General features: G+C 39.5%; 5 protein-coding genes, 1 non-coding gene and 1 pseudogene across 14 annotated transcripts; 5 read left to right on the forward strand and 2 right to left on the reverse strand.

Moving 5' to 3' along the window:
• The first annotated feature begins 5,104 nt into the window (after positions 1 to 5,104).
• On the forward strand, positions 5,105 to 65,179 carry LOC114690673 (interferon-activable protein 204). Of its 2 annotated transcripts, XM_028865550.2 has the most exons (9): positions 5,131 to 5,589; positions 14,308 to 14,598; positions 15,529 to 15,641; positions 16,138 to 16,296; positions 19,795 to 20,217; positions 21,605 to 21,793; positions 61,794 to 62,210; positions 64,211 to 64,399; positions 64,923 to 65,178. In XM_028865550.2, exons 2-9 carry the CDS (start codon positions 14,331 to 14,333, stop codon positions 64,956 to 64,958), a joined length of 1,794 nt encoding a protein of 597 aa, XP_028721383.1. In that variant the 5' UTR covers positions 5,131 to 5,589; positions 14,308 to 14,330; the 3' UTR covers positions 64,959 to 65,178. The 2 variants fall into 2 exon arrangements, with proteins under 2 accessions (XP_028721382.1, XP_028721383.1); XM_028865549.2 differs by lacking the exons at positions 14,308 to 14,598; positions 15,529 to 15,641; positions 16,138 to 16,296; positions 19,795 to 20,217; positions 21,605 to 21,793 and adding exons at positions 54,900 to 55,190; positions 56,491 to 56,612; positions 57,628 to 57,795; positions 59,529 to 60,773 and having other exon boundaries at positions 5,105 to 5,589; positions 64,923 to 65,179.
• Positions 36,050 to 36,343, forward strand: LOC114690677 (ATP synthase subunit f, mitochondrial-like). Its single transcript, XM_037211215.1, has one exon. It carries the CDS (start codon positions 36,050 to 36,052, stop codon positions 36,314 to 36,316), a length of 267 nt encoding a protein of 88 aa, XP_037067110.1. The 3' UTR covers positions 36,317 to 36,343.
• On the forward strand, positions 46,882 to 124,522 carry LOC114690609 (putative GPI-anchored protein pfl2). 2 transcript variants are annotated; one of them, XM_037211206.1, is made up of 8 exons: positions 46,882 to 47,419; positions 110,888 to 111,178; positions 112,742 to 112,857; positions 113,879 to 114,046; positions 116,454 to 117,968; positions 120,088 to 120,504; positions 122,450 to 122,638; positions 124,108 to 124,520. In XM_037211206.1, the coding sequence occupies exons 2-8, from the start codon at positions 110,911 to 110,913 to the stop codon at positions 124,141 to 124,143; spliced, it is 2,709 nt and encodes a 902-aa protein (XP_037067101.1). In that variant the 5' UTR covers positions 46,882 to 47,419; positions 110,888 to 110,910; the 3' UTR covers positions 124,144 to 124,520. The 2 variants fall into 2 exon arrangements, with proteins under 2 accessions (XP_037067101.1, XP_037067102.1); XM_037211207.1 differs by lacking the exon at positions 46,882 to 47,419 and adding an exon at positions 105,743 to 105,835 and having other exon boundaries at positions 124,108 to 124,522.
• Positions 124,523 to 125,154: 632 nt separating this feature from the next.
• LOC114690611 lies at positions 125,155 to 125,566 on the forward strand (annotated as a pseudogene).
• Positions 125,567 to 133,599: 8,033 nt separating this feature from the next.
• LOC114690678 (interferon-activable protein 204-like) lies at positions 133,600 to 192,973 on the forward strand. The gene is made up of 14 exons (XM_037211033.1): positions 133,600 to 133,697; positions 139,083 to 139,373; positions 141,158 to 141,279; positions 142,071 to 142,238; positions 145,099 to 145,374; positions 146,399 to 146,815; positions 148,785 to 148,973; positions 149,500 to 149,521; positions 183,011 to 183,280; positions 184,597 to 184,733; positions 187,187 to 187,933; positions 189,696 to 190,112; positions 191,055 to 191,243; positions 192,376 to 192,973. Exons 2-14 carry the CDS (start codon positions 139,106 to 139,108, stop codon positions 192,427 to 192,429), a joined length of 3,276 nt encoding a protein of 1,091 aa, XP_037066928.1. The 5' UTR covers positions 133,600 to 133,697; positions 139,083 to 139,105; the 3' UTR covers positions 192,430 to 192,973.
• Positions 192,974 to 198,522: 5,549 nt separating this feature from the next.
• Positions 198,523 to 239,478, reverse strand: LOC114690680 (interferon-inducible protein AIM2-like). 7 transcript variants are annotated; one of them, XM_037211209.1, is made up of 8 exons: positions 239,100 to 239,476; positions 238,078 to 238,189; positions 212,305 to 212,933; positions 209,876 to 209,997; positions 206,681 to 206,968; positions 201,831 to 201,982; positions 200,162 to 200,246; positions 198,523 to 198,709 (listed from the first exon to the last, which is right to left on the reverse strand). In XM_037211209.1, exons 5-8 carry the CDS (start codon positions 206,946 to 206,948, stop codon positions 198,642 to 198,644), a joined length of 573 nt encoding a protein of 190 aa, XP_037067104.1. In that variant the 5' UTR covers positions 206,949 to 206,968; positions 209,876 to 209,997; positions 212,305 to 212,933; positions 238,078 to 238,189; positions 239,100 to 239,476; the 3' UTR covers positions 198,523 to 198,641. The 7 variants fall into 7 exon arrangements, with proteins under 7 accessions (XP_037067104.1, XP_037067103.1, XP_028721388.1 ...); XM_037211208.1 differs by having other exon boundaries at positions 212,008 to 212,933; XM_028865555.2 differs by lacking the exon at positions 212,305 to 212,933.
• Positions 239,479 to 267,826: 28,348 nt separating this feature from the next.
• Trnar-ucu lies at positions 267,827 to 267,900 on the reverse strand. Its single transcript has one exon. It is a non-coding gene; the product is annotated as a tRNA-Arg (tRNA).
• Between the last annotated feature and the right edge of the window lie 12,307 nt (positions 267,901 to 280,207).

The following is a 280,207-nucleotide window of genomic DNA, read 5'->3' on the forward strand; positions in this document are numbered from 1 at the left end:
GCATCTCATTTGATCTATCTGAAACAACAAAATGATACCTATTCAAAAGCATATACTGAGAATGACTTGGATTATAACCTTCTACTTCTTCTCCAAAGAGTGGTTGGTGTGCTTGAGGTCCTTTTTGCCTCATGTTCTTTGCTCTCATTGCTGTTGCTTAGTTTTGTTATCACTGTTACTTTTCTGAGGGGTGGGACAGAGCTGTGAAGTGCAAGTAGGTGCACATAGCAGCTGGTTTGCTGTCTGTTCAAATCTGTCCTGCTTACTCACTCTGCATACTTCTCTAACAACATTTCTTCAACATGCCATGCTTGTTTCTACCTACAATTTTATTATTATTATTATTATTATTATGATGATGATGATGATGATGATGATGATGAAATTTTCTATTCATTTTACATACCAACCACAGGTCCTCCTCTCCTCCCTCTTCTCATCCCCCAGCCTTCCCCCTCAAACCAACCCCCATCCCTATCTCTTCTAAGGCAAGGTCTCCCGTGGGGACTCAGCAGAGCCTGGTACATTCAGCTGAGGCAGTCCAAGCCCATCCCCCCTGCACCAAGGCTGCACAAGGTGTCCCACCATAGTCACTGTGCTCCAAAAAACCCATTCATGCACCAGGGATGGATCCTGATCCTACTGCCTGGGTGCCCCCTAACCAGTTCAAGCTAAACAACTGTCTGGCCTATCCAGTAGCATGGGGGCTCCATAGCTATTGGTCCACAGTTCATGAGTTTCCACTAGTTTGGCTAGAAGTCACTGTATGATTTCCCATCATGGTCTCCATGTCCCTTGCTCATAGAATCCCTCTTCTCTCTCATTGATTGGACTCCTGGATCTCGGACTGTGACCCGACTGTGGATTTCTACATCTACTTCTGTCAGTCACTGGATGAGGGCTCTATGATGACAGTTAGGGTATTCAACCCCTGATCATCAGAGTAGGCCAGATCAGGCACCTTCTCAACTATTGCCAGGAGCCTATGGTGAGGTCAGACAGACAATATGCACAAGTGATGGGCCTTGAAATACTCAGCCCTCAATGGGATGTCTCCATCAAGTCTCTCCCTTCTGGACTCAGGGAACTCTACAGAAGAGGTGGAAAGAGTGTAAGAGCCAGAGAGGATGGAGGACACCAAGAATACAAGGCATCCTAGACACAAGACAGGCACACATATGAACGTAGAGAGACTGTGGCAGCAGACACAGGGCCAGGATGGGTCTGTACCAGGTGGGATCACAGAGCTTAAAGGAGAAGTGGACAAGTGCCCCAATCCTTGTCCCAGAAGCTATCCACAATTGATAGGCATTTACAAATGAACAATTAGTTTTCTCCAAGGGAGAAACAATGGGTAGTGCCCATGCTCAGTAGTAAATGGCCAAGACAAAACAAACACAACAGGATTGTTGGATGTTTTTGTCTCACATTTTTAAGTCAGGGACTTTTTTCTCTTTGTCTTACAGGTCCTTTTTGTATACATTATGGATTTTGGTTTGGGTTTTTAGGGGATTCCTGTGTGAAAGAATGTGTGTGTCTCAGTGTCTGTATGGGTTTCTTTTACTTTTTCTTGATTGGCTATTTTGTCATAGTCCATTTGGGTTTTTTTTTTTATTTATTTGAATGTATTGCAGTTTATTTTGTTATGATTCCTTAGATGCCTTTGTTTGTTTTCTGACTAGACACAAAAAGAGGGGATCAATTTGGATGGGTAGGAAGGAATTGGAGAAGTGGAGATAGCAGTAATCAGAATATATAGTGTGAAAAATACCTATTTTCCCATTTTTTATTCTTTTTTAAAATATAAAAAGTAAAATATGATAAGATAAAACAAAAATTATCATATTGAAGTTAGACAAGACAAGCCAAAAGAAGGAAAAGAGCCCAGGAGAAGGCACAAGAATCAGAGATTCCGTCATTTGTGCACTCGGGAATTCTTCAACCCATAAACAGGAAGATAAAATATATGTGCAGAGAACCTGGTGCAGACCTGTGCAGGACCTGCACATGCTGTAGTATGGAAACCTAAGCAGTAGAAAATTTCAAAAATATGTACATAGAAGAAAATGTTATAAATGCAGTCCCTAAATAATGAGAGAGACAGAGTCCCATCTGGCCATCACTTGTCACCAAACAAAACTTCTAGTGCCGAGACTGGGTTACATCTAATTGATTTTTTGACCAAAGGGGTCCCATGAGAATTTCTAAACAATGTAGTGTGTTGTCAAGATAAGTTGCTTTCCACAAGGTGACAACAAGATCCCATTGCTGAAGGCAACACCTACACAACTCATTGAGCATGAAGAAGTCATTCTGATGCCTACATAGAATCTTCACCCTGACATTTGAACATTTTTGGTACAGGAAGGTACTCTGTACACTACCATAAGAAAAACATAAGCACCAAAACATCCACAAGCCCTATGATCTACAATGATGTCTTCCTTGCAAGATAAGCTAGTACTATGATGGCACAAAGCTTGTGAGATTAACCAACCAATATCTGATTTGAATTAAGGCCCACTCCACAAATTGGAACCCATATCTGACACTGCTTGGGTAACCGAGAACCAGAGATTAAATAGTCTAGGGACCTAGAGCACAACCAAATAAAAATGGTCGTAAAACAAAATAAAATTAGTGGGGACACAAACTATTTTCTTTTTTTTTTTAATTTATAAAATTTAATTTATTTGTGAATGATGAAAAACCAAGAATCTCTTCTTATGTTTTCTTTTTTTTCATTTTTATTTATTAAGAAATTTTCTATTCACTCCACGTACCATCCACAGATACCCCCTCCTTCCTCCTCCCACTCCCTAGCCCTCTTTCTGAAGCCACCCCACATCCCCACATCCCCTAAATCGAGGTCTCCCATGGGGAGTCAGCAGGCCCAGCCCACTGAGCCTAAGCAGTTCTAAGCTCCTTTCCACTGCACCAAGGCTGTGCAAGGCATTGCACCACAGGCACCAGATTCTCAGAAGCCTGCCCATAGACCAGGGACAGATCCCAATCCCCCTGCCTGGGTGCCCCCCAAACAGTTCCAGCCAAACAACCATCTTCCATATCCAGAGGGCCTATTCCAGCCCCATGGGGGCTCCACAGCCACCACTACACAATTCATGGGCTTCCACTAGTGTGGCTGGTCATCGTGTGCACGTTCTTCCATCATAATTTTGAAATTCCTCGACTGCAGACTCCCTCTTTCTCATCAATTGGATTCCTAGAGCTCTATCTGGAGCCTGGCCATGGATCTCTGCATCTGCCTCCATCAGTCAGTAAACAAAGGCTCTATGATGACAGCTAGGGTATTTGCTAGACTGGTCACCAGAGTAGACAGGTCCAGGCACCCTCTGGACCACTGCCAGGAAACCAAGGTGGGATCAACCTTGTGGATTCCTGAGAGCCTCCCCAGCACCCTGCCTCTTCCTATCCCCATGATGTTCTCATCTATCACAGTATCTTCCTCCCTGCCCTCCCACTCTGTCCCTGTTCCAGCTTGACCCTCCCATTTCCCTATGTTCTCATCCCCCACTCCTTGCCCTCTGCCATCCCCCCCACACACACCCAGTCCACTCATGTAGATCTCATCCACTTCTCCTTCTCAGTGTCATCCATGTGTCCTTCCTAGGGTCTTTCCCGGTTAGCTAGCCTCTCTGGAATTGTGGGTTGCAGTCTGGCCATCCCTTTCCTCACATCCAGTATCCACTTATAGGTGAGTACACACTATGCTTGTCATTCTGAGTTTGGGTTACCTCACTCAAAATGATATTTTCTAGTTCTACCCATTTGCCTGCAAATTTCATGATATCATTGTTTTTTTTACTGCTGAGTAGTACCCTATTGTGTATATGTGCCACATTTTATTTTCAATAAAAGGAAAACAGAGAACTCAAAGCATCATTATTTTCAGATGATATGATACTCTATATTAAATACCCTGAAGACATCGCCAGAAATCTCCTACAGCTGATAAACATATTCAACAAATATAAGGATACAAATGTAACACAAAAAATTAATAGATTTCCTATATAAAAATGACAAACATATCAGGAAAAAAATCATATTCAAAACAGCCTGCTGGGCAGTGGTGGCACACGCCTTAATCCCAGCACCCAGGAGGCAGAGACAGGCTGATCTCGAGTTCGAGGACAGCCTATGTTACAGAGTGAGTTCCAGAAAAGGGGCAAAGCTACACAGAGAAACCCTGTCTTCAAAAAACAAACAAACACCAAACAAAACAGACTAGAAATTTCATTGTCTTGGAATGAAAGTAACCACGGAAGGGAAATGTTTCCACAATGAAAACATTAAAACAATGAAAGAACTTGAAGATGAAAGGCTTCACAATCTCCTGGATTGTTGCATACAAAAAGAGACAAGAGCTGCCAACCACCAGCCCTTGGAAAACATACATTCACGTCGTCTATCCAGGCAAATCAGTGGACCCCTGCCAGATGATGACATTACAGTTGATTATTACCATTACTATTACCGAAATCCATGACATTACCCTGTTTGTGGATCACCTTTAAAGCTTTCTAACTAGCGTCCACGGACTGGTGTCATTTGTTCCCTGCCTTGGTGTAATAGTAGTGCAGACAACATCCACTATCCTTAACAGGAAAAATCAGTCAGAAAACCATTGTTCTAGTCTCTGAAACTACCCGAAGTTCAGAACTTTTCATAAGTTTTCAAGGCTTTGGTATTGTCAGTGCTGTATAGAAAGTTCAGTTCAGTTATATAGAGATAGCCCATGATCTGTTGTGTTTTTTCATAAAAGATTCCTAAGGGATCATTAATCACTGAAAGAAGACAGCTTAACTGTAATACACACAGCAGTCAATGGCAAATTACTTTCTATTTAGCTGAATTTGGAGTTACATGGTTCTTGTAAAATTATGCTCTGGAAAGCTATGGCCCGGGGACCATCAATAAATTAATGAATGCTTTGGAAAGTGCTTAAACCAAAAGTGATTCACCACAGATCTTTCCCTATGCAGGAAATGTTCAACCAAGTTTGAGGAACAGGATCTGACAAGAAAGGAAGGTGAGATGGCTGAGTGACTCACTTTTATCCCTTGGTGATTTCATCTTCATTAAAATGAAAGTAAGATTCCCAGTGGCCCACCTGTAAATCTGTTGGATATGAAGGCTCAATGTTGGGCTTTGTGCCTACTTATACTTGTAAGAAAAATAACTGAGTAAAGAAAAACTCTGTTTTTGTGGTTATTTTTTTTCCTTGAAACTACATTTGTAACAGGAAATGAACTGTTCTGGTTTAGAAGCTGGGGAAATCGAAAGCTATGAACACTGCTGGGTGGAGAGCAATTACATTACAACCCTCCCTAGGGAGACAGCAAGGGGCAAGACAGTTAGCACTGCTGAAGTTAGGAACTTACTCTAACCAGTTCCCTTGTCTTCACTGTTATTTTGTAAATACTACATATTCTCAGCATTTAATGAGATTTCAACACCCTGCTGTGTACTTTTGAGAGATTTATCTTCCTACACGACATAGACAAGCCCTATTTCCTGCCCTGCTGAGGATCTACAATCTGGACATTACTGAGACATTTTCAGAAGGTAAGTGCTGCCTCTGTTATATAAAGAGCAGATAGCTCTGTGAAATCCACAAGAACGCAGGGATCACTAGTGGTTCCTCCAGTGGAGGGTGGGGGAAGCAAGGATGGTTCCAGCTGCATTAAGGGCACTGAAACCATGCAGCTGGAGTCTAATGCTTCATTCAGGAAGATGGCAGACATCTTTGTTTCTTCATCTCTGGGGATTGGGACAAGAAAAGATGCATTTTGATTAATTGGAGTTTGTAAGATAAACATTCTAAGTGTAGGTATGAGTAAATAGAAAGTGAGAAGAAGGCTTTAGTTATCTTGGCTAGAGAGCACATGGAATCCTGGTGGCTGTGGAACATGACTGCATAAAGCACAAGGTAGTGATATGAAAGTTACCGTGAAGTAATATTGAGTGTAAATGCATCTGCACATGGAGATGAATTATCTTGTAAAATCCTGAGAGTACACATCATGAAAGTCAAGTGATGTGTGTATTAAAATTTTTCTAAGATTCAGAACCACAGTTATTCAAATACAGACAGTTTTCATAAGCATTTTAATACTTTTTTTTCTACCCATCACACAAGGTAATAAAAATAGTAATTAGTCACTGAGAGAAAATTTCTGTCATTGTGGAAGTTACTGGTTATATTTTATTTGTTTTGGTTTTTGGTCGTAAGATGTATGGATTAAAGGAGATTTAAATGGAAACATACTTCTAATGTCTACTTTTAGAATATTTTAAAGGCTGTCTGCGTCCCATCACATAGTACTCGATGTGTACTTGAACTTCATAATTCAAATGTTGATTTCAGAGTTGTATAAGTATTAGAACCATCTTGCTAAGTTTATCAGTTACTTTGCTCAAAGTTCTAAATCTTTTACAGATGTTTTTACCTTAGTCATTCAGTAATTAATACACTGTTGTATTGACAAAATAACTGTTGGTTCTCATTCTGATTTTTTTCAAATTCACAGACTTGTGTGCTCTCACAGACACTGAATATATATAATGCGTGTCTGTGTGTGGATATGTGCACTTTATGAAAATATATTCCATGATTTTACAGAGCTGTGAAGAAACAAAATAATAAAAAATAGCAGGCACAATTATTAGTAGCTAATTCCATAATTAGAACTATTATATTTTTCAAGGATGAGAAGGTTTATAATATTTGGTATTTGATAAGAGTTTTTACCTTCAATTCTATTAAAGCTCCACTAATGTACATAAAGAGGATTGTCTTTAGTTTTAATTAATTTTGGATTTTTCTACTGTTAAGGAATGTTTTATTAACAACCTAGGGGTATATTTATTAAATTACATTTGACAGAAGTTTTCACTGGACTGATTTGGTCCTTCATTATGGTCTGGTAACCAGCAGGTTTCTGTTCTGCTTCTGCTACCGCCATTTCACTGTGGGATGTGTCTATCTTACATCAACAAACTGTATGTTCTCTTTCATATGTCCCTCAACCATGTTATGAACTTCCTCTTTTACCTTTTAAAAAAAATCAGGTCTTTGTTTTGAAGCATATGTGTGCCTAGGCAAGTTTGTATTTTTCATTTTAGAAGAACTGTATTTTGTTTCTTTCTCATTGTTTTAGTTCTTTGAGAATTTCATGCAGTGTACGTTGCCCATATTCACCCCTTCCCACAACTCCCTCCAGATACACACTCCCTTCCCTTCCCACCCAACTTTGTATCTCCTTTCCTTTTTTTTTTTTTTTGGTTTTTTGAGACAGGGTTTCTCTGTGTAGCTTTGCGCCTTTCCTGGAGCTCACTTGGTAGCCCAGGCTGGCCTCGAACTCACAGAGATCCGCCTGGCTCTGCCTCCCGAGTGTTGGGATTAAAGGCGTGCGCCACCACCGCCCGGCTCCTTTCCTTTTTAAAACCCATCAAGTACAGTTTGTGATCAGCCAACCATGGGCCATGCCCTTAATAACAATGATTCTCCCTCTCCCAGCACCCATCAAATGACAAATATTCCTTAGCTGGTTGTGGGAATTTGTGTCCACCTCCCTTTACTTCATGCTGGAATTCTGTTTGGCTTAAATTTGCACAAGTCTTATGATGTTCTAAAACGACATTGAGTTTATATGTGCAACTGCCCAGCTGAGTTTGGGAAACTCTGTGTCCCTGTAGTCATCCACTATCTTTGGCTCTTAAATTTTTTTCTTCCCCCTCTTCTTCAAGGATTCCTAAGATTGGTGACTACTTTTCTTTGCTGGTAGTATGAATAGCACCTCCCAGCACTATAAAAGCTAACTAGTGGGAATGTAACTTCAGGGTCACTACCAGCTGCTGTCTCCATGTTCTAAGATTTAAGTATGTGATGTCTTTATTGAGTTCTAGAAGGAAACCAAGAGCATTGGAAATAGCTTGTAGTGCGTGCCTGTGTGTTTGAGAGGAGCTATCATGGGACCTCACTGATCAACAACTCCAAAGGAAGTAACATTTTATTGACACTAGGAAAATTATTTGTTAGCTCCTGGTATCGAGTAGGATCATTGTTACTCATTAAATTTATATTAATATAAATTTTTATATATGAATATGTATATATTTTATGAAGTATATACAGTAGCAGTTTTCCATATGACTTTTTGAAAAGTCATTAGAATTGTAATTCTAATCAAAATCCCTCCACAACCTTCCCCACATTCTCCAACTGCAGTTAACCATATTGTTCCAGTATTCCACTTTACACCTTTATACCACTTCATTCTGTCCCCTCTCATTTGAAAGCATCTCTTTTAAATCCTAATTTACCTTCATTGTTCCCCAGGGGTTCATGCAAATACAGTAAAAGACATAGTTCCATATTTTAAAATCCCACATTCTTTAAATTTTTCAATACTTTATAGAAATCCAAAGTCCTTTTAAAAATCCTGGGTATCCTACATGTAAATATAGACTCCTGTAAAATAAAAAGTTAGGCACATATTTCTGATTTCAAAAGGGTAGAACTTGGACAGAGGAACAATAATACAAAGATAAAAATAAAATCCAGCAGTGCAAATCTAAATTCTGTAGTTCAATGATCCTGATTGTAGATTAATTAGGAGGCTTCCACAACACAAAACAATGTCTCAGAATTACAACAGGGCAGAGACTCCTCATTTTCCTCAACAGAATAGTAATTAGGGCAAAGTTATTTCAGGTCCTTGATCTGACTACATGTTCAGAACTTCCCATTTTCAAGGTTTCCATATTGTCATGAAATAGGCCTACTACCTATTATCTTTATCAATAAGTAATTGAGAAACACTATGGATTCATTAACCGAGTCACCTAAGGAAGAACAGCTTCACTATAGACTAGAGAGCAGCAGGCAATGACAAATTCCTTTCTATTAATTGAAAGCAAAATGTGCAAGATAATGGTTAAACAAGCTTCTGGCTTATGAACTAATGAAAATTAAGGAAATGCTTTAATGAGTGCTTAAACTAAAATTATCTGCATCAGTGATGATACTCTATCCAGGAAACACGTTCTGTTCTTTGTGGCAATAGAACCTGCTGAATTCTTCTCCTGCCACCTCCACCTTTTAAGGAAAAGAGGTGTCTGGTTGGCTCACACTTTTCCTTTAATAAATTACCTTTATTCAAAGGAATGTGATCCTCAATGACCCAAGGTAAGTGTGCTAGACATGAAGGGTTAACCTTGGATCATCCACCTATGAAGACATGTAAGAAGAACAGCTGAGCACAGCAGACCTTTGTTTTTTAGTGTAGGGAAGTGTATGCAAGATAGAAACCCTTCAATCACACTAGCCAGGAAAATCAATGGGAGGAGGCCTCACTTTTGCAGCCTTTCTCTCCCCGGAGAGAGCACAGTGCAAGACACTCAGGGTTGCACCACTTGAGTCAAATTGAAATGACTCTGACCAGTGTCGTTCTTCCCATCTTTTAAACTACTTTGTGTTTTTGACAGTTCAGGTTTTGCAACATCTTTGTCCAATCTAGAGAGATTTGTCTTCTTACTCAAATGAAACTAGCCCTGCTTCTTGCCTTGCAGACCAACTAGGATCTGGACACTGCTGAAGAAATTTCCAAGAAGGTTAGTCCTGCCACACCTTCCAAGAGTTGAGAGCTCTATGGAACCCACAAGAGCACAGGGGAAATCAGTGCTGCTTCTTCAGAAGAGAGTGGAGGGAGCGGGGCTGGTGCCAGCTGCTCTCAGGGCAGGGAACCCACAGCAGCTAGGTTCTGATGCTCTGCTAGGGGAGATGGCAGACATCTTTATTACATCCTTACTGGGGCCTGAGTCAACAAAGTGCATTTTGATTATGGCAGATAATAAAATAACTTTCTAAGTGTGAGTATAAGTATATGGGAAATGAGGAGAAGACTTTAGTTATTTTGGATGTGAAGAGTGTGAAGGAACTTGTTGGCTGGGGCAATCGACTAGGTAAATGATAGGATAGTGACATCAAGGAATTACTGTGAAATAGTATTAAGTGAAAATATATCAGGACATGAAGCTACACTCTAGTATTCTGATATTGCACAGCATGAGACACAGTGGACATGTATAGTACAATGTCCACGGATTCAAGGTATTCAAGTACATTTTTTTAATCATCCATGGCTGTCCTTATCATTATCTTTTACCTCAGCATTATCTCCATCACAGTGAGTTAGTTTCTATCATCTTGAAAGTTATTTGTTTTCTTTAGTTTTACATTGTTTGGCTTTGTTTCTTATTTCTGGTGCAAAATAGAGGGGGCTGAGTGAGAGTTAATTAGAAATATATCTGTATTGCCTACTTTTAGAATACTTTAAAGGCTTTCAAGTACCCTTTAGAATTCTTAATGTGTACTTTAGCAGAATATTGTAGACGTTGATTTCAGATGTGTGTATTTGTAAGGTTATCTCTCTTGGTGTATCATTTATGTTTCTCCATCATTCTATTTTTGCTACAGATGTTTATATCTTGTTAATTTAGTAATTGAGAAATATACTGCAGTATCTATAACAATATTTTGGGTTTTCTCAATTTCACAGATGAGTATGCTCTTTCACATACACATGAATAGGGTATGTGTGCATCTGTACATTTAGGCCAAAACATATTCTATGCTGCTATTTATTATTGTCCTATCAAAAGACATTAAATACTAAGATATAACATACACTATTATTGGTATATAAAACCAACAATAAAAGTATTATCTCTTTCTAAGGGTATATTCCTATTTTTTTTTTTTTGTCAACTTGACACAAGATAAAATTATCTGGAAAGAGATACCTGAGTTGAGAAAATGCTTTCTTCAAAATTGTCTATAAGAAAGTATGTAGGGCATATAATTGATTAATGATTGATGTGTAACCCATTGGGGGCAGTGCCACTCATGCGCAGGTGGTCCTCACTGCTGAGCAAGCCATGAGGATCAAGCCAGTAACCATTGTTTCCCATTGCTTCTGCTTCAATTGCTACCTCCAGGTTCCTTAAGTACCTTCTCTGACTCCTTTCAATAAAGGATTATGATGTGGAAATGTAAAATGACATGATCCCTTTCTTTCCAAGTTGTTTTTGGTCATGGTGTTTTATCCCAGCAATAGAACCTGTAACTAAGAGAGAAATTGGTACTGGGTTTCTGGGGTATTATTGTGACACACACACCTGACTGTGTTTTAGGAAGGATTATGAAAGAACTTTGTAACTTTGAGAATAAAAGCTATTGAATGCTTAGAGATTAATGAACTATTATGGTAATTTACAAGATAATGCAGAGGGCAGTGCAGATGATAGGGGCCTGCCTAGGAAGTTTCAGAGGGAAGGTTGAGAGTGCCCTAAAGAATCTACTGATGACACTGAACTTTTTCAACTACAGATCTGTGATTCTGGCCAGCTGGGACTCAAGAATTGGCTGTGATTAAGATGAGACCAGCATTATTGAGATATAATCTGGGAAGTGTCTTCTCTCTCTCAATATACAGAAGCAGAAGCTGTGGTCCGGAGGGGGACAAGGGTATATTTTGTGCTGACAGACAAACTATGCAATGTGAAAGACTCACCCAAGTGGTCCTAGTTTTGGAGACAAAATGAGATCATAAGGAATAGCTGAGGCTTGTAACTGTGAAAGGCAATGAAAGATCATTGGTGAAGACACAAACCAGGTGCATAGGGACCCCAGATTTTTGAGATGTCAGTACAAAGGGATGACACTAAAGATAGCAGCAGTTGTGGAGAGAGGTAACCTAAACTCAGGAGAACCACTATGTGTGTTTGGATGGAAGAGCAGGAGAAATGGAGCTGCCAAGGCCCTTAGCAGAGCAGAGAATTTTTTTACACTGTAGAATTTGATTTTACTTTGATTTGAATGAAATTATAACCTGTTTTTTCCAACTTGGAAAAACAGTGTAGGGAACTGATTTTTTTATTTTGTAAGAGCTCACAGACGAGATACTTTGAATTTTTAAAGACTTTGGAATTTTAGAGAGACTTGGAATGTTTTTAGAGAGGCTTTGACATTTGGAAGAGAATTTAGGTGTTTTAAAGAAACTGAACATTTCAAGTGTTTAGCTTTTCAGTGGTGAGGATGTACACGTACTGATACCAGAATCTAGTGGGCATAGATTGGCATTGATGCATGTATACTATGTTGTTTAAACTGGAAATTCTCCTGAAGTTTGGATGATTAGTACAAATTTAAAAGCAATAACACTTCAATAACAAAATGAGGGTTCTCATATAAATGGAACCCATAAAAATTACACATAGTTTTTGTCATCACATATCTGGTTATATTTGAAATAGTTGTGTTTTCACTAAAACCCTCCCAAATAAAAGCTTTCTATTTTCATTTTCCCTGGACCAGGAGATCAGTATTGTATGAAAATTAGAATGCTGCTCTGAAGAAGGTAGTTTCATTGTTGAGAATCAACTTTAATCTCCTCCTTAAATATATAGATGATCTACTTTTTAATATCTTATGTCTTACAGAGTATGTCTTTCTATTAATACTCTTTATCTTCCATGTCACGTGTCCTTGTGTGGATATTCTATTTAGCCTTGGATTTCTTTGAGCATGGAGGATGTTCAATTTTTCTCCAAAAAAGTGGGGAAACAATTGACACACCTAGATATTTGATATCCAATTAAACTTAGGTCCATAAAGGCATGATTTCAAAACTAAAATACAAAAAAAATTGAATTAGATTATTGGACTCATTCCATTCTCTGTCGACCATCAAGGAAATATATATAATGTGAATGAGGTACAAAGCAGTATGCTAGGTTCACTGGGGAATTTTGGGAAATTCCAGAAAACAAATTTTTTTCTTGCTTCTAATTTTCTAATTTTTGTTATTAGTTCCTTACAAATTTCTCTGATGAGGTTTGAAAGACCTGGGGACATAATAATAAGTTTAATTCTACTCCTATTTAGCAGTGTAAAATTGATAGCTTCTCAACTAGAGACAATTGGCTTAGATGTGTATGCCACCACCTCTTGGTTTCATGTGAATTCTTAATGGATATTTAGATAGCTAGAAATAGAGGAGAGAAGGTAGAAGATAGATAGATAGAAAGAATACACACACACACACACACACACACATACACACACACACACACACACACACATATATATATATATATATATATATATATATATATATATATATGGAAACTTCTATAGTAATAGGTTTGCCACTTGGTTTTTGAAACATAATTAGTGTTCTTACTCCTCTATTTCTTCTACTACCGTACCCTCTCATCACACACCCCACTTAAATCTAAAGTTTTCAAAGTTTCTGAAAAATAGAGAAAGAAATGTGAGAATGGCTTTCTAAACAATGAAAAAGAAATTAGACAAACCACAAACCTTAACAACAGGAGTATATTTTATATTTTGAAGCATATGATCTCAGGAGTAAAAATAAACTTAAAAGGAAGAGTGCCAGTTATTCAAGGTCTTCCAATATATATTAGGAGGAAGGAATATTTTTAATAAATTTGGAAACTATTAAAAGGTCTGGGAGGATTTAAAAATAACATGGAGGTAGAAAATTGTGTCTATGAACAAATAAGAACCACTGAGTCAATCCTGAAAGGATCAAAATCAAGAAACTACAGACACAATTACATCCAATAAATTTTAGGGCGCTGCTCTGAAAAGTATGTAGATGTAGAGAAATTGACAGTAATATGAGCATAAAGAACCCAAAGATCACAATCCAACCCCAGGAGAGACAGGATGCTAATGAGGGTTGTTTGATGGAAAGCCTAGTGGACAAGGGTCAGTGGCTCAGCATGGTCATGTGACTTCAGTCATTGTTCATCCAGCTACACTGTAATTGGATGCAGTCCATTTGCATATAGGTCACTTTAGAATGGGAAAAATCAGAAATCCACAGATAGATATCAAGGTACAGGCTCCAGAACCAAATAAGAATGGAAAAAGGATCCAGGATATTAACACTCAAAGCCCAGAATCTAAACTCTGCAACAGTTACTGATTCTAACACTTTTCTTCCACCACAACAGCCACTGGTCTAAGTCACCTAACATGGCTAATGGGAAAGAATATCCTAGACTTATTTATTAATACAGAAGTTCTACATCCAGTTTTCACAGTGGCACAGCTGATATTTAACTCAGTTTTTCTCTCATATGCAGTTATGGACATTATCAATTGCAGTCATTCACTCACACAAGAATATTCTTGTTTTGGAATTGTCTGTATATGTCTATAATCCTATGTTTACTTTCATCTTTTAGGATTGTCCATAATTTTAGAGATAATGAGTGAATACAAGACAATTGTTCTTCAACAAGGATTAGAGGATGTGGCTGTGGATGACTACCAGTTTAGGAAAATCAAGTCCTTACTAAGACAAGAACTAAAGCTAACAAAAAAGATGCAAGATGACTATGACAAAATTCAGTTGGCTGACCTGATGGAGGACACATTTCCAAAAGATGCTGGACTGAACAAGCTGATAGAAGTGTGTCAAAGAATTAAAGAACTTGAAGGCCTTGCTAAAAGGCTTAGAACAGAGAGAGCAAAAGGTAACATGGGAGCACCTTGGACACTCATCCCTTTTCTTCTCTCCCTGAACGTTCTGGGCTCCCTGCAGCGATCAGAGCTGATGTGCCGCTTTACCACTGTGTGCCTTAGACATTATGGGGGTTGAAGCATTTCAGATGTCAACAAGTTGATTTCAAGAAACCCTTTCTCACAAAGAAATTTGATATATTTCAGGGTAAACTTCTTTTACATTGGCGGTAAATAAAATAAAAAGCAGCTGTTGAGATAGATTAGAATACCCAACATGGTAGTAAAACCATAAAATAATAAAGTGAACAATGAAAAAATCACTTAAAGCATATAGAGTACATTTAATACTCAATTAACAATCTTACCCATTCATTAATATCTTTTCTGCTAACAAATATTATCTAATACTTAAGTACAGGTCTGCATCTTTAAGATGTGAAGAAGCTTCTCTTTATAAAGTCACTAAATTTAAAAAGTATTAGATATATGGGTACACAACTCTGACCCCAGCATTTAGCATAAAGAAGATTTGAAACTGCATTTTACATTGCACAAGTTTATATCAGATTTCCTTTAATTGCTTTCTATGATTGGAGAGTATTATACACAAAACATGACTAGTCAGTGTGATAAAAAATTTGGATTTTTTGGAGAACAGGAATGAGAAAAGCTTAGCTGATGGGCATGGGTTCAAGGACAGGAAGCGTTTTCTCATTTTAGAGGGGACAAGTAAAAAAAAAAAAAACATCAAGTAGTGGAGACTGTGTCTAAGGCTGTGCTTTTAGTGGTGTGCCCCCACAGTAAACTAATAGAATAAACATAGTTATGAATGCAATGGAGAGAAAATGGCAGGAAAACTAGATGGTTCCAAGTCCTCTGTGTTGGTTTATTGGGCTCTTTTGTTCATGCATTTGTTGTGATGAAAATTATACCCATTCTAGTAAAAGGAAAATCCCCACTGAGAAAAAAAAAGCAAGAAGCAGGCTCTGATACACCCACATCGACTACCAGCAACACTGTAGCATCTGATGGAGGGGAGACTTCCACAGCTCAGGTGAGCTTGAGGAACAGCAGCTGGCTGGCTGTCCACAGAGGGGTCAGCAGTGGCTCTTCCTTACTCTGTCCATCAAGGACTCACTGCTTTATTAGTTTATCGTCAAGCTTTATTGAAACTCATGGTAAGTGGTCATGCAGCATTAATATGTGTTCACGCCTACTAGAGAGTTGTGTACATGAAAATCAGGTAGAACTATGGTGTCCATGTTTACACACCAAGTTTTAAAATTCAAATTCAATTATGTCCTACCATAGAGATAATAATAGAAAAACTGTGTATATAACTCTTTCCTCTCTCTTTGTTTAATGAAATAACTTATGCACACACAGTTTATGACTATTTATGATCATATTTTAGACCTGGCGAGAGGGTGGATGATGTTCCTCCTTCAATTTCCCAACATATTCTGGCATAATATACTAACTAATAATGAAGACGCATTCTGTTCAGTTGATACTGAGACTCATTAACAGACCATTGGATATATTTTCAGAAAAGAAAAAGTACTAATAAAGAAAAGACTGGAGTGAAGAGGACCAAGCGGTCTGAAGGACCAGATCACCCTCCCTGTGCTGAAGAAGCCACCGCCAGCTGCCAGCCCCCAGTGCTCCAGGTCTCTTCTTCAGCTTCATCCAACACGCCTTCAGCTAAGGTACAAGTTTTCTACCTCACATTCAAATATCAGAATCAGATCTTGATGTTCTGACTATGTCACGCACTTATCACTGAGATTTAATTAATTATAAATACACAGAGGTTGATTATAATAGATATAGATCATCATATAAAGACAGAAACAGGCATAGAAATGTAGGTGATACAAATAGAATTTTCTGTACCATAATCTTGTGTTGCCCTGGGGAAACTTGAATTTGGCATTTCTTTTGACAATAAGGCTTGTGTTAATCCCAGGCAGGGAGAGAGAGGTGAATATTCTAGCACACACAAGTTTCAATAGCAATGGGCCTTATTTCTTCTCTCTTGCACTATCACATATCTCTTCCTGTTATATGACTAACCTGTTAATAACTTTTCTTCAACACAAATCAGGGGTATTTCTTTCTTCAGAATTTTTGTCACACTATATTTTCATTCCAGCTCAAAAGCATGTAAGTGTCCAAACACATCCATCCTCTGAATTTTAATGTTGGTGTCTTGCCCTATCCTATATATATACTCCCAGAAGCCCTGTCCACACTAGGTTAAAAATGGATAGTTTTTACCTGAGTAAAATATTCTTGTTTTATTACCAGTTATGACACATAACTAATGATTTCCCCCATTTTACTGTGTGTATTGTAAGATTATGGTTGTCCTATTCTTTCTATAGATACTTACAAACCCTGAAATTTCCAGAAGTGTAGAAGTGAGAATCATCACAGCTAAGAAGGAAAGATGAGAGCTGTCTGTACCAGTTAAGGCTCTGACAGGTGTCTTGTGAGACTTAGAGGTCACAAAACAAAGTGATAACATAGGTGAAAAGGAAGTAATCAACCACTTTTTGACTAGATTTAAGGCTTATTCCATGAGATGGAACTCATAACTGACATTACCAAAGCCGCCAAGAATCTGAGAGTAGGTAGGCCATGGGCCTGCGAGAAACCTACTACTCTTTATTATTCTGTTAAAGGAACATAGCAATACTATGACTCCTAATGACATGCTGTCATGTTTATAGAGCGGTGCCTCATTCACCTCTCATTAGACAAGCTTCTTCTTGCCATAGATGGAAATTAACACAGAGACCCACAACTGGTCAATGTGCAGACAGTGAGAGACTTTACAGCATTCATCCCTCAATTGGTTGTCTTCATCAAATCACTCTCCTCAAGACTCAGGTATCTGTGTGGACGGGGAGGATGGAAGAGTGTAAGGGTCAGAGCTGGTGCATGACTCCAAGGACACAGTGTCTTTCAGACAAACAGGACTGATGCACATATGAACTCAGAGACCATGGCGGCACACATTAAAAAAGCACAGGTTCAAGCCACCTGGGGACCCAGAACTGAGAGGAGGAAGTGGACAAAAAGTCCCAACCCTAACCAAGAAGCTATTTTCAGTTGATATCTACTAACAAAGGGAAAAAACCGTTTTCTCCAATAAACACTATCCACCACAGTCTGAGCACGCCCAATGCCTGGGAGAGGTTGGCCAACACAATAAGACTGTGTGTGGGTGTGGGGTGGGGGATGGTTTTTACTTTTTATTGTTTGGGGATTTTTTTTTTCTGTTTTGCTTTGTTTTATTTTCTATCTTTTCATTTTGTTTTAGTTTTTGAGAGTGAGAGAAGGAACACGAAGTTGGGTGGGGAGGGAGGAGGATCTGGGAGGTGTAGGGGGAGGGTAATCATGATCAATACATATTGTATAAAAAGGTTTTAAGTAAAAATAATAGAAAAAATACCAATTCTGGGAGTAAAAATATATAGTGAGGAAAATTAAGGAATTTTTGGAAATTCAGGAGAAGTCAATTTATGAGAAGCTGGGAGTAAAAGGAAGTGAGCTACAGCTGATTATTTCATGTTTACTCTTCCTGGGTCAGGCTACTTTCACTTTGGACTGCCAAGTATTTCTCCAGTATCAAGTCAGTGTTATTCTCATAACACATGAAAAATGGGATGATTGATGCCTCTTATTTTTTCCCGAGTTCTCATTAAAGGAACAAATGATTTGTCACAGAAGGAAAACTACAACATTATCAGCATCCATTCTCTGGACTCTCCCTTTCCTCTCTCTATCCCTCTTTCCTCACCCCCCCTCCTTTTTTTCTCACTTGAGAAGCAATTTTTACTCACTCCAAACTTTACCATTCAGGTAATTTAAAGGTTTTTCCAAATATTTTTTTCAGATAGTTTTGTAATTATGGGGAAAACTTTCTAGTGTAACGTCTTACAATAGCTATTACTTTATTACTTGTTTTTCCGATTAAACATATCAGGGCTATCTTTCAAGTCCCTAAGTTAAAATGAATAGAACATTCAGTGACTACATCAGTATTTATGTTTCTTTTTTAAATAATTCATTTTAGATTGAATATCTACTACCATAATCTCAGTACCACGTTCAGTGATTACCCTTAAAATGTGTGCATTAAGGATCATTTTGAGGACTTCATAGTAACCCATTATTTTATCTTATGCACATCCTATAACTTTGTTGTCAATTTAAATCTGGTCATTGCTACTGTTGACTTATACACCCATCACTACCACTAACTCTACTGCCTTTTGATTTTTTTTGTTATACTAATTGTTTACACTGATGAAAAAAATCAGATTCAAGTGAATTCTAATCACTCATAGGTGATGAGTGTTTGTGACATGATAGCTTGTATTATTTTCTTTCCCGTGGGTCTGTGGAGACAACAACACTATCACCTTATACTCAAATCTATGAAGTTCATAGCTTTTTATACTCTGTCTTGGAGTTAGGCAGTCTTCCCTTTATTGAAATACTCTGTTGAAACCCAGTGAGCTCAGAACACTGTGTAGAAAAGTGATTAGATGCCTATCACTATCTTTCTGGATTTCCAAATCCCTGCTGTTGAAGAACACTCTCTATCCATGCATAAGGACAGGGCTCTAAACATAGTAACTAACTGTACCTGATCCCATTCAAAAGAGGTGCCTGAGGGCAGGCTCATGTTGGTTTTGATCATTTAATTATAGCAGATTGGTATATGCAGAGGAGACATACTATAATTTGTACCCTCAGAATAACCCCAGATAGTTCAGTGGTAACTAAAGTCCTATGTCATCTGTATGATTTATATTTACCATTCTATATTTTCAACAATACTTAACTTTCCCCTTTTATATTCCTCTGCCATAAGAGTAAAGGATATATTTGAATTAATTATAATTTTACTTAAGTACTTCATAAAATTGCTCTCAAATTCTTGTGCCGTGTTCATGCTGAGCGTCTTGCTTCCTATTAGAAAGACTCCTCTGATTTTCAGTGAGTGTTCAGACTTCTGTGGCTGAAGCCCACTGCTTTCATTCACTAGCCTTTTGGAGTTCCTCTTTAGCTTATTCATAGTGATATAAATACATAAAAATTGTTAGAACCAGTGTGCAGATTGTGATTTATTTTATGTGAAGGCTAATTTATATTTGCTTACATGTTTATACCCCTGTGTTTGTCCAACCCAGAACCAAAAGACACAGATCCAAACTCAGAGCATTGCCAGAGGTGCTATTCTCCAAAAGGATGCCATGACAGTGATGGTGCTCAATGCAATAGACCCGTTTGTATATGAGTTACCAGAACAAGGAGGAAAGAAGATGTTTCATGCTACAGTGGCCACTGTGAATGAGTATTTCCATGTGAAAGTTTTCAACATCAACCTGAAAGAGAAGTTCACAAAAAGGAATATCATTGTCATCTCCAATTACATCAAGTTCAAAGGAATCCTGGTGATAAATGAAGCTTCAATTGTGTGTGATGCTGGTCCTGACCAGAAGATTGAAGTCTCCAACCGTCTTATCAAACGAGCAAATGAAACTCCCAAGATCGGTCATATTAAAAACGGTGTAGCTGGAACGCTGTTTTATGGGTTGTTTACATTACACAAGGTAATGCCTGACAACTTGTCTTTTAATTTTTCTCCACCAACACCTGGAATCAAATATGATAACTTTCCAGTCACAGCTTAATGGCAATACTGTAAAACAGAACTCTCCCTTGGCTAGGGATAGAAGGTAAAATCATTCCACCACGTATTAGAGAATAAGAGTGGGTGACCCTTTAACAGCCTGCTTCTTAAGATATCTCTGAAACAGCTCTCTGAAAATGACTTACCAACAAACTTTATTTTACTACTTACAAGTCCTACTCTCAGCCACAGTGAGAAGGAATGACTCAGGACACAGGTCAGGGGCATGCCGACAGTCTCAATTTTTAAAGCAATACCACAACTATACAATACTTATTATTTTCTTTCTATACACTATTTCTATAGCTTCCCTGAACAAGGTTGAATATTTATTGTGATATGAATTTGGAGTAATAAATAGATTGGTCGGCATCCTCACAAATCCAAAAACATTCAGTATAATGAATTCACTATCTCAGCAGATAGTAGTTTAACCATTTAATGATGACTCTTGTAACTTATTCAGTTAGCTTATTATTTCGGAAGACCTTAGCAACTAAGAACTACTTTATTAAATGACCTTTGGAAGGCAAGTAAATCTAGTTTTCTCATTTACAAATGAAAATATATACAGACATCTCATTGTTTCATCAATCCCCAAATTCAGGGTATTAGGATTCAGTTTTCAAAAAAATGACAACCTTGGTGAGCTCTGCAAATATTTTATAATGTTGACAACTTTAAGCCTCTTTAAATCTTCTTTTAAAAGCTCCTTCACTGTAAACACTTACTTTATAGCACACTCTTTAGAGACTATGCTTATGAACACAATACAGTGAATTGTGAAGCTCATACACTATGAATTGGGGGACATTGACTTACTTGGACACGGCACTGGAAAGAGGGAAGTAAATGGAGAGGGTCTGAATGAATTGCTGGGATCCTATCTGTTCTGTAGATTTCCCTTTAAACTATTGAATGAATGAACTATGGGAACAAATTCTCATTCATCCCTTTATAAGCAGAAGACATAAAGATGGTTGCCCAAAGTTCTAATTTCTGAGATCAATCAGGGTGGTTTATGGAGAATCCAGACTGGTGAGGAATAGGGAGTAGTGAAAAACAGGAAGAACATTTATTGTCCTAACATTTCCAGACACAAATCTTCTAGATAACAAAAGTAAATCATTGCAGTAATAAGAGAAAATTCTTTGGGAAGACTTTGGTGAAGATACCTGTATGCCTGTGTCTGTAATAGATTTCATATTTTCCTGTGATTTTTGTCATAAAATGTCTTTTTTGAATGTATAACAACAACTGTGAATATGATGACTTTCAGAAAAGGAATGTTAATTTTACTTTTACAGAAAACGGTGAACCCAAAGAACACAATCTATGAAGTAAAAGATGATTCAGGAAATATAGAAGTTGTAGGGAATGGAAAATGCTACAACATCAAGTGTGAGGAAGGAGATAAACTTCAACTCTTCTCCTTTCAACTGAAAACAATTGGCAAGCAACCTAAGTTGGTGTGTGGTGATCACAGTTTCATTAAGGTAGGAAGAAGACAGGGAACAAATTAACCAAAGAGGAAATTGACATTTCTTTAGGACTCCAAACATGAAATTTTCATTGTGTTACATAGGCAATTCTGTCTGTGGAGGACAGAATTCAGATGATGTCTTTATACCCATTTCTATGGGGAAGATTTTTTTAAAAATGGATGTTGAAGAAATAATTCAAAGAATATTGTATATGTGCAAAATAACAAGATGCATGAAGAAGTTAGACTGCCATAGAAATATGTCATTTGAATAGAGATCAAGAGCAAGAGTTTTGATTTGAATGCCAGCTTTAAAAATTAGGAGTTGGCTGACATTGGGGAAAGTTTAACTCTTAACCTGGATTTTAAGGGAAGAAATGCTTATACATTTATGAGTTATCACAGTGTTTAGCACTTCATAGGAAATGAGTAGGTACTACTTTCTTAATTGGGTAAAGACACTAGATAGAGAGAGGTCTAGGAAACAGAAATGGCACAAAAATATACCAAAGAATGGATCGACACCATTAATTCCACTACATATGGAAATATCCAACCTACTCAAATAAAGTCATGTTGAGTATGAAGAGCCTTCTCTTCAAGGAACCCATAGTTGGAAAGGGGTAGCTCAAAATAAGGCAATACAATGAAAAAGATGAAGCAGAGAAGATCAACAGTCTTTGAGAGGGCAAAGTCATGTAAGGCCCTTGAGGGCAATAGGCAAGGATGGGTGACTGGAGAGATATAAACAATGCTTTAGCTCAATTGCTAGGATCTTATAGTATCTCTCTCTGTCTCCTTCCAGGTCACCAAGGCTAGGAGAAAAAAGGAAATACCCACTACCCATTTGAACCCAAAAGATGGAGAAGAAAGCAGCTACCTACTAAATCAATTCAGTGCTTTTAACAGCGAAGTTTTTAAATTAGAGACACCAAGCAATTGGTAATAAACAACAGCTTGAGTAGTACATCCATGCATTTAATAGTTTCCATATCTGATTTGTGATTATGTATTTTCATTTTCAAAATTTCTTATTGTTCTCTTTTGCTATGAAAATAACACTTGAATTTAAATTCTCAAGTATAGAAATAATAAAAATTTTTAAAAGGAATGGGGGGAAAGGCTGGGTTGTGGGAGAAGGGAGGGGAGGGGATCTGTAGTTGGTATGTAAAATGAATAGAAAATTTCTTAATAAAAAAAGAAAAGAAAAAATGATACCATCATTCAGACAAAGAAGCTGTCCACAGTATGGGGAAAGATTTTTGCCAACTGCACTGCTGGCAGAGGGCTAATATCCCAAATATATAAAGAACTCAAAAATCTAGAAAATCAAGAAAACAAATAGCCCAACTGGAAAATGGGGTGAAGAAAGAAGCAAAGAATTTTCAAAAGGGGACACTCACATGACTGAGAAACACTTAAAGATATGTTCAACATCCTCAGTCATCAGGGAATGCAAATCAATTTTGAGATTTCATCTTAAACCTGTCTGAACAGCTAAGATCAGTAGAACAAGTAACAGCCCATGCTGGTGAGGCCGTGGAGTAAAGAGAACAGTCATCCATTGCTGCTGGTGTGTCAACTTCTTCCAGTCTCCTTGAAGCATTTTAAATGCAGTTCACTTTTTTTTTCTGATTTTATCTAAGAAGCTTTTTCCAGGCTCAACAACATAAGACTGTACGTTTTGCTCTCTTTAGAAAGTTTGTGGTTTAGTTCTTTTCTTTTTAGCCTGTTATCTGATTTTTCCCTTATTTTTAAGATATGAAATGGGATTTGCAGTATTATGATTATAGAATTTGTCCCATTAAAATGATTTTTCTTGGAAAAATATGCTTGAATAAACTCTCCTTTTTCCACTTACTTGTTTCTTACTTTGGTCCAAAAGCAGCTTTCTAGATTATTTATTGTTTTTGAACAGCAGTTCCTCTGTATTTTAAATGCAAAACCACACTGAAAAATTGATTGTCTTTACAAAATAATAGACAAAATATTATAGTTTTCAATATTTCATGATGTGGAAATCAACATATTTGACACTCCCATACCTTACAAACATGCATATAGATAATAGCTTTTAAAAATCATTTTCCAACATTATCAAGTACAATGAACTGCAATATATCTAGCAATAGCATTTTAAATTTTGATCAATTTCACCTCTTCCTTCTTCTTCAGTTCTTCTGAAATCAATACTCTTCACATACCAAGGTTACACTAAAGAGTAATTTCTGTCTAATTAGTGTGTCCCTATACTCTTAGCTATTGTCATACACTGGAGCATATTAAGTCTACCAGAAGCCACACCTTAATAAAAATGGCTCTCTCTCAGCTAAGGGTAATATTTTCTTAGTCTCTTTTCTCCTTGCTGGGCTTTTGTCTGGCTTGAGTTACACATGTCTTGTGGGTTTTCTCACAACCATTGGATGCGTATAAGGGCAACTTCCCTGTTATATGTAAAGTGGTTTCCTATACTCATCTATCCACGTTTGCTCCTATACTATTCTAGCCTCTAGGAAGCATGTAGGTACTTGTGCTCACAGACAAGCATGAGGAAAACTAGGAATGTTAAACATGCAGTTTTGTCTCTACAAAGGAAGAGGTGTATAACTTGTTTTCTTCCCAAGAGACTGGAAATGTATATGGTTAATAGCCTGGTGACCTCTGTGCTATCTGCATGCCAAATGACACCAGCTCACCCAAACTCTTATGTTTAACTCAATCTATAGCACTGAAACCCTTATGATGAACATTGTTTACCTTGATCCTGCTTCCAAAGCAAATCTATAGAACCTATATTTAGAGAAGATTTCACCTGTGCTTGACCAGACTTTCAATATAATAATGTCTTAAGCTTTGTTATGCATATGGGACTAAGTTTATTATCACTAGGAAAATTTCTCCAATTTGTGTTCTGCTTAATATGCCCAAAGTAAACTACCCAATGTCAGGGTCTAAGTTTGAAACAACATAGGCTGAACTCAATCTACATCTTGCCTCTCCTAGACCAACACTCTACTGGTCATGGTGTTTACAGTGACACCTCACACCAGCCTGCTCTTCTACAGTGATCCCTTTCATGTGGAAAGAGGGTTTGCATTATAGATGTTCCATTTAGGCATGAGCCCTGCACAGTCTCTTATTCTCTATACCTTGAACAGTTGTGGATTTTTGTGTTAATTACCATAGTAATGATAAGTCATTAGTAGTCACTTTAGTACTATGTTACTTTGGCCGAGTAATAACAGTTGCATCTCCCCTCTGGTCTATGACCTGTCTATCCCCAGGTTCTTGTATCTGATAACAGTAATATACATGAATTCTATCTTGTGAAGTAAGCCTTAAATCCAAGAAGAAAGTGGTTGGTTACTTCAAAGATATTAATGCCACTATTGTACTTCTGGTAATACATTGCCAGGCTTGTTCTGGTTGATACTTTCAGGGTTCATAGCTAAAAAAAAAACCCTGATGTTTACTTTTCTCCTCTAACAGCATGCATACATATCAGCTTCTAGCACTATGAAAGCTAACAAGCAAAGATGAAGCTTCCAGATCAACACCAGCTTGATTTCTCTATGCTTGATGACCCATTAATGCCGTGTCTTAAGCAATAGGGACTTAAAAATCATTAAAGAAAAAGGTTGACCAATAAACAATACAATCCTAATTATACTCACAAAACAGAAAGGCACACCATTTCATAATATAAATACTAGTAGTTCAAAATGGATTTTTAAAGCAATTACAGAAAAATGATTTTTTACTACTGAGAGGGTTAAAATAAGACTTACATTAATGAGAACATATATGAAATTTTGAATTTTATTAATCAATAGCATGAATAAAATGACTTTTCTCACAATATGCAAATGCCATTCAAACTTTAGAGATGACAGAAAAATCACCACTGTAGTGCAAGATGTGACTAATGAAGAGTTATGATGGTATGAGGAGGAAGAATCTGGAACCTTCAATTCTTAGCTCTCTATTTGCTGTGAATCTAAAACAACTCCACAATTAATGGAAAAATAAAAGTTTTTTAAAGAAAAACTCTAATGTTTGTTGGAGGAATTTTTTATAACTCACAAACTGGTATAAAGGACCAAGAACAAATATACCTGAAGAAAATGGAAAGATTACATAGAAAGTGCCAACTCTACTAGTTATCAAGACTAGTGTAAATAAATAACTGCTATAAATATGAAGGCATCAGGTTAGTGGAACAGAGAAAAATCAACAGGAATGTGGTAAGGAAGTAGAATATTATTACAAGAAAGCATGACATTATATCACAAGGGAAGAATGCAGAACTATGAAAAAGTAGGAGTGATAATGTAGAGTGAAAACAAACTGAATCATGTTCTTGCCATGTGTTCTTTTTTATCTGTTTGGTTTTTGAGACAGGATCTCTCTATATAGCTCTGCCTTCTCTGGAAATCATTAGACCAGACTGGCTTCAACGGAATAGAGATACACCTGTCTCTACCACCTGAGTAGTCTGCATGGATACAGATTTGTAATACTGGATGTTTACCATACAAAATATATATTAAAAGAAATTAAAGACCGAAAAATAAAATTTAATATTATTATAGTTAATAGGTATTTTATTTTTCACTATATATTTTTAAAATTTATTTTAAATGAGATGTAATTACACCACTTTGTCATTCTTTTTCTCTCCAACTTCCCCAAGATCTACTCATTCTCAATCTGATAGAATTTTTAAAAATAATTTTTGTTATATAACTTATATGCATGTGTGTATGTAATTATATGGACATTAAATCAAAGAAGAAGATAGGTGGTTTCACTGATGATATTCACGCCACTGTTGGACCCCTGGACATATTTTGTCAGGTTTGTTGTGGTTGTGATCTGCATCCTGTGATGCATACCAAGATCACATTGTGTGTAAGTTTTCCCTAAATCTTTAATTGCTAATCCATAATTATCTGCTTCTTTTTGGTCTGAGATATCTATGTGACAGGACAATTCTCCAAATGTTTAGCCAATCCCTAAAAATCATGAAAAATGCATTTTTAGCATTCTTTTACTCCATTTATGAAACTCTCTTCTGCACAAATTGGATTAAGGAAAACTGGTCTGCACTATCTAGTTCAGTGATGGTGATTTGTGTGCTGCCTGCTGAAATGATTATGAAATGAAATGACAATGAAAAGTGAGAACAACCTGAATCATGTTCATTCTTGCAAAATGTTCTTTTGTTTGTTTTATTTTATTTTATTTTATTTTTTTTGAGACAGGGCTCACTGTGTAACTTTGTCTGCCTGGGAACTCATTATGTAGACCAGGCTTGCCTTGAATTCACAGGGATAATCATGTTTCTAATACCCCAGTGCTGGAATTAAAGGCATGCACCACCACACCTGACTTTTCCCATATGATCTTGACCCTCCAATCTCTGACATAGGTCATTCTCAAACTTCCCTGTGAATACACCAATGTCCTACACTACCAAGTACATGACATCCACATAGCATCTAAAGCTACAAAAGAGAAACTTGGGTAGCCACAGGGGTCTATGGCTTCTAACCACATCTTCTGTGCTTTTCTGTAACCTACTCTTAATTCAGTAATCTTCAGATGGCTCCAATATCAGTCTTCAATCATTTAGTATGTGGTCCAAGTCAGGATTAGAATGATTAGTTTTCTTCTTCCCTGTAGAAGTTAGGTTTCATTGGAGTCTCCATTTCCAGTTGATAAAGATGACAGACACTCACTTTTTCATTAAGACTCCATGGGCATATAGCATTGCAAAAGTTTTGTTAAAATCTCCACTAGTGATAACAATAGATTTTTCCATTTTCTTATTGCAAGCAGTCCCTTGATATCAACTTTCCTGAAAATAGCAACGATTCTTGGAGGTTGAGAAGTTAGCTGCAGGGGTCTCTGTCAACACTATGGCCAGCAGATTAAAAGTTAATGTAAGACAAGAAGGAAGTCTGGTTCAAGACAACTTAGTACTGGTGTTGGTTCAAACTTCTGCAATCTGAACCTGGGCAGTTTATTTTAGGCATATTTAAGTACAGTGCAATTTGAAAAGAAAATTTACTGGTATAACAAAATTCTGTGTACACAATGAGGCATAATTACATTGAAACTCTTCTCAAAGTACATAACACTTCCTCCATGAAGATGGGTTTTATAGATAAGCTCTAAGTGGTATCTTAACTACTTAGAGGAGGATCTGGTATCATAGTATAGCTCATAAGATGATAGAGCAGAGGTCACCTATGTTATTAATTACTTCTTGCTCTGTTTATGGCATCTTGGGGGAACCCTGGCTATTCAGATAGTACTGAGGTCACCTAGGCTATTAAGCACCTCCATTTCCAGCCTTCTAGGTGGAAATCAGGTTATACATCTCTTCCTTTGAGAAGACAATCCTGGATGTTTAACATTCCCGCTTTTCTTAGTGCTAACTCTGAGCATTAGAACCTTTATGTATGGAACAAGTTTGCCCCCATGACTAGCAGCTATTGGATTTTCCCTTATGCTCCTGGGTCATGAGACAAAGGTCTAATCTTAACCCTTAATATATCTCAACACTGATGTCTTTGAACATTCTGCAGATGCTCTGAGGAAATTATCCAATGGGGACAGCTCACTGCTTCATCTCCTGAAGCTGCAGTTCAACCAAGCTTTTAAAAACAATTTTACCAGTCATTTTGTTATGATAAACTTTGGGAAACTCTAAATATCCCTGTAGCTACTTGTACATAGGCTAGAGGGAGTGTCCTTCCCCTGGTGCCTAGAAGAAGGACTGCTGTGATTGCTAAAAACATGAAGATTCACTTCTGTGGATAGTATATGACTATTCCATACATTCTTCTTGGGCTGTTTAATCAGCCTCTTCAGACTCGGTGAACAGGCTGAAAGAAATCCTCCTCTAGTGTTTCTTATAGTAAGTAGTACAGAATTGGTTCCCCAAAACTGCTTCTCCAATGTTACTTTTTTTTTTAAAGATGTATTTATTTATTACATATACAGTGTTCTGTCTGCATGTTATCCCTGCAGGCCAGATAAGGGCACCAGATGTCATTACAGAGGGTTGTGAGCCACCATGTGGTTGCTGGGAATTGAACTCAGGACCTCTGGAAGAGCAACCAGTGTTCTTAACCGCTGAGCCATCTCTCCAGCCCCCCAATGTTACTTTTATTGGCTACTTTTGGTGGTGCAGGCCAAGCTAGTTACATGGAAGAAGGAAACAGCAGAAGGGTAGCAACAGCAGAAGCTGTGATACAGCCATCTAGGTAGTCAACAGGCTACACTGGAAAGCTGTCAAGGGTACTGGATGCTTGACAACTTAAGATGAAACTACTGAGCAGTTTGAAAGAGTAGCCAGAACAGGAATGGTGGAGAGGACAGAAGTAAATAGAAGAGCAAGCTGAGGGTAAGGAAACACAAGGCTTTAAAATGTAAAAGAAACTGAAGGCTGTGGCTGTGAGAAGTATTCCAAAGGGCTGTCAAGCCATTAGAGGCAAGGCTGTTTGACACCAGAGGCCAGGGAACTTAAACAGTACTAAGACAACCATTAGGGTCTGAGATATTCCAGTACTTAGGACCACATGGATGCTGAAATGCCAAGCTAAGGAATTGGAAGTGCTTAACCATTCAGGACTCTTAATATTTAAAGAACTAAGTGTCCTAGTATTCCATGTACACTTGATGATGTTCCTTACTGCCAGGCCCTGCCATTCACTGCTGCCAAACACAAAGGAAAACAAAAGCTGCCAAGGGCCAGATCTTGAAAAGCATCTGTATACTCCTGATTTCCATCCAGTAAAATGAAGGGTGACTGAAGGGTGACAGAATCAGTCATGGTACCATCCTGGTTCCAGGTAAGTTAGCAAGCTCCCACATCACCATCCACCTCCTGGTGCCATTTGCCCCATGTCTCATGATTACAGTAGTCCAAAAATGCTATTCCAGAAACCATCCATGATCCTTCATAGAATAATACAGTCAGACAAATCTTTCTAGGTCCTGATGTTTCCAGAGGTTCAGAGTTCTTCCTCACTTTTTATGTCATTGATGCTGTCATTACATGGAACCTCAACTTGACATATCTGTCCATAAATATAATATAGAAACACTAGGGGTCATTTTCATCAAATAGGGCAGTTTGGTGGTAGTCCAGAAGACAATGAATGCCAGATTGCTGTATATTTATTTGACACTGGATTTGCATATTATAATGACATCATATAATGACATCTGGAAATCCATACCTTGAGACAATGAATAAACACATCAGGAAGTGCTCAAAAGAAGAGTGATTCCAATGAAGAATGTTCTCTTGCCAGTAAATGTTTGATGGTTATTCTTAGTTGTCAACTTGAATACATCATGAATTAAAAATGAAGTGAACACTTGTTATGGATTTTTGTTTAATTTGAAGTAGGAAGATCTACTTCTAATCATAATCTCTGAGGTAGGAAGACACACCATTAATCCAGATCATTTGAGCTAGTAATAGATATGCCTTTAATCCAGATCCAGAGTTGGAAAGACTTATCTTTAATCCAGATGATTTGAGCTGGGAACGCTGCCTCTAATCTGGGCCACACCTTCTGCTGGAGGCTGCTGAGGGCCATGGGAGCCTTGGAGCAGGCTCACCAAAGGCTACCAGTAGGAGGCCTATATAAGGACATGAAAGAAGGAAGCTTCACTCTTGCCTTGTTAGCAGTCCATTCCTTCACTGGCATTAACACCTACTTATTCAGGATTCCAGCATATACTGAAGACCAGCTGAGACATCCAGCCTTGTGGACTGAGACACTTCTGGATTCATAGAGTTTCTGTGCCAGTCATTGGATTAGCTGGATCACAGACTGTAACTCATTCTAATAAATCCCCATATATGTGGAGCTGCCTAGTTCTCTCACTGCTATCTCCTCCCTTAATAGGGCAGGTAGGGGTGGGTGAATGAGTTGCCTTTTTTTCCCCAATGAGTTGGTGGTGACTTTAATGAAAATGTACTCTTATAGGTCTACCTTTAAATGTCCTAGATCAGAAAATGTCCTTTTCTGAACTTGTACCTGTTAAGATTTGTCAGAATAAAAACTGAATATGGCTGCATTTCTTTGTGACTACAGTAATTTCCTGCTTAACAAGTCAAACTCTGTGAATAATAGTGAGAAGTGTTCTGACTGACTAGTCACTGCTTTCCCAGGGAGATCACTCAGAAACACCCAGAACTACTTACACAAAGAGGGGGAAATAACCAGTGTCATTTTTCCTATAATTTTGTAAACTCCTGACTTTCTAGGTATCTGATGAGATAGCACCAACTATACAGTCCAGTGTCTGAGAGATTTACTCATTTATCTTCCTACTTAAAACAGACAAGTCCTGTTTGCTGCCTTGCTGAGGATCTAGAAGCTGGACATCTCTGAAGAATTTCCAGCATGGTGAGTCCTGTCCCTGTTCTAGAGAGAGCAGGAGGCTCTGTGACCCCCACAAGAACTCAAGGTTCAGTGTTGGTTTTTCCATGTGGGGTATAGGGAGCAGGGCTGGTTCCAGGGGTCCTCACAGCAGTAATGTCTTCACTCAAGAAGATGGTAGACATATTTATTACTCTATCCTTAACACCTGAGCAAAGAAAAACTAAGTTTAACTCTTGTGGATTATAAAATAAACTTTCTATGTATAAGTCTAAACATGTAGAAAAGTAGAAGCCTGTTTATTCTGTCTGAAGAGTGCATAGGAAACCTGGCGGTTGTGGTGAGTGACTGGCTGAAAGAAAAGGAAGTAACATTAAGTGAACAAGCATAATGGATTTTAAATGGTGTTGTCTAGTATTATTACCATGTTTAGCAGCATGAGAGCTGATAAACCTGAGCAGTAGGAAATTTTTCAGATTCACAAACACATGTTGTCTTAATGATTTCATGTGCATATTTAACATCCCTCATTTCTCTCTTCTACACCAATTGAAAAAATCAGTGTTTTACTCACTGTTAGATTTTCTCTCATCTTGAAAATTTATTATTTTGGGTGTTTTGCTTGCTTTTGTTCATTTTGTTCATTTTTCCTAGTGTTAAATGTACGAGACAAAAGGGAGATTTAAATAGAAATTCATTTCTGTTAACTACATTTAAAGTATTTTAAAGACTCTTTGTAAACCCTAGTCTAGGATTTCAGTATACTTGAACTTAATATTTTAAATGTTGATTTGAAAACTATGCTCATATTAGACCAATCTTGTTAAGTTTATCAGTAAATTTGACAAAATTTCTAAATATTTTTGGATGTTTTCACCTTGTTCATGTAGTAAGTGCAAAAAAACTACTAAAGCTACTATAAAATTGGGCAGGGGGTTAATTCACAGATTTGTGAACTCTTGCACACACACAGAATGTATGCTACATATGTGCTTGAATGCTACATAAATGCATGTGCATATGGAGCAAAACATATTCCATGATACTACTTATAGAGCCTTGAAGGAATAAAGCTATAAGAAAATATGATGTAGCATTATTGGATAAATTCATTATTAAAGCTGCTATCTCTTTCTAGGAAGGGAAAACATATTTCTTTGTGTTACTTGAGAGTAGTTTTTTGTTTTGTTTTGTTTTGTTTTGTTTTCGAGACAGTGTTTCTCTGTGTAGTTTTGGTACCTGTCCTGGATCTTGCTCTGTAGACCAGGCTGGCCTCGAACTCATAGAGATCCACCTGGCTCTGCCTCCCAAATGCTGGGATTAAAGGAGTGCACCACCACTACCTGGTGAGAATAGTTTTTAATCTTAAGTTATTTAAAGCTACACAGACACAGACGCAGACGCAGATACACACACACACACACACACACACACACACTCACATATAATTAATTACTTTAGGTATTATTGTTTTTAATTTTTCCACCACTAAGGAATGTTTGGTTACAGCATTTAGGTGCGTGTCTTAAATAATATTTGACAGTTATCACTTGACTGACTGGATCATTCATGAACAAGCTGATGGTGGAGATTTTTCTTGGTTCTGTTGGTTTCATTTCACTTTATAATTTATCTATCTTACATTTTAAGACAAAAAAGTACTTATCTATTTCCCTTGATCATGTTGCGGTATTTTCTTAATCCTCTCTCTGATATTAGGACTTTAAGTTTTTTTGGTAAATAAATATTTTAATTAATTCACTAAAAATTTAATACAATGTATTTTATACATTTTGGCAATTTTATTCATCATTTATAACCCCTAACTGTTCTTGTGTCCCCCACACTCCCTCTCAAATTCATGACTTCTTTAATTATTAATATTTTATACGTATATAATAGTATATATTTATGTACATGCATATATATGTTGTGTTTACATGTGTCTATGATTAGGGTTCACCACTTGGGATCTGATAACCTGTTAGAGGGCTTGGCTCAACACTGGAGAAGACTGATTCTGCCTTTTTGTTTTGTTTTTTCATTTGTTTGTTTTGTTTTTTCTAGACAGGGTTTCTCTGTGCAACAATCCTGGCTGTCCTAGAACTTGCTTTGTAGACCAGGTTGGCCTCAAGCTCATAGAGATCTGCTTGCCTCTGCCTCCCAAGGACTGGGATTAAAGGTGTGCACCACTACTGCCTTGCTCAATTCTGCCTTTTCTAACAGCATTTAATGGCTATAGCTCTTCATATTGGCGTAAGGTGTGTGAGATTTCCTGCATCCAGGCTGGCAAGTGAACTGGTGTTGCCATTATGAATGTCTTGTTTAGGCAGTCTTGTTATTAAACTTTCATGATATGCAGCTGTGGCGTGTATAGAAGACACTATCCTGCCGTAAACAGTGTAATCATCTGGCTCCTACATTCTTTCTTCCACTGTGTTCCCTGAGCCTGGCTGCTGGGTTTGTATTAGAGATGCATCAATTAGGGATGAGCACTCCACAGTGTTGTCCTCTTGATTATTTTGTTTATTTTAAATTAAGAAATGTTTTATTCATTTTAGATACCATCCACAGATCCCCCTCTCTTCTGTCATCCCCCCCAACCCACCCCCCATCCCCTCCTCCGACAAGGTAAGGACTTTTCGGAGCCCACTACTTATGGTGAGACACCTTGCACAGCCTTGGGGCATCTGCATCAACTGAATGTAACAGACTCTGTTGTCCTCTTGATTTTTATCAGTTATGGATTTAAGTAACGTTCTCATCTGCTGCAAAAAAAAAAAAGCAGCTTCTTTGAAGAAAGATGAGAGATATGCTTGCCTGTAGGTGTAAGGATGGGTATTTAGAATGGAATGCAGTTGGCAATTATACTGGTCTAGGAAAAGATTGATTGTTCCCCTTCATCTAGGGACTGTGACCTCACCAGCCAGGAACTTGTTAGGTTTTCAGTACTAGATGTGATTTCCCTCCTATGGAGAAGAAGAGGGCTTAAGTCCAATTGGTCAATGTTGGTTACTTCCAAAATAGAAGTACCACTATTGTCCCATTGGGGATATCTTTCTGTGCCGTTCATTGTTGTTGTCTATAGGCTTTATAGCTGGGAAGGAGTATTAATTACTTTTCCCGTTTGGCAGCTTGCATACCACCTTCAGATAGATTGAGAACTAGTCCACAAACTCTTCAAATGTTGTAACTCCAGATATCTAGATTCCATCACAAAAACACAAATATGAACAACCAGGAGAATATGACTCTTCCTGAAAACAGCAATCCCATTCTAACAGGCCCTTAGAAAAGACATTTCGATGAAGCATGAGGCAAAGACTTTAAAATAGTAATTTAAATATGTTTGAGGATATGAAAAAAATCTTTTATAAAGATGGTGAAAATAGTTGAATGAAACAATGAAAATAATTAAAGACATGAAAGTAGAACTTAACAAAGATATAGAATCACTAAGGAATCCCAAACATAAATAAAATGGGATATGAAAAAACTCAGGAAGTCAAACAAAACCTCAGATGTAAGTCTCACCAACAGATTAAAAGATGTGGAAGGGAGGATTTCAGACCTTGAAGTCAGGGAAGAAAAAAATGGATAGCTTATCTTAATCAAAGAAAATGTTAAATACAAAATCAAACACAATTAAAAGTTGTACTTGACCAAGTCATCTGAAGTCAGTGTCCAATACACCTAGAACATATGTCCCATCCCAAGATGGGCATGTGTCCTTGAACCTCTTCTAGCTCCAGAGCAATGTGGTGTCTGTGTGTGTGTGTGTGTGTGTGTGTGTGTGTGTGTGTGTGTGTGTGTAGGCCATGAAGCTAGAAAAGAGAACATGAGCTGGAAAGAGTAAGTCTTAAGACATGTGACTAAAAAGCAGAACTGGCACAATCTTTTAGAGAAAAGAGGAAACCCCCAGGATAGGGTGAGAGGGCACAAAGAAGCCTTTGTGGTGGAGACTGATGAGAGCAAAGTACTTAAAATATATTTACACTCTGGTGTCCATAGTCTCTGTTAGGGTAGCTGGAAGAGAGATGGTAAAGGATTCTGTGGATGTGCTGTCATTCCAGGGAAAATTATCAAAGATCTTCTGTGAAAAGAACTAAAGATGAAAGTTCCTGTATTCTCTGTGGCTTTGAAAATAACTACTATGGTTTAAAAGAGAACAATCTTTATTCCCCCCTTTGTAAACAGAAGAATTGAAGCAAAAAAAAAAATGTTCCTAAACCAAGAGACACACTATCCCTGAGGATGTCCCAGCTTAGCTTGACTTCACCTACCAGCTCAGATCATACTGAGAGTCAGCATCTGACCCCTCACAGCCATTCTTCAGGCCTTGCTGAAAGTCAGCCTCGAACCACTCAAGTCTCTGGGAGTCAATCTCAGACTCTTACTAGGAATCCACCAAATTCTCCCAACCATTCCTCATCAAATTTATGATTTTCTGTTTCCTTTCTGATATCTTCATAATAAAGTTACAATGGTGTTGCTGGAGAATTTCTCTCCAGCTCCCGCCACCAAGTCCCGCCAGTCCAGAGCCCACTTATAAAATAAACACACAGATGCTTATATTATTTAAACTGCTTGGCCAATAGCTCAGGTCTATCATTGTCTAGTTCTTACTCTTATATTTAGCCCATTTCTATTAATCTTTACTTTGCCACGTGGCATCTTCCTTGTCAGTCTCCCCTCTCCTTCCTCCTTTCTTCATTCTCCTCTCTGTTAGTCCCGCCTATACTTCCTGTCTGGGTATTGGCCAATCAGGGTTTATTTACATAATGCAATATCCACAGCACTTCCCCTTTTCTTCTTTTTTAAAAAGGAAGGTTTTAATTTTAACATAGTAAAATTACTGCAAGATGGTGTCACTCGTGCCACCGAAGGATAAGAAGCTCATGGAGGTTAAACTTGCAGAGCTGCCAAGCTGGATAATGATGTGGAATTTCACCCCCAGTGGCACAGTGAGAGCCTTTCAGAGAGGTTCTGACCGGTATTACAACAAGTACATCAACGTGAGGAAAGGCAGCATCTCGGGGATTAACATGATGCTGGCAGCCTATGTGGTTTTCAGCTACTGCCTTTCTTACAAGGAACTCAAACATGAGCGGAGATGCAAGTACCACTGAAGAAGGGTCACAGTGGAGGGCACTGTACACCGGAGCACAACCGCCTGCCCCACTCCTATCCATGAATCCAACCTCGGCTGAGTCTTCTTGTCCTAAGACGTAGTGTCAAATAAAAGGTGACTGGCTCATGAAGAAGAAAAAAAAAAAAAAAAAGAGAGAAGTCCCAGTGAAGGTACAGTATCCATAGTGTAGCAGAAGACAGAGACCTAGAATCAGACCAATGACTCATTGTAAAGAACACTTGTAAGTAAACTTGTGTGGACTAAAGTTTTTGTTGTGTGACTCACTATGTCACACTACATCTTCAACCATGAGATATTTTTCTACTAAATTTTACTTTATTTGTTGATGTGGTGTTGTAAGGGCAGAGGGTGGATGAGAAGGGATGGGGTGATGAACAGGATGGGAATGCATAAGGTGAAATCTACAAAGAATTAATAAAAAAGCTTTTTAAAAAAGGAAATACCAAAACCCCACACGATAGATAAATAATCCTGAATAAAAAAGAACTGTTAGAGGTATTATCATCTCTGATGTCAAATTGAACTAGAGAATAATAGTAATAAAAGCAGCATGGTATTGGCATGAAAACAGACATGTCAATCAATGAAATAGAATTGAAGACCCAGACAAAAGCCAACACACCTACGGACACTTGATTTTTTTGTTTGTTTGTTAGAGAAGCCAGAAATACATACCTGAAAAAAGACAGCATCTTCAACAAATGTTGTTGCTCTAATTGGATGGCTGCTTGTAGAAGAAGAATGCAAGTAAATCCATGTATCATCCTGCAGAAAACTCAGCTCCAAATGAATCAAAGTCCTCAACACAAGGTCAAATTCACTGAATCATATAGAAGAGAAAGTAGAAATATCCTTGAAGTCATCGACACAGAAAAAGACTTTTGAGCAGAATACTACTAGCACATGCACTAAAATCAATAATTAATAAATGGAACCTCATGAAATGAATAAGCTTCTGTATAGCAAAGGACACCATCACTTGGACAAAGCAGAAGGATACAGAATGGGAAAAGATTTTTACCAACTATATATCTGATAGAGAACTATTACCCAAAATATATTAAAAACTCAAAATATCAGATATCAAGAAAAGGAAACCCAAGTAAAAATATGTTACATATCTAAATAGATATCTTAAAAGAAGAACCTCAAAAGGCTGAGAAACACTTTAAAATGTTCATTATCACTATCCATCTGGGAAATGCAACCAAAATTACTTTGAGATTTCATTTTACACCAATCAGAATGGCCAAGATCAATAAAACAAATGACATCTCATTCTGGCAAGGATGTGGAGTCAGGAGAACATCCATTGTTAGTGGGAGTGCAAACTTACATGTCCTCTACAGAAGTCAGTGTGGTGGCTCCTCAGTAGGATGGGAATCTATCCACCTGAAGTTCCAGCTATACCAATTTTGGGTATATAAAGGAAGTTTCATTTTACCACAGAGACAGTTGCTTAACCATGTTCATTGCTGCTCTATTCATGATACCCAGAAATTGGAAGACCATCAATGGGTTAATGGATAAAGAAAATGTGGTACATTTACCCAGTGGAATGTTACTCAACTGTTAAAAAATGAAATCATGAAAGTCACAGGTAAATGGATGTAACTAGAGGGAAAATCATCCTGTGTGAGGTAACTCAGACCTAGAAAGACAAATATTTTATGGGTTGTGTTCACTTATATGTGAATGTCAGCTCTTAAGCCAATGATAAGCAAGCTACAATCCATATAACCACCGAGGTTAGTTAGAGAGTAAGGAACTAGGGGAGGAAGGATGCATCTCCCTAGGAAAGCTGAGTAGAATAAATAGGTATGGATGGACAAAGAGGGGGAAAAATGGGAGGATCAAACAGCAAAGGAAGGTAGAGAGGAGCAGAGAATGGACTACATGGATGGACAGTGGAAAATAAGGGCCATTAGAGAGGTCATAGAGAAACTTAATACAATTGAAGCTTCCTTCAGTGTATATAAATAGGAATGTAATGTAAATGAAATCACCAAATAATGGGAGAGACAGCACCCCAACTAGACAATGCTCATTACCAAATGAAGTACTGAGAATGGGCTATATCTATTTGAGTTTCTGGCTAAAGGGATCACATAGGAACCCAAAAAGGACCCAGGTTATTGTCAATAATATTGATGGCTGCCTACAAACTGACAGTAAAGTCTTACTGCTGAAGAAAACACCTACACAACTCTAAACACTAAACACAGAAATTAACTACCTTGATCCTTCACCTCATTTTACTAATAATATTCAATGTACTGGAATGTACTCGGCACACAATTCTAAAGTAGAAAGATAAACACCAGCCCACCTTTAAGCCATTCCATTTCCAAAAGTGGCCTGCCTGCAAGATACGCTACTATAACACTGGCACAAAGCTTGTGGAGGTAAGGAACCAATATCTGATTTGAGTTAAGGTCAAATCTATGAGCTAGAACCATATCGAATGCTGCTCAGCTGGCCATGAACCAGAGACAAGATGGGCCAGCAAACTATGAGAAAACTAAATACTATACTTTGGCAAAGAGGATGTGGCAAGTTAAGGACTCCAAACACATTCTGCTATACCCATAGATCAGTTTTTTGCTCAGACATTATTAGAGAAGCTTCCTCCTGCAGCAGGTAGGCAAAAATACCCACAACTAGACAATATGCACATGTGAGAGGCCTTGAAACACTCAGCCCTCAATGGGATGTCTCCATCAAGTCTCTCCCTTTTGGACTCAGGGAACTCTACAGAAGAGGAGGTGGAAAGAGTGTAAAAGCCAGAGAGGATGGAGGACACCAAGAATACAAGGCATCCTAGACACAAGACTGGCACACATATGAACTTAGAGAGACTGTGGCAGCAGGCACAGGGCCAGGATGGGCCTGTACCAGGTGGGATCAGAGAGTTTAAAGGAGAAGTGGACAAGTGCCCCCATCCCTGTCCCAGAAGCTATCCACAATTGATAGGCATTTACAAATGAACAATTAGTTTTCTCCAAGGGAGAAACAAATCACTCTTAAGGGTAGTGACCGTGCTCAGTAGTAAATGGCCAACACAAAACAAACAGAACAGGATCGTTGGATGTTTTTGTCTCACATTTTTAAGTCAGGGACTTTTTTTCTTTTTATCTTACAGGTCCTTTTTGTATACATTATGGATTTTGGTTTAGGTTTTTTAGGGGATTCCTGTGTGAGAGAATGTGTGTGTCTCAGTGTCTGTATGAGTTTCTTTTACTTTTTCTTGTTTGGTTATTTTGTCCTAGTGTAGCTTGAGTTTTCCTGTGTTTACCTGGCTCCTGCAGCTGCTCAGACACAAGTAAACACGCAGAGACTTACATTACTTATAAATTTGTATGGCCATGGCAGGCTTCTTGGTATCTAGTTTTTATATCTTAAATTAATCTATAAGTTGTCGTGTGGCTTGTGGCTTACCGGTACTGTACATCTTGCTTCTCATGGTGGCATCTGGTAGCATATCCTGACTCAGGCTTCTACTTCCCAGAATTCTCTTCTCAGCTTATCCTGCCTATACTATACTTCCTGCCTGACTACTGGCCAATCAAAGCTTTATTTATCAATCAATCATAGCAACACATAATCACAGCATACAGAAAGACATCAACAGCACTTCCCCTTTTCTTCTTTTCAAAAAGTATGGTTTTACCTTTAACATAGTAAAATTACATATAGCAAAACAATTATCAAGCAAGAATCATAGTTATAATATCTAGTCTATTTGTATTTGGCAAAATTAAAGAAGATATCCTATCTATCCTATATTTGTGAGTCTAAGCTTTTATATCTAACTTATCTTTTATCACAACTAAGGAAATTATAACTATCTAGTCTTCAAATACATCAAATACCTCAGAAGGATATAATGTTAACTGAGAAATCAGAGAAGGATGCAAGCAACTATTGGGAGTCTTGCGAGAGTAGATAGAGACAGCTGACAGCCTGGACAGTCATTGAAAGTTTCTCCACATTCAAAACATCTGACATTCGCCAAACCTTTGAATGTATTGCTTTTTATTTTATTATTATTCCTTAGATGCCTGTTTGTTTTCTGACTAGATACAAAAAGAGGGGATCGTTTTGGATGGGTAGAAAGGAATTGGAGAAGCAGGGATGGCTGTAATCAGAATATATAATGTGAAAAGTATCTATTTTCCCATTTTCATCCTTTTTTAAAATATAAAAAGTAAAATATGATAATATAAAACAAAAATTATCACATTAAAGTTAGACAAGATAAGCCAACAGAAGAAAAAGAACCCAGAAGAAGGCACAAGAATCAGAGATTCAGTCATTCGTGCACTCAGGAATTCTTCAACAACCATAAACAGGAAGATCTAAAATATGTGCAGAGAACCTGGTGCAGACCTGTGCATGCTATAGTATGGAAATCTAAACAGTAGAAAATTTCTAAAAAATATACATAGAATAAAGTGATATAAATGCAATCCCTAAATAATGAGAGAGACAGAGTCCCAATTGACCATCACTTGTCACCAAACAAAACTTCTAGTGCCGAGACTGGGTTACATCTAATTGATTTTTTTGGGACCCAAAGGGGTCTCATGAGAATCTCTAAACAATGCAGCATGTTGTCAAGATAAGTTGCTCTCCATAAACTGACAATAAGATCCCATTGCTGAAGGCAACACCTACACAACTCATTGAGAATGAAGAAGTCATTCTGATGCCTACATAAAATCTTCACCCTAACATTTGAGCATTTTGGGTACAGGAAGGTACTCTGCACACTACCAAAAGTGAGACATAAACACCAAAACATACACAAGCCCTATGATCTACAGTGGCGTCTTCCCTGCAAGATAAGCTAATGCTATGGTGGCACAAAGCTTGTGGGAGTAATCAACCAATATCTTATTTGAATTAAGGCTCATTCCACAAATTGAAACCCATATCTGAGACTGCTTGGAAGACCAAGAACCAGAGATTAGATAGTCCAGGAACTTAGAGTACAACCAAATAAAACTGGTCAGAAAACAAAATAAAATTAGTGGGGACAAAAATTATTTTCAATAAAAGGAAAACAAAGAACTTAGAGCATAATTATTTTCAGATGATATGATACTCTATATTAAATACCCTGAAGACATCTCCAGAAATCTCCTACAGCTGATAAACATATATCAGCAAATATAAGGATACAAATGTAACACAAAAAATCAGTAGATTTCCTATATAAAAATGACAACATATCAAGAATAAAATCAAGGAAAAAAATCATATTCAAAACAGTTTGCTGGGCAGTGGTGGTACACTCCTTTAATCCCAGCATGCAGGAGGCAGAGGCAGGCTGATCTGTATGAGTTCAAGGCCACCCTGGGGTACAGAGTGAGTTCCAGAACAGGGGCAAATCTACACAGAGAAACCCTGTCTTGAAAAACAAACAAACAAACAAAACAACAGCCTAGAAATTACATTGTCTTGAAATGAAAGTAACCAAGGAAGGGAAATGTTTCCACAATGAGAACATTAAAACAATGAAAGAATTTAAGAAAGATGAAAGGCTTCCCAGTCTCCTGTTGCACACAAAAAAAGACAAGAGCTGCCAAACACCAGCCCTTGGAAAACATACATTCATGTCGTCTATCCAGGCAAATCAGTGGACCCCTGTCAGATGATGGCATTACTGTTGATTATTACCATTACTATTACCAAAATCCATGGCATTACCCTGTTTGTGGATCACCTTTAAAGCTCTCAAACTAACTGATTTGTGACATTTTTTCCCTGCCTTGGTGTAACAATAGTGCAGACAACATCCACTATCCTTAACAGGAAAAATCAGTCAGAAAACTGCTGTGGGATGTTTTGTATGTTAAGTGTGTTGCTCTGATTGGTTAATAAATAAAACACTTATTGGCCTGTAGCCAGGCTGGAAGTATAGGTGGGACAAGCAGAGAGGAGAATTCTGGGAAGTGGAAGGATGAGTCAGAGAGTCACTGCCAGCCGCTGCCATGACTAGTGGGATGTAAGGTACTGGTTACCATGAGCCACATGGCAACTTATAGAATAACAGAAATGGGTTAATTTAAGATATAAGAACAGTTAGCAAGAAGCCTGAATCATTAGGCCAAACAGTTTAAATAATATAAGTCTCTGTGTTTATTTTATAAGTGGGCTGCTGGACTGCCGGGGCATGGCGGGACCCAGAGAGAAAGTCTCCAGCTACAAATGGCACCCAACATGTTGGCAAGAGTTTCCACCTAAAACCTGAAAGAAAAAAAAAATTCTAAAACGGAGCTAAAAACAGCATCCTAGTTGTCTTTCTCAAGTTGGCAGGTTCTTGGCATGCACTTTTGACCAGCAGTATGGCGGGAATGAGGTGTCTACAAGTGGCACATTATGCTGTATGGTAGATTTAGTCTTTGCTAGTACAAAAAAAAAAAAAAGGTTTCTGAGCTACATGCTGCTTTGATAGAAGCATAGAATCGCTGTTTCTAAGAGTTGATGGCTCCCAGAGCTGGTGGTAGCCCAGAGCTGGTGGTAAACTATCACAGCGATGTTGGGAAGCTGAAGTGGGTGGAGCCACCAGCCAAAGCTGCTATTTTAGCCCTAGTAATGCTGCAGTTTAAAACAATAGATTCACAATAAGACAGATTCAGATGGAATAAGTCTTTAACTGCTTTTCAATATGTGTAAAAATGTGCGTAGGCTTGGAAGAGAATAAAATAGAAATACATACAGTTATATAAAGAAATAGATAGTTTTTAAAAATAAAGTCTTTAAAGAGACAATAAAGGTAGTATAAAAAATAAGTCATGTAAAAATGGATATTACATAGAGAATCTGGATATGTGTTGTCTTTGGGATTTTTAACTGCAGAAAAACATTTGATGGTAAAAGCTGTTGAGTTAAACAAATATGTATACTTTTTTTTTTTTTTTTTTTTTTTTTTTGGTTTTTTCGAGACAGGGTTTCTCTGTGTAGCTTTGCGCCTTTCCTGGAGCTCACTTGGTAGCCCAGGCTGGCCTCGAACTCACAGAGATCCGCCTGGCTCTGCCTCCCGAGTGCTGGGATTAAAGGCGTGCGCCACCACACCCGGCAAATATGTATACTTTAAAGGTACCCTGACATCAAAATTTGGATGTAAGGATATGTTGCTTTGGAAAGGAGGCTCTGCTTTTGTTTCCATAGAAAGCCAGAGGCTATGGATTTGTTCCAGATTAAGATACGTCAGGTTTGACCAGCCAAGACCCCCTGAAAGGTCTCCGGATGGCACGATGGCCCAGATGACCCAACATCCAGAATGGTTTCAAGGCAACTGGCTCAGACAATACACCCTCATGGACTACCCCATAATCCTAAAATTTTCTTTGTGTCCCCATAAGATACAGTGCCCCCCTCCAGCAGGAAGTAGTAAGAGAAGCTAGGCCCAAATTCCCAAATATACCAAGCTGGCTTTGGAGATGGAATTGGCTCACTCCTTCTCTAAACCAAAACATATTGCTAAAAAAAAAAAAAAGTTAAGAAATTCTTTTGTCCCATATCAGAAGAGCCCTGATGTGTGGGACAGAGAAAAATCAATATGTTTATTTAAATCAGGTTGATTATAAATGCGATCTCTTTCTAAAGAAGAAAAGGGGATATAATATAGATATGATAGGGTGAAAGGGTAGATTATTGAATCTACTTTTAAAGAGCAACTTGTTTAAAATGTTTTATATTGCTATGGATTTTAGTTTATTGATACAAGTTTAAACTTAATTTTGTTATACTATATTTATTTTTCTATTCTCGTTTGGGGTATTATGTTTATGTAACTCATTTAAATTGTAATGGATAATTTAAAAATACAGATTAATAATTAGTCTTCTATGATAGTCAAACTTGTAGTCATGTTGCTTTCTAGGTATACGTAGATTTAATTCAATTAGGTAGATATTCTTCAAACACTTCAAAGACCTATAGAATATGGCATTTAAAGTGTTTTAAAAATTTAGACTTTCTGGACTGTGAGACATGTCTGCTCCTGGCACCAATTTACTTCAGAGAGGAGGATGGGCATCAAAGACACTCCATATGGAGTCTATCTTTACGTTGGCAAAAATAGCCATTTGGGCAAGAAACTGTTCTTGCCTGGACTGCTTGATCAACTGGACATGCAGGACCCATAGGAAGGTGACCACTGAACGTTGCTTGACAAAATGGTCCTTCAGGTTCCTGCTTTGCAGAGGAAACTGCCAAACATTCTACAGGACACAGAGAGAAATGACTGAGAGACTCTAGGCATGTGGGCTGAAGATAGATGCCCCAACTTTACAAAGGAACATTAGGTGACTGTCCAGGCTGCCAGCTGTCTCTGTCTACCCTGCAAGACTCCCAAAAGTTGCCTGTGTCCTTCTCCCATTTCTCAGGTAATAGTATATCCTTCTGGGGTCTTTGATGTAGTTGAAGACTTGATAGTTACAATTTTCCTTAGTTATGGTAAAAGATAAGTTAGATATGAAACTTTAGACTCACAAATATAGTGCCACACCAACTCCAGTGTCATTCATGTGACATAAACAATTATGTCAATAATAGCAGATGGGAGATACATGTCCCACAGGACTAAGCTCCCTGGAGGTCCCTGGCAGAGTGCCCATGTTACGCCTCCTTCTCAAAGAAGACGTGCTTCACAGATCATGAGCTCCCTGGGCTATGGGTTCTGTATAACTGCTTTTCTGATAATGTTCTAATTAATCTATGAAGCACAGCCAAAATTAATGAATGCTTGGGTTGTGAACAATGGAGGAAAGGGGAAGCTGGACATGGATCTTAATCAAATATAGCAGATTTTTTAAGACCCCAAGCCGCTAGATAAAGAAAGTATAAAGATTCAAACACTTCTAGGGAATGAACACTCACCCACTAGAAATCCTTTAGGAATCTCAACTAAAGTGATTTATGGCAGAAGACATTATCTCATAGGAGGCAGATGGTGGGCCCCTCTGTTGAGGAAGTTCAGCATGGGAAACTTAAGGGCTACAGCAGAACCCCTTCCCCTTACAGGTGTAAAAGTACAAGAATCCATATTCCAGCAGGTAAAAAGGTTTTATATTTGAAGAGATATGTGACAAAAAAAAAAAAACTGAAGAAAGACTTAGAGAGTGTCTACAGCATCCAAATGGGCTAAGTGGGTCATGAGAACCAGAAAAGTAGAAGTGCATAATAAACTAGATAAGATGAAGGACACAGCTGCAACCGCAAAGAAATCTACACAAGTCTAGGGACTGTACTTAGTTTAAAAAACACAGACTGCACTTTGGGTCATAAAGTTCTTGTGGGTGAAGGGATATGTCTAGCACTGATTAATAATTGTGTGCTTGCTGTTTTTTTAAAGATGATGTGATTGAATTATTGCCAAGCTCTTGTTCCTTGTATGACTTGATAGTTTTCTTTTCTGTATATAAACTACTGATTTGCAGAAGTAAAATTGCAGCAGATTCAAACCACTTCTGAGTGTGTTGTCTGTCATTCACCGAATCCTTGCCTTCCTGACTACCCTAGCCCTGCTTCATCTATCATTGTAGTACCCCTGATAGGCCAGTCTGTGGCAATATAGGATAGATAGGATATCTTCTTTAATTTTGCCAAATACAAATAGACTAGATATCATAAATAGACTAAATATTGTAACTGTAATTCTTGCTTGATAATTGTTTTGTTATCTGTAATTTTACTATGTTAAAGTTAAAACCTCCCTTTTTGAAAAAAAAAGAAAAGGCAAAGTACTGTGAGATGTTCTGTATGTTAAATGTGTTGCTCTGATTGGTTAATAAATGAAACACTGATTGGCAAGTAGCCAGGCAGGAAGTATAGGTGGGACAAGCAGAGAGGATAATTCTGGGAAGTGGAAGGCTGAGTCAGAGAGTCATTGCCAGCTGCTACCATGACAAGAGAGATGTAAGATACCAGTAAGCCACGAGCCACATGGCAACTTATAGAATAATAGAAATGGGCTAATTTAAGATATAAGAACATTTAGCAAGAAGCCTGAGCCACTAGGTCAAACAGTTTAAATAATATAAGAGTCTGTGTGTTTATTTTATAAGTGCGCTGCAGGACTGCCGGGACATGGCAGGAACCGGAGAGAAACTCTCCAGTGACAGAGAACCATTGTTCTAGTCTCTGAAGCTACCCGAAGTTCAGAACTTTTCTTAAGTTATCAAGGCTTCGGTATTGTCAGTGCTGTATAGAAAGTTCAGTTCAGTTTTATAGAGACAGCCCATGATCTGTTGTGTTTTTTCATAAAAGATTCCTAAGGGATCATTAATCACTGAAAGAAGACAGCTTAGCTGTAATACACACAGCAGTCAATGGCAAATTACTTTCTATTTAGCTGAAGCTGGAGTCACATGGTTCTTGTAAAATTATGCTCTGGAAAGTCATGGCCTGGGGACCATCAATAAATTAATGAATGCTTTGGAAAGTGCTTAAACAAAAGTGATTCACCACAGATCTTTCCCTATGCAGGAAATGTTCAACCAAGTTTGAGGAACAGGATCTAACAAGAAAGGAGGTTGAAATAGCTGAGTGACTCACTTTTATCTCTTGATGATTTATTCTTCATTAAAATGAGAGTAAAATTCCCAGTGGGCCCACCTGTAAATCTGTTGGATATAAAAGCTCAATGTTGGGCTTTGTGCCTACTTATATTTGTAAGAAAAATAACTGAGTAAAGAGAAACTTTATTTTTGTGTTTTTTTTTTTCCTGGAAACTACATTAGTAACAGGAAGTGAACTGTTCTGGTTTAGAAGCTGGAGAAATCGAAAGCTATGAACACTGCTGGGTGGAGGCCAATTACATTACAACCCTCCCCAAGGAGACAGCAAGGGGTAAGACAGCTAGCACTGCTGAAGTTAGGGAACTACTTTAAACAGTTCCCTTGTCTTCCCTGTTATTCTGTAAATACTACATATTCTCAGCATTTAATAAGATTTCAACACCCTGCTGTGTACTTTTGAGAGATTTATCTTCCTACATGAAATAAACAAGCCCTATTTCCTGCCCTGCTGAGGATCTATAATCTGGACATTACTGAGACATTTCCAGAAGGTAAGTGCTGCCTCTGTTATACAAAGAGCAGATAGCTCTGTGAAATCCACAAGAATGCAGGGATCACTAGTGGTTCCTCCAGTGGAGGGTGGGGGAAGCAAGGATGGTTCCAGCTGCATTAAGGGCACTGAAACCATGCAGCTGGAGTCTAATGCTTCATTCAGGAAGATGGCAGACATCTTCGTTTCTTCATCTCTGGGGATTGGGACAAGAAAAGATGCATTTTGATTAATTGGAGTTTGTAAAATAAACATTCTAAGTGTAGGTATGAGTAAATAGAAAGTGAGAAGAAGGCTTTAGTTATCTTGGCTAGAGAGTACATGGAATCCTGGTGGCTGTGGAACATGACTGTATAAAGCACAAGGTAGTGATATGAAAGTTACCATGAAGTAATATTGAGTGTAAATGCATCTGCACATGGAGATGAATTATCTTGTGAAATCCTAATAGTACACATCATGAAAGTCAACAGGTGTGTGTATTAAAAATTTTCTAGGATTCAGAACCACTGCTATTCAAATACATACTGTTTTCATAGGCATATTTAATATTTCTTATTCTCCCCTTCACACAAGGTAGTAAAAATAGTAATTAGTCATTGGGAGAAACTTTTGGGTCATTGTGAGGCTTACTTTTTTGCTTGGTTATATTTTATTTGTTTTGGTTTTTGGTCATAAGATGCATGGATTAAAGAAGATTTAAATAGAAACATATTTCTATTGTCTACTTTTAGAACATTTTAAAGGTTGCCTGTATCCCCTTGCATAGTACTCCATGTGTACTTAAACATCATAATTTAAATGTTGATTTCAGTATTGTACAAGTATTAGACCCATCTTGCTAGGTCTACCAGCTATGTGGCTCAAAGTTCTAGATCTTTTACAGATGTTTTCACCTTAGTAATTCAGTGATTGATACACTGTTGTAATTACCACAAAACTGTTGGTTCTCGTTCTGATTATTTTCAAATTCACAGACTTGTGTGCTCTCACAGACATTGAATATATATGATGTATGTCTGTGTGTGGATATGTGTACTTGTGTAAAAATATATTCCATGATTTTACAGAGCTGTGAAGAAACAAAATAATGACAAATAGCAGGCACAATCATTAGTAGCTAAATCCATAATTAAAACTATTATATCCTTCTAGGATGAGAAGGTTTATCATATTTGGCATTTGATAACAGTTTTTGCCTCCAGTTCTGTTAAAGCTTCACTAATGCAGATAAACAGGATTGTTTTTAGTTTTAACTAATTTTGGATTTTTCTACTGTTAAGGAATGTTTTATTAACAACCTAGGGAAACAAATCTTAAATCACATTTGACAGAAGTTTTCACTGGACTGATTAGGTCCTTCATTATGGGCTGGTACCAGCTGGTTTCTGTTCTGCTTCTGCTACCACTATTTCACTGTAGGATGTGTCTATCTTACATCAACAAACTCTATGTTCTGTTCTGTCTGTCCCTCAACCATGTTATGAACTTCCTCTTTCATGATTTTTTTTTAAAAAATCAGGTCTTTATTTTGAAGCATGTGTGTGCCTAGGAAAGTTTGTATTTTCCATTTTAGAAGAACTGTATTTTGTTTCTTTCTCATTGTTTTAGTTCTTTGAGAATTTTATGCAGTGTACGTTGCCCATATTCACCCCCTCCCACAACTCCCTCCAGATACACAATCCCTTCCCTACCCACCTAACTTTGTATCTCCTTTCCTTTTTAAAACCCATCAAGTACAGTTTGTGATCAGCCAACCATGGGCCATGCCCTTAATAACAATGATTCTCCCTCTCCCAGCACCCATCAAATGACAAATATTCCTTAGCTGGTTGTGGGAATTTGTGTCCACCTCCCTTTACTTCATGATGGAATTCTGTTTGGCTTAAATTTGCACAAGTCTTATGATGTTCTAAAACGACATTGAGTTTGTATGTGCAACTGCCCAGCTGTGTTTGGGAAACTCTGTGTCCCTGGAGTCATCAACCACCTCTGGCTCTTAATTTTTTCTTCCCCCTCTTCTTCAAGGATTCCTGAGAAGAAGGGTAATATTGGTGACTACTTTTCTTTGCTGGTAAATGAATAGCACCTCCCAGCACTATAAAAGCTAGCCAGTGGGAATGTACCTTCGTGGTCACTACCAGCTGATGTCTCCATGTTCTGTGACTTAAATATGTGATGTCTTTATCGAGTTGGAAAGAAATCATGAGCATTGGCAATAGCTTGTAGTGTGTGGTATGTGAGTGTGTGTGTGTGTGTGTGTGTGTGTGTGTGTGTGTGTGTGTGTGTTTGAGAGGGTGTGAAATGGGATCTCACTGATCAACAACTCCAAAGGAAGTAACATTTTATTGACACTAGGATTTTCATTTGTTAGCTCCTGGTATCTACTAGGATCATTGTTACTCATTTTAAATGGATTATAAGTCCATTAAACACTTTTTATATATGAATATGTATATATTTTATGAAGTATATAGAGAAGCAATTTTCCGTATGACTTTTTGAAAGGTCATTAGAATTATAATTCTAATTACAACTTCCCTTCACTCTTCTGCTTCCACATTCTCCAACTGCACTTAACCATATTGTTCCAGTATTCCACTTTACACCTTTATACCACTTCATTCTGTCCCCTCTCACTTGAAAGTATCTCTTTTAAATCCTAATTTCCCTTCATTGTCCCCCAGGGTCTCATGCGAATACAGTATAAGACATAGCTCCATATTTTACGATCCCACATTCTTTAAATTTTTCAACACTTTATAGAAATTCAAAGTCCCTTTAAAAGTCCTATGTGTCCTAAACATGATTATAGAATCCTGTAAAATAAAGGGTGAGTCACATATTTCTAATTCCAAAAGGATAGAACTTGGGCATAGGAACAATAATACATAGATAAAAGCAAAATCCAGCAGTGTAGATCAACATTCTATAGTCAATAATCCTACCTGTAGATTAGTTAGGAGGCTCCCACAACACAAAACAATGTCTCAGAATTACAACACAGCATAGACTCCCCAATTTCCTCAACAGAATAGCACAGTAGTGCAAAGTTATTTCAGGTCCTTGGTCTGACCACAAGTTCAGAATTTCTCATTTTCAATGTTTCCATATTGTCATTAAATAGGCCCACTACCTATTATCTTTATCAATAAATAACGTAGAAACACTATGGATTCATTAACTGAGTCACCTAAGGAAGAACAGCTTTACTATAGTCCATAGAGCAGCAGGAAATGACAAATTCCTTTCTATTAATTGAAAGCAAAATATGCAAAATACTTCTTAAACAATCTTCTGGTTTAGGAACTAATGAAAAATTAGTAAATGTTTTAATAAGTTCTTAAACCAAAAATACCTGCATCAATGATGATTCTCTATCCAGGAAACACATTCTGTTCTTTGTGGCAATAGAACCTGCTGAATTCTCCTCCTGCCACCTCCACCTTTAGAGGAAGAGAGGAGGTGTCTGGGTGGCTCACACTTTTCCTTTTAGAAATTACCTTTATTCAAAGTAATGTGATTCTCAGTGGCCCAAAGTAAGTATGCTGGACATGAAGGGTTAACCTTGGATCATCCACCTATGAAGACATGTAAGAACAGCTGAGCACAGCAGACCTTTGTTTTTTAGTGTAGGGAAGTGTATACAAGATAGAAACCCTTCAATCACACTAGCCAGGAAAATCAATGGGAGGAGGCCTCACTTTTGCAGCCTTTCTCTCCCCGGAGAGAGCACAGTGCAAGACACTCAGGGTTGCACCACTTGAGTCAAATTGAAATGACTCTGACCACTGTCATTCTTTCCATCTTATAAGCTATTCGTGTTCCTGGCAGTTTGTGGATTGCAACATCCCTTTCCAGTCTGAGGGATTTATTCATTTATCTTCTTCAAAGAAAACTACCCCTATTCCTAACCTTTCAGTTGAACTACGATCTGGGCACTGCTGAAGAAATCTCCAAGAAAGTGAGACCTGGCCCTGCTATGTATAGTTGAGAGCTCTGTGGAACCCACAAGAGCACAGGGGAAATCAGTGCTGCTTCCTTCACAGGAGAGTGGAGGGAGCGGGGCTGGTGCCAGCTGCTCTCAGGGCAGTGAACCACAGCAGCTAGGGTCTGATGCTTTGCTAGGGGAGATGGCAGACATCTTTATTCCACCCTATTTGGACTAGAGCTAACAGAAGTGCATTTTGATCATGGCTGATAATAAAATAACTTTCTAAGTATAAGTATGAGTAAATGGAAAATACGAAGAAGGCTTTAGTTACCTTGGCTGGAGAGTGTGAAGGAACTTGTTGGCTGTGGTAACTAACTAGGTAAGTGATAGGATAGTGACATCAAGGGATTACTGTGAAATAATAGTATTAAGTGAAAATATATCATGACATGGAACTGCACTCTAGTGTTCTGATATTGCACAGCATGAGAAACAATGGACATGCATAGTACAAAGCTTCACAGATTCAGTTACTCAAGTACATCTTTTTTCAATCATCCAGGAACACACTTATCATTATCTTTTACATCAGCTGTATTTCAATCACAGTGAATTTGTTTCTGTCATCTTGAAATTCATTTGTTTTATTTAGTTTTAGATTGTTTGGATTTGTTTCTTATTTTCTGGTGGAAAATGAAGGGGCCTGAGTGAGAGTTAATTAGAAATATATCTCTATTGCCTACCTTTAAAATATTTTAAAGACTTTCCATGTACTCTTTAGAGTTCTTAATATGTACTTGAACAGAGTATTTTAGAAGTTGATTTCAGATGTGTAAGTATGTAAGGATATCTCTCTCATTGTATCATTTATGTTTCTGAAACATTCTAATATTTTTACAGATGTTTATACCTTGTTAATTTAGTAATTGAGAAATACACTGCTGAATCTATCAAAATATTTTGGTTTTCTCAAATTCACAGATGAGTATGCTCTTTCATGTACACATGAAGGGGATATGTGTGCATCAGAACATTTGGAGTAAAACATACTATGTTGCTAATTATTATGGTCCTAACAAGAGACATAAAATACTAAGAAATACCATACACTATTATTGGTATATAAAACCAATATTTAAAGTATCATCTCTTTCTAAGGGTATGTTCCAGTTGGTTTTTTATCGACTTAACACAAGATAAAATTATCTGGGAAGAGATACTCTACTTAAGAAAATGCTTCCTTTAAAACTGCCTGTAGGAAAGTGTGTAGGGCATATTCTTTTTTTTTATTAAGAAAATTTTTTCATTCATTTTACACACCAATCAAAGATCCCCTTTTCCCTTCTCCCACCCCCCAGCCTCCCCTCCCAACCCAGCCCCCACTCCCACCCACAAGAAGGCAAGTCCTCCCATGGGGAGCACATCCAGTAGAGGCAAGTCCAAGCCCTTCCCCGTGCCTCAAGGTTGCACAAAGTGTCCCATCATAGGTAGTGGGCTCTACAAAGCCCATGAGTGTGTAATCCATCGAGGGCAGTGCCACCCATATGCAGGTAGTACTGAGTGCTGAGCAAGCTATGAGGATCAAGCAAGTAATCAGTGCTCCCCATGACTTCTGCTTCAGTTCCTGCCTCCACAGCCAGCCTTGAGTTCCTGCTCTGATGGCCTTCACCAAAGGACTGTGATGTGGAAGTATAAAATGACATGACCCCTTTCTTCCCAAGTTGATTTTGGTGATGGTGTTTTATTCCAAAATAATAAGTTTAATTCTACTCCTATTTATCAGTGTAAAATTAATAGGTTCTCAACTAGGAACTATGAGTAGTCTAGTCACAGATTTTCAGCCTTAGAATAGTGCCAGGTATGGGTTTCAACTCATACAGGCCTTAGACCAAATCACAAAATGGATGATTAATCCCACAACATTCATGCCACTGTTGCACTGTTGAGCATGTTTTGCCAGACTGGTTGTTACTCTACCTGCAAGTATCCACAAATGAGTAAGGTTAATAATTATTTTTCTCCTCCATTACTGTGCACAGTACTTTCCAGATTGGAAAATCTAGCCAGTAGGGATGAGGCTTCAGGGGAATATCAACTTGATTTCTCCATGTTCTGTAACTCAAAGTGTGGTGTCTCTGCAATAGAGTCTTACCATAAAGTTCTGGAGTGTACCCAAGAGCATTGTCAATAGGCTCTATGTTGGGAATCTATGAGAACTGACTGGCCAATAACTTCAAGAGAGGAAATTCACTCCTAGCACTGGGCTTTTTGTTAACCTGTGGTGTCTAGTAGAAATATTGTTGCCCCATTATACAGTAACTTCATGTGAATTCTTTATGGATAGATTTTTAGGTAGCTAGGAAAAGAGAAGATAAATGATAGAATATATATATATACATACATATACATATATATGTATATGTATGTATATATATATATATTAAGAAGCTTCTACAGCAATAGGTTTCCATCTTAGTTTTGGAAATATACTTAGTGTTATTACTCATCTCTCATTTCTTCTACTACCTTATCCTCCCATCGCACACCCCATTTAACTCTTAAGTTTTCTAAGTTTATGAAAAGTAGACAGAGAAAGAAATGTGAGAATGACTTTCCAAGCAATGAAAAAGAAATTAGACAAACATAAACCTTGGCAATAGGAGTGAATTCTGTATATTTTGAAGCATATGATCTCAGGAGTAAAAATAAGCATAAATGGAAGAGGTCAGATTATTCATGTTCTTCCAATATATTTGAGGAGGAAGGGCTATTGTTAGAAAACTAGAAAACTATTAAAAGATCTAGGTGGGATTTAAGCATGACTAGTAGGTGGAAATTTTTATCTATGAACAAATAAGAACCACTAAGCAAATCCTGAAAGGATAAAATCAAGAAACTACAGACACGATTCCATCCAATAAATTCTAGGGTGCTGCTCTGAAAAGTATGTAGATGTTGGAGAAATTGACACTAATATGAGCACAAAGGACCCAAAGATCACAATCCAAGTCCAGGAGAGACAGGATGCTAATGAGGGTTGTTTGAGGCAAAGCTGAGTGGACAATGGTCAGTAGCTCATCATGGTCATGTGACTTCAGTCATTGTTCGCCAGCTACATTGTAATAAGATGCAGTCCATTTGCACATAGGCTGCTTTAGAATGGGAAAAATCAGAAACCCACAAGCAGATATCAAGGGACAGGCTCCAGAACCAAATAAGAGTGGAAAAAGCATCTAGGATATTAACACTCAAAGCCCATACTCTAAACACTTCAACAATTATTGATTCCAACACTTTTCTTCCACCACAAGTCACTATTCTAAGTCACCTAACATGGCTTATGGGGAAGAATATCCTAGGCTTGTTTATTAATACAGAGGTTCTACATCCATTTTGCACAATAACATAGCTTGTATATTTAACTCTGTTCTTGTCTTATATGCAATTATGGACATTATCAATTGGGGTCATTCACTAACACAGGAATAACCCTGTTTTGGAATTGTCTGTATATGTCTGTAATCCTATGTCCATTTTCATCTTTTAGGATCGTCCCTAATTGTAGAGATAATGAGTAAATACAAGACAATTGTTCTTCAACAAGGATTAGAGGATATGGCTGTGGATGACTACCAGTTTAGGAAAATCAAGTCCTTACTAAGAAAAAAACTAAATCTAACAAAAAAGATGCAAGATGATTATGACAGAATTCAGATGGCTGACAAGTTGGAGGACACATTCCCAAAAGATGCTGGCCTGAACCTGTTGATAAATGTGTGTCAAAGTATTAAAGAACTTGGAGACCTTGCTAAAAGGCTTAAAACAGAGAGAGCAAAAGGTAACATGGGAGCATCCGGGACACTCATCCCTTCTCCATCCTCCCTAAACTTTCTGGCTCCCTGCAGCAATCAGAGCTAACATGTTTCTTTCCCAGTGTGTGCCTTAGAAACAATGGTGTTGAAGCATCTCAGATGTCAACAAGTTGATGATTTCAAGAAATCTTTTCTTACAAAGAAACTAGATATATTTCAGGGTAGACATCTTTTGCGTTGGAGGTAAATAATATAAAAGGCAGTTGTTGAGATACATTAAAACTTCCAAACGTAGAAAAACTAGAAAATGATAAAGTAAAAATTGAAAAAGTCATTTAAAGCATTTAAATAGAATAAATTTAATACTTGATTAACAGTCTTACACATTCTTTAGTACCCTGTCCGGTAAGAAATATGATCTAATATTTATGTAGAATCCTGCATTTTAGAGATGTGAAGAATTTTCTCTTTACAAAGTCACTGGGATAAAAAATGTTGCATATACTGGTGCACAATTCTGACCTGAGAATTTAGCATAATGAGGCCCAGTCAAGGAGACCTGCAGATTGAGAATACATGAGTTACATAGAAAAATATATCCCCAATATAGATGTCAAAATCCAATGTTGCTATTTTCTTTTTTTTGTTTTGTTTTGTTTTGGTTTGGTTTTGGTTTTTTCAAGACAGGGTTTCTCTGTGTAGCTTTGCGCCTTTCCTGGGACTCACTTGGTAGCCCAGGCTGGCCTCGAACTCACAGAGATCCACCTGGCTCTGCCTCCCGAGTGCTGGGATTAAAGGCGTGTGCCACCACTGCCCGGCTAATGTTGCTATTTTCTTACATCAAATATCAACTCATAAACATTATTAAATAAAAATCATGTATAGGTCAAGAGGCAAATCAAGCAAATGAAAGTGAACAATTGATTGTTTAGGAAAAACTAAGAGGAAGTCAAGAGGATGGTTTGAGAGAAGCACAGGAAGTAGAAGTGAGAGACATTAAATGTAAGAGATTTTGGTTTGAGATGGCATAGGAAAAGGGAGATTATGGGACGATGGTGGAATATGAAGGTCAGTTGGGTGCTTTCTCTACCTCTTGAGCTAGCAGGCTTTCATACCAGCATCTGGTTCCTAAGTCTTTATTGGTAAAATTGAATGACTGAAGTTTTGTTAAAAATAACGTAAAATCATTGTCTTTCTGTAAAATTATTAACAAAAATGAAATAAACTGTCATTTTCATTTGAAAATCAGAAAATAAATACTTCTGAATGAACTTCAGTAATCTTAACCACGTCACTAGATTTATTGTGTTTTCCTTATCCCTACAGTTAAAAAGCAAAAGAAAAGAAAAAACAAAACTGCAGTGAAAAAAGGAAAGCAGGAAGAAACCAGTAGTTCCCAATCTCTTTCCACCAATAATCAATCAGATAAGAGTAAACCCTCTGCACAGGTAAGGTGGGTGGTCTCCCACCAAAAAGTTTCTCCCCAGGTTCCTCTCCTTCTTAGCTCTTTAGGAAGATTCAGTACTCTATCTATCTAGTCCACGGCTCTAGTGAGAACAGGTTCTAAGTCAACAAATTCATAGGGACCTGTCACTTCTTCAGCATCAGATATATAATGTCTCTAACTCGTGCAGCATAACCCCCAGGGATGCAAACAAAAAACTACCGCATGGCTTTTTAAAGACCATTTACTGAAACAAGTTGTTTGGGATGTGACTTTTTTAATGGTTATATTAAATACAAATTTTATAATTCTACACCTCATGCTCTTTTGCCACCACAGGGATAAGTAGGATGAGATAAATGTATTTTTTCTACTCCTCTATGAGACAACCTTATATCACTTAGTTAGGGTTTCTATTACTTGAAGAGATGTCATGATTATAGCAACTCTTATTTAAAAACACATTTATTGGACTTGCATATTCAGAGGTTTAGTCCATTATTGTCATGGTGGGAAGCATGTCAGTGTGCAGGCAGACATTGTGCTGGAGAGGTAGCTGAGAGTTCTGCATCTCCACAGGCAGCTGTAAGAGAGAGTGGCACTGGACCTGGCTTTAGCATCTGAAACCTCAAGGCCCACCCCTCAGTGACAAACTTCCTCTAACAAACCACACCTACTCCAACAAGGACACACCTGCTACACACATACTGAGACTCTTTGGTGACCAAGTGTTCAAATTAGTGAATCTATGAGGGTCAATCTTATTTAAACTACCATACCATATGATCCATCTGTTAAGAATGAGGTGTACACAATGATGCAAATATAATTAGAATCCAGTAATAAAACAAAGATTCTTATGGTCCTTGAAATATCATGTTTTACTTAATATTAAAGACATTACTAAGGGCTGGGGATAAAACTGTATGAGAAAGCACAACATACCATGTACAAAGCCTGGGGTTCACTTCCCAACACATTGGAAAGTCAATAAGGAAAGACAAACATTTTTCTTTTAGAAAAAGAGAAAACAAACCATAAAAACTGAAGGTGGCAAGAAAATGAAGCTTACCCAGGAGCAGACTCAGCTTCTAGAGCCTTCAGGAAGCAACCCACAAAAAGATGAATGTTGTCTCCAGACTCCTCATAAGCCTCCCACAACACCATCCAGCAGTTCCTCAAACAAGGTACCACTCCCTATTCCCAATGCTTTCCCTTTCCCAAAGCCTATCTCTGGGCTCACCACAACCTTGGGAAAATATCTCACTGATCCCCTACTACAAAGATTTTCCTCTTATTATTAAATAGCTCAGTAAGTTATGTAATCATGTATCACAGCCTCTGTGGTATTGAACAGGTAAGTATTTATGAAATGACTTCTAATATTGTCAACCAACTTTCTGCTTAGGGTTCAGAAAAGAAAGAGAGGAGACAGACAGGGACTAACACAAGAATGTGTCATTCCCCATTGCCTAGTTTCTTCTCAGGCCTTTTCCCTTTGCTGGTGACCCAACTTCAGAGGTTATTTTCACCATTCTATGCTCTTCTTAACAGGTGTTTTGACACATTCTGTTTCTTTGCTTGGAAGTCTTTCTCCATGTCCATTCACTGACCAAATATTGCATAACTGTAATGGTCACTTTTGCTAAGTGTCAGTTTCAGACCCTCCCAGACATACACCAAACTCTCCCAGACATTCCTCATCAAAGGGAATGGCTTCCTGTTCCCACTTGGATGCCTTTTTAATATAATTACAACAATCATAACCTTGAAAGTACTTCTCATCTAATTTCCTAATCATGTACTTAATTACATCGATTCATCATGCATGTATTTTGAGATCCTGACTGCCATGTACACACATCTCCTTATTTTATTGCATGGTACAATTGTGTTGAACACTCTATGTGACCAGCATTTAATCTTTTTAACAGGTAGAGTCCTGTTATTCAGCATGGGAACTCCTTAGGCACATCTAATTAACCATGTTTGTCAATGACGACAGCAATTGAATTCAAGATGTAGACAAGCCTGGAAAACAGGCTACAGTTAGTAATAATTTTGTCTTGAAAGGAATCAGCTTTATAGCAATTGTTGCATTTTAGAAGAAATTTTACCTTGAACAATCAAAAATATAAATCAAAAACAGTAAAAATGGCCATTACTGCTAAACCAAAGTATTTGCATACTTACTTACCTTCACTTTTAAAGCAAATTTTATAATATTTAAATTTTTATACTTCAAGGTTATAAAAGTATAATGAGGACCCTAACTTGATCTGTTGCCTAAGTACAAGTATTTCTCACATACGGAGAAGTTTTATTAAACTAGAGTTATGCTTATTTTATAGACCTAAATACAGGTTTAAATGAGTCTGGATAGGGTTCAGGCATGTTATTCCAACATGAAGTTAACTGAGCTACATTCCCATCCATCTTGTCCATTTTTTTAGGGTATTTGTGGCATAATTTCAGTCACATCACCTGAAAATGTGGAGGGTTGTATCTGTGTACAATAAGGATTGAATATCTGATAGATTGGAAAGTCTACCTGAGAAAAAGTACACAAGTAGCCAGTTTTACTACAAACTTCATTTCCCACAAAATAACACTAAAAGCTGAATGAGGCCAAGTAATATTTGAACAGTCTGTAAGATGCTTTGAGTTTGTATTCCATCCCAGACTAGAGAAAATTCAATACCTGACTTTTAAGAGAAGTTATAAGAGTGGAAGCTAGGTGTTAGAAATAACTAAGTATGTTCTCAAGTACTTCCTTCAGCCCAGGAAAAAGCTGACAATTGTAAAAGTCCTCTTTTGAAAAGAGAAAGTACAAGAAAGTAAAAAGATGTACTTGGTCTTATTTTCAAAAACCAATAAGCAGTATTAAAAAATATCCCAATCCTATTTTCCTTTAAAACAGAAAAACACAAACATCAAAAAACAGAGTACCATAAAGACACAGGTTTCCCAGAAAAAACATCAACTTCCAGAATCTGCAGCAACCAGCAACTCCTCAGCTGCCAGTAAACTCCAGACTCTTCCAGAAGTTTCAGCAGCAGTAGCAGCAGCAGCAGCAGCTTCTAACAGCCTCCACCAGACTTCTCAGACTCCAACAGAAACATGCTTCACTTTAAGAACATCTCTAGGCTCTCCAGTACCACTTTGCCAGAATTTTCCGATGTCTCCAGCATCAGACTCTAGCATCCATCTGAACTCTCCAGTGCCTCTAACACGGTCCAGTGGTGTCCAGGCTCCTCATGTACCTCCAGCAACAATATCTGGTAATAGCTGGGTCCCTCACATGCCTTCAAAAACAGTGTCCAGCTTTCTCAGTACTCCTTATTTGTCTCCAGGATCAGTGTCCAATAGTGCCCAGAACATTCACCTACCTACAGCAGCAGCAGCCGGTAGCAAGCAGTCTCCTCAGAGTCCTCAAGTAATAACATCCAGGCCTGCCCAAACCCCTAAAGGGCCTTCAGCAACATTGAAAAGGGAATCCCAGGTAGGAATAGCAATAGCATCCAGCAATATTCAGGTTCCCAATGCTCTTCCAGAAGTAGTGTCCAGAAATGATAGCACCACCCAGGTATCTCAAAGAGCAGCACCCAGTGGCATTCAAACTCTTAACTCTGCTACAGTAAAAGCACCCAGGAATGCCAATGTCCCAGGTCCCTTAGGAACAGGACATGTTTATGTCCTGGCTTCTTCGGCTTCTCCAGCAACAGCATCTAGTAGTCTCCAGACTTCTCAAGTACTTCTACCAACAACATCCAATAGCCTTCCAGCTCCTCAGGGTTCTATACCAATAGGAACAAGCAAAGTACAGACCACTCAAACACACCTAGGAGCATCATCCAACGTAATCCAGGCTCTAAATGCTCCTCCATGGACAGAGTCCAGAAGTATGTGTACCACTCAAGGGCCTCAAGGAGTATCATATGGTACTGGACAGGCTGTTCCCTGTTCTAAAGAAAAAGCATCAAGGAGTGTCCATGCTCCTCAGATGCCTTCAGCAACAGCATCTAAAAGTCTCCTGGCTCCATGTGGCTCTCCACCAACAGCATCTAGTTCTCTCCCGGACCCTTGGGTGTCCCGAACAACAGCATCCAGTGCTCTCCAGACTCCTCTGGTGCCTCCAACAGCAGTAATCAGCAGTCTACCAAGGGTAAAGCAACCTGTTCTTACAATATAATAACAGAGCTTAGCACAAACTTGAAAGGTTTCTTCATTAATCTATATGCACACATAACCTTTTATTCAAATAATCAACTCATTTTTATTGTGTTTAGTTACTGACCTTCCCTACATTCAACTTTAAAATACTTTGCATGCTCTATTCGATTAAGAAAATATCTGACTCAATGATCACCTGATCATGCCTATTCTGTAAGGAGTATAGTGAGACACTTGCTTATTTAATTTTACACTCTGAACTTTTTGTCAAGGTATTCTTTTCATATTGTGAATTACTGAAACAGTTATAATGAAAATGTATTTCCTGAAGATAGAACACATCGATCAGGAATCGAAGTTTAACCCTACCATCCATAGTGTGAAATCTGTATGTTTCCAAGTCAAATTTCAGAGAGTGCTACCAGTTATAGCTGCCTCCCTGAGCTGGTACCCAGGTTGGCCATGACGGCCAACATGCTTCTTCTTTCAGCCCTACAGTTTTGCCTCCATTTCATAGTGCTCTTCTGATGCTCAGAAATGGAATGGGATATTGAGGAAGTAGGCTATCAAAGTAAAATGACTTCAGGACTTTTCTGGTCCCAGGATTCTCTTCCATGCCTGCTATTATGCAAAAAAGAAGAGCTACTAGCCCGAACCACTCCTGATTAACAATATTTGAGTGCATCTTTCTTTTACAAGAAAGCTCTGACTGTTTTGACAAGGTTTTATAATTGGAATCTTCAAAATATTCCTACATAGAAGACTTGACTAGAACATGGAGACTTTGGGTTCATTCCCCATAACTACAAGTATAATTTCCTTATTTAGCAGGTATGATTAGTATTAATTGGAATCACTTAAGTAGTGATTTAGGTAAATCTCCATTTCTTCCTTTATCTAGGGTAAGGTATGGGAATCATTGTATAGATAGATGTTCTCCATTCTATTCAGTGGAGTTATGCCTTAGGATTGTCTGAATTATGCATGTTTATCCTCTGTATGTTTTATGTAGACACCAAAGAAGGGAAACTTACCAAAGGAGCCTTCTAAGGTAGAAGGTCACCATCGAGAACCCAAAGAAGTGATGGTGTTGAAAGTAACAGAACCGTTTACTTATGATTTGATTGATGGCAAAAGGATGTTCCATGCCACGGTGGCTACTGAGACTGAATTCTTCAGAGTGAAGGTTTTTGAGACAGCCCTAAAGAACAAGTTCATCCCAAAAAAGATCATTGCCATATCAGATTATTTTGGCACCAATGGATTCCTGGAGATATACGGAGCCTCCTGTGTGTCTGATGAGAATGTTAACCAAACGATGGTTATCTCAAATACACTGAGGAGAAGAGCCAATGGAACTCCTAAAATTAAGGATCTTTTCTCTCAAATAAAAGGGACATATGTGAATGGAGAGTTTATGGTAACTAAGGTAAGCTACTACATTATTTGTGGAATGCATATGCATTCTGAGATTTTAAGTTTTTCTTGGCACTGAAAGTTGCTCAATTTACTTAACACAGGAAATAATTACCTTTCATATCAGAAAGAGATGAGTAAGGTTACCATACTTTGGATATTGGGAAAGTCTCTTACCATTCCTCTCTCAAGGTACCACCATGAGAATTCTTTACAAGCAGATACATCAATAATCTTTGGTATTTTCCTGGCTATGACAATCCATTTATAGCCATCCTATTCCCAGACACTGTTCAGTTTACAGCACACTTTCCTTTGAGATTATATTTCTTTGATAGTTTCCTTTCACAACTCAGTTGTGAATGAAGAATCAAACTCATAGACTAGACACAGTTTGCAATGATGAGAATAAAAATCCAAATAGACAATTCTGCCCTAGAATGAAGCCATGTCCAACAAGCCAGGATTATTTCTTTAATGTGCTCTCATTATCACATTCTTTACATTTTATCAAGACATTTTGACTGAGTGAATAATATTTTAAATAATGAGAGAAAGAGGAGTTAAACAATCTGGTTTAAATTCACAATTTATAATAGGCACAATGAAAGTGAAGAAATTTAAGGAATTCTGTGACTTCTGAATATTTTTTTAAGTGCCAATGTACTAATTCATTAGTATGTTTGCTTGTTCAATGTATGATTTTGTAGTTCATAGTGCATGAATCAGGCATGACTTTTTCCTTTTATCTATGCTGTTATTGACTGTGCTGATACAATTGTTCACACAATTAATAAGTAAGTGGGACACAAACTAAAACACCAGAAATATTGCTGTAGATTTAACTTCTAAGGGATTAGGAAGTAGTAGAGTGCATTGATGTGTACACTGAGCAAATGTGATCCATTTATACAGGAGGGGTGTGTGTGTGTGTGTCTGTGTGTGTGTGTGTGTTTGTCTTTGTGTGACTGTGTGTTTGTTTCTATTTCTTTTTTATGTCTATTAGTTTGTTCATTTTTTTTTATTCTTGTTGGTTTGTCTTCTTTGACTATTTGCTTAAAAGAGAGAGAAAGTTGGGTTGGGGATTTAACTCAGTGGTAGAGCGCTTGCCTAGCAAGCACAAGGCTCTGGGTTCAGTCCTCAGCCCCTAAAAAAAAAAAGACAAAAAAGAGAGAGAAAGAAGGGTTGGAGTTGGAAAAGTGGGGAGGAAAGAATTATGCTGGAGGAAGTAGGGGAGAGGAAACTGTGATTAGAATATGATGTGTGAAAATAACTTTATTGTCAATAAAAAGTAAAATAAATTAAATAAAAAAGACTTATAATAGTGTTTCTCAGATTCACAATGAGCCAAAAGTAGCCTTTTCTTCTCAGGCTTCCTGGATGTAACTAAATGGGGTTTGCTGTGTATTTATGGTTTTTTTTTTATTTTTTTTATTTTTGATCCCTTACTTTGGAACCTTAAGAAATCTCAGCTATTCTGATATGTTCCCACTAGTATTTAGGAAGATACTCATTTTTTCTAAAGACACCCGGCAGATAAAGACCTCAAGTAGGTAAAACTTAAGAGAGGCTTCCAAGGGCTGCAATTATGCTCAGTCATTAAGGGCTAGGCACACAAAACCTCCAGAGTGATTGCCAAGAAAAGATTTGTTCACCATAACATGTTAAACTCTTCCATTCAAGTAATTCTCTTTTGTCAGTTATTCCTTTATTTTGTCTGTGAGGGTTGAGAGAAACATAAAGGCCATGAAAGCAGTGTGGAAGTCAGAAGAGAAGCTCCACAAATGAGTTCTCTCCTTCCACTGTAAGTCCTGGGAACTGAGTGGTAATCAGGCTTGCCAACAAGCACCCTTACCCACTGAGTCATCTCACTGGCCTTTTACCTGTGATTCTAAACCTAAGAGCCATACTTGCCTTTGTCAGGGACAGGTTTATGCTAATACTCTTTATTTCTCATAGAAGTGATAAGCTTCCACATATTTCTTAAAACATGAATGTTAACTTGTTTTTCAGAAAAATGAAAGGGGTGACTTCATTTACTATGGGATTGAAGATGATACTGGGAAAATGGAAGTGGTGGTCTATGGACGACTGACCAGTATCAACTGTGAGCCAGGCAATAAACTTCGACTTGTCTGCTTTGAATTGACCTCAACAGAAGATACATGGCAGCTGAAGTCTGTAAGGCACAGTTACATGCAGGTGTGTGCTTTGGGAAATACAATTCTTCCTAAGGATCATATGTTTTAATCTCCTGCAGTCCAGGGTGTCCTTGAACTCCTGATCTTCCTGCTTCTTCCTCCCAAATGCTGGGAATAAAGGTGTGTGCCACCATAGCCTGGCCTCTGTGGTTAACTGGTGACTAGTTCCACCTTCTGATCTCCAGGCAAGCTTTATTTGTCAGAACACAAACAAAATATCACAAAACATTGACTTGAAATTGACCAAAGACTGCACGCAAAGAACCTTGGGGTCTTCATCTGTAACTTTCAAATACTGTCTGTTGCAGAGGATGATGAACAGAAACGATAAGTTCCCAAGGATGCCCTGAGCAAATCAGACCACAATATGCTAAAATCCACAATCCTTGTCATGCTTACACAGTGTGGGATTCGTATTACACTTAAACAGCCACTATTACAATGTAAACAGTCAGTAGGAATGTAGAGAGAAATGTGAACCATCTGCATTTCAACTGCTCTGACCTCATCTTTTCTTCTTTAAGGTTATCAACGCCAGAAGGAGAGGCACTCAACCCTGATTCAGTTATGAAAACCTCTGTAGAACTATACTTCTGACAATCTCGATGCCAAGGATACTGTTTACAGAAACAACAGAGAAAAGAAACAAGTCCAGAGAGTGAATGTATATATGACCTGTTGAAATACCATACCTATGAAAGCCAGCTGTTGGTTTGTTTGTTTGTTTTTTCAGGAGGGGATTTCTCTGTTTAGTCCTTGCTGTCCTGGAAATCACTTTGTAAACCAAGCTGTCCTGGAACTCAAGGATCTGCCTGCCCCTGACTTCCATGTGCTGGGATGAAAGGCATGTGCCACCACTGCCCTGCCTGCTATTATATCTAGGAAATGGTGCTTTCTCATATTCTTTATACATTTTTGTATTATCTAAATTCCATATTTTGTATCTAAACTTTTATAATTCTTAATCTATCAGTTTTATAAATATATATAACTTTTTAAAAAATCCAGTTTTTGATAAAGCAGTGATTCCTTGGGAATATCTTAAAACCATTTGAAGTTGCTCTAAAATAAAATATTAGTGATCTGCAGATAAAACTGTGGAATACAGGCTTCAAGTGTGATGTTTAAGGACAAAACTTGTTCAAGAACAAATAGACTGTGTCCTGCCCAGAAAAACCAAACATTAGTAATACACAGATGGTTGAATTCAGCCTTGAGTGCAGTTTCCCAAACTAGTGTGTTGAGGACCTGACAAGTCTTCAGATGCTTTTCACTGAGTAATTGTGACTGTATTATACAGTTTCATTATTTAAGCAAAGAATCCACAAATTTTGGGTAAGAGTGAGGAATACTATCTGCAGTAGTAAGGAATCTCAACTCCAATTCTAGAATGAAATAATGTCACTGGAATCCTTCAAAATGAGGAAGCCCTATGATAAATGAATTAAGAAATTTGTCAGGATTCCCAGAAAGGTCTTGCTGGGGATTTTTCTACTTCTCTCACTTCTGTGAAATCATATCTGACCTAAGCAACTGGAGAAAGAATGGGTTTGGTTTTGCTTCTGATTTAATGGTAGAGAAGGGTGAGATGGCTGGTCACATTGTGTTTATAGCAGGACTCAAAAAGAGGTGAGTTCTAGAGCTGTTTTGGTCCTTGTCTCTCTATCTCTCTGTCTCTCTCTTTTTATTCACTTCAGGACCCGAACCTATTCAACAATACCACTCACACTTAAGGTGAGTGTTTCCAAATTACTTAACCAAGTCTAGAAAGCCCTCATGCATGTATTCAAAGGATTCTCATAAGTGATACTGTCAGGTTTACAATCAGTATTAATAGGCACATGGGGCAACAATCTAACATGGCTTAAGGAGCACAGAAAAGGTGAGAAAAGAAGAAATAAAGGCAGGAAGAGGGAAGAGCTAAGGATGAGTGCATCTCTCATCTTGGAAACCCACATCTTATTTCCCATTTAATGATCCTGGAAATGAGGGCCTAATGGGGTGTGTTCAGTTCATAGTCACTTCCCATCAATAGATCAATGTCACTAGAAAAGCATTTGTAGAAGGGAATTCTGTTTGCTTGTTTTTCTTTTCTTGTTTGTTTTGTTTAACTTTGCTCTTCCAGCACATAGGGATGAGAAAGGCTAGCATGGGGCACAGTTTAGCAATCTGAGGCTTCCCTTTTGTCTGATAACCACAAATGCACTTCCCAGCCAAAGACCACTGTCTCCATGCCCTATGTACAAACAATGTTCTTCTAACAACATACCTGAAAACTGTTGGCAACGTGGACACCCGCATACAACATGGTTGCAAATATCTATGTTGCAAACAATGAAAATGATTACTGCCCTTAGAAATACCTTCATAGAACATTTATATTCAAATATGTCCCAGAACAAGTTTGATACCAAGAAAGATGATCGGATCCAGCCTGGACTAGTTTGGGGATGTGTACAACAAGACAAACCTGGGTCCTCAAAGGGAACTTTTATGATGAATATCCTAATTCACCAACTTCTTCCTATGTATAATTGTGTGAATATAATCAAAATAAAATACTGTGTGGAAAGGCACATGCACAGGAAGTAACTGAGTACCTAATCTAAGCCCATTAGTTGAAATACAGATCAACCAGTGTCAGTCCCCTTCAGCACCCCACTCCTCCTTCTCTTGAACTCCATGAAAGTGGCTCCAAACAAAAAACGGGGCCCTTGAGCACCTTTCCTCACATGGCACACGGATGCTCTTCACACATATTCCTTCCTGAGCTCTATTGTCGCTTTGCTTTGAATAAAGTTTCACTGCTTCTTTAAAATCTGTGTGCGCCTTTATCCTAAATCTTTCAATGAAGGGAAAGGATTTGGAAACACCTGGCTTTGACTCTAACCACCACAACATCCTGTAACAAAGATACAGGAAGAAATCTCATCAAATGCCAAAGATTAGTTCTTGGATTCCCAAACTTGCAGAAATGTATTACATTTATTTTCCGTAATTAACGCTGTATCTGTAGTGTCCTGACACAACACAAAACACACTAAGACAGAAGAAAATTATGTGTCAGAGACAGAGAATTTTGTCTTATATAGACCAAAAGTTTCAATTTATATAATCCACAAATGCTATTTAAGAAAGAAGGGAGTAACAGTGCCAAATCTACCTACATACAGTAGGCTGAATCTGTCCTCTACTTCAATATTCCTGGGGAGGTGTAAACAAATATCTACTCACCCCAGCCCAAAGTTCAGGTACAACTGAAGTCCAATTTGGTGAGCCAATGGGATTTATTTATTTATTGTTGTGTTTATTATAGGAATATTGATGAGGTGTTACTTACAGGAGCAGAAGTGACTCAAAGACAGCTATGTCACCAGTTAATTCAAAATGAGTAACAGCTCATAATAGCAAGAATCCTGGGGCACCCTTGACAATGTGCAGACAGTACAAAGCATTGGAGAGTGTCCTTTTTAGGTAGTCAAGTTGGTCAGAGCCTCTTCAGGACATCATGAGTGGTCTCAACAATTTCCAGGCATATCAACTTATATGAGAATGCCTAGGACAACTCCTTACAATGTATATATTCTTGGGGAATAATTTCTCCAATAATGGAGGACCCTATTATATCTGGTTTCAGGGACTTCCTGAAGCCTCTAAGTTGTTTACTTAATCTTAATGATCTTTCTTGCCTGATGTGAGATTTCACCCATTCTGAGACAATCCTGCTATTCTGTATCTACAGATTGCCCAGAGTCCGTGGAAGACACCGCGTCCAGTGTTGGATATCTGAGGGAAGAAATCTACATACACTATGCTCTTATGTCTGTTAACTTTACTCCTCTAAGAAAAAATTCTATCTATTCAGGTACATCTCTGTCAGGCATTCAGGACAGCAATAAATCTAGATACACCAAGCTCTTCATTCATCTACTTTATTTCTCTGGGATGAAATCCTGTCTACATAGCTTCGGTTCTGTCCTGATACTCAGTTTCTTTTTGTTCCCTCATTTACTGCCCTCTCATAGTCCTGCTAACAACTAAGCTCTTATGCTTCCAGCCTCATCTGTTGTGCCCAGATCGTGAGCCCCAGAGAGACCACCAAAGACGAGCATGCCGGAATGCAAAAGCAAGGTTTAATTCTGGATATCCAAAAGCAATACAAACCTAGGCAGGGACTTCGTCCAATACATCCAACGCAGTGGAGGCTGGAGGAAGCGCCCACCTATCTGCAAGCTCAGCTTTTAAAGGGAAAAGTCACAAGGTTACATCATTTAGGGGTGCTAGTACAGGTACAATTCTGATTGGCTCGCTTCTAGAGACTTCTAGAAATTACTTCTAAGGGAGTGGTTGCCCACCACCATTTCTCATTGGCTGCCCTCAGGTGGGGGCATTTCTGTGGTCAGTTACCCTGGAAACCAGGGAGAGGACATTCCATAGTCTGGCAGGCATTACCTCGTGACTATCTTGTGACTCTGTACTTTTACACTTGCTGGTTTCTGGAATCTGAACTGACTGGTTTCAGTAACTAATGGCCTATTCCCAAAAGGAGAAATCTTAGGCCTTAATTTTAGGGTGAAAGCATTTTGGTCTTATTTCTAAGATGGCTCATTTTGGTCTCACATTCTACATCCTCTGTTTCTTCATCCTCCATCTCTACTTACTCTCTACTCCTGGCTCCGATGAACTATACAAGGCTTCTACCTTACTATCTACAAAACCTCTGTGTTCTTCCCTTCTCCCTGGTCATGCCATTCTGTCTGCCTCTACAGAAAATGTCTGTGTCTTCTTCCCCTTGCCATGTGGTTCTCTCCCTCCTCTGGAATGTTGCTCCATCCTACCTTCCACCTTGATATGTAAAAATCTCTTTTGTTTCAGTCAGTTGCTCTGGAGAGCCACTAGGCCTCAAGGCAAAGGGATGTTCTAAGTTTTATTGCACAACACACAAAGTTATGCATCTCCAGCCAGCTTGTCTTTGCCTATGTTACCTTATCCAAGTACTGGCCTGAGCAAAGAAGCTCACACACACATTCTAGAGGAATTGTGAATACAAACAATTCATAACAAGGCACAGCTGAATATTAAGCTGTGTAACACCAAATAGTTCATGCTAAATGGCTTCCCACTTGACAGACCCTTGGCCTGGTCAAGGTATAGCTTTAATACACAGCTGGACTCCTTATATCATATTCTTGTGGCTTGCCATGTGTATCCTTTTGTTAACACCCTGTGTCTTACCAAGCTTTCCTGTAAGGTGAATGATTTTGATCTGGAGGAAGCTACAGTCTCCCTGATGTTTACATAAGGACTCAACTTCTCTCCTACCTGAACTTAATGCCACTTAAAGTATAGAGAAAGACCAGGAGCGTTCTTATTAGTTTCCATTATGAGTTCTGGACAAAGGAAAAAGTAGGGCACCTGGCACAATGATGGCACCATTTTCACAGTGGTAACCAACTGCTTTCTGGTTGCATTTGAGGCCTGCTACACAAGAGAATATTCATACCTAGCATAATATGCCTTGTCAAAACCTCCCACCTGGAGGGCAGTAGGCCCAAAAAACATCACATCTCATTGTCAGTTTTCCTTTAAAATATTCATGTTTATATCCACAGGTTAGTGCTACTCACAGAGTTAGTCAAAGAATCTTCTTTTTGCAAGAAGTTGCTATTAATTCCAGAGACTCAGAACTAGGAACGAGCTTGGTAACTATGAACTTTGGTTCCTTAATTAGCAGGTATTGGGCACTCCTTTTTATTCATGACTTCCTTCAGCCCAAAGACTGCAAATGACACAACCAACCAGATGACTCTTAGAACAACTCTGACTATTTAGACGTCTGTACAGATACACTGAAATAAAAAACTATGCAATTTTATCTCATGGCATCAGCTCTGGGGTGCATTTACCATGGATCCTAATCGGTCTTAATAAAAAACCCAGAGCCAGAGATCAGGGGGGTAAATGTTGAAAGATCAGTAAAGCCATGCAGCCAGCCACAAGAGAGACTTCTTACCTCTACTGAATCCTCAGCCTGAAAGGGACTGACTTACTATCTTATCCTGACTTATTCCTTTTCTCAGCCCAGCCATACCACTTCCTGTCTCAACCTCCCTAGAGCTGGGATAAAAGGTGTATGCCACCACTGGCTACCCTCCATGGCTAACTAGTGGCTGACTTTGCCCTCTGATCTTCAGGCAAGCTTTATTTGTTGGAGCATACAAAAAAATATCAGTACATTTCCCCATTTGTCTAAAATAAAATCTATATACAATAATTACAATAACTATATTTAATATATACAGGCAATAATTGCATCTATAATGTCTAGTCCATTAACACTTGACAAATTCATAGAAAATACTCTATTATTTATCCAGTTTTGGTGAGTCCAAAATGTACCTAATTCACTTTCTATCCTAACTTGAATTACCTACCAAAAACTATCTTTTGATGCCTCTCAATCTTACACATTTTACACCTCTTTAGTGAGTTTCTGTTTTGAATTTGTTAACAAGGAAAACTATAACCATAACTATCTCATCTTCAATTCCTGAGACCCAAGAGGAAATAATATATATGAGTAAGCAGGAAGTGCAAGCAAGGGATTTCCAAAAAATGTGAGAAATGACAGAAACAACTGCCTACCTCTGAAACATTGGGGCTTCACCTTCAGTCTTCAGCCTACAGGCCTAGCATGTCTGACAGACTTACCTGTGAGGCAGGATTTTCTGAAGGACTGTCCTACCTTGTCTTGACAAATTTCAGCAGGCCTTTCTTTTGTGTTCTGCTTGTCCCATTTGGACAGCATACTGTCAGCAGTTGAGGCAAGGGCACTTTCTTGCCCAGTGGCTAACTTTTGCCCCAAAGATATGGTGATATTGTGTTCCCCAATATATTGTGTACCCTAATAAACTTATCTATGAGAGAACAGAACAGCCACTAGATTAGACATAGAGGCCAGAAAATGGTAGCACACACATGCCTTTATTCCTAGCATTCTATAGGCAGAGATCCATCTGGATCTCTATGAGTTCAAAGCCACACTGGAAACAGGAAGTAATGGCAGGAAGCAGAAAAGTATTTAAGGCATGAGGACCAGGAACTAGAGCCTTTTGTAAAGCTTTTAGCTTTTAGCAGCAATTCAGCTGAGATCCATTCAGGTGAGGATTCAGAGGCTTCAGGTCCAAGGATTCATGAAAACAAGGTCAGCTGAGAAATTGGCAAGGTGAGGTTGGATGTGGAATGTTCTGTCTCTCTGATCTTTCAGAATTCACCTCAATATCTGGCTCCGGGTTTGTTTTTAATTAATAAAACATTTTAAGATTCACATTATACAAAGAAAGCAAACTCCATATTCTCTAGATCTCTAAAGGGCTTGAAGATGACCTGTCTATCTAAAATATATCTGTTTGACCTTGAAAACATATCTATCATGACTACAAGTTTGATTGTAAAGACTAACTACTAACTTGCATTTCCTTATGTCCTAATTACCTTGTAATAACTTCCAAGGACTAGAAATTTGCATTACATTGTTAAATTAACTGTATAGGTACAATACACAGAACAAGAATAGAAATGTATTGTTGCTAGAGGGCTTCTCTCCAGGCTCCAACAAGCCCCACAGTCCCACAATCCACGTATAAAATAATCACTCAGAAGCTTATATCACTTATAAACTGTATGGCCGTGGCAGGCTTCTTGCTAACTGTTTTTATATCTTAAATTAACCCATTTCTATAAATCTATACCTTGCCACGTGGCTGGTGGCTTACCAGAGTCTTTACATGCTGCTTCTCCTGGCGGTGGCTGCAGTGTCTCTCCTCCTTCTTCCTATTTCCCCAATTCCCCTCTCTCCTTGTCCTGCCTATGCTTCCTGCCTGGTCACTGGCCATCAGTGTTTTATTTATATAGAGTGATATCCACAGCACTTCCCCTTTTCTTCTTTTTTTAAAAAGAAGGTTTTAACTTTAACATAGTAAAATTACATATAACAAAACAATTATCAAGCAAGAATTACAGTTACAATATTAAAGAAGATGTCTTATCTATCTTATATTTGTGAGTTTAAGGTTTTATATCTAACTTATCTTTTATCATAACTGAGGAAATTACAACTATCTAGTCTTTAACCACATCAAAGACCTGAGAAGGAATATAATGGTACTTGAGAAATGGTAGATGGATGCAAGCAACTTTCGGGAATCTTGCAGGAGTAGACCAAGACAGCTGGCAGTCTGGACAGTCACCTAATGTTTCTCAGCATTGCTGGTGCATTTAAATTGGCTACAGGCCTAGAGTATCTGACAGACCATTTTCAGAAGCAGGAATTCTAAAAGACCATCTTACTCTGTCTTGGCAGAGTACAGTGGTCACTTTCCTTGTGTCCTGCTTGTCCAGAAAGGACAGCATTGCATTTGTACTGGCAGCCATCAAGGCAAGGGCAGTTCTTTGCCCAGTAGGCCATTTTGTGCCAAGAAGACAAACTTCCAAATGGAAATGTCTTAGAAGCCCAACATTCCCTTGGATCAAATTGGTGCAGCCAGGAGCAATTGTGTCTCACATCAAGAGAATTCTAAGTTATTTAAATGCCATATTCTCTAGGTCTATGAAGTGTTTGAAGATAACCTATCTATCTGAAATATATTTATGTATACCTAGAAGACTTAACTAACATGGCTACAAATATGATTATCATAGATGACTAATTATTATTTTTAATTATCCATTACAATTTTAAATGAGTTAAACATAATACCTCAAACAAGAATAGAAATATATATATATATACAGTATAACAAAATTAACTTCAAGTTTGTATCAATAAACTAAAATGTATACCAATGTAAAACATTTTAAACATAAACTAAAATCTATACCAATGTAAAACATTTTGAACAAGTTGTTCTTTAAAAGTAGGTTCATTATAGCCGGGCGGTGGTGGCGCACGCCTTTAATCCCAGCACTCGGGAGGCAGATCCAGGCGGATCTCTGTGAGTTTGAGGCCAGCCTGGTCTCCAAAGTGAGTTCCAGGAAAGGCGCAAAGCTACACAGAGAAACCCTGTCTCGAAAAACCAAAAAAAAAAAAAAAGTAGGTTCATTAATCTACCTTTTTATCTTATCATCTCTATATCCTCCTATATATCTATATCATATCCCCTTTTGTTTTTTAGAAAGAGATCACATTTATAATCAACTGTTTTAAATAAAATATTGGTTTTCTCTGTCCCACACCAGAGGGCTCTTCTGATTTGGGACAGAAGAAATCTCTTAACCATTTTTTTTTTAAAGCAATATGTCTGGGTTTAGAGGAGGAGTGAGCCAATTCCACCTCTAAAGCCAGTTTGGTATATTTGGGAATTTGGGCATAGCATCTCTTACTACTTCCTGCTGGAAGGGGGCGCTGTATCTTATGGGGATGCAAAGAAAATTTTAGGCCTATGGGGTAGTCCGTGAGACTGTATTGTCTGAACCAGTTGCCTTGAAACCGCTCTGGATGTTAGATCATCTGGGCCATGGTGTCATCTAAGACCTTTCAGGGGGTCTTGGCTGGTGAAACCTGTTGTATCTTAATCTGGAACAAATCCACAGCCTCTGGCTTTCTGTGGAAACAAAAGCAGAACCTCTTTTCCAAAGTAACATATCCTTATATCCAAATTTTGAAGTCAAGGTACCTTTAAAATTTACATTTTGGCATAACTGAACAGCTTTTATAATCAAATGTTTTTCTTTAGTTACGAATATCAAAGACAACATAATCCAGATTTTCTGCGTGATAGCCATCTTTACGTGGCTTATTACCTTTACTGTTTTTTTTAAACAATTTATTTTTAGATATTATTTGTTTATATAATGGTATATATATATATATATATATATATATATATATATATATATATATATATATTGTCTTTTAAGCCTACATACATTTTTACATGTATTATAAACTATTTTATCTGAATCAGTCTTATTGACTGTAGCCTTCTAAGCCTGAAACGGTGCTGTGGCTGCTGGCTCCACCCCCTTCAGCTTTTCAACATGGCAGTGGTACATTTTTTCCAGCTCTGGGAGTCATCAAGTCTCAGAAATAGTAGGTCTACGCTTTTATCAAAGCAGCGTGTAGCCCAGAAACCTCTTTTTTTTTTTTTAATACTAGTAAAGACTAAATCTACCACACAGCATAATGTGCCGCTGGCAGATGCCTCATTCCTGCCATACTGGTGGTCAAACGCACATGGCAGAAACCCGCCAGTGTTCAAACCAGTGTTTTGCGGTGTCTAGCTGCCTGTATGAGACAAGAAGCAGGAACCTGTTTTTGGCTCTGTTTAGAATTGGTTATTAAATATTGTCAGGTTTAAGGTGGAAACTCGAGCCGTTGGGCGCCATTTGTTGCTGGAGGGCTTCTCTCCAGGCTCCAACAAGCCCCACAGTCCCACAATCCACGTATAAAATAATCACTCAGAAGCTTATATCACTTATAAACTGTATGGCCGTGGCAGGCTTCTTGCTAACTGTTTTTATATCTTAAATTAACCGATTTCTATAAATCTATACCTTGCCATGTGGCAGGTGGCTTACCAGAGTCTTTACATGCTGCTTATCCTGGCGGTGGCTGCAGTGTCTCTCCTCCTTCTTCCTGTTTCCCCAATTCTCCTCTCTCCTTGTCCTGCCTATACTTCCTGCCTGGTCACTGGCCATCAGTGTTTTGTTTATATAGAGTGATATCCACAGCAATGTATGTTCAGTGTGTTCTAACAAAATTAATCTCAACTTTGTATCAATATAGAAAGATGATATCAATGTAAGCTTTTAAAAGTAGATTCAACAATCTACCTTTTTAATCTTATCATATCTATATCCTCCCCTTTTTCTTTTCCGAGTAGACTCAATAATCTACTCATTTGTCATATCATATCTGTATCCCCTTCTTTTTTTCAAACAAGAACCCTGAATCTAATCTCCTTTGTTCAACTTATTTCCTATTAGCAATACAACATGTAACCAGCCACCCTAAACAATGAAAAACATCCATAACCTATTGAATGACCAAAAAGGCAATGGTATCTTTAGGGGATCCTGAAAAGAAAAATTTGAGTTAATTGTCAAGTCCTGGGAGAGGTAGTTATATCATTTGTTGTCCAGTCTCTGTGTAATAGGAAAGTGTAGGGCTTGTCTCAAGTCCTGGCTAGAGTAGCCTGTGAGGCTGGATCATCTCAGCTAGCCACCTCAAAATTGTCCTGAGCAGTTTATAGTCCAAAGCTGATTTTTAGGTGGTGTTTGTCAGCTTAATAGTGTTATCTTAGTCTGTGTGGAATCATCTTTGAGAGATCCTGTTGTTAGGATTCTGCTCTCATTCCTGAACATTCGCAGCTCAAGGTCTTGTGCATTAAGTCATCAGGGTCTGGTGGCAACTGTGTATGCTGTGCGTGATCACACAATCTGTGCCTTAAAAAGCAAGACACAGACCCAACCCTCTCTTTCTGTTCCCTCTCTGCTCTCTGCTCTGCTCCCACAATCTCTCTCTTTCCAAACCTGACTCTCCTCTCTCCTATCCCCTCCCTCCTTCCAATAAAGCTCTCTGTAACTCTGGTAGTCATGGCCATGGCTCGTGACTTTTCCACTGGTAACCAGTGCCACCACCAGCGCTGTTCATCCTTTCACCTGTTATGCCCATATCATGAGCCTCCCAGAGATCACCAGGAGTTCAAGTTCACATGTAAAAGCAAAGAGCCTTTATTGCAAGCTTAAGCTTGGGCTTCCTGTCCATTACAACATAGTGGTTGGATCAGAGACAGCATTGAGCTTAGTTATGGCAGGGCTTTTAAGGACTAAAGATGGAGTGTAGGAGAATTCCAGATTCACATGAGGGTTGAACTCCTGATTGGGCAGGAGTGAGGTAACAGTAGTTTTGTCAAACAGTGATTGGTGTTGGTGTTACTGCAAGGAAATTGGCAGTCTATATACAAATTATGTCAGCTATCCTGTGTGTTTTAGAGCAATTAGTACTTGTTTGTTTCAGTTCTGACTGATCCCCCACAGGGTACAATTTGTGGCTTTTCCTGGTATTGTAATGTTGAGGCCAAGTCCCAGTATTGTTAGTCTGCAGCCTGTCATGGCTGCACTAATGTTAAGGCAGGCCTCTTCAATCCCATCATCTTTATGGAGACTTCAGAGATTATATTAGGCCAGATTATTCCTTTTCTTGGTAATTCTTTCCTGGTAGCTCTCCCTTCTTCTTTGGATGCTTATTTGTCCAAAGGTCTTTAAATTCCTCAATATGTTTTTTATTTATTTATTTATTTTGTTTTCCTGAAAAGATAAAATAAAATCCTTCCCCAACCCTAACTTTGGGGAGGTTTCCTTTTGGTAAGTTATGTCTCATCAAATGCAAGTTAGTTTAGATTGAGTAGTCATGCTGTTTGATGAAATAGCATCTCTCCTAGTTGAGAACTCTTTTTTGTTCTGGTTTCTTCTGATACTTTTGTTTCATCTTTTAATGCTGTTCTACCATCCAGAGAAGTATTTTTTTTTTTACAATAGGCATTAGGTTCTTTAATTGTTCTGAGAAAGAGTTTCCTCCACAATGACAGGGAAGGACTGAGCTGAATTTGACATGGGGACCTGTAAGAGGCCCCCCAAGATGTTTCCTAATGGCAAAGGGTTACCTTGTCTGTCTCTTGTTGATCTACATTCATTAGTCCAATGCCTGCCTTTGCCACATCTTCTACATAATTCAGAAGGGAGGGACATTCTATTGAGATTATTCTTAGCAAAAACATTGTTTCTAGGAAAGCCCTGTTTAAAGTTACTTTTTAAGTGTCCTTGTTTACCCCAATTGAAGCATTTGACATTTTGATTTTTCTTCAAACCTTTGGAAATCACCTCTCCTATCAAAGCATCAGCATGGATCTGAGATTCAATATTGATTGTATCTCGGATCCATTCCTCCAAGGGTGCTGATCTTGCCTTTAATAGCCTAATTACCATTTTGCATTGTGCATTAGCATATTTAAAAGCCAGAGATTCAATTATTATTTGTCTATCTTCTGAATTTGGTATCATTATATTTACTGCTGAAGTCAGTTTTTGTCACGAATCAATGAAGGTTTTTTTTTCTTTTGGACCCTGCATAACTTTAGTAAATGACTCAATTTTCTTCAATTCTGTCCCAAGCATCCAAGGCTGCTATCAGGCATAAAGCCAGGGTATGATCATCATGTAGAGATTGCCTTTCTACATTAGCATAATCTCCCTCTCCACGAAGTTGGTTTTGCTCTAGACCTAATCTGTTGTTCAATGGTCTTAGCCTCATCTTTCCACCAGGTCCTCCACTGTAACTGATGACCAGGCTCCAAGACTGAGGTAACCATGTCTCTCTAGTCTTGAGAGAAAATTCTATTATAAATTGACCATGAGTTTAACATCTGCTTCACAAAAGGTAAAGGCATGCCATATGAGACTATCACTTCCTCGAATCTCCTTAAATCTAACATTTGCACATGAGTTCATTTAGCTCATATACACCCTCAAGGACAGCTATCATTTGGCAGTTTCTGTAGGACAACTGGATAAATTATGGCTGGCTGTTTAAAAGCCTTGGGCTGTTTGACTGTAACCTTATAATGCAATGCTGATATTGGTTCTCCTTTGAATTCCTCTGATTCTGAGTATCTCTATGATATGTTTTAATATGTTTTTCTAAAACTTTCATCTTGGCACTCATATTGACAACTTTTTAATGATAAAACAAAAATGATCAAACAAAGAATATTTCCAATTGACATGATATAAATCCCATTTAAATTAATTATCCTCTCAATTAATTGCTCCACTTTCAACCACTTAGCGTATTATCAAACAGAGACCCAACTACCTCCATTGTAATAATGTTTTCCTTTTTTTAATGTGGGGGGGGGGAACTCTCTGTCTGTTTTTTAACCAAAAAAATAAAAATAAAAATAAAATAAGAAATCCCAATTGACTCACCAAATCCACGCACAATGACGATTCAGATGATGGTGAAGTGAGCCAGGTGCCTAGTGTGTTAACAGCCCTAGATTGCATCTGGAGAAAGCCAAATCCATGAGGAGAGGGAAGAAGCCAAAGAGCCAGCCATCTGCATGGGGGGATCTGTGAAAGAGGCTAACTCCTGTGGCATTTGGAGGCCAAAGTCTGGTGGAGTCTGCTGAAGAGCGGCTACAACAGGAAAAAAATAATAGATACCCTCAGAGGGCTTGGGGAAGAAAAGGAAAATCTAGCTGGCCCAGTAGTGATTCTGGGCACATGTAGTTCTGGCCCAAGCCAGTGGCTTCAAAGCCACAGGCAAGCAGCTTTTTTTGTGAATTCATGCCCCACAAGTTGGATACCAGATGTAGCATGAATCCTAATTGGTCTTAATAAAAACTAGGAGCCAGATATTGGGGTAAATGCTGAAAAATCAGTATAGCAGAGCACCCAACCATAGAGATACTTCTTACCTCTACTGAATCCTCAGCCTGAAAGGGACTGACTCATTGTCTCCTCCTGCATTAGATTCCTTTTCTCAGCCCAGCCATATCACTTTCTGTCTCAACCTCTCTAGAGCTGGAATTAAAGTCATGTGTGCCTCCCAAGTACTGAGAGCAAAGGCATGAGATTCCAAGTACTAGGATTAAAAGTGTATGCCACCACTGCCTGCTCTCTATGGATAACTAGTGGCTGGCATTGCCCTCTGATCTTCAGGCAAGCTGTATTTGTTAGAGTATACACAAAATATTACCACAGGTGCAGCATCAGTGACGCTTTTCAAATACTTTGTGTCAGACTTTTTTTTTTTCTTTCTTTCATAAAGTTTGGGGACTCTGCATGAGTTGGGAATCATTTCCTTTTAGGCTAGAGCTAGCGCACTTCTTCAGCACCTAACAGAGAGAATCCTATGATTAATACAAATAGAAAGTTCCACTTGTATGTGATGTACGCTATGACTAGTCTACAGAAATTCTTCTCTAGCAGTTATCAGCAAGCAGCTTAACGTCACTGTACGAACTGGGAGACACTGTCCTCTGAAAACCCTTGTAGAACCTCAAGATTAGTCCTAATATAGTGCTTCTCTATGCTCTTTTTTTTATTATTACTTTCGTAGTCATGGCCTAGCTGGTAACATGAAAAAAGAATCAGCCCCATTCAGTCATTCCTCCTAGCCCACCTCCATTCCTTTGTTATTCTCTAAGGTCCCAAAGAACATCTCTCTCTACCAGGGACCTCACAGCCACCACACTTTACTGGAAACCAGGTTGCTTACCGGCCTAGCTGTGCCCTCCTTTGCCTCCTCCATTCTTGTCTCTCCAGAGTACTCTTGGAGCAGCTGCTGCCTTCTCACATCAGCTGCTCCACATAACCCACCTCCATCCATATAGGACTCACGTCCATCCATGGCCAAAGCTAAGGCAGCCCTGGATTTCCCTCAGCTGGTCTTCCTAGAGCTGGACTCTAAGTCCCATTTAACAGAACTTGGAGCCAGTTCTTCCCTGTCTATCTCCAGAGGTTCTGAACCTGTGGGTTGCAACACCTTTGGGGCTTGAATGACCCTTTTACAGGGGTCACCAAAGATCATCTGTATTATGATTTATAATGGTATCAAAACTATGATTATGCAGCAGCAATGAAAAAATTGAGGTTGTGGGTCACCACAACAGGAGGAACTATAATAAGGGGACACAGCATTTGGAAGGTTGAGAACCACTGTGCTAACCTACCATCAACACTATCCACTGTACCAATCGGGAACTATTTGGAATCTGAATGAAGAACTCCAACTAGAACTTAAGATCTGGGACTAGTTGGAGTCTGAATATTAACACCCAGAGTGACCCCCCAGGCTGAAAACTAAGCATTGTTTTCCTGGCCTAATCTGTCAGACTGAAACAACAATAACCCAAAACTGAACATCCACCCAGAAAAGGTGGGACAAATATCCCCTAGAGATGCTTAGTTCCTAGTGCAAAAACAAAAACAAAAACAGTCAAGACAATATATCAGTAAGCCACCAACCCCGAAAGAGAAACCTGCACAGTTGAAGCCCCCTACCAGTTCCTGGATTAGGCACAAACCACTCCCAAATGCCTGTTTTCATAAAGAGATTCTTCTTATTAAACAGGGAAGAAAAGTTAAAGTGGCTGCTTCCTGACTCAGGCAGAAAAACAGCTGCAAATGACCTTGAAGATACAGTATTAAGAGGGGGGAAGGGAAGTTTTGTGTTAGAATGTGCAAGGATGCAGAGGTAAGGGAGATAGGAGATTAGGAAGCAGGGGAAGGAGATAAGGAAAGGAGGGAAATGGTATTTGTCCTGCAGGCACAAAGGAGTGCCTCTGGATAGGAGGGAGTCATATGTGGTATATAGGCAAATGGCAGTTTATTAGGGTAGAGAGGGAAACTCACTGTTAGGATGAGATGTTTAATTTTAATTGAGCATGTCAATTCAGTAAGGCAAAGGGGGCCTTTGATTGCTGGATTTTCCTAGTCAGCCTTAAGAAGTGTCCAAATAAAGAAACAGATCTTGGTGGCTAGCTTTAGGAATGTAGTCTAATTTTTTTTTTTTTTTGGGGGGGGGGGGAATGGCAAAACTTTCCAGAGCCAAGAGCTCTAGTGGGCTACTGTCCTTTCAAATTCTATTGGAACAAGCAGTTTAGAAGAAATACATGCCAAGCACTTCAATATAGAAACTATGAATATTTTAAAGGACCTTAGAGAAGAGAAGAATAATTACCTCAATGAAGACCATGTAAACACAAACAGTTGGATTAAACAAGGAAGACAATTCAAGACATGAAAGATGACATTAACAAAGAAAAAGAATCACTAAAGAAAAACCAAGCTGAAGTAAAACTCAAAATGAAAAATCTGGGAAGTCAAAGTCAAAGAAAATGGCTCACTAACCGATTAAAAGACATGGGAGAGGGAATTTCAGGTCTTGAAAACAAGGTAGAAGCAATGGATATCTCTGTCAAAGAAAAGGTTAAACCTAAAGGAATGCAGGCACAAAATATCTAGGAGAAATGGGATAATATGGCAAAAAAAAATCATGTGAATAATAGATATAGAGGAAGGAGAAGAATCCAATTCATAGGCAGAGAAAATATTGTAACAAAATCATAGATATATTGCTGCTGTAAAGAAAAAGATGCTTATCAGGGTACAAGAGGCATACAGAACACCAAACAGACAAGGCCAAAAAAGAAACTTTCCAGGTATATCATAATTTAAGCTTAAATGTACAGAACAAAGAAAGGCTATTAAAAGCTGTAAGGTTTAAAAAAAAATACCTCAGGTCACTTATAAAGGCAGACCTATTACAATAATACCTACTTTTCAATTCAGACTCTGAAAAGAAGTGTCTGGGCAAATGTTCTACAAACTCTGAAAAGCACAGATGTCATGCTAGACAGCTATTCCCAGCAAAAATATCAATCACAATCTACAGAGAAAGAAAACATTTCATGATAAAAACATTTTTTAACTATTAATCTCTACTCATGCAGTTCTACAGAAGACACTATGAGAAAACCTTAAATTTGAATGGTTAATACACCAAAGAGGAAACAAGAAATAAATAATCCAGGGACAGTTAATCAAAAAATGGGGGAAAATGCACTGTAACAAAATAACAGGAATTAATAAACACATTTTGACAATGACTATCAATATTAATGGTCTCTATTCCTCCAATAAAAACACACAGACTAACAGATTAGATTAGAAATCAAGATCTATCTTTCTGCTGCATACAAGAAACATATTCTACCATCAAAGACAGACATCAATTTGGGATAGAAAAACGGAAAAAAAAATATTCTAAGTAAATGGAACCAAGAAGCAAGAAGGGAAGAGTAGCTATTTTAATATTAGATAAAACAGACTTTGAGCCAAAACTAATCAGAAGTAAAAGGAAGGGTACTGCATAATCATTGAAGGAAAACAAAGCAACAAGAACAACAACAACAAAAAAAACCAAAAAAACAAAAAACAAAAACATTACAAGTCTTAACATGTGTGCACCAGACATAATGGTATTCAGTTTCATAAAAGAAACACTACTTCAGCTAAAATCATATTTTGAGCTTAGCACAGTGATAGTGGGTATCTTCAATATGCCAGTCTCCCCAATAGACAGGTCATCAAAACAAACAAACAAACAAAAACAGAGAAATTTGGGAGTAAAATAACCTTATAAATCAAATGAACCTAACAGACATCTATAGAACATTCCACCCAAACACTAAAGAACATACTTTTTCTCAGAAGTTCTTGGAATTTTCTCCAAAATTTACCACATATTAGAATACAAAACAAGTATTATCAGATAGAGGAAAATTCAAGTAACACATCTATTAAAACTGTATATCAACAATAAAAACAACAGGAAGCATACAAACTCATGGAAGCTAATTACTCTCTACTTAAAGAAAACTGGGTTAAAAACAGAAATCAAGAAGGAAATTAAACACTTTTTAGAATAGAATTAAAATAAAAATACAATATAACAAAATCCATGAGAAACAATGAATGCAGGTCTAAGAGCCAAGTTCATAGCACTAAGTATCTATGTCAAAAACTGGAAAGGTATCATATTAATAATTTGAAAGCTCTAGAAAAGCAAACAAGGATAAATAGTACTCAAAAGGGGTAGACAGAAAGAAATAATCAAAGTCAGGATTGAACTCAATGAAACAGATGCAATAAAAGCATTACAGGGAATCAATAAAAAAATAGTTACTTCTTTGAGAAAATCAACAAAATTGACAATCCTTTAGCCAAATTAAAAAAAGGAAGCTAGCGGGTAGGTGGAAATTAATAAAATTAGAGCTGTGAAGGGAGGCATTACAGCAGATACTGACAAAATTCAAAGAATGGCAAGAATACACTTTGAAAGTCTGTATTCCACCAAACTGGAAAGCCTAGGAGAAATGAATGAATTTTTTGATATGTATGAATTCTAAATTTAACAAGATTTAAAAAACAATTTAAACAGACCCATAACCCCTAGTGGAACAGAAGCGGTAATTGAAAATCTCCCAAGCCCCCAAAATCCCAGGGTTATATCAGTAAAGACTTTTACCAGATCTCCAAAGAAGAGCTACCATTAATACTCCTCAAATCTGCAAAGTGGAAAAATCAAACAGCATCTACTAATTCCTTTTATGAATCTGTTGTTTCTCAAATATCAAGACCACAAAAAGAGTCAATGGGAAAAGAAATTTATTGACCAAAAACCTTTATGAACACAGTTTAAAAAATTCTCAATAAATACTTAGAAACTAGATCCAAGAATACATAAAAAAGATTATTGACCACGACCAAGTTGGCTTCAACCCAGATATGTATGTATGGTTCAATATGTGTAAATCAATCAACATAACCCACCACATGAACAGACTAAAAGATAAAAATCACATGATCATTTAATTGTACGCAGAAAAGGCCTTGGACAAAAATCCAGCATCCCTTTTTGATAGATCTGGAAAGACTAGGAAACAAGAGATATCACAGCATAATAAGACAATTCACAGCAAGCCAACGGCCAACATCAAACTTAAAGAACAGAAACTCAAAGCATTTCCACTAAATTTAAGAACAAGACAAGGATGTCTACTCTCTTGATACCTAGTCAATACAGGACATCAAGTCTTATCTAGAGCAATATGAAAACAGAAGAAAATAAAAAGGACACAAGTAGAAAGGGAAGATGTTAAAGTATCCTTATTTTCAGATGATATGATTTAAAGCACCTAAATATTTTACCAGTAAAGTTTTCCAGCTGATAAATGTGCTCATCAAAGAAACACTTTGCAAAATCCACACACAAAAAAACAGCAACCTTCAGATGGTAAATAGACTGAGAAAGAAATCTGGTTTTTATACTGAGGTCTTTGATCCATTTGGAGTTGAGTTTTCTGCAGGGTGATATGTATAGATCTACTTGTATTCTTCTACCTGCAGACATCCAGTTTGACAAGCACCAAATGTTGAAGATGCTGTCTTTTGTTCCAGTGTGTATTTATGTAACATACATACATACATACATATATATGTTTATGGATATATATGTATATATACATAAACCAGGCATCCATAGGTGTGCAGACTCATGTCTAGGTTTTCTATTCAATTCCTTTGATCAATATGTCCTTTTGTGGAGTACCATGTCGGGTTTTTTTTTGTTTTTTTTTTAATGATAGCTCTGTAGTACAACTTGGAATCAGGCATTTGGGTACCCCCAGCAGTTCTTTTGTTATTAAGGATTGTTCTAGTTGTCTTGGCAAAGATTAATCAAAATAAATGACAGCAGATGTTGGCAAGGAAGGAGTAAAACTTATTCATTGATGGTGGGAATAAACCCACTGTGGAAATCAGTGTGTTTTTTCCTCAAAAAGCTGAATATAGATCTCAAGTTCCAGCTATAGCATGCTTAGGCATACACGGTTAGGACACTGTCATACTACAAAGACAGTTGTTCACCAATATTCATTGCTGTTCTGTTCATAATAGTCAGAAACTGGAAACATCCTGGATGTCCATCAGCTAATGAATGGATAATGAAGACATGGAAGATTTTCATAGTAAAATGTTATTCACCTGTTAAGAAGAGTATAGGCCGGGCGGTGGTGGCGCACGCCTTTAATCCCAGCACTCGGGAGGCAGAGCCAGGCGGATCTCTGTGAGTTCGAGGCCAGCCTGGGCTACCAAGTGAGCTCAAGGAAAGGCGCAAAGCTACACAGAGAAACCCTGTCTCGAAAAACCAAAAAAAAAAAAAAAAAAAAAAAAGAAGAGTATAATTATTAAACTTGAAGATAAATAGGTGGAGCTAGAAAGAAACATTCTGAGTGAGATAAGATACCCCCAGAAAGAGAAATATTGCATATTTTCTCTTACATGTAGACATTAGCTTTTAAGCCTTAGGTATGTGTATTTTAATAAGAATAACCACAGAAGTTAGATAGCTAGTAAGGAACCAGGCAGATGGAGGGGATCCTCCAAGGAAGAGTAAATATGATATAGTGTTACAAAAATATAAAGTAGGAACGAGAATAGAAATACATGGGTAAGGGCCTGGGAAGAAGGTAAAATGAAGGAATACAGGGAAGGACAACTAACACTAAAGGCCTTTTGAAAAGCTGATTAGAAAACTACTACTGTAGAAGTTTACTGAAATATACACATATATGACAGAAATTTCAATGGAAACACCACATAATGGGGGAGAAAAACTCCACAGAACCAAAATTGGCTATACCTTGTTGAATCTTTGGACAAGGGATTCCAGATAACTCTCTAAAACACTGATGGCTCTTGTTTGATTGATTTTTTGTATGTGTGTGGGGGGAGGGCAGAGAGAGAGAGAAAGAGAGACAGAGACAGACAGAGACAGACAGAGACAGACAGACAGACAGACAGACATCATTTTGACGATGTTGAACAGGTAGGGAGATAGGGAGGATCTGGGAGGAGTTGGGTAGGGAAAAGACTATGAAAGGTGCCCCGCCTGCAGGGCTTCAACGGGTTCTTGACCACCCTAAGGAGATACAAAGGAAAAGACACCAAGTCTAGATTCTGATCAAGGTGTCACTTTATTTCCTTTCACAAGGGTTTATATAGTTCCGCAGGGTGGGGGGGAGCAAGAAGCTGTCATCTGCATAAGGTGGGGCAAGCTAACAGGATGTTTGTATAGGATGTTTACAGGGTGAAAGGGTCAAGGGCTCTGACTCAATGTCCTGTTGCTAGGCAACCTGACTGTAAGCTGATCTAGTTCCCTGTCTTATGGGGGGTCTGTATTTTTCCACTAACTAGAGATTCTGTCCTTGTCCCTGACAAAAAGGATTTGTGAAATATTATTTTTAAAAGCCAATAAGTACCAAAAAGGGAACGGAAAAAAGGAATCAGGGAAGTGGCAGCATGACAGCAAAGGGACATGCGGCAGAGCAGCAGTGACATGTAGACATCAGAGGGCAAGATGAACCTGGCCAGGCTGCAGGCTTCCTGAGGGGCAACTAAACAGCATAAGGACAGTGGTCTCAACTGGAAACAGCAGGATGGCAGAAGAAGAGAAGATGATTGAGTATCAAAGGCAATGGGAGCTAGAGGAGAGAAACTGCAAGTTCTGGGCATAGGAAGACTTCCTGAGGGCTGTTGAGCTTTTGGAGCCAAGGTTCTCAGGTGTCCTAAACCTAGAATTGTTAACACTGGCTGCTATCAAAGACTGAAAACTCCCAAAATCTAATCTTTCCATGAAGCTATAATTCCAGGACAAGTGAATGCTGAGTTCCTAAGCCTTCAAGAGTTGAAAGAGTTGGGAAGCAAAGGGTATGAATGGCATAGATCTGTCTGCACAGGAACTATAGAGCCCTGATGCTCAAGACTTGTAAGCAAACTGCAGTATTAGAGGACAAGATTTGTAGCTGCACCTGCCTGCCTGCTACATTCTCTCTGTCAAAATCAGAGGGCACAAGAGCTGCCAAAGACCAACTTTTGTAAACCTTTTGGCATGCCTATATGCTCATCCTGGTCAAGCATGAGACGCTAACATGCTGAAGGAAAACACCCCAAGAACATGATCTTACTTGGAGATCAGCTAGGGTGAGCTCACCACCATCCACTGCCTGGCACCATCTGTTCTGTGTCTCAAATCACATAGACACCAGAGTCCTCACCCTCCTTGACAGAAAAACACCAGGATAATGGATATTTCAGGTCCCTGATGTTAATAACACTAAGAGCTTTGCCACAGTTGTCAAGGCTTCCAGAGTGTTATTAATAGGGCCACTATAACTGCTGGGTTTATGCATAAACACCACAAACACCATATATAGTGCAGAAATGCTAAGGAATCATTAACTTAATCACTAAAGGAAAACGGTTTAGCTCTTGACTAGAGGGCAGCTAATTCCTTCCCACTTATCTATCATTTGATTTGCAAGTGTGTGATGAAATCCTCAGGGTTTTTTTTGTGGGTTTTTTTTTTTGTGGAGGGGGTCTGGGAGAACAATTAATGAATGAGAGAATGCTTTAGTAAGTTCTTAAACCAAAAGTAACTGCATTACATAACTTCTTCTATCCAGGAAACACATCCAGGTTTTGGTGGCAATAGACACCCGCTGAATTCTCCTCTTCTCCACCTTGAGTAGAGAAGAGGGAGAAGTGTCTGGGTGGCTCAAACTTGTCCTTTCAGATGTTACCTTTATTCAGAGGAAGGTGATTCTCAGTAACACATGGATAAAGGTGTTGGACATGAAGGGTTATGGTTGGAACATCCACCTATGAAGACATGGAAGAGAAACAACTGAGCACAGCAAACCTTTGATTTTAATGGTAACTAAAGTGTTTACAGTTAGGAGAAAATCCAATCTTGCTAGCTGGGGAAATAGAAAGCTAAGAACAATGGGAGGAGTCCTCACTTTTGCAATCCCAATCATCCTCTCTGATGAAGAGGAGAGTGCAAGGCATCCAAGGTTGCTCAACTTGAAGAGAAATGAAATGACTCTGACCAATGTCATTCTTCCCATCTTTAAAAATACCTCATGTTCTTGGCATTTGAAAGATGTCAACACCCCTGTCCTAATCTCTGAGAGATTGTTCTTCTTACTCAAATGAAACTACCCCTGCTTCTTGCCTTTCAGACAAACTAGGATCTGGACACTGCTGAAGAAATCTCCAAGAAGGTGAGACCTGCCCCTGCTATGTAGAGTTGAGAGCTCTGTGGAACCCACAAGAGCACAGGGGAAATCAGTGCTGCTTCCTTCACAGGAGAGTGGAGGGAGCAGGGCTGGTGCCAGCTGCTTTCAGGGCAGTGAACCACAGCAGCTAGGTTCTGATGTTTCTCTAGGGAAGATGGCAGACATCTTTATTCCACCCTTACTGGGGCCTGAGTCAACAAAGTGCATTTTGATTATGGCAGATAATAAAATAACTTTCTGTATAAGTGTGAGTAAATGGGAAATGAGGAGAAGGCTCTACTTATCTTTACTGGAGACTAAGAAGGAACTTGTTGGGTTGGTAATTGATTGGGTAAATGATAGGTAGTGACATCAAATATTTACTGTGAAATAGTATTTAGTGAAAATATATCAGGACATGGAGATTCACTCCAGTGTTCTGATGTTGAACAACATAAAAAAATAAATGGAAATGTATAGTACAAAACTCTACAGATTCTCAGTTATTTGAATACATCTTTTTTTAATAATCAATGAACATATTTATCATTATCTTTTACATCAGCAGTATCTCAATCAGAGTGAGTTAGTTTCTGTCATCTTGAAAGTTATTTGATTTCTTAGTTTTAGATAACTTGGATTTTTTTAAATTTCATTGGTAAAAAAAATGTAGGTGGCTCAGGGAGAGTTAATTAGAAGTATTATTCTATTACCTACCTTTAGAATATTTTAAAGGCTTCCCATGTACCCATTAGAGTTCTTAATGTACGCTTGAACAGAATATTATAGAACCTGATTTCAGAAGTGTATGTATGTAAGGTAATCTCTCTTGATGTGTCATTTATGTTTCTCAAACATTCCAAATTTTTTACATATGTTTACAGATTGTTAATTTAGTAACTGAGAAATATACTGCTGTATCCTATCAAAACACTGGGGCTTTTCTCAAATTCACAGATGATTATGCTCTTTAACAGACACACACACACCTTTAATCCCAGCACTAGGAAGGAAGTAACAAGACAGGGCACAGAAAGGTATATAAGGTGTGAGTAAACAGTAAGTCTCTCTTGAGGCTGAGGATTTAGTGTAGCTAAGAATGTAGCTGGCTTGTTCTGTTTCTCTGATCTTTCAGTTTCACCCCAATATCTGACTCCAGGTTTCTTTTATTAATAAGATCATTTAGCAATTCCTGTTACATACCTGAGTTAAGAAAACGCTTCCTTCAAAACTGCCTGTAAGAGAGTGTATAGCTCCTATTCTTGATTGATGATTGATGTGAGTGTGTAACCCAGGGGGAGCAGTGTCACTCATGTGCAGGTAGTACTGAGTGCTCAGCAAACCATGAGGATCAAGCCAATAATCAGTGTTTCCCATAGCTTCTGCTTGAGTCCTGACTCCAGGTTCCAGCCTTGAGTTTCTGCTCTGACTTCCTTCATCAAAGAACTGTGATGTGGAAATGTAAAATGACACGACCCCTTTCTGCCCAAGCTGGTTTTGGTCATGGTGTTTTATCCCAGCAATAGAACCTGTAACTAAGAGAGAAATGGGTACTGGGTTTGTGGGATGTTATTATGACACACCTGTGTTTTAGGAAGGATTATAAAAGAACTTTGTAACTTGGAGACATAAAAGTTACAATGGATGTTTAGAGATTAATGAACTATTGTGAGAACTTACAAGATAATACAGAAGGCAGTGCAGATGACAGAGACCTTGCTTGGAAATTTAAGAGGGAAGGTAGAGAGTCTCCTAAAGAATCTACTGAGGCCACTCAATATTTTGAATTACAAATTTGTGATTCTGGTCAACTGGGACTGAAGAACTGGCCATGAATAAGAAGAAAACAGTCTTAAAGAGTTATAATTTGGGAAGTGTCTTCTCACTGTCAATCAGTACAAAGAATTTAAAGTTGTGGTCAAGAGGGGAACAAGGCTGTATGTACCTTGTGCTGACAACCAAACTTTGTAATGTGAAAGACTCGCTCAGGTGGTACTAGTTTTGGAGGTATGAATGGATCATAGAGAATAGCTGAGGCTTGTCACTATGAAAGCCAATGAAAGACCATTGGTGAAGATACTAACCAGATGTATAGTGACCCCAGCATTTTTGAGATGATAGTACCACAGAATGACACCAAGGATAGCAGCAGGTGTGGAGAGCAGTAGCCTAAGCACAGGAGAACCGCTATGTGTGTTGGGATGGAAGAACAGGAGAAATGGAGCTGCCAAGGCCCTTTGGAGACCAGAAAATCTTTTTACACTGTTGAATTTTGATTTTGCTTTGATTTGAATGAAATTATGACCTGGTTTTCCCCTCTTGGAATAATGAGGTAGGGAACATTTTTGGTAGGAGCTCTCAGGTGAGATACTTTGAATTTTTAAAGACTTTAGAATTTTAGAGAGACTTGGGATATTTTAGAGAATCTTTCAAATTTGGAAGAGACTTTCGGTGTTTTAAAGACACTGTACATTTAAAGTTCTTAGATTTGTAGCAATGAGGATGAACATATATTGATATGCAGAATCTATTGGGCATAGATTGGCATTGATGCACGTATACTAGGGTGTATAAACTGGAAATTCTACTGAGGTTGGGATGATTAGTCCAAATTCAAAAGCAATAACACTTCAAAAACAAAATGGATGTTCTCAAATAAAAAGAACCCATAAAAAATTACACATTGTCTTTGTCATCATATATCTGGTTGTATTTGAAATAGTTGTGTTTTCACAAGTATCAACTCAAATAAAAGCTTTCTGTTTAAATGTTCCCTGGGATCTGGAAATCAGTATTGTATGAAAATTGGAATGCTGCTCTGAAGAAAAGAGTTTCCTTGTTGAGAATCAGCTTTACTCTCCTTCTTTATTGCTTAAAGAGTATTGTCCTTTTCCTAATACTCTTTGTCTTCCCTGTCATATGCCTTGTGTGGATATTCTATTCATCTTGTATTTCTTTGAGCATAGAGAATGTTCATTTTTTCATCCAAAAATGGGAAGAAATTAAAAGCCCTGGAAATTTAATATCCAATTAAACTGAGGTTCTTACAGGCATGATTCCCAAACTAAAATACCATAAAGAGAATTAGAATGTTGAACTCATTCCATTCTCTGAAGATCATCACAGAAGTACATAAAATGTGAATAAGCTACAGAGCAGAACACTCGGTCCATTGGGGAATTTAGGGAATTTCCAGAAAGCCAATTTTTTTTCTTGCTTCTTATTTTCTAATTTTTTGTTATTTATTTTTTACAAATGTCTCTGATGAGAGTTGAAAGACCTATTGGCTTAAAAATAAGTTTAATTCTATTCATATTTAGCAGTGAAAAATAAATAGGTTCTCCACTAGAGATAATGAGTAGTCTAGTCACAGGTTTTCAGTCTCAGTAATGTTGTCATGTATGGGTTTCCACTCATACAGGCCTTAGATCAAATCACAAAATGGATGGTTAATCTCACAGCATTCATGCCACTGTTGCACTGTTGAGCATGTTTTGCCAAACTGGTTGTTACTTTACCTGCAAGGATCCACAAATGAGCAAGGCTAATGATTATTTAGCTCCTCCAGTATTGTGCTTAGTACTCTCCAGAATTGGAAAATCTAGTCAGTAGGGATGAGGCTTCCAGGTGAGTGTCAAATTGATTTCTCCATGTTCTGTAACTCAAGGATGTGGTGTCTTCTGCAATAGAGTCTTATCATAAAGTACTTCAGTGTACCCAAGAGCATTGTCAATAGGCTATATGTTGGGGGGTCTATGAGAACTGACTGGCCAATAACATCAAGAAAGCAAATTTATTCCTACCACTGAGATTTTTGTTAACCCGTGGTGTCTAGTAGCAACATTCCTGCTGCATTATAGAGTAATGTGTAAATTTTAGAAAGATAGATAATTAGATAGATGAAAAATAGATACAATGGTAGATAGATACATAGATAGATAAATGAGATAGATAGAAAGATAGTTTTTAGATAGCAAGAAGGAGAGAAGATAGATGATAAATAGATAGAATACACACACACACACACACACACACACACACACACACACACAATATTTTAGTCAGCTTCTACAGCAATAGGTTTCCATATCTTTACACGTTGCTTGTCATGGCGGGGGCTGGCAGGATCTCCTCACTCAGCCTTCCTGTTCTCAGAATTCTATTCTCTGCTTGTCCTGCCTATACTTCCTGCCTGGCTACTGGCCAATCAGCATTTTATTTATACAGAGTGATATCCACAGAACTTCCCCTTTTCTTTTTTTTCAAAAAGGAATGTTTTAACTTTCACATAGTAAAATTACATATAACAAAACAATTATCAAGCAAGAATTACAGTTACAATATCTAGTCTATTTATAATATCTAGTCTATTTCTATTCTCTCCTATATATGTGAATCTAAGGTTTCATATCTAACTTATCTCTTATCATAACTAAGGAAATTATAACTATCTGGTCTTCAACTACATCAAAGACCCCAGAAGAATATAATTTTACCTCAGAAATGGGAGAAGGACAAAAGCAACTTTTGAGAGTCTTGCGAGAGTAGACAAAGACAGCTGACAGCCTGGGCAGTCACCTAATGTTTCTTTGTAAAGCTGGGGCATCTGTCTTCAGCTCATAGGCCTAGAGTCTTTTAGTCTCTTCTCTCTGTGTCCTGTAGAATGTTTGGCAGTTTCCTCTGCAAAGCAGGAACCTGAAGGAACATTTTGTCAAGCAAAGTTCAGTGGTCGCCTTCCTACGGGTCCTGTATGTCCAGTTGATCGAGCAGTCCAGGAAAGAACAGTTTCTTGCCCAAATGGCTATTTTTGCCAAGGTGAAGATAAACTCTATATAGAGTGTCTTCGATGTCCATCCTCCTCTCTGAAGTAAATGGTGCTGCCAGGAGCAGACATGTCTCACTGTCCAGAAAGTCTAAATTTTTAAAACATTTTAAATGCTATATTCTGTAGGTCTTTGAAGTGTTTGAAGATTACCTATCTATCTGAAATATATCTATGTAAATCTAGAAAACTTAACTAACATGGCTACAAGTATGATTATCATAGATGACTAATTATTAATCTGTATTTTTTAATTATCCATTAAAATCTAAATGAGTTACATAAACACAATACCTCAAATGAAAGTAGAAATATATATACAGTATAACAAAATTAACTTTAAATTTGTATCAATAAACTAAAATCTGTACCAATGTAAAACATTTCAAACAAGTTGTTGCTCTTTAAAAGTAGGTTCAAAAATCTACCCTTTTATCCTATCGTTATCTATACAACCCCCCTTTTTTTTCAGAAAGGGATTGCATTTATAAAAATAATGGTTTTTCTCTGTCCCACACCAGAGGGTTCTTCTGATATGGGAAACAAGAATCTCTTAACCTTTTCTTTTAGTAATATGCTTGGGTTTAGAGAAGAAGTGAGCCCTCTCCCCATACTTATTCAATATAGTACTTGAAGTTCTAGGCAGAGCAATAAGACAACATAAGGAGATTAAGGGGATACAAATTGGAAAGGAAGAAGTCAAGCTTTCTCTATTTGGAGATGACATGATAGTATACTTGAGTGACCCCAAAGATTCCACCCAGGAATTGCTAAAGCTTATAAACACCTTCAGCAACATAGCAGGATACAAGATCAACTCAAAAAAATCAGTAGCCCTCCTATATACAATGGACAAAGAAGCTGAGAAGGCAATTAGAGATACATCACCATTTACAATAGCCACAAATGACATAAAATACCTTGGGGTAACACTAACCAAGCAAGTGAAGGACCTATATGACAAGAACTTTAAGTCCCTGAAAAAAGAAATTGAAGAAGATATCAGAAAATGGAAAGATCTCCCATGCTCATGGATAGGCAGGACTAACATATTAAAAATGGCAATCTTACCAAAACAATCTACAGATTCAATGCAATCCCCATCAAAATACCAACACAATTCTTCACAGACCTGGAAAGAATAATACTCAACTTCATATGGAAAAACAAAAAAACCATGATAGCCAAAAGAATCCTGTACAATATAACAACCTCTGGTGGCATCACAATCCCTGACTTCAAGCTCTACTATAGAGCTACAGTAATAAAAACAGCTTGGTATTGGCATAAAAACCGACATGTGGACCAATGGAATCGAATTGAAGACCCTGACATTAACCCACACACCTATGAACATATAATTTTTGACAAAGAAGCCAAAAGTGTACAATGGAAAAAAGAAAGCATCTTCAACAAATGGTGCTGGCATAACTGGATATCAACGTGTAGAAGACTGCAAATAGATCCATGTCTGTCACCGTGCACAAAACTTAAGTCCAAGTGGATCAAGGACCTCAACATAAATCCAGCTACTCTGAACCTGCTAGAAGAGAAAGTAGGAAGTAGTCTTGAACACATTGGCATAGGAGATCACTTCCTAAATATAACACCAGTAGCACAGACACTGAGACAAACAATCAATCAATGGGACCTCTTGAAACTGAGAAGCTTCTGTAGAGCAAAGGATACGGTCAACAAGGCAAAGCGAGACCCTACAGAATGGGAAAAGATCTTCACCAACCCCACATGTGACAGAGGACTGATATCCAGAATATATAAGGAACTCAAAAAATTAGACATCAAAACGACCAACAGTCCAATTGAGAAATGGGCTTTAGAACTAAACAGAGAATTCTCAACAGAGGAAACTCAAATGGCTGAAAGACATTTAAGGAATTGCTCAACATCCCTAATCATCAGGGAAATGCAAATCAAAACAACTCTGAGATACCACCTTACGCCTGTCAGAATGACTAAGATCAAAAACACTGAAGACACTTTATGCTGGAGAGGATGTGGAACTAGAGAACTCTCCTCCACTGCTGGTGGGAATGCAAGCTTGTACAATCACTTTGGAAATCAATATGGCGCTTTCTTAGAAAATTAGGAATCAATCTCCCCCAAGATCCAGCTATACCACTCCTGGGCATATACCCAAGAAATGCTCAATCATACCACAAGAGCACTTGCTCAGCTATGTTCATATCAGCATTGTTTGTAATAGCCAAAATCTGGAGAAGAAGTGAGCCAATTCCTTCTCCAAAGCCAGCTTGGTATATTTGGGAATTTGGGCCTAGCTTCTCATACTACTTCCTGCTGGAGGGGGGTGCTGTATTCTTATGGGGACATAAAGAAAATTTTAGGATTATGGAGTATTCCATGAGGTTGTATTGTCTGAGCCAGTTGCCTTGAAACCATTCTGGATATTGGATCATCTGGGCCATGGTGTCATCAGAGAACTTTCAGGGGGTCTTGGTTGGTCAAACCTGATGTATCTTAATCTGGAAAAAATCCATAGCCTCTGGCTTTCTGTGGAAACAAAAGCAGAGCCTCTTTTCCAAAGCAACATATCCTTACATCCAAATTTTGAAGTCAAGATACCTCTAAAATACACATATTGGCTTAACTCAACAGCTTTTATGATCAAATGTTTTTCTGCAGTTAAAAATTCCAAAGACAACACAATCCAGATTCTCTCTGTAATATCCATCTTTATGTGGCTTATTTTTTATACTACCTTTACTGTCTCTTTAAAGACGACCTATTTGATTATATAACTGCATATATTCCTTTTTCTCTTTTTCAAGCCTACATACATTTTTACATACATTATAAACCATTTAAAGTCTTGTCCAATCTGAATCTGCCTTATTATGTAACTATTGTTTTCAATTGCAGCATTACTAGGGCTAAAATAGCAGCTTTGGCTGCTGGCTCTGCCCACCTCAGGTTACCAACATGGCAGTGGTATGTTTACTGCCAGCTCTGGGAGCCAACAACTCTCAGACACAGTGGGTTTATGCTTCTATCAAAGTAGAATGTAGCCCAGAAACCTCTCTTTTTTTACCAGCAAAGGCTAAATCCATCACACACCATGTTGCACAACTCACAGACATCTCTGTGTAACTAGGTGGGAATAAGACAAGCCCACATGCAGGAAACCCACCATAGAGTAGCTCAAGTCCACATGTTGCAGCATCTAGTCACCCTTGTGAGACATGAAGCAGGAACCTGGTTTTGGCTCCATTTAGAATTGCTTATTAAATATTCTCAGGTTTAAGGTGGAAGCTTGAGCCCTTGAGCACCATTGGCAGCTGGAATTTTCTCCAGTCCTGCCTGGCCCACAGTCAGTACAAATCTCTTTCAATAGAGGGCTTGACAAAAGCATTGAAGGCTTTAAGTACATTCCTCAGAACTACAAGTATGATCCCTTTATCAACCAGGTAGGCATGCTTAGTATTAACTGGAATCACTAGGGAGTGATTTAGATAAATATCCATTTCTTACCTTTTTTAGGTTATAGTATGGCAATCTTTGTTTAGATGTTTTCCTCTAAACTCAATGGAATTGTGCCTCATGATCTGTCTGAATTATGTATGTTTATCCTGTGTGTGTTTTATGTAGACATCAAGGTGGGGAAATCTACCAAAGGAGCCTTCTAAAGTACAAGGTCACCATCGAGTTGCCAAAGAAGTGATGGTGTTGAAAGTAACAGAACCATTTACTTATGATTTGATTGATGACAAAAGGATGTTCCATGCCACAGTAGCTATTGAGACTGAATTCTTCAGAGTGGAGGTTTTTGAGACAGCCCTAAAGAACGAGTTCATCCCAAAAAAGATCATTGCCATATCAGATTATTTTGGCGTCAGTGGATTTCTGGAGATATATGGAGCTTCCTGTGTGTCTGATGCGAATGTTAACCGAACAATGGTTATCTCAAATACACTGAGGAGAAGAGCCAATGGAACTCCTAAAATTAAGGATCTTTTCTCTCAAATAAAAGGAACATATGTGAATGGAGAGTTTGTGGTAACTAATGTAAGCCACTGCATTATTTGTAGATTGCCTTTTGCAATCTGAGATTTTAAGGGTTAACTTGGACTGGAATTTGCTCAACTTACTTAACACAGGAAGCAATTCCCTTTCATATCAGAAAGAGATGAGTAGGATTTCCTCACTTTGGGGACTGGGATGCTCTCGTATCATTCTTCCCCTCAAGTACCACAAGGAAAATTCTTTAGAAAGATTCCATCAATAACCTTTGACATTTTCCTGACTGTGACAATCTATCTATAGTCATCCTATTCCCAGACATTGTTCAGTTATTGTCACACATTCCTTTTAGATACTATTTCTTTTATACCTTCCTTGCCCAACTCAAGTGAATAAAGAGTCAAACTCATAGCCTGCACACAGTTTGAGATGATGAGAATAAAAAAGCAAAGAGAATATTCTGCCCAAGAATGAAGTCATGTCCAACAAGCAAGGATTATTTCTCTAATGTGATCTTATTATCTTGTGCTTTACTTTTTATCAAGATCTTTTGACTGAGTGAATAATATTTTAAATAATGAGAGAAAGAGGAGTTAAACAATCTAGTTTAATTTCACAATTTATAATATGCCCAATGAAAGTGAAGAAATTTAAGGAATTCTATGACTTTTGAATGTTTCTTTAAGTGCTGATGTACTAATTTATTAGTATGCTTGCTTGTTCAATGTATGATTTTGTAAGTCATTGTGTATGAATCAGTCATGGCTTGTTCCTTTTATCTATGCTGTTTTTGATTGTGCTGCTACATTTGGTTATACAACTAATAAGTAAACTACATGGGACACAAACTAAAACACCAGAAATATTTCTGGAGATTTACTTTTGAGGGATTAGGAAGGAATAGAGTGAATAGATATGTGCACTCAGCAAATGTGATCCATTGAAAAAGTAGATATGTTAGAGTGTGTGTGTGTGTGTGTGTGTGTGTGTGTGTGTGTGTGTGTCTGTCTGTCTGTCTGTGTACCTGTCTATGTGTCAGTCTATTTGTTTCTCATGCTATTTCTTCTTTATTTCTGTTAGTTTATTCATTTTGTCTTATTCTTATTGGTTTTTCTATTTATTTGACTGTTTCCTTAAAAGAAAGACAAAGAAGGTATGGAGTTGAAAGGGTAGGGAGGTGAGGATTATCTAAGAGGAAGTAGGGGAGGTGAAGTATGATCAGAACATGTTGTATGAAAATAATTTTATTTTTAATAAAAAATAAAATGAATGAAATGAAAAGGGACTTACAATAGTCTTTCTCAGACTTACAAGCCACAAGTAGCCTTTTCTTCTCAGGTCTCTTGGATGTACCTAGGAAAGCTGCAATGATAACTAAATGGGTTTTGTCACTATTTTTTTTTCTTAATTTTGACCCCTTACTTGGAATCCTACAGAAATCTCATCTATTCTGATATGTTCCCACTAGTACTTAGGAAGATACTCATCTGTTCTAAAGACACCCAGCAGGTAAAGACCTCAAGTAGGTAAAACATAAGAGAGGCTTCCAAGGGCTGCAGTGATGACTCAGTCATTAAGGGCTAGGCACACAAAACCTCCACAGTGATTGCCAAGAAAAGATTAGTTCACCAAACATCTTAACCTCTTCTCTTCCTGTGATACTATTTTTTCAGTTACTTCTTTATTTTGCCTGTGAGGGTTGAGAGAAACACAAAAGCCATGAAAATAGTGTGGAAGTCAGAAGGAGCTCCATGAATGAGTTCTCTGCTTCTACCATGAGTCCTGGGAATTGAGCCCAGGAAATCAGGCTTGCCAACAAGCACCCTTACCATGGTGCCCTCTCACTGACCCATGTACCTATGATTCTGAACCTAAGAGCCATACTTGCCTTGTCGGGGACAGGTTTATGCTAACACTCTTTATTTCTCATAGATGTGACAATCTTTCATTGATGAATGTTAACTTTTTTCTCAGAAAAATGACAGGAATGACTTCATTTACTATGGGATTGAAGATGATACTGGAAAAATGGAAGTGGTGGTCAGTGGACCACTGACCAGTATCAAATGTGAGCCAGGCAATAAAGTTCAACTTATCTGCTTTCAATTGACCTCAAATGAAGATACTCAGAAGCTGGAGTCTGTAAGGCAGAGTTACATGCAGGTGTGTGCTTTGGGAAATACCATTCTTCCTAAGAATCATGTATTATTTTAATATTCTAGTAAAGCTTGATTGTTGGCATTACATAGAAAATCCAACTAGTGGAGGAAAATTAAGCTTTGCCCATTTAATAAGTCAACTTCCTTCCATTATTTTTTAAGTAAGAGTTTTTAAATCATATAAAGAAAATAAATTCAGAAAGACTCAAAAGTTGTTATACGTTGAGCTAAATGATAAAAACTACCTCATTTCTCAAAGCAGAGAGATAATTTGGCAAGACTTGGGTTAATTAGGATGTTTGTTTCAAATTATGATTCCCTGATTTGAAGCATGAACCTATTTAGTCTTAACAGTGATATCCTGGATTCACATATGGAGGGTAAAAGTTGAAAGATCAGAGAAGCAGAGCAGCCAGCTACCTGAGACTTCTTACATCGGTGAAATCTCTGAGGGAATGGGGAGATCCTGTCTCTATGAATCTTCAGAGTGAAAGGGGCAGAGATTCTGTCTCAATAGCCTTACATTCCTGTCTCTAACTCCCTAGTTCTGGAAGTAAAAGCATACACCACCACCACCTGGCTCTGTTTCTCTTTTAGATTTCTTTGACCTCCTGTAACATAAGCTGCCCTTGAACTTGTGATCTTCCTTCTTCCTCCACCCAAGGTCTGAGATTAAAGATATGTGCCACCACTGCCTGGCCTCTACATTTAACTAGTGGCAAGCTCCACCCTCTGATCTCCATGAAAGCTTTATTTGTCAGAACATAAACAAAATATCACACAACACTGATTTTTGTACTGGACCAGAGACTAAAACTCAAAGAACCTTGGGGTCTTCCCCTATAACATTCAAATACTTTCTGTTGCAGAGCATGATGAATAGAAACAGAAAGTTCCCAAGGATGCCCTGGCAAATCAAACCACAATGTGCCAAAATCCACAATCTTTGTCATACATACACACATGTGGGATTCATTTTACAGTTTTTTTAAAGCTTCTATTACAATATAAATGGAAAAAATAGAAAGGATCACTTGTTCATTCACATAGATATGCACTTACACTACCATCTTTCTCAGCCCCTCAGCCAAAGTTCCAAACTTGTCCACATGGCAGCTGCACCAGCAAAGCCTTGTCTTCCTCCTCCCAACCTGCCTGCTGTGTGAGAGTCTGCACCTCAATCTTTACCTCAGGAACTGCAGCTCTTTCCTCTCCTCTGTAGCTCTGTGACACACTCACTCTTCCACCTGTACTCAAGCCTGTAGGGCTGACCAGTTAATTCCATAGTCCCCAGCAAGGGAAGAAAGAGGACTCCAAGGACAGAGAGGCATTTAAAGAGATAGGACAGAGTGGAAAAAGGGATGTGACTCATGGTGACTAGTCAGTAGGAATGTAGAGAGAAGTGTGGAACCATCTGCATTACAATGGATCTGACCTCATCATTTTCTTCCTTAAGGTCATCAATGCCAGAAGGAGGGTCATTCAACCCTGATTCAACCATGAAAACCTCTCTAGAACCATACTTCTGAAAACCTGGATGCCAAGGATACTGTTTACAGAAAGAAGACCCAATCCAGAAAATAAATGTGTATAAGACATGTTGAAATACCATATCTATGAAAGCAAGCTCTTAATTCTAGGAAATGGTGGTTTCCTATATTCTATATACACTTTTGTATTCGCTAAAGTCCATGTTTTATATCTATAACTTTGCTAATTGTTAATCTAAATCTTTTATATACAAAACTTTAAAAAAAAATTATTTTTCTGTAAAGCAGTGATTACTTAGAAATATCTTTCAAACATTTGAGAGTTGGTATAAAATAAAAATTTAGTGACCTGCAGATAAAACTGTGGAATACAGGCTTCAAGTGTGATGTTTAAGGACAAAGCATGCTCAACAACAAACAGGCTGTGTCTTGCCCAGAAAAGCCAAGGCTTTATAAATACACAAGAGAAAGTTGAATTCAGCCTTGAGTGCAGTTTCCAAAACTAGTGTGCTGAGGACAGGACAAATCTTCAGACCCTTTTCACTGAGTAAATGTGACTTTATTATAGAGTTTCATTGTTTCACAAAGAATCCCAAAATGTGGGGTTTTAAGAGTGAGGAATACTATCTGTAACAGTAAGAAATCTCAGCTCCAATTCTAAAATGAAATGTCACTGGAAACCTTGAGAGTAAAATGAGGAAGCCCTATGATAAAGTTAATAAGAAATTAGCCAGGATGCCCAGAGAGGCCTTGCTGGAGTATTGTTTACTTCTGTCACTGATGGGAAAATATACCTGACCTAAGTAACTGAAGACAGAACGCATTTATTTTTGCGAACGGTTTAATAGTAGAATAGGGTGAGATATCTGGCCAGAATTTTCAGGGCACAGAGGATGCTGGGAAGAAAAACAGACTCCCATGGAGACACAGAAAAAGAATGATGTAGGAGATGAGGTAACAGCCATGAGCCATGTGGCAGCAAGTAATTAATAGAAGTAGCTTAAAATAAATTAAAAAAGCTGGCTGAAAACAAGTCTAAGCTATCATAATTAATATGTCTCTGTGTCTTGATATGGGAGCTAACAGGAAGGAAAGAGAAAGGCTTGCTACAAACCTCACAACGTACTGTCAGTTTTCTTTTAAACTATCCACAGTTTAGTGCTACTCACAGCCTTGGTCAGAGAACCTCCTTTTTGCAGGGAGTTTGTTTAATATCCCTTTACACTTTGTGAATATATGTCACTATGAGTGGTTTAATAAAGAAAATGACTGGCCAATGGCCTGACAATACAAGGTTAGGCAGGAGAACCAAACTAAGGACACTGGGAAGAGAAAAGGCAAAGTTAGGTGTCAGGTGCCAGGTGCAGAAGAAGCAATATGGGAGGTTCATAGATGAGGTAAATGAGCCTTGGGGAAGCACATAGATTAATAAAAAATAGGTTCATTTCAGTTGTAAGAGTGAATTAGTAATAAGCCGAAGCTATCTGATGAGCATTTATAATTAATATTAAGTCTCTGAGTGGTTGTTTCAGAGCAGTAGCTGGGACAGGAAAACTCCAACTACTACAGTTGCTATCAATTCCAGAAAGTAAGAACTAGGAACATGCTTGGTGACTCTGGAATTTGGTTCCTTAATTAGTGGGTGTTGGGCTCCTCTTTTTAATTGGAACTTCCTTGAGCAAAAAGACTGCCAGTCACACAGCTAGCCAATGACCCTCATGTCAACTCTGGCTACTTAGAACACTGTACAGATATCATGAGTAAACTATAAAATTTTAGCTCAGGGCTTCAGCACTCAAAGGTGCAGTTTCAGTGATATTTTTCAAATAATTTCTATCAGACTTTTTTTTTCTGTCATAAAGCTTGAGGAAAGTACATGAACTGGGAATCATTTCTATCTAGCTATAGCCAGAGCACTTCCTCAACATCTAACAAGAAGACTTCTATGATTGGTGCAAATAGGAAATTTCACTTGTATGTGATGTACTCTGTGTCTAGTCTACAGAAATCCTTTCTAGCTGTTATCAGCAAGCAGCTTATTATCACAGTGTGGGCTGGGAGAAACAGCCCTCTGGACATCCTTATAGAAACTCAAAATTATTTCCAGTATGGGGCTGATATGGCTAACACAATCAACTACAAATTGGATTAAATAAGGAAGACAATTCAAGACATGAAAGACAAAATTAACAAAGAAATAGAATTGTAGTGGGTAGCCATTCCAGCTTTGGGCTGGAAGTTTCAACCCCCATTGAGGCATCAGTAACTATCACACCTGCAAGGCAGGGCGAAGGGAGGGCCCTTAAGACCCAAGATCGGATGCGATGCTCTCTCTTCTTGCTTGGACTCTGGACACTAGAGGTAGACCAAGGAGAGTTCTCCAGAGAATACCCCGGACTGTGCAGTGTCTTTCCCAGAACCCACAACCTACCTATCCCATCATTTGTAAGTAACGCCATTAAATAAATCTCCCTTTTAACTACATGGAGTGGCCTTAATAATTTCACCAATATAGATTCACTAAAGAAAAGCTAATCTGAAACAAAACTCAAAATGAAAAATTTGGAAAGTCAAAATCAAAGAAAAAGCCTTACCAACAGATTAAAAGAAACAGAAGAGGAAATTTCAGGTCTTGAAGATAAGGTAGAAGCAATGGATATCTCTGTCAAAGAAAATCTTAAATCTAAAGGCATGAAGGCACAAAACAGCTAGGAAATGGAAAATAGTATGGCAAAGAAAATTCATATGAATAGGTGATAGAGAGGAAGAAGAAAAAACCCAGGTCAAAGATATAAAAAATATTATAACAAAGGCATAGCTAAATTGTTGTTGTAAGAAATGAGATGCTTATCAGGTTACATAGGCATGCAGAATATGAAGTAAATAGGACAAGAAAAGAAACTCTCTGTGAGATATAATAATTCAAACACTAAATATACAGAAGACAGGAAGATTATTAAAAGCTGCAAGGTAAAAAGACCAAGTCACTGATAAAGGCAAACCTATTAGAATAACACCTGACTTTCCAAAGGAAACTCTGAAAAAAGGGGTCTGGGCAAATGCTCTAAAACTGAAAGACCACAGATGTCATCCTAGACTACTATACCCAGCAAAAATATCAATCACCATCTACAGAGAAAGAAAACATTTCATGATAAAAAGTCATTTTAACAATTTCTCTATACTAATTCAGCTCCACAGAACACACTACAAGAACAACTTGAAGGGTCAATACACCAAAGAGGACATAATAATCCTAGAACAGTTCATCAAAACTGGGAAAATCCATTCTAACAAAATAACAGAATTAATAAATACCTTTCAACAATGATTTCAATATTAATGGCCTCTATTCCTCTAATGAAAAGACACAGAATAACAGATTAGATTAGAAATCAGGATCTATCTTTCTGCTGCATTCAAGAACCATACTCCAACACCAAAGACAGACATCAATTTAGGGTAGAAAATGGAAAAAAGTAATCTAAGTAAATGGAACCAAGTAGCAAGCAGAACATGGTAACTACTTTAACATTTGATAAAAACAGACTTTGAGCCAAAACTAATCAGAAGTAAAAGGAAAGGGCACTGCATAATCTTTAAAGAAAAACAAAGCAACAAAAAAGTATTACAAGTCTTAACAATTACACACCAGGCATAAGGGTATTCAATTTCATAAAAGAAACACTACTTCAGCTTAAATATCATATATTCAGCTTAGCACTGTGATAGTGGGTGACTTCAATATGCCACTTTAATCAAAATATGGGTCATCTAGACAAGAAAATAACAGATAAACTGTGGGGGAAAATAACCTTCTAAATCAAATGTACCTAACAAATAAGTACAGAACATTTCAACCACAACCAAATAATAAACAAATTACTTGTTTCTCAGAAGTCCATGGAACTTTCTCCACAATTCACCACATATTGGATACAAAGCAAGTCTTATGAGACATAGGAAAATTGAAGGAACTCCCAGCATCTAATCTGACCACCATTGATTAAATCTGGATATCAACAATAAAAACAACAGGAAGTACACAAACTAATGGAAACTAAACAACTATCTACTGAAAGAAAACTGGGTCAAAACATAAATCAAGAAGGAAATTAAACACTTTTTAGAATAGAATTAAAATAAAAATACAACTTAACACAATCTATGACAAACAACGAATGCAATTCTACAGGGCAAGTTCATAGCACTAAGTATCCAGTCGAAAAACTGAAAAGGTATCAAATTAATAATTTAATGATATATTTGAAAGCTCCAGAAAAACAATTGAGAATAAATACTCAAAGGGGGTAGACAGAAAGGAATAATAACATTCAGAGCTGAACTCAATGAAATAGAAGCAAGAAAACCATTACAGAACATCATTAAAATAGCTAGTTCTTTGAGAAAAAAATCAAATAGACTGACAAACCTTTAGCCAAATTAACCTAAAAAAAGTAGAGGGTGGATAGAAATTAATTAAATTAGAGACACATGTTCAACTATATTCATAGCAGCATTATTCATAATAGCCAGAAACTGGAAACAACCTAGATGCCCTTGAATTGAAGAACTGATTAAGAAAATGTGATATATATACACAATGGTGTACTACTTAGCAGAGAAAAATAATGACATCACGAACCTTGCAGGCTGTAGTAAATTATTAAACCAAAAGTAACTGAAGTAAATATCTTCTTCTACCCGGGAAACATATTCAGTTCTTGGTGGCAACAGACACCTGCTGAATTTTCCCTCCTGCCACCTCCACACTGAGTAGAGAGGAAGGAGAAGTGTCTGGGTAGCTCCCACTTGCCTATTCAGATGTTACCTTTATTCAGAGGAAGGTGATTCTCAGTGACCCACAGATAAGGCTGTTGGACATGAAGGGTGAAGTTTGGAACATCCACCTATGAAGACATGTAAAAGAAACAACTGAGAACAGCACACCTTTGATTTTCATGGTGAGTGAAGAGTATACACTTGTGAAACAATCCAATCTTGCTAGCTGGGGAAATTGAAAGCTAAGAGCAATGGGAGGAGGCCTCACTTTTGCAGTCCTCCTCTCCCAGGAATAGGAGAGTGCAAGGCATCCAAGATTGCTCAACTTCAAGAATGTCATTCTTCCCATCTTTAAAAATACTTCATGTTCTTGGCATTTGAGAGATGGCAACACCCCTGTCCAATCTCCTAGGGATTTTTTTTCTAACTTAAATGACATTACCCCTATTCCTATCCTTTCAGACAAACTAGAATCTGGACACTGCTGAAGAAATCTCCAAGAAGGTGAGTCCTGTGCCTGCTATGTAGAGTTGAGAGCTCTGTGGAATCCACAAGAGCACAGGGGGAAATCAGTGCTGCTTCTTCACAGGAGCAGGGAGAAAGCAGGTCTGGTGCCAGCTGCTCTCAGGGCAGTGAAGCCACAGCAGCTAGGTTCTGATGCTTTGCTAGGGGGAGATGGCAAGCATCTTTATTCCACCCTTACGGGGGCCTGAGTCAATAAAAGTGCATTTTGATTATGTCAGATAATAACAGCTTTCTATATAAATATGAGTATATAGAAAGTGAGGTGAAGGCTCTATTTATCTTTGCTGGAGACTAAGAAGCAACTTGTTGGCTTTATTGAATGACTTGGTAAACAATAGGATAGTGACATCAAATAATTACTGTGAAATAGTATTTGGTGAAAATATATCAGGACATGGAGATTCAATCTAATATTCTGATATTGTACAGCATGTGAAAAAATGGTCATGCATAGTACAAAGCTCTACAGGTTCACGTTCAAGTACATCTATTTTTATTCATACACAAACATACTTATCATTATTTTTTATATCATCAACATTTCAACCACAGTGAGTTAGTTTCTATCACCTTGAACATTATTTGTTTTTTTTTAGTTTTGGATTGCTTGACTTGTTTTTTAATTTTCTCAGGTAAATATAGGGTGCTGTGAGATAGTTAATTAGAAATATAGCTCTATTGGCTACTTTTAGAATATTTTAAAGACTTTCCATGTACCCTTTAGAGTTCTTAATGTGTACTTGAACAGAGTATTTCAGAAGTTGTTTTCAGGCAAGTCCATTTGTAAAGATATCTCTCTTGGTGTATCATTTATGTTTCTCTAACATTCTAAATTTTTTGCAGATGTTTATACCTTGTTAATTTATTAGTTGAGAAACATTCTGCTGTATCTATCGAAATACTGTCAGTTTCATGAAATTCACAGATGAGTGTGCTATTTCACTTATATATGAAGAAGATACGTGTGCATTTGCACATTTGGAACAAAATATATTCCATGTTGCTACTTATTGTGGTACTATCAAGAAACATAAAATACTAAGAAATAACATACACTATTATTGGTATATAAAATCCAACATTTAAACTATTTTCTCTTTCTAAGGAGATATTCTGGTTGCTTGTTTTCAATTTGACACAAGATAAAATTGAAATACTGGAGTTGAGAAAATGCTTACATCAAAATTGCCTATAAGAAAGTGTTCAGTGCATATTCTTGATTAATGATTTATGTGAGTGTGTAACTTATTGAGGGCAGTGCCACTCAGTCATAACTGCTGAGCAAACTATGAGAATCAAGTGAGAAATCATTGTTCCTCATGACTTCTGTTACAGTTTCAACCTTGAGGTTCCAGCCTTGAGTTCCTGCTCTGACTTCTTTCAGTAAAGTAATGTGATGTGGAAGTGTAAAATTATATGAACCCTTTCTTCCCAAGTAGTTTTGTTGATCTATCCCAGCAATAGAACCTGTAACTAAGACAGAAATTGGTACTGGGTTTGTGGGATAATATTGTGACACAACAGATTGTGTTTTAGGAGGATTATGAAAGAACTTTGTAACTTTGGGACATAAAAGCAAATGAGTGTTTAGAGATTAATGAACTATTATATAACTTACATGAAAATGCAGAGGGCAGTGCAGATGATGAGGGCTTGGTTTGGAAATTTCAGAGGGAATATTGAGAGTCACTTAAAGAATCTACTGAGACAACTCAATATTTTGAATTACAAATCTGTGATTCTGGTCAGCAAGGACTCAAAAACTGGCTGAGATTAAGAAGAGACCAGCATTGTTGAGGTATAACCTGGGAAGTGTCTTCTCACTGTCAGTACACAGAAGAGGAAGTTATGGTCCAGAGGGGACAAAGCTGTCCCTTGTGCTGACAGACAAACTTTGTAATGTGAAAGACTCACCCAGTTTGTACTTGTTTTGGAGGCATAAGGGGGTCATAGGGAATAGCTGAGGCTTGTCACTGTGAAAGGCTATGAAAGGTTGTGGTGAAGACAAAACCCAGGTTAATGGGGACCCCAGAATTTTTGAGATGTGAGTACAATGGAATGACACCTAGAATAGCAGGAGGTGTCAAGGGAGGTAGCCTAAGCACAGGAGAACCACTATGTGTACTCAAATGGGAGAGCAAGAGTTAGGGAGATGCCAAGGCACTTTGTATACCAGAGAATCTTTTACATTCTTTAATTTTGATTTTACTTTGTTTTGTAAATATTTGTAACCTAGTTTTCCCCTCTTGGGATAACAAGGTGGGTAACTCATTTTTTTTTTATTTTGTACAATCTCATTGTTGGGATATTTTGAAATTTTAAAGACTTTGGAATTTTAGAGACATTGGATATTTTTGAGAGGCTTTGAAGTTAGGAAGAGATTTGGGGTGTTTTAAAGAGACTGAAATATTAAAGTGTTTAGCTTTTTATCAGTGAGGATGAACACATATTGATATCCAAAATCTAGTGGGCATAGAAGGTATTGATGCATGTGTACTATGTTATTTAACACTTGAAATTCTATTGAGGTTGGGATGATTAGTCCACATTCAAAAGCAACAACACTTCAAAACAAAATGAATAATCTCATAAAAATGGAACCCATCAAATTACACACAGTCTCTGTCATCACATAGATGGTTGTGTTTGAAATAGCTGTGTTTTCAGAAGTACCAACCCAAATAAAAGCTTTCTGTTTTAATTTTCTGTGGGATCTGGAGATCAGTATTGTATAGAAGTTAGAATGCTGTTCTGAAGAAGGGAGTTTTACTGTTGAGAATCAGTTTTAATCTCCCTTTTGAATATGAGATGATCTATTTTTTAATGTCTCATGGTTTACAAAGTATGTCTTTTTCTTAATACTCTTCACCTTCCTGTCATGTGACTTTGTGTGAATATTCTTTCACCTTAGTTTTCTTTGAGCATGGATGATGTTCAATTTTTGTCACAAAAAGTGAAGCAATTGACAGCACTAGAAATTTAGTACCCAATTAAACTGATGTCCATACAGTCATAAATGCCAAACTAAGATGATATATATTAAATTAGAATATTGGACTCATTCCATTGTCTGAAGACCATCAAGGAAGTATATAAAATGTGAGTGAGGTACAAAGCAGGATGCTAGTCCACTGGGAAATTTTGGGAATTTCCAGAAAATCATTTTTTTTTGTTGCTTCTAATTTTCTAATTTGTATTATTATTTCTTTGCAAATTTTTATGATTGGAGTTGAAAGACCTGTGGACATAATAATAAGTTTAATTCTACTCATATTTGGCAACATAAAATTAGGAGGTTCTCAAGAAGGAAATACGAGTAGTCCACTCACAGGTTTTCAGTCTCAGTAATGGTGTCAGTTATGGGTTTCCACTCATACAGGCCTTAGATCAAATCATGAAATGGATGGTTAATCCCACAACATTCATGCCACTATTGCACCAGTGAGCATGTTTTGCCACATGGGCTGTTACTCTACCTGCAGGAATCCACAACTAAGTAAGGTTAATGATTATTTTGTTCCTCTAGTACTGTGTCTAGTACTTCCCTGAATTGGAAAATCTAGTCAGTAGGGATGAGGCTTCCAGGTGAGTATCAAGTTGATTTCCCCATGTTCTCTGACTCAAGAATGTGGTGTCTTCTGCAATAGAGTCACCATAAAGTTCTGGAGTGTATCCAAGAGCATTGTCAATAGGCTCTATGTTGGGGGTCTATGAGAACTGATTGGCCAATAACTTCAAGAAAGCAAATTCACTCCTAGCACTGAGCTTTTTGTTAACCTGTGGTGTCTAGTAGAAATATTGTTTATATATTATAGAATACCTTCATGTAAATATTTTATTGATATGGATTTAGACAGATAGAAAGATAGAAGATAGATACACAGACAGAAGGTAGATAGATGGATGGATATATGGATTATATACATACATACATTCATATATACATATATATGGAAGCTCTACAACAATAGGTTTCCATCATAGTTTTAGAATTATAAATTAGTGATAGTTACTCCTTTGTCTGCATCTTCCACTCCCATACACTCCCATTACCAACATCATTTAACTCTTAAGTTTGCAAAGTTTATGAAAAGTACACAGAGAAAGAAATGTGAGAATGGTTTTCCAAGCAATGAAAAAGACATTAGACAAACCATAAACCTTGAACATAAGAGTATATTTTGTATATTTTAAGCATATGATCTCAGGAATAAAAATAAATATAAATAGAAGAGTGCAGGTTATTCAAAGACTTCTAATATCTACTAGGAGGAAGAAATATTTTTAATAAGATAGATAACTATTAAAAGATCTAGATAGGATTTAAGCATGACATGGAAGTAGAAAATTGTGTCTATGAACAAGTAGCACCACTAAATCAACCCTGAAAGGTTAAAATGAGGAAACTAACAACATAATTCTATCCAATAAATTCTAGGGGGCTGCTCTGAAAAGTATGTAGCTGTTTGAGAAATTGACAGTAATATGATCACAATCCAAGCCCAGGGGAGACAGGTTGCTAATGAGGGTTGTTTGAGGCAAAGCCAAAGGTCTGTGGTTCAGCATGGCCATGTGACTTCAGTCATTGTTTTTCCAGGTACACTATAATAGGATGCAGTCCATTTGCATCTACGTCACTTTAGAATGGGAAAAATCAGAGACCCACAGGCAGATATCCAGGTACAGTCTCCAGAATCAACTAAAAATGAAAAAGGGATCCACGATATTAATACTTATAGCCCAGACTCTAAACACTGCAACAATTACTGATTCCAACACTTTTCTTCAACCACAACTGCCACTGGTCTAAGTCACCTAAGATGCCTTATGGGGAAGAATATTCTAGACTTATTTATTAATACAGAAGTTCTACATCCATTTTGCACAATGGCACAGCTTATGTTTACTTCTGTTTTTCTCTCACAGGCAATTATGGACATTATCAATAGATGTCATCCACTCACAAAGAATAACCTTGTTTTGCAATTGTCTGTATAAGTTTGTAATCATATGCCCATTTTCATCTTTTAGGATTGTCCATAATTTTAGAGATAATGAGTGAATACAAGACAATTGTTCTTCAACAAGGATTAGAGGATGTGGCTGTGGATGACTACCAGTTTAGGAAAATCAAGTCCTTACTAAGAAAAGAACTAAATCTAACAGAAAAGATGCAAAATGATTATGACAGAATTCAGATGGCTGACCTGTTGGAGGACACATTCCCAAAAGATGCTGGACTGGACAAACTGATAGAAGTGTGTCAAAGCATTAAAGATCTTGAAGAGCTCGCTCAAAGGCTTAAAACAGAGAGAGCAAAAGGTAACATGGGAGCACCCTGGACACTCATCCCTTCTCCACCCTCCCCAAACTTTCTGGCTCCCTGCAGAGATCAGAACAGATGTGTTGCTTTCCCATGGTGTGTACCTTAGAAATAATGGGGGTGGACGCATTTCAGATGTCAACAAATTGATGATTTCAAGAAATCCTTTCTTACAAAGAAACTTGATATATTTCAGAGTGGACATCTTTTGCATTGGAGGTAAATGAAAAAAATTAGTTGTTGAGATAGGTCAGAACACTCAACATGGTAGAAAAACTAGAAAATGATAAACTAAAAATTGAAAAAAATCATTTCTCGCATTTAAATAGAGTATGTGTAATATTTGATTAACAATCTTACCCACTCATTAATAACTTTTCCAGTAAGAAATTTGATCTAATATTTTAGTAGAAGCCTGCATTTTAGAAATGTGAAGAAGTTTCTCTTTATAAAGTCACTGGGTGTACTGGTACACAACTCTGACCTGAGAATTCAGCATAAGGAGGCCCAGTCAAGGAGACTGCAGATTGGTGATACACAGAGTTATACAGAAAGATATATGTCCCCAGTATAGAAGTCCAAACACAATTTCACTACTTTGTTACATCAACTATCAAAACACAATTCTTTTTCTATGAATTGGAATGCTTGTCTTAGAAGGTAACCTAATGTTATTATCATAAATGTTTTATGTTTGTAAATCAGACTGTGGGATAAGAGGGCTAGGACAGGGTTGTAGTGATTAAAACAGAAGTGTCTAAGAAGAAGAAGAAGAATGGAAAAGCTGAACCTACTACACCTGCAATGGGCAAAGAATCCCCTGAGGCCTGTATGGGACTTGGTACTACTGGTGGCCTTCTGGTCAGGGAAGGCCTCTGCAGCAGAAGAAAGTAAACACACAGAAACAAGCAGAGACTAAATAGTTCTTGAAATTTTTGCAGGATATTTGATCACACTGTACACCCTGAGATTGTGTTATTTACTGGGGGAAAAAAAACTGTTTGTAGGTCCAGTGTGGCTCAGCCCTAACACACAGCTTTATTCCAATATCTTTCTGCTTGAATATTGTAAATTGTGTTAAATCAAGTCAAGCATAGGTCCAGAGGCAGAGCAAGCAACAAGTTAACAGGAAGTGAACATAGGATTATTAAGAAAAAAGATAGATAGTATGAGGAAGTTGGCAGGATGGTTAGCCAGAAGCACAGGCAGTAGAAGTGAAAGATATTGAGTGTCAGATGTTTTGGGTTGAGATGGTACAAGGAAAGGGGGATTATGGTACACTAGGGGAATATAAAGGTCAGTTGGCTGCTTTCTCTGCCTTTGTGAGCTAGGAAACTATTGCCCCAACATCTGGCTCCTGAGTCTTTATTGGTAAATTTGAACGACTGAGGTTTTTGTTAAAAACAACAAGAAATGATCATTTTTTCTATACAATTATTAATGAAAGTGGAATAAATTATCAATTCCATTTAAAAAACAGTAAATAAATAATTCTGAATGAGCTTTAGAATCTTAACCACTTCCCTGGATTTATTGTGTTTTCTTTATTCCTACAATTAAAGTGCAAAAGAAAGGAAAAAACAAAACTGCAGTGAAAAAAAGAAAGCAAGAAGAACCCAGTAGTTCCCGATCTCTTTCCACCGATAATGAATTAGACATGAGTAAACCCTCTTCAGAGGTAAGGTGGCTGGTCTCCCACCAAAAAGTTTCCACTCAGGTTCCTCCCCTTCTTAGCTCTTTAGGAAGATTCAGTACTCTATCTATGTAGCCCACGGCTCTATTGAGAACAGGCTTCTAAGTCAACAAATTCATAGGGACCTGTCACTCCTCCAGTGTCATATATACAATGTCTCTAACTCGTGCAGTATAACTCCCAAGGATGCAAATAAACAAACAAACAAAAAAAAAACACTATGTGGCTTTTTAAGACTATTACTGAAATAGCAGTTGCTTTGGGATGTGGCTTTCATAAAGGTTGAATTGAATACAGACTTTGTAATTCTACATCTCATACTCTTTGGCCACCACAGGGATAGGGTGAGATAAATATAATTTTTCTACACCTCTATGAGACAATCCTATATGTCTGAGGGTTTCCATTGCTTTGGAGAGATGTCATGACCACAGCAACTCTTATTAAAAGCCACCTTTGTTGGGGCTTGCTTATATTCAGAGGATTAGTCCATCATTGTCATGGTAGGAAGCATGTCAGTGTACAGGCAGACAATGTGCTGGAGAGGTAACTGAGAGTTCTACATCTCCACAGGCAGCTGTAAGAAAGAGTGACACTGGGCCTGGCTTCAACATCTGAAATCTCAAGGCCCACCCCTCAGTGACACACTTCCTCCAACAAACCACACCTACTCCAACAAGGACACACCTGCTAATAGTCCATTGCCTAGTAACCAAGTATCAAATCTCTGAGTCTATGGGGACCACTCTTATTCATACTCCCACACTGTACAATACATCTGTTAAGAATGAGGTGTGCACAATAACACAATATAATTAGAATCCAGTGATAAAACAAAAAATTTTATGGTCTTGAAAATATTGTGATTTATTTAATTCTAAAGACATTACTAAGAACTGGGAATAAAACTAGATAGAAAAGCACACCTTATCATGTACAAAGCTTGGGGTTCTATTTCCAACACATGGGGAAATCAATAAGGAAAGAAAAAACATTGTTCTTTCAGGAAATGAGAAAAGAAACCATAAAAACTGAAGGTAGTAAGAAAATGAAGTTTACCCAGGAGCAGACTCAGCTTCCAGAACCTTCAGGAAGCAACACACAAAAAGATGAAGGTTGTCTTCAGACTCCTCAGAAGCCTATACCAAAACCATCCAGCAGTTCCTCAAACAAGGTACCACTTTCCAATTCCTAATGCTTGGCCCTTCCCAAAGCATATTTCTGTGCAAACTACAACTTTGGAGAAACTTCTCACTGATTAAATACTACAAAGATTTTCCTCATATTATTAAATAGCTCATTAAGTTATCTCATCATGTATCAAAGCCTCCATGGTACAAAAAAGGTGAGTATTTATGAAATGATTTCTAATAATGCCAATGAACTTACTGTTTAGGGTTCAGAAGAAAGTACAGGGTAGACAAACAGGAATAAACACAGGAATGTCTCAATCCCCATTGCCTAGTTTCTTCTAAACCCTCTTCCCTTTGCTGGTAACCCAACAAAAGGTTACTTTCACCATTCTGTGATCTTCTCAGCAGGTGTTCTAACACATGCAGTTTCCCTGCTTGGAAATCTTTATCCTTGTTCATTCACTGACCAAATACTGTATAACTGTAATGGTCACTTTTGTTGAGAGTCAGCTTCAGACCTCTCGCAGGCATTCACTAAACTCTCCCAGCTATTCCTCATCAAAGGGAACTGTAGTCAGAAGTTTTCCTGTGTCCTGCCTGGTCTGCAGTTGCTCAGACCCAAGAAAATACACAGAGGCTTATATTAATTCAAACTGCTCAGCCATTAGCTCAGGCTTACTACTGACTAGCACTTGCACTTAAACTCAGCCCATTTCTGTTAACCTATATGTTGCACATGTTCCATGGATTTACTTGTGTGCCATTACATGCTGCTCCCTGGACAGCAGGCTGGTATCTCCTAACTCAGCCTTCCTCTTCCCAGAATTCTCTTTGTCTGTTTATCCCACCTATACTTCCTGCCTGGCTACTGGCCAATCAGTGTTTTATTAAACCAGTGTACAAAAGCATTATCCCACAGCAGGGAACAGATTCCTGTTCCCATATTGATGCCTTCTTACTATAATTACAATGACCATAACCTTGAAAGTAGTTCTCATCTAATATCATATCATCCATTCATCAATGGTATATTTTGAGCTCCTGACTTTGATGTACACAAATCTACTTATTTTATTATTTGGTACAATTATATTGAACATCCCATGTGACCAACATTTAATCTTTTTAACAGGTAGAGCCCTATTATTTAGCATGGGAACTCCTTAGGCACATCTAATTAACCATGTTTGCAAATGATGATAGCAATATAATTCAAAATGTATACAAGCCTGGGAAAAAGTCTACTGTTAGTAATAATTTTGGCTTGGATGCCATCAGCTTCATAGCGATTGTTGCATTTTAGAAGACGTTTACCTTGAACAGTCAAAAACATAAAAAGAAACCAGTAAAAATGGCCATTACAGTTATATGAAGGTATTTGCATACTAACTTACCTTAAGTTTTAAAGCAAAACTTATAATCTTTAAAATTTTATACTTCTAAGATTATATAAGAGTAATGGAGATCCTAACTAGATCTGTTGCCTATGTACAAGTATTTCTTACATATGTAGAAGTTTTATTTAACTGGAGTTATGGAATATTGGTGAAATTATTAAGGCCACTCCATGTAGTTAAAAGGAGATTTATTTAATGGCATAACTTACAAATGAAGGGATAGGTAGGTTGAGGGTTCTGGGAAAGACGCAGCAGTAGTCCGGCGATGTTCTCTGGAGATCTCTCCTCCATCCACCTCTAGCATCTGGGCTCCCAGCAGCAAGAGAGCTCAGCACGTCTTGATCTCAGGTCTTCAGGCCCTCCCTTGGCCCCGCCTTGTGGGCATGATAGTTACCAAAACTTCAATGGGGTTTGGAACTTCCAGACCAAAGCTGGAATGGCTACCCACTACAATGGTAATTTTTAAAGACCTAAATACAGGTTTCAATGAGTCTAGATGGGCTTCAGGCATGCTATTCCAGCACACTGTCAACTGAGCTACATTCCCATCCACCAAAATCTATCTATGTGGTCCATTTACTTAGGGTACTTGTCACACGGTTTCAATCACATCACCTGAATGTATTGGGGGGCCTCTCTGTGGGCACAAAGATTGAATATTTGATGGACTGAAAAGTCTACTTGAAAAAAAGTACAGAAATAGCCAATTTTACTAAAAGCTGCATTTCCCACAGAATAACATTAGAAGTTAAACCAGACCAGGTAATAGTTGACCAGTTTTGTTAAGATACTTTGAGCTAGTATTCCATCCCAGACCATGAAAATTCAACACCTGAATTTTAAGAGAAGTTGTAGTATCGATTAATGAGGATGGAAGACAGGTATTAAAAATACCTAAGTACATTCTCAAATCCTTCTTTCAGCACAGGAAAAGCTGACAGGGTAAAAGTCCTCTTTCAAAAAAGAAAGTGAAAAGATGTACTTCATCTCATATTCAAAAACCATCAAGCAATATTAAAAATATCTCAGTCCTATTTTCCTTTAAAAACAGAAAAACACAAGCAGCAAAAAACATAATACCATAGAGACACAAGTTTCCCAGAAAAAACACCAGCTTCTAGAATTGTCAGCAACCAACAACTCCTCAGCTGTGAGTGAACTCCAGACTCTTCAAGGTCTTTCAGCCACAGCTTCCCACAGTATCCAGGCTCCTCAGGCACCTCTAGAAACATGCTTCACTTTAAAAATGCCTCTGGGCTCTGCAGCACTCTCTTACCAGAATTTTCCAGGGTCTTTAGCATCAAACTCCAATATCCATCTGAACTCTCCAGTGGCTCTAACACTGTCCAGTGGCATCCAGGCTCCTCATGTACCTTCAGCAACACCGTGTAGTAATGTCTGGATCCTTCAAATGCCTTCAGAAACAGTGTCCAGCTCTTTCAGTGCTCCTCAGATGGCTCCAGTATCAGTGTCCAGCAGTGCCCAGAACATTCACCTACCTACAGCAGTAGCAGCCAATAGCAAACAGTTTCCTCACAGTCCTCAAGTAATAACATCCAGATGTGTCCAAAGCACAGGAGTACCTTCAGCACCATTGAAGGTCATAAAGAAGCCTCCAACAAAACAATCCAGCAATGTTCAAGTTCTCCATGCTCTTCCAGAAGCAATGTCCAGGAATGTCTGCATCACTCAGGTGCCACAAATAACAACATCCAGTAGCATTCTGACTCCTAACTCTGCTACAGTAAAAGCACACAGGAATGCCAAGGTCCCAGGTCTCTTAGAAATAGGAAGTGCTTATTCCCTGGCTTTTTTGGCATCTCCAGGAACATCATCTAGTAGTCTCCAGGCTTCTCAGGTACTTCTACAAGCAACATCCAACAGTCTTCCAGCTCCTCAGGTTTCTATACCAACAGTGACAAGCAGAGTCCAAACCACTCAAACACATCCAGGAGCAGCATCCAACGTAATCCAGGATCTTCATGCTCCTCCACGGACAGAGTCCAGAAGTGTGTGCACCACTCAAGTTCCTCCAGGAGTATCATATGGTACTGGACAGGCTGTTCCCTGTTCTAAAGTAAAAGCATCAAGGAATGTCCATGCTCCTCAGATGCCTTCAGCAACAGCATCCAAAAATCTCCTGGATTCCCGAGTGTCCCCAGCAACAGCATACAGTGCTCTTCAGACTTCTCAGTTACTTCTACCAACAACATCCAACAGTCTTCCAGCTCCTCAGGTTTCTATACCAACAGGGACAAGCAGAGTCCAAACCACTCAAACACATCCAGGAGCAGCATCCAACGTAATCCAGGATCTTCATGCTCCTCCATGGACAGAGTCCAGAAGTGTGTGCACCACTCAAGGGCCTCAAGGAGTATCTTATGGTACTGGACAGGCTGTTCCCTGTCCTAAAGTAAAAGTATCAAGGAGGGTCCATGCTCCTCAGATGCCTTCAGCAACAGCATCCAAAAATCTCCTGGATTCCCGAGTGTCCCCAGCAACAGCATTCAGTGCTCTCCAGGCTCCTCTGAGGCCTCCAGCAACAAGAAGCAGCAGTCCATCAAGGGTAAGGAATTCCTGTTCTCACAATATAATGACAGAGATTAGCCCAAACATGGAAGGCTTCTTCATTAATCTATATGCACACATTATCTTTCATTTAAATAATCACTCCTTTTTATTGTGTTTAGATACTGATCCTTCCCTACACTCAACTTTAAAATACTTCGTATGGTCTACTCTATTAAGAAAATGTCTGACTCAGTGTTCATGAGTATGAACACTGATGAAGTTCCTGATTATGCCTATTCTGTAAGGAGTATAGTGAGACATTTGCTTAATTAGTTTTACACCTTGAACTTTTTGTCAAGGTGTTCCTTTCATATTGTGAATTGCTGCTCCAGTTATATTGGAGATGTACTTCCTGATGTTAGAACACATTGATCAGCAATTGGAGTTAAACCCCACCACCCACAGGATGAAGTCTGTATGTTTCCAAGTCAAATTTCAGAGAGTGCTACCAGTTATAGCTGCCTCCCTGAGCTGGTGCCCAGGTTGGCCATGACTGCCAACACACTTCTTCTTTCAGCTCTACAAGGTTGCCTCCATTTCATAGTCCTCTCCTGATGTTCAGAAATTGAATGGGATACTGAGGAGGCAAGTTGTAAACAAATTTTTAAACCATCCTATTAAATAACAAACACAGAGCCAAATACAGAGGTAATAGCCAAAGAGATCAGCAAACTAGCTAAGAGCCATGATTAGACTTCTCTTACCACCTCACCACCTTTGCTTCCCCAGAGAGCTTCTTCCTGTGTCTTGTGCTTTTATTGCTTTCCTGTTCTGCCTTCTCATTTGCGCTAAACCCAGCCACATGACTTCCTCGTCATGGCCTTTCTCCTTTTAAAATCAAGTCAGAGATCTTTTCAACATAAGTTTTTAATTTTTTACTCTATTTATTGGGTGGAAATATCCATTCCAATATAATATCTTCCCTCTGCATTAAAATTCCTGTAAAATAACCAAAATGCAGTGGAGCTTTCGATCCACCCGAACCACATGTCCTTCTTGTACTTTCTTTTCTACCAAGGCCAATTCTTTCTCAGCTTCAGGTGATAATTCTCTTGGACTATTTAAGTCCTTGTCATCTTTTAAGGTTTTGAACAAATTACTCAGTTCATCATTTTTTACCCCAGCAATAGTTTGTAGATGGGGAATGTCTCCAAATAATCTTTGAAAGTCATTACATTGGGCGCCAAATGTAGATGAATTTCTAAACAATCTTATTAAATAAGACACACAGAGGTAATAGTCAAAGAGCTCAGAGAATTAGCTAAGAGACTTGACTAGCCTTATTTTACCACCTCACGCCCATAGCTTCCCCAGAGAGCTTCTTCCCATCTAACCCGTGTTTTTATTGCTTTTCTGTTCTGTCTTCTCATTGGCTCTAAGCCCAGCCACATGACTTCCTCATCACTGCCTTTCTATATAGACCTCCAGGTCTCTATGGTTGGTACTGAAATTAAAGGCTCGTGTCACCACGCTTGGCTGTGTCCTTGACCACATAGAGACTCTGCCTGCCATGTGATCAGATTTAGGGCTTGGTCTACCACCACCTGACTTCTCTTTATGGCTCCCTGACCTCTGATCTGAAGGCAAATTTTATTAACATACAAATAAAATATCGCATTTCAGCACAAATAAAGTATCACAACAGCAAGTTATCAAAGTAAAATGACTTCAGGACTTTTTCTGGTCCCAGGATTCTGCTCTATGTCTGCTATTATAGAAAAAGAAGAGTTGCTAGCCTGAACCCTTTTTGAATAACAATACATGAGGGCATCTTCCTGGGGCTGCCTACCTAGCCCTTTTACAAGAAAGCTCTGACTGTTTAGACAAAGTTTTGTAATTGGAATCTTCAAAATGTTCCTACAAAGAAGACTTGACTAGAACATGGAGGTTTTGGGTTCATTTCCCATAATTACAAGAATAATCTCTTTATTTATAGGGTATGATTAGTATTAAGGGGAATCACTAAGTAGTGATTTAAGTAAATCTCCATTTCTTCCTTTATCTAGGTTGTAGTATGGCAATCATTGTTTAGATGTTCTTCAATCTACTCAGTGGAATTGTGCCTTAGGATTTGTCTGAATTATGCATGTTTATCCTGTGTATGTTTTATGTAGACACCAAATAATGGAAACTTGCCAAAGGAACCTTCTAAAGTACAAGGTCACCATCGAGTTGCCAAAGAAGTGATGGTGTTGAAAGCAACAGAACCATTTACTTATGATTTGATCAATAACAAAAGGATGTTCCATGCCACGGTGGCTACTGAGACTGAATTCTTCAGAGTGAAGGTTTTTGAGACAGCCCTAAAGAACAAGTTCATCCCAAAAAAGATCATTGCCATATCTGATTATACTGGTGTCAGTGGATTTCTGGAGATTCATAAAGCTTCCTGTGTGTCTGAACAGAATGTTAAACAAACGATGGTTATCTCAAGTGCACTGAGGAGAAGAGCCAATAGAACTCCTAAAATTAAGGATCTTTTCTCTCAAACAAAAGGGACATATGTGAATGGAGAGTTTGAGGTAACTAAGGTAAGCCACTACATTATTTGTAGAAAGCCATTGCATTCCGATATTTTAAGTTTTAACTTGGCACTGGAAGTTGCTCAACTTACTTAACACAGGAAATAATCACCTTTCATATCAGAAAGAGATGAGTAAGTCTTCCACATTTTGGAGATAGTCTCTTACCATTCTTCTCTTCAAGATACCACCATGAGAATTCTTTACAAGGAGATTCATCAATAACCTTTGGCATTTTCCTGGCTATGACAATCCATCTATAGGCATCCTATTCCCAGACAGTGTTCAGTTTATAGCACACTTTCTTTTTAGATTCTTTTTATTTGATAGTTTCCTAACCCATCTCATTGGCAACTCAGTTGTGAATAAAGAGTCAAACTCATAGTCTTGATACAGTTTGCAATGATCAGAATAAAAAACCAAATAGACAATTCTGCCCTAGAATGAAGCCATGTCCAACAAGCCAGGATTATTTCTTTAATGTGTTCTCATTATCACATTCTTTACTTTTTATCAAAACCTTTTAACTGAGTGAATAATATTTTAAATAATGAGAGAAAAAGGCATTTAACAATCTAGTTTAATTTCACAATTTATAACTAGGCACAATGAAAGTGAGGAAATTTAAGGAATTCTGTGACTTTTGAATGTTTCTTTAAGTGCTGATGTACTAATTCATTAGTATGTTTGCTTGTTCAATGTATGATTTCATAAGCCATTGTGTATGAATCAGTCATGGCTTTTTCCTTTTATCTATGCTGTTTTTGATTATGCTGCTACATTTGGTTATACAACTAATAAGTAAACTACATGGGACACAAACTAAAACACCAGAAATTTAAATTTTGAGGGATTAGGAAGGAATAGAGTGAATCGATATGTGCACTCAGCAGGTGTGATTGTGTGTGTGTGTGTGTGTGTGTGTCTGTGTCTGTGTCTGTGTTTGTCTCTGTGTGCCTGTCTGTCTATATGTCGATCTATTTGTTTTTCATTCTATTTCTTCTTTATTTCTGTTAGTTTGTTCATTTTGTCTTATTCTTATTAGTTTTTCATCTTTATTTGATTGTTTTCTTAAAAGAGAGAGAAAAAAGGTGTGGATTTGGGAGGGTAGGGAGGTGAGAATTATTTAAGAGGAAGTAGGGGAGATGAAGTATGATCAGAATATGTTGCATGAAAATAACTTTATTTTCAATAAAAAATAAAATAAATGAAATGAAAAGAGACTTATAATAGTCTTTCTCAGACTTACAAAGAGCAACAAGTAGCCTTTTCTTCTCAGGTCTCCTGGATGTACCTAAGAAACATGCAGTGGTAGCTAAATGGGTTTTGTCACTTATTTTTATTTTTTTTTTGTTGTTTGTTTGTTTGTTTTCAATTTTGACACCTTACTTGGGATTCTCAATAAGTCTCAGCTATTCTGATATGTTACAACTAGTACTTAGGAAGATACTCATCTGTTCTAAAGACACCCAGCAGATAAAGACCTCAAGTAGGTAAAACTTAAGAGAGGCTTCCAAGGGCTGCAGTGATGGCTCAGTCCTTATGGGCTAGGCACACAAAAGCTCCACAGTGATTGCCAAGAAACGATTAGTTCACCAAACATCTTAACCTCTTCTCTTCCTGTGATTCTATTTTTTTTTTCAGTTATTTCTTTATTTTGCCTGTGAGGGTTGAGAGAAACACAAAAGCCGAGAAAGTAGTGTGGAAGTCAGAAGGAGCTCCATGAATGAGTTCTCTGCTTCTACCGTGAGTGCTGGGAATTGAGCCCAGGAAATCAGGCTTGCCAACAAGCACCCTTACCACTGAGTCATCTCACTGGCCTTTTACCTATGATTCTGAACCTAAGAGCCATACTTGCCTTGTCAGGGACAGGTTTGTGCTAACACTTTATTTCTCATAGATATGGCAAGCTTTCACATATTTCCTAAAAGATGAATGTTAACTTGTTTCTCAGAAAAATGAGAGGAATGACTTCATTTACTATGGGATTGAAGATGATACTGGAAAAATGGAAGTGGTGGTCAGTGGACCACTGACCTGTATCAAGTGTGAGCCAGGCAATAAAGTTCAACTCATCTGCTTTGAATTGACCTCAAGAGGAGATACTTGGCAGCTAAAGTCTGTAACGCACAGTTACATGCAGGTGTGTGCTCTGGGAAATACCATTCTTCCTAAGAATCATGTTTAATTTTATTTTAATCATTATTTTAATACTCTAGTAAAACATGATTGTTGGCATTACATAGAAAATCCAACTAGTGGAGGAAAATTAAGCTATGCCCATTTAATAAGTCAACTTCCTTCCATTATTTTTTAAGTAAGAGTTTTTAAATCATATAAAGAAAATAAATTCAGAAAGACTCAAAAGTTGTTATATGTTGAGCTAAATGATAAAAACTATCTCATTTCTCAAAGCAGAGAGATAATTTGGCAAGACTTGGGTTAATTAGGATGTTTATTTCAAATTATGATTCCTTGATTTGAAGCATGAATCTTTTTAGTATTAACAATAAAATCCTGGAGTCACATATGGAGGGTAAAAGCTGAAAGATCAGAGAAGCAGAGCAGCCAGCCACCTGAGACTTCTTACATCTATGAAATCTCTGAGGGAATGGGGAGATCCTGTCTCTATGAATCCTCAGCGTGAAAAGGGCAGAGATTCTGTCTCAATAGCCTTATATTCCTGTCTCCAACTCCCTAGTTCTGGAACTAAAAGCATACACCACCACCACCTGGCTCTGTTTCTCTTTTAGACTTCTTTGACCTCCTGTAACCTAGGTTGGCCTTGAACTCATGATCTTCCTGCTTCCTCCACCCAAGGTCTGAGATTAAAGATAAGTGCCACCACTGCCTGGCCTCTACATTTAACTAGTGGCAAGCTCCACCCTCTGATCTCCATGAAAGCTTTATTTGTCAGAACATAAACAAAATATCACACAACACTGATTTTTGTACTGGACCAGAGACTAAAACTCAAAGAACCTTGGGGTCTTCCCCTATGACATTAAAATACTTTCTGTTGCAGAGCATGATGAATAGAAACAGAAAGTTCCCAAGGATGCCCTGGCAAATCAGACCACAATGTGCCAAAATCCACAATCTTTGTCATACATACACACATGTGGGATTCATTTTACAGTTTTTTTAAAGCTTCTATTACAATGTAAATGGAAAAAATATAAGGGACCACTTGTTCATTCACACAGATATGCACTTACACTACCATCTTTCTCAGCCCCTCAGCCAAAGTTCCAAACCTGCCCCCATGGCAGCTGCACCAGCAAAGCCTTGTCTTCTTCCTCCCAACCTGCCTGCTGTGTGAGACTCTGCACCTCAATCTTTACCTCAGGGACTGCAGCTCTTTCCTCTCCTCTGTAGCTCTGTGACACACCCACTCTTGCACCTGAACTCAAGCCTGTAGGGCTGACCAGTTAATTCCATAGTTCCAAGCAAGGGAAGAAAGACGACTCCAAGGACAGAGAGGCATTTAAAGAGATAGGACAGAGTGGAAAAAGGGATGTGACTCATGGTGACTAGTCAGTAGGAACATAGAGAGAAGTGTGGAACCATCTGCATTACAATGGATTTGACCTCATCATTTTCTTCCTTAAGGTCATCAATGCCAGAAGGAGGGCCATTCAACCCTGATTCAACTATGAAAACCTCTCTAGAACCATACTTCTGAAAACCTGGATGCCAAGGATACTGTTTACAGAGATAAGATCCAAGTCCAGAAAATAAATGTATATAAGACATGTTCAAATACTATATCTATAAAAAGCAAGCTCTTAATTCTTGGAAATGGTGGTTTCCTATATTCTTTATACATTTTTATATTTACTAAAGTTTCATGTTTTGTATCTATAACTTTGCTAATTGTCAATCTAAATGTTTTATATGTAAAACGTAAATGAAAAATTCCTTTTCTATAAAGCAGTGATTGCTCAGAAATATCTTTCAAACATTTGAGAGTTGGTATAAAATAAAAATTTAGTGACCTGCAGATAAAACTGTGGCATACAGGCTTCAAGTGTCATGTTTAAGGACAAATCATGTTTAAAAAAAAAACAAACAAAAAACAACAACAAAAAAAAAAAAAAAACAGACTGTGTCCTGCCCAGAAAAGCCAAGGCATTAATAATACACAGGAGAAAGTTGAATTCAGCCTTGAGTGCATTTTCCAAAACTAGTGTGCTGAAGACAGGACAAATCTTCAGACCCTTTTCACTAAGTAAATGTGACTGTATTGTAGAGTTTCATTGTTTGACAAAGAATCCCCAAATGTGGGGTTTTAAGAGTGAGGAATACTATCTGTTACAGTAAGGAATCTCAGCTCCAATTCTAAAATGAAATGTCACAGAAAACCTAGAGAGCAAAATGAGGAAGCCCTATGATAAAGGTAATAAGAAATTAACCAGGGTGTCCAGAGAGGCCTTGCTGGAGTATTGTTTACTTCTGTCACTGATGGGAAAATATACCTGACCTAAGTGACTGAAGAGAGAACGGGTTTATTTTTACTCATGGTTTAATGGTAGAATAGGGTGAGAGGTCTGGTCAGAATTTTCAGGGCACAGAGGACACTGCAAAGAAGAACAGACTCGCATGGAGACACAGAGAAGGAATGACATGTAGGAGATGAGGTACCAGCAGCCATGAGCCATGTGGCAGCAGGTAATTAAGAGAAGTAGCTTAATATAAATTATAAGAACTAGCTCTTCTACTTTCCTCCTCCATCGTTCGGTAGACTCCTGACTTGGTTCTCACCTTGTCTTCTCACAAGACTTTCAGAATCAAGCGATTCCTGGCCAACAACAAAAGCAAAATTGTCCTATTCCTCAGTGTATTCAGATGAAAACTGGTAACAAAATAAGGTACAACTCCAAGAGAAGACACCGGAGGAGAACAAAGCTGGGTCTGTAAGGATTCACACAATGGCAAGACAGTTTATACTGAATTGTGGGTCATCTAGCAATCCTACCAGGTGGAGGTCAATATTTTAACCTGAAAACTTGATCGTATTTTAAGTTGGGGGAGTAGTTTGTCCAGTAATAAAATGTAGAACCTTCAAAAATAAATAAATAAATTATAAGAACTAGCTGGAAACAAGCCTAAGCTATCATAATTAATAATATTTCTCCATGTCCTGATAAAGAGCTGGCTGAAAGGACAGAGAGAGGCTTGCTACAAAACTCAACTTACTGTCAGTTTTCCTTTAAAATATTCATGTTTATATCCACAGCCTTGGTCAGAAAACTTCCTTTTTGCAGGGTGTTTGTTTAATATCCCTTTACACTTTGTGATTATATGTCACTGTGAGTGGTTTAATAAAGAAAATGACTGGCCAATGGCCTGACAATACAAGGTTAGGCAGGAGAACCAAACTAAGGACACTGGGAAGAGAAAAGGCAAAATTAGGTGTCAGGTGCCAGGTGCGGAGGAAGCAATATGGGAGGTTCATAGATGAGGTAAATGAGCCTTGGGGAAGCACACAGACTAATAAAAATGGTTCATTTGAGTGGTAAGAGTGAATTAGCAGTAGGCCAGACCTATCTGATGAGCATTTATAGTTAATATTAAGTCTCTGAGTGGTTGTTTCAGAGCAGCAGTTGGGAGAAGCAAACCCCACCTACTACAGTGGCTATCAATTCCAGAAAGTACGAACTAGGATCGTGCTTGGTGACTATGATCTTTGGTCCTTAATTAGTAGGTATTGGGCTCTCTTTTTTAATTGAAAGTTCCTTGAGCAAAAAGACTGCCAGTCACACAGCCAGCCAAATTTAGAACATTGTACAGATATTATGAGTAAACTATGCAATTTTAGCTCAGGGCTTCAGTACTCAAAGGTGCAGTTTCAGTGATATTTTTCAAATACTTTATAGTAGACTCTTGTTTTTTCTGTCATAAAGCTTGAGGAAAGTACATGACCTGGGAATCATTTCCATCTAACCAGAGCCAGAGCACTTCCTCAATGCCTAACAAGAAGACTCCTATGATTGGCACAAATAGGAAATTTCACTTGTGTGTGATGTACTCTCTGTCTAATCTACAGAAATCCTTTCTAGCTATTATCAGCAAGCAGCTTATCATCACAGTATGGGCTGAGAGAAACTGTCCTCTGGACATCTTTATAGAAGCTCAAAATTAGTTCCAGTACGGGGTTAATAGGGCTAACACAATCAACTACAAATAGGATTAAATAAGGAAGACAATTCAAGACATGAAAGACAAAGTTAACAAAGAAATAGAATCACTAAGGAAAAACTAATCCAAAGCAAAACTTAAAATGAAAATTTTGGAAAGTCAAATTCAAAGAAAAAGCCTCACCAACAGATTAAAAGAAACAGAAGAGAAAATTTCAGGTCTTGAAGATAAGGTAGAAGCAATGGATATCTCTGTCAAAGAAAATCTTAAATCTAAAGGCATGCAGGCACAAAACAGCTAGAAAATGTAAAATACTATGGCAAAGAAAATTCATATGAATAGGAGATATAGAGGAAGAAGAAAAAACCCAGGTCAAAGGCATAGAAAATATTATTACTGGACCATAGCTAAATTGCTGCTATAAGGAAAGAGATGCTTATCAGGGTGCATAAGCATGCAGAACATGAAGTAAATAGGACAAGAAAAGAAACTCTCTGTGAGATATAATAATTCAAACATTAAATATACAGAAGACAGAAAGGCTATTAAAAGCTGCAAGGTAAATAGACCAAGTCACTGATAAAGGCAGACCTATTAGAATAACACCTGACTTTCCAAAGGAAACTCTGAAAAAAAAAAAGGGTCTAGGCAAATGTCCTAAAACTGAAAGATGACAGATGTCATCCTAGACTACTATACCCAGCAAAAATATCAATCACCATCTACAGAGAAAGAAAACATTTCATGATAAAAAGTCATTTTAACAATTTCTCTATACTAATCCAGCTCCACAGAACACACTACAAGAAAAACTTCAGTATGAAGGGTCAATACACCAAAGAGGACACAAGGAATAAATAATCCTAGAACAGTTCATCAAAACTGGGAAAATCCACTATAACAAAATAACAGAATTAATAAATACCTTTCAACAATGATTTCAATATTAACGGCCTCTATTCCTCCAATAAAAAGACACAGACTAACAGATTAGATTAGAAATCAGGATCTATCTTTCTGCTGCATTCAAGAACCATACTCCACCACCAAAGACAGACATCAATTTAGGGTAGAAAATGGAAACAAGTATTCTAAGTAAATGGAACCAAGTAGCAAGAAGAATATGGTAACTATTTTAATATTTGATAAAAAACAGACTTTGAGCCAAATCTAATCAAAAGTAAAAGGAAAGGGCACTGCATAATCTTTAAAGGAAAACAAAACAACAACAACAAAAAATATTACAAGTCTTAACATTTACACACCAGGCATAAGGGTATTCAATTTCAAAAAAGAAACACTACTTCAGCTAAAATATCATATATTCAGCTTAGCACTGTGATAGTGGGTGACTTCAATATGCCACTCTAATCAAAATATGGGTCATCTAGACAAGAAAATAACAGATAAACTGTGGAGAAAAATAACCTAAATCAAATGTACCTAACAGATAAGTATAGAACATTCCAACCAAACAATAAATAAAATACTTTATTCTCAGAAGTCCATGGACTTTCTCCACAATTTACCACATATTGGATACAAAGCAAGCTTATCAGACATAGGAAAATTGAAGGAACTCCCAGCATCTAATCTGACAACTATTGATTTAATCTGGATATAAACAATAAAAACAACAGGAAGTACACAAACTCATGGAAGCTAAACAACTATCTACTGAATGAAAACTGGGTCAAAACATAAATCAAGAAGGAAATTAAACACTTTTTAGAATATATTTAAAATAAAAATACAACTTAACAAAATCTATGCAATGAATGCAATTCTAAGAGTCAAGTTCATAGCACTAAGTATCTACGTCAAAAAACTGGGAAGGTATCATAATTAATAATTTAATGATATATTTCAAAGATTCAGAAAAAAATCAAGAATACTCAAAGTGGGTAGACAGTAAGAAATAATAACACTCAGAGCTGAACTCAATGAAATAGAAGCAAGAAAACCATTACAGAACATCATTAAAATAGTTAGTTCTTTGAGAAAAACCAAAGAGACTGACAAACATTTAGCCAAATTAACTTAAGAAAACTAGAGGGTGGACAGAAATTAATTAAATTAGAGCTGTGAAGGCAAGAATTACAACAGATACTGATAAAATTCAAAGAATCATAAGAAAGTACTTTAAAATTCTGTATTCTACCCAACTGGAAAATCTAAAGAAATGGATGAATTCTTTGATATATATGAATTTCTAAATTTAAATCAAGATTTAAAAACCAATATAAATAGATCAATAACCCCTAGTAAAATAGACACAGTATTTAAAAAGCTCCCAACACCCAGTAATCCCAGGGTCATATCAGTACAAACTATTACCAGATCTCCAAAGAAGAGCTACCATTAATGCTCCTCAAATAATTCTGCAAAGTAGAAATCAAAAAGCATCTCGTAATCCTTTTTATGAATCTGTGGTTACATAAATATCAAGACCACAAAAAGAGTCAATGGGAAAGGAAATTTATTGACCAAAAACTTTTTAAAAAATTCTCAATATAATGATTGGAAACACAAACCAATAAAACATAAAAAAGTTTATTGAACAAGGTCAAGTTGACTTCAACCCAGGGATGTAGGAATGATTTAAAATATATAAATCAATAAGCATAATCCACCACATGAACAGACTAAAAGATAAAAATCACATGTTTATCTCATTATATTCAGAAAAGGCCTTGGACATAATCCAACACCCCTTCATGATAGAAGCTCTAGAAAGACTAGGCAACAAGAGATATCACAGAATAATAGGAAAATTTATAACATCAAAATAAAAGGACAGAAACTCAAAGTATTCCCACTAAATTTAAGAACAAAACAAGGATTTCTATTCTCTCCATACCTAGTCAATATAGTACATCAAGTCTTAGCTAGAGCAATATGACTACTGAAGAAAATAAAGGAGAAACAAATAGAAAAAGAAGTAAAAGTATCCTTATTACAGATTATATGATTTTAAAAACAAAAGATCCTAAAGATTCTACCAGGAAAGTTTTTGAGCTCAGAAATATACCCATCAAAGGAGCACTTTACAAAATGAACACACAAAACCCAGCAACCTTCAAATGATAAACAGTCTGAGAAAGAACTCTGGATTCATGCTGAGGTTTTTAATTCATTTGGGGTTGAATTTTGGGCAGGCTGATAAGTATAGATCTACTTGCATTCTTCTCCATGCAGACAGTTCAACAAACACCAACTATTTAACATGCTACCTTTTTATTAGTGTGTTTTTCTGTAACACACACATTTTCCAGTGTGTGTTTCTGTAACACACACACACACACACACAGAGAGAGAGAGAGAGAGAGAGAGAGAGAGAGAGACAGAGAGAGACAGAGAGACAGAGAGACAGAGACAGAGACAGAGAGACAGACAGAGACACAGAGAAAGAAAGCATTTTGATGATGTTGAGCAGGTAGGTAGATTGGGAGGATCTGGGTGGAGTTGGGTAGGGAAAAGTCCATGAAAAAGATTTACTGTAAGAAATTTTTAAGATTTATTTATTATGTATACAGGATTTATGAGTGCAGGCCAGAAGAGGGCACAAGATCTCATTACGGATGGTTGTGAGCCACCATGTGGTTGCTGGGAATTGAACTCAGGACCTCTGGAAAAGCAGTTAGTGCTCTTAACTGGAGATATGGCTCAGAAGTTAAGAGCACTGGCTGCTCTTCCAGAGGTCCTGAGTTCAGTTCCCAGCAACCACATGGTGGCTCACAAACATCCATAATGAGATCTGGTGCCCTCTTCTGACCTGCAGGGATACATGCAGGCAGAACACTGTATACATGATAAATAAATAAATCTTTTAAGAAATATTATTTTAAAAATAATAAAGTATCAAAAAAATAAAAAAAGGAATCAGGGAAGTGGCAGCATGACAGCAAAGGCACATGCAGCAGAGCAGCAGTGACATGTAGACATCAGAGGGCAAGATGAACCTGACCAGGCTGCAAGCTTCCTCAGGGGCAGCTAAACAGTATAAGGACAGTGGCTGCAACTGGAAACAGCAAGATGACAGAAGAGGAGAAGGTGATGAAGTATCAAAAGCGTAGAGAGCTAGAGGAAAGAAACCGCAAGTTCTGGGCATAGAAAGACTTCCTAAGGGCTGGTGAGCTTTTGGAGCAAAAGTTCTCAGTTATCCTAAACCTAGAATTGTTAACACTGGCTGCTATCAAAGACTGAAAACTCCCAAAATCTAATCTTTCCATGAAGCTATAATTCCAGGACAAGTGAATGCTGAGTTCCTAAGCCTTCAAGAGTTGAAAGAGTTGGGAAGCAAAGGGTATGAATGGCATAGATCTGTCTGCACAGGAGCTATAGAGTCCTGATGCTCAAGACCGAAAAGAAAATGGCAGCAGGAGAGGACATGATTTGTAGCTGCACCTGCCTGCCTGCTACATTCTCTATGTTAAAATCTGAGGACACAAGAGCTAACAAAGATCAGCTTTTGAAAACCTTCTCTTATGACTCTGTACGCATCCAGGTGAAGCATGTGACCCTAACACACTGGATGAAAACACTCCATGAACATGACCCTGTTTGCAGATCAGCTGGGGTGAACTTACCACCTGGCAATGTTTGTTCTGTGTTCCAAATTACATAGACATCAGAGATTCCTCACTCACCTTGACAGAAAAACACCAGGATAATGGATATTTCAGGTCCCTGATGTTACTAACACCTAAGAGCTTTGCCACAGTTGTCAAGTCTTCCATGGTGTTAATACATAGGCTCACTATACTTGCTGGGTGTTAGTTAATTGGCCGCGTAGTGCTCTTAACCTGCAAGAAAATGTTACGAAACATGACAGGATCTGCTAATAAGAGTTTTATTAAAGATAAAGGGACAGAGAGTGTGCAGGCCTGTGGGAGAGACACTTGTGTAGAGAAGAAGAAGGAACTGGGAACATGGCGCTGAATTTTAAAGGCTGGGCGTGCACAGGTCACGTCACTACTCCACGCATGTGGGTAGATCACATGGCCATGTTGCGCACCTATGTAGCTATGCAAGGTCACAGATCCTGGTCACTCGAGACGCCTTGACCCGGAAATGGCTATCTTGACCTAGAACTGGCTAGGCGGAAGTGTCCAGGTCCGCTGGGCATCCTGGTTAAGAGAGACGCCCTGACTCGGAAATGGCTATCCTGACCTGGAACTGGCTAGGCGGAATTGTCCGCCAGGCATATGCAAACACGCCCGACTGTGGGGGCGTGTTGTGAACCCTTCACTGAGTGTATGCATAAATGCCATGCATAGTGCAGAAATGCTAAGGAATCATTAACTTAACCATTAAAGGAAAGCTGCTTAGCATTTGTCTAGAGGGTGGCCAATTTCTATTAATCATTCATTAGATCTGCAAGTGTGTAATGAAATTCTTCTCAGATTTTTTTGGGGGGAATGGCTGAGAAAACTATTTTAACTATTTTTAATTAAGAGAATTCTTTAGTAAATAACTTTTTTATTTTTTCTTTATTTTTTATTAAGAAAAAAATTTTAATTCATTTTTATACACCAAAGATCTCCCTCTTACCTCCTCCTTCCCCCACCCAGCCTCTCCTATGAACCCACCTCCCACAAGAAGACAAGGGCTCCAATGGGGAGGCACATCCAGTAGAGGCAAGTCCAATCCCTTCCTTCTGCCTCAAGGCTGCAAGAGGTGTCCCATCATAGGTAGTGGGCTCCAAAAAGCCTGCTCATGCACCAGGGATGGATTCTAATCATACAGCCAGGGCCCCCCCCAAGCAGATCAGGCTATACAACTGTCTTGCAATGCAGAGGGGATCACCCAGTCCCATGCAAGCTCCACAGCCATTGATCCAACTTTCATGAGTTCCTATTAGTTTGGTTCGTTCCTCTCTGCAGATTTCCCCATCATGATCTTGATTCACTTGCTCTAGAATTCCTCTAAAGAATCTCAAATGACTGAAAGACATTTAAGGAATTGATCAGTATCTTTAGTCATCAAGGAGATGTAAATCAAAACAACTCTGAGATACCATCTTACACCAGTCAGAATGGTTGAGATCAAAAGCACTGCAGACAGCTTATGTTGGAAAGGATGTGCAGCAAAGGGAACACTCCTCCACTGTTGGTGGGAGTGCAAACTGATAGTATAGTCACTTTGGCAATCAGTGTGAAAGCTTCTCGGAAAATTGGGAATCAATCTACCTCTAGACCCAGCTACACCACTCTTGGATATATACCAAAGGTATACCCAATCATAGCACAGGGATACATGCTCACCTATGTTCATAGCAGCATTATTCGTAATAGTCAGAAACTGGAAACAACCTAGATGCCCCTCAACTGAAGAACTGATTATGAAAATGTGATACATATACAAAATGATGTACTACTCAGCAGAGAAAAACAATGACATCATGAAACTTGCAGGCTTTAGTAAATTATTAAACCAAAAGTAACTGCACTACATACCTTCTTCTACCCAGGAAACATTCAGTTCTTGGTGGCAATAGACACCTGCTGAATTTTCCTCTTTCCACTTCCACCCTGAGGAGAGAAGAGGGAGAAGTCTCTGGGTAGCTCACACTTGCCTTTTCAGATGTTACCTTAATTCAGAGGAATGTGATTCTCAGTGATTCATGGATAAAGCTGTTGGACATAAAGGGTTAAGGTTGGAACATCCACCTATGAAGACATTGAAGAAAAAAATTAAACAAAGCAGACCTTTGTTTTTCATGGTGAGTAAATTGTATACAGTTAGAACACAACCCAATCTTGCTAAATTGGGGAAATCAAAAGCTAAGAATAATGGCCTCACTTTTGTAACCCTCCTCTCAAAGGAATAGGAGAGTGCAAGGCATCCAAGATTGCTCAACTTCAAGAGAAATGAAATGACTCTGAACAATGTCATTCTTCCCATCTTTAAAAATACTTCATGTTCTTGGCATTTGAGAGATGGCAACACCCCTGACCAATCTCTAAGGGATTTTTCTTCTAACTTAAATGAAACTAGCCCTATTCCTATCCTTTCAGACAAACTAGAATCCGGACACTGCTGAAGAAATTTCCAAGAAGGTGAGTCCTATGCTTGCTATGTATAGTTGAGAGCTCTGTGGAATCCACAAGAGCACAGGGGAAATCAGTGCTGCTTCCTTCAGAGGCGAGTGGAGGGAGCAGGACTGGTGCCAGCTGCTCTCAGGGCAGGGAACCCCAGCAGCTAGGGTCTGATGCTTTGCTAGGGTAGATGGCAGACATCTTTATTCCACCCTTACTGGGGCCTGAGTCAACAAAGTGCATTTTGATTATGGCAGGTAGTAAAATAGCTTTCAATATAAATATGAGTATAAAGAAAGTGAGGAGAAGGCTTTATTTATCTTTGCTGGAAACTAAGAAGGAACTTTTTGGCTTTGTTGAATGACTGGGTAAGCAATTGGATAGTGACATCAAATAACTACTGTGAAATAGTATTTGGTGGAAATATATCAGGACAGGGAGATTTCCTCTAGTATTCCAATATTGCACAGCATGTGAAACAATGGACATGCATGGTACAAAGTTCTATATATTCACAGTTATTCAAGTACATCTATTTTTAATCACCCACACACATACTTATCATTATTTTTTACATCAGCAATATTTCAATCACAGTGAGTTAGTTTCTGTCACGTTGAAAATTATTTGTTTTCTTTAGTTTTGGATTGTTTGACTTGTTTTTTAATTTTGTCTGGAATATGTAGGGTGTTGAAGGAGAGTTAATTAGAAATATATCTCTATTGGCCACCTTTAGAATATTTTAAAGGCTTTCCATGTACCCTTTAGAGTTCTTAATGTGTACTTGAACAGAGTATTTCAGAAGTTGATTTCAGACAAGTCCATATGTAAGGATATCTCTCTTGGTGTAGAATCATTTATATTTCTCAAACATTCTAATTTTTTTGCAGATGTTTATACCATTAATTTAGTAATTGGAAAATATACTGCTGTATCTATTGAAATATTGTCAGTTTTATGAGATTCACAGAGGAGCTCACTCTTTCACATACATATGAAGAAGATATGTGTGCATTTGCACATTTGGAACAAAATATATTCCATGTTGCTACTTATTATGCTCCTATCATAGAAACATAAAATATTAAGAAATAACATACACTATTATTGTATATAAATTCAACATTTAAAGTATTATCTCTTTTTGAGGAAATATTCTGTTGTTGTTGTTGTTGTTGTTGTTGTTGTTGTTTTTTCAACTTGACACAAGATAAAATTATCTAGGCTGAAATACCCGAGTTGAGAAAATGCATTCTTCAAAATTGCTTATAGGAAAGTGTCTAGGGCATATTCTTGATTAATGATTGATGTGAGTGTGTATCTCATTGGTACAATGCCACTCATGTGCAGGTGGTCCTAACGGCTGAGCAAACCATCAGTGTTTCTCATGGCTTCTGCTACAGTTCCAGCCTCGAGGTTCCAGCCTTGAGTTCCTGCTCTGACTTATTTCAGTAAAGTACTGTGATGTAAGAGTATAAAATTATATGATCCCTTTCTTCCCAAATTGTTTTTGGTCATGGTGATCTATCCCAGCAATAGAACCTGTAACTAAAACAGAAATTGGTACTGGGTTTGTGGGATAATATTGTGACACACCTGACTGTGTTTTAGGAAGGATTATGAAAGAACTTTGTAGCTTTGGGACATAAAAGCAAATGAGTGTTTAGAGAAAATAAATTATTTTGGGAACTTACAAGATAATGCAAAGGGCAGTGCAGATGACTGAAGCTGGGCTTGGAAATTTCAAAAGAAAGATTGAGAGTCACTTAAAGAATCTACTGAAGCCACTCAATATTTTGAGTTACAAATCTGTGATTCTGGTCAGCTAGGACTCGGAATCTGGCTGAGATTGAGAAGAGACCAGCATTGTTGAGGTATAACCTGGGAAGTGTCTTCTCACTGTCAGTACACAGAATAGGAAGCTCTGGCCCAGAGGGGGACAAGGCTGTCAATTGTGCTGACAGACAAACTCTGCAATGTGAAAGACTCACCCAGTTGGTACTGGTTTTGGAGGCATGAGGGGGTCATAGGGAATAGCTGAGGCTTGTCACTGTGAAAGGCTATGAAAGTTTGTGGTGAAGACAAAACCCAGGTTAATGGGGACCCCAGAATTTTTGAGATGTGAGTACAATGGAATGACACCAAGAATAGTAGCAGGTGTGGAGGGAGGTAGCTAAAGCACAGGAGAACCACTATGTGTACTCGGATGGGAGAGCAAGAGATAGGGAGACACCAAGGCCCTTTGCAGACCAGAGAGTCTTTTACATTCTTTAATTTTGATTTTGCTTTGTTTTAAATATAATTATGACCAGGTTTTCCCCTCTTGGGATAACAAGGTAGGTAACTCTTTTTATTTTGTAAGAGCTCACTGTTTAGATACTTTAAATTTTTAAAGACTTTAGAATTTAGAAGCTTTGGATATTTTTGAGAGGCTTTGAAATTTGGAAGAGACTTTGGGTGTTTTAAAGAGTCTGAAAATTTAAAGTGTTTAGCTCTTTAGCAGTGAGGATGAACACATATTGATATCCAAAATCTAGTGGGCATAAAAGGCATTGATGCATGTGTACTATGTTATTTAACACTTGAAATTCTATTGAGGTTGGGATGATTAGTCGACATTCAAAAGCAACAACATTTCAAAAACACAATAATAATCTCATATAAATGGAACCCATCAAATTACACATAGCCTCTGTCGTCACATATCTGGTTGTATATGAAATAGTTGTGTTTTCACAAGTATCAACTCAACTAAAAGCTTTCTGTTTTAATTTTCTGTGGGATCTGAAGGTCAGTATTGTACAGAAATTAGAAAGCTGCTCTTAAAAGGGGACTTTTACTGTTGAGAATCAGTTTTAATCTCCCTCTTGAATATCTAGATGATCTTTTTTAATGTCTTACGGTTCACAGAGTATATCTTTTTTTCTGAAACTATTCACCTTCCCTATCATGTGTCCTTGTGTGAATATTCTATTCACCCTTTGTTTTCTTTGAGCATGGATGATGTTCAATTTTTTTCACAAAAAAAAAAAGAAGCAATTGACAGCTCTAGATATTTAGACCCCAAATGAACTGATGTCCATACGGGCATAATTCCCAAACTGAAATGACAAACATTAAAGCCGAATGTTGGACTCATTCCAATGTCTGAAGACCATCAAGGAAGTATATAAAATGTGAGTGAGGTACAAAGCAGGATGCTAGGTCTACTGGGAAATTTTGGGAATTTCCAGAAAGTCAATTTTTTTTAAAGCAAAGTATCCCTTTTATTATAATTTTTTTTACATAACTTTTAAACATAAATCAAGTAACCACCTTCTCTCATCACAGGAAAAGGGTCCTGCACATTTCAACAGGCAAAAAAGATTTTAGGAAATACAACTGCCCTATTACAATGTTCTGATTTTCTTGAATATATGGAAAATTGGAAGGACAGGAGCATGAGCATGCAAAACATCATTATAGAGCAGAAAGTCAATTTTTGTTGCTTCTAATTTTCTAATTGTTATTATTTCTTTGCAAAATTTTATGATGGGAGTTGAAAGACCTGTGGATATAATAATAAGTTTAATTCTACTCATATTTGGCAACATAAAATTAGGAGGTTCTCAAGTAGGAAATACAAGTAGTCCACTCACAGGTTTTCAGTCTCAGTAATGGTGTCAGGCATGGGTTTCCACTCATGCAGGCCTTAGATCAAATCATGAAATGGATGGTTAATCCTACAACATTCATGCCACTGTTGCACCAGTGAGCATGTTTTGCCACATGGGTTATTACTGTACCTCCAAGGATGAAAAACTGAGTAAGGTTAATGATTATTTTGCCCCTCCAGTACTGTGCCTAGTACTTCCCTGAATTGGAAAATCTAGTCAGTAGGGATGAGGCTTCCAGGTGAGTGTCAAGTTGATTTCTCCATGTCTGTGACTCAAGAATGTGGTGTCTCTGCAATAGAGTCTTACCATAAAGTTCTGGAGTGTATCCAAGAGCATTGTCAATAGGCTATATGTTGGGGGGGTCTATGAGAAGAGACTGGCCAATAACTTCAAGAGAGCAAATTCATTCCTAGCACTGGGCTTTTTGTTACCTGTGGTGTCTAGTAGAAATATTGTTTATATATTGTAGAATAACTTCATGTAAACTTTTGATATGTATTTAACAGATAGAAAGAGAGATGATAGATAGATAGATAGATAGATAGATAGATAGATAGATAGATAGATGTATAGATGGAGTGTGTGTGTGTATAAGCTTCTAAAGCAATAGGTTTCCATCTTAGTTTTAGAATTATAAATTAGTGATAGTTACTCCTTTGTCCGCATCTTCCACTCCCATACACTCCCATTACCAACATCATTTAATTCTTGTTTGCAAAGTTTATGAAAAGTACACAGAGAAAGAAATGTGAGAATGGCTTTCCAAGCAATGAAAAAGAAATTAGACAAACCATAAACCTTGAACATAAGAGTATATTTTGCCCTAATAAAACCAGTCCCAAACGGTCAAAAAAAAAAAGAGAGAGAGAGTATATTTTGTATATTTTGAAGTACATGATCTCAAGAATAAAAATAAACATAAATTGCAGTGTGCAGGTTATTCAAGTACTTCTAATATATTTTAGGAGGGAGGAATATTTTAAATAAGATAGAAAACTATTAAAAGATCTAGGAAGGATTTAAGCATGACATGGAAGTAGAAAATTGTGTCTATGAACAAGTAGCACGACTAAATCAACCCTGAAAGGATAAAAGGAGGAAACTACTGACACAATTCCATCCAATGAATTCTAGGGTGCTGCTCTGAAAAGTATGTAGATGTTGGAGAAACTGACAGTAATATGAGCACAAAGAACCCAAAGATCACAATCCAAGGCCAGGAAAGACAGGATCCTAGTGAGGAGTGTTTGAGGCAAAGCCTAGTGGACAAGAGTCAGTGGCTCAGCATGGTCATCTTTCTTCAGTCATTGTTCATCCAGGTGTATTGTAATAGGATGCAGTCCATTTGCATATATGTCACTTTAGAATGGGAAAAAAATCAGAAACCCACAGGCATATATCCATCAACAGTCTCCAGAACCAAATAGGAATGGAAAAGGCATTAGGATATTAAGACTCATAGCCCAGACTCTAAACACTGCAACAATTACTGATTCCAACACTTTTCTTCCACAAGTGCCACTGGTCTAAGTCACCTAACATGGCTTATGAGGAAGAATATCCTACACTTGTTTATTAATATATAAGTTCTATATCCATTATGCACAATGGCACAGCTTCTGTTTAACTCTGTTTTTCTCTCACATGCAATTATGGACATTATTAATAGGAGTCATCCACTCACAAAGAATAACCTTGTTTTTGAAATTATCTGTGTATGTTTGTAATCCTGTCTATTTTCATCGTTTAGGATTGTCCATAATTTTAGAGATAATGAATGAATACAAGACAATTGTTCTTCAACAAGGATTAGAGGATGTGACTGTGGATGACTACCAGTTTAGGAGAATCAAGTCCTTACTAAGAAAAGAACTAAATCTAACAGGAAAGATGCAAAATGATTATGACAGAATTCAGATGGCTGACCTGTTGGAGGACACATTCCCAAAAGATGCTGGACTGGACAAGCTGATAGAAGTGTGTCAAAGCATTAAAGATCTTGAAGAGCTCGCTCAAAGGCTTAAAACAGAGAGAGCAAAAGGTAACATGGGAGCACCCTGTACACTCATCCCTTCTCCACCCTCCCCAAACTTTCTGGCTCCCTGCAGAGATCAGAACAGATATGTTGCTTTCCCATGGTGTGTACCTTAGAAATAATGGGGGTGGACGCATTTCAGATGTCAAGAAATTGATGATTTCAAGAAATCTTTTTTTTTTACAAAGAAACTTGATATATTTTAGGTAGACATCTTTTGAATTGGAGGTAAATTATAAAAAAGTAGTTGTTGAGATAGGTTAGAACAATGGTAGAAAAACTAGAAAATGATAGACTAAAAAATGAAAAAAATCATGTCCCACATTTAAATAGAGTATATATAATATTTGATTAACAATCTTACCCACTCATTAATAACTTTTCCAGTAAGAAATTTGATCTAATATTTTAGTAGAAGCCTGCATTTTAGAGATGTGAAGAAGTTTCTCTTTATAAAGTCCCTGGGTATACTGGTACACAACTCTGACCTGAGAATTCAGCATGAAGAGACCCAGTCAAGGAGACTGCAGATTGGTGATACACTGAGTTATACAGAGAGATATATGTCCCCAGTGTAGAAGTCCAAACACAATTTCACTACTTTGTTACATCAACTATCAAAACACAATTCTTTTTCTATGAATTGGAATGATTGTACTTTGAATGTAACCTATTGCTATTATCATAAAAGTTTCATGTTTGTAAATCAGTCTGTGGCATGAGGGCTGGGACAGGGTTGTAGTGATTAAAACCGAAGTTTCCATGAAGAAAAGAGGAAGAAGAAGAAGAAGGAGGAGGAGGAGGAGGAGGAGGAGGAGGAGGAGGAGGAGGAGGAGGAGGAGGAGAAGAAGAAGAAGAAGAAGAAGAAGAAGAAGAAGAAGAAGAAGAAGAAGAAGAAGAAGAAGAAGAAGAAGAAGAAGAAGAATGGAAAAGCTGAACCCATTACACCAGGGATGGGCTGTGTGGGACTTGGTACCACCGGTGGCCTTCTGGCCAGGGAAGGCCTCTGCAGCAGAAGAAAGGAAACACACAGAAACAAGTAGAGACTAAGTAGTCCTTGAAATTTTTGCAGGATATTTGATCACACTGTGTACCATGAGATTGTGTTATTTACTTGGGGGAAAAAACAAAACCTGTTTCGAGGTCCGGTGTGGCTCAGCCCTAACACACAGCTTTATTCCAATATCTTTCTGCTTGAATATTGTAAATTGTGTTAAATCAAGTCAGGCATAGGTTCAGAGGCAGAGCAAGCAACGAATTAGCAGGAAGTGAACATAGGATTATTGAGAAGATCATAGAGAGTAAGAGGAAGTGGGGGGATGGTTAGGGAGAAGCACAGGAAGGAGAAGTGGGGGACACCGAGTATGAGCGGTTTTGGTTTGCATTGGCATAGGAAAAGGGGGATTATGGGACACTAGTGGAATAGGAAAGTCAGCTGGATGCTCTCTACCTCTGTGAGCTAGCCAACTGTTGCCCCAACATCTGGCTCTTGAGTCTTTATTGGTAAAATTGAATAATTGAGGTTTTTTGTTTGTTTGTTTTTTCTTTATTAAGAAATTTTCTACTCACTCTACATGCCACCCACAGATCCCATCTCCTCCCTCCTCCCACCACCCCAATTGAGTTTTTTAAAAACAACATGAAATCATTATCTTTCTATAAATTTATTAATGAAAATGGAATAAATCACCAATGTAATTTAAAAAAAAAAACAAAATAAATAATTCTGAATGAGCTTCAGCCATCTTAACCACTTCCCTGGACTTATTGTGTTTTCTTTATTCCTACAGTTAAAGTGCAAAAGAAAGGAAAAAACAAAACTGCAGTGAAAAGAAGAGAGCAAGAAGAACCCAGTAGTTCCCAGTCTCTTTCCACCGATAATGAATCATACGTGAGTAAACCGTCTTCAGAGGTAAGGTGGCTGGTCTCCCACCAAAAAGCTTCTCCCCAGGTTCTTCCCCTTCTTAGCTCTTTAGGAAGATTCAGTACTCTATCTATCTAGTCCACGGCTCTAGTGAGAATAGGTTCTAAGTCAACAAATTCATAGGGACCTGTCACTCCTTCAGCATCAGATATACAATGTCTCTAATTCGTGCAGTATAACCCCCAGGGATGCAAACAAAAAAAGCAACTCTTATTTAAAAAAACACATTTAATTGGGACTTGCATATTCAGAGGTTTAGTCCATTATTGTCATGGTGGGAAGCATGTCAGTGTGCAGGCAGACATTGTGCTGGAGAGATAGCTGAGAGTTCTGCATCTCCACAGGCAGCAGTAAGAGAGAGTGGCACTGGGCCTGGCTTCAGCATCTGAAATCTCAAGGCCCACCCCTCAGTGACACACTTCCTCCAACAAACCACACCCACTCCAACAAGGACACACCTGCTAATACTGAGACTCTCTGATGACCAAGCATTCAAACCACTGTGTCTATGGGGATCAATCTCATTCAAACTACCACACCATACGATCCGTCTGTTAAGAATGAGGTGTGCACAATGATGCAAATATAATTAGAATCCAGTAATAAAACAAAGATTCTTATAGTCCTTGAAATATTGTGCTTTACTTAGTACTAAAGACATTACTAAGGGCTGGGGATAAAACCATATGGAAAAGTACAACTTAGCATGTACAGAGCCTGTGTTTCAATTTCCAACACATGGGAAAATCAATAAGGAAAGACAAACATTTTTCTTTTAGAAAAAGAGAAAACAAGCCACAAAAACTAAAGGTGGCAAGAAAATGAAGCTTACCCAGGAGCAGACTCAGCTTCTAGAGCCTTCAGGAAGCAACCCACAAAAAGATGAATGTTGTCTCCAGACTCCTCATAAGCCTCCACCACCACCATCCAGCAGTTCCTCAAACAAGGTACCACTTTCCTATTCCCAATGCTTGCCCTTTCCCAAAGCCTATCTCTGGGCTCACCACAACCTTGGGAAAATATCTCACTGATCCACTACTACAAAGATTTTCCTCTTATTATTAAATAGCTTAGTAAGTTATGTAATCATGTATCACAGCCTCTGTGGTATTGAACAGGTAAGTATTTATGAAATGATTTCTAATGTTGTCAACCAACTTTCTGCTTAGAGTTCAGAAAAGAAAGAGGGGAGACCGACAGGGACTAACACAAGAATGTATCAGTCCCCATGGCCTAGTTTCTTCTCATACCTTTTCCCTTTGCTGGTGACCTAACTTCAGAGGTTATTTTCACCATCCTATGTTCTTCTCAACATAGAAACATTCTGTTTCTTTGCTTGGAAGTCTTTATCCCTGTCCATTCACTGACCAAATATTGTATAATTGTAATGGTCACTTTTGCTGAGAGTCAGCTTCAGACCCTCCCAGGCATGCATTAAACACTCCCAGCCATTGCTCATCATAGAGAACAGTTTCCTGTTCCCATTTTGATGCATTTTTAATATAAGTACAACCATAACTATATATATATATATATATATATATATATATATATATATATATATATATATACCATTCATCATGCCTGTATTTTGGGATCCTTACTGCAATGTACACACATCTCCTTATTTTATTGCATGGTACAATTGTGTTGTACACTCCATGTGACCAGCAGTTAATCTTTTTAACAGGCAGAGTCCATTTAGCATGGGAACTCCTTAGGCACATCTAATTAACCATGTTTGTAAATGATTACAGTAATATATTTCAAAATGTACACAAGTCTGGAAAATAGGCTACAGTTAGTAATACTTTCGGCTTGAAAGGAGTCAGCTTTATACCCATTGTAGCATTTTAGAAGAATTTTTACCTTTAACAATCAAAAACATAAAACAAAAACAATAAAAATGGCCATTACAATTAAACCAAATTATTTGCATACTAACTCACCTTCAGTTTTCAAGCAAATTTTATAATATTTAAATTTTTATACTTCTAAGATTATAAAAGTGTAATGATGACCCTAACAACTATACCCGGTTGCCTATGTACAAGTATTTCTCACATATGTAGAAATTTTATTTAACTGGATTTATAGTCATTTTAAAGACATAAATACGCCGGGTGTGGTGGCGCACACCTTTAATCCCAGCACTCGGGAGGCAGAGCCAGGCGAATCTCTGTGAGTTCGAGGCCAGCCTGGGCTACCAAGTGAGCTCCAGGAAAGGCGCAAAGCTACACAGAGAAACCCTGTCTCGAAAAAACCAAAAAAAAAAAAAAAAAAAAAAAAAAAGACATAAATACAAGTTTAAATGAGTCTAGATGGGCTTCAGGCATGCTATTCCAGCATGCTGTCAACTGAGATACATTCCCATCCACCAAAATCGATCTATAAGAGTATTTGCCCCACAATTTCAATCACATCCCCTGAAAGTATAGAGCGTGGTTTCTCTGTACATAATAAGGATTGAATATTTGATGGATTGGAGAGTCTACCTAAAGAAAAGTACACAAACAGCCAATTTTACTACAAGCTTCATTTCCCACAAAATAACACTAAAAACTGAACTAGGCCAAGTAAGATCAGCTTTGTAAGATGCTTTGAGCTAGTATTTTATCCCAGAACAGTGAAAATTCAATACCTGGCTTTTAAGAGAAGTTGTAATATTGATTAGTAAGAGTGGAAGCTAGGTGTAGGAAATACCTAAATTTGTTCTAACATACTTTCTTCAGCCCAGGAAAAAGCTGACAGGGTAAATGTTCTCTTGTGAAAAGATGAATTTGGTCTTATTTTCAAAAACTAATAAGCAGTATTAAAAAATATCTCAATCCTATTTTCCTTTAAAACAGAAAAACACAAACATCAAAAACACATAGTATCATAGGGACACAGGTTTCCCAGAAAAAAACACCAGCTTCTAGAATTATCAGCAGCCAGCAACTCCTCAGCTGCCAGTAAGCTCCAGACTCTTACAGAAGTTTCAGCAGCAGCAGCAGCTTCTAACAGCCTCCAGACTTATCAGAGGCCCCTAGGAACATGCTTCACTTTTTAAAATGTCTTCAGGCTCTCTAGCACCACCTTGCCAGAATTTTCCAGTGTCTCCAGCATCACACTCCAGCATCCATCTAAACTCTTGAGTGCCTCTAACACTGTCCAGTGGTGTCCAGGCTCCTCATGTACCTTCAGCAACAATATCTGGTAATAGCTGGGTCCTTCACATGCCTTCAGAATCAGTGTCCAGCTCTATCATTACTCCTCATATGTCTCCAATATCAGTGTCCAGCAATGCCCAGAACATTGACCTACCTACAGCAGCAGCAGCAGTAGCAAACAGTCTCCTCACAGTCCTCAAGTAATAACATCCAGAAGACCCCTAATGGGCCTTCAGCAACAGTGAGAAGCAAAGCCCAGTTAAGAACGATGACTCCAGCAATAGCATCCAGCAATATTCAGGTCCCCCATGCTCTTCCAGAAGCTGTGTCCAGAAATGACAGCACCATCTGGGTATTTCAAAGAGCAGCATCCAGTGGCATTCAGACTCTTAACTCTGCTACAGTAAAAGCACACAGGAATGCCAATGTCCCAGGTCCCTTAGGAACAGGACATGTTTATTTCCTGGCTTCTTTGGCCTCTCCAACAACAGCATCTAGTAGTCTCTAGACTTCTCAGGTACTTCCACCAACAATATCCAACAGTCTTCCAGCTCCTCAGGTTTCCATACCAATAGGAACAAGCGAAGTCCAGACCACTCAAACACATCCAGGAGCAACATCCAAAGTAATCCAGGCTCTTCATGTTTCTCCACAGGCAGAGTCCAGAAGTGAGTGCACCACTCAAGGGCCTCAAGGAGTAGCATCCAGCACTGGACAGCCACTTCCCTGTCCTAGAGTAAAAGCATCAAGGAGGGTCCATGCTCCTCAGATGCCTTCAGCAACAGCATCAGAAAGTCTCCTGGCTCCACGTGGATCTCCACCAACAGTGTCCAGCTGTCTCCTGGCTCCATGGGTGTCCCCAGCAATGGCATTCAGTGCTCTCCAGGCTCCTCTGGGGCCTCCAGCAACAGCAAGCAGCAGTACTTCACGGGTAATGCTTCCTGTTCTCACAATATAATGACAGAGATTAGCACAAACTTGGAAGGTTTCTTCATTAATCTATTTGCACACATAATCTTTTATTCAAATAATCACTCATTTTATTGTGTTTAGTTACTGATCCTTCTCTACATTCAACTTTAAAATGCTTTATATGCTCTATCCCATTAAGAAAATGCCTGACTCAGTGATCACCTGATCATGCCTATTCTGTAAGGAGTATAGTGAGACACTTGCTTATTTAATTTTACACTTTGAACTTTTTGTCAAGATATTCTTTTCATATTGTGAATTGCTGCTCCAGTTATAATGAAAATGTACTTTCTGATGTTAGAATACATTGATCAGGAATCAGAGTTAAACCCTATCACCACAGGGTGAAGTGTGTATTTTTTCAAATAAAATTTCAGAGAGTGCTACCAGTTATAGCTGCCTCCCTGAGCTGATACCCAGATTGGCCATGACAGTCAATATGCTTCTTCTTTCAGCCCTGCAGTGTTGCCTCCATTTCATAGTGCTCTCCTGATGCTCAGAAATGGAATAGGATACTGAGGAAGCAGGTTATCCAAGTAAAATGACTTCAGACTCTTTCTGATGCCAGGATTCTCCTCCATGCCAGCTATTATGGAAAAAGAAGAGCTGCTAGCTGGAACCCTTTTTGTTTAACCATATTGAGGGCATCTTCTTGGGGCTGCCTACCTAGCCCTTTTACAAGAAAGCTCTGACTGTTTAGACAAGGTTTTGTAATTGGAATCTTCAAAATGTTCCTACATACAAGACTTGACTAGAACGTGGAGGCCTTGGGTTCATTCCCCATAACTACAAGTATTATCCATTTATCCAACAGGTATAATTAGTATTAAGTAGAATCACTAAGTTGTGAATTAGGTAAATCTTTATTTCTTCCTTTATCTAGGTTATAATCTTTGTTTAGATGTTCTCCACTCTACTCAGTGGAGTTGTGACTTATGATCTGTCTGAACTATGCATGTTTATCCTCTGTATGTTTTATGTAGACACCAAATAATGGAAACTTACCAAAGGAGCTTTCTAAGGTAGAAGGTCACCATCGAGATCCCATACAAGTGATGGTGTTGAAAGTAACAGAACCTTTTACTTATGATTTGATTGATGACAAAAGGATGTTCCATGCCACAGTGGCTACTGAGACTGAATTCTTCAGAGTGAAGGTTTTTGAGACAGCCCTAAAGAACAAGTTCATCCCACAAAAGATCATTGCCATATCAGATTATTTTGGCGCCAATGGATTCCTGGAGATATATGGAGCTTCCTGTGTGTCTGATGTGAATGTTAACCAAACAATGGTTATCTCAAATACACTGAGGAGAAGAGCTAATGGAACTCCTAAAATTAAGGATCTTTTCTCTCAAACAAAAGGGACATATGTGAATGGAGAGTTTGTGGTAACTAAGGTAAGCCATTACATTATTTAATAATGCATTATTAAATGCCTTTGCATTCTGAGATTTTAAGTTTTAACTTGGCACCGGAATTTACTCAACTTACTTAACACAGGAAATAATCATCATTCATATCAGAAAGAGATGAGTAAGGTTTCCACATTTTGGAGATTGAGATAGTCTCTTACAATTCCTCTCCTCAAGGTACCAACATGAGAATTCTTTACAAGCAGATACATCAATAACCTTTGGCATTTTCCTTGCTGACAATCCATCTATAAACATCCTTTTCCCAGACACTGTTCAGTTTATAGCACACTTTCCTTTTAGATTTTATTTCTTTCATAGTTTCCTAACCCATCTCATTGGCAACTCGGTTGTGAATGAAGAGTCAAACTCGTAGTCTAGATACAGTTTGCAATGATGAGAATAAAAAACCAAATAAACAATTCTGCCCTAGAATGAAGCCATGTCCAACAAACCAGGATTATTTTTTAATGTGTTCTCATTATCACATTTTTTTACTTTTTATCAAAATCTTTTGACTGAGCGAATAATATTTTAAATAATGAAAGAAACAGGAGTTTAGCAAACTAGTTTAATTTCACAATAACTAGGTACAATGAAAGTGAGGAAATTTAAGGAATTCTATGACTTTTGAATGTTTCTTTAAGTGCCAATGTACTAATTCATTAGTATGCTTGCTTGTTCAATGTATGATTTCATAATTCATTGCGTATGAATCAGGCATGGCTTTTTCCTTTTATCTATGCTGCTGTTGACTGTGCTGCTACATTTGGTCACACAATTAAAAGTAAACTAAGTGAGACACAGACTAAAACACCAGAAATATTGCTGTAGATTTAACCTTTGAGAGATTAGGAAAGAGTAGACGGAATCGATGTGTGCAATGAGCAAATGTGATCCACTTAAACAGGAGGGGTGTGTGTGTGTGTGTGTGTGTGTGTGTGTGTGTGTGTGTGTGTGAGAGAGAGAGAGAGAGAGAGAGACTGTCTTATGTGACTCTGTATTTGTTTCTCATGTTATTTCTTCTTTATACCTGCTACTTTGTACATTTTGTTTTATTCTTGTTGATTTGTCTTCTTTATTTGACTGTTTTCTTAAAAGAGAGAGAAAGAAGTGATGGAGTTGGAAAGGAGGGGAGGAGAGGATTTTGTAGGAGAAAGTAGGGGAAAGGAAACTGTGATTAGAATATGATGTATGAAAATAACTTTATTTTCAATAAAAAGTAAAATAAATTAAATAAAAAGGACTTAAAACAGTGTTTCTCAGACTCACAATGAGCCACAAGTAGCCTTTTCTTCTCAGCCTCCTGGATGTAACTAAGAACCCTGAAATGGTAACTAAATGGGGTTTGCTGTGTATTTATGTTTTTTTTCATTTTTGATCCCTTACTTTGGAACCTTAAGAAATCTCAGCTATTCCGATATGTTCCCACTAGTACTTAGGAAGACACTCATTTTTTTCTAAAGACACCTAGCAGATAAAGACCTCAAGTAGGTAAAACTTAAGAGAGGCTTCCAAGGGCTGCAATTATAGCTCAGTCATTAAGGGCTAGGCACACAAAACCTCCAGAGTGATTTCAAGAAAAAATTTGTTCACCATAACATGTTAAACTCTTCCATTCAAGTAATTCTTTTTTGTCAGTTATTCCTTTATTTTGTCTGTGAGGGTTGAGAGAAACACAAAGGCCATGAAAGCAGTGTGGAAGTCAGAAGAGAAGCTCCACAAATGAGTTCTCTCTTTCCACTATAAGTCCTGGGAACTGAGTGGTAATCAGGCTTGCCAACAAGCACCCTTACCCACTGAGTCATCTCACTGGCCTTTTACCTGTGATTCTAAACTTAAGAGTCATACTTGCCTTTGTCAGGGACAGGTTTATGCTAACACTCTTTATTTCTCATAGAAGTGATAAGCTTTCACATATTTCTTAAAACATGAATGTTAACTTGTTTTTCAGAAAAATGAAAGGGGTGACTTCATTTACTATGGGATTGAAGATGATACTGGGAAAATGGAAGTGGTGGTCTATGGACGACTGACCAGTATCAACTGTGAGCCAGGCAATAAACTTCGACTTGTCTGCTTTGAATTGACCTCAAGAGAAGATACATGGCAGCTGAAGTCTGTAAGGCACAGTTACATGCAGGTGTGTGCTTTGGGAAATACAATTCTTCCTAAGAATCCTATATTTCAATCTCCTGAAGCCCAGGGTGGCCTTGAACTCCTGATCTTCCTGCTTCTTCTTCCCAAATGCTGGGAATAAAGGTGTGTGCCACCATAGCCTGGCCTCTGTGGTTAACTAGTGGCTGGCTCAACCTTCGGATCTCCAGGCAATCTTTATTTGTCAGAACACAAACAAATTATCACACAACACTGACTTTTCAAATTGACCAAAGACTAAACACAAAGAACGTTGGGGTCTTCATCTGTAACTTTCAAATATTTTTATTGCAGAGGATGATGAACAGAAACAGTAAGTTCCCAAGGATGCCCTGAGCAAATCAGACCACAATATGCTAAAATCCACAATCCCTGTCATGCTTACACACTGTGTGGGATTCATATTACACTTAAACAGCCACTATTACAATGTAAACAGTCAGTAGGAATGTAGAGAGAAGTGTGAACCATCTGCATTTCAACTGCTCTGACCTCATCTTTTCTTCTTTAAGGTTATCAACGCCAGAAGGAGAGGCACTCAATCCTGATTCAGTTATGAAAACGTCTCTAGAACAATACTTCTGACAATCTGGATGCCAAGGATACAATTTACAGAGATAAAATCCAAGTCCAGAAAGTCAATGTATATATGACCTGTTGAAAGACCATACCTATGAAAGCCAGCTTTTGGGTTTTTTGTTTGTTTGTTTGCTTGCTTGCTTGCTTGCTTGTTTTTTCAAGAGGGGATTTCTCTGTTTAGTCCTTGCTATCCTGGAAATCACTTTGTAGACCAGGCTGTCCTGGAACTCAGAGATCTGCCTGCCTCTCCCTTCCAAGTGCTGGGATGAAAGGTGTGTGCCACCACTGCCCTGCCTGCTATTATATGTAGGAAATGGTGCTTTCTTATATTCTTTATACATTTTTGTATTATCTAAATTCCATATTTTGTATCTAAACTTCTATAACTCTTAATCTATAAGTTTTATGTATAAAACTTAAAAAAATTTTTGATAAAGCAGTGATTCCTTGGGAATATCTTTAAACCATTTGAAGTTGCTCTAAAATAAAATATTAGTGATCTGCAGATAAAACTGTGGAATACAGGCTTCATGTGTGATGTTTAAGGACAAAGCTTGTTCAAGAACAAATAGACTGTGTCCTGTCCAGAAAAACCGAACATTAATAATACACAGGAGAAGGCTGAATCCAGCCTTGGGTGCAGTTTCCAAAACTAGTGTGCTGAGGACCTGGCAAGTCTTCAGACGCTTTTCACTGAGTAATTATGACTGTATTATAGAGTTTTATTATTTGAGCAAAGAATTAAAAAATTATGGGTGCTAAGAGTGAGGAATTTGGAGACAGAGCCTGCCAGTGCCTAACTGGATTGAGGTGAGTCTTTGTCTAGGTGGGGCCCAGGGGCACAACCCTACACCAACCACACCACTACCCATTGCAGTCCCAGGCTCAAGCCAATAGGCAGGCCTCCTGCAGAGTGGTGAGACTACCACCATCCCCCCACCAAACCTTGTAACCCAAAAGCCTCACTTCCCCCAAATCCCACCCACCCTCTGAGACTGCAACTGTTCCCTGAGACAGAGCCTGCCAGTGCCTGATTGGACTAAGAAGTGAGTCTTTATCCTCCTGCCCCAACACACCAGCCCCTAGGCTTTGGGCCCAGGGGCACAACCTTGCACCCCTACACCACCACCCATTGCAGTTCAAGTTTCAGGCCAGTTGGCAGGCAGACATCCTGCAGACAAGTCACACTACCACCATCCCACATCCCAGATCCTATAAACAATAAACCCAACCCCTCCCAACCCACCCACCTGCTGAGACTCCCCTACTCCCTGAGACAGAGCTCACAAGTGCCAATTGGACTAAGAGTTGCTCCCTGAGACAGTCAATCAGCACCTATTAGACCAAGAGATCCCACTAACCAAGACTATCCATCAGACCAAAAGAGGCTCCCTCAGACACAGACACTGCTTGCACCAAGTGGTGAAAGAGATGGGTAGACGCCAGTGCAAAATACAGTCAACAACATAAAAACCAATATGGCCCAATCAAAACCTACATCAGCAAGACCTGAACATCCCAACACAGAAGAAACAGAAGAACTCCAACTTAAAAAATGACCTTAAGAAGATGATAGAGAACTTTAAGGAGGACTTGAAAAATTACCTTAAAGAAATCGAGGAAAAGTCAAACAAAAATTGGTAAAAAAAAAAAAAAAAATCAGTAAATCCCTTAAAGAAAGCCAAGAGAAAGCAATTAAAAAAGTGAGGGAAACAGTTCAAGACTTGAAAACTGAAATCAAGACAATAAAGAAGATACAAACAGAAGGAATGCTGGAAGTGGAAAATCTGAGTAAATGAACAGGAACTGTAGATGCAAGCATAACCAACAGAATGCAAGAAATGGAAGACCAGATCTCTGATGTTGAAGATACAATAGAGGAAACAGATTCATCAGTCAAAGAAAACACTAAAGCCAACAAAGTTATGACCCAAAATGTCCAGGAAATTTTGGACACCATGAAAAGACTAAATCTAAGAATAATAGGGATAGAAGAAAGAGAAGAATACCAACTCAAAGGCACAGAAAATATATTCAACAAAATCATAGAAGAAAATATTCTCAACCTAAAGAAGGAAATGCCTACAAAGATACAAGAAGGTTACAGAACACCAAAGAGAGTGGATCCAAAGAATAAGTCCCCTCACCACATAATAATCAAACCACTAAACATAGAGAATAAATAAAAATATTAAGAGCTGCAAAGGAAAAAGGCCAAGGAACATATAAAGGCAGACCCATAAGAATAACACCTGATTTCTCAATGGAGACTCTAAAAGCCAGAAGGTCCTGGACAGATGTTAAACAGACACTAAGAGATCATGGATGCCAACCCACTATTATGTCCAGCAAAACTATCATTCAACATAGACGGAGTAAACAAAATATTCGATGATAAAACCAGATTTAAACAATATCTTTCCACAAATCTAGCCCTACAGAAAGCACTAGAGGGAAAATTCCAACTTAAGGAAGTTAGATACACCCATGAAAACACAGGCAATAGATAGTCCCACACCAACAAATACCAAAGAAGGGAAACATACAATACTGCCACCCCCCCCCAAAAAAATAACAGGAACTAACAATCATCGGTCATTAATGTCCATTAATATCAATGGTCTCAACTCACCTATAAAAAAACACAGGCTAACAGAATGGATACGAACACAAGATCCATCCTGCTGCATACAAGAAACACACCTCAAGTTCAAAGACAGACACTACCTCAGAATAAAAAAACTGGGAAAAGACTTTCCAATAAAACAGAATAAAGAAGCAAGCTGGTGTAGCTATCCTAATATCTAATAAAAATAGACTCCAAACTAAAATTAATCAAAAAAGATTGGGAAGGACATTTCATATTTATCACAGGGAAAATCTGACAAGATGAAGTCTCAATTCTGAATATTTATGCCCCAAATACAAGGGCACCCACATTTGTAAAAGAAACATTACTAAAGCTTAAATTGCACATCAAACCCCATATACTAGTAGTGGACAGCTTCAACATCCACTCTCACCAATGGACAGGTCTGCCAGACAGAAACTTAATAGAGAAATAAGGGACCTAACAGACATTATGCCTCAAAAGGACTTAATATATATCTACAGAACATTCCACCCTAATACAAGAGAATATACCTTCTTCTCAGCACCCCATGGAACCTTCTCTAAAATCGACCACATGCTTGGTTACAAATCAAATCTCAACAGATACAAAAAAATTGAAATAACCTCCTATATCTTATTGGACCACTATGGCTTAAAGTTAGATTTCAACAACAAAAATTACAGAAAGTCTACAATCTCATGGAAACTGTATAATGCCCAATTGAAGGGCAGGAAGATCAAGGAAGAAATGAAGAAAAAAATTAAAGATTTCCTGGAATTCAATGAAAACAAATGTACGACATACCCAAATTTATGGGACACTATGAAAGCAGTGCTAAGAGGAAAATTCATAGCACTAAATGCCCACATAAAGAAGATAGAGAAATCTCATACTAGCAACTTAACAGCACACCTGAAGCACTAGACCTAAAGAAGCAAACTCACCCAGGAGAAACAGATGCCAGGAAATAATCAAATTGAGGGCTGAAATCAGTAAACAGAAACAAAGAGAACAATACAAAGAATCGATGAAACAAAGAGTTGGTTCTTTGAGAAAATCAACAAGATAGACAAGTCCTTATCCAAATTAGCCAAAAAGCAGAGAGAACATACAAATTAACAGAATCAGAAATGAAAAGGGAGCGATAACAACAGACAACGAGGATATCCAGAGAATCATCAGGTCATACTTCAAAAACCTGTACTCCACAAGATTGGAAAATTTGAAAGAAATGGACAATTTTCTGGATAGGTACCACATACCAAAGTTAAATTAAGACCAGATAAACTATTTAAATAGACCAATAACCCCTAAGGAAATAGAAACAGTCATTAAAAGTCTCCCAACCAAAAAAAGCCCAGGACCAGATGGTTTCAGCACAGAATTCTACCAGATTTTCAAAGAAGAGCTAATACCAATACTCTTTAAATTGTTCCACACAATAGAAACAGAAGGAACAATAACAAACTCTTTTTATGAGGCTATAGTTACCCTGATACCCAAACCACACAAAGATGCAATAAAGAAAGAGAACTACAGACCAATCTCCCTCATGAATATTGATGCAAAAATACTCAATAAAATACTGGCTAACCAAATCCAGGAACACATCAAAAAAATTATCCACAATGATCAACCCAGGGATGCAAGGATGGTTCATCGTACGAAAATCTGTCAATGTAATACACCATATAAATAAACTGAGAGAACACATCCACATGATCATCTCATTAGGTGCTGAAAAAGCCTTTGATAAAATCCAACATCCCTTTATGATAAAAGTTCTAGAGAGATGAGGAATACAAGGAATATACCTAAACACAATAAAGACAATTTACAGCAAGCCAACAGCCAACATCAAATTAAATGGAGACAAACTCAAAGCGATTCCACTAAAATCAGGAACAAACCAAGGCTGTCCACTCTCCCCACATAGTACTTGGAGTTCTAGCTATAGCAATAAGACAACAAAAGGAGATCAAAGGGATACAAATTGGAAAGGAAGAAGTCAAACTTTTCCTATTTGCATATGATATGATAGTATACCTAAGTGACCCCAAAAATTCTACCAGGGAACACCTACAGCTAATAAGCTCCTTCAGTAAGGTGGCAGGATACAAGATTAACTAAAAAAAAAAATCCTATATACAAATGATAAATGGGCTGAGAAAGAAATATGAGAAACATCACCCTTTACAATAGCCACAAATAATATAAAATACCTTGGGATAATTCTAACTAAGCAAGTGGAACAACTGTATGATGAGAATTTTAAGTCTCTGAAGAAAGAAATCGAAGAAGATAGCAGAAAATGGAAAGATCTCCCATGCTCATGGATAGGTAGAATTAACATGGCAATTCTAACCAAAAGCAATCTACAGATTCAATGCAGTCTCCATTAAAATCCCAACACAATTCTTCACAGACCTGGAAAGAACAATACTCAACTTCATATGGGAAAACAAAAAACTCAGGATAGCTAAAAGAATCCTGTACAATAAAGCAACCTCTGGAGGTATCAAAATTTCTGACTTCAAGCTCTACTATAGAGCTACAGTAATAAAAACAGACTGGTACTGACATAAAAACCAACATGTGGACCAATAGAATTGAATTGAAGACCCTGATATTAATCCACACACCTATGAACATATAATTTTTGATAAAGAAGCCAAAACTGTACAATAGAAAAAAGAACGCATCTTCAACAAATGGTGCTGGCATAACTGGATGTCAACATGTAGAAGGCTGCAAATAGATCCATATCTGTCACCGTGCACAAAACTTAAGTGCAAGTGGATCAAAGACCTCAACATAAATCCAGTTACACTGAACTTGATAGAAGAGAAAGTAGGGAGTACTCTTGAATGCATTGGCACAGGAGACCACTTCCTAAATATAACACCAGCAGCACAGACAATGAGAGCAACAATTAATAAATGGGACCTCCTGAAACTGAGAGGCTTTTTTAGAGCAAAGGGCATGGTCAATAAGACAAAACGAGAGCCTACAGAATGGGAAAAGGTCTTCACCAACCCCACATCTGACAGAGGGCTGATCTCCAAAATATATAAGAAACTCAAAAAGCTAGACTTCAAAATACTAAACAATCCAATGTAAAAATGGCCTACAGAGCTTAACAGAGAATTCTCAACAGAAGAATCTCAAATGTCTGAAACACATTTAAGGAATTGCTCAACATCCTTAGTCATCAGGGAAATGCAAATCAAAAAGACTCTGAGATACCATCTTACACCTGTCAGAATGGCTAAGATCAAAAACACTGGTGACAACTTATGTTAGAGAAAAGGTGGAGCAAGGGGAACACTCCTCCACTGTTGGTGGGAATGCGAACTTGTGGTAGTGTATGTGTACTTCTCTTCCTTGGGGGTTACTGCTGTGGTGTTATCTATTGCCTATGTTTTAGTGGGCGTATCTGACTTCCTTAGATTGGAATTTTCCTTCTAGTGCTTTCTGCAGGGCTGGGTTTGTGGATAATTATTGTTTAAATCTGGTTTTGTCTTAGAATGTCTTGTTAACTCCGTCTATGATGATTGAAAGTTTTACTGGGTATATTAGTCTGTCATCTATAGTCTCTTAGTGTCTGCACTACATCTGTCCAGGTCCTTCTGACTTTCAAAGTCTTCATTGAGAAATCGGGTGTTATTCTGATGGGTTTGCCTTTATAGGTCACTTGGCCTTTTCCCTTTGCTGCTCTTAATATTCTTTCTTTATTCTGTACATTTAGCTGTTTAATTATTATGTAGCAAGGGGACTTTTGGGGAGGGTCTAGTCTGTTTGGTGTTCTATAGGCTTCTTGTATCTTTATAGGCATTTCCTTCTTTAAGTTGGGAAAGTTTCTTTCTATGATCTTGTTGAATATATTTTCTGTGCCTTTGAGTTGGTGTTCTTCTCTTTCCTCTATCCGTATTATTTGTAGGTTTGGTCTTTTCATGGTGTCCCAGATTTCTTGGACATTTTGTGTTATGACTTTTTTGGCATTGGTATTTTCTTTGACTGATGAATCCATTTCCTCTATTGCATCCTCTACACTAGAGATCCTCTCTTCTATCTCTTGTATTCTGTTCGTTATGCTTGCATCTGTGTTTCCTGTTTGTTTACTCAGATTTTCTATTTCCATCATTCCCTCTGTTTGTGTCTTCTTCATTGTTTCTATTTCCCTTTTAAGGTCTTGAACTGTTTCCTTCGCCTGTTTCATTGCTTTTTTATGGTTTTAAGGAATTTATTGTTTTCTTCTGCTTTTTTATTTGTCTTTTCCTATAGTTCTTTATAGATTTCTTCCCATTTTTGTTTGACTTTTTTTCATTTACTTTATTGATTTCCTCCACTTTTTTGTTTATCTTTTCCTCAATTTCATTTTTTTATTTTTTTCTTGAAAGGCCTCTATCATCTTTATTATGCTATTCTTAAGGTTGCTTTCTTCTGCTTCTTCCACCTTGAGATATTCAGGTCTTGCTGTTGGAGGAGGTCTAGGTTCTGGTGATGCTGTATTGGTCTTTATGTTGTATGTGCTTCTGCCCTGACGACTGCCCATCTCCTCGTCTAATAGTTATAAGAGGTGCCTGTGTCTGAGCAAGTTGCTGTTGGTCCACTCTGTGTTTGTTGTGTCTGTGTCTCACTCAAGGGGCCCTTCTGGGTCTAATCTTAGCTCTTGGTCTGATTGGAGCAGGCAACTTCTGTGTCTCAGAGAGCTGCTCTTGGGTCAACTCAAGCTAGTTGATTCTGTGACTCACAGATTCGCTCTTGGTCTCATCAGGGCTCTTGGTCCAGTCAGAGCTGACAGATTTGGTGTTTCAGGAAGCCTCTTTTGGTCCAATGAGAGGTGGCAGATTCTACTTCTCAGAAAGTCACTTCTGGGTCTAATCAGGGCTGGCAGATTCTCTGTCTCCTGAGTTTACTCTTGGTCCAATGATGGCTCTTTGTCCAATGAGAGCTCTCTCTTTCTCTGTGCCAGATGGGAGCTGTCTGGGTCAGATGGGAGTTCTCTGAGCTGAATGGGAGCTCTCTGGGTTGGATGGGAGCTAGGGGCTGGTCTTCAAGTTTCAGGAAGTGGTGGGGGTCCTGGGCAGATAAAATATTATTTTTAAAAGCCAGTAAGTACCAAAAAGGGAAAAGAAAAAGGAATCAGGGAAGTGGCAGCATGACAGCAAAGGCACATGCGGCAGAGCAGCAGTGACATGTAGACATCAGAGGGCAAGATGAACCTGGCCAGGCTGCAGGCTTCCTGAGGGGCAGCTAAACAATATAAGGACAGTGGTCTCAACTGGAAACAGCAGGATGGCAGAAGCAGAGAAGATGATTAGGTATCAAAAGCATAGAGAGTTAGAGGAGACAAACTGCAAGTTCTGGGCATAGGAAGACTTCCTGAGGGCTGGTGAGCTTTTGGAGCCAAGGTTCTCAGGTGTCTTAAACCTAGAATTGTTAACACTGGCTGCTATCAAAGACTGAAAACTCCCAAAATCTAATCTCTCCATGAAGCTATAATTCTAGGCCAAGTGGATGCTGAGTTCCTAAGCCTTCAAGAGTTGTAAGACTCAGAAGGCAAAGGATATGAATGGCATAGATCTGTGTACACCAGAGCTATCAAGCCCTAATGCCCAAGACTTGTAAGCAAACAAGGATTAGAGGACAAGATTTGTAGCTGCACCTGCCTGCCTGCTACATTCTCTATATCAAATCAGAGGGCACAATAGTTGCCAATGACCAGCTTTTTAAAACCTTCTTGAATGCCCATGTGCCCATTCAGATAAAGCATGAGACTCTAAAGTGCTGAATAATAACACCCCAAGAACATGATCCTGCTTGCCGATCAGCTTGGGTGAGCTCACCCATCCACTGTCTGGCATCATTTGTTCTGTGTCTCAAATTACATGAGACACTAGAGATTCCTCACTCTCCTTGATTGAAAAATACTATGATATAATGGTCATTTCAGGTCCCTGATGTTACTAACACCTAAGAGCTTTGCCACAGTTGTCAAGGCGTCCATGATGTCATTACATAGGCCCACTATACCTGCTGGGTTTATGCATAAATACCATACATAGTGCAAAAGTGCTAAGGAATCATTAACTTAATCACTAAAGGAAAGAAGTTTAGCTCTTGTCTAGAGGGCATCTAATTCCTTCCCATTTACCCATTATGAGATTTGCAAGTGTGAGATGAAATCCTTCTCAGTTTTTTCGGGGTGTGTGTGGCTGGGAGAACTATTAATAAATGAGAGAATGCTTTAGTAAGTTCTTAAACCAAACGTAACTGCACTACATATCTTCTTCTACCCAGGATTCACACATTCAGTTCTTGGTAGCAATAGACACCTGCTGAATTCTCCTCCTACCACCTCTAAACTGAATAGAGAAGAGGTAGAATTGTCTGGGTGGCTCATTCTTGACCTTTCAAATGATACCTTGATTCAGAGGAATTGATTCTCAGTGATCCATGGATAAGGCTGTTGAATATGAAGGGTTAAGGTTGGAACATCCACCTATGAAGACATGGAAGAAAAATAACTGAGTACAGCAGACCTTTGATTTTCATGTTGAGTAAAGTGCTTACACTTAGGAGACAATCCAGTCTTGCTAGCTGGGGAAATCGAAAGCTAAGAACAATGGGAGGAGGCCTCACTTTTGCAATCCTCCTCTCCAAGGAATAGGAGAGCAAAAGGCATCCAACGTTGCTCAACTTCAAGAGACGTGAAATGACTCTGACTAAAGTCATTCTTCCCATCTTTAAAAACACTTCATGTCCCTTGCACTTCCTTTCCATATCCCTGTCCAATCTCTGAGAGATTTATCTTCTTACTCAAATGAAACTTCCCCTGTTCCTAGCCTTGCAGATGAACTAGGATCTGAATACTGTTGAAGAAATCTCTAAGAAGGTGAATCCTGCCCCCTATGTAGAGTTGAGAGCTCTATGGAACCCACAAGAGTACAGGGGAAACCAGTGCTGCTTCCTTCAGAGGAGAGTGGACGGAGCAGGGCTGTTGCCAGCTGCTCTCAGGGCGGTGAGGCCACAGCAGCTAGGATCTGATACTTCACTAGGGAAGATTGCAGACATCTTTATTTCACCCTTACTAGGGCAGGATGATCACTGCAGAAAGTAAAATAACTTTTTTGAGATTTATTTATTTTTGTAGAAGTCTACTCTATTTGCATATAGACCTGTGTGATAGAAGAGGGCCTCAGACCCCATTACAGATGATTGTGACCCACCATGTGTTGCTGGCAATTGAACCAGGACCTCGGGAAGAACATCCCATGCTTTTCATCACTGAGCCATCTCTCCAGGCTGTAAAATAACTTTCTAAGCATAAATATTAGTAAATGGAAAGTGAGAAGAAGGCTTTTGTTTTCTTGGCTGGAGAGTGAGAAGGAACTTGTTGGCTGTAGTGATTGATAGGGTAAACGATAGGATAGTGACATGAAAGAATTACCATGAAATAGTATTTAGTGAAATATATATCTAGACCTAGGTTGCACTCTCTAGTATTCCAATATTACACAGCACAAGAGGTGATGGGTATGTGCAATATAAAATGTCACAGATCAGCAAATACATCTACTCAAACAAATAGTGTTTTAATGATTTTATAAGCACATTTAGCAACCTGCTCTGCTCCCTTTTACTCCTGGTATAAAGCAGCATTTTGATCACTGCGAGAGAATTTTGTCAACTGGAAAGTTCACTGTTTTGGTTAATTGTTAGTGTTTTTATTTTCTTACAGTAAAATATGGGGAAGAGTTGGAGTTAATTTGAAATAGATTTCTACTACCTACTTGTGGAATATTTTACAGGCTGCCTGTGTCCTCTCGTATAGACCCTCACGTGTACTTGAACAGAACATTTTAAATCCTGATTTGAGGACTGTTACCATATTAGAGGAATCTTCCCAAGTTTATGAGTTAAATTGCAAAACTTCCTAAATCTTTGCAGCTGTTTTCACTTTGACCATTGAGAGGCACAATGCTGAATCAATCATGAATCAGTGTGTTTTTTTCTTGTGTTTCTTTCGGAGTGCAGTTTGTATGTGCTCCCTCACACACAAATGGAATGTCCACTGTGCATATTTGTGAGTGGGTGTGTGTACATGCATGCACATATGTGAAAAATACAATCCAGGACACTATTATTGAGTGGTGAATGAACATGAGCAGTAAGAAACACAATGCATTATTTTATTGAATAAATCTATAGGTCAAAATAGTGTCTTTTTTTTTTTTATAAAGTGCAACACATTTAATTTTGTGATAGTTATATAAAAACTTTCCCTGAGTTCTATTTAACCACAACTGGCCTGGCTTTTCTTTAGTTACTGTGTAAAGTAATTTATTTTTAAATTATTCCAACATTAAGGAATATTTTGCAAACAACACTTAAGTGCATGTCTTTGAAAGGTAATAAAAACTAAATTTTAAATTTTAGTGGCTGGCTAGTTCCTTCATGCATAGACTGAGAATCCTGATTTGGGAGGTTTTGTTTAGTTTTCATTATCTCCCCTTCACCTTATGGTATTTCCTTGTTACATTTTAAGATAAATAAGTCAGTACATTCTATGTCCTCTCTCCTCTGTCTGTCAACCATGTTAACATTCTTCCTGCTTCCCCTGTCTTTGACCAGGGCTGCACTTTTGAAGCAGAGGCACAGCTAACCAGGCTTGATTTTCAGTCTGCTCAGCCTTTGGTTTGAAGTCCTTCTCAGCTTTACTCACTGCTTTCTTTCCTGTACTTCCAGTGGCTGTTTCTATGTGGATCTCACCATTAAAAACTACTGGGGATCTGAGTATCAAAATATTTTGGAGGATTTCCTATGCAGTGCCATATTTTTTCCTAGGTGAAGTAAACTAGATTTGAATCATGTTTAGCTCAGACACCTCTTTATATGAGTGGAGCTGAATAATCCAAAATTTGGCAGCTCCACTCCTGTATATTCTGAATGCAATTATTATGCCAAGACCTAAAGCAATAGTATTTCTACAACAAAACATGGGTGCTGAGGTGTAGGTCTGATTCATTAAAAGTATACACAGTCTCTTGCCATCTCATATCCAATTATATTTTGGGTATTTTTGTGTTGTCAGAAGTCCCAAAACAAGTCAAATCTTTCAAATTTTAAACCTGTTGTATTTTACAATTGATATAGGACTTTAGCAGGGTTTAAGCATGACTTGTAGATAGAAAACTGTCTCTATGGACAAATAAAATCATCCAAGGAAATCAAGCCTGAAAGGTGGAAAAACAAATAACTATTGACATAATTCCACCTAGTAAATGTTGTGACTTGACACTAGAAAATACACAGATGTTCAGCAAAGTGACAGCCATAGGGGCCCAGAAGACGCAGAGAACAGGGTGCAAATACTATGGCATACAAGATTATAATGAGAACTGTTTAAGAAATAGGAAGAGAGCAAGGGCCAAAGGGGTGCGGTCAACCATCATTCCTGTATGTGATGAGAAGATGCAGGCTCTTTGCACACAAGGCACTTCAGCCAAGGGGACAGGAAGAGTCAAGCATGCAGCAGCAGCAGCAGCAGCAGCAGCAGCAGCAGCAGCAGCAGGTGTCAGCACCAACAGGGAATAAAAGAGGGACCCAGGATTTTAACACTCACACGTCTGAAGGCTGCAGTGACGGACTTAAGTCAGACTTTAACAGGGAAGAGTTTCTAGACTTGTTAATTAACTGATCAGTTCCACACTTACTTTTCACAGTGCCACATTTTGTACTTAACTCTCTTTTTCACACACACACACACACACACACACACACACACACACACACACAGTATGGAATGGGTCATTCACTCACACAGGAATATTCTATTTTTGGAGTTGTCTGTATTTGTGTGTAATCCACGATAAAATTAAGCATAATGGTACACACCTGTGGTACCTGCACTTGGGAAGCTAGAGCAGGGAGAGGTGCATTTTGAGACCAGCCTGGGCTACACAGACCCTGTACTAAAAAGCAAAATGATAATAACAAAAAAGGTAAGAAGTCAAAGTCAAATATCACCACTTTGCCACATCACAAATTAAATCATAATTTCTTTCTCTGTTGCTGTAATTTGGAATGATCTTCTGCAGAAGAGGACATAGAAACCTTAGAATCTTAAATGCAGAATGTACAATAAGAGGGTTGGAGCAAGGCTTGATGGATGTCCACAGAAATCCCCAAGATAGGAAGGCAGTCCACAGTGCCTGGGAAAAGCAAAGACACTCCTGCAGCCCTGCTTGTTCCTGGATTGGTACTTTTAGCCACCTTGTGGCTATGTTGGGGTTCTGCAGCAGAAGTAGGCAAGTACACTGAGACACAAGCAAGAGCTAAGAGGAAACAATAGGATCAACTTCCGCTCTTCTAGGAACAGCTTCCTGGTTCACTGTGCTCTCTTTACTGTATCAGTTCAAAGGACAAAGAAAGGAAAACGAAATACTGCATGGGCCCAGCAAAAGCCAGTACTTCCCAACCCATGACCTCCATGAATGAAGACCTGAAACCAGGCTCAACCTCAGAGACCTGGTCATCACAGATTAAAATAGTCCAGCTCTCAAGAGAAAAGCTTCTACTCTGGTTCTTCCTTCCCCCTTTGTCCTTTTTGAGAATAATTAGTGCTTTACCTAGTCCAAGGAACTAGTGGAAATGTGGTTTAGCATCAGCAAATTGATGGTTTCTGGTTATCTGTTTTGTTTTAGAACTACTTCATGCAATGTAATTCCCAGTGGTGGAAACACAAAATGGTTGTATATTTTAAAAAGTACTTACTACGGTGATGGTCAGTTCAATAACATGGCTTTCTAAAGCTGGTTAAAAGATTTAAACCTAAACTGGGCCTGGTCTAGATAGCAAGTTCCAGGCCACCCAAGGCTACAGAGTAAGACCCTGTCTTAAAAATAAACAAATAAAAATAAAATGCTCTAAACTGGGACTTCCTAAATGTAGGCCTTTTGCTCATCTGTCACCACAGAGATGAACAGAGTGACATAAATGAAATAGCTCTGCTCCTGTATAAGGTGACCCTGAGCTCACCTCTGGCCGTCTTTAAGAGGATTGAGTCCCAAGGATATAAATATAATTTTAATGCAATAAGAACAAGTGAGCTCTCTTGGTATTAAAAATATTGTGTTATCGAATATTTAAAAACTATACTAATGATTGGGGATGAAGCACAAAAGCACAGGGCCCTGAGTTCATCTCCAACAAACAAAAATGAAAATCAGCATTACCCAGAGAAAACGACACACAAATCTTTCAGAAAAGGAGAAACGAGCTCACAACACCTGGACGCTCCAAGAAAATGAAGTTCACCCAGGAGAAGCAGCTTACTGTGAAATCTTCAGCCATCAAAAGAAAGAGAAGGACTGTCCCCAGACTCCTTGTGAGATCCCACCGCTTTCCAGCAGATCCTCAAAGGCACCATCCTCTTCCCAATGCCACTGTTGCCCCAAAGCATATCACCAGCATAACCATCACCTTGGAAGAGCTCCTCACTAATCCCTTGTTCCACCTTCTTCATCACATGATTAAATCAATCATTAAGTTATTAAGGGCATGTACTAAGATCTCAGTGTAGTACAGAGCATTTGCTCTTAGGGGAGTATGCATTTAGGGGGTTGGTTTCTGAACTCACCAGTATTCTTTCTTGTTTTGACCCAGAGTAGGGTATGGCTGGAGTAGACAGGCAGAGATGAACAAAAGAGTGTGTCCATCTCTACTATCCAATTTCTTCTAAGCCCCTTTTCTGTTGCTTGCGATGAAGCTTATAAGTTTAGTTCCACTGTTTTATCCTCCTCTCAGCAGCTGTCTTGGCACATGTTCTTCCTGTATTCAAACTCATCATCCCTGCCACTTCACCAACCAATATATATACTCAACAGTGAGGCGCCAAGCTGGCGGATCCTCAGGCTGTTCCACACTGAAACACCCTCCTGAGAAGAGCAGACAAGATTCTAGTCTTTCAGCATAGCATTTACCTTATTATAATTAATTCAGGATTAGATTTCTCCCTGCTAGATGGTAAGATGATATGAAAAGTGGCTGCCCCAGGTGAGAAGAGAGGTAGATGAGCCAAGTCACACCTACAGCCATCAGCTCCTATCATAATGCGCCCCCCCACCCTTTTATTCCTTTTCTTCTCACCCTTTTTACTGTGTCCTGATATGATGATATATCTGTGGTTACCTGTAACCTGCAGCTTTGAAGCCATTAACTGGGGTGATGAGCAAGAGAAAGCTTGTACAGCTCTACAGAAGGGGATGTAGGAGTAGAGATTAAATCAACGTTATCTGTGACTTCTAACTCAAGATCTGAGCTACACTCTTACCCAGAGCGTCCTCACCATCAGTGGAATAACGGGATGAAGTCTGAAAACAGAGTTCCCACAGAAAAGCACTGCCCATTTTTAATTTTCCCATGGATGCTGTTGTTGATGTTAGTTCTAAGATTCTGTGTTTCTTCTAACCATCTCTCATAAAAGGTCAAAGAAATAGTTCTATCATTGCTGTGGATTTATGACTCTAGAGAACACTTATCTGGAAACAATTTGTACATTATCTTGATTAGAAAGAAACAATTTTAGTAAACTATAACCACAATATCCTGGAAGCTGTACATGATAGAGTTATCTGAAGTCAGTATGCAACACCCATAGACCCCATTCTTTATCCCTAGACATGGAAGTGTTCTCTGGATTTTTGGAGGAAGAAACTTTAAGGAAGGGGATAACTAGAGATGTAATATATGTGGTAAGAAAACAGAAGTGAGGGTAAGTTTGAGCAATGAAGGGAACCAGCCAGAGAAATACAGGAACAAGGAGAAAGGACCAGGTGAGAGCACAGTGTAATGACACAAGTATTTGAAAATGCCAAATGGTGCCCATGGATGTGAAGTATGAAAACATAATTCTAATAAATATGTGCATACTAAGGCTAGGGTAGCTGGAGGGTAAATGGTATGAGCATCTGAGACTGTGCTGCCATCCAGAGAAAAATGGAGTAAAGATTCTCTACAAAAAGATAGACAGGAAAAAGATATATTATTCTGTGTGACTGGAAACCATAATCCAGACATAAGGTATTTAAGTCTTTTTTCATTCAGAAAAGAAAGAACTCAACCAAAATTTGTTGTACTAGTGATAGTACAACAAACAAGAAATTTGAGGTTTAATCATATCAGATACTAGTACAGATCCCTCGGAAGCCCCAGCAAACCCTCCCAGCTATTCCCTCATCAAAAGCAACACCTTCCTGTTCCCACTCAGATGCCTTCTTAATATAAGTGCAATAATCATAATCTTGAACAAAAGTCTTCTCATCTAAATTCTCATTTGTTAATTTAATTAATATGATGATTCATCAGGTATATATTTTGAGACACGGGCCACAATTTGAAAAGTCTGGTTCTTTTATTGCATAATAACAATGTATCAAGACTCTCTAAGTGACCAACATGTAGTGATTTTTAACTATTACAGTGGCATTATTTGGAATATGCAGCTCTTGGGCATATCTAACTACTTGTGTTCCTAAATAGTGCACCTAATATAATTATAAACATGCATAATCCTTGAAGAAAAGTCATTATTGATAATAATTTTGCTTTGAATGTCAGCAGTCTGGTAAAGCTATTTTCTAAGCTTTGTATTTTATCAGACTTGAACCCCAAGGGATCATCAATATACAAAGAAGCCAGGAATTTGCAAGTGTTTTTTTGAGTAAATTACCTGTTACTTTTGAAGCAAAATTTAGAATCTCAAATTTTTAACCTCTTGAACATTTAGAAAAGTATATTTAGAAACCCAAAATATATTTGTCACTTTATATAAAAATGTTTCTTGTTTGTGTGATAGTTTTATTTAGCCAGAACTATAACATGACAATTTAAAAGACTTGAACCTAGCCAGATCCATGAATGAGTCTTGATTGGGTTTTGTGAATATTACTTAAGCATTCTACCAATTGATCTAGAGCTCTACTCTATGACACTCAGACTGTGCTGTCCATTCTTTCAGGGCACATTTAACTTACCCTCCTGCCGTACATCCCAGTGCCTCTAGCATCTTTCCATTGTCTCCAGGATCTTCAAGTGCTTCCAGCAACACCATACAGGGTGACAATTTACTGGATGATATATATTCCTTTATTTAACTAAATCACTAATTTTGATTAAATATATACTTTGAGATTGTTCCCTCAGTTCATTTTAATTCTTGTGTACTAAAGTCTGTGATTCCTTGAGCACCTAACCAACTCTGCTTTTTCAGGACTACAATTAACCATTTGTTTATCTCTCTTTTATTTTGGCTGTCATTTCTGTTTTTCCCTCCATGCATAAAGGAAATGTTATCTTCGGGTAAAAAGGATGTAAAAAACACTTGGCCAATCAGAATCAACCACCAATTATTTTTCATTTACTTTGAGTTGAGCTGATAACACCATCTTTTAAAACGTAAGAAAGAAGTGACATACAAAAAAAACACTAAAATAAAACCTTTAAGTACTGAAATCTGTCTCAAATACAGTATCTCTTCCTTTGAATTTCGTCTTTTATTGCACAAATACAGCATTTTCCTACAAGATTGGATCACATGATACATATCCATATGCTTTAAAAGTCATATAATGTATCTTGAACGGCCATTCAATCCACCAATATTCATTTAAATTATTCTATTATCTATGAAACTTTGTGATTAGTTCATTCATTGTGAAGATAATCATATGCGATCTGGCTCTAGGCTCTTTTGAGTCTGTACTATGCCAGCAGTGAATAGCAAGAATATCTGCTCCTAACAACTTTCTTCATTTCTCAAAAAAGTTCCGTCTCCCTAGTTCTAGGCACCATCATTCAGACATTCCCCACACAGGTATGCTTTCTGTACCTTCCTCCCACCCTCCAGCCCAATGAGAGCCTCCCATGCAACACTTGCCTTGGGAACTGTCCTATGGCTCAGTGGCACGCCCTGTTCCTCCAGCTGTACTCAAGCTGTGGAAGGGTAAATAGTTTCATAGTCCAAAGCAAGGGAAGAAAGCTGACCCCATGGGTAAAATCCAAGGAGATAGGCAAGAACAAGAAAAGAGACATAAATGAGTCCTGGTGACATCATGAATAAAGATGGACATTTGTGGCCAACTACTTCACAACTTATCTAACTTTATCCTTTGTGTTTTTCTTCAGGATTGTCAGGGCTGGTACTAGAAACCTCAACTATGATTCAGTTATGGAAACTTCACAAGAGTCCTCCTTCTGAAAACCTGGACACCACTGAAAGGATGTTCATAAAGACTTAAGTACAGGAAAAAGAAGTCATATACATATGTAGAAATAAAAGGCACATAAGCCAGCTCTTAATTACAGGAAATGGCATCTTTACCTATGCTTTTTATTGTTTTTTTGTGTGTGTGGTTTTTTTATTGTTTTTGTTTTGTGAATTCTATATGACTACTGTATTTTCATCACTTCCACCTAACACTTTCCTGCCTCCAACTCTTATGGTATCACCCCCTCAAAACATACACACACACACACACACACACACACACACACTGTTAATTTCATGGCATCTTTCTCTTTATTATTCTTTTAAATACTTTAAAGTCACTTAAAATTACTTTTAATTGAAAATACTTAAAATTACTTTTAAGTAATTCCCAAACAAAAATTGGGACATTTGAATATCTTCACAAATACAGTCCATTATTCCTCCTGACTGCACATTGCTTTCCCATTGGTCCTGCTGCTTGGCTTTGACTAAGGTTTTCCTGCTATATGCAATCCATATGAGCTTTTGCTTCAATTAATAAAGATGTCAACAACTTGAAAAACACCCTACCCAGCCCCCAGCCATTGTTAACACATGTATACAGCAACAAAGCATCATCAAATGGTTTCCCAACCTCCAGAATTTTAAGAATAAATTTCTGTTTCTTGTCAACTATGCTGTCTGAGAATTTGCAGTATAAAAAAAAACAAAATAGACTAAGATACCAGGGATCTATGTCTTGTTCATAATGGTTGGGCACAGAGACCAGTAAGTGCAATAAACCTGAATTTTCATCTACTCACATATTCCCTGTGTGCTATGCCGTGAAGAAGGAATAACAGTGCCAAATCTACCTGTCAGTGCCAAATCTACCTGTATGTAGTAGGTAAGATCAGGTTTGTGTCGCCCTAATGTTTACATAAAGTTATACTTTGCTCTCCAGTCCCATCCTATGCTTTATCATTATTCCACTCAAAGGCCAGTAAAATTCCTGTACAGTTTTTCCATTATTCATGCACTAAAACAACCAGTATAATAGTAACACAAGCTGCCCCCGACTTCCCTTCTGGACCAGAGGTGAGTACCTGGATCCAACACGGACCCCATCCCTGGACACCAGCCATTCCAGGAAGACCTGCCCAACTTGGCACCAGGTTCTGGCCACCAGACAGCTCCCCTTCTAGCCCCACCGGGAGGGATCCCCTTTTCCAAGCCCCCCGGCAGCCCCTGCAATCTCCGCGCCCTGCCCCCACGCCCATCTGCCCGAGACCCCAGCCACTTCCTGAGACTTAGAGACCGGCCCCCAGCTCCCAGTCTGCCCCCGATTGCCATTCTGGACCAGAGCCTGCCCCCGACTTCCCTTCTGGACCAGAGAGTTGGACAAGAGAACTCCCTTTTGGACAAGAGAGAGAGTCTTCCTGAATCTGTCAGCTCTTTCTGAAACAAGTACACTGATAAGACCAAGAAGGAACCACAAGGAGATGGGCAGACGTCAAGGCAGAAGTACATACAACAAAATGAAGAGCAATACAGCATCACCAGAACCTAGCCCGCCTCCAACATCTAGACCTGAACACCAAAAATTGGAAGAAGCAGAAGAAAGCAGCCTTATGAGTAACTTCATGAAGAAGGTAGAGGCTTGTATAGAGGAAAAAACAAGAAAATTGGAAGAACGCTGTAAACAACTAGAGGAAAGGGCAAACATATTAGAAGAAAACAATAAAGTCCTGGAAGAAAACAATAAAACACTGAAAGAAAATCATGAAAAAGCAATGAAACAAACAAAGGAAACAGTCCAAGAACTGAAAAGGGAAATTGAAAAAATAAAGAAGACACAAACAGAGGGAATGCTGGAAATAGAAAACCTGAGTAAAAGATCAGGAACTTCGGATGCAAGTATAACCAACAGAATGCAAGAGGTGGAAGAGAGGATTTCTGGCATTGAAGATACAGTAGAAGAAATAGTTTCATCAGTCGAAGGAAACACTAAAGCCAACAAAGTCATGAACCAAAATGTCCAAGAAATCTGGGACACCATGAAAAGACCAAACCTACGAATTATAGGGATAGAAGAAGGTGAAGAATACCAACTCAAAGGCACAGAAAATATATTCAACAAAATTATAGAAGAAAACTTTCCCAACTTAAAGAAGGAAATGCCTATGAAGATACAAGAAGCCTATAGAACACCAAACAGACTATACCCCCAAAAAAGTCCCCTCGACACATAATAATTAAACAACTAAATGTACAGAATAAAGAAAGAATATTAAGAGCAGCCAAGGAAAAAGGCCAAGTGACCTATAAAGGTAAACCCATCAGAATAACACCCAATTTCTCAATGGAGACTTTGAAAGCCAGAAGGACCTGGACAGATGTAATGCAGACACTAAGAGACCATGGATGTCAGCCCAGACTAATATACCCAGCAAAACTCTCAATCATCATAGATGGAAGGAACAAGACATTTGAAGACAAAGCCAGATTTAAACAATACCTATCCACAAACCCAGCCCTACAGAAAGCACTAGAAGGAAAATTCCAACCGAAGGAAGTCAGATACACACTCGAAAACAAAGGCAATAGATAAAGCCACAACAGTAAACCCCAAAGAAGGGAAGTACACACACACTGCCACCAAAAATAACAGGGATGAACAATCACTGGTCATTAATATCCCTTAATATCAACGGACTTAATTCACCTATAAAAAGACATAGACTTACAGAATGGATACGAAAGCAGAACCCAACTTTCTGCTGCATACAAGAAACACATCTCAAATTCAAAGACAGACACTACCTAAGAATAAAAGGCTGGGAAAAGACTTTCCAATCAAATGGTCTTAAGAAACAAGCAGGGGTAGCCATCCTGATATCCAACAAAATAGACTTCAAACTAAAATCAATCAAAAGAGATAAAGAAGGACATTACATATTCATCACAGGAAAGATCCACCAAGATGAAGTTTCAATTCTGAACATTTATGCCCCAAACACAAGGGCACCCACATATGTAAAAGAAACATTACTAAAGCTTAAACCACATATAAAACCCCACACATTAATAGTGAGAGATCTCAACACCCCACTTTCACCACTGGACAGATCTCCCAAATCGAAACTTAACAGAGAAATAAAGGACTTAACTGATTTCATGACCCAATTGGACCTAATAGATATCTACAGAACATTCCATCCTAACAAGAAAGAATATACATTCTTCTCACCACCCCATGGAACTTTCTCTAAAATCGACCACATACTTGGCCACAAAGCAAATCTCAACAGATACAAAACAATTAGAATAACCTCCTGTGTTCTATCAGACCACCATGGGTTAAAGTTAGATTTCAACAACAACAAAAACTACAGAAAACCTACAATCTCATGGAAACTGAATAATGCTCAAATGAATCACCAATGGGTTAAGGAAGAAATAAAGAAATAAATTAAAGAATTCCTAGAGATCAATGAAAATGAAGACACCACATACCCAAACTTATGGGACACTATGAAAGCAGTGCTAAGAGGGAAATTCATAGCACTAAATGCCCACATAAAGAAGTTGGAGAAATCTCACACTAGTGACTTAACAGCACACCTGAAAGCTCTAGAACAAGAAGAAGCAAAGTCTCCCAGGAAGAATAGACGCCAGGAAATTATCAAAGTGAGAGGTGAAATTAATAAATTAGAAACTAAGAGAATAATACAAAAAATTAATGAAACAAAGAGTTGGTTCTTTGAGAAAATCAACAAGATAGACAAGCCCTTATCCAAACTAACCAAAAGACAGAGAGAGAGAATCCAAATCAACAAAATCAGAAATGAAAAGGGGGACATAACAACAGACATTGAGGAAATCCAGAGAATTATAAGGTCATATTTCAAAAACCTCTACTCCACAAAACTGGAAAACCTAAAAGAAATGGACATTTTTCTGGATAAGTACCACATACCTAAGTTAAATCAAGACCAGATAAACTATTTAAATAGCCCAATAACCCCTAAGGAAATAGAAACAGTCATTAAAAGTCTCCCAACCAAAAAAAGCCCAGGACCAGATGGTTTCAGCGCAGAATTCTACCAGATCTTCAAAGAAGAGTTAATACCAATACTCTCTAAATTGTTCCACATAATAGAAACAGAAGGAACATTACCAAACTCCTTTTATGAGGCTACAATTACCCTGATTCCTAAACCAAACAAGGATACAACAAAGAAAGAGAACTACAGACCGATCTCCCTCATGAACATTGATGCAAAAATACTCAATAAAATATTGGCAAACAGACTCCAAGAACACATCAGAACAATTATCCACCATGATCAAGTAGGCTTCATCCCAGGGATGCAAGGGTGGTTCAACATACGAAAGTCCATCAACGTAATACACCATATAAACAAACTCAAAGAAAAAAACCACATGATCATCTCACTAGATGCAGAAAAGGCATTTGACAAAATCCAACACCCCTTCATGATAAAAGTCTTGGAGCGATCAGGAATACAGGGAACATACCTAAACATAATAAAGGCAATATATAGCAAACCAACAGCCAGCATCAAATTAAATGAAGAGAAACTCAAAGCAATTCCACTAAAATCAGGAACGAGGCAAGGCTGTCCACTCTCCCCATACTTATTCAATATAGTACTTGAAGTTCTAGCCAGAGCAATAAGACAACATAAGGAGATTAAGGGGATACAAATTGGAAAGGAAGAAGTCAAGCTTTCCCTATTTGCAGATGACATGATAGTATACTTGAGTGACCCCAAAGATTCCACCCAGGAATTGATAAAGCTTATAAACACCTTCAGCAACATAGCAGGATACAAGATCAACTCAAAAAAATCAGTAGCCTTCCTATATACAATGGACAAAGAAGATGAGAAGACAATTAGAGATACATCACCCTTTACAATAGCCAAAAATGACATAAAATACCTTGGGGTAACACTAACCAAGCAAGTGAAGGACCTATATGACAAGAACTTTAAGTCCCTGAAAAAAGAAATTGAAGAAGATGTCAGAAAATGGAAAGATCTCCCATGCTCATGGATAGGCAGGGTTAACATAGTAAAAATGGCAATCTTACCAAAAGCAATCTACAGATTCAATGCAATTCCCATCAAAATACCAACACAATTCTTCACAGACCTGGAAAGAATAATACTCAACTTCATATGGAAAAACAAAAAACCCAGAATAGCTAAAAGAAACCTGTACAATAAAACAACTTCTGGAGGCATCACAATCCCTAACTTCAAGCTCTACTATAGAGCTACAGTAATAAAAACAGCTTGGTATTGGCATAAAAACCGACATGTGGACCAATGGAATCGAATTGAAGACCCTGACATTAACCCACACACCTATGGACATATAATTTTTGATAAAGAAGCCAAAAGTGTACAATGGAAAAAAGAAAGCATCTTCAACAAATGGTGCTGGCATAACTGGATATCAACGTGTAGAAGGCTGCAAATAGATCCATATCTGTCACCGTGCACAAAACTTAAGTCCAAGTGGATCAAAGACCTCAACATAAATCCATCTACTCTAAACCTGCTAGAAGAGAAAGTAGGAAGTAGTCTTGAATGCATTGGCATAGGAGATCACTTCCTAAATATAACACCAGTAGCACAGACACTGAGACAAACAATCAATCAATGGGACCTCTTGAAACTGAGAAGCTTTTGTAGAGCAAAGGATACGGTCAACAAGGCAAAGCGACAGCCTACAGAATGGGAAAAGATCTTCACCAACCCCACAGGTGACAGAGGACTGATATCCAGAATATATAAGGAACTCAAGAAATTAGACATCAAAACGACCAACAGTCCAACTGAGAAATGGGCTTTAGAATTAAACAGAGAATTCTCAACAGAGGAAACCCAAATGGCTGAAAGACATTTAAGGAATTGCTCAACATCCCTAATCATCAGGGAAATGCAAATCAAAACAACTCTGAGATACCACCTTACGCCTGTCAGAATGGCTAAGATCAAAAACACTGAAGACACCTTATGCTGGAGAGGTTGTGGAACTAGAGGAACTCTCCTCCACTGCTGGTGGGAATGCAAGCTTGTACAACCACTTTGGAAATCAATATGGCGCTTTCTTAGAAAATTGGGAATCAATCTCCCCCAAGATCCAGCTATACCACTTTTGGGCATATACCCAAGAAATGCTCAATCATACCACAAGAGCACTTGCTCAGCTATGTTCATATCAGCATTGTTTGTAATAGCCAAATCCTGGAAACAACCTAGATGCCCTTCAACTGAAGAATGGATAAATAAATTGTGGCACATATACACAATGGAATACTACTCAGCAGAGAAAAACAATGACATCATACGGTTTGCAGACAAATGGATCGATCTAGAAAAAATCATCCTGAGTGAGGTGACCCAGACTCAGAAAGACAAATATGGTATGTACTCACTCATAGGAAGATGCTAGATGTGGAACAAGGATGACTGGACTGCTACTCACATCACCAGTGAGGCTACCTGGAAAACGGGACCCCAAAAAAGACACAGAGAAATGGATGAGATCTACATGAACAGCCTGGTCATGAGTGGGAACAATGAAGAGCGACAGTCGAGGGAAAGAGAGTGGGAGATCCTAGCTGGATCAAGAAAAGAGAGGGAGAACAACGAATAGGAGACCATGGTAAATGAAGACCACATGAGAAGGAGAGGAAGCAGAGAGCTAGGGAGGCCCACGGAGATCCACAAAGATACCCCCACAAAAGGCTGCTGGCAATGGTCGAGAGACGGCAGGAACTGACCTACTCCAGTGATGGGATGGCCAGACATCCTGTTAGTTGTGCCATAAACCCCATCCAAGGAAGGTCTGAGGAATCTGGATGCAGACATCCACGGCTGGGCCCTGGTGGAGCACTGGGAGTCTAATTAGTGAGAAAGAAGAGGGTTTATATGAGCGAGAATTGTTGAAGCCAGGGTTGGATAAAGCACAGGGACAAATAACCAAATGAATGGAAGCACAGGATCTATGAACCAAAGGCTGAGGGGCCCCCAACTGGATCAGGCCCCCTGAACGGGTGAGACAGTCATTTGGCTTGATCTGTTTGGGAGGCAGCTGTGTGTTGGTGCCGGGTCCTGGGCTTGTTGCATGAATTGGCTGTTTGAATCCTGGGACCTATGCAGGGACGCTTGGCTCGGTCTGTGAGGGGGGACTGGACCTGGCTGGACTGAGTCTACCAGTTCGATCCCGTACCTCGGGGAAGACCTTGATTTGGAGGAGGTGGGAATGGGGGGTGGGGTGGGGGGAGGGGGAGGGGGGCGAGAGTGGGAGAACAGGGGAATCTGTGGCTATTATGTTGAACTAAATGATGTTGTAAAATAAATTTACTAAAAAAAATTAAAAAAAATAGTAACACAAATGTTATAGGGCTAATCAATGGCTTTCTGGAAGTATTTGAGTTTAGGTACACAGGAAGGAATCCATGCCTGGTATTGTACACCGGTTCAAAACCCTTCCATGGCTGGAGAGGGGATAGGCCCTGAAAGGGCACGACCTACTGCTGTAGTTTTTGCTGTTGTTGTAAACAACCTGTTGTCAAGCTGCCTTCTGAATATTTGTGTTTTTATTCCTCAATATGTATTGCTGTTACCATGGAAATCGGGGTTCTCTTTTGAGTTCTTAATCGTGTTAGTGAAAGAATTTTGAAATGAACACTGAAGGAGGTTCAAGGACAATTTTATTACACTTTCAAAGAAAAATAATCAGGCATACAAGTTGTAAATCTCAATTAAAAAAATCACAGTTTAAAAAAAGTGGGAAAATGAAGAGGGAGAGTCTTGTCTTTCTGAGTTAAGTTCCATGGAAGCAGGCATGTTTGCTAAGCACACTTAGGTATTGGACCAGCATCAGAAAGAAAATGACAGAAAGCAAGAAAGGGGGAAATGTGTGATTTTTAACGTTAGAACTTGGATCGGTCAGCCAGCTTAGTAGTGGTATGTGGGAGAAGCCCTGTAAGTGGTTTCCTGAGTGGAGGAACTTCTAGGATGAGTAAGTTTATTATTTCATTAAGGTGATTATTATTCCTCCTTAGTCGGTCTTCAGCTGGAAGAATAGTCTTTAGGCCAGGAGATTGTAGTCCAAGATGAATTTTAAGGGAGGCAACAACAGTATGTAGTGCTCTGAACTTCAGAGCTGATTAGAATGTCAGTCTCCACCAAGGACCAGAGGTTGAAATCAGATTCCATTCTCTTGACCAGAAGAAAGTCATTTTTCCCTTATCATTGGAAGGGGACGACTTAACTACAGACAAGAGGAAGGCTGATGGCAAAGTGTTTTCTGTTTATTTGAGGTCGAAGTTGTAGGTTTGTAACAACAGTATACTCTGGAAAGTTCAGGGTTTGGGAACTAATAGTGAATGCTGCATGAAGCGCATAAGCCCCAAATGATTTCATCTCAGATTTTCTTTGAAACCCATTCAAGCACCACTGGCAACTAACAAAGCCAAGTTCTCCTCCTGCTGTGGCCTTCATCCTGAGAAGGAAAGCAAGAAGCAGCCTGTGACTCAGCTTTTCCTTCTGAGGTCTCATCTCATGCAAAGGAATGTAGACTCCTAGTAAATCACTTGTGAGTTGATTGGATATGGAGCTTTTAAATTTGAATCTTGTACCTATAAGATTTATAAGAAAAATAAAAAAAACAGCCAAGAAGTGTAACTGTCTCTGACTTTTCACCATAACGAAAAGATACAGGAAAGAAACTGCTAAGTTTCAGTATCTGAGGAAATCGAAAGCTATGAAAGCTGCTGGGAGGAGAGCTCGCTGTTTCTTCTCCTCTACCCACAAAACAACACAGGCTGAGGCACCCAGGAAGGCTCAGTCTGTGAAGTAGTCCATCCTTTGAACTTCGATAAATTACATTCTCCAATACCAAGAGATTTATTAGCTTATATTCTTACACACACACACACACACACACACACACACCAACTGCCCCCTCAACACACTCTACAAAGAGGAAGAAAAAGGAGAAGAGAAGGAGGAGGAGGGGAGAAGCCTTGCGTCCTACCCTGTAGAAGATCTCAGCATCCTGACTCCTCTGAAGTAACTTCCAACAACGTGAGTTCTACCTGCTTTCTGTAGATACCTACCTCTGTGAAAACCACAAGAACAGAGGGAAAAACCTTGCTGGTTCTTCTGGGGGGGGGGGGGCTAGGTAGAACTGGTGGCTGCTGCAGTCAGCAATGAAACCACAGTAGCTGGATTCGGATGGTTCACTCAGGAAGATGGCAGACATCTTTCTTCCTCCACCACAGCAGAAGGAGCCAAGAAAAATACATTTTGCATCTTTCAGAATGTTTAATAAACTTTCCAAGTGTAGTCCGAGTAAGTGGGTAAGAGGGAGGCTGTAGCTATCTTGGATGGGGAGTCCACGGTTACCTGGTGGCTGTGGTGAGTCACTGGGGGAAAGCCAAGATAGTGACATGAAAAATTACCATGAGTGAAAAATGCCTCTAGACATGGAATAGAGTTTTTTAGTATCTCAGCACTATGCAGCATGACAACCAATGGGCATATGCAGTAGAAAGGTTGTCAGATTCATAATATGTAAACACGTGCTGTTTTAACAATTTCACAAGCCCATTCTATGTTCTCTTCTTCACACTTTTCTATCAGGTGGTAAAGGTGCTGTTTCAGTTATTGTTAGTTTGCACCATCTTGAAGGTTAATTGTTTCAGCTGTTTTGGTTTCCTTTCAGTTTTCTGATGGTAAGCTGTAAGGGAGTGGTGGAAATTTAAATAGCAATACATGTATATTGCATACTTATAGAATCTTTTGGAGAATCTATGTGCTATGGTAGAGTACTTCATGTGTACTTGAATGGAAGCTCTGTTTTGTTTGTTTGTTTCTTTAATAAGTGCCTTATTTCAGCAACACATAAACATGAATTCATACATATAGATACATATACTAAGCCTGTGGACATTTCCTACAAAAATTCTAACATTAAATCTATTAAAAAGTTTTATTAAGCCATGGGGGGAAAACAACAAAACTTAGAAGTAAAACTTAGCCATATATCATTTTTATGTGCAGCAATGAAATTTACATATTACAATGCAAACATTCTCAGTCACATGTTTTTTCCTCAGAAATCTCTCTCAACTAATTAACTTAGGTAAGGACAGAGCCATGCAGGCACCCCGACTGATTTTAGCAATGCCAAATTGGAGAGCAAGCTCTTCCAGTCAGTTGTATTATGTGGACCTATTGTTATACTTTATCAAATTTCCACCCTAGCCTATCTACCTTCCTCTCCCCCACTCCCAGATGACCATCTTCCTTGCTTGTGTGCAGACATGATTCCCTCTTTTCTCCCAATGAACCGAAAGCTCTCTGGAGGCCTGAGCTCAAGCCAGCTCATTACTAGAATCAAAACAAGAATTATTTTTTCTTTCATATCATGTTTTTATTATTTAGAGCAATTTTAAATTTAAATATATTTTGATCATTCTTCCCTTCCCCAAGTCCTATCAGATGCTCTCCCTGTCCCTACCCACCTAACTTTAAGTTCTTTCTCAAAAAAAAAAAGCTCAATACAACAACAAAACCCCCAAAACCAAGAAAACAAAATAAAATACCTAAAAATAAAGCAAACCATCAAACTGTAACCAAATAAAAGCACACACACACACAAAAAAAAAAAAAAAAAAAAAAAAAAGCAAAACAAACCAAACAAACAAAAAACTGTAGAGTCCTTTACATGTTGGTCAGCTATTCCTGAATATGAGGCCTTCCTTGGAGAGACTGATATACCCAGTGTCGCTGCATTGATTTTCCATCTCCCAGCAGATATAAATGACAGTTCAGTTGCTAGCCTTTACCTTACTGGCTAGGTTTTCATTCTTTTTTTAAAAAAATGCAATAAAATAAAGTATAATAAGGTAAAACAAAAACTATTACATCCAAGTTGGACAAGACAAAGAAACAGAAGGAAAAGTCCAAGAGAAGGCACAAGAATCAGAGATCCATTCCTTTGCACACTACAGAATTCCATAAAAACACTAAACAGGAACCCATAATGTAAGCAAAGGACCTAATGTAGGCCTGTAGAGGCCTTGTGCATATTTCTTCAGTCTCTGTGAGTTCATATGAGCTTTGCTTGGGTTGGTTTAGAGGATCTGTTTTCTTGATGGTCTCCATCCCCCATGACTCTTAAAACTCTTTCTGAATCCTCCTCTTCCACAGGGTTCCCTGACCTCTGAGGGGAGGGATTTGATGGAAACATCACATGGAGGACTGAGTGTGGCAATGTCTCCTATTCTCTGCATAATGTCTGGCTGTGGAGTGTCTATATGTGTTCCCATCTGCTACAGGAGGACGTTTCTCTGATGATGAGTATAGCAGATCTATGAGTATAGCAGAAAATCTTTAGGAAACATTTCATCACTGCATTTCTTTTCTTTCTTCCTTTTTCTTTTTCTTACTTTTTTTTTAGACATCTATTATTTGGCTTTCCTTTAGGTCCCAGTGCCATCTAGTCTCTGGTTCTTGGTCACCCAAGTAGTGTCAGGTATTGATTTCATCTCATGGAGTGGACCTTATGTCGAATCAGTTATTGATTGGTTTCTGTCACAAGTTTTGTGCCACCATTGCCCCAGCAAATCTTTCAAGCAGTACATCATTGTGGATCGAAGGGTATGTAGCTGGGTTGATGTTTATGTTTCTCTTTTGATGGTGTGCAGACTACCTTTCTGTACCAAAGCTATTAGCAAGTAGGGGTTGATGAGAGCACTAACTTGACATCTACATGTTCAACGAGTTGTGTAGGTGTTGTCTTCAGCAATAGAGCCCTGCTGTCAGTTTGTGGAGAGCAACCTATAGTCTTGACAACAGTCTAGGTTGTTTGGGGATTTCTGTGGGGCCCCTTTGGATGACAACTAAATTGAATGTAAGCCAATCCCAGTAGTGGAAGCTCCATTTGGTAACAAGCAATGGCTAGAAAGGACCCTGTCTCCCCCATTATTTTGCAATTTCATTTAGATTGCCTTCATATATATGTATATATTTTAGATTTCTACTGTATTAGGTTTCCATACTACCCCTCAAATGGCCCTTAATGTTAGATGTTGCTCACCATATTCCTTTGCACAACTCCTTTCTCCCCTCCCCATTCCACCCTCCTGTTTCAGCCTCCCATCCGTCAATAATTATTCTATTGCCCTTTCTTAAGGAGATCGGTCTCTTCACTCTAGTCCAGAGTTTCTCAATCTGTGGATAGGTCCCCTTGGGGGGTTTGAAAGATCCTTTCACAGATATCCTGCATATCAGATATTTACATTATGATTCATAACAGTAGCAAAATTACAGTTATGAAGTAGTAATGAAAATAACTTTATGATTGGGGGTCACCACATAAAGAACTATTAAAGGGTCACAGCATTAGGAAGGTTGAGAACCAAAGCTCTAGACCTTTACTCAATACCTACCCTTTGTGGTTCTACAGATTGTAGCTTGATTATCATTAATTTAACAATAGCTACATATCTAAGCAAAAGTCAGCAAACGCTTTTACTTAACTGACTATGGCATTTACATTCAGACCGATAATTAATACCTCCATTTTTTCCTTGCTCTTGCTATAGTTATTTCATTTGTAATACTTCTATATTCTCCTACTTATCTTGTCTTTATAAGTTATGTCTTACAGTTTAAGATGAAACCATTAGTGAACCTTTGCGTCCTTTGCCTCCGTCCTGCAGACGTGCATCCTTCCTGTTTCTCCTCTCTTTGATCAGAGCTTCACCCGTAATGCAGAGGCGAGGCCAGCAAAGCTTGTGTTTCTGCTTAGTTTTTACTCTGCGGTAGTCTCAACTTTACTTATTGCTTTCTCAGAGTTAACTATAATATCTTTTTCTATGTTTTTGGCTTTTGAAACTACGAAGGCTTGTAGTGTCAGACAGTATATTTTGAAACAGTCTTATCATTTTATCTAGGTTAAGATACTAGCAGCAAGTTTTGTTTCTTTTTTGTTTTTAATTCATAGTAAGTTGAAGGTATCTCTTTATTCCAGTGGAAATATATTTTCCTAGACAGAATATGGTATCTGCAGATGGATATTAATGCCTATTTCTTAAATACTATATTACTGGAAACTTCATTGAGATAGGGATCATTACCACCAAATCAAGACAAGTACTTTCAACAACAAAACATGATGATTCACATGTAAGTGGGTTGCACACAATGTACTCATACCTCCTGTCATCACATATCTTTTGGAGATATGTGTTCTGTCACAAATCATTAAACAAATCAAAACATATTTTTAAAGCTCTTTGGATTATGACATCAAGAAACAGTATATATAAATCCATACACTTTTGCTTAAGGCAAATTGCTGTTGATAATGAGTTCTAATCTCGTCCTTGAATCTTTGCAGGTGATCTGGCTGTGACGGCTAGTTTCATGTCAGCTTGACACAAACTAGAGTCATTTTGTAAAACAGAACTTTGATTGAGAAAAGCAGACTGGCCCTTGGACATGCCTGTGGAGTATTTTCTTGATTAATGATTGCTGTGGAGGGCCCAGCTCACTGTGAGCAGCGCCATCCCTGGGCTGGTGGTCCTTGGGTGCTAAAGCAAAGAAAGATGAACAAGCCACGGGGAACAAGCCAGTAAGCAGCTCTCCTCTGTGACCTGAGGAAGGAAGAGTTTATTTTAGCTTAACTTCTACACCACAGTCTATCATTAAGTGAAATCGAGGCAGCATTTTAAGGCAAGACCCTGGAGGTTATAACCCTTTCTACACCAGATTGGTTTGGGTCATTGTTTTATCACAGCAATAGAAACCCTAAGATAGTAGTCTCCATGTCTGAAGGTTTACAGAGCATTCTCTTTCTTTAATGTCTTTAATCATCTAAACTGTGATGTGTCAACAGATGAATTTTCCTTTCACTATCTGGGCCACTTCAACCATGTTTAACTTTTCACAAAAGGAAGTAGTGAACAGACCCAGAAAATGTAATATATAATTCCCCTTATACAAAAGATATACAAAATATAACACAGATAACTAATAGATTTACACTAACTTGGACTCCATCCATATGCTGAGTCACCAAGGAAGTACACAAAGGGCTAATCAGATCCAGACTCACAAGACTATGTTCTTTCAGGCATTCTGGAAGTTTCTAGAAGACAAGTCTCATTTCCCTTTCTTCTTAAAAGTCACCATGGGAAGGCAGACAACAAGAACTGTGAGGAGGATAATGAAACTCTAATTAGCTACATCACAAAGCAGAACAAGTGAGGGAAGACTGTAACCCTAAAGCTTCTCATACTAGGTATAAAGAAACAAATGCAAAGACACAGATCATTCAAGGCCTCCCAAGACGTTTTAAAGAGCAAGATTTTTTTTTTTAACAAATCGAGGAATGATTGGAGGATTTAAACTGAATTTAATCATGACTTATATACAGAAAATAGACTCTGTGAAGAAATAAAAGTGACTCATGATATCAAAGCATAAAAGAAAAAAAAACACGTAGTGATATAATCCTATCCAATAAATTCTGTGACCTGACTCTAGAAAGCATGTAGATGCTCAGCACAATGACAGTCATATAGGCACAGAGGACCCTGAGACCAGGATTTAACACCATGGGAATCAGAATGCCAGTGAGAGATGTTTCAAGCCAAGTGGGCAAGTGTCAGTGGCCCCAGCATGGGCCATTGTGTTGTAGCCAACCAATAGTTACGTATGCAGCTCCTTTGTACACAAGACACTTCAGTCAAGAGTGTGAGAAGAGTCAGGAACCCATAGGCAGACATCCAGCAACAGGCTCCAACATCAATGAATATTAGAAAGAAGATCCAGAACTTCAACACTTCTGGTGGTGTGAATGAGAATGGTCCCTCATAGATTTGAATGCCTGGTCACCAGATAGTGGCGCTATTTGAAAGGATGAGAAGGTGTGGCCTTGTTGGAATAGATGTGGCCTTGTAGAAAGTCACTGGGGGTGGGCTTTGAGGTTTTCAAAAGCCCAAGCCAAGCCTGGTGGCTTTCTCTTCCTGATGCCTGTGAATGTAGAACTCTCAGCTATTTCTCTGGTGCCGTGTCTTTCTGCATGCCTCCATGCTCTCCACCATGATGATGATGGACTAAGCCTCTGAAACTGTAAGTCAGCCCCAATTAAATGCTTTCTTTATAAGAGTTGCCATGGTCATGGTGTCTCTTCACAGCAGTAGTAACACTAAGACAACACTCATAACCCATACTCTAAATAATTATTTCCACTTTCTTCCACTACAAACCATGACAGACCTAAGTCAGATACTGTTGTTAACAGGGAAGAATTTTCCAGACTTTTTTATTAACAGATTAGGTCTATACTCTTTTTGCAAAGTGGCACATCTGGGAATTAACTCTATCTCTCATAAATACAACTATGAGCACTGTGGAATGGGTCATTCGCTCACCTAGGTTTATCGTGTTTTTGAAATTGTCTGTGAATGTGTGTAATTCTGTATGCTATTATTCTCATTTAGGTTCACCCATAATTTGAGAAATGGTGAATGAGTACAAGAAAATTGTTCTTCTGGTAGGACTAATGGGTATCAGTGATGATGATTTTAAAATGGTTAAATCCTTGTTGAGCAAAGAACTAAAACTAAATAGAAAAATGCAAGATGATTATGACAGAATTAAGATTGCTGACTTGATGGAGGACAAGTTCCCAAAAGATGCTGGAATGGATCAACTGATAGACCTGTATAAAGAGATGCCAGGACTTGGAGACCTTGCTGATAAACTCAAAAAAGAGAAGGCAAAAGGTAATAGCGGAGTATCCTGGATGCCCACCCTTTCTTTAACTTCTCCATTGCATGCTAGCTCCATGCAGTGATCATAACTGACATGGCTTTCACCATGTGTGCCTCAGGAGCTATCGAATGGCAGTATTTCAGATGTCAAAAATTGACAGCTTACAAAATTTCCTTCTTACAAAAAATTCTACATTTGGGGGTTGGATATCTTTGATGGCATTGGGGCAAATAAAAATGCAGAAGCTGTTGAAAGAGATGAGACCTTCTATTACTGTATAAAGATGAGAAAATTATAAAATAAAGATTGGAATAATTCTTATTTTAAGATATTTAAATCAATTAGTATTAATGCTCCATTAAGACACTCAACATTATCTATTCTACAAAAGAAATAAAGTAGTCAATAATTAAGTAAAAGTCTACCTCCCAAAGATAAGAAGTAGTTCTATTTTATAAAGTCACTGGGGAAAAAAATGACTAATTTGGAAATAGACTCCCATCTATGATCCTAGGAATAAGGAAGCTGGAACAAGAAAATATTCAGTTTAAAACCATCCTGGTCTATGTAGCTAGACTTTGCATTAAAAGAAGCACACAAACAAACAATTAACAAATTAATAGATAAAACCAAATAGAAACAAAAGGTAGGAAGACAAAGTAAATATCATCATTTTGTCATATCACAAATCAGATAATTTCTTTCAATGATTTTCTAATCTGGAGTGATCATCTACAGAAGATGGTTTGTCAATGATTGTCATTATACAAGCATTTAGGGGTCAGAGGCCAACACTGTGTGTCTTCCTCCATTGCTCTTTGTGTTGTTTTTTTGAGGAAATTTCTCTTAATGAACATGAGGCTCTCATTTTCAGCTCAACAGGCAAGCTAGATTACTACATCTGCATGCTCAGCCTGGAGGTTCTAGATGCGCACTTTTAAGTTGTCACTAGATATCTGAATTCAGGTCTTCATGCTTTCAGAGCAAGGGCTTTACCAACTGAAACATCTCCCCAGACCTAAACTTTAAATTCTTAAAAAACAGACTGTGTGATAAGAGAGCTGGGGCAGGGCTTGCCACAAGGACACAGAAGTCTCCAGGATGGGAAGACTGTGTCCACTGCACCTAGAGAGAAAAAGGAAACCCCTGAGGCAGTCCTGTGCCTGACTTGGTAGCATATGACACCTTGTGGCCTCATCAAGCTTCTGAGACAGAGGTAGGCAAGCACAATGAGACAAGCAGAACCTGAGAGCAAATAATACTAACTAAACTAAGCTGTTCCAAGAGTGATGTCCTTAAGTTTACTGTGTTTTCTCTCCTGCATCAGCTAAAAGGAAACAGATAGAAAGACGCAGAATTCCAACAAGAGGATGCAAGCGAGATGAAGCCAATACTTCCCAACCTATGTCCACCACAAATGAAGATTCAGAACCAGAATCGGGCAGGAGCACATCCAACTCACAGGTATGGTGGCTAAGCTCCCAATGGAAACTCTACTAAAGTTCCTCCCCTTTTTACCATTGAGTGAAGATTTATCTGTCTGTCTACTCATAGGATCTAGTAAAAATGGAGATTTGAAGTAACCAATTTCATACTTACTGGTCATTTGTGTGTCAGAACTACTGCATACTTTAATTTGTATCATGTAATTCTATACAATGAGAATAAAAAAAATCATTACTTAGGCAAGTGAGATGTCTCAGCAGGTAAAGGTGTTTACTGCCTTCTGATGACCTGTGTTCAGTTCCCAGATACCACAAGTCAGAATGAGAGACCTAACACCCATAAGTTGTCTTATGGCCTCAGTGGTACATCCACTGAAACATGTACAATAAAGGAATATAAAACAGATTAAATCATTGTTCTTCTTTCAGACATTGATTAAAATAGCAGTCAGTTTAAGGACATAGCTTTCCAAAGCCTTTTAAAAGACATCAAACCTCAACTTGGGCTTTCTAAATATAGACCTGCTTACAGAGATACACAGAAGAGTAATGGAAATGAAACGTTTGTTCCAGTATGAGACAATCCTACCTCTGATTCTCTGTTCAGAGGATACTTTTCTCAGGGATAATAAGTTGATTCTCTTGGTGTTAAAGTTATTGTGCTTCATTTAACATTGAAAACCATGACGAGGGGTTCAGAATAAAGTGCAATAGGAGAGGAGAGATAGCTTGTCATGCATAATGCTTGGGGTTTAGTTTCCAACAGAAAAAGGAAAAGGGAAAATCAACCATTATCAAGAGAAAAAAAAGGTTGATCACTGAGAGAAGAGGAAACAAACCCACAAAACCTGAAGACTCTACAACTCTGTCATAAGATTAAACATTCATCATATTACCAAATGCTTATATCTAAACCTCAATTAAAATAAATCTTTTTCTTGGGGAGGTTTACCATTATGAAATCATTTTGATCTCAATAGACTATGCAGTAGTTTAACTAGAGTAATTAGTGTTAGGGTCCTGGAGAAGTCCCACAAAAGGCCACCATCCATGTATGCAATCAACAAGAGCATTTATTGTCTCGAGAAAGATCCCAGCATGCTGGGGCTGTTCATCCCACACAAAGGCAAAATGGTGACAACCCCAAGAGGAACATGTAGGCTCCTTTTAATCACAGCCAAGAGGAGTTTCTAGGGAAGTTAGGTCATCTTAGATATGATTGGCTTAAACAAGTGGCAGTCATATTAGTACATTCTAATTGGCTAGGTCTAGTCAGGGCAAGGTTAAGACTACAGCTTTTCCATTTGGGGGCAGTCCTGGACAAGTCCCAGTCTTTGTCCTTATTTGGTTATCACCTTGAGCTGTTGTAAAGGCTGGATGGCCTAGTATGGGCTGATTGTAGGGGCTCGCTCAGTGGCCCAGGCTGGGTACATCCTATCTCCCTTGTCCCTGTTGTTCAGGGCACCAGTGATTAATTGCCCTTTGTTCATGGCTTCTCCCTCAGAAACTACTTGCTCAGTCTCAGGAAACTGAAATTGAAGCCTGATCTCTGACAGAAGACTGAGCTGCCTGTTATGGTGTCTGCTCAATCCTCTCTGTTAGATGGTCAGTTAAAAAACTTTAACCTAAATAGATACCTCCAGAAGTAAAGAACTGTTGTCGCAAATGCCTTGGGTGTAGCTGGAAGCTTTCTCCAGTCCCACCAGGGCCCCACAGCCCCGTGGCCCACTTATAAAATTCAGAAGCTTATATTAATTATAATTGCTTGGCCATTAGCTCAGCCTTATTACTGTCTAGCTCTTACACTTGAATTAACCCATAATTCTTACTTATGTTTAGCCACGTGGCTTGTTACCTTTTCTTAGTTCTGTTTTGCCATCTTGCTTCCTCCTTGTCTGGCTGGCAACTCCTGACTCAGCCCTTCCTCTTCCCAGAATTCTCCTTGTCTGCTTGTGTTTTGATTAGACAGAAAAGGGGAAGTGCTGTGGGATGCCTTTCTATATGCTGTGAATATGTGTTGTTTTGGTTGGTTGATAAATAAAGCTGTACTGGCCTATGGCAAGGCAGCTTAGAGGGAGGTGGGAAATGCAAGCGGATAGACAGGAAGTAGAAAGGGAGAGGGAGGAGACTGCAAGCCAGCCGCCCAAGGAGCAACATGTAATGAAACACAGGTAAAGCCATGAAACATGTGGCAATACATAGATTAATAGTTGTGGGTTAATTTAAGATATAAGAGCTAGCTAGCAAGAGGCCTGTCATAGACTATACAGTTTGTAAATAATGTACATCTCTGTGTTTACTTGGGTCCGAGAGGTTGCAAGACTGGGCAGGACACAGAGAATCTTCTGACTACACTCAGGGGCCTACTGAACCATCTTACATGTTTGCCAGAGTCCTCAGGTATCTATAGCAATAGCCTTCAAGAGCCTTCTGACCTTTAAGGTACCGCCTATTCCTTCCCATATTGTCCAGGCTCCTCAGTTATCTCTAGCAACTGCTTCTATCAGGGACCAAGCTACTCAAGTATCTCCAGTAACAGCATCCAGCAGTGTCCAGGTCCCTGAAGTATCTCCATCAACAGCATCCAACAGTGTCCAGGTCCCTGAAGTATCTCCAGCAACATCATCCAGACATACCCAAACCCCTGGAGTGTCTCTAACAACAGCATCCAGCAGTGTTCAAGCCCTTGGAGTGTCTCTAACAACAGCATCCAGCAGTGCCCAGGTCTCAAGAGTGTCTCTAACAACAGCATCCAGCAGTGCCCAGGCCCCTGGAGTATCTCTGACAACAGCATCCAGCAGTGCCCAGCTCTCTAGAGTGTCTCCAAGAACAGCATCTAGCAGTGCCCAGGTCCTTAGAATGTTTCCAGCAACAGCATCCAGCAGTGCCCAGGCCCCTGGAGTATCTCTTACAACAGCATCCAGCAGTGCCCAGGCCCCTGGAGTGTCTCTAACAACAGCATCCAGCAGTGCCCAGGCCCCTGGGTTATCTCTTATAACAGCATCCAGCAGTGCCCAGGCCCCTGGAGTGTCTCTAACAACAGCATCCAGCAGTGCCCTGGTCCCTGGAGTGTCTCTTACAACAGCATCCAGCAGTGCCCTGGTCCCTGGAGTGTCTCTTACAACAGCATCCAGCAGTGCCCAGGTCCCTGGAGTGTCTCTTACAACAGCATCCAGCAGTGCCCAGGCCCCTGGAGTGTCCCCAGAAATACCAGTCAAGGTAATTTTCTGTTTTCACAATATAATGGTGGTGGTTATTACAACCTTGGACTAGCTCATTAAACCCTGTCCTAGCTTTCTTTCTGTTGCCATGATGAAACATTCTAAACAAAAGCAACTTTGGAAGGAAAGAGTTTACTTCAGCTTAAGCTTCTATCAATGAGGGAAGCCAAGGCAGGAACTCAAGGTAGGAAACTGAAGGCAAGAACTGAAACAGAGACCATGAAGGAACACTGCTTACTGGCTTGCTCCCCCTGACTTGCTCAGCTTGCTTTCTCATATAATACAGGAACACCTGCCCGAGATGGCACCACCCACAGTGCTCTGGGCCTTTCCACATCAATCATTGATAACAACAACAACAACAAAAATGTCCTACAAACAGTGCCACAAGCCAATCTAATGAAGGAAATTTCTCAGTCTAGATTCCCTCTTTGGTAATTCTAGTTTGTGTCAAGTTGACAAAAACTAACAGCACACAAAGTAAACTCCTGACAGTGTGGCAATCATGTCTATAATCACAGTGTGCTCCTATGGGGGAGATCAGACACACAAGACTCCCCAGCAGCTCACGGGCCAACTCACCTGGCATACAACTGTGAACAGGAAAAATCCTGTCTCAGACAGGTGAAAAGCAAAGACTGTCCTCCATTCTCCTTCGCTCACAAACATGCCAACATTCTTAGACTCATACACGTGGGAATTTTTTTTTAAATATTTAACATAATATAATCTTAATATATGTTGAACTGACAATCAAGTAACCAATTATCAATGCAACTAATTTTATTATCTGAAACAATCCATGAATAGTTTATAAAGACAAACCTGTGTGGCTCAGTTTTAGGTGGTTTCTAGTCTTTTCTGAAAACACTTGTAGCTAAACTTCCTTTATTTCTAAAGGAAGTGCGTGATAGTTGCTCCTCAAGTCCTGTGCACTTTTTGTCAAGTGCTGCTGTCATACTGTGAATTACTACTGAGGTTACCTTGGCTTCATTTGCCAACACTAGAGAAATGCACATTATCTACTAGGTATGATTGGTACCAAATGACATTATTACCTATATATCCATTTCTTCCACGAACTGCTATACCATGCCAGCTATTGCTCAGATTTTTCTTTCACTCTTCCTAATTAGCTGTTTTAATTGTACCATTTTTTCCCTTTATTTTATTTTACAATACCATTCAGTTCTACATATCAGCCATGGATTCCCTTGTTCTCCCCCCTCCTGTCCCCCTCCTCTTCCCCCCAGCCCACCCCCCATTCCCACCTCCTCCAGGGCAAAGCCTCCCCTGAGGACTGAGATCGACCTGGTAGACTCAGCCCAGGCAGGTCCAGTCCCCTCCTGCCAGACTGAGCCAAGCGTCCCTGCATAAGCCCCAGGTTTCAAATAGCCAACTCATGCACTGAGCACAGGACCCGGTACCACTGCCTAGATGCCTCCCAAACAGATCAAGCCAATCAACTGTCTTACCTATTCAGAGGGCCTGATCCAGTTGGGGGCCTCTCAGCCTTTGGTTCATAGTTCATGTGTTTCCATTCATTTGGCTATTTGTCCTGTGCTTTATCCAACCTTGGTTTCAACAATTCTCGCTCATATAAACCCTCCTCTTTCTCGCTAATTAGACTCCCAGCGCTCCACCCAGGGGCCTAGCTGTGGATGTCTGCATCCAGATTCCTCAGTGTCTACGGCCATACCACCATGAACGTGCCCAATCTCGTCTAATTGTACCATTTTTGTTGTGTACATTCTATGCAGAAACCAAGACTGAAGACTGTACCTAAGCAACCATCTGAGGAAGAGGGTCACCATCAAGGTCCCAAAAAAGTAATGGTGTTAAAAGCAACAGAACCATTCACATATGACAATAGAGGGGAGAGATGGATGTTCCATGCCACAGTGGCCACTGAGACTGAATTCTTTAGGGTGAAGGTGTTTGATATTGTCCTGAAGGAGAAGTTCATCCCAAACAATGTCATTACCATCTCAGATTATGTTGGTCGAAATGGGTTCATAAATATACATAGTGCCTCTAGTGTGTCAGAGGTAAATGATAACCAATTAATGAATATCCCAACTACACTGAGGCAAAGAGCCAATGCAACACCTAAAATCAATGATCTTTACTCAAAAAGAAGAGGAATATTTGTGAATGGAGTGTTTATGATGTCTAAGGTAAGCCACTGCATTATTTTGTAAAATTTCTTCTGCAATCTTAGATTTTCAGTCTTATCTTGACAGATTATCTTGGTTAACTTATTGCATGCCAAAATTCAAGGCCTCCTTGAGCAGTGTCGGGAACTAGGGTTTCTTGTTTTTACATGTGAAAAACAGTTTCAATATACTTCTCAGGGTACCATGATGAAAACTGCTTCAGAAAGAAATTTGCCAAGAGACTCTGGCATTTTTCAAGCAATACCATCTATTTGTGCCATTCATAGACATTTACATTAATACTTGTATCATTAAGATTTTGTTTCTTTGAGTCCTCCACCTCCTACTAATAACTTGATGGTGAATGAGACTTGACCTCCTAAAATGGGGTACAGGTTACAACAACCAGAATACAAACCAAAGCAAACTCTTCTGCCCCAGAATGCACCGAATCAGGAATGCACTGGGTTCTTTCTTTCTACAGTAAAGAAATATCTTAAGAGCAGAGCTGATGAAGTGGCCTGTGATAGTGAGGGATAGCAGGTAAAAAGCAAAACTTCCTTCTTCCAGGTCCTTTCCTGTATGCTGCCATTAGGTGTGGCCTGGATTTAAAATGGGTCTCCTGACCTCAAATGGTCTGGAATTAGGATTAGTCTTTACACCTCAAATGATCCAGTCAAGAACAATCCCTCACCTATGTGTCCAGATGCTTGGGTTTTCGTTGATTCCAGATGTGGTCAAGCTGACAACCAAGATTAGCCACCACAGTCTATACTAAAGTTTGAAAAAGGTTTACAAATCAGGATTTACAACGCAGGATATCTGATAATGTTTTGCTCCCCCCAGGTCCCAACTTTCAGCTCTGTCCTGTCAAAACCAAGATTCTGTGGGCACCCTTCATTTCTCATAGATGTGACAGTGTCTGGCCATTTCCCAGAAGATAAATATTACTTTCTTTTGCAGAAAAATGAAAGGGAGGACTTCATTTACTATGAAATTCAAGATAATACAGGGGTGATGGAAGTGGTGGTCTATGGACGACTGACGAGTGTTGACTGTAATCCAGGAGATAAACTTAGACTCTGGTGCTTTGAATTAACATCAAATGAGGATAGAGTGCAGCTGAGATCTACGAGGCACAGTAACATGAAGGTGTGTGCTCTAGGGGAACATCCTCCTTCCTAAGAATTATGTTTTTAATATTATACTAAAATAGCTGCTGATATTTTAATATATGAAAATTCAATAGGTGGAAGGAAACAAGTTTTCCAGTTAATATATATAAACTTTTCTTTCTGTCCTTTAAAATATGATCATTTTAATCATAGAGAAGAATGGAAATTCAGAAAGATTCTCAAAAGCTGTTATGTTATGGGCAGGGCATGGTGGCTCACACCTTTAATTCTTCCACTCAGGAGACTGAGGCAGGTAAATCTCTGTGAGTTGGAGGCTAGCCTGGTCTACATAGTGAGTTGCAAGCCAGCCCAGTTCCAAAACAGCCAGATATTTCATCCTAAATTAAGTAATGAAAGTATTGAATTTATTAAAGCATAGAGATTACTCAATAAAAATGTGGCTTTGATTAAGAGATGTCCTTCAAATTCTGGCTCCATAGTTTTTTATACTGACTAATGACATGAAGTAACTAAAGGTCCTCATCTACAACATAGGAATAATGTTCAGTGCTGAGGTTCACAAGCAGAACTCACAGCACATATATGCTTACAAGGATACCTACAGCAAATTAGACCACAAAAATACCAGAATCCATGCCCTTGTCACGCTGACACCCCTGAAGGATTCATTGCATATTAAAGCAAGTCTAAGATTGTAGTAGAAACAAATGAAATATAGGGCTGACCTACTGAGTCATACAGTAATGTTATAGAGACCCCCAGTTCTCAGGACCATTGTCAACATTCTAAACCCTCCTCATTGCAGCTGTACCAGGCATTCATTTTGCACATTCTTCCTGACCTTCTGTCCACTGAAAACCCTCCACTCAACCCTTGCTTGCCTTAGGTATTGCACCTCCTTCTCTCCCATTGCTCCGTGACACCTCATGATCTTCCACCTCCACTCATGCTGGGTAGGAGTAAAGAGCTCATTTTGTAGTCTCAAGTAAAGAGAAAAATCTGACTGCAGGGACAGAAAACCATCCAAAGAAGTAGGCAATGATGAAAAGCTAGGGGTGGCTCATAGAGACAAGGCAATGTGAGTAAAGGGGGAAGTGTGTGACCAGCTCCATCAAAACTAATCTGATGTCATCACTTCCTTCTTCAAGGTCATCAAAGCTGGGAGAGGAGAAACAACCTGCTTCCTTTACAGAACTTCATGAATTCTCATTATGGAGACTTGGACACTTCTGATGTTTACAGAGATAAGATCCAGTTCCAACTACAGAAAATGATCATACTTATAACAGATAAAAGTCAATTCTTTGCTTTTTTTATCTTATTCTTCTTACATTTTTAGTTATATAATTTGATTTTATAATGCTTATACTTTAAAAGGAAAAAAACTTTTAATCTGAATCAAGTACTTCTACAAACTATTCCATTTGTAATTTGCTTTAAAATTGGGTCTGCACCTGATCCCTCCTATTCCCATTTCTACCCCCCATCGAGACCCCTCCCCCATCCACTAGCTCCACCAGAGATTTCTATTCTATTTTCCCTTCACAATGAGATTCATGTGTTCCCCCTTGAGCTTTCCTTGATACTTGGCTTCTCTGGGTCTGTGGATTATAGCATGGTTATCCTGTACTTTATAGCTAGTAGGGTAATATCCACTTGTAAGTGAGTATATACCGTGTTTGTCTTTCTGAGTCTGGGTTATCTCACTCAGGATGATCTTTTCTAATTCCACTCATTTGCTAAAAAATTTCATGGTGTCATTGTTTTTAACAGCTGGGTAATACTCTATTTTGTAAATGTACCATTCTTTGGTTGAGGGACATCTAGGTTATTTCCAGTATCTGGCTATTATAAATAAAGGTGCTATGAACATAGTTGAGCAAGTGTCTTTGTGGTATAGTGGAGTGTCTTTTGGATATATGCCCAAGTTGGGAGGAGGATGGAGGGAGAGACAACTAGTATTGGGGGACATATCTGGGAAGAGCTAGAAACCTAGTGTGATGGTTTGAAAGAAAATGGGCCCCAAAAGTGGTGACACCATTAGGAGGTGTAGCTTTGTTAGAGTAGGAGTGGCCTTGAAGGAGGAAGTGTGTCACCATGGGGGTGGGCCTTGAGGTCTCCTTTGCTCAAGCTATGCTCAGTGTAACACACAATTCACTTCCTGTTGCCTTCTGATCAAGATACAGAACTCTCAGCTCCTTCTCCAGCACCATGTCTACCTGCATACTGCCTTGTATTACTATGATGATAACGGACTAAACCTCTGAAACTGTAAGCCACCCCAATTAAATGTTTTCCTTTATAAGAGCTTCCATGGCCATGATGTCTCTTCACAGCAATAGACACCCTAAGTAAGACACCTAGTGCAATGGAAACTCTCAGGAATCTATAAGGGTGACCCAGCTAAGACTTCTAGCAATGGGAGATATGAAGCCTGAACTGGACTTCTATAACCATGCAAGACTTCCAGTGGACAGATTAGAACACCAACCCAGGCAAAAATTTTGAACCTACAATTTTTCCTGCCTACAAGATATGCTAAGGTAAAGGTGAAGCAGAAATTGTGGGAGTGGCAAACCAGTAACTGGTCCAGCTTGAGAGCCACACCATGAGAGGGAACTCACCCATTACACTGGCTGGAGGGCCAGAACCCAGGGGCAGGACAGCCCAGAGAATTAGGATAGAACCAAACCTGACTGGAAAAGAAGACAATGAGATGATTCCTAATGACATTCTGCTATACTCATAGATCTGGGCCAAACCCAGTGGTCATAAGAGAGGCTTTACCCAGCAACTGATGAAAACAGATGCAGAAACCCACAGTGAAACATTAGGCAGAACTCAGGGAACCCTGTGGAAGAAGGGGAGAAAGGATTGTAGGAGCCAGAGGGGTCAAGGACACCCCAAGAAAACCCACAGAATCAACCAACCTTGGCTCATAGGAGCTCATAGAGACTGAACCAACAACCAGGGGGTCTCCATGGAACTGACTTAGGCCCTCTGCAAATATGTTACAGTTATGTAACTTGGTCTTCTTTTGGGGGCTCCTAACAGTGGAATCAGGGGCTGTCTCTGACTCTGTTGCCTGCTTTTAGGATCTTTTCTTTCTACCAGGTTGCCTCACCCAGCCTTAATAGAAGGGGAGATGCCTAGTCTCACTGCAACTTGATATATACCCCAGCTGGCTGATAACCATGGGAGGCCTTCCCTTTTCTGAAGGAAAATGGAGGAGAAGTGTGTGGAAGGAAAGGTGAGGGAAGGGACTCTAAGAAGAGGAGGGAAGGGAAACTGCAGTCAGGATATCAAAGCAAAAATAAACAAACAAATAAATAAATACAAAAAACTGGGTCTGCAGATCAGGGTGGGGTAAATATATTTCATAAAATATTTATGTTCTGGGTATAATATTTAAGGACAAAGCCTTGTTCATAAACAGACTGTGTCATCCTCAGAGAGATTAAACTATCAATAAAAAGCTACTGTGGGGTATCTTTCTGTATGCTGTAAATATGTGTTGCTCCCATTGGCTAATAAATAAGCTGCTTTGGCCTATGGCTAGGCAGCTTAGAGGCAGGTGGGAAATCCAGGCAGAGATACAGGGAGGAGAAAGGTGGAGTTGGGGAGATGCCAGCCCTGCCACCCAAGGAACAGCAAGATGCTAGGAGACTAGTAATGGCACAGCCATGTGGCAACATATAGATTATTAGAAATGGGTTAATTTAAGATGGAAGAGCTAGCTAATATAAGCCTGAGCCATAGGCTATACAGTTGGTAATTAATACAAGCCTCTGTATGTTTACTTGGGACTCAGCAGGTATGGGACCTGGTGGGACACAGAAAAACTTACAATTACAAAATCCAGCCCAGAATGCAATTGTCAAGACCAATGTTCTCAGGTAAGGTGCAGTCTTTTCTACACTTTTTCCTAAGTCAATGTGAGTATATTATAGAGTTTAGCCATTTGAAATAAGAATTTCCAAAAGTGGATGAAAAGAGCACATAGTGCTATCGGCAACAGTAAAGAAATGTCACCTCCAATTACACTCCCATATCACTGTTCATCACTGAAGGAAGTAAAAACAGTAACTCACACAGGACAGGAACCTGGAAGCAGGAGCTGATGCAGAAGCTATGGATGGGTACTGTTTACTGGCTTGCTCTTCATAGCTTGCTCAGTCTGCTTTCTTATAGAACCCAAGACCAATAGCCCAGGGATTGCACCACCCACAATGGGCTGGGACCTCCCCCATTAATCACTATTCAAGATAATGGCTTACAGCTGGACCTTATGGGAGCATTTTCTCAATTGAGGGTTCCTTCTTTCAGATAACTCTAGCTTGTATCAAGTTGGCTTAAAACTATCTAGCATATTTGGTAACAAGAACTCAGCAAGAAATCTCAGTAAATTCCAAAGTCTTTATCTTTGGTTTCCCAGCTTTCAGAACTATGAGAAATAAATATTTGCTTCTTACAAATTATCCCATCTGTGGCATTATCTTGTAAAAATATAAAGCAAAGAAAGTAGGAAAGAATGTATTTTCTACAATAGGTATGGACAGATTACAACAGATTACAGTTCCTGAGAATGGTCAAACCTTTAGAGCAACCTTCCTAATGCTGTGACCATTTAATAGGGTTCCTCATGTTGTAGTGACCCCCAACCACAACATTGTTTTCTTGCTACTTCATAACTGTAATTTTGCTACTGTTATAAATCTTTATGTAAATATCTGATATGCAACCTCTGTGAAAGCGCAGCTCAATTACCAAGGAGTCATTACCCACAGGTTGAGAACATCTGCTTTAGAGTTAAAGGTGTCAGATACCTCAGATCCAGGGACTTCAACACTAGACCCTATTAGGACTGAGGAATACCAACACCTAGATTGCCCTGAGGCTGTGATGCTAGGCTGTCTTCCCATCTCTTCAAGAGTTTAACACTTGAAAAGCTAAGGTTACTAATGTCCTAGGTCTACACAAGAACTCTACCTTACACAGCTAAGTGTCCTGATACCAAAGATCACCAGGAACCAATGCTTGCTACTGCTCCTCTGGCCTACTACATGATTATTACTATCAAAGGCAAAAAGATCCAGAAGTGCCCAAGACTAGAACTTGGAAGGCAACTTGACACCCATAATTTCTATCCAGGTGAACCAACTGATCCCAAAGAGTAGACCAGTCACCCAGCCATGACATCATCCTGTTTGTAGACCAGCTAGCTGGTAGGCTCCCATACCATCATCCACTGATTGATGAGATTTGCTCCATGCCTCCAGATCACAACAGTTCTGAATCCTTAAACTCTCCAAAGAAAAGCACAGCCGAACAAGCATTATTTCAACCCATGATCTTAACCAAAGCTCAAAGCTTTGCCACTGTTCTCAAGACCCCAAGGCACCCTGTGCTTACCCATGAATAATGCGGAAACAATGAGGAAGCATTAACTTTGTCATTGAAGGAGGGCAGCTTAATTTTACAATCAAGAGGGAGGATTGTAGCTGCAAGTTTCTTGGGTCCTGCCTAGCCCTGAGGTCCCGTTCCTCAGGTTCCACCCGGCGCCACAGTCCCTCACCTGCTTATAAAATAATCATTCAGAGGCTTAATATTAATTACCAATTGTATGGCCTATGGCAGGCTTCTTGTTAGCTAGCTCTTATAACTTAAACCATTCCTATTACTCTATAAGCTGCCACGTGGCCGTGCGTTACTGGTCTGCTGGCATCTTGCTGCTTGGGCGCCTCAGCCTTTCTTCTCCCTGTCTCTGCTTGGATTTCCCACCTCCCTCTAATCTGCCTTGCCATAGGCCAAATCAGCTTTATTTATTAGCCAATGGGAGCAACACATATTCACAGCATCCAGAAAGACATCCCACAGCAGAGGCTAATGCCAATTCCTTTCTATCTATTTGAGGTTGGAGCTTGGAGTTGCAGGTTTGTAACATTAGGGTCTGCAAGTCCAGGCCTTGGGAACTAATGAATGCGTAGATGCTACAGGAACGACTTAATCCAAAAGCTATTTCATCTCAGATCTTCTCTGAAACCCAGTCAGGTGCAGCTGGTAACTGCCACAGCCAAGTTCTCCTGCTGCTGTCTGCATCCTGAGCAGGAAGGAAAGTGGCTGGGTGAGTTGGTGTTTCTGGTCTGAGGTTTCACCTTCATTTCACTTCAGAGGAGTGTAGATTCCTAGGGACTCACTTGTAAGTTTGTGGGACATGAAGATTTTAAATTTGAATCTTGTGCCTATGAAGATTTGTAAGGAAATCTTCCGGAGTGTAACAAACTCTCTTGACTTTTTTAAGTGTTTACAGGAAGAAAACTCATGAGTTTCACTACCTGAGGAAATGAAAAGCTATGAACGAGGTTAAGAGGCGATCTCAGCCGGGCGGTGGTGGCGCACGCCTTTAATCCCAGCACTCGGGAGGCAGAGCCAGGCGGATCTCTGTGAGTTCGAGGCCAGCCTGGGCTACCAAGTGAGTCCCAGGAAAGGCGCAAAGCTACACAGAGAAACCCTGTCTCAAAAAACCAAAAAAAAAAAAAAAAAAAAAAAAGAGGCGATCTCACCGCTGTATCACTTCTCTTGCTGCAAAAAGAACAGGATAAGACACCCAGTACTGTTCTGTCTGTGCATTGACTTTAATCAAGACCAGTTTTCTCATTCTTTCTGTAAATACTTCATTTCCTAAGAATTTCAGATTACAAATCCTCCAGTTCACTTTCCAAGAGATTTACTATTTAAACCCCCCCCCTCTCTCTCTCTCTCTCTCACACACACACACACACACACAAGAATTGCTTCCTACCCTGCAAACCTGGACACCACTGAAGAAATGTCTAAAGAGGTGAGTCCTGCCCTACTTTCTGTAGAGATTAGATAGTCCGTGAAATGCACAAGATTACAGGTGAAATCCATGCAGACCTTTTGGTTTTGAGAGAAGGAAGCAGAGCTGGTGCCAGCTACTCTTAGAAATGAACCCACAGTAGCTGGATTTGGACCCTACTCTCAGGAAGATGGCAAACACCTTCATTCCTCCACCAGAGATGACTGAGCCAAGAAAAACACATTTCCCACATTTCAGATTATAAAATAAACTTTTTAGAGAGATAAGTCTGAACATGGTGGCTGTCCTGAAAGATGGGGGGTAGGGGAAGACAAATTAGTGATGTGAAAAATTACCATGAAATTATATTCAGGGAAAACTGCATCAGGCCATTAAGCTGCATTATCTAGTATTCCAATAGTAGACAGCATGAGGACCAGTGGGCACCTGTGGTAGAAAATGTCTCAGACTCATAGATATTACAAACACAGTGTTTTAATGATTTCATAAGCACACTTAATGTTTTTCGTTCACTTCTGCATCAGGTAGAAAATGTAGGATTTCAGACATTGTCGGTTTGTGTCATTCTGATATTTAATTGTTTTGTTTCTTCTTTGGTTGTTTCTTCTTAGTTTTCTTTGTTTTTGTTTTCTGATGGTGAGCTGTAGGAAAGAGGAAGACATTTAACTATAAATAGATATATAAATACTACATACTTTTAGAATATTCTGAAGACTATATCTTCTGTGGTATGTCCGTCATGTGTACTTGTAAAGAAATTTTTAAATGTTGGTTTCAGAATTGTATGTATGTTAAATCAGTATTGCCAAGTTTATTGATTATGTTGCTCAGACTTTCTAAGTCTTTACAAAAGCTATGATCTTGTTCATTTAGTACTTGACTACTCCTAAATCAATCATAAAAATTTGGTTTTTATAGCTATTATTAGACAACTCTATTATTAAAACTGTTATCTATTTCTAGGAGGTAAACTATAATCATTTTGTTGGTTTGTTATAAGAATTTTTATCTTTAGTTCTAATTAAGACAATGCTAATTTAGAAAAATTGGCTTTTATTGCTTAATATGCAGAAGATTTATTTTAAAAATTCCACCTTTAATGAATGTCTTATTAACACATATTTAATTACATATGTTAAATAAAATTTGACAAAAAATGTTAACCAACTGCTTATGTTAGGCCCTTATGGGTAGGTTGATAACACATTTTTCTGGCTTCAATTATGGCCATTTCTTTTATGGTATGCCTATACTGCCCTTCTTGCCTTCTCTTTATGACTTGTGACTGACAATTGAAGACAAAAGCACTAGTGAGCTTAAATTCTTGCCTCCCTCAGTGACCCTGTTGATATACTCCGCACTCCCCACCCCCATCTCTTCTCTCTCCAAGGAGGATTTCACACCTGAAGCAGAGGCACACCCAGGCAACTTTGGTTTTCACTCTACTCAGGTTTTACTCCAAGATACTCTCAGTCATTTACATACCACTTTATTATCATACTTTCAACAGTTGGTCCCCGGGTACTTTCTCATTTAAAACTACTGAACATCAGAGAACACTTTTGAGACTTTCTTCTTTGAGTGTAAATTTGTCTAAGTTAAAACATTCATTCTCATTTTCTGTTTTACTCAGAGTAGGTTGAGGGCATATCTCTTTGTGTCACTGGGGCTGGATATATTTTGATATCCAAAATTTGCTGGCTGAAGATTGTTTTAATGCAAATATCCCAAATACTGTATTATTGAACACTTTGTTGAGATTGTAATGACTACTCTAAAATCAAAAGAAATTATATTTTAACAGCAAAGCATAAGTGTTCACATGTAAGCATAATGCATAAAATGTATCAAGATCTCCTGTCATATCACATCAGCTTATATTTAGGAATAAGCTTGTTGTCAAAAATAACAAAATCAATAAAACCCTCATATTTTTAAAAACTCTTTGGTATGTAATATGTTGGACCAGTAGTATGACATAAAGCCCATTCCACTGATTTGCCAAAAGCAGATTTCGAGAGTGAGCTTTAATGTGCTCCTTGAATTTTTGCAGATGATCTGAACTTTAGGTATAAAAGTTGACATTGACTCACCCTCTTTAGTATTCTTTGTAGTCACTGTCTTTTGTGTCTTTGTAGAACTGCCTGTCATATTCTTGGCCTTTTTAGCCTGACAATGCTGTTCAAAACAGAAGTTGATAGTCATAGAATATTTAGCACTCTGATTAGAATATTTTATGCACACACACACACACACACACACACACGCAAAAACCATAAGCAAAATTATTTATAAATTTAATTAGATATTAGAATATATCCTCTGGAGTTATCAAGGATGTACAGAAATTCCTAATCATATCTACAAGAGGATATTTTGTCCATTGAGAGAATTTTAAGAGTTTCTAGAAGGCACAATCTCAGCTGGTTCTTAAAGGTTATCCTAGAAGGCATACAGAGAAGACAGTGTGAGAGAGATGGTGAGAAAGACAGCAGCTGCTTCACAAAGCATGGCAAGGTGAGGGGTACAGCATGTCCCAAAGTCTGTGGTGTCATAAATATAAAAGAAAAATATGTGGAAAATGCAGATGACCCAAGGCCCTCCAAAATATTTTAAGAATCAGGGAATTTTTTTTAAGAAACTGATGAGCTATGAACTTATTTAAGCAGGGGTTCTACAGAGAAAACTTGTACTATGAGCAGAGATAACAAACTAAGAAAATCAAGCCTATAAAGAAGAAAACTAAGTAGCTATTGAAATCATTTCACCCAGTTAAATGCTGTCATCAGACAGTAGAGTAAGCACAAAGACCTAGAGAGCAAGGTCTAACATCGGGTGAAACAGGGTGCCAGCGGAAGCTGTTCAATGAAGAACCAAATGGAGTAGGGCTAAAGCAGGAAAATGCCAAGTTCACTGAGGATTATTACAGATTTTTTTGTCTTCAGGCCCAGGCATTTTATTTGGATCTGCCAGACTATACAATATGTATTTTCATGTCTGTTGGCTAAAATGCAACACTTAACCCTGAGTATTGTTTTCTTGATGATTCTAGAAATTTCTGAGCCAATACAGAGGAAGTGGGTGGGTGCTCTCGACAGAATGATGTACACATCCTAAACTTATTCCTCTATAAAATGACATGACACTTCTTCATGGGAAATGAAATTGCATGTTCTTGGTGAATTTTGTGGTGGATCCCTGCATGCTGCTCTGTCGGGACTAAGGGATGAGGACTCTCTTCAAGGTTTATTCCCTTTACTGAAAAAAGTCACTTCCCCACAAAAAGAGCAGGCACATAGTGAGCAAAGGGAATGTCATTTCCATCCACATGTGACAACCCTGAAGGGCATTCTTAGCCCCTAATTCTCCCATTGGACAGGCTGAACTTTTTGCTGCAATCCCATTGAACTTGAAATTCTCCCCATTCCCTCACTTCCTAAACCTCCTCACAAGAACTAACGCTGAGAGCACCATAAAATATACTCACTGAAAAAATGGTCCCTGTCCAAGTTTTCTTCCAACACAGGCTAAGATAGCAACACGTTAGTATATCCAGAGCATGGCAGAAATTAGAAGCTTTCAGGTATGTAAATTGATGAATTTGACTTTTCTTTTTGTAATGCAGACATGCCTACCCTAGCCTAGCCTTGCTTTCCTGCTTTGTAGGCTCTGAGACAAAGAGCAGAAGGCTTCATGCGATGGATGACAGGGATAGTCATGGAAGGGCGCCCACATGAGGACTAAGGACCCGCCCTAGCCTACCTTGGCTGGAGGACAGACTGCTGCAGCAGGGCGTTTCTTGGAGACTTTGTCTGTGCTAGCAGCAGAGGCACCAGAACAGTTTTCAGCTTGACTTCTTTTTCTTACTTCCTGTGTTCCTTTCTTCTTTGTGTTTGTCTTGAATCGACTATCAACTGAAGAAGAAGGAAGAAGGAAGAGGTGGAAGTGGAGAAGCGGAAGAGCAGGAGGAGAGGTACATTAACCTAAAATGCATGAGCAAGCATGGCTGGGACATTAGAATATCATTACCTCTCTAGAAGAAAAATTAGAAAGGTGACAGCAGCAGGGTGATGGATTAGGAGTTTCCCATCTTCAGCCCCTCATAAGAATACAACTCAGGACTATCCACAGACAAGGCACATCAGGGAACATCTCAGAATGCAACCATGGGACTGATAAAAGTTCCTCTAGAGGTTGAGAGAACTGTTTTCACTTTTAGCAATGTTATCTTCCTCCCAAGATGGCACAGTACTGTGCAGAGAATTCCATGGCCCCACACCTCCTGTGGTAAAGCTGGAGGGTGGCGGGTAGGCATGTGGCTTTCTCAGCATTATAGGATCACTGTAGAAGGCTCATGTTCACCTCATCCCATGAGGAACACTGGGGACATTGGCAAGACTGGAATTATAAGAGTCAATTAGAAATAAGCAAAATGAAGTGGGTCTCACCGTGACCAGTACATGCTCTGCCTCATGGAGTTGCCCAGTCAAAGAGAATATCCTATAGTACTTTTAAGAGGCATGCACAGCAGATCTGTTATTTTTTTAATCACAGCCAACTTCCCATTCAGCCTTATCACTCTGTGTAAGGCTTCTCCAGACTTGCTAGGTGAGGGGATACACATATGCACATGTATGGAGTGCATCATCCAAATCTGCCCAGGGTACTGGTGACTCTAGCCAACCCCAGAGCAATGCATCATGCTTTCTGAAGATTATAGGCAAGCTCATGCACACAAATAACCTTGAAAGGAAACACCTGATTCTGCGGGCCACAGCCTATTGTGAAACTCACCCCACCCAGCCCGGAGTTTCAAAAAAGGCCTCTTGTTAAAGGCAAGTTTGTGCCCTAGTATTTTTTCAGAGTGGAGCATCTGGTCTTCCCAACCCTAGTGGCCAAGAAGTGATGCAACTGGGAGGAATTTGGGGTCCAGCCTGAGGTTCAGTGTGGGCCCAATCTGGTAGGAAAGCCTGAGATTATACATAGCTGCCTAGCATAGTCTCTGGCCTTTCCCATTCCAAGTGGCCCAACAGCACCACCCACAGCCTTTCCCAGCCTCAGAATCCAATCTATGGCCATCCACAAATAGGGATTCTAAGTGTCAATGCCACCCATTTAGGATCTATATCCTGTAAACTTACTTAATTAGAGACATTCACAGATGCTAGCCAGCAGCTCTACATGACTGCAAAGTCCAGTTAGTGATATATATACACGTTACTGCTTTCTCTTCCTCAAATGTGCAAACATCAATCGCAAAAGGAAAGGACCTAAAGTACAGGCCATCCAGAACCTCCAATGTTAGGACAACAGAGTTCATCTGAACCATGATGTTCAAGATGAATCTGAAGGTAAGGGCACTCACTGGCCACCAAACCCGACACCCTGAGTTCAGCCCCAGATCTCCCTTGCTGGTAGGAGAGAACTAAGTCCTGCAAGCTGTCTTCTCACCATCATATTCGTACTCTGACACACAGATAGATGCTCCCCAACCCCCAAATTAAATAGATCAATATTAAAAGGGGTTTTGAAGAGGAAGAGGTGAAAACCAGAAGGCTATAGTTCAGCTTCACCTTTCAGAACTTGCCAGAGGAGTTAAGTCTTTAAGATTAAAAGTGGAGCTAATTGATAAATAAATAAATACAAATATACAGAATTCAATGACATAAGTCATAGGAAGTCATGCTTAGAATACTATAATGGCAAAGTGTAAGGAAAGCTTACCTCTAATATAAGGTTTTAAAGAAAAATGTATTTTTAAAAACTATACCTACAATTAATTATTGTAGTAAATGTTACAAAAAAATGCACACTGGATTTAACTCTAATTTCCTAAGCCTAAAGGAGTTGCAGATAACCATTAAGAATTCAAGTATTATTAGTGAATGAATAAGTGACTAAGTGGTTTGTTAAGTGAATGATATAACCTGCATGATATAGCCTGGGTACCCAGGTCAAGTTTTTATTTTATTCTGAAAAGGCAATCTCTTGTCCTGATTTTGATGTGACCATCTATCAAGATGGTCAATGTGAGATTACTTAAGGAACTCATGGACAAAGCAGGTCATAAGAAATTATTAGATGTGGTTTCTCACAGAATCTGAATCATTCAGGGATGTTCATTGATTTGATTTGGTTGGAAATCAAATGATTTAATGAATATAGCTAGCAGTACAGTGAGCTCTCTAGTCATATAACAAGTATGTACTCTGTCCCTATATTTCAGACAACAGAAAGTAGCTGAGTCTTGGTCAGGGATATTACTGAGACCTTTGCTCTTGTAGGCATTGTTTAAGTTGGAAGCTCTGCTCCAACCTTATTCTCCCCCGTTCCAAACCCTGCCCCCTCTCAGAAAGCCCACCAAGTGGTGGCTTCTCCCCCAGAGCTACTAAAGACCCCGCCTATAGGGTATTTAATCTCTGGTCCGCAGACTTGCCAAGTGATCTCTCCTCTTTCTTACCCCAAGATCAAGAGGGAATGCTTTGCTCAGATTAAACCTGGTCTTACTAATTTTGCTCGATTTGGCTTATTGCATCAGCCAAGACACCCATTACCAGAGATTCAAAATGCTTATCAGGCATGTCGAACCCATGGTCTGTGGGTCAGATGAACTCAGGAAAGCTCTGAATGAGCCCAACACAAACTTACTTAAAACCATAAACTTACTTAAAATGTTACTCAATTTTTTTTGTCACATTTTCACTCCATTTTGCTGTAAATGATGTTGACATGAGACTAATGTCAAAATGGCTAGAAATGCTTGCAAGAAGTTTAACAGATCTTCCAATGGTTAGTTCTATGAAATAGTTTTTGGTTGGTTGGTTTGTTTGTTTTTTTTTTGAGAAACATGCACATGAAAACATCCAGTCTATAGGAGAGTCCCGGGGTCCCAAGGGAATAACCATGTCATTCTATCCCACCACATCAACCACACTGATCTTGTTTTAAATGTCATTTATAGTGTTATTTGGGAGACATCTGGCAGGATGTCATCTCCCTACTAGATAGTTCTCATTTTCTTTAATAATCTTATACACACTTTTTATCTATCTAACTTATCATTATATTCAAAGAATTTGGTTGCTGTATCATACTTACGTGCCCTTGTATTTTTTTTTTTTTTCATTTGTTTTGCTGTTCAAGCCTTATCTAATAGCCTGGACCCTGTTGTAATGTTTTAATGACATTCTTTAATTTATTCAGATATCTCCATTTATTCTTCATGACGCAAGGTCATGACTAGACACAATGGACATTTAACCAGAATAAATGCTAGGTGAGACTCCTAGGAAAGAACCCAGAAGTCGGCGCTGCCGTAACAGCCAGAGGCATCATTGACACAGCAGTGCTGTGCTTCAAGCAGGCTTGAAGATGCCTTCAGATTGAGCTTTTAAGCTTTATAAGAACAAAACTGACTTCTAGGTGAGCAAGCAGAGATGCCAGTCACTCCTGGGTTTTCAACCAGGTCCCAAAGTGATCAATCATTTTGAGCTAACCAAACTGATATAACGCCACCATCATTAAAACATTAAAATGAAAAAATTGGAGTAAGGGGGTTTTATATCATCCTAGCCAGAAAAAAAAATCAGGAATAAAAATTGATGGGGGAGAGTAAAAGATATATTATCAAACTCATTCAGTTGGCTTGTCAGTAATAAAAGTAGCTATTTGGAGCAATTATGTGTTCTTACTGCCATCCTGTGGTCATATGGAAGAACTACATAGTTCTTCTAATTTCAGTCACCCTTTGAAAATAAAGTGCTTGGCATGATCAGGCCTTGCTCTAAGTTCCTCAAAATTACATAACAACTTATATCTGAATGGAATTGTATCCTTACTTCATCACGTAAACTGGATATCAATAACACTTGAGAAGCCAGGTCACTTGTGTGGCAACTCGCCTCTGCAAGGTGTTAAAATTTTGCAGCTTCTGTATTGCTTAGTGTCCCCAAATTACTGCTTTTGGATCTCTCACTTTAGGGATTCTCTTGATGAGACATTCTTTTGTTGGCTCTTATCAGTCATTTGAACACAAAGGATTCACCGATTGTTCTTAGGGAGCAATCAGGAACTTAGAAAAATGCATATAACCGGTGGAGATTGAGTAGTGGTTTATTGAATACAAACATATCCTGTGTGTCCTGGGAATTCATAGTGTCATCTATTCTGGAGCTGTAGAAAAGAGTAGAAACTCCATGGACTACAAGCACACAGGCTTTCTAAAGAAAGACTGACTGAGACCACGGCAGGCTGGCTCAGCACAGAAGTGAAGAGTCTGTGGCAAAGTTAGATGATTCTCTGGTTTGTGTGTTCAAGGCTGTGCTTTCCAGATGTTATTGTCACACTTTAGCAAAGTGTGAAAGCCTTGCACGTACTGTGTAGTGGGACCTTGAACATTAACACTGCCATCCTGTGTGTACAGTTTCTGCAAGTAGATTGGAAACAGTGGGTAGCAGCTGACATCAGAAGATGGCTGAGGAATTGGTAACACACTTCTTAGTGACTCTCAGGCAGAGAGGTGAAGGGACTGGTGATTAAGTAAATTAGTTCCTACAGCAGTCATGACAGCTTTAGCACTCTCATGCCATTAAAGGAGGGGCCCTTCCACATACCTGTTTTCTTTGCCTCCTGAAGAGAATTTGCAGCATTCCTATAATTCAAGTCCAGGAACAGACGAATAGTCTTTTTCAGTGCAGTTGATGGGTTTGTTGTACTCTGAATCAGCAGGTCTGCTAACTCTGTCCTGTTTGTAGCTTCCTCCAGCTTGCTCCTCGGGATGCCGAACTTGTCTGTGACAAGGAACTTGAACCGTTTCAGCTCCTCCTCTGTGATTTGGTCCAGGCCATTCAACAATAGTATTTTCCTATATTCACTCTCCATCTTACAGCCTCGAGATTAGCCTGCAACAAAACCTCAGCCGTAAGATTACAGCACTCTAAGCAAGTCTACATTCAGGATATGTGGGGTGAGTGGTCCAAGAAAATATCCAAGATGGTCACTGTGCAGCAAGAGAGAACTGAGTGAAATATGAAAAAAAAATTCCTATACAAGATGGTCTCTAGTGTTGGAAAAGAACACCTTCAAAGGACATGTGATTCCTCAGGAATTCTTAGAAGATGGTTTTGTGTTTCTGTCCCCTCTAAGGCATATTTGTTGAGGCATATTACATGTGACACAGTGTGTATACTTCAGACAGACAATTTGAAACTTTGACATACATACACATGAAATACTATTTATCAGTTTTTTCACTAGTGGACAACATATTGGTGTTCTGTCTTTTCAAAATTCAAGATCAAAATTTTTTTCTCCTGTGCTCTTCTCCAGAGATTTTAAATGTCATCTATTAACTTCTGTATCTATCACCTATTTTGAATTCTTTTGTATATGCTATGAAATGCTACAAAGATCCTTTTGTCCATGTGGCATGAATTTTCCCATAATCATATCAAAAAAGACCATGTCTTCTTCTTTTGCTTCCTGCCAAAAATCACTGTCCTATGTATGAGTTGGTCTATTTAAGGATTCTTTCCCCCCTGTTCATTAGTTTATCTTTCTATTAATTTAGGATGTGCATGATATTTTGAATGGGAACATTCAACAAAATGAAGATGTCAGTTTTGTCAATTCACATCCAAACTACATGTAAAACCTCAAAGAGAACTTCTAAGGATGAATCTAAAATCCTCAGTGAAAAGGTAAGGCCAACAACAAACAAAATAAGTTAAAATAGTCACCAAGAAGTGTAATGCTTGCTAAATACACTTTTATAAAGATGTAATAATTAAGAAAATCAGATCATAAGTAGAGACAAATCAGCATTAAAATCATAATCACTTATACAAAGAGACATGGTGTGCAAACAGTGTGTACTGTTGTAGGATACCTGTGCACTGTGTGAAGATGTGTTTCTGTGATTGGTGTAATAAAAAGCTGAATGGTCAATGGCTAGACAGAAGAGGCTAGATGAGATTTCTGGGGAAAGATAGGAAGAGGAGGAAGAATCTAGGCATGAAGAACTCACCAACAGACTTGGAGCAAGTCTGAAATGCTGTACTCAGAAAAGGTAAAAGCCATGAGGGAGAATGTGGATTAACAAATGCAGGTTAATTAAGTTGTAAGAGCTAGTTGGGGACAAGCTAAAGGACAAATTTTCATAATGAATAAGAAGTCTCCATGTTGTTAATTGGGGCCTGGAGATCCAAAGAGTCCAACAGGAAAGCTTGGTGTACCATGTATACAAAGAGACATGGCATGGAACCAGTGTGTATAAATTTCAAGTAAAGAATGACCAGCAATAAGAAATGTTCAGAAAAATATGTGGGGAACAATAACATTCGACTTTTATCTCACATCACAGAGAAAAGACATACTCACCTGGATTAAATACCTAAATAGGAATAGTAATACAGTTGAGAAAAACTGCTTTTTTTCTTCACTTTACATTGAGGAAAACGTTAATAAACAATGTACATAAAGGACAAGTTAGAGGAAAGACTGAATTAATTTCATTAAATGCATATTCTAAACATTTTTTATTTTTCCTTCGTATATTACATCCTGACTGTATCTTTCCCTCCCCCAAGTCTCTTCCTGCTAAATTTCCTCATAAGAAACACAAACAAGCAAAAAAAAAAAAAGCCCTGAACTGGGAAAATACTACCTTGAGTGTCCATAATTAATCAATGTCTTGTTTAGAAAATATGAAAAAACGCCTGTGTGTAAGAAAATTATCCACAGCCAAGGTGAAAAGTGGTCAAAAGTTATGAATAAGCAATGTGCTTCAACAGTTGATGAAGATGTGTTAGAATATGTTTGACATTACTAATAATTAGTTAGTGGAGAGAGAACCAGGTAGAAGAATTATGACCAAAGAGGGTCTCATGAGAGGAAAACTACGGGTCAAAGACCTTGAGGGTCCCCACCAATGCAGCCAATGTCACTGTGCTCTGAAGAGTACAGTTAATGTGGCCTTGCTCTTGTTCCTGGTGAAGGCTGGGTAGGTACGGAAGGGATAGAGTGACTCTGCTTACATGGGTGGTCCTCACACTCGAAGTCCGAAACTACCACCAGCATCCTTTCCAACGTAAGAAACACACCCAAAAGAGCCACAGTGCTGACTCAGCACCAGTGTACCAGCGCTTTGGCTAACAGGGAGGAAGGAAATCTCCTTTGGCTTAGTATGTGGAGTATACTAATCACATCAGCACGCTTCCTGCTGGTCTGTGCGAAACTTTCATCTCCCTGTACTCCTCTTCGATTAAAAAAACATAATCACATTTAATCACATTTTATATGAGAAATTAGGACACCCACCTCTCTGAAGGTTGTTTATCTTGTTTGCATACAATTTGCACTTTACTACATAATACGTCTACTTGAAAAGTTTTAGAGTATTTGTTGGGACCGAGATGAAACTCAGTAGTAGAGCCCTTGATCACTATGCAGGAGGCTCTAGGTTCAACCACAAGCACCCCCAAAAAACAAGCAGTCAGGTGGTGCTCGAGGGTGGATCGTATGCACAGGAAATGCATTCAAGTCTGATCGGCAGCCTCATGGCCAGCACTGGTTGCAGCTGTAATTTGACAGTGCTAGGCACAATTCATAACCAAAGTGCTCACACCGAGAGCCTAGAAGATGGGAAGGAAAAAAAAAAACAAAAAACAAACATATAAGCAGGACAGACGTATCTCTAAATTGAGAGGATTCTTCCCACCACACGGAAGTGGCCAGTATGGCATACTTGGAAAGTATCAGCTCCACAGCAATCGTAGATTAAATGTGGTATTCAAGGTGGAATGACTTACCTGATGCCACACAGCTTGCAAAAGATGAGTAGATGGCCCAAGCGCAAGTCTTCTAAATCCAAGCCCTCTGCTCTTTCTTTTGTTAACTGCCTTCTTATTATTTGGAGAATGTGCAATGACACCTTTAAATTTAAAAAATGTATATATGTATGTGTGTATGTGTATATATATACACACACATATATATATATACACTCTGGAAATTTTAATAATAATATAATAATTGTCATGTTTTTCCCTGGCCGAAAACATTTATCTCTCTTTACAGGGTATCTGCATAGCTGACAACCACCCTCCATAGATTTCTCCTCAACCTTCCCTGAGTGCATTTCATAAAACAGGAACTGGCGCTGCTCTTCTCTGTTACCACATTCTGTTTCCTTTCCTTCTCTACTTGTTTACTTAGCAATCCAGTATTTTTTGTTTGTGTGTTTTAGTTCACATTCTGTGCTGGAATGGAAGTGGCTTGTGGGCAAGGACTCTGCTCTGTTCATTTCTGCAGTCCCAGCTCCTAAAATAGCATCGGGGATACAAGTAGTCACCAAACATTTGTTGACTGAGTAGGCTAGGCTTCTCTAACTAAAACCACAGCTCTAGGCATCTCCATGTGCTGGGCCATATTCGAGATGAGTATGGTTTGACTAAAAAGCCCAGTTGAAAGATAGCAGAACAAGATGGCAGCTAAATAAGGACCCCTAGCAACCATCTTCCCACGGGCCCACAGATTTTGACCAGCTGTTACAGTCCAAACTACCCTCCTAATGCCTGAAGAATCCATTTGAGAGACCATTGGGTCTAGATCTCATTTGATAACAAGAAAAGACCCATTGAAAAGACAGAAAGGAAAGATTTGTCCATGCTGACGCTCTTTCAAGTCCACGAAGTGTGGAGTTCAGAGAGAGAAGGAACTAAATCCAGGCCCTAGACTTTAAACTCAGTTCCAGGCCATCGCTGTGAAGCATAGTACCTGCAAGAATTCTGTAACCTCTGCCCCAGGCTAGACTGAGCAACTGGAACTATGGTAGTCAGACTCCCGATTTCCCCTAGCTCACCTCCTTGGCTCTGGGTGGGGCAGAAAGATGGGTGGAGAGGACTCCACCCACAGGCAACTGGGCACAAAAACCAGCCCAGGATTCTGCTGACTGTAGTGGGAACTAGTAGCAATCAGAAAATAAAGGCCTTTGGAGCCAGCCCACAGCTCACAGATGAAGCCCCCCACTTGCCACTTTGAATTAATCATGCCAGTGGGGCAGACTTAAGTTTGGCTGGACTGTTGCCAGCCTTGAAACAGGCAAAGGACACAACCCTACTCAGACTACATAGTTTTCTCTGACCCAGTTTAGTGGCATCCATGGTGGACCCTAGGCTTGGGTATCAGCTATCTCCAAGTTAGTGTTACCAGACAGATCATCAAGATGTGGCTGTCACCAAGCAGAGACTTGTGCCCTACTGGGATGGAGTCATATTGTGGCCTGTGCTTCTTCTACGGATGTGACATAGACTGACCGGGGTGTACTCAGAATGGGTGAATTCACCAAAAGAAGTGCAGAGAGAGAGAGAGAGAGAGAGAGAGAGAGAGAGAGAAACAAGTCATAGCTAACAGTTTGGCCACTGCTAGTCACAGATCTAGCAGCCCTTTCAGGAAGTGGCTGCTGAGGGAGGTAGCAAAGGAGAATATGTTTGTGTTCCAGAAGCCAAGAAAAGATCATTCTTAATGTAAACAAAGAACCAGCCCTGTCTCTTTTGCTTATTTGTGTTGTTGTCATGCTGGTTAAGGTGGGGACGGCAGATGTGCCATGGAATTAGCCACGTGACACGTAGAGGGGCCAGGACGGAGGAGGGGAGGCAAACCCAACTCTTGCTGTAAAAGGGCCAAGGAAATTCGATAGAAGAGTCGGGCAGGGCAGGAAATGAAGAAAGCTATTTGTGCTTGCTTGCCTGCTTGCTTGCTTGCTTTTCTGCCATGGGAGAAATTAGACTGGTTTCATGCTGATGAGAATGATCTAGAAGGAAGTGGTGCATTGCGGTAATAGCAAAACAAAAGCAAAGTTGCCCGTAGGAGTGAGCCTGAGGATGACTCCTCCGGAGCACACCTCCCGAAACAAAGGAAGCCCACTCTCCATTTCCTGTACCTGGCATCAGCTGTGCAGGACAGACCCCCGCCTTCCCCGGGCCAAGAATTCTGAATTCTTCAGGGATTTCCAGCTGTGTTCATTTGCTGCCTATAGCTGACAGCTATATACCTAGACAGACATAGACTCAAATCCTGGCTCTGCCATTTCCTGGTGGTGTGACATCTGGTAAATTACAACCTTCTAAAGTGTCCACATCCTCAGAGTGTAAAATGTGGGGGAAAGGTGATCAGAACCTTTAAATGACTACTGTTAACAATGCCATGCAACCGAATCAAGAACTGGTAACAGAACTACCTGTGAGTAATCGCTCAGTCAAAGTCAGCTGTGAATACAAAAAGTGATAGACAGGATTCAGAGGACTGATGTTTTATAATGGGTAGCAATCTAACCTGGGAGGGGAGGTGAAGGCTTGTGTTAGAAAGTGGAAAAAGAAGGTGGACAGGTGTTTTTCTGAAACTGTGTTTTGAAAAAGACAGAAGGGGAAGAAGAGGAGGAAGTGTGGAGGTGGGAGCTTGAGCTCTTACAAGCTGAAATGAGCTCGCTGGCTCATTGTCTGGGCTAAAACAGAGGGCTCAGGGGCAGATGTGGCAAGTCTTGCACTGTGGGAGGAAAGGCATTTATTACTGAGAGACTCCCAGTGCTGTATGAGGGTTAAGCCACTAAGCTACTCAGCTACTGCCCTAGAAGGTACCTCAGGGACCCTGCAAGAGGGACTGCAGAAAATGTCAGTCTCCTAAAAAGGCTGGCAGGAAATCTTTAAGATGGACTGAAGCTCAAGAGAAATGAGTTCAGTCTAAGAGACTCCAGGGGACAGAGCTGAAGGAAATGTAAAGGAAATGTCTGCGTTCCAAGCTGATGTGGTTTGCTCAGGTTCAAGTCCTCAGAGGACGAGCAGCATGGCTGGTCCCCTCAGTCTTCTTTTCCTGTGGAAAAACCACAAAATCACCCTGATCCAACACTCTGCTTCCCTTCCGATCCCTGGGTGCCCAACAAGCATGCGCTGGCCTCCATCTGGCACATACAACAGTTTTTACAATACTTCTGGTAAGCCTCACCCTTTGCCCTGAGGCACCAAAAAGACTCCCGGTCCGTGGCGGGTAGGATCCGGCTAAGTCAGCTGAGATAGTCTTCCTTTCATAGCTACAGAAAATAATTCTTGTAGACACTTCCTGTTGATTCACCCCAAAGTTACAGTGACTCAAAGAAAGAAATACCCAAGAGGCTGTAAAAAATGATAACAGAGGACGAACAGACATAGGTACCGCTTGATTTCTGATCACTAACAAACGTTCTCACAGTGGGTGAGGCAAGGATGAGAATTTCAGGCCACCCTGGTGTACACAAAAATTTGACTCTAAAGTCTATGATATATGAGCATATGTGACCAAAGACCAAAACCCAACTTGTGGGAGCCAAAAACAGACTCAGTTTCCCAGTTTGAATCTGAAGTCTATTCTGAGTCAATAGAGTTCAAGCTTCCTTGCTCCAGGGCTGTGAGAAAGTCCTGATTAGCCCACAGAGTCTCCTTGAAGGGCTGTGAGAAAGTCCTACAAAGGAACACACTATCCAGCTAGACACAGGCTGCTGATGCCAGCGGGAGGTATACCAAGGTAGAAAAAAAAACTGCCTGCTCCTTGACGCAAGGCAGGATAGACAGTGGTTGAATGCCTGTGCTGTGTGTGCATTGTTCTACCTCTGTCCTTCAAAACTGTGTTTATATACAATTTCATATTTTTATTATATATTTTATAATTGCTGGCTATGAAATAAACTCAGGGCTGTCTGGCATACTGGCAGTCCTCTCCATTCTTTCCTGTCTTCTTCATTGTCTCTCCAATCCGCACACCTCTACCCAGCTACCCAACTGACTGTCGGCAGGCTCCGACACCAACTAAAACAAAACCAAAAATAAAAATAAAAAATATATATTTGCTGATCTCAGAGGGCAAGCAAAAATGCATATAAAAATCCTCCATCATAACTGTAACTCCTGACCCCAAGTTTGAAGCTGTCAATGTGAGCATCTTACTTCTAATTCAATGCATCAATAGTGATGATATAAATGCTTTACAGTGGTGGATCAGATGTGAGAGCATAAAAGTAAATGAGAAGGTTCTGGGTTTTGAGTAGCTACTTGAAGATATAGAAGTGGAGGTACAATTTAAAATACACAGTAATAAGTTATGAGAACAGTTCTAACAGAAGCATACTCCAGAAGCCATGAGGGTGGATGAATGTGTTGGTATCATGTTCTCCAAAATATTGTGCACCCTAATAAACTTATCTGGGGTCAGAGAATAGGACAGCCACAATATTAAATATAGAGGATAGGCATTGGTAGCACACACCTTTAATCCTAACATTCCAGATGTAGAAATCTCTCTGGATCTCTGTAAATTCAAGGCCACATTGGAAACAGCCGGGCAGTAGTGACACACACCTTTAATCCCAAGAAGTAAGCCTTTAATCCCAGGGAGTGATAGCAGATAGCAGAAAGGTATATAAGATGTGAGGACCAGGAACTAGCAGCATTTGGCTGGTTAAGCATTTGGTTGGTTAAGCTTTTAGGCTTTGAGCAGCACAGTTCAGCTGAGATCCATTTGGATGAGGACTCAGAAGCTTCCAGTCTGAGGAAACAGGATCAGCTGAGGAAATGGCAAGTTGAGGTGGCTATGGCTTGTTCTGCTTCTCTGATCTTCCAGCATTCACCCCAATAACTGGCCTCAGGTTTGATGTTATTAATAAGACTCTCTAAGATTCCTGCTACAGATGAAGAACATTTAACCATGCCCTGTCATCACACAATCATCCAGGCAATGCAGGACCCCTTTTATCTCTCACTGCATGACTCACCCCCATATGTCCACAGATGTACCCCTCAAACACGACCTTATCAATGAGCCGTCACTGTGTAGCACATTCTGTACCCTCCCCTGCATTACTTTTTCCCACATGCAGCATTAACCACCACCTGAAATAGTATCCATTTCCCTTCTGTGTTCTGACTCTAACTGCTAAAATTCAAGGCCGGTAAGAATAGCCGTTGCCCTCTTTGTTGACTGAACCCACTTCGCTGAACATGATGCGTAGAACACAGAAAGCGTCTAAAATATATGTATTCAATGAGTGAGTAAAACACATAATACTAGAGAGTACTCTGACGCTCTGGTGGTTAACCTCAGTTTTCAACTTGATGAGATCCAGAGCCACAGGGATAGGGGCTTCAGGGCATGCCTGTGGGAGGTTATTTTGATTAAGTTAACTGAAGCGGAGAGATCTGACCACCCTGGGCGGCACCATTCCCTGGGCTGGGATCCTGGTCTGTACGAAATAGAGAAAATGAGCTAAGCACAGGCATTCATTTCTTTCTGCTTGAATGTGGATGCAATGTGAACAGCTGCCTCTCCTGTCATTGTGATTTTCCTGACATGATGGACTGTAACTTCAAACTGTGAGCCCAAATTAACCCTCTGTCCCCTGAATTAATTTCATGGGAGAATTTCCTTACAGCCATGGGAAACAGGTAATTAAAAGAGAGACAAAGCTAAGGGTAAAAGAAAAAAAAAAACATAGGCAGTCATCAAGAGATTGAAACAGACATTGCAACAATGAAGCAATGGTGACAATGTGGAAATAAAAGGGTTAACAAAAACATTGCAGACATACTTTGTGAATGCAGTAGCAGAAAACCTTTCAAAGTGAATGGAGTGGCAAGGAACAGAGTGGAGAATGCTTCGTAAAAATGTAAATGGAAGACAATGGGATGGAGAGAAGAAAAAATCAGAAATACAGGCTGTGGGCTAGCATTAAAAAAAAAATGGCTACCTAGAATGTACTCACACAAGAGTGAGCAGGGAGAGTCAGGGAAATGGAGATACTGTCTAGGGTCAGTGAAACAGCTCCACAGAAGAGCTCCACCCCAGCAGAACTATGCCCTGGGACAGTCTCCAGGCCTTCCCAACAAATAAAACATGGTCCAGTTGGGTGAACGAGGGGACAACAGAGGCACAGTGTTTTGTTTTGCTTTTTTAGACTTTTTAAAATAGACTTTACTTTTAAAAGAAGTTTTAGGTTCACAACATCGGAGCTGAAGGTACAGACGAACCATGTGTCCCCTTCCACCTCACACACACAGCTTCTAGTACTACCAGCACTGCTGATGGAACATTTGCTAGGACTGAGAAAAGCACACTGCCGCAAGTTCATTGCCCAAAGTTTACAGTTCCTATCAGGCATCCACCATGACAGACCAGTTTCACTGCGCTTAAGCCTGCACCAGACTCTGCCTAATTATGCTTCCCTTCCCCTAACCACTGGCGACCACCCTCCATGGTTTTACCATCTCCACGTTCTTTTGCCTTGGCCAGAAGTTGTATATACAGAATCATACACTACTCAGCCTTTTCGGATTGCTATCTCTTGCTTAGGATGTATTTAAGTTTCCTTTGTGGGTTTCTTTGTTTTGTTTTACAGTTGAAACATAATTTATTTTAATACTGAATAATATTCTGTTGTCTGGATAAACATGTACCAGGCTTTTTCTTTTAGGCCATCAAGCAGCTCCCAAACCATGACTTGGAGACTTTTTTTTTTTTTTTCGAGACATGGTTTCTCTCTGTGTAGCTTTACACCTTTCCTGGAACTCACGCTATAGACCAGGCCGGCCTTGAACTCACAGAGAGAAGGGAGACATGAGAAAACCACATTTTCAGCTTCATTTGCAGGAAACTGAAGACAGATAACAATGTAGTTAAAACTGGGAAATTAAAAGTGTATTATCATCAGAAAAGGCTGAACATGGCCAGGTACAGTAGAGCACACCTGACATCCAGCACTTGAGAAGCAGAGGGAAGACAATAGCCTCAAGTTGGTCCAGTCATGGCTTCAGGGAGAGAGATCCTAGCTCCAAACAGAAAAACAAACAAACAAAAGGCTAAAATAGCTGCTGTGCGTAAGTGGGATTTGAAGTAGAAACATATGCGGCCGAGTTACTCTTTTTTTTTTTTTTTGCCCAGTGTGAGGGGACTAAACTGAGGACATTGTGCAAGCTAGGCCACACTCTACCACTGAGCAACATCCCCATTCCCCAAAGGAGCTACTCTTTCCATGCTTACAATACTGTTTGAATTTTAAGCCAGAGCAATATATTAATTTGATAAAAAATAAGGATTAAATCTAAAACATAAGGGCCCCGCTAATTTTCACTAAAGTATTTTGCTATGCTATCAGTCCCAGGATTCATGCATGATAACATTAATACCAATTATGATCTGCAATAAAATAAATATTTTAGAAACAGAATTAATTACATCCAGATAAATGAATTTATAAATGGTTCATTAGGGGGAAAAGGCATTTGGACTCATCTTGTTCAGAGTTAATTTTTAAAAATTTTTGGAGACACAGTTTCCACTCTGTATCCCAGACTTCCCTTGAACTGGTGGTTCACCAGGCTCACACATTCAGGTGCTGGACTTAAAGGCATGAACTACCTGTACTACAGTGCCTGATTCAGGGTCAGCTTCTCAGTAAGTAGGAATTCCATAAGGTGGATGCCTACTCCAGTGGAATGGAAATTATTTCATATTTTATATGTGCATGTTATATATAGGATATATTATACACACACACACACAAGTACATAATTGCTTGAGACACAAAGCTAATTTACTTTATCAGTCAGTCGCTGCGAGCTAACCTTTCCCCATGTTGCCTTACATGACACCACTACAATAATTCTGCCTCATAACTTAAGCTACTGGAACTGGAATGAAGACATGCAGTTACTTGCTCAGGAACACTCCACTAGCCTGTGCTTTAGTGTGGTATTGTATTCCCCCAAATATTGTGCATGCTAATAAACTTATCTGGGGTCAGAGACAGAGCAGCCACAATATTAAACATAAAGGATAGGCACACGCCTTTAATCCTAGCATTCCAGAGGCAGAAATCCATGTGTTCAAGGATACAGACAGGCATGGTGACTCATCACGCCTTTAATCCCAGGGAGTGGTGGTAGAAAGCAGAAAGGTATATAAGGCACGAGGACCAGAAACTAGAAGCATTTGGCTGGTTAAGCATTTGGCTGGTTAAGCATTCAGGCTTTTGAGCAGCAATTCAGCTGAGACCCATTCTGGATGAGGACTCAGAGGCCTCCAGTCTGAGGAGACAAGACCAGCTGAGGATCCAGCGAGGTGAAGTAGCTGTGGCTTGTTCTGGCTCTGATCTTCCAGTTTTCACCCCAATAACTGGCCTCAGGTTTGATTTTATTAATAAGACTCTTTAAGATTCGTGCTACACTTTAGTCTATTGTTTTCTGCTAAATTGTCCTTTTTCTTCCACTTGTTATGCCTTGCCTTTTAAAACCATGATGGAATAACTCCATACTCAATATACAAAACCACTTCTAGGAATGCAGACAGATTAGGCAGACCATAGAAGAGTAGATCCTACAATCCCCCAACTCTACCCATTCCTATTTCTTGCTCATCGCAGCCTTCCCTGAACCTGTCACAGAGCTCAAAATACAGCTAAATTTCCTTCCACCCAAGAATCAATAACCTCAAAGTGTTCAAGATTCTTACTGCAAACAACAGAATTGACTCCAGCTAGTTTAATAAAATCTGTTTTCTTAAAGATAATAACCCCTCGGAGATCACTAAAGGCTAAAGGAACAAAGTCTGGTGTAAACTCACCGAAGAGGGGCCCCCACCTCCTCCCCCACCCACACCTCAAACCACACTGTGAAACTGTTCTGAAGGAGGAAGCTCACTGCCACTGACACCTGCAGAATATCAAGATCTGGCTCCACAGCAGCCGCTACAACCTCAGTGCTAATGCTGCCTCTGTGCCAGTCCAATTGCAATTTCAGTTGGTACCTAAAAGCTAGATACCCCTAAAGCAGCCATACTGGCAAGATGCATGCCCCACCTGTTCCCGGTTTTTAGGCCAAAGATGTCAGACTGAAACCTCACCTGGAAAGTACCGGTTAGGCTAGCCCTGGTCTGCTGCAGTCATCTGCTCTGCAAAGGAAGCTAAAAATGGGACTGACTTCTAGGTTAGGCAGGGAGCATTGACTAGTACATGTGGAGTACTTGTAAGATGCTGGAAAGCCCCAAATGTGACATGTACCCAGTTTAAAAAAAAAAAAAAACAACTGTTCAAAAGAGACATCTTGAAGGTTAAACCCAAGACGCAGGGTCAGGAAAGCATGAGACCAATGGCATCGTTACAAAAACAGGAAGAGGAGGAGGTGGTCATGGCAAGTGAGAGAATGTGGACTGTGTGCAAGAAGTGTTGAATTTGAGGTTCTCGTGAGATATGTAAATAGAGAGGTGTAATTGAATATATGAGCCTGGAGCTTGGATGAAAGGTCAGAACTCTGGATAATGCAGACAGCATCAGCATACAGATGGCAACTGATGATGTGGAGAGGATGTGGCTGTGAGGAGCGGAGTGAGATGGAAGTATCCCTTAGAGAACCACAGGGCTCAGACAGTACAACACCGGGCAGAAGAAGAGTGAGAAAGGTCAGGGCACTCGAGAAAAGAAGCAGAGGCGTGGATCTCAGAAGGCAGGGCACAGGAGTATGGAGATCAACAGTGTAGTATACATTTGAATTGCTAAGAGGATAGATCTAGAATGTTTTCACCATACCCACAGTAAGAGGATACCTATGTGAGCACGCACACACACACACACACACACACACACAGACACACACACAGACACACACACACACACATACACACACACACACACACACACACACACGTATATACATATCTACATGGATTAGCTTGGTTCTACGATAGTCATTTCGCAACGTTGATGCACATGGAGAGACCACATTATGTCCTGCAAACACATACCAGTTATCTGTGTCAATTATAGCTCAGTGAAGCCAGACAGTTTCAGATCTTCTAAATAGTATTCAGATTTAGGGAAAAAGCAGTTGCTATTTCCTATAGGTTGTAGCCCTCATTTCCTGACTTCTGCTCTAGCTGTCTTTGCTTATCCTGGGCCACACTGTCCTGAAACAAAGACAGAACAGACAACAGGAACAAAGCAAATGGCCTGTGAGGAAGCTCTACGCTTCTTTTGCTGCCCTGTGGAGAGTTCTCCTTAGCTATCGCATGCATAAGGGCCTCTGTTTCTCGTGTGTGTTGTTCCAGCTATCATGCTAGTATGCTCACCTAGGAGTCTGCAGTAAGGCCTTTTCCACATCCTTCACTCCTCTATGCTGAGCTCCTGCTGCCTTGAAAAGATCTTGCCGTTCTTTTCATCCCCCTTCATTTGATTAATTACTTATCCCAGCCAAGTCTGTCTTTACAGTTCACTTCTTCTAAAACTACTCTCAAATCCCCCAAGCCCAAATCCAGGATTCTCAGATCTTCCCATCACAGTAATATAATACACAGAGGCTCATTATATATGCCACCATAGCATACAAATGAAAATAACATCAGCTTGTGTGATCCTGAGTTGAGTCCCTTGGCCTTCTGTAGTACCTAGTCCATGAGAGTACCTGGGTGTATCTATAGGGGCATTATGAAAATTAAGAGCTTAGATACTTAAAATGTGAAGAAATGTTAACTGGAAAATACAAAACATTCAGTAAACACTGTATATTAGTAGTAGTATTATAACATTCTTTTGTATTATTTCTGCTATTTTCATCAAAATGCAAACTATTGGAGCAGACCATATCCAAATATTGTTTATAAATCATTGTAAGCATCAGGCCAACCATGGTGGTGTATTTAAGAGGTGGAGGTAGGAAGATCATTTTGAAGCCATCTTTGGCTACAAAGTAAGTTCAAGGACAACCTGGGTTACGTAAGTTCACGTTTCAAAATAACAATGACCAAAGAGAATGAAATATATGGAGATCTCAATCCACAATAGTTAAGTGCTTGATTTTTACTAATAACCATAAAACCATTCCAAACCCGACTTACCAAGACTCATCTTCAGCCTACACGCTAAAATTCAAGATGTGTAAGGACCCTGCTAATGTCCTCAACGCAAACCTAAAGAGTCTTTGATACCTCCCACTTTCTCGTCCCTCTCTCTCTGTTCAGTGCGGCTCAGACTAATGACACTAGTGACAAGGATGAGTCACAGGTGAGGGCAAGGACAGGGAAGACAGTCAGGGGACTTCATCGACCTCAGGTTCTGCAAGAGAAGTGAAGCCAGTCTGTGAGGACCATGCCTGTGCTGAACATCAGGATACCCGGGGATAAGAACAGGTTTTCTTTTCTAGTTTACAGCCCAACATTTATAATAATCATTTGCTAATGAGATTTTAATGATAATAATCTATCATACCATTTCTATGTATAAAAGACAGGTTCTTCTGTTGCATTTTTCTACATAATTAGAAACTTTCTACTCACGCTTACCTTTCCCTTGTCTCTCACTCACCATGTCAGGTGGGACAAACATTATAAAGTTATGGGAAGAGTCAATGCAGCTGGTGATAAAGCAGAGTAGTGACACTCACTGAGGCTTCGGGTGGGCAGAGGGGCAGGCAAGGGAGAGGCAAAGACAGACACAGAGTCATTTGGATATACTCAGGCTAACCGAAGATCAAGATGACTGGATCCCTGACAAACACAGCAATGTGAGGTAGGGGTGTGTGTGTGTGTGTGTGTGTGTGTGTGTGTGTGTGTGTGTGTGTGTGTATGCATGTAACACAAAATCTCTGTCTCTGGCATCTGATTCCTGTATCTTCGGGAGAACTGGTCAAGATGTTTTATAAATCAAGTGACATACCTGACCACCACAAATATGAAGGTACGTGACATGTTAGGATCCCCATGAGCCAATCAGGCCTGTCATCTATTCATTTGTGATGTCAAGGACTTCAGCCTGATTCTCTAATTAAATTCTAAGAAGTTTGCTTCTGCAGATAGAGATCCAACAGCTCATCCCAATGTCAATGAAGCTGTGATGTCCAAATACCAACTGCCTCTTTTCTCTATATTTTGACGGCTAAAACACATATGCATACAGGGATACATACATACATATCCATGTCTCACATTTTTTTCTCAATCTATGATCTAATTATCTTCTTTTGTCTTTTATTCAAAAATGATAAAAAAAAAATCTTCCTTTAAAAAAAAACCTTGCTAAGAGTTGACATACACATGACATGATTTCCATAGTCTGGTTGGCTTTTTTTAGCTTGGGAGACCACCATCCCTGAGCCTCTAACTTCAATAGTTACAATCTTTGTTCCAAGTTATTAATGATACTCCTAACAACCCTGCAAAGTAATGTCATATCCATTTTGAAGATGAGTACATAGTGGCTTAGGTTTGTTATGAGCATGGCCTAAGGTCATATGAGTAATGAATTACAGAAAAGAAAAAATGCTGAACTTGAGTGAGGAGAAACCACGGCACAAACTCTCCTGCCCTATCCCATCGCCCCACACAGCTTCCTGGTGGGAAAGTGAAAGGGTTCAGCTCTAACCAAGGATGGACACAGAAGCCCTGAAACACCCAAGCACTGGGGTGGGAAGTAGCTGTCTACTAAAAGACTTCCCTCATCTGGCTTACTTTTGCAACCTCCCAGGCTTCCCTGCTCAGTCTCTGTCTGGCATTTCCTAACTTCTTCATTCTTTCCCTGGTTTCATTATTTCCATAAAGCACATGATCACAAAAGCATGCAAATAGTTTGCTACCATGAACTGCTTTCTGTTCACCCCCGCCTTACTTATTCTAATCACCTGTGGTTCAGTAACTGTCTACTTTAGAGTAACTCTGCTAGAAATTGTCACCACCCAGATCCTCTGATCTCATAACCCAGTGCTCATCCTCCTGGTTAAAAGTACATCCTGCTGACAGCTGAGTTGTGTAACAGAATCAACTTCTACAAAGGGAGACACCCTGCCCAAAGTCACATCACTGCCTGTAGTCAGCTTGAAGGCAAGCTTATGGAAAGGTTGCCCCAGCTAGGGATGACTGGAAGCCATCCAAGCCTGGAGGACCAGCGCGGGCTTCTACAGCTGCCGTTATGAGTGTGTGTGAGCTTCTCCCTCTGTCCAATGCAGTAGGAATTCTCTCATTTACAAATGCTCCTGTGAATCCCACAGGCAAATCTCAGCATCTGCATCTTGGAAATTCAACCTAATCCAATACTCTGCATTCCTAACTTCAATCATAGCCACAAATATTGTCACTTTAACTAATGGACAAGACTGAGACCCAACAGAAAGCACATTGATGTAATGTCCAGATGCATATGAGGTGGTAAATGGTGTAGAAACTAAAGTCTATAAAACATTCCTCCTTGTATGCTATTTGAAGTGTTTGATTCCTATTTCATAGCTTTGACATTGTAATATTTTCATGCATACTGACACTTAGATATCCTGCCCATTTCTATTTCCTTGTTTTTGGTGTCTATATAGAGATTTAGATACTTCTAGACTTTACCTCAGGAAAACTCTTAGTATCTTTGTGAATATTCCTGTGTATATTGGTTCATGCATGTGTGTAGATTGTGTGTACATATAATGGTGTGTACATGCATATGTAAGAATGTGTGTCCACATGGATGAGTCTGTGCATGTATGCTGCTATGTGTGATTTTGTTGTCGTTGTTGTTTGTTTTTTAAGACAGGGTTCCTCTGTGTAGCTTTGGAGCCTTTCCTAGAACTCACTCTGTAGCCCAGGCTGGCCTCAGACTCACAGATATGCCTCCAAGTGCTGGGATTAAAGGCGTGTGCCTCCACCACCTGGCTATGTGTGGGTTTTTATGTGTGGGTATGCATGTGAGTATATGAAGGGGTTCATGTCTATATGTGCACATGTATGTGTACAGATGTATCAGTGTGGGGTGTGCATGTGTACATGCAGACATGTGTTATATATATGTGGATATGCATGCAAGTGAATGTAGAATGCACATACATATCTGTGTGCACGTATGTGCATTTATGTGTAGGTGTGTATATGCTTTGTACTTAAAAATATATGTGTATGCATATTTGTGTGTGAGTGTATGGGTGAGTCTATACATGTGCATGTGTGTCCATGTGTATATGTGCATGTGAATATTGGTGCGTGCATATATCCATGTACTTGTGTGTCTATACATATATATATTATATATATATATATATAATATATATATGCTGTGGGATGGTCTGTATGTCAAATGTGTTGCTCTGGTTGGTCAATAAATAAAACACTAATTGGCCAGTAGCCAGGCAGGAAGTACAGGTGGGACTAACAGAGAGGAGAACTGAGAGAACAGGAAGGTGGAGGGAGACACTGCCAACTGTCACCATGACAAGCAGCAAGTGAAGATGCACAAGCCATGTGGCAAGTTATAGATTTATAGAAATGGATTAATTTAAGATGTAAGAACTAGATAGCTAGAAGGCTGAGCCATTAGGCCAAACAGTTTAAAAAATATAAGCGTCTGTGTGTTTATTTTATAAGTTGGCTGTTATACTGCCAGGGCTTGGCGGGACCCGGAGAGAAAACTCTCCAGCTACATATATATGTATATGTGTGTGTGTGTGTGTGTGTGTGTGTGTGTATACACATATATATGTATAATGTGCATGTTCATGTGCCTGCACACAATTTTACATTATGGTATTTATCATGGACAAGGAGATATAGGCACAGATTTAAATAAATGTCTATATATCTTGATACAATGTTAAGGTAAAGTATGTCAGTACAATCTGAACATGTAAAACTAAGAAACTAATCATAAAAAACGACACACAAAAACTGTTCACTATATTGCAGAGACTAAAAGTAACTAGAAAATGTACTAAACAACCTGACTCCATGACTATACAAGCATCAAGAGCTTATGGGGACAGATATAAATGAAGCCCTAAGTAGGCATATGCTAAACTTCTCAAAACATACCCCATAACTACACAGAAGAGAAATTTTCATAAGTTATCCGTCCAACCCCTGCCAGGCTGAGGTTCTCATCTTTGGAAAGGGCCTAGATTGAAGAATAAGGAGGGTGAAGAAATACAGATGGCACCATATCAGCAAGCTGAGAGATGAAGGGATCTTCAATCCAAATCCCAGGAATGGGAAGAGCTGTTGGACCCCCACTCTGTGCAGCTGCAGAGGGGACAGGGTCCCTGCCTGAGACAGAAGAGAAACAGATGAAGACTGAAGACAGAGTGTTAAATACTGACCATATTCCCAATTTGTTTTTAAAGCAGTGAAATTCCAAACTGACATTAATGCACTCACAATTTCATGACACTTACTAAATGAACAATGTTAGTAATGGCATACAGAAATCTACAAAATCAAGCATTCTACTCCTGCCCCACTGTATAGTATTAAAAATATCTAAATTTCTTGATGTTCAGTGAAGTGATCCCTCTCTCTCCCTCCCTCCCTCTCATGTGTGTGTGTGGCTTTTATATATGTATACACACACAAACACACACAAACACACACACACACACACACACACACGTATGTGTGTGCAGGTGAGTTCCTCTATGCCCAGACATCCATGTTTGGTGTCTTCCTTAATCTCTTCCCAATCTTGTATTTTGAGACAGAAGTGTCTATTTATCGCTGTTTCAGCTACAATGGGTAGCCAACTAGCCCCAGGGATCTAACTGTGTCTGCTCTCTACGCAGCAAGGTCACAGGTGTGGATTATTCTTAGCTTTTTGTTGTTGTTGTTATTGTTGTTGTTTGTTTGTTTGTTTTTTGAGACAGCGTTTCTTTGTGTAGCTTTGCGCCTTTCCTGGATCTAACTCCATAGACCAGGCTGGCCTCGAACTCACAGAGATCCGCCTGGCTCTGCCTCCCGAGTGCAGGGATTAAAGGCGTAGACCACCACCACCACCGCCCGGCCATCCTTAGCTTTTCTGTAGGTTCTGGAGTTCGAATCACAGATCCTCATATTGCACAGTAAGCAGTTTACCTGGGACATTTCTTTAACCTTTACATACCTTCTAAATCAACCTGCTTATGGTACAAGTGGCTGCAAACTGTTTGAAACATATGTAAAGTTATCTACTAATTTTGAAAATATACCTATTCCGACACAAGTTTCCCACTTCTGGTGGAAGCTTTCAACCACACCGACTGGTAGAACCCAGGGAGGAGGGAGAAAGACAGGTGGGAGGAGAAGAGGAGGAACAGTGGGGGAAAGGGGAGGGAGAGAGAGAGAGAAAGGGGAGATTAGAATATCTTCAGAGAGTGCGGCATGATACAGGTGAAAGTGAACTGCAAACATCATGAAGTGACTAGCAATACCTGTAAACTAAAAAAAAAAAAATATTATATAGAAGAATATGTATCTTATATGTAAGAATTATACGTGATGTCTCACTTTTAAAATGTATAAAAATAGCGTATTATTTAGTGGTACCAACTCCCAGCACTCAGTAGGCATTTCGGTGAGGCAGAAAGAAGATGGGAGGCCTTGGGAGGCCCTGGGTAGACCCAGGCCTGCTTGCATCTTTACATCTTAAACAAGTGCTTATCGCTATTATGTGTGTGTCAACTATTATGAGTCAACTGTTTTTAGGAACAATATACTCAATGAGGAGATTCTTTTAAAATCGTTGGTGACTTGCCAGCTACATAGCCCCCACCTTTTTTTTTTTTTTTTTTTTTTTTTTTGCTATTTGTGAAAGTTTACATTTTCAAATCAATTTTCCAAAGTTAAGGATTGTTTTTAACTGCCTGCTTTGTACCTATAATTTATTTTCAGCAGATTATTCTGTGTCGCTTATGTTAGAAAAAAAGAGAAATATAAATTCTCAAAAAAAAAACCATACAATTTTCTTGTGTTTTACCATTTATTTTATTAAGCTCACTTGTTCTTACCTTTGTTATTGTTACAAAAGCAATTTAAATCATTGCTTTAAAAATGAGAAAATTCAGACAAACAAAAGTAGGATAAAAACCACTGTTGAGAATATGAAACTCTAGCCAAGTGATTTTTCATTGCTGTCTATAAATTAATATAATTATGGAAAGACTGGCTATTTTGGTACAAATGTCCTACAATTTACCATGATTCATTTAGCTAATCTAACTCAAGAGAAAAAAAATTTTGGAAAAGGCCCGTTTTCCTCTTTATCCTAAGGAATCTGTAGACTATTCTCAAGGTAGGATATATATGGAGCCTGGATGAAGAGTTCTTTTCAAGGGTCAACCGCAGTCAATCAGGTTGGGTCTGTGAGCCAACCAACCCCCAGAGTCTGATTTCTGGTGAAGAAGGAATGGTGTCCTACATCTTCCATTGGGGCCTCGGGACCTCTGTGCACAAACAAACTCCTGTTTCTCCAGTTTCACAGCTGTGCATCAGATAAGACACACTCTAACCTGCCTTTTTTTTTTTTTTTTTTTTTTTTTGGTCTTTCTTCTTTGCAACCTATACTGAAAAGCACCTAGATCACCCTGTACCTAGACCATCATGCCCCACACAGAGTCTGTGTGACCTGGTATCTTTAAGACCCTATGTTTGCTTTGCAATAGAAAAACCTAGTCTTAAAATAGCATGATGAATATTAGGCAATCTGTAATGGCAAGGAACATTTGAAATTTTAATCACCTAATTAGAAATAGTCTACTTTGTATATTATTAAGAATTCCCTAAAGAAGTAGGACCATGGGAAAGAAAACCACGTAAACCTCGGTTTAACACTTCAGGCAGGTAGCTGTGAATGTTAGCTGTGTGTCACAATTATTACCGTGATGAGAGAAGGCTCCAAGTTGAGAAGAAACTTTAGAGTATAGAATTAGGTCTGGTTATATTAAGTCATGACAAACTCTGAAACATCTCTTTGCACATGTTCATTTTTTTTTTTTTTTTTTTGGTTTTTCGAGACAGGGTTTCTCTGTGTAGCTTTGCGCCTTTCCTGGAACTCACTTGGTAGCCCAGGCTGGCCTCGAACTCACAGAGATCCGCCTGGCTCTGCCTCCCGAGTGCTGGGATTAAAGGCGTGCGCCACCACCGCCCGGCCGCACATGTTCATTTTTAAGACTATTGTCAAGTCAAGTGTGGGTCTGGTCTCTGGGAAGACTGCAACCAAGAGAAAGGGTGTTATTCCCTGAAGCAATATCAACTTTGTTTAGATCCTCATGCATGATGGGTGTTATCCATCCATAATGCTACCAAACGCTAAAAAGATCCTTCGTGAATCAGCTATCCTCCCATCTGTGATTCAGAGGAAGCAATGCCATAAAAGGAAGAGCAGGAATTTGAGTGTGTGTGTGTGTGTGTGTGTGTGTGTGTATGTATGTGTGTCCTGGTCCTTACATTCACTGGCCTTAGGCATGTTGCTTGCCTGCCTGACTCTTGAATATAAAATAAATACATAAAGACTGTTTAGCAGAAATATTTTAAAGAGAAATAGGAAATTGTCAAAATGCCACTTCCCACAATGACCAGTCATGTAGTAAGCTTAGGAAATGCCTGATGGTATCGTATGCCAGAGGAATAACAATCTAGGATTTAAATGAAATGCTGCTCATTTCTACCTCAGGTTTTTGTGGGTGTTGCTGCTGTTTTATTTTGCAGTCTTGTTTTCTAGCTGTAACACACACTTTAAAAGTTTCTTGACTAAATTGCTTCTCCAAACATTTCCTAACTCCTCTGGCCTACTAATGCTTCCACAGCAGATGATCATACACAGAGGTGTCAGCAGCACTTTGCAGCCGGTCCAGCACAGGCACCCAGTTCCCAGGGAGAGCCAGAGCTGGCAGGACTGAAGCTTGCCAGTGCTCAGTAGCTGCTCCTGGCCATGCACATGTATGACCAGGGGTGTTTCCAGCCATGAGGAAAAGACTAGTTTCCATGGGTTGGGTACGAGGAAGTTACTCAGAGATTCCATAGACCATTTACAACAAAATAAAACAATCACACAAAAGCTAATAATAATAATAATAATAATAATAATAATAATAATAATAATAATAGTCTCACAGGGAATATAAACCACACCCTAAACCAGTACTCCCTTTACCCTTAAACCTCCTGCCTGCTGGTGATCTCAGTGAGTTCCTGGACATTGGGTCTGTCTGGCCAAAACAACTCCAAAACTCAGAAAATATGAACATATAAAAAAAAACAAAACATTAAATTAAGGGAAGTGGGGAGTCCTCAGGCTTCTCTTTCAGAATACAAGAAAACAAATCTTTGAACTATAGGAAACAGAGGGTTAAATTTTCTCCCAACCTCAGGGAAACCACTCTTCTGTGTGGTTGCATAGTCTCTGAGACCTGCTATCCCTCAATGGCCACTTGCCCATGCTGTCCTTCCAGGCAGTGCCCAGCCCTGCTTGGAAGGAAATCCTTTATGTTTTGCAAGTTTCTTGACCATCCACATTGTGTGTGTGTGTGTGTGTGTGTGTGTGTGTGTGTGCGCGTGTGTGTGTGTGTGTGTGTGCGCGCGCGTGCGCATTTTTAAACAAATGAGTGAGGTAGAAGGCTCTAATACCACAGCTCCTTCATCCTGCTCTTTATTCATCCCAGTCTCTTCCTCTTCCAGGCTCTTCCTCAAAGCATCATCTTCAGGACAGCCTCCCCACACACAGACCCACAATTTCTCAGCCACAGCAAACCACTGTAGAGTCCGAAGGGGCATGGGAAGCTGGTGTGAGGCAAAGGGCACAAAGCAATGCAGGTGAGGATGGACTTTGGAATCAGTGCTCAGGATTCAGTGTCGTTTCTCCACTCGGCAGAGTTAGCGGGACAGCCACCCCAGCTCACTTGTCCTACATTTAAGTCCGTAACTGTCGGATGAAGAATTATATCAGTACTAACCTCATTGAGATGTTGGGAAATTCACACATGTTAACATGTGTGGAACACTTAGATGTGTTTTGCTACCTGGTAACAAATGATAGTGGTGAGCTCACATCACAAACTTGGCACCTTGGTTTTCTAACTCAAGAATCATGGAGACTGTAACTACTCTGACACAAGGAAAAATAAAGAGATCCCACTTCATAATGAAATATGTTTTATCTCAGGAGGGAGGCTCCTTCATCTTTCCCACTTTGTAGATACTCTATTTATGAATACACAGTTGTTGCTTATTAATCTCTATGGTATCATTCAGACTTGAACAGATTCAACTGCCTTGAGAGCATCAGCTATTGCTAGCTCACACTTAAGATCTTTCATACCCAATAACAATAATTTAAATCTCTTAAACTTATCAACACAGATATCCAAATCCTTCTGAAACAGAATTTCCTCACAGGCAATCTTCATCTCACCATAGAAAAATGTTAAGAGACATAGAATTCACAGATCTGTGCGGACCTTTTTTATCATATACCAGGCACAATGCTGGCCCTGAAAAATATCAGAGAATTTAAAATCTAGAATTATGTCCCCACCCCATTCAGTTCCCACATTGCATGTCTTAAATATAAAATTTATTAAAAAAAAATAAAATTTTTCCTTAGTCACACTAGCCACATTTCAAGCTTGTTTGCTGGCCATGTGTATGTAGGAGCTACCATATCTAGATAGCACACATAAGGAGGAAAAAAAATCAACTTAATTAAATAGACAATGGGAAGATGTTATTTGTGTTAGGTAGTATCCTGCTGTTATAACAAAATTCTTGACGTAATCTAGCTACAAAGAAGAAATTTTATTCGTCCTTACAGTTTTAAATGTTTCAGAAGTTCATGACAAACTGGCCCCATCACTTTGAGACGGTGGTGGCACAGTCTGTCGTGGTGGGGACATATGACAAAAGCCATCATTTACTTCATGTTGATAGGAAGTGAAAGAGAGGGATGGGAGGAGAGATCATGTCCCCAACGTCTGCTTTGGGGAAATGACCTCATTGATCTTACTCCCACTTGGTCCCCTCTCTTAAAGGCTCTACCACCTGCAAGACGGCGACAAGCCTCTGACCCAGGAGCCTTTAACCAAACCACAGCAGAGTGGAGATGCTGTGATGGAGAAACAGAATGCTGCAGGGAAAACCTTGGACCTGACAACAGACCTAGAGAGAGGAAACTGTCCTATCATCAGACACCGGGCAAGGTGCTTTCACCGTACACTTGGAGAATTCTAGAACCTGATTTTGAATGACCCTGGAAAGATGATAACAACAAGTCCTCCAGAAGGGGGCGCTAAAAACAGAGCAAAGGTTTCAAGACACAGATTTTTAAAAGGAGTGATGTCAACAACTGCAGACCAAACCAGAATTCAGCATAAGTTCTGTTTATGCCACCACACTTGGTGGAGACTATCCAACCACGACTTTTGCTTACAACCAACCAGCTCTGTTTCTTCTTCATCTGGCCACATAAATTCCTTTATTGTCAGCTGAGAGGGGAGTTAGACGTAAGTACATCTCCTATCTCCTTACCATTAGAATTACAATAAGGTTTGTAAAAAATAATGTGTTAGAGGCGTCTATGTGCATTAGGCAGTGAGTCCTTGCTCACTATCAGTAGTCTAGGCTGAGACTTAGTTGCTAAATCAACATCTGAGCACTTATCAAGTACCACCCATGTGTCGTGTGCTAGATAAACAGCCTATAATGCGAACACAGGTTTTTCCTTTATAAAGCCTCAGTCGAGGCACATGATAAGCAAGTGTGTTCTTAAGCTAACTGCAGTTGTAATGAGTGCTACGGAGGGAACAGATAGGTGACAAGGATAGGCTGCCTTAGTTTGCTCAAAGTCCAGACCCAGTGGAGTTTGGGAGTTGCAGACATACAATGACATGAGCTGCATTGCTCAGTGACTTTTTCTGTCCATATTCAGTCACTCTGGAGAAGGTTTCAAGCAGGAAGATCATCGGGGGCTGTAACTAGAGTTTTCCTGCCTTGCCCACAGTCAGGACAAATCTTTGTCACCCGCCAGTCCCACAGCCATTCAGACCCAACCAAGTAAACACAGAGACTTATATTGCTTACAAACTGTATGGCCATTACAGGCTTCTTGCTAACTGTTCTTATAGCTTAAATTAATCCATTTCAATAAATCTATACCTTGCCATGTGGCTCGTGGTTTACCGGCATCTTCACATGCGGCTTGTCATGGCAGCGGCTGGCACTGACTCCTTCTGCCTTCCTGTTCTTTCTTTTCTCCTCTCTGTTAGTCCCGCCTATACTTCCTGCACAGCCACTGGCCAATCACTGTTTTATTTATTGACCAATCAGAGTAATTTGACATACAGATCATCCCACAGCAGGGGTCTTGCAACAGAAAGTTGGTTCAACTCAAGAGTAACAGATATGGAGGGTGGGCTGTTAACATCTGCAACCGTCAATCCAACAGTAATAGAAAAAGCAATTAAGGCAGATGAGGCTAAAACACACTGAGAATATACAATTCTAAAAATGTAGGGTAATGAGAAGGGAGTGAAGGGAAGAAAGCAAGGGCCCTATATAGTACGGAAAGTGGAAGGGAGACCTGTTTGGGGGAGGGAAGGGGACTGGAAGTAGTGAAGAGGGTGAGAGTCCTAGAACAAAGCCCAGTGTTTCATATGCTAACCAAAGTGTTAATTAAAAAAAAAAAAAAAAAAAAAAAAAGGAAATAACAACTGCAGACATGGATAAGGCCAAAGGGGACAGGTAAAGACAACTCTCGGTAACAGAATTAAAAGAAGATTCAAAGTCAGGAAAGATGTCAGTCAGAGAATATGTTGAAATTTTATTGTTTCCAGAAAACAGGTTTCTGGGAATGGTCATAGGACCAGGTGGCTGAAATGTTGTAGCTGTGAAACATAAGGTGGTGACATCTGAGACGTGAGGCTGGGGCGCCCCCTGCAATGCACGGCTCAGGACTCATCTCACAGTCTGTCACAGATCTGCACTGCTGTTCTTCTCAGCGTTACCAGACCTGTCATGTCATTCTGTGCCTGGCCCTGCAAACGCTCTGCACGTCACCTAGCAGCTTAACCCTACTCAGTGCCTGTGGCAGTAAGGAACTGACCAGGCAGCGGCTGCCCCTGATCTTCCTCAGAGGGGGTGACGCCACGGCACTCAGCATGGCAGGCTCCAGCTGAACGGAGCCAGTCTGAATGCCTCTTCCACCTTCCTTCATAACTCCCTCCCCTCTAGGACACCAGCGCTGTTCCCTCTTGAAACTTTTCCTTTTCAAAATCGACTTGGCACCCTAAACAGATCATTTTGGGTTCATTTTTGATTCAAAAAAATAATAACATTTTATCCACCTTTCTTTTCCTGATATTGATCATAATCTTAATATATACAACACTCAGTGAATGTCCAAGGAGGGAAAAATAGGAAAGGTGGTGCTGGGGAGAACAGAGGGAAAGGAGGAAAGAAGAAATGCGTGGAACCAGACAGGGAGGTGACAGCAGCCAGCAGGGCCAAACTCAATGGATTCAGAGTGTCACTATGATGAAGGGAAGAGGTTGAGAGAAGTAAAAAATGACCATGAAATCCATCTGAATCTGAGTTTGTATTGTCTTAGGCCTGGAGAGTCTAGAATCTTAGGCGGCTTCCTCTACAACTGTGAATCAGGGTGCATGCCTTCCTTCCCATGCACTTTAACCTATAGAAGAAAACTTGAGCCTGGGAAGATGCCTCAGCAAAGTACGCACCACGTAAAGGTGGAAGGAAAGGTCTGACTCCACAATAATAGCACATAAAATCAATTCAAGATTTTTGAAAAGGAAGCGTGGCTTGTGCAGAAGGTGCTGAGAGCAAAGACAAGATGTACTGACTCGAGGCTCTATGCCTGGCTGGCCCTGTGCCCGAGTGTGCTACCTGGTCCCCCAAATCTCAATGCCCTCATATAGAAAACCAAGCTAATCACATCCACTTCAGGAGCTCTAAGACAGTGAGATAACTAAAGTGAAAACCTTTGCTAATCCCAAGGGCACCGCACCTGGATGTGATTACTGTCATTACTGTCTTGGCTTTGCCCAGCCTATAGATGGTTCAGTCACTATGGGCTGTCTCATTTGCATACAGAGCAAGGACTAGGTCTTGCTTTGGGTACTAAGAAGTTGGATGAGTTCACACAGACTCATGATTTCCACAGTTTCCTTGGTTTTCCCCCCTGGTCTGCTCTGTCAATCAGCATGTGTTCATAGTAGTCATTAGCCGAGTCTTCATCTCACAGAGTATATAACAGAAAGACCAGTTCTTGGCATCCAGGTCAGTCTGCAGAGAGCCAGCTCCTCCCTCCACCCATTAAGGTAGGACATAGAGCAAGGGAAGAGAGAAGCTGTCCGTTACTTTTAGTTCCAGACATGGCATGCATACAGGAATAAAATGACCAAAATAATCTTTGTCTCTATTTTTAAATTAGTGCTCAGCTCTGACCAGAATGCAAGAGAAGAAAGGCTCACAACTGACTCCTTTTCTTTACATTGTCCAGCAAGTTTTGCCTGTATTCTCATTTTTTTTTTTCCTTCAGCAGCCTTCCCAAAGGACAAATCCAAGCATCAAGAGACATTTTAACTGGTTTTCTCTCTCTCCGATTTCTTATGTATCACTTCTCTTTTCTCAAATCACTCATACCAACCCCCCAAAAAAGGATGTGAGAGGATTTCAAAAATAATTTCAGAAGCTAGTTTGGAACTGCATTAATCCCAGAGGTCTGGTAGAAAAATCTGTTCTGGCTACTGTTTTCCCCTGGGATTTCTTGTATCTAGCTCTCTCGCTCTCCCTCATCTTGACTTTTCTTATTTGTAGTTTGTTTTTGTTTCCTTCTGCAAAGCTTTTTGCCTTTCTCCAAGCAGACATTGGGATGTGTGCAGGGTCAGGTAATTGCATGTTAAAGAATATGAAGAAACAGTGCTGATGTCATGGGGTGGAAAGAGACTATTCCAGGATTGGGCAGTAGAGGCGGGGCCATGGAGATAACAGTGCTTCTCTCCTGCAACTGAAGCAGAGTGTGAATTATAGGGGCTGGGGATACGGTTTAGTCAGTAAACTGCCTGGCATTCAAGTCTGAGGACATGAGTTTGGATCCCCAGCACTCATGTAAAAAGCTGGGCATGGATAACACACTGCAATTCCAGAACTGGGAAGGCAGAGATGGGTAGATCTCTGGAGTTCTCTGGCCAGCCAGCATAACCAACTCATTGAGCTCCAGGTTCAGAAGAGACCCTGTCTTAAAAAATAAGATGAAGAGCAATCAAGGAAGATACACAACCTTGACCTCTGGCATACACACACCCACATACACACACACATATACACCCCCCCCACACACACACACACACACTCCATAAGTATATACACATATCATACACATGCACACCAGAAGTCAATCAATCAATCAATTTAATAAACAAATAGAAAACAGGCTTGAATTCCAGAGCACCTTCTTACAGAAGCTACTCATGGTTCTCAAACATTTTAAGTGTGCAGCTGAGGGGACTGAATTTTATATTGCATTTAATTTTAATTAAAAACATAAACTAAATTCAGTTTCTAGAAAATCAGTATGATTAAAATTACTTGAATATATAAGCCTACTTTTTCAACTGTAAATTTTGTGAATTTTAAGTATATATAAATATAAATTTAAATATAGATGAAAATTTATCATTGGAATTGATGAACTCTGAGAACAAAATATACACTAGAGTTTTAAAGACTTAGTACACATTTTGGATACTTTTGGCTTTAATCAAATATTGGGCTGATGTTATTTGTTTTTGTTTTTAATGTAGCTACTAGAAAATTTAAATGTATGTACTTGTTTATATTTCTGTTAGTCTCTAGTTTCCTGACAGCAGAGACTGTGTAGGTTAGAATTCCATGTCTTTTTCCTTCCAGCTTCTAAAATGGGATCAGAGACATTCTCCAGTTCTTTAATAAAGAACTGCCCGATCGTGCCTACTGCACAGACTCCATGTGAGATGCGACTGACTTACGTAGGCATGCAATCCACGAGGCATCCCTGACACCTGGCATAGTCAACATATGCTATTATTACAGTTGGAAGTTTATATTTATCATGCTATGGGGAGAGCAGGAAACTGCAAGAGACTTTGAAATGTCAGAGAGAATTTTTCACCTTCTTAGGAGAGCCTTACAGCAAATATCCATTTCATTCCATTAGACACTGGACCACAGATGCCTAAGGCCTTGTTCTCAGCAGATGCCTAAGGCCTTGTTCTCTTGAAGAGCTACTCCCTATTAGGTCACTGCTTGCTGTTGCTTGAACACCTTCTTACAAATCTCCAAAAGCCACATCTAACAGGTGGATGTCCAAATTTAATTTAGAAAAGCACTCTAGGAAAAAAAAAAAAATGTGGTACCAAGCCAAGAGTGTAATGTGCTCTGCTACTGCCTGACTTTACTTATCTGATGGGGTTGATTCCCCATCAGTTAAATACAGATAATAGGAGACGGTATTGTGAGGATTTAATAAATAGCATGACAGAGAGAGCTCTATGAACCACACAGAACTATGCCAATGCCAACATGCCCTCCCCTGAGAACCACTGCAGCAGGATGCCCGCCCACGCCCCACGCAGAACATACAGTTACTTCATGGGAGTATCCCTAAGGACCTTCACTCTGCTCTATGTTCCCTGCAAACTTGTCTGTGATTAAACCCCTATAGTGTAAAAACTTCTAAAACTCCTTTAGGAAAAAAAAAAAAAAAAAAAGCCCAAGATAGGCACTTAAAGGATAAACTAGTAAATCAATAGCAGATGTTCACATGTCAGCTCATTCTGTCCAGCAGGCATCTGGCAAGTCTTTGAGGAAATGAGTCACCAATCAGGAAAGATTTTTTTTTTCATTATTATTCCCACAAGTATAAATATATATAGTACGGAGTACGCAGTAAGAATGTGGGCTGGGGGTATGTGGTGTGACTGAAATTAGGTGATCAGACTATGTCTCTTTGAGAAGGTAACATTAAAGTATCATATAAATTATGGAGAAAAACAGAAGGAGTATTTCTAGATTCCGGGGAAGGTACACAATATTGTCTAATTAGCACTGGATTGTTCACTTTAGCTAACTGCATGCAAGTTCACTGATTTGAGCAAAACTACAACAAAAAGCATTATTCTTGGCTAATGAAAAATGACTTGTCCCCACAAAATTTATAACATGGGACTTATGAAAACATGACTAATGTAATATCCATCATTCTGCATAAGGATTAATCTTAAGGGGGCTGGAGAGATGGCTCAGAGGCTAAGAGCACTGGCTGCTCTTCCAGAGGACCTGGGTTCAATTCCCAGCACCCACATGACTGTAACTCCAGTTCCCTGGGATCTGACATCTTCATGCCAATGCACAGAAAAGAAAAGCTAAATAAATTATTTTTAAAAAGAAATAATCTTAAGCATATTTTTAAAAAGAGAAAAACAAACATGGGCAGGAAATATCATATGGAGAGATATAAGATGGTTCCACAAAATTCAAATATTTCAACTGACAGAATACACATAAACTAGACTCCCAGCTTTAGAAAGGATGTTAAACTGGATTAAAACCCACTGTAGTCCCTATGGTGTTCACAAAAGACACACTGAGGGTATTACAATACTGAATAACTGAGAAGCAAGGGATGTGAACATATGTATCAGTCAGACACGAAGCACAAAAACCCCAGTTAGAACGGTTATATTAATACTTGTCAGAGAAGACTATAAGACAAATAGTGCCATTAAGGACAGAGTTGCTCTACAATGATTAAACGTTAAAGTCACCAAGGCGATATAAAAATTCTAAGCATGAATGCACCTCATTGAATAAAGTCAACAGCTCTTTGACAGTTCTGCATGGACAAATGACAAACGTTCCACGATCGTCGGAAATTACAAAACACTTCCTTCAATAACTAAACTTTCAAATAGCCAAAAAAAAAGTAGAAAAGTTGAGCAACATAATTAACTATTACAAAACACTTCCTTCAATAATTAAAGTTTCAAATAGCCAAAAAAAAAAAAGCAAAAAAGTAGAAAAGTTGAGCAACATAATTAACTATGTCCCGATAAATACTTAGAAATACTTGCCACATTTTCAAGAAGTCCACAAGGGTTCTGAGTGAATTGTTTCCTTTCAGTTGTAATAAAAATGTAATAAACAAAAGCCACTCAGGGGAGAAGTTTTTATTTTGACTTACAGTTCCAGAAGAGTAGATTTCATCACCACAGGGAAAACACAGCGGCGAGCAGGGAAGGCATGGCAGCGGTGTGGTGGCGGCAAAGCCAACCGGAAGCTGGTCAGTTTCAATTCTTGCTCATACAGAAAACAAAGGAAGAAGTGAGACAGCCTGTCACCTCTCACAGCCTGCCCCAGTGACACACTTCCTCCAATAAGTACATTTTTTCTTCCCAGTACGTTCCACCTCCTAAAAGACCCAGAACCTTCCCGAACCACCAGCTGGCATATAATCAAACCACAACAGTTATGGGAATCATCTCTCCCCTAAATTCTAGGAATTGAACTATGGAAAGGGAAAAGTGGGATCCAATTTTAAGCAGACTGAGATAATTTTTCTAGTACCTAATAAACTAAAAGAAATAGAGATTAAAAAGCATACACAATTAAAATAATAATAATAAATGCCATGTCACTTGAGCATCTGAGATTATGAAATAATATATGATCTGCCTGGCATTTCTTAAATGCTAAGGTTACTTACAATAGAGATTGGTGCCCTGACGCTTTCAAGCTAATGTTACATCATAGGCATTCTGTCATATCATTATTCTTATCTTTTATCTAGGAATAGCTCTCCAGCTCCTATGTTTCTTTCTCCTTCAGCTAGAAATCAAAAGACCTCTTCTAAATATAAATTCATGTCAATAGGACACCTACAGACCAACACACCCAGAAAATCAGAATTCCTTTTAGGCTCAGTCTGGGTCAACCCTCTGAACAATATATTCTAATTCCTGCCACTGCCAAATGCATTTTCTTTTGTTAAGATCTCAGCTGTGGTGAAATAAAAGATACCTTCTATTCCTCAGTCAAGTGAAGGTTTAGAACCAGGCTTCCTGTGGCTTTATTCTTTTCTGGAATATAGTCAATACTAATCCTTCTTTCCAACCCCAGAAACCTACAACTCCCATTTCCTCTTAATTTGCTGATTAGCAAAAACAGTCCTAAAGCTTTTTCTAGAAAACTTCTGACAAGGCTTACCTCACTGGATTCTCTCTCCACAAGCAGCCTAAGTCGTCAGTTCAGGGATTAGTGTTATGTCCTGATAGTTTAAAGCTTCTGCCTCACAAAGCTTTTCACTATTAGTGGTAGGACATGAAAGTCAAGTCTTGAGAGATGGAAAGTGGAAAGCACGGCTGACTCCTTTCACTTGGAAACTTGGCTAACCTGGGCTGTGCAGCTGAGTCCCGAGCACTGTTGATAGGGAGCATAATAATTATGACATTTTGAGGCTCCGCCCAACAAACACTTGCTTTCGGTTTCCTTTCTCCAACAAGCCTCAGCAGCGTTTCTCTGACTGCCTTAGGTCTCAGCCAGAGATATTTTAGATACAGGGAACTTCATGAGAGTCAAATCCTCTTCTTTCGTTCCTTGTATTGCTAGGCAGTTCACAGTGCAAGGGACAAAACCAGGCCAGTGCACACATGCCCTGTTACTACTGGTGGTTGGCTTTCTGTGAGTTCAACCACAACCCAGGAAGGGTGGGTTCCGCACAATCAGGTGTCTCAATAGAGAGGCTGCTCTCACATCAACTTTTATTACCAAACGCTGTCTTCGTGGCTGTAGCAGACATTACACTTGTAAACTGGCGTGCATTGTTTGAACTCCCTAAGAGGCTGGCTCTGGAAGTGGGGGTTTTCTCTGGCCCCTTTAGACCCCAGCATGCTTGTCTCAAAACATCCTTTTGGGTTTCTCATCTGAGAGTATCTAGTCTCGCCACCCAACTCAGTGACAGGGAGGACAAAACAGCCCAAGAATAAAAATATTGTGCTCTTAAAAACAACTAGGTCAAATATTTCCAACAGATTTTTTTATCCATGACATATAAGGGCCTACAGTATGGAAGCCAGACATTCAACCACGGAGAGAAAGTTCGCTGCTTTAACTTCCTGAGTTGGTTTCTGCTGGATGTTGGAAGCATCCAGTTTGATGATGTTTTCTCTAACTGTTGCTATTTGTTCTTCTATTTGGAAACCTCACCCAAGGTCTGCTGTGGCCAGGACTCTCTCTATTGGAAACTTCAAATGACTGTCCCAAAGGGGCTTCCCCAGCCTATCTCTGCTTAGTGTCCTGACCTCCCATTTGAGGATGCTTTGCCCCTCACTATTGTCTTTTGTTTAATTTTGACTTGCTATGTACCTCATAAACTCACTCATTCAAAACTGAAAATGTTTTGTTTTTTTTTTTAACAGAGCTGAGGACCAAACCCAGGGCCCCGCGCTTGCTAGGCAAGCGCTCTACCACTGAGCTAAATCCCTTATCACGGCTCATTCTCTGGACCACACAGTTGTCTTATGTTATTGCTAATTATATTGTTTTCATTATTCTTTTATCATTGGTGGTTGGTGGTAATCTCTTATTATACTAAGTTTATAAATTAAACTTCACCTCACTGGTTGTAGGAACAGGACAAAATATAGTTATTTGTTGCATGTGATATCGAACATTTACTGAGGGTCTTGGAATGTGTGGTTATATAAAAGATTATATAAGAGAAATGAAGGAATTCAAGTCCAAGCTGAGGAAGCACCCCAAGTGTAAGGAACTAGGTTGACAATGTCATCAGACAAGGTCGAGAAGACAGAAAATCATACCACACAAAGGGTTGAAGATGAAGGAGGGAAACTGAGGCTGCCAGACAAAAGCAAGAGCCTACATTAACAAAACTGCTGCAGCCTCAAGACCTGCAGTAAAAGGTCCGGCAAAGCCAAGAAACTGACCAATTCTGCCTTAAGAGACCTGCCCTTCTAGATCGTCCATAGTCACAAACAGTAGTAAGACTGAAATTATGTCTCTGGACACTACCAGGAGAAAATACTAAAAAATGGGGCTGGGGGTGTCTTCACCGGTGTTCTATTGCTGTAAGAGACACCATGACCATGACAACTCATACAGAAGAACGCATTTAATTGGAGCTGGTTTACAGTTTCAGGGGCTTAATCCATTATCACCATGGCTGAGAGCATGATGGCATGCAGGCAAACATGGTGCTGGAGAAGTAGCTGAGAGTTCTGTATCCAGATTTGCAAGCAACAGGAAGAGAGCCAGTGGGACTGGATTGTGCTTTTGAAACCTCAAACCCCACCCCCCAGTGACATACTTCCTCCAACAAGCCCTCCTAATCCTTCTCAAGTAGCGCCACTACCCGATGACTGAGCATTTGAATATATGAGCCTATAGGGGCCATTCTTATTCTTTCCCCCACAAGGTGTCCAGAATACATCTTTTAAAAGTTGCAGAAGAAAGAAAGATAGATGAACAAAACAAATGGAAAACTGGATTTTACTATTGCTTTTTTCTGACCTTAATGGGAGTTGCTTCTCAGAGGAATGGGAACAATGAATGAGTGCCAGGGAAATGGTCCTGGCTTATGGAGACTGTAGTTAACAGAAATCTAGCTGTCAGGGGAGGAATAGAGGAGACCAGCACATATTGGGGGCTGGGTGGGTAGTAAAAAAAAGTTAGTTTTTATACTGTGGTGGCAGGTATGTGCGAGACTGTGTGTGTGTGTGTATACATCTTAGACAGACAGTATGTGTACTAATATGAAGGCTGAAAGTCAACAACAACAACAAAAAAAAAGCAAAACTAAAGCCCAGAGATCAGAACAAGGTCTCAGAGGCATTAAGAAGAGATAGAAGTAAGGATAGAGCAAGGATGAAAATCACCTTAGGAAAAAGGAGAAATCCATTCACCTCTTAAGACAGAAGATGTAGGAGTATAGGAAAAATAATACCACACCAAGTTCAACAAACATATTTATTATAGATGCCTGTCTCTGCAATTGAGAAGTGACTTTATCCGATAAGGAACATTTTCTCTAGGTGGGCAACAAGTCAAGTAAAGAGTGAGTATTGATCCTTCTCTAAATCAATGGGTGGTTCTTGGCACAATGAAGGTGGCGGAAGGTCAGAAGCACCATTCAGACTCAGAAGAGGGGAAAGCCAGCAAATTGAAACCATGTTCACCTCGCTGGGCTTCTGGATTAGGATGGCAATTGAACACAGGTTTGAGTTTTATAGACACACTATCCTGTACCCTACTCAATGTCCTCATTTTCTTTCCAATGTTTTATTTTTCTATGAAAAACTTTAAGCTTAAATGTGAAATAACAAAATAGTGGACATTCATATATCTACCACATAGGAAACAAAAAGAAATGTTAATGCTTTCCTTATTTGCAAATATTATGTACATGCTTAGGTCTCTGTATAAATTTATTGCTATATGATAGAAATTGGGTTAGATGTCATAATATCTAGCAATAATCTGTCAGCATATTTCTTCAACTAAGAATAATTTCTGATACTGATTTAGTACCTTATCACATCCAGAAATATTAAAACAATAAAAAACAACCTGAGATCACCCAAAAGAGAGGACATACTCTCGTTTTCCGGGTTGAGCATCAAGTGCTTTTGTGGTTCACTTTTTAACTACAATTCAATCAGGGCTCATAGAGTGCATCTATTTTTATTTATTTAGGTGTGTATATGTGCACACATGTAATTCAAGAAATCCACAAAGTCTATTTAATGAGCAAAGGAATTTATTTGGGGGTTAACTCAGTACCATGGGAGATTTATTGTAAGGTCCAGAAAAGCTGAGCTATATGTCCCACACTGATTTGCCTGCTCCAAGATCTCAGCATCCAATACCACAAGGAGGCAAAGAGAGAGCTGTTTGCATGCATCCCAGGACTTACAGGATCCTGAGTGGCCACACCCTAGGGGCATGTACTTCAAGGTCACAGGCAGGTGTAACAGTTACCTATTACCTCACTAGGGGTGGTGCTTCAAGGTCATAGCTAAAACAACTCATGTGTTTGTGTATATAAACATATGCGTGCGTGTGTGTGTGTGTGTGTGTGTGTGTGTGTGTGCATGTGTGTAGAAGCCAAAGATCAGTGATGAGCATCTCTGTTAGTTATTCTCCATCTTATTCTTTGAAGCAGCAATTCAACTCTCATTGAATCTGGAGTTCACTGGTTCGGCCCAACTAGTTAGCCAGAGAGCTTCTGGGATCTACTTACCTCAGAACAATGCTCAAGGGCTAGGGCTATAGACATGTGCTGCCATGCACAGCATTTTATGTGTGTGCTGGAGATCTGAGTACAGTTTCTTATGCTTGTACAGCTAGCACTGAGCCGTCTCCCCAACCTCGACATGCAATGCAGTTTTGCATCCTTTGTTAATTTTAAACTAGAACAGTACAAACCACATACTGCTTTTTCAGCTCCACAACAGGGGCATTGTAAACTCTTGAGCAGCAACCTTATAAAATTAGCACATTCCCCATTTGCTTTCCTGTACCTCATACTCATATATTCATGTAATGGTCTGGATTAAACACAGATGAAACATTTCAAATAAAGTATTCTCAAGGCATGTATCAGAGGATTGGATTGTACTCTATAAAAATTTACAAATAGTGTATCAATTAAAAATCTCAAAGGAATAAAAACAAACAATGAATTAGTCATTTGAGCTATTCATCATTATTCTGTTTTGTTTTCTTTCCTTTTGAGTGTCTGATGGCTGTATTAGTCAGCTTTTGCTTGCTTTTGTAACAATCCCAACCAAACCTTATTGTCTTTGAACAGCAAACATTCCTTGCTCACAGGTTTGTGATTTTGCTGCCTCTGCTGGGCTTTGGGTGAGGCATCTTCTATTTCCCCAGTCAGAACTCTGAATACAGAAGGAACAGCTTTTAAAAGTTTTGCCTTTCCTTTACTGGTGATCGGAGAGCAAAAGGAAAAGTGAATGCCTGAGATGCCTCAACTTGGGGCCGGCAATCTTCACTTCCATCCATTCTGTGCCAGACAAAAGAAATCACAGAACTGGTAGAGGGAGGAAGCAGACCATGCCCTTGGGGAAGAGCAGAGGAGAAAATTGTGTCTTAAATTTGGGCATGGCCATATAACTCGTGTGGGCCCATGAAACACAAACCATTATATGAATGTTCCCTAGTCCTTCCCTTTCCAGTGCCAGAGGGAGCAGCAGCATTCTACATTCATCTCTGTCACTTTGCATCCCTAAATGAAGATGTACCAACCTGCCAGAGGCACAGAGTGCAAGCAAGAAATAAACACTCAAGCTTTCAGCCTCTACAGTGTTGAGGCTGTTACTGCAACATAGCCAATCCAGCAACAAACAAGGAAGATGTTATTGTTTCCATTGGATTACTAATTTTCAGTGTGGGCATGCCCATAACCACCATTGTGCCCCACTTGGCCTCCCACCATGTTCTTTAGTCCCAACTAACCTGTCCTCTCCTGCCACAGAATAGAGGTGACTGTGAAAAAGGCCAATTATGTTAGTGTCTCTATACCAACCAAACAATATTCTCTCCATTCTAATTCCTGAGCCAAATTAAAAGACTAGATCACTATGTGGAGTACCGCCATAGTGGGGCAGGGGCATGATTTCCAGAGTAGTAGAAAAATCCAGAGAGAGAGTAGATGAAAGGAAAGAGCAACAGTTCCTGACTGGATCCTGGCTGTGACTATGGTTAGGGAAATGCTGGCGATGTGCATCCAAATGTTGTGAAGATGCACAGAGAAGACAGAGACCTGCATCAGGACCATAAATAAGTGCCTGATGGCATGATCACCTATGTTCCTTAACCCTACATCAGGAAACAACACTGGTGACAATAGATTCCTACTTGGCTGCCACTGGCTGATGATTTGCTTCTTTATTTTTATTAGTTATTCAAGTTAGCCTACAAGGTACAGCTTAGGTCATGGCCATTTTATGCATACTTTCTTCTTATTGGTTCTCTCTCTTCACTCTTCTCCCCTGCTGCCCACTTCCTTTTTTCCAGTATCTCCTCATGCCACATGCATTATATTATCCTTTTTTTTTTCACTCCCATCCCTTAATAACATCACTTCTTCCCCTCACATGGTCCCCCTTGTAGTTCCATGATCTCCCCAGCACTCCCATAATACTTATATACAAATTGAAAATCAGAGTCCGGGGGTTGGAGAGATGGCTCAGAGGTTAGGAGCACTGGCTGTTCTTCCAGAGGTCTTGAGTTCAATTCCCAGCAACCACAAGGTGGCTCACAACCATCTATAATGAGATCTGGTGCTCTCTTCTGGCATGTAGGCATACATGCTGGCAGAACACTGCATATGCATAATAAACAGATCAAAAAAAAAAAAGAAAATCAGAAAAAATCTGTAGTGTTTGTATTTCTGAGGCTAGCTCATTTACCTTAAGGTAATGCTTCCCAGTTCAATCCATCTTTGTGCAAATGCCATGATTTTAGTCTTTCTTTAGAGTTGAATATAGTGTCCTGTGTGTATACATTACATTTTTTTTGTCATTTCATCCAGTGTAGCTAGAGTTTTCCTGCCTTGCCCAAAGGAGACACTGCCAGCCACTGCCATGACAAGCAGCAAGTGAAGACACCGGTAAGCCACGAGCCATGTGGCAAGGTATAGATTTATGGAAATGGATTGATTTAAGCTATAAGAACAGTTAGCAAGAAGCCTGCCACGGCCATACAGTTTGTAAGCAATATACGTCTCTGTGTTTACTTGGTTGGGTCTGAGTGGCTGTGGGACTGGCAGGTGATAGAGATTTGTCCTGACTGTGGGCAAGGCAGGAAAACTCTAGCTACAATCCAGTAATGGACATCTAGGCTGATTCTATTTCTTAGCTGTTGTAAATAACACAGCAATAAATAAGGATGTGAAACTTAGCCACGAAGAAAATGCAAACTTGAACTATTTTGAGATTTCATCTCACTCCAGTGAGAAAGAATGGCATCAACAAAACAATAAATGCTAGCAAAGATGCCGAGAAAGAGGAGCCTTTCTTGTTGCTCATGGACATGGCAAATTAGTATGGTGGAGACTCACAAAACTAAAAACAGAACTAGTATTAGAAACAGCCCTCTCACTCCTGAACGTTTAACTGTGGATTTCCTTCTACCAGCTCATTTCTTTTGGCAACCATAATGATGGGTCCCCTGATTACCAATGATGAGGCAGAGAGATCCTGCACTCAACATCTTAGAAACAGTAAGTCACAGAGACTCAAGCTCAAAAATTTTCAGTGTGAACTGGGCTCATCGTAGACACCGCATCCTTCCAAAGACAGGTGATTTGGCCCTGGAGAGTTAAAGGATTATTCTAGGCCTGTGAGATTCTGGGCTGCCTCTCTCCAAAGGCTCTGGTGATCAACAATACAGAGGGAGTTGCTGGGTCTTCCATTTCCAGTGGAGTCACATAACCCCTACACAACGGTGGAGTACTTTCTTATTTAGAAACTGTAGTCTTATCCAATACTATATTCAGATAGCATCCAGTGGCAACTGATCTAAGTGCAAGTGCCACATGATCGCAGGTCGAACGAACTGGGAAAATTCTAAAGAAATGGGAAAATGAGAGAACTCGGGTCAGTTTGGTACAATTTTGTAATCACTCTTTTGTTATTATTTTCACTTGTTTGTTTACTTACGTTTTATATGTGATTTTTAAAGACACCCCATTCACCACCCCCACAACACCAAGGCTCTCAGTTTTCCTCCTAGCTGAACATCTAAAGCCGGAATCTAGGCACACAGCTGGGACTCAGGCAGAAACGACTCTCTGGGCCCTCCTGTGCCAAGTTTACAAACCAGGTAATGACCGCGGGATGTTCCACTAACAACCCCCACATTCCGAGGGCACCCTGCCAATGGCAAAGCAAGAAATGAAAAGGAAACCAATTTCGTGGAAGTAAAGTAGTGGGAACGCTCTCTTCTTCTTGGCTCTCAATTTAAAACCATGTCATTAAAACTTAGGGCCTCCACGATTATACCTTTTCCACATCCAGCCCAGGAACTGCAGCCAAGTGCCGGCAAACACCTGTGTTGGACTCCTACCAGAAATGCGCTACTCGCACGCTGCCAAATTAAACAGGAAGAATGAATTAATAAAGTGCCCACCTTTTCTCTGTTCTCTTTGCTCTCCTGTTCCTTTTATGATCCACTTGAAGATGTGAAGTGAAGGAGAATAGAAAGAATGCAAGGAGAGAAAGTAAAGATCAGGGATATAACTCAAAGAAAAGCGCTAGATCATAGACACATGGAACAGTCACTCGGGAGAGATTCTGCTAATACCAGACACTTAATACTATTCCAGAAAGCACACAGATCCCAACCCTACCCTCCCACACCACACACTGAGCTTTTGATCACATTGGACATAAGTGCTTCTGATCTGTTGGCTCAGATTTAAGCAGTGACTCAGTTTCCTACACTACTGTGCCTGTTCTGTCTTCAAAACTCCTTTGAGGGAATTGTCCCTGACACCAGTAGCTAGGGAGCTAACAAGAAAACAGATAAGGGAGAAATCACATCTCATGTTTGCTTTTTAAGGCCCTTGCCCTATAAAAGCCACACATGTCATTCACCCATGCTGGTAGCATCCAGTCCCAGCTACTGCCAAGGGGAATAGACTAAATCATCCCTGGAAGCGAGGTGTGACTTGCTGGTGCATTATGAGCTGTCTACCCCAGAATAGCTCTAAGAGATTTGGTCAGAACACTATCCCAAGAGCTACTTGTTTAGTGGAGAGGGGAGATAGATACTAGGGGGACATTTAAAAACTTTAAAATCCAACAGACCATCCTCTCTCAAAACCCTTAGACCTGTACAACATATCCCAGCCTGAGTCAGAATTGTGAAGCTATGTGCAGAATTTTAGTGTTTTCCTGGTGACCTCCAGGTCCATGGGCCCCTGCATTTAATGGCAGTTTTGCTACATTCTCTCAGGGATTCCTAGGTGGCCAGCAAGGTAACAGCTGAGATGTCCACTGTGAACTGAGCCTTGTTTTCAATGACATCTGCACCTTCTAAGTCTTTAATTAATGTGAAGACTCTAGGAACTTTAAGCCTCATGAAAATGACTTAATCACATTGTTAGAGTCCAATTTCGGCAGGCAACACACACTTTGAAAACCCATCAAATCCCAGTTCACAGGTGGCTGTGTGTGCGCAGGCAAAGTCAACCCACCAAGGAAATAAAGCCTGTCACCGCTTAATCGTTTATAGCCCTTTAAAATCTCCTTACAAATAAAACTGCAATCGTGAAACAGAAAAAAAGCACATTGTTCTCATTCTCCTGATGAGAAAACCGTGACTTGAACAAACTAGACATTTTCCTGCTGCCAGAAGGCTGGAGGTTGAAGCCAAGAGACTGATTGCTAACTCGGTGTCCTCACACTTAGGGAAAAATTTAGCCCTTCTTTGTGATATCTACCATTTTCAAAGATATTTTTTTAAAGCTGCTGGTTTTCAAATATCTTCAAGGAAAAAAAATAATCTGTCATCTGTTCTCCAACCTGGTCTTAGACCATGAGATTCTTTCTTTTCTTTCTGAGATGTCTATGTTTGGGTTTCATCCTTTTTTGACCTCATGTTTTCTGGTGGTCATTTATCTTAGAAAACAACACCTGATTTTGGCTACACGTCTTATGTGATTGTGTGTGTTTCCAGTCACCAGGGACACTCAGCAGAGCTCATTTGTTGCTCTTGCCTCCCATCCTTGCCGATCTGCAAAGCTGGTACCTGACCCTCCCCTCGCCCCGCCCCGCCCCCTTTCTTTAACTGTGAAAACAGAGCAAGCATTGGTGCTGCTGCATCTGAAGGTGGAGGGGATGCAGATGAAGGTCTGTGATATACATGTCCTGTGCTTATGAGGTGACTTATTATAAGCCACAGGTTGAGAACAACTTCCTCAAATTTGCAGGCTGGGACCAGTGTGTAAAAGCCACTAACTCTGCTTAGGGGATAACCCAACTTCTTTATTCCATTTTACCACATTCTATACTTTGTTCAGAACCTTTCCTTTTCCTGCTTCTCAATATGAAGGTTCCTCTCAACATTTTAAAGATGATTTCTGGCCTTTTGTCCTTTTATTAGCTCATGTTGCCTTCTAGAAATTCCCTAATCGTTGAAGTCTTCATAATACTTCCTCTCAAAACTTACCAAATTAAATACTTCAAAGTTTTTCTCTATGATATTTTGTTATTTTAAAAGTGAGAATGAGATTATGGAAATAGAGTTGGCAAACCGTAAGCCAAATCCAGCCTGTGGCCTAGTTCTCTGAGGATCCAGCCGTGGCCTAGCTCTTTAAGGATCCAAGCTGAAAATGGTTTTTACATCTTTAAAAGAACTGAGAAATCAAATCAAAGAATGTCAGTACGCAGAGGCAGAAGAGAGCAGAACGCCTTTATGGGGAGAATTTGCCAGAACCTCTCCTAGAGTGTATGGAGCCCTCCCACTGGTCCCTCCCAAGTTTGCTAAAGTGGACAGTCTGGGATTCCCGGGCGACAAGTCACAAACAGAAACTGGACCCTAAGGCTTGTTGTAATGTTTCATGTGAAGTGATGTGACCTGAGCATCTGAGAACTTCCTCGCGTCCTGCTTTGCTCTCTACCCCCTCTCCCTTCTCTGTCTCTGTCTGTCTGTCTGTCTCTCTCTCTCTCTCTCTCTCTCTCTCTCTCTCTCTCTCTCTCTCTCTCTCTGTGTGTGTGTGTGTGTGTGTGTGTGTAGTATCTGAGGTCACAAAGAGCAGCTTCTCAAACCACAGTCTTTACATGCCCACTGCATTTTTCTACTGGAAATCCAGCACATCTCTCTTCCCAGTGCTCATGAAGAGAGGAAGACTCGACACACAGGTAGGGAAAGTGGGAGGCAACAGCAAGGGCAGGCAGGAAAAGAGGTCTGAAAAATGTCCGCCCCAGAGGCTGTCCCTGGTGGAGAAAATGGTTGCTCCTGGTGTAATTGTCCTGCCAGGAGAGATGCTATTCCTGTTTGTTTGTTTGTTTGTTATTAATTATTGTTTTTTTCAAGACAGGACTTCTCTATGTAGCCTGGCTGTCCTGGATCTCACTCTGTAGACCAGGCTGGCCTCACACTCACAGAGATCCACCTGGCTCTGCCTCAAGAGTGCTGGGATTAAAGGTGGGTGCCACCACCACCTCGGAGCTGAGTGAAGCTATTCCAAAAGAAGACACCTGTGACCCCTCTTGGCTATCAGACTATTAAAACAATAGATCCCAAGGATCTAACATTTTCCTATGAATCTCAGGCTGAGGGAAAGGAAAGGCTGAATCCCTGATGCTAGCCAGAGGAAGGACTGGCCTCCTAGAAAGGCTTTCACACACATCTGACAGCTATATGAACCACCATGCAGGACAGATTAGGGTTTAGACAATGACGGGCAAGTGATGGACAGGATCACACTTTGACTAGAACCTCTTAGCTTTCTATACCTCTTGTTCTCTCTATTTAAACCTAAACCTCACATCAGGATCTCAAAGAGAGACTTGGGAGTTATGGGACTCCCATTGTTTACTTTCCTATGGTAGTCTTGCTGAATAAATCTCCTTTCTCTAGTTTCCATTATTGCTTGTGTGTTTGAATGATGTATTAGGAAAGATGGCTGAGCCTAGCTTGTTGGTCTTGCCAGAGGCCAGACTTTGACTCTCAAATACGCAGTAACATGAGTCCACATTGTATTAGAAACAGTTCATTGTTCCTCATGTATACACACACACACACACACACACACACACACACACACACACACACACACATTATAATTGAAACAAGGTCTTCCTATATAACCCAGGTTCACCTTGAAATCATGGTGCTCCTCCTTTTGTGGTTTCCTGAGTGCTGGAATCACAGACATGAGGTGCCATGCCGGGGCTGATCGTCGGCATTTGAACAATGCCTCCTTTCATTTTGTGAATCCCCTGTTAGCAGTGTGAGGTGTGACCAGAGAGGTAAGGAGCCTGGGAGGCAGTGACAGTGGGCCCCCAGGGAACAAGGCATTGGCATGCTGGTTGTGCAGCCAAGCCTGACTGTTTGTCCCAGAGGAATTGCAGAACCTGACTATGTTGTGAGCTGGTAACAGCACATCTTGTGAAAGATTCCGCTGAAAATCCTGACCATGATGGGAATAAATATGCTGTGTGCCAGCAAAGCAGAATGAAAGGAAAATGACAGACTACACACCTGAGTAAGCTTTATAGCCAATACCTACCCAACTGCAGGCACATACTCCTCATATAGTAAGTGAAACTTGTACTCAACCAGAGAGAGTAGATTTAGGGGACAAATATAAAAACAATAACAATTACAGTGTCAAGGGAAAGATCCTTGCAAGCTCAAAACATTCTTCCTATCAGAATGGAAGAAGTCCACATAGCTATTTTTATTGCTTAATAAATGTTTACTATTGTTTTCTAATGTAAAGCTTAGATAGGATGAAACATTTATTCATGGTCCCATGGTTACAAATAACAAAACAAGAATAGATAGTCTGGGAGAGATAGAAGAACAAACACAGATGGCACCAGATAGAGCTGCATGCTAGAAGCTCTCTAATTTGCAGCAACTTACTCACTTTCCGGGCCTCAGTTGGCTCATTGCTACCATTGGGACAATTTTCCAGGGGTCTTGTGAGAATCAGAGACTCTTTCTACAAAGAATGGCTCATAGCTGACCTCTAGAAGGAAGGAGGAGAGACCAAAGACAGAGGTATTGGGTGTTCTTGCTTTAGGAAATGAGGGAAAATCTTGCCATATGTCCATAACCGTTTAGATTAGGGGAAAAAAGAAAAAAAAGAAAACAGGTGGTACTCTCAATCAGTCCTACCCAAACTGTAGGAATTCCGGGCAACCAAGCATTTCAACTGTGGGGCTAGGGATTGTGAGCAAAAGTTTCACAAATGAATTCCCTCCCCTCCACTGTTATATGAATATTAGAACCCCTCAAAGCTTAGAAACATCCCCCCCTTTGGTACTTCTGACTTTGAATCTCTTTTTTCCAAAAAAAAAAAAAAATTCTTTTCTTGAAGTTTTCTGAACATATTCAAGTGGTCAGAAATATTTCCAGGCTGAAAAACGGGAGTCAGGAAAATCAAAGACATGGAAAAGGCATGCCAAAATTACTCCAGCCCGGGAGTCTCCTGCTCTTCCTGCACTGTGGCCATCTCTCTGGGAGGTGACCCGGTGAGAGCTCTGCCTGACCTTTGCAAAGTCTCTAGTACTGTCAGTAATGAAGACAGGACCTAAAGCTGACAGAATCACTTTGAAAAGCAATGAAGCATCCTCTGAACAAGCCGAGCAGGAATATCACCCACTGTTTGTCAATCCTACACTCAGGATTAGGATTATTTATTATGTGAAATAATTTAATTTAGGAGATAAAAGTATATTCTGGCAACATTATTTATAAAGAAACAACAACAGCAACAACCTGGAAACAAATGGTTTATCTACCCAGAGCAGAATGCATTGGTGTGGGGGCTGGAAACATGGTTTCACAGTGAAGAGCACAGACTGCTCCAGCAGAAGACCTAAATTCAGTTCCCTGTACCTGTATGGGTGACTCATAACTGCCTGTAGAATCTGACACCTTTTGGCACACACACAATTAAAAAATGAAATAAATCTTTAAACAGAATTCCTTCATAAACTGTGGCATATTCATAATGGATTATTATGCACCAAGGAACTTAAACTGAAGGGCACCCAAGAACACAAATAAATCTCAAAAAATCTAATCGGGAACACCATAAGAAAACCCACAGACTCAACTAACCTGGGCTTATAGGGGCCCACAGAGACTGAACCAACAACCAGGGAGCCTGCATGGGACTGACCTAGGCCCTCTGCATATATGTGACAGTTGTGTAGCTTGGGCTTCTTGTGGGACTCCTAACAGTGGGAACAGGGGCTGTCTCTGACTCTGCTGCCTGCGTTTGGGATCCTTTCCTCCTACTAGATTTGCCTAGTCTAACCTTAGTAAGAGAGGAAGCGCCTAGTCTCACTGCAACTTGACATACCTCAGCTGGTTGATATCCATGGGAGGGAGGTCTGTCCTTTTCTGAAGAGAAAGAGAGGAGGGGTGAACGGGACCAGAAAAGACAGGAGGTGGCAGGGGTTGGGGGTATTGGGAGGAGAGGAGGGAGAGGAAACTGTAGTCAGGATATAAAAACAAAGATAAATAAATAAATACCAAAGAAATATAATAGTAAAAGGAACAAAAGAACCTCACAGAAGAATAAATTTCTCTTCACACAAAATTAACAAGCAAAATGAAGCAATATATAATTTGGGGATAGCTATATACAAGATAAAACTATAAAGAAAGCTAATAGAATGGCTGGTTACCCTGGGGACCAAGGCAGGGACAAAATTAGAGAGATCAGCCCAAAAGACTTCAAAAGAACTGGAAGTATTCTCATTTTAAGTTGACTGGCAGGATCGGGGGTGTTTATGACTGCGATTATACGCAAACTGTTCTTATGCCCCACACACTTGAGTCTATGTATGCATTAAGTCTTATTATTGTCATGGATGTCTGATGTGTATGAGCATGAGCACACATATGCCCTGGTACACGTGTGGTGGTTCAAGAACAACTTTTAGGAGTCAGGTCGCTCTGTTCCCCACAGGTTTCAAGGTTTGAACACAGATTATCACACTTGAGTGCAAGTCTTTTGACTCACTGAGTAATCTTGTCAACCCATCTATAAATATTTTGTTTCACAATTTAAACAATATGTAACTTAAATACATGTGTGGTCCATTGGGGGTAGTCACTGCTCTCTCTCCTCGATAGGAGTCAAGTGATACCACAGCATCAGCCTCAGCTACTATAGCCTGAGTGTGTGTGGCTTCCTGAAATTCATATGTTGAAATCCTAACCCTTTGGGAGGGAAAGTTTATGGTATTTTCAGTAATGAAAATATAAAATTGATGGAATAGCTTTAAAGGAACAAGACATAATTCTGTGGAGATGAACAGTGTAGCCTGTGACTCAGCGATTTTGTTCCCTCCAGGATCAGAGTACCCAAGAAAGAGGCACAAGGGACTTGCCCCCCTTTCACTATCTGAAGACCCAGCAAGATGCTGGAAAGCTAGACCCCACTAACACTGAATCACTGACTTTGGACTTCCCAGCCTCCAGGATTATGAGAAATAAATTTCTGCTTTCCATAAGCCACTCAGCCCACAGTATTATGTTATAGGAGCCTGAATGGACCAAGACAATGAGAAACGTAAATTTTATGAAACGATTTTGGAACATGGAAATGAGCACTATACATCAAAGGGCGCAGAGAAACGTAAGCTTTCCCGGTAGTGATTTCCACCACACCACTTTCTAGGTTGCTTCAACCTCCCCCACCCTCACATGTGTCTGTCTTCCCAAAGCCTCTTAAAAGTCTTTCTATAGGAGTCAGAGTCAGGCAGATCTCTGTGAGTTCGAGGCCATCCTGGTCTACAGAGCGAGTTCCAGGACAGCCAAAGCTACACAGAGAAACTCTGTCTTTAAAAAAAATAAAATAAAATAAAAAAATAAAAGAAAGTCATTCTATAAACTCCAAATCAGTTTTTCTTGCCTTACAGAGTCAACTGTTCTTACCAACTCTTTGCCCTAAAAGCATAATTTGAAGACATAGGTAGGTAGGTAGGTAGATAGATAGATAGATAGATAGATAGATAGATAGATAGATAGATAGATGTAGTACTTTTTTGAATCTCAGCAAAAGACTATTGACTGCCACAACAAAATACTTTTAGACAGGAAAAGACACTGCTGAGTAGAAATCTACACATGCTGAACAGGAGGAGAGTTTCCCTCTCCCAGGAATGAAGAAAATGAGTTTCACGGTAGCAGGAAGAACAGATCCAATAACTTGTACACTCATTCTCAGTTGGTGGCCTTACTGTGGTTCAGGAGGAAAACAGCAGACCTCGGGTGGGGAGGCCACGTAGGTGCCAGTTAATCTGCAGGTGGGGTTTCAGCTTATGCTTCCTGACTCTGTTCAAGAGAAAGAGAAATCCCTCCCACCAAAAGTGCATCATCCTTCTCAGTTCACAACTCCCCTCTTCTTAAACTACAGAAGACCTGACAACTCACACTGGCCCTCTCTTCGTCCAGGCCTCCAACTACCTGTCCATTGGAAGGAGCCCTCTCACTGGGCCCAAACAACTTCCTGCCTTTTCCCCCAGCATCTCCAGCCCATCTCATATCTCGACATTTATGTGAAACGGTTTTTAAAATGAGGAGTTCCTAGGTCTCCTTCTGAGATAGTCTTCCTTTCTCATTCCACATTCTTTTGACCACTCCTAAAACATCAGTCTGCTCTCAATAAATTGACTGTTCCTACCAGTAGCTCTGGCCTAGATTTCTCTTCAGAGTTTCAGGCTCATTTACCCAATTGATTTCCTGGTACATCTACTTGCACTTCTTAGACACCTCTGATTCAGCATGTCCACAGTGGATGTAGCCTTCTTCACTGAACACCTGTAGCACAAATCTTAAAAGATCTTATTAAATAAAAAATACGGGAGCCAGATATTGGGGTGAGCGCTGAAAGATCAGAGAAGCAGAACAAGCCACAGGTAACCTCACCTTGCCAATTCCAGCTGATCTTGTTTCCTCAAACTGCAAGCCTCCGTGTCCTCATCCAAATGGATCTCAGCTGAACTGCTGCTGAAAGCCTAAAAGCTTAACCAGCCTAGTTCCTGGTCCTCACACCTTATATACCTTTCTGCTTCCTGCCATCACTTGCTGGGATTAAAAAGGTGTGAGTCACCATGCCTGGCTGTTTCCAGTGTGGCTTTGAACTCACAGAGATCCAGACGGGTCTCTGCCTCTGGAATGCTAGGATTAAAGGCGTGTGCTACCACTGCCTAAATCCATGTTTAATATAGTGGCTGTTCTGTTCTCTGACCCCCAGATAAGTTTATTGGGGCACACAATACATCAACCACAAACACCCTGAAAAGCCCCCACTTTCACCGTATTTCTCATACTTCTCACTTCTCATCTGCTCCAGGCAGGAAGCTAGGAATTGTGCCAGACACTTTTCTTCTCCTATAGTCTATTTCAACAAAGTCTAATTCCTTCAACATCTGAAATGCCTCTCAAGTCTATAGCCATACCACCCTGAATGGGCCCGATCTCGTCTGAAATGCCCCTCAGACTCACTTCTCTCCCTCTCTCCTGCCCAACCCCATATCAGATAACACACACCTTTAAATTGATCCTCAATCTGTTTTCTCTTCAGCCATGCTCCACAATCCATCCTGAACAGCCTTTCTAAACTAAACACCTGAGCATGGTCACCTCCCCTGCAACTGCACATAAATGTGCATGTCCGCACAGACAAAGAAACACAGAGACAGACAGACACTTTTCAATTACTGGTGTTTGCCCTGGGGTTTAAAACAAACTCATTGAAAAACTTAGCAGCCCCTGCCCCCAACTCTGTCTCCCAGCTTCAAGCTTCACCTCAGTACCTGTCTCGCATGTCTTTGTTCTAACCTTCCTGTCACTTCTTCTAGAAAGTCCTCTAGCACTTTTAGAATCCCCCATCATCTGCTCTGATGACTTAAAGGTGTCTGTCTCCCACACTGTATTGCTGTTCAGTTAGGTCCAGGATCAGGCTTGTGTCATGACCTCACCCTTGTGCCTCTCAGACTCTGATCCAACTCAGCCACCTCACAAACACCAGTTTACTGTAACTCTTACTTGATAACTGTTTAGTTATATATAATTTTACTATGTTAAAGTTAAAACTTTCCTTTTTAATTAAACAGAAAAGGGGAAATGCTGTGGAATAATGCTTTTGTACACTGGTTTAATAAAACGCTGATTGGCCAGCAGCCAGGCAGGAAATATAGGTGGTATAAGCAGACAAGGAGAATTCTAGGAAGAGGAAGGCTGAGTCAGGAGACGCCAGCCCGCCATCCAGGGAGCAGCATGTAATGGCACACAGGTAAAGCCACAGAAAACGTAGCAACATATAGATTAACAGAAATGGGCTGGGTTTAAGTGTAAGAGCTAGTAAGAGTAAGCCTGAGCTAATGGTCAAGCAGTTTTAATTAATATGAGCCTCTTTGTGTTTACTTGGATCTGGGTGGCTATGGACCAGGTGGGACACAGGAAAACCTCCAGCTACACCAGTTAAGTAAATGAATCATTGCTCTTTTCCCTTATAGGATGATTCAGGATATTTTATACGGGCATTTCTCTAAATCCTGCACCTCTTTGCCTGAATTTGTATATTTAAAGTGATCATAATTAAGAGTTATTGGCTGAACTACAGGGGAGGAAGTAATTAGAAGAAGTTGTCCCTGATCTCTCTCATAGGCTGAAAACAATGAAGGAATGAGTAACCTAATGAAAATCTAGGAACTGAAAGCACTCCAGTAAAAATGACCTGAGGGCGCAAGAGAAAGGCTTTTAACGGTGTTCTCAGGTTAAGGTAGACCATATTCCAGGGTTGATGCCTCCTGCGATTTCTGCCCTCCATGTTAGCATGTTTATTGGTGCCATTGTTCAGGTCTTGTTTAGGTTGATGACAGGAGCCATAGGTGTGGCTTCTCTGACATTTCTAGGAGACACAGCCTCACAGTAAACTTCCCATTCCTCTGGCTCTTACAGTCTTTTTGCCTCCTCTTCCACAATGAGGCCTCCATCCTAGACAAATTATTACAGGGAACTAAATAATTCTGAGAGTGGGAGAAATAGCACTTCCTAAATTACATACATACAAGTAACAAGCATTATGTGGACTGGAGCAGGCTGTATTTTTATATTTATAATGTATTTTAAATGACATAATACATCTTTTAATATAACATGTACTAAAAAAAAGGCCATAAATTTGAAAGAGCGAGCAAAGGGTACTTGAGAGGAGTTGGAGGGAAGAAAAGGAAGGGGGGATGATATAATTATATTTTAATTTCAAAATTTGAAAAATTTATTAATTAAAAAAGCTGAGATAAAATATTTTTGAAATTATAAGCCAGGCACAGTGGCACATGCCTATGATCCCAGCAATCAGAAGGCTGAGGTAGGAGGATTTCCATGAGTTTAAAGCAAGACATACATAACAAAGCCTGTCTCAATAAAATAAAATAAATCCATATATATCAGGCTAGTTAACTGAAGGATCAACTTGGACAGGAGATGAACAAATATACATTTAGTGTGCCTGTAGGAGATGGATTTGAGGGTAGATGCAGGTAGACAAAAACATATAAATTCAAGAAATTGTTAAATTATATTGCTTAATAGTTACAAAGGTAGATTCTGCATTATCTGTGGCTTATAAATATTTAGCCACTGATATCCTTCTTATATATTCCATTTCAGATAACTGGGGCATTTTATTCTTTCCTTTTCCTTTTTCTTTTTTTAGCTGAGGATCGAACCCAGGGCCGTGCGCTTGCTAGGCAAGCATTCTGCCACTGAGCTAAATCCCCAACCCTCTTTCCTTTTTCAAAGTACAAATAAGGTCTATAGACAACCAATACATTTAAACAAGATACAGCATCTGCTTAAAAGACCAAGATCAAGACAGAAAACACTTAATATTACTGCTTTGATCCACAAATACAAAACAATAAACGGATATCTGGAAAAACTGTAAGTCAGAATTCATAGAAGAAAATGCTGTAGGCAAGAACATTGATTTTTTTTTTTCCCAAGAATATACATTTTAGATTTTGCTTGGAAGGGTAAACACAAGCAAGGATTCCAGCAGGTGGCGCTCTGGACCAATTAATGAGAAACTGGTTCTGGGCTCAGACATTCTTTTAAGGAATAAAATCCCTTTTGTGATATATGTATTCTGATCACATACTCTGGAAATGTGGAATCCACACCCTCTATAACACACACACACACACACACACACACACAGAGAGAGAGAGAGAGAGAGAGAGAGAGAGAGAGAGAGAGAGAGAGAGAGAGATCTTCAGTAAGAAACGAGGCAACACCACTAAGCTATAAAGACAAACAAGCTGGCCATGCAAATATATACGTACAGGTGTGCAATTTGAATGTGTTTCTAATAGCCAATCTATCTTTTCCTAATGGGCCCTTAGCACTGCCTAGTAAATATTCTATTACTTAGCTATATTATTCTCTCATACCAATAACAGTCTAAATTTCTGTGCTTTCTTTAAACATTGAACACCTTCTCTGCTGGGCTCTTTTGTCTCATGACCTGCCCACTTCCTATGAATAGAGGGAACAGGAATAGGCATAGGAACTGCCACCCCTTCGTGCACATGGTCAGATATAATCTTCTCGTCTCACACGCAAGTCCACATGCCCCTTCTTTCCTCTCCCAACAACAGCCCAAGGAGCTGGACCTTCAATTACCCAACGTCATGCCTTTATTGGTACTCCTCTGATGGCTGCTCCTCTGTAAATGAGTATTCTTCTGTAAATGAATGCTCTTCTGTAAATGGGTGCTCCTCTGTAAATGGGTGCTCCTCTGATGGGTAGTCCTCTGTAGATGGGTGCTCCTCTGATGGGTGCTCCTCTGTAAATGGGTGCTCCTCTGATGGGTGCTCCTGTCACCTTCTCAGGAACCTGGGCTGCCATGTGCTGTTTAATTTCCCTCTTGAACTCTACTTCTCAAGGATTGTATTTATAATGCTTAAGATATATTCCCATCTCTCCTACTGAAATACAAATGAAGTAAGTGGAGCTGTATATATAACCAGTTTGGCCTTGAATCCATTGTTGCTGAAATTCATTAGTGGTAAGCTGGAGTTGGGGCTCAGGGTCAGAGTGCTTGCCTCACATACTGGGCCTAGGTTCAGTCTCCAGCACAGTAGCGGTAAATAGCTAACTTTGAAATTCAGTGACAGGTATAGTGGGATTTTACAATACTTTTCTAGCTATTTATTTATGTACGTATTATTTATTTAATAAGGGCAAAGTCCCACAATACACAGTTACAAACAAGCAAGCCTTCTCAGACGCCTCCCCTTTTTCCAGCTCAACCCTTCTAACTTCTAACAGTCAAACTCTCAGGCGCATACTGCATGCATGCCTGGGTTCAATTTCTTCCCCTCCACTTCCTCTGCTGTCCCTTCCAATCTCATTTTTACCTCCTGCTCCACTGCATCTTAATATCTTCCATCAAGGACCTCCAAGTCACTTTGATGGACATGTTTTCATTATTGTTGAGTTGATGTCGCAGTCGCGTGGGACACTCAGCCATATCACGTCTTACACATTTCCATCCGCTGCTCCAGCCGCTGCAATGCTGCTTCCCCGCTGTCTTCTTCCCCTTGCCAACCTTTCTCTCAGTCCTCTCTCCTCTGTCATTCCACACTGGGGTTTCTTAGTTCGCTCTTCTGTCCTTTCTCCAGAGAGAAGTGTGACATTTTCCCTGAGCTAACTCAAAAGTACCTCGAAAACAAAAGCTCTGAATTAAACTAATCCTTTCCTCCCTCAGATTGCCTTCTCCCTTTCCTAGATTAGGAAGTGGTCCACAGATTACAAAACTGGAGCCCTTCTTGTCAGCTCCCACCCCTCTACACCATTTCCAAAACATGAACAACTCCTGCAATCTCGCTTCGAAGACACCCCTAGGTCACCTGCGTCTCCTCATAGCCACCATGAGCTGTTAATTTAATCCATCTCAACGTGGCTTTCGCACCTTCTGGTGGGATCCCCTACTGTGTCCCAGGCATGGTTCCTGGTAGTTGTCTGCCCTGTTCTCTCAGCACTAGCTGGGGCAATTGTTCCAAAACACAAAACTGGTCTTGCTAGTCTCTAATGTCAGTTAGTCTCTGCAGGTTTTTTGTTTGTTTCTTTGCTTTTGTTTTGGTTTTTTGTTTGTTTGTTTGTTTGTTTGTTTGTTTGAGATTAAAGAGCAAAATGTCTTCCAGGGACCATAGGACCCTCCAGGGTCTTTCCTCTTAGTTCTCCACCCAGCTTCCTACCAAATCTCCTTCTCCATTAGGCCTTATAGTCAAATAAAGCTGTTTTTTAGTCCTTTAGACCAGACATTTTCCCTCCCACCACAAGACCTTCGTGTGCTCTATCAAGAAAGCTTTTTCTTAGTTGTTAACCGGGCCATTTCCTGCTTATCACTTCAAGTCAAGGGACACACCCCCCAAAGGCGTTTGCGTGGCCTCTAGAAAAGCCCACTCTCCACTGCACAACCTCTCATTCTCCATGGAGATCTCCCCACATTCACAGTTCACAGTTCAGATTCAGGTGATGTACATGGAATAATCTCATTTGGTTCACCACTGTCCTTGGCTTGGTGTTTTGTACCTAGTGCATACTAAATTAATATTTGTCAGATGAATAAATGATTTGATGTTTATTTACATGAACTTGTGTGTTTCTTGCCACCTAACCTGTATCTAGACACTTCCTCTTTCATCTCTAAGTAGGTGCTCAGGGACCCCAAACTCATTTTAATATTAATATAACTGCCTTTATAACTCGTGTATTCCAGGAAGTGTTAGGAGGCGTGCCAAGTGTCACTTCTGTGCCAAGATTGGAGATCAAATAGTAGCTGTTGGACCTCAAAAGGACAGATAAAATCAAGGAGAACTCAAATCTCTGCTAAATGATCACAAAAGTCTAAGACTTCAGAGAACTGTGCTCGACGCAGGTCCCTTTAGGACCTGCTGCCTGAATCCTGGGAGTGAGCAATCACTCTCTTCTTCCATTAGACGCACATTTAAGTAAAAAAATTAAAAAGCTCTGTTAGAAGTTTGTACATAGCTGGAAAGGGGGAAAAAAAAACCTTTCATGTTTGCTCAAAATAAATTTAACTGGTTCTAAATTGTCTGCTATTTTCGGTGGTACATTTCCTGAAAAGTGGTCTGTAGAGGCAGCCAAAGGAAGACAGGATTATTAGGGGCTGTTAGCGACTCCCGGCAGATGTGCTATGGAGAGTCAGACAGAGCTGAATCCATGGCGGGGAATTCTCCAGAAAGGTCCCTGGCCAGTAATGCAGCAGCCACTTCCGAATCTCCTGCCAGCTCCCCAGGCATTTGCTTTTAGCCTAATTCCATCTCTCAAGACACCTACTTACCTTTTGTAGACAGACATGCCTGCCCTCCTTCCTCACTTTGAAGCTCTGCCTGACACCCTAAGACCTTGTATGACCTTCACACAAGACCTAGGAAACTCAGCTTCTGGGGCCACCACAAGGACTATTGCATTTGAACCCCTGGAGAGAAACTCGGGGAGCAAATGTTCTTGGAATAGAACGACTATTTAAAATAGGCTGTACATTTCTTTATGTCTACCGGAACTCCACGAACGGAAAAGTGAAAGCATTTTCAGGAGCCAGATTCTTGACCCCAGCTAAATCCCACAAACCCTCAATACACACAATCTGAAGATTGGTTGAAAGAGTCACCCATAAACAAAAGAAAGATGAATGCGTGTGGGCCTTTACAGTGCAAAGTGTCTAGACACGTTTATATTTTACCTTATTCAATTCTGTCTTCTGCACAGGTCATTTTTTTTTAAGTGAGCAAATCAAAGCTCTGAGAGGTCTAACATGTGTCCCCAGGGAAACAGCAAACCTTCAGATTCAGACCGAGGATAGTGCTACTTTTACTGTACTCAGGGTTTTCAATTTACCTTATCCTAATACTCCATGTCTTGCCATTTATTATCTCAAAGGATTCATCACCGAAAAATGTCTTTATCACGGGAAAAAGCTTTTGTTTTGTTTTGTTCTATGACCCACCCAACCACGAAGGATGGCATATTGAAGTTAAAGGGGTCCTATCCCCTTATAATTTCAGGACTACTGAGGGCATTAACACAGGACTGTTTTTGGAAGAAACATCCCTTTGATATTAATTTCAAATGCGAGCAAAATAAACATTTTCTCTTGTAGGTGACAACTATTGGATGCCACATTGCCTTGCTCTGATGCCTCTGCAAGCCTAGGGGCCCAGCAGACCTGGAGACCTGCCTGCATCTCAAACCGTGCCTATCCTCTACCGATAGTCAAAATTAAGCTTTCAGCTTGCCAACCCATTTCTCTTCTGAAACTCACCAATATGGCCCACACATTATCACTAGCCCATAGGCAAGCCTAACCAATAAGCCCTTTGTCAGTATTTATCCAAGGCTCTGGAACGGTTCCCCAAAAGTGGTTTGAAAATCTGGTAGAGTACTTTCTCTTGTCGTAAGGAACGGGGAACCACTACTAAGTGTAGGGACAACGGATACCTGGGAATTTTACTTCTTGTCGTCGTCAGGAGTATCTCACACAAAGCCTTTCCCTTGTCACATACTTCTCTCTAATGACCTATTAAAAGCTTTTTGGTTGATATCTGAGCCTGCAGTCTAACACACATAAAAACCTTGTTTTCATTATGGTTTCAGGCATGCCCAAATCGCAGTCCATTGGTTTCATGCACCCAGGATAGCTATGAACACAGCCCAACACAACAACATAAACTTACATAAGTCACTAAGAATTTTTTTTTTTTTTTTGCAATTTTATTTCTGCTGTGGAACTCAACCATGTAGTTCTAGAGATGAAATTTGTGGTTGACAACATCACATGACATTGATGAAAGGTTGAGTATGCCTAGAAACTTCTTAAAATTTCCAAGAATTCACATGCCTCATGTGCTATTCACTTTGAGAATAAATAGTACTTCATTTTGGTTTAAAAAAAAAAGCAGTAAGAAAAGGTGTTCATTGTCTTGGGGAATCACCAGTGCTGGGGATTATGTCTCCCATAGCTAAGCCAGCTATCAGCATGCCAACACTGCTTTGCCTGTGTGGCTGCTACGTAGATTCAAAGAGATGCTTCATATGGAAAAAAGATGACAACTGTTGCCTTCACTTACTAAAACAGTATTACAGGTGCATCTCCTTATTTATTTGTTTGTTTGTTTGTTTGTTTATTTATGGAGGTAGGGCTTCTCTGTGTAGCTTTGAAGCGTGTCCTGTATCATGCTCTGTAGACCAGACTGGCCTTGAACTCAGAGATCTGCCAGCCCCTGCCTCCCAAGTGCTGGGACTAAAGGCGTGTGCCACCACCACCCAACCTTCCTTTTTATTTCTTTTTTTTTTTTTTTTTTTTTTTTTTTGGTTTTTCAAGACAGGGTTTCTCTGTGTAGCTTTGTGCCTTTCCTGGAACTCACTTGGTAGCCCAGGCTGGCCTCAAACTCACAGAGATCCACCTGCCTCTGCCTCCCGAGTACTGGGATTAAAGGTGTGTGCCACCACCGCCTGGCTCTTTTTTATTTCTTTTCTTTCTTTTTTAAAAGATTTATTTATTTATTATGCATACAATGTTCTGTCTGCATGTATGTCTGCAGGCCAGAAGAGGGCACCAGATCTCATTACAGATGGTTGTGAGCCACCATGTGGTTGCTGGGAATTGAACTCAGGACCTCTGGAAGAGCAGTCAGTGTTCTTAACCTCTGAGCCATCTCTCCAGCCCCCTTTTTATTTCTTATGCTACGATTATTAGGACATTCCATGGGTTTGTTTCAGCTACCTAAGTAGCAGAGTTATGTTTACCTCTAAATTATATTTTAATTATAAGAATAGGAAGGCTACATTACCTGTGAATTTCATTTGAGGATAGTAGAGGAAATGTGAGAAAATACTGGATTTAACTAGGTTGAGTAAGTGTGGCATCATTCTGTGACACTGCTACTCTTAATCTCTAAATTTATCTCACCATCCCACCACACCAACCTTTGGACTTTCCACTCAAACTGGACCCTATCTAAGATGTCTTGTTCTTACCATCTCTTCCTTCAAAGTTCCTGACATCTGAATCTTGTCTAATTCCTCTTTATTCAAATACTTACTCAGATATCACCCCTTCCAGAGGTCCTCCAGAATCACTACTCTTCATTCCATTCTCTACCCCACTCATCCCTAAAATTCCTTCATAGCACCTATCTAACCTCAAATTCTACGGGAGTATTTATTTACCTATCATTTGTCTTATCATAAGAATATGCATCTACAAGAGATGTGAGGGCTGCTATGTTGGATGCAAGTGCCTGGAATGATGGGAAATGGTGCAAAGTGAGTATGTAATAAATACTGTTAAGAGAATGAATTAATGCATGAAGATATTCCTGCTCCCTAGGAGCTAAGAGGAATCGCTTTCTTGCTCCTATCTTCATAATTCATAGCCAGTCTAAATCAGCATTAATTCTTTCAAATATATCCATCAAATGCCCAGCATATTTCAGGCACCAAGAATACAGTAATAAATAAGACAGATCTACCCACATACTTGGCAATTAATAATCAGCTTCAGTACCTCTAAAGCATTTGAGCCACACAGTGTAGTGACTTATAAAAAAAAAAAAAAAAAAAAAAAAAAAAAAAAAACTCTTTCTATTTGTATTTTGAATATCTTTGAAATGCAATAGTTATATATTCATACATTAGGAACTTTCTCTCATGTAGTAAAAGGAAAATTGTTATCATATAGAGAAGAACTTTTATAAGAAGAATCAATATAGACAAAAAAAATCAATGTCCTTCAAGTTCCCAAAACATCACCCCTCAGGGATGGACACATAGAGCCAAAAAGCTAAGTGAGGTTTAAGTATGTGGAAACTTCTGGATCCTTTAAATGAAGTGACTAGCAAATGTCTCCACCTAGCTAGATGAGAAGAAAAGTCCCCTTATTGGAGGCACAGAGGGATCATTGTCTTCAGAAAGACCCTCCCAGCTAGGAACATCCTGTTAGTTCTCTTTCCTAGGTGTCCCAAATTAGCCCCAGTATCAGACGGCAGCACACAGAAGTGATGACTTGAAACCCTCACACGCCATTACTCTGTGGCCAGGCATCTTTCCCACATGCAGAGAGAGAGATGGAAAAAATGTAAAGAAACAGAGGCTTCATATTCATACAGAGGTACACAATGGACTTTCTCATTGATTTTCATATTTGTAGGAAAGACCATATTGTCTCTATAAATTAGCAAAATGAAGTTCAGAAGGTAGCTGTGACGTATGCCAAGGCCCTCTGATTCTGTTAGAAACCAGCCAGGAAGGCTCAAGGCAGGCTAGGGGCACAGAACTTCATAAGAGGAGCTGGCCATATCACATCACGGTCAAGCATGAATGAACCCCAGAGCAAAGCCTACTTGGGTACACACACCTTCCCTGATTTCACTCTTATCCTTGGTCCTTATGATTCCATGACAGCCAATTATTAATCTTGTGAATTTTGCAGACATGAGAAGCTTAGGATGACACTGAATGAGCCCATGTCCTTGTTCTGACATTTGACAGTGCACATGGAAACATCCTCCTTCGCACCCTCTGAACTTTTCCTGTTGCTAACCAGTGATCTGAGGTGGGGAACGAGAAAGACATATGTGATATTGAGATTAGGGTTGGAAAATATGACTCATCCGTTCCCTAAACTCCTTCTACTTCCTCCTACCCCTTTCTCCACATACACTAATATTTTTCTTTCAGCTTGGAGTTCAAAACAAATGAGAAAGAATGTGTCAATTTAACAACAAATAAAATGCTCCATGAAGGGATTTGGGGGGTATTTCTGGTCTCAACTATGGGCTGCAAAGGACTAATGAGTAATATGTGACTGGCATTCTCTCAGATAACTCAGAAAGGTGGGGTTCTGTTGGCTCTGACTACAAGAATCTTCAGTCCCTTCAAAATATGACTGCTTCAAGAGACGGGCAGAAGTTTCAACTTCCTGCAAATATGCCCATTTCAGAGGAGAAAGCTCCTGCCTTTATCCACAGTTTGATTTTCAACCCTTAACATGGTTTGGTTATGCCCCAATATGCACCCTCCTTTTTCCTGCCCCAGCTTCCTCAGAGGGCAAGGGAGTGAGTGTGTCCTCTGGTCTCCTTTCCAAGAAGTCCCACGTGGTAGAGATGCTGCCTCTCGCCAACAGGCAAAGGAAAGTGTCTTCTCAGGTTTCTCAGGATCACCTGAGGTGGAGGTCAGTTCTTGGCAAGGGCAGCGCCATCCAAATAATCATATATAGCAGCAGCAATGTGCAAGGGAGGGAGCCAGGCCAGCTCCAAATAGAAACCCCAGCTACAGCCTAGTCAGACCAGGCTCCCAATCTGGTTGAATGCAGCCTGTCAGATGAGACCCAGAAAGCTGACAGAAGTTAATGAGGGATGCAAGGGGGTGAGAAAACAGCTGGTTGGAAATTATAAAAATGACATTCACATACACGTAGGTAAAGCACAACAAACTTTGCATTAAGGAGCACCTAAGGGAGACCTTTAACTTCCTGTGGATAAACTCAGCTAACTTGCTGCTGGCAATTAGATGAATGTTTTGTAGCTTATTCCACTGGGACAAAGAGCAGAGCATGATTACATTTCACCTTACAGACGGACATGTGAGTGGTGAGCCATAGCGTCCAAAGTGCTGCGAATGTAAAATCATAGCTGGCAAAGAGGGTAAGAAATGACCCTCTGTATGAACCCCAGCTGCCCCCTGACCCCAAGAAGAGCACTTGGGTCAAGATGCACATTATCTTAGAGAACGATTGACCTTTTCCTCTTTGCATGGGGGTCAGTCTGCCCTCAGCATTCTCAGAGAGAGAAGGTAAGGACCACAGTGGTTATAAAAACCTGTGACCAGGCATCTTAGTTATTCTGTGTCTGTTATATCATTGTGAAGCAAAAGATTGTATCAGCTGAGAAGAAAGATGTAGCAGACATCCTAGCCTCCACTAGATAATGAAAACCAGCTAGGGAGGAAGAGAGAAGAATAAAGATGGAGGGAGGCAAAGGGAAGAAAAGGTCTAGGATTCCCAAGCAAAAGGCTTCTGTTTCTCTCCCCAGAGCCTCTAGGGAGGAATAAATACAATTACCAACGTAGCATGGCAGCATTCAAAACAAAAGAGGCACATGCCAGGTGATCATCTCTGCCGGGACTCGAACCCGGAACCTCTGGATTAGAAGTCCAGCGCGCTCGTCCATTGCGCCACAGAGACCTCACCACACACACAGCATCAGCACCAGAACTGAAAAAGCACATACCTTCTGCATCACCGAGCCATCTCAGCATCCTGCTCTCTGAGCGGTGGGGGGGACAGGGACAGCTGGAAAATCTGGAGTGGAGATCCACCAGCCGGCTCCATCAAAGCTTTTCTCAATATTGTGAGTATTAGGTTCTTCAGAGGATCGGAGGAATGTGACAGCAGTCATTTCCCAAGTCCCAGGATCCCTAAAGGAGGAGGACAGAGCAGGAGCCTTTGCTGGCTATTGCTCTCCATCCCTAAGGGAGGATAACGGGAAAGTCTCTCTATTCTCATGCTAATGAAGCAGAGTACACCCAGCCCGGCGGAGAAGGCAGAAGCCATCTCTACTTCCACCCCCATTTCCTCACTGTGGTTTCATCCTGGTCCAGATATTCTCAGGCAAGGGCTGGGGAAAGCTGAGGCAATCAGGAAAACCCCGATTCCAGGGACAAAGCATCTACTGCTATAAAAAAAAAAAAAAAATCACTGTAAGCAGCGTCAAAGAAAGCCAGGGGAGCCAGGCAGGGATACTGGTCCCTTCCTTGCCCTCAGCTTTAAGAACTGTTTCTGTCAAGCCCAGAAAAGAGATCCAGGAGTCTGATACGATGTTACTTCAGAACCCTCACTAGAACTGAGTATGGAGAGGGGAGATGGAGTCAGGAAAGTATATGTGTGTGAAAGAGTGTATATCCTTATGTAGTGCACTCGCTGTGTGTGTGTGTGTGTGTGTGTGTGTCCATGCGGGTGTACAAACAGGAAAGGGTGAAAGTGGCAGTTCTCTGATGAAATACAGGTGGGCTTCACACAGCCCTCCCTGAATACATTTGTCCCCTTCCCCACACCTTCTCTGGCTCCAAGTCCTTCCAGTCTTTTCTCCCTAATTTAAGCAGTGAAGATTTCTCAGCTGTCTGGGCTTGCTTGAGGCATCCTAGTATAATTAAATTGACCAGCCCTGGGTAACCATATGTAAAGACCCAGCTCAGATCCAAGAAAATGTTTCCTATTTTTAAAAGCCTCCTGGAGAAGACAATTCCATCATCACTGCTGTTTATAATCTCTACTGTGCCAGTTCTCTTGCGTGTCTAATCCAAGTCCTTTCTACATCATTTTCTGCTTATTTCCTTGTATTCAGGAACATTTGGGGTGATTAGTCTCTGTACTCCCAATGATAATGCTGGAGTACACTGTCTGGAGACTTGGCTCCATGTTCATCACCCTACTCAACACTAAAAGGGCTACACTTAAATCAGAGCCAACTTATAACCTCCTGTTCCACTGCACTGTGTGTTTCCATAACTGTGGCTCTGGGCACTACCTGGAGACTCCAAAGACACTCGAAGATAGTCCCAACCTGTGAGACTCTCTTAATGATAAGGAGAGTAAAAAGGATGCCCAGCTTGGAAGAACTCGAGGGCCCTCTAACTTTAACCAACCTTAGTCTCACTGTTCTCAACCCATTCCTATAGCCTAGAGTGAGCTGGAAGAGGACATAGCCAGGCTATCTGTAGCACGAATCTTCAAAGGTCTTATTAATAAAAACAAACCTAGACCCAGGTATTGGGGTGAACACTGAAAGATCAGAGAAACAAAACAAGCCACAGCTAACCTCACCTTGCCAGTTCCTCGGCTGATCTTGTTTCCTCAAACTGGGAGCCTCTGTGTCCTCATCCAAATGGATCTCAGCTGAACTGCTGCTAAAAGCCTAAAAGCTTAACAAAGCCTCTAGTTCCTGGTCCTCACGCCTTATAAACCTTTCTGCTTCCTGCCATCACTTCCTGGTAATAAGGGCATGTATCACCATACCTGGCTGTTTCCAGTGTGGCTTTGAACTCACAGAGATCTGGATGGATCTCTGCCTCCAGAATGCAAGGATTAAAGGTGTGTGTGCCACCATTTTCTGGCCTCTATATCTGTCTAGTGGCTGTTCTGTTCTCTGACCCCAGATAAGTTTATTAGGGCGCACAATATATTGGAGGACACAATATCACCACATTAGAAATTTGTCTACAGCTATCCAGCTGGGCATCGGTGGTGTAAGCAGATGACCTTTCCTCCAACTGAAAGCAGCAGTTCCTCCAGCCATGCCCGTCTTCCATGTTTACCCAGAGACAGAAGTTCAGAAAGGTGCACCTGGCTGTGTGTCACAAGCCTGAAACAGAGAGGTGAGAATGGGGCTTGCTTCACAAATGATCCTAGATGGTTTCAAGAATCTGGTCAGAAGAGCTGAACAGCAGTCGGAGAGTGTTTACTCTGAGTGGCAAGGTCAAGGAGTAGTTCCTGAAACCCATGTGTCTATTAGGGGAAGCCCAAACTGCAGGACAGTGCCAGCCACTCGGAAGAAAATGTGAAGCAAGGCGCCTATCAGGATGCTACCGGTCTTGGTGTAACACACACACACACACACACACACACACACACCAACTTCTGCTCTTCACAAATATTATATCCTATACTCACAAAGTCTATCATCCCCCAGTTTTACTCAGTACTTTGCTGATGCCTTAGAGGACGTGTTCTCTAAACCCAAAGGTCCACCTCTCTCTGATCGCCTTATCCATCGCCTGCAATGTTCCCACCTGGTACCGGGGATACAGTGGGAAAGATTCTGCTGGCAAATCCCAAAGGAGAAACAACTCCGAAAGGCGGATAGGAGGAAAAGAGGAAGCAAGCTATTGCCCACCAAATAGGGCACCGAGTCTCCAAGTCCACACAAAGAACATCCTCCTAGAAGTAGGAAGAACCAGCTTCCTTAGTCGGCTGTGAAGCCGACGTGCTTAGAGAGGCTGAGGAAATCAGTTAACTTCTCACAAGGCAAGGACTCATGCTGTTGGTAAAGAGTAACTGAGATCTGATGGTGCCGACCCTTCCCCTACTCCACATGTTACAATTCTCAGGTCTGACACGTGGGTCACTTTGTTCTCTTTGAAGACTTCCCTTCAACTTCCCCATGCTGCCCCACAGAAATATCATTTCAGGAAAAAAAATACATACCTGCTGCCCATAAGTCTTTGCAGCACTCCTTGTCTGTATCAACATTCTGGATTTTATATCTTGGACATCTCTAATTTTGCCTTATCATCCATAAATCAACCCAGCTTAGTGGTGTGAATAATGTCTCATAACTAGGTTTCAATTTAAAAATAAGAAGAGTCAAATAAAGCTGTGACTTTACAGAGAACAGAACGATGGGGTTAAGCCACTCAAAATGATTGACTACAGTATGTATTTTTTTTCTTCTATCAAACAAGATACATATCATCCGTGTTTATGTAAACCCTTAAGAAGATAAGTGCATTCCTTTTCCAATTAAAACAAAAGTGCACTGATTTAATTCTCCAAGGATCTATGACTCAAACATTACTCATGCTTCTAATTAGGTGCCTCCCTATGACCCTACAGACAAGCTGGGGATGCTCATACATTATTTCATTCATAAAGTGTTGCTGGGATACGCAGAATAAATGCCAAAAAAACATTTTTTCCTTTGATCCAGAAGTAAATCCCACATCCTACTGTGGTCTTACAGCTTTCATGAAAGTGGCTATCCTAGCCAGTTTGTGTTTTACAGGCCAAAGGATACAAGTAGTATAAGGCAGTGAGACAGCTATCTGGTTAGCAGAGCCCTTAGATGCTATGCTTTCATCTCAGTTGCTATAACAACCCCATGCCTTACTGTTCACGTCTATTGTGGGTGCACCCTATAGAAGTGACTTCTGCCTGCCATCTTCTCATGCTCCCACCCATTATCAGCCCCTTCTTACTATCTTGCCCTAAGGAGTCAGTCTACTTCATTTCTTCTGTGAGCATCTCTCTAGAAAGCTAAAAACAGGAGAAATGTTTTGCAGCATTAGGCCAGTAGTACAAGACCTGCCCTGTGGAACTCAGAACTCACAGACGTTCAGTTTGTAACTCACAGCTGCTTACAAAAGGCTAACACAGGCGGATATGTAATACAGTACTCCCTCCATTCTTTTCCAGATATTTCCCCCTTGTGGAATCGCCCCATACCCACCTGTCTATGCCTCTTATGCATTTCTAACACGTCGCAATAAAATGCATATGCCTCCCTCCTTCCTCTTTTCTTAGCCTGTAAACTTGGCTACCTATCACTTGTGCTTTCTGCAGCTGTCTTGGTTACGGTTTCTATTTTCTATTGCTATGACAAAGCACCATGATCAGAGAGCAAGTTGTGAAGGAAAGGGTGTATTTGGCTTAGACTTCAGGATTGCTGTTCATCCCTGAAAGAAGTCATGACTGGAACTCAAACAGGGAAGGATCCTAGAGGCAGGAGCTGATGCAGAGGCCATGGAGGAGTGCTACTTAATGGCTTGTTTCCCATGGCTTGCTCAGCCCACCTTCTTACAGAACCCAGGACCAGGAACCCAAGGATGGCACCACTCATCATGGGCAGAGTCCTCCCCCATTTGATCACTAATTGAGAAAATGCCCTACAGCTGGATCTCACAGAGGCATTTCCTCAACTGAGGCTCCTTCCTCTGATGACTCTAGCTTGTGTCAAGTTGACCCACAAAACGAGCCAGTACACCGGCCTACCTATTCTTATCCTCTGGGATTAAATAGGCAACCCAGGTAAGAATTAAACCCGAGAATCAAACTACAAAAAGACAAATGCAGGGCAAGATACTCCTTTTGTTACGGTGTCCAACTCTCAGAAGCCATTCAAGGTCTAACTCTGTTCTACTGACTTTCAGAGGAGACATTTTAGACCTTCCTCAACATGGTCCCAGAACCTGCCTGTCTTGAAACTGTATAGGATCTCAAAGGCCCCTAAAACTAGAAATTGAATGCATACAACGTGGCCTGTCCTCCAAATACTATTGGTAAAATTATTAAGGCCACTCCACGTAGTTAAAAGGGAGGTTTATTTAGTGGCGTAACTTACAAATGAAGGGTCTGGGAAAGACGCAGCGCAGTTCGGTGGTGTTCGCTGGAGAACTCTGCTAGGTCTGCCTCCACTGTCCAGGGTCCAGGGACCAAGAGAGGTGGTGCATCTGGATCTCGGGTCTTCAGGGTCCTCTTGGCCCCCGCCTTGTAGGCGTGACATTTACCGAAGCCTCAGTGGGGGTTGGAACTTCCAGATCAAAGCTGGAATGGCTACCCACTACAAAACACCGGCTGGGGAAGCTGGAAGGATTCTTTCTCCCTTGGGCACCTTTCTCCTATTCTGTCGGCTGTCTCCAGAAAACCATCTGGAGACCACTCTACACTATTTCCCTAAGCATACAAAGTACAAGGAAACTGTCCATGTTTTAACATTAGAAGGGCTAAGGCTGTCAACTCCACCAGATTTTCTAGAAATTTAGAAGAAAACTTTCTGCTTCATCCAATGAACAAAGTAGTTCATTCCAGGTGCCAGTCTCCACTTCAATCTCTTTTATCCTTCTTAGAATCAGGGCTCTGGATGTATCTATGCCTGACTGGCTCCTCTACCAGAAGGACTAGGGTCACCCAAGGACAAGGAACACCCTAGTCCTATTACTCTGTAGTTTCTCCTTGCTCTCCCTATCAATTTCTCCTTCTTCCTAAGGATGCCTAACCTTCAGTAATTTCTTTCTTTAGAATATTCTTCTTCTGTATAACCACACCTCTCTGCTTCATGTCCTCATCACATAAAAGGTTCTGACTGGCAAATCCCAAAAGAATCCATCAGGTGTTATCATTATACAGTAGCTAGTCATTAAGGCAGATACTTCGTACAGGCACACCACCACCCCTAAAGTCTGTCCCTAAAAATAGTTGTTCTTGAATTGAAGATAAGAACACAGGCTAGCGTTCAACTAGAGTAATCAACTCATTCCCACAGGCTCAGATTCTCTTTTTAGAAGGTAAAAGCTGAACACCCAAGTCCTTTCTTAACACCTGGCTCCAAGGAATAGTAATGGTAGCAGTGGTAATGGTAAAGTCATATTATTCCAAATCCTTTAACATGTTTCAACATCACAGCTATCCTAGATTAGGAGAAGAATATTGTCATGGTCCTTCCACAAAAGAAGCATTTTGATGAAAGGCTCCAGATAATAAGCAACAAGTAGCTCTTAAAGCGGTAGAGTCAGAGCTGGCTATGGCACAGTGACCTGTCCTGTATCCACTCTGGGAGCCTCCACAGAAGGAGTTTGCTAAGTCACTTGGCCTGGCCTCGTGATATTTTGCTCTGGAAGAGGACAGAAGAACAGCGAAGATCTGGAAAGGGCTCCAGGTTGGACTCAAAGGTTCTAGTGCTAGTGAAGTCAGAAGGAGTAGCCTCGGGTAAATGAGCTTGGGATGGTCACTGTTTCAGCTGCTAACTCTCTCCCCAATCACTGTAAGGTATAACATGGGAAGCTGATGCCTGGGAGAATGCAGCCCTTGACACAGAAACATTCACTAGTCTTTTACAAGCTTGCCCCCAGTTCCAGACCTTGGGACTCCTCCAACTTGGTCTTCTTTTTATCTCGCTCTAGTGTTAATGAACCTCTTTTGAATCCCCCAAGACAATTTTTACATGAAGAATGCGAGGAGCGAGAGGAGAGCAGAACAAATGCTTTGCACTCAACTGATGAACCAGGAAATAATGGGAAGAGGAAAGCATTCCCCTGGAATCACATAAAATGTAAAAAGGAAAAGGATTTTAAGATAACTGAGTCTTTTTCAACCTTATGTATCAGCGTAATTTTTGCCAGGTGTTCTTACTACTTCTAGAAATTTTAGGAATACCCGCTTCCTTTGAAGATTAAGTTGAAAATGCTAAGTGGGTGAATATTTGTTCTTTATTTGCTATATCTGTCTGTGTGGTCTATAATATTTGTCACTCTTTCCACCTATAATTAGATATATTAGTCAACCCAGGCCCACAGAAATTAAATGACTTATCTAATACTATAAAAATAAAGTAAGTGCAACTGGGAAACTAGAGACTCAGTGAGAACAGAGTTTGAATCCTAGCTCTGCAACTTACTATGTGATGATCAGTTCCTTCGTGTACCTAGACAACCTTCTCTGAGACTCGGATTATTCACTTGATCTTAAAAATTCACACAACTAATAACATCTACACTTTGAGAACATTATAAAGTGGAGAAGAAACAGCGAAATTCTCCGCAGACCGGTGCCTGGCAGCCCTGGCGTCCGCAAGGGGCAGGTTTCTACAGTAGCATGTCCTGTCTACTGTCCCTTCCCCTCATCCTTCCTCAGGTGACTCCGAGCCAGCTGCTGATAAAGTGTCCTCGCTAAAGTTACTAATGGCTTCCTAATTGTCAAATTCAATAGTCTCACTTCACCTTTCTGTAGCATTTCACAGCTCTTGACCACAGCTTCATTCTTAAAAATATCCCTCCGGCTTCGGTGAGATACAAGCTCTTCTAGCTGGTGTCTCATTTCTCAGCCTTTCTTTTCACTCTCCTTCACCAGCCCCTCCTCTTTCTTCTTAACTCTCGCTTTTCCAAAGAGCAGTATTATCAGATGCAAGTAAGAATGTTAGTAGTGTTTAAAACTTTAAATAGAAAAAAAATGACAGCATAAGATAGGTCATGCCAGAATAAATAAAAGAAAATAGAAGTTATCAAATAATGTCTAATGAAATGGTTTGTTCAGGTACATACACTTGTACCCATATGTCAGCTTTTTCACCACTTAATATAATATGTGAGACAGTTAACTTAAATAAGGTAAAAAGGTTTATATTGACTCATATTTTTAGAGGTCCCAAATCCAAGATCAGGTGGATCTGTTGCTCTGGACTCTGGTTGGGGTGCTGGATTTGCTGGTGGGGAACACACGGCAAAGCAAAGCTGCTTATACAAGTCAAAGAACAAAATGGGATAGTGGGAGAAGCTGGCACTTGAGTCCACAGTCCCCTTCAAGCACACACCCCTAGTGATCTGAAGACTCTCATACTAGTCATCGTCTCCTGAAGGTTCTGTATCTTCTAATCCCAGAAGATAAAACCTTCAGCTCATGTTTCTCTGGGCATATTTGATATCTGGGCATCATGCATGTCCTAGAGCATAATAAAAATAAATTGACATCCAAGTGGCATGTGTATTCAGGGCATAATACAAATGATCAGCAAAAATTACTATGATAAAGTGTCTTGGTTCTCTTTTTTCATATTTTCTCCCTGCATGACCTCAAATGGCATAACAACACACACTATTGACTAAGAACTAGAAACCTCCATATTGATCCGCAAGCCAGACAACTCACATGGAATTCAGCCTGGTGAACACAAGCTGCCTTTGGATAGCTGTCCACTGTGACTCATGGGCATCTCAATTGCAAAGTGTATAAACCCAAACTCCATGAATCTGCTTTTCACAATCCATTTAGTTAATGGACGCAGCATTTCACTCATTAATTGCCACCTATTTATTTATTTATTCATTCTACAAATTCATAAGTAACTCTATCTACCAAGAAATGTGCTGAATTTTGAAGATAGAAGGATAATGGTGCTATCACATGTAGTTTTTTTAATTAAAATTATTTTCATACAATGTATTCTGATTATGTTTCCCCTCCCCCAACTCCTTCCACATCCTCCCCATATCATTACCTATCCAACTTTATGTTTTCTCTTTTCCTCTCTCTCTTCCAAGGGGGGGGGGACCACAAAAAAACTAAAATAAAAACAAATGAAAAACCTTTTATGAAGATATGGAAACAGAAAAATAAACAGAATCATAAAAAAGTCCAACTCTACAGATACATCCAACGTTCTACAAAACCAAAATGGGCCAAGTCATCATCAGTTCTGAGGATTCTGTAAGTTTTATAGAGCTACAAGCCTAAGCTGGCATTTAAAATGAGAACAGCTTTTAACCAGTGCACAGAAAGTTATGAAAGTGTGTGTGTGTGTGTGTGTGTGTGTGTGTTTGCATGTGTGTGTGCATGTGTATGTGTTGTGTGCAGGTGTGTGTGCACGTGTGCATGCGTGCATGCGTGCATGCATTTGGTAGCAGCTAAGGAGGAAGGACATTCTGAAATGTCAGCACCAGCAAATGACAACCAAGCACCCTCTGTACAAGAAACTACAGCAAAGGAGACCGTGGCAAAGTCCAGAGGCAGGAAGGGACAGTGATTGCCTGCAAGAACACTGGAGGGTTTTCAGTACCGCAGAGCTGGGATATTGTCTACATCTCAGATACGTGCCTGTTGTGCAGAGATCGTATCCAGGGAGCACAATAAGGGTCCTTCTTTAGGTAAGTTATAATGAAGAGTCAAACCCCAGTAGCAGGACTACTCCAAGCAAATCATGATTTTTCTTGAAGGTAAACTTAATACATCTTTTTTTTCACTGTCACCTAGACAAGAGCTAACAGTAAACTGATTTCTGTCTGTCCTTTCAACCCCCACTTTGTGATATGCAATGCTAAACTACCCAAGACTCAATAAAAGGAGAAAAAAATAAACACAAAAGGTTTCAGTTCCATACCAGCATGCCTTGGTATATGGTGATATTTCCTTTCTAGAATGCCCTTCTCTTCTCCCAACCCTACATCTGCCTGAAAAACTGCTCATCGTCCTTGACTCAGCTGAGTCACCTCACTTGCTGTAATATCTTCTCCGACACCCACAACAACCCGAAGCAGATTGGATCACACCCATCTTCACACCATGGCTGCACCCTGTGCATATGGCTATTGGAACCCTGAGTGCAGTATATTGCAATTAATTTGTACACGTCTTTCTCCCACCAGATGACGAGCAACTTGAGTTCTTTCTACCCTTGACAGTCTGAGCAGTGCCTAGCACATGGTGTTGCTCAATATATGTTTACTGGGTGGGGGGAAGGGGGGAGTAGGAACAGACAAACTGTTGAAGTAGTTCTCTGCCCTTCCCAGACTATTCCTCACTTATTCATTTTTTTTTATAATAGAAGTATTAGGTGGGAATTCTTAAAATGAGACCTGAGAATTCTATACACATTTAAAAGAGAACTATACCAAGAGCTATGGAGTGAATCTGTGTGTCCCTACCCAGATCATATGCTGATGCCCCAATATGTGTGTGCATCCTTATAAAAAGAGACACAAGAGGGATGATCTTTTTGTTTGGCTTGAAAGGTACAGTAAGAAGGTGGTCATCCTCCGATGGAAGAGGACCAGGCCCATGCCAGTACTGTAATCTCAGGCTCCTAGCTTCCAAACCCAGGAGAAATGAGTGTCTGATGTTTCTGCTACCCAGTCTCTGCTGTTCTGTTACAGCAGCATGAAGCATGACACGTCTTCCATCCCAAAATATTACACCCCACAAAAAGCTTCTCCTGACTCCAGTGTTTCTTTCCATGGTTCAGCATATTTTCAAGACATTCAACTACCAGGCTTGAGAAGTGTATTTTATTTCTTCTCATTTCTTGCTTCTCAAACCACCACCACCTAACATTCTGTGTCAAGGGCCAAGCTGAGGGCTGTTTCAGTTCATTCCTAGATTCCAGTCATCATCATTTGACTGAACTTCTGGGAATAAGGTTTCAAATTTAAAAACTTTAGTCTTTCAGTATGCAAACACACGATAATTGTATAAATAGTAAGCATGGAATATAAACAATCTCCTTGTGCATTCGATCCCACTCTCACTAACAGTTAGTATAATAAATAATAACTTTTCAACTTTAATATGCAGCTGAATAATAGAAACACTAATCAAGTGCCTACTCTGTACATGGTACTATTCTAAATAACAACTAATACTCACATCCTACAATTCTTAAGCATATGTACAATTGCTGTCTATATTTTCCACATAAAAAACTGAAATCCTAAGAGGGTTAAGTACCTTGCTTGGGGTCATTGAACCACTAAGTAGCTATTCATGTATTTAAATATACATTTACACATATATGAAATTTTGCATATACATATACACTGTTTTAACCTTTTTGTTCTATTTTGTACAAAAAAATAATGATATGTGTATTTCTTTACATTTTAACTAAACAATACATTTTGGATATTTTTCCATAATGGTTCACATAAATTTACCTCATTCTTTTTAACTGCAGTGTGTTATTACAGAGTACGACATAGCCTTATTTATTTTACCAATTTGCTATTGATGGATTTGGGGTTGTTTTCCATTTCTCACTACTGGAAAATATGATGAGATGCACACCTTTGTACATGAATCATGGCACTCATGTGTGAATAAATCTATACACAATTTGTGGAAACAGCACCTCTGGTATTTCCATTTTTAATTTTGATGCATCCTGCCAAAATATCTCTCAGAAAGCTTTGCAGACTTACATTTTCACTCATAATATATGAAGGTGCCTATTTCCCTCAACACTTACCAACACTGTGTGTTATCCATCATTTTAATTTTTAGCAGGCTGATGTGTCTCTTTGTTGCTCCTTAACAGCCTATGGTCCCTTTGGTGCTTTAACTTATATTTTTCAAAATTCAAAAGCAATTGATCATCTTTTCAGACGATAATTGGACAATTGCATTTTTTTCCTGACAATTTCTATTCATGAATTTTGCCCAAATTTCTATTAGCTCATCTGCCTCTTTCTGTTTACAGGCTGAGTATTTTATGTATTGTCAACTTTAACACTTCAGTATCTGTGTTCATTCTTTTTCCCACTCTGCAACTTACTTTTGAGTTTTGTTGATAGTGTCCAGAATGCTAATCCCATCAGAAACACAACTCAATCCTGTTGGTCATTTTCTTTGGAGATTTTTTTTTTAATATTATGTCTTAAGAAAGGCTTCTCAGGGGCTAGAGAGATGGTTCAGAGGTTAAGAGCACTGGCTTTTCTTCCAGAGAACCTGAGTTCAATTCCCAGTACCCACATGGTGGCTCACAACCATCTATAATGAGATCTGATGCTTTCTTCTGGCCTGCAGACATACATGCAGGCAGACCACTGTATACATAATGAATAAATAAATTTTTTTTAAAAAATCTATTAAAAAAAAAGAAAGGCTTCTCAACTTCCAAGAATAAATGTATTTTTTTTCACAGTTTAAAATTTTAATGTGCCAGGTGTGGTGGCACATGCCTTTAATTCCAGCACTCGGGAGGGAGAGGCAGACCGACCTCTTAGTTCAAGGCCAGTCTGGTCTAAACAAAGCAATTTCCAGGACAGCCAGGGCTACATAGAGAAACCCTGTTTCAGAAAAAAAAAAAATTAATGTATTTTATTTAAAAAATTTTCCAACATATTTATCTGTTCTGTGAATAGTATAAAGGAAGTAGATCTGTTCCCACTCCAACAGACAGATAACCTTTTATTCCACTGCACTCCATAGCCCAATCTTCAGTGAATATATAAGGAAG

This window comes from Peromyscus leucopus, chromosome 15, assembly GCF_004664715.2.
Source record: "Peromyscus leucopus breed LL Stock chromosome 15, UCI_PerLeu_2.1, whole genome shotgun sequence".
Lineage (NCBI taxonomy): Eukaryota > Metazoa > Chordata > Mammalia > Rodentia > Cricetidae > Peromyscus > Peromyscus leucopus.

Coding starts and splice junctions, on each gene's coding strand:
- LOC114690680 (XM_037211212.1), bottom strand. CDS start 206,948: ATGGAGAGTGAATATAGGAAAATACTATTGTTGAATGGCCTGGACCAA. Junction 201,983..206,680: donor TCAGGAGGCAAAGAAAACAG/GTATGTGGAAGG, acceptor CTTCTTCTTCAG/TTGATAGTCGATTCAAGACA. Junction 198,710..200,161: donor TACAAAGAATACTAAAGAGG/GTGAGTCAATGT, acceptor TCTTTCCTACAG/CTCACCATCAGAAAACAAAA.
- LOC114690609 (XM_037211206.1), top strand. CDS start 110,911: ATGAGTGAATACAAGACAATTGTTCTTCAACAAGGATTAGAGGATGTG. Junction 112,858..113,878: donor TGAGTAAACCCTCTTCAGAG/GTAAGGTGGCTG, acceptor TTGTTCTTTCAG/GAAATGAGAAAAGAAACCAT. Junction 122,639..124,107: donor TAACGCACAGTTACATGCAG/GTGTGTGCTCTG, acceptor TTCTTCCTTAAG/GTCATCAATGCCAGAAGGAG.
- LOC114690677 (XM_037211215.1), top strand. CDS start 36,050: ATGGTGTCACTCGTGCCACCGAAGGATAAGAAGCTCATGGAGGTTAAA.
- LOC114690678 (XM_037211033.1), top strand. CDS start 139,106: ATGAATGAATACAAGACAATTGTTCTTCAACAAGGATTAGAGGATGTG. Junction 139,374..141,157: donor TAAAACAGAGAGAGCAAAAG/GTAACATGGGAG, acceptor TTATTCCTACAG/TTAAAGTGCAAAAGAAAGGA. Junction 142,239..145,098: donor CCAGCAGTTCCTCAAACAAG/GTACCACTTTCC, acceptor GTTTCTCCACAG/GCAGAGTCCAGAAGTGAGTG.
- LOC114690673 (XM_028865549.2), top strand. CDS start 54,923: ATGAGTAAATACAAGACAATTGTTCTTCAACAAGGATTAGAGGATATG. Junction 62,211..64,210: donor GAGAGTTTATGGTAACTAAG/GTAAGCTACTAC, acceptor CTTGTTTTTCAG/AAAAATGAAAGGGGTGACTT. Junction 64,400..64,922: donor TAAGGCACAGTTACATGCAG/GTGTGTGCTTTG, acceptor TTCTTCTTTAAG/GTTATCAACGCCAGAAGGAG.